The sequence below is a fragment of the Perna viridis genome, chromosome 3 (assembly GCF_037379345.1).
Source record: "Perna viridis isolate PV_CMFRI_1.1 ecotype Kerala chromosome 3, ASM3737934v1, whole genome shotgun sequence".
In the NCBI taxonomy this organism is placed as follows: Eukaryota; Metazoa; Mollusca; class Bivalvia; order Mytilida; family Mytilidae; genus Perna; species Perna viridis.
The window spans coordinates 20,662,293-20,950,650 of record NC_142447.1 but is presented as its reverse complement, the minus strand read 5'-3'; the positions used below and the strand labels follow the sequence as shown (position 1 = coordinate 20,950,650).

Genomic DNA, 288,358 nt, shown 5'->3' with positions numbered 1-288,358 from the left:
TTTCTTTGTGTTAATATTCAATATATAATACAGTCACATTTTTATTACATTTCAGAGATGCGAAATATGTCGGAAAATTTCTACATGTATCAAGGAAATTATAATAAAATGTATTAACGAATAATTCAGGCAATGCCAATTAACATGTGGTTAAATGCTGCATACACAGTTGGTTTATATGTTAGATTTGTATTTTTTCCAATAACTATGCAAGTCTTTTCTTTCTTCGTCGAATTCCTATAAAATAAAAAACCATTTAGTAAAATATTAATAATTTGATGATGATATTTATAGTGAATTGTTTTACCGAACATAATCAAAAAGACATATCAAAATGCATATTTTTGCATGTTGAAAGACCCATGTTTAAAAACAAGGAATTTATGATGATCCTACACGATCGTAATTATAAAGCTTTTTGAAGCAGTTTGCCTTTTAAATCCCCTACTTGTTTCGTATGCCAATAATATTTCAGAGTAATTGAACGCTTAACTTATTAGACATAAATATAAATTTACTAAATTCATCCATATCAGCTCTATACGTAGCATAGCTACCATATAGTATGTTCCCTTTGCAAACCCAGCAAGAGCAGCCACAACATACGCCAACTTCACACACGGTTCCCTCCCAGAGACAGCCGCCACTGCCTTTGAACAAAAAGTGATCATTTGGTGTTATATTTTTGTGCTCACAGGATATGATGCATCCACTACTATTAACCTTTATCCCATTTTGTGCGGTGCATATAATTGGAACACAAAGGAGTATGTATTTGAGTGACATGCTCCTACAAGAAAAAATGTAATGTACAATTTTTATCGGTTTGAACTCTATATTTTGAAGTCATTATGGAGAGCAACGTTATATATTCTTACTTATTCAAATAAGAACAAATACGAATACATTATGAAGTGACAGCTGTTTAAACAAACCGGTTTCAGATTTTAAGTTCGGTTGAGACAGGAGTTTGGTTTACTTAGAATCAAAATACATTTGATTGGGTACAATTGAAACTAAAAAGTGTCTAATTTAAACAGATATGTGTATTTTCATTATTCATGGATCGGTTTAGACAGGTTTCAAGGTAAGTGTAATATGTTATTTCAAGATGTTCGTTATCGCTTTGAACTGTTTAAAACAAATAACAAAAAGAAGCCTTTGTTTGAATGCATGTATACATGTATATGCATATGCACGATGTATGTAAGATAGCAAGAACAATTGAAAACATACCTGGTGTAGTTGTCGTAAAATGGGTAAAAAAGCTAAACTACTTTAAACAGTTCGAACAGTCTGTCCTTTTCAATATTCTGGTAGCATACAGATGTATGTTTCGTATGAAAAAAAAACGCCCAGGCATGTTATTTCATACAGATAATAAGCTAATAAGAAACAGCAAACGGAATTTCCTGTAATAGGAGTCTTTTCCGCAAAAATACTATATTTTGTTTCGTGGTTCAAATGATGTTAACATCTTATGATTTTACAACGCAATAAAATTAAATAGAACTAGTACTTGCTTTTAAAGATCATTCAACCATGGCAAAACTTATCAAATTTCAATTAAAAGTAACAAACCTGGTGTGTCATCTTCTTTAAGCTCCTCTGATAGTAATCAAACGAACCAAGGTTCTAGTGGTAATCAAAAGAATGTAATCCAGGGACAAAGACCAGACATGAAAAACAGACATATACAACAAAGAATATAAAATAACTAAAATAATACATACAAAGTAAAAAAAGTGAATGAGCAACTCGGACTCCACTAAAAGCTGGGAGCATGTACCAGGTAGAGTAAGTGTCCTCTGCTTTCTAGAAACACCTGCCGAGTTGCTCATAAAATGACAAGTCCGGGGTGGTCGAAAGAAAAAACGAAAACCATAACACGTTGAATAAGTCAGTTTTAATGGCGCAGATGGATAAATCGTAACTATCCACGATGACGACCACAAATTGTCTCCAGTGATGATTTCAATCTTGTAGCAAAATAACCCTGTTCCATAGGCCTACCTGTTAGAAGTCTAGCGCGATATAAAAAATCTGCATAGTTTCGGCAAGCGCTGACATAACGTATGAGTTACTGAAGGGATGTTGCCACAGATATAAAGGAAAGTTGACAATTCTGAATGAAAAGTCATCACGTTTGTCGTAAATATGGACAACAGTTTTTCCTTACCATTGATTTCTGAGTGTAGGTCAAGATATGTGGTTGACTTCACAGTGTCTGTAGTATCCTTTATCTCACGTTTTTTTGGAGTAGATGCGATGTATCAAATCCCCGAAATTAGGATTGTTTAAAGATAATACGTCATCTGTATAGCGAAAACTGAAATTAACGGATCTAGCTAAACGATATTATTTCTTTCGGATCAGATCAGCTATAAAGTCAGCCTCATAAGAGTGAAGGAGAATAGGTCAGCAAGTAGAGGAGCACAATTTGCTCCCATTGGAATGCCGATCGTTTTGATCGTCTACCACACTGAACAAATATGTTGTCGATTAAAAATTCCAGCATTTTGTAAACATCTTTTTATGCATATTTTGAAGAGGATTTGTAATTATTTCTTACAAAGTATGAGGAATCTCTACCAATAAATATATATTTGTATCTAGGTATACCTTCTGTTTTGAAAAAAAAACAAAATGTATAATGCTTTTTAGCCGGAATTTTAACTGAGTATGAGGAATAGAAGTATACAGGACTTAATGCTATTATATTCCGATAATAGCCTTGAACTGATGGTCTCCAGAATATCTTTCGAGTTTTTCAGGATCCTCATTATTGAATTAATACCACTACGGGAGTAACAAGTGTTGTGGTCGGACTGCAGACCCTCTTTGACTGATGCTACGTAATATTGTTTGTATTGATACTTGTGGAGTGAAGGAATCAATTACAAAGATTCTAAATCACAATCATCATCTTTATATTAGAGAGACCAAAAATGGATAGCACAGATTTATGGTTGTCAAAAATCTCTTCTTTGGATAGTATGGTAGAAGTAAAGGTTTTATCACTTTTATTACTTTCTACATCTACCTCTGATAATAAACATTAGTTGTTAAACGTTTTGCAGACAAAAACAATGTTGTTTTGGGCTTTGTCTGCTGGTACGACAACATATTTGTTATGTGCAGTGGACACTGTTTTTCCTACTTTGGGGTCTTTGAAAACTGATCAGAGACTAAATAGGGCACATTCACCAATATACTTACCTTTTAAAAATGGCTCCATTTTATTTGCTATACATGTGAAAGCTATTTTGTATTCAACTCTTGATAAAGTAATAGGTGGTCAGTTTTTCATGAGATCTTTGGCTCTTTCTTCATTTTGGTACGTAGAAAACTTTTGTTTCCTTTGACATATTGAATGCCTAACTTTTAACAGATTTATAGTCATGCGGACAATGTATATAGCGTAATTACTTGATTTCTGTCTTGATACAATTTTACTGTAAAGCAATCAATAGCAGGTAACTTAAAAGTTTTTTTCTTTTCAATTTTTCATGTTTTGTAATGAAATCAAACATTCTTGCAGACAGAGCTCCTATTCACAAGATTCAATTCTTTCAGGGGTTGGTTCGTGACATCGGGGTTGTCATCATTGAAAAACGTTTTCTGTGTTTATTATTCAATTCAGTGTTAGTACTACTGTTCAATTGTTTGTAGAATATTTTTGTTTATTCAAAATTTGTTCAGGGCTTTTAATAACATGGTTATGTCTGACTAGTTGGAAATAATCTGTAATGTTCTTTACAAAATTACAAAAGTATCTACCTTTTTAAAAATACATTCCTACTTATTATTGTGACATTTTGCGTTTCTACATTTGCTGTCACGCCTTTGTGAGCAAACGCACTTTGCTAATATATTTTATATAGCTAAAACTAGAGTATTCCATCGGCAAAAATCTGAATTGAAAGTTTCAGTTATCAGTCATCCTATAAATTACTTTCTTTCAGCGAAGTGATGACATATTTTTAAATGTGTCATGATCGCATTTTCTTTTACAGAATAATAAAAGAAAATCGTTAGAATGTACACGGTACCCGTTCATCATTTTGAACTTTTTTAACGCTTAAAGACAAGATTGAAGCGAAAACATGAATAATAAAAAACAAAACAAAAACAAATCAAAACAAAAACAAAGAAAGAACGATTTGTACATTGTAGTTTCGTTCCTGCGTGAGGCAATTTGAATCTATTAGAGGACGCAGCTTTAAGCAAGGGTGCCTTTATCGATGACGTCTTTAGTTCTTGTATACTTGGAACGAATTGTCTGTGAGCTCAGTTGTTCATATTTTGGTTCCTTTGATAAATCTATCATATACGAAACTGGCTAACTCTACTCTACTTCCATACTGAGGTCTTCACCCTCTATCAAGATAAACAAATTCGATGAAAATTCCATCGAAGCCTTTTTTTACTATAACAAAAAATTAAGACGGAAGGTTAATCGACTAGATAGTCACATAGGTTTATATCTATATTAATATATATAATAACATATTTAAGGACATTTTGAGTGATTGATTGATTGATTGATTGATTGATTGTTGGGATTTAATGACCGAGCAGCAATATTTCAGCTATATTCAGGCGATGAACATGAAATTGATGATAAAATGAACATGAATGCTGATTAAATGAAACAAAAGATGGGCCACAAGGATAATAGGGTCGACAAATTTTGATTGCCACTAGAATAAGGAAGGATGGGTAGGGTCGGGCAATTTAGCCTCCTGTGGCGGAGCGCAAAGGTTCCTACTACTATCGAATACTACAGCAGGGTTCTTTAACGTGCGAGGAACGTGGCATCTTTCCCAACACGGTGCACCACTATGGCTTGCGGTCAGGTTTTCCGTATTATAGCCTGACAACCCCAGCATGTAACACGGAAGGGGTACCCCATTCCACCACCTGGGGCACACATCCCAGTTGCTCTGTAGGCAGAGCGCCTAGCCCCCGGCTAGGTTCCTGAGCACTATTTAATCGCCTTTTACGACAAGCTTAGCGCTGCTGCAGGCTTATTCTTTTGACACCGGGATCTGCACTGGGCACATTTTGAGTGGGATCATGACCTATAACAGTTTTTACCAATACCAATTGTGAAATATTAATGACATGGAAAGTTGATGTGGCTTCGAGTTCCAATTGCATGAATTGACACCAGATCTATTCGAATTACTGTTGAAAATATCTGCTCCTCCAGGGTCGTGATTTTGCTAGAACCTTGGTTCCCTTGAGAACTCCGTCCTTCTTTACAATCTAAGGAATTTCTTTGTATCGTTCCCGTAAAGAAAACTGTTGATCATCGATTTTTTGTGAATCCGATTAACAAATTATATTCCCACGTTTCCTCAATCTTATTTGTGGTAATTTCGAAAAATTTATTAGTTCAATAAAAAGTTAGCACCTCCAAAGTGCATTTTTTTCAAAATGTTTCTTTTCTGTGTATAAACGAATACTGAATCACGTCAGTGAAATAAGCATCTCCTTATTGATTAACACAAAATGAATAAGGATTTGTACTGCCTCATGCCGCGAAAATATCAACAGTGCTTCCCATTTTATGTCTAAACAAATAAATGACGAAATATCACCAACAAAGTGCCAAATTTATAGCATGCATGCCAAAAAGTCGTTTCCTGATCCTTCTTTGGCTGTAGAACTGTGTAGGGAGAAAAGTATAAACTTTTTTAACGGGTTTCAATTTGTGGTACAGATGTAAATGCATTTGTTGACTTCCTTTCAACCGCAATTTGAATATAAGACAGCGTCCTTTGTATGTTTATTTTTGACAAACATTTACAGTGTTGCAATTTTAGAGTGAAGATCGACTATAACTGGTGTTTTTTTTACTTTGATTTGTCCAATCATTTTAATCATATGTTAACGTTTGTTGAGAAAAAAAACGTATGATCAAAATAGCAAGGAAATTCGTGACCGTCATCTCATGTTCAGTGCGCGTAAAGTTATAATCAATAAACTATAATTTGAAATAAATGGACAACATTGAATTATGCGTTCAAAAGTTTTGGTCACAGACCAATGGTCGTAGAACGGGTAAATGGAAGGAGATATTGATTTCGATGTTTTATTATCTGTACGCAAATATTCCTCAAGCTCAACCAACAGTTCATTGAGTTCATCAAGATATTTAAGGTATTGTTTTTTGCGTCTTTACCATTTTCATAACTAGTATCCGTTTGACTACTTGCGGTTTCAGATTCCATCCTAGAAGTTTTCTCATGTTTTTTTTTCATTCTATTCTTAAGGTCAATTATTATAATTTCATCTCTTGACTCCTTTTGTAAATGACAGAAGAGAGTCGCATGCTTTATGAGTTGTTGTAACTCAAGTAGCATCATAAACCGCCATTGTTTCTTTTATTTCTCTGATATGCGCATGCAAAAAAGTTGCTGTCCGCCATCTTGTCATTACTATCTATTATCAAACCTTCTACATAGAATAGACATTCGTTGTGACAGCCGACTACGAAATAGTTTACAACTATTTAGCAGGTCAAACCGTTTATTCAACTATTTATACCAGAGGGATACGGAATGAAACCTTTTTTCTTATAAGCTGTCTTGCCACGTTCAAAATGGCGACTTTGGCGAATCAGATTTTATATGTATCTATACACAATATTGTGCATTCTTGATTAAAGAAAGAAATATTTGATGGCGACGTTTTGCCAGGAAAAAGATATTTCACATCTAGCAGAATATTTTAAGAGACGTTCGTCATTTTAGCATCGGACACATGGACTATATTTTAAAAGAGATCTGTATTTAAATAATTTCACGAAATTCCTGATTGGTTAAGAAATCTTTGTTTAATCATGTAAATTTTAATTATGACAGAGAAGGATTTGTACACATTTGACACATTTCTTTAGTTCTTATATTTTCTAATATTTTTTTTTCTTCTTCCCAAAAAAAAAACACCCTAAATACATTCTAAGAAGAAAGTTTAGCGCTTAACCGGCTTTTTTTTTGTTTGTCAAAGGAGATAGAGAAGTAAGCATATAACGATTCTTTTTTAATTCTGTGCCATGGTTTTAATCTTGCTTCATTATTTTAAACATACTCCATTTTTTAAATAATGCATCATTATTTTACCCTGCTCTTTTGTATTAATCCTGCTTCATTGTTTTGATCATACTCGATTGTTTTAATCCTTTTTCATTGTTTTAATCGTTTTTCGTTGTTTTAATCCTTCTTCATTGTTTTAACCTTGCTCCTTTGTTTTTTTGTCTTTTGTTTTGTATGGTTTTTTTTTTTGTTTCTTTGTTTGTTTGTTTGGTTGGTTTTGTTTTTGTATGACATGTTATATTACACATGCTTTAAAGAGGCTTTCGATATAAAAGCAGGCATATATAGGTTGCACAGTGCAAATTTTATCCCACTGAACTGTTTATTTTAATGTAATATGTATATGAGATACTATAATGTTTTTTTTTTAAATTGACAATGGATGTCTCCAAAATTGACTTTAACCTTCTTTAACAATGCAAAAAATTGCTCTAAATAAAAAGCATTTTCCTTTTTCCTTTTATCCCAATGCTTTCTATGTAATAAATTTCTCTTTAATCCTTGAAGTTAATCACAAACCAACTTTTAACAATTCTATATACTACAGTGTGTGAAGTCATATTCAGAACAAAACCAATCTATAATGTAGTTTTGGACATAAATACAGTACCAGGATAAACGTCCTCCGAACGTGAAATTTTGAGTTTACATGTTACAAACATAATAAAGAAAAGAAGCGATGGTTACGTTTGGAAAAAAGTTTATGTTTTATTTCTTTTTTATGTGTTTGACCAATTTAAGATTTATGAATGATTACTATCGGCATTGGTTACCACCAGCTCATTCGTCTCCTTACTAAAACCTAGTCCAGTCCTGTTGGTTTTTTGATTTAATTCTCCTTCGTCAGTATCACAGAATGATCCTTGCCGTCTCGAGATATTTTGTGTATTTGTCACTATCGTGACCTGCAACGTAGATATAACCTCTTCTGTCCACAAAATACCATTAGCCCCTCTCAGGTAAGGATCACAATTGACCTCCCTCTCCTTTCCTAGACCTCCCTCTTATTTCCTTCAGCTGTTAAAGCGTATACTGAATTTCTACTCATATCAGTATAGTAGACATCTTCCTACCGATGAACACAAATATCACACGGTTGAAATGTCGTATTGATCTTATTCTGTATTATACCGCCGACGTCCATCATTGTAAGTGTCTTGCTAGTATTCCTGATCCATCTTAACATCTCGACAGTCCATTCTATAACATCTACCTTAATCTATCTAGCAAGTGTTTTGTGCGTTAATGGTTATGAAGTTTCTATCTGATGATATATACACCATACTATTGTTATACAGGGCAACATGGTTTGGTTTAAAGGCCACTAGGGTTGATTTCGGATGAGCCCTGTCGGAGTTACAGACATAAAGAAGAGTTTAATGTATGGCGCTAGTAGATACAACATGTACAAAACAGCCTCCAATTATTTATACACCCTCCCATAATTTTGATGTCTTAAATTTAGCATTTTTAATGTCATAGTAACAAATGTAGTCTGAACTCTTTGTTGAAGTTCAAGCATTAATGTTGATGGACCATGCTACCTTATTTTCCCAAATCGTTTGAATAATATTACTGAAGATTTCTGCTAATTTTGATGGGGGAAAATCTAACTACAGGTGAACGGGTTGTTTTGTAGTGCTGAACACTTGTTCAGATTGATGGACCATTTGAAACAGATGTATGTCAGATTTTTTAACTCGTAAAGATTTCATGCTAACTTCCTACTGGCGAAGAGTATAAATGTAAAGTGAAGGCTATGACTTTTCACTGATTTTACTGAAGATCTCAGCCTCCTGCAATAAGTCTTCTTCAGGTATATCTAGAGATTGCATAATCATCATTTTAATGTTTCATTCATTTCATCTGTTTTAATAGTCGTAATTTTTGCAAAATGTTTAAATTTTCCTTTGCCTCAAAGCTTACTTCAAGAACTTTGATGATGTTTCTAAGTGAGTTATTGTGGTTCCTCATCTCACCCCTGGCAGCTTCAATTAAGAGCAGAACAGGGCTGCATGTTGTAGACAGAACAAAAACAGAGCATATGGCTGTGTCGTGTTGACATCAAAAGAGATCAAGCTTTTCTTATGGAAGTTTTTGCAGTACATTGAAATCAGATTTAATGCCATAACCTCCAATGCATTTACTACTTTACAGTATTTTGTGGAATTTAGCGTATATGTGACACACTGGTTCACTGCAATCAATACACTATGACTTAGGAACAAATATCTACTCAACTTGTTCTTTCCAGCAATAAAACAAAATTATGGCTATTGCGTTGCTGCTGTTTGGTCTATGGAAAAAAATATCATTTTCGAACTGAATAACGGGCTTAATTTGAAATTAAGACAAAGTAAGTTACCATAGGCAAAACACAAACTTGTCAATGGTCATTACTTGTTATTAATAGAGACTCAAGTATTGGAGCATTTTTATTTTAAATTCTATTTAAATTTGGGAATATACTTGATATATTATATTAGCGTTTGTTGTCACATGATACAGCTTTATGAACGGTATTTGATTGTGAAAAACACAACGAAAATGCACTCGTGCAATTTGATGATAAGGGGAATATAACACTTGTGTAAATGAAAATATCGAGTATTCCTTTCACTCACCGGAGATATTCACGATATAGCTCAATTTCGAGGATACCCAATATTAGCAATTTTACATGTCAAAGAGTAATCAAGGGAACCAAACTTCTAGCGGAAATCAAATAAATTTAATCCGGGGACATAGACCAGACATGGAAAACAGACGCACACACAACAAAGAGCAAAAATAATATATACAAAGTAACAAAAGTGCACCAGTAGGGTACTGAGTCAAAGTGTATTTTGGTTTATCAATCTCTGAATCTTCATGTTATTAATGCACAATAATAAAATATCACGTAATTTGAAATAAGTATGATATTGCAGAAGAACTTAATTGATTTTGTCCATTGGAATCTTTTATATCGTTCACCTTTCTTGGCCAACAAATAAGTCGAAGCACTGGCAATATAGCAGCATCGTTCTATTTCCACAAGATTATGGCTTTTGATATTTATATACGTAATTGTATTTATATTGTCAACTTATTATTTAGAAAAATGATTTAATGTTTGCCGAAAGAAATCCGATATATGACAAGGTCTTCTTACTTTTAAAGATAATAGACATTTGTTACCCTCCAACCATGGGAGATAACAAGCTTGTTAAATAGTCTTTAAAAATGCCGTTTATGACTGACCAGTTTATGACGTCAAGCATAAGTGCAAACTAAGAAATAACGAAGTTCGTTACATCAATAACGGTCTAATATTTTTGAATAAGAATGTAAACTTTAATCCTTGAATTAGTTTAGACTAAACCAAAATTAGATATAGCAACACTACAGAAGTAAAATATAAAGATATTACTGGGTATAAAATCTTGCAAATTTAGCAAATTTTCTAATAGATAATCATTTTCATGCGTTTATTAAGACATAAGGGTAACAAAAAAATACCAAATACTAATCCGATCGATAGTCAAGTCCAAAATAAATCTGGCAATATAGATATTACACTACTGGAGCAGATGGTATCACAATGGTCTCGACTTGGTACAGGCATTTCAAATGAACTGGTGGGTTAAATCTAGGTTTTACAGCGCGGTAAACATCCCTCTTCTATCGCGGCGTGAATATCCCAGAAGTGACTAAATAACATTTGCATGTTTTTACGTCATAATCTGTAAATCAGCGGTCGCATCAGCACAAAAAAACAATTTACAAAAAGCAATCATTACTCATTATTTTTGAAGAAACTGAGTATTTTTCAACCAATGATTGATATCTAAAAAGAATTTTGTAAGAGACCTTTTCAGACACATTTTCTCATACACCTGATTCAAGAGTCTGTTACGGAGATATTTATGGCGGTGAAGGAAATTAGAGTAGTTAGTACTAGCACTCTAGTGTAGCAAATCAATTGTGAAATATGAACATCGCTAGCCTGCTTTTCTGTGTAGCACACTTCTTTCCTTCTGCGATGTTTTCGAAAAATATGTGGATTTGTAATCAAGAACAACATAATTGCAAAAGATTTACAAATAAGTTCTTTCAAACGATATTTCAATTTATCATGTTGTAACGTAGTGTAAAGAGTTGAGAAGTCAAAAGTTTGTAGAAAACTAATTTTCGAAAGCTGCGGAAATATAAGTTTTGAAATAAATCTTTAGAATTTTTTCAGTATCCACATTAATTAATGCCAATACAAAAGGATGTGGTACTGCAACTAGCTGTGTTAGATTAATTAACTCGTGGAGCAAGATTAATATTTTGCTTTGACCTTTCTTTCTGCGCCATGAAAACTGGTTTGTTGAACGTGTCATAGTTTTCCTTTCCTTTTTTGTCTACCCCAGACTTGACATTTTATGAGCTACTCGGCGGGTGTTTCTGAAAAAGCAGAGGACACTTAACCTACCGGTGCACCTGGTCCATGCTCCCAGTTTTTAGTGGAGTCCCATTTGCTCATTTGCTTTTGTTACTTTTTATGTATGATTTTAGTTACTCTATGTTCTTTGTTGTGAATGTCTGTTTTCCATGTCTGGTCTTTGTCTCTGGATTACATTATCAATGCCAAATAATGTCATGGAAGAAATGCACTTTACAAACAAAGACAAAGTTTTTTTAATTTGTCCGCCGGGACGATAACATTCTTGAGACAGATTGTATGAAAATACCTAAAGTTTTCAACTAGGCATTTATGAAAGAGTCATGCTAAAGACATTTGAACTTGTAATAACCATTATTTCAGAGTCTAGAAATTTTACTGGCTAGTCACTGGGATTTTGACATGCTTATTACAGAATTTCCCGCTTTGGCAGATCCTTACAATGCCCTGTGCTTTAAACAGTACGTGCTCAAATAAAATAATACAGAGGTACTCGGTACATCTTGAAGCTTATTCATAAATGACCAATGCAATTATAATATACTTAACGATTACTTAGGAGTAATAATGGAAGAAAAAATCGTGCGAAAATCGACAGAATTTATTCCAAGGATAAATACTATCTAGATATAACAGACACACACAAAAAATAAGAACATGACATAACAAAAATAACACGTACACATATGTGCAAAGAAACAGAATTAAATGAGCAATCAAGACCCCACAAAAACAGTTACACGGACCGGTTGGGAAAGCATCCTCTGCTTCATGATGATGACCGTAAAATTTTTGTAGTGATGATTTCAGTCTTGTACTAACATATCACTGTTCTAGAAGCCTAATTGTAAGACGTCTAGCACGATACAAAAAGTCTGCGTAGCTTCAGCAAGCATAACGTATGAGTAATATTTTGAAAATTCCATTCACAGGTGCTGAAGCGATAATGTTGCCACAGATGGAAGGAAAGTCAACAAAATGTAGAACAAAAAATCATCGTGGTTGTCTTATAGTTAGATCATGAGTTTTCCTTTTCGTGGATTTCTAAGCGTATGTCAAGAAATGAGGCTGAACTGATAGTTTCTGTAGTGTGCTATATATCAAGTTCTTTGAGGTAGATGCGATGTAAGCCCAGACACTTGGATTGTTAAAAGACAATACTTCACCCATATAGCGAAAACTGAATTATAGGATATGGCAAAACAATGTTCCCTTTTTGGATATTCATCTCCTCAGAGGGCAGTAATTGTATTTTGTTACATGTACATTATAGGAATACCATGCAATCTGCCCAATAACATATCCAAAATCATTTAATAGATCAGATTGAAAGTAGTCATTCAAAAACAAATCTTTGATATTAAGGCCAAATCATATCCACATATATAGTCAAACAATAAAACTTCTAGCCGGAATGATAGTCATCCAATGAAAACGTCTAGTAGATATCAGAATCACAAATCACATCCGGATTCGCTGAATGCTATGTAAAGTGACCCGTTAATTTCAGAGAGAGAGTTTTGCGCTATTTGGATATCTCCTTTGTTTCAAAGCGAACGTGTCTCGACATGTGAACATATGAATTCAACAGATTCCTAAACATCTTTAGTACGAAAGATGTCAACAAAGTGTTGAGATATTCATTTTATTTTGTTTCATTCAAATGCTTTAATATGTGTTATCATGAATAAATATATTGAAATATGGCAAATATTATTGTTGGGACTGCAGAAAAGAACCCCTGTGATTTAACATCATCAGAAAAAAAGTTTGGCAAGTAGGGAATGAGATAACATTCAACCATGAATACAGAGGTTGCATACTCCAAGTTAAAAAGGGCGTCTTTTTGGCGATGTTTTTTAGTTATTTTTTTATGTTTTTATGACCGAATATCAACCAAAAAACTACGTCTTTTTGACGGTTTTTACATGCTTGGAAAGTCTGCCACTAAAGGTATGCACATGGCACATATATTTAGTTGTAAACATTTGTGCAATGTTGAGTATTATGTTCAGAAACCTTTTTTGTATTATGTAATATGAAGACATAAATGAAGTAGCAGTCTTTGTAAGAATCATGCAAATTCTGTAACATCTGATTCACCCCCCCCAAAAAAAAAAAAAAGCTTCACATTTTTAATTCTGTCATTAAGTTGCATTTTGGGTCTATATAATGGAATGGATAATTATTCATTCAAATCTATCTGTTCTTAGAAAATAGTCCACATAAAAACTCACATTGTTTCTTCTAAATTTTAGTGTCATTTACATAGTTGTCTCTCATATTTTTAGATTTTGTAACACATTCTATATATTTTTATCTCCTGAGAACAAGGGTTATATGAAAAACTACATGTACCTTTCTGTTATTTATAATATTTTAAAACAAAACATGAAAAAAAAGGAATGTAAGATTTCAAACAATGAATCACATTTTGCATGATTCTTACCCGGAGTGCTACTTAAATATTCATTTAAAAAAAGATAAAAATAGTGAATAAATAAAAAAAAACAAACAAAATAAACGATTGTACAATTGAAGTACAGTTGACTCTCGTTATCTCGAAATTGGAGGGACCAGGAGAAAAGTTCGACTCAACCGAAGTTCGTCTTAACGAAATCAATGAAGTTCGAGCAGCAGAAAGGGGAGATAACCATAGACGAGAATGACAAAATAAGTACAACTGGATCCGGTTACATATTCTGTGTATACTGAGTTGTCGTAAATTATTTTTGTTATTGTTTGTACTTTGATGAATTCTTGTTTTTCTATGTTTCTATGTTGTTTGAATAATGTTGAATAAAATAGTTTTTTTATTGTCATAGTTATTTTTTTCTAATGACGACTGAAAATTACGCTTTTTAAGTTCAAATTCAAAGCGTAATTTTAAGTTGTCAGAAGAATATAAACTTGTTTCAAATGTGTTAAAGACTAATTAATGGTGACACAGGGCCTCGACAGGTAAAATGATTTGACACTTTGACATGTAATTTACCCTAATTAGTTCGAGATAACCATTGACTTTTACAAGGAAATTCATTGAAGGGACTTAATTTTTACTTCGAGAAAACCGAAATTTCGACTCATCCAGTTTCGACTAAAAAGAAGTAAAATAACATAGACAAATAGGCATTTTTTTCCGGACTTCGACAAAATTTCGACTTAACCGAAATTTCGAGTCATCCGAGTTCGAGACAACGAGAATGTACTGTATAATGTTTCAAATCATTGTCAGAGACCGATACGGTTATGTTGTAAAAATAAATGAATATTTGATTTATTAATCACCATCAGTTTCCCAATGGAAGGCCAGTCCAGATATGTCTTTAATTTTATCCCCCTACGTCAGTAAAACGGTATGATCCCTATAGTCTAGAGATATTTTGTGTATGTTGCTACCTGCCACGTAGGAATAATGTAATTTAAAATAGTTTAGAAACATTTTCTAAATTCGTTTTAAAACGTTTTTAAAGCAAAAATATATTTAAATGTCTTTCTTACTTTTCTTTGACTATATTTATTGAACATTTAAACTTTATTAAAATCATATCTGGAAATATTTTAACCTGTTTCAAAGGAATGTAATGAAAACATTATCAGAAAATATTTTTTCGTAACATATAAGAAACATTTTTATAACTTATCCAAATAATATTTTAAAAAATAGATCCAAAAACATTACACTGACATGTCATTTAAATATTTCAAAAACATTTGAATAAACAGTTCTGAAAACCTTTTTCAAACTTAAAATATTTCAAACAAGTCATCAAAACATTTTGAAAAAAATAAAAACTGTTTTAAAAACGATCTTAAACTGTCCTGCTGCAAATGTATAAGCAAACTTGCAATAAACTCTAAATAAAATATTTCGGAAAAGATTCGTGCTACCTGGGTACTAGTTATTTTGCTACAAGATTGCAGTCATCACTACAGACGTTTTATGGTCGTAATCATGGACTCGTGGATCGTTATGGTGTATCAATTTGCAGCATGAAAACAGATTTATTCAATGTCAAAGTTTTCCTTTCTTTTTGGTCTACCATGTACTTGAATTTTTTTATGAAAAACTCGGTGGGTGTAGAAAAGCAGAGGACGCTTACCCTACCGGTGCACCTAGTCCGTGATCCCAGTATTTAGTGGAGTTCAAATTGCTCATTTACTTTTGTTACTCTGTATGTATTACTTTGGTTATTTTATGTCCTTTGTCTGTGTCTGTTTTCTGAGTCTGGTCTTTATCCCTAGATTACATTTTTTTTATACTTTCGCTAGTATCTTGGTTCCCATGATTATCTTCTATTAGTTTAATAATTATGTATTTCATTATATTTAACTTCTTTAAATTTGATTCGTTGTCTGAAACCGGTAAAACCAGCAGATAGTATTTTTATGATGTACATTTTTCTATTTATTTACTGACACTTTGTAAGTGAAAGCTTTTTGCATTTCAAAGTTTTAATAAACCTTTTTCTTCATATTTATTTTGAATATCATTGAGTCAGTTTAATTGATTTGATCCTAAGATACTTTGTTTAAGGGAATACTTACAACGAACTTTATTGGTCAGTTTGTTATGCTATTATGGTTAACAATGGGTATTACATTTAATTGTTTAATTGTTGAGTTGTGTACCATATATGAATAAAAAGGTTATTCGACATTCGTCTTTTCTTTTTGCCAATATATACACAGCCAAATGTGCCACATATGATAATCATATGATGCTCGATTCATATGATAAACATATGGTAATTATATGACAATCATATGATATTGAACATTTGAGTCATATGATTATCATATGATTCTCATATGGTAATGTAAGCTTAAAACATATCACAATCATATGTTTGTGGAAAACATATGATTATCATATGATAATCATGCGATAATCATATGTATACCAAAACATATGATTATCATATGGTGCTCGATTTATATGATGCAAACCATATGATTCTCATGTGTAGCACATTTGCCTGTGTTTCATCATGCCCCAATCAGTCACATATGTTTAAGGAAGTTTAACTTGTTCCTGTTTTCTTTTTCTTCGTTTGTTTACCTATTAAAATAATGTTAAATATAATGCACTAATCTTAACGGCATTGAGGGAAATTTAACCAGTCAGCAATTCAACTGTTATTTCCAAGATTTACGTGTGTTACGTGACTGATTGCCCACGTTATCCTTTATATCATTTATCCCGAAAAAAAACCATTAAAACTTAATTTCTGTATTTCTACTGAAATAGTCGTAATGTTTCCCATGCTAAAATGGAATATTATTTTGTCACAAAACTTTTTATAAGTTTGAGAAAATCATCTGTTATCTGATTAAAGCACTTCGCCAGTGTCCAAATGGCGTCTTGAAAAAAATATTTTCAACAAGTATAAGCTTTGCAAAATGCTTGCTCAAAGTTATCATTTTAATTTTTAAGTGCAGGATTAGTTTTGTTTACCTAAAAAGATTCATGAGAAATAGTAATCAAGGGAACCAAGGTTATAGCGGTAATCAAAAGAATGTAATCCAGGGACAACGACTAGACATGGAAAACAGAGATACACAACAAAGAACATAAAGTAACTAAAATAATACATACAAAGTAACAAAAACAAATGAGCAGCTCGGACTCCACTATAAACTGGGAGCATGGGGCAGGTGCACCGGTAGGGTAACGTGAACGTTCGGTAATTTCATTCAAGAATTCATATATTTAACGTATTTGAGGATATTCACAACTTGGTATAGTTCATGAAATCCAGTTTGCATTATTTGGTAATATATAAGACTCTTCCAATTTAAACTCATATCTTAATATTGGTATTCTATTGATTAGGAAGTTTTGTCGACAATCTCTAGTCTGCAGCTCGTCTAGAGACATGTAGTGATAGAGTATCTATCATTTTTTATCCACCCGAATGACTTTTTTCCCGATACGAAAATGAAAAATGTAATTTTGTCAAGTAAGGGGAACAATTTTCTAATCAGTGGCTCCTCTAAAACGGATGAAAATGATTAATGACATTTTCACATTTTTTTCATCAGATGATCCGATTGTGCGCCTCCTATTTTTGGTTTCCATTCTTAATCAAAATATTACCGAGTAAATTAATCAAACAAACACCGATAGTAATTATTTCATAATATATGTATAGCAATCTCACTGATTAGCTTCAATTGAAAACTAAATGAAATATAATTTTAATTCAACTGATTAATTAGAAAGTTGGATACAAGGTAATTTAAGTGATGAAAATTAAAGTAATTTTTCATGAAAACAGTCAACAAAATAATGTGATATTTATATTCATCTTTTTAATTAAAATATACACTACAAGTTACAACATGTTAAAATAAATGCATACATGTTTAAAATTCTATTTCACAATGAAGTTTAACTTGATAAAGCACAGTATATTTTGGTGATTGAAACAAAAATACTCCTGAAAGAATACACAAAAATCAAGGTGCTTATTTAACCAGGCGTCGGTTTCACAAAAAGTCGTAAGTGTGAAATTGATCGTAAATCATGACGTCACAATGCTATTTTAGTTTATGACGTCATTACTTACGATCAATTTTACACTTACGACTTTTTGTGAAACTGACACCTGGTCCTTAGTTAACTTGTTCATGGTACCGAATAAACCATAAGTGCAGGTGCCAATTTTCAAGGTGTCGATTTGACGTGCTCCTGATTTAACTTGATCTGAATTAACCATTAGCAATTTCGATTAAACCAAAACTTATTAACAACAGGTTCTTGTATAGTTAAGTGTCGTACAAACAAATTAAAGACATCCGACAGGAAACAATACATGATTTTGTAGTACCGTCAAGTACCGACCACCATTCTGGGTCGATGACCGATGATATGACACGTTATAGTGCTTTCCACAGAAACATGCGTGGTGATCAGAGGTGTGAATAAGCGTCAAAAACATGAGAAAATGAGTAAATATTAAAATAACAAAATCATATCAGTTTAAAACATCAACACAACCTTTTTTATTTATTTTTTTCACAAACATATCCGAGTAATTTGGTACACCAGGTACCGTTCCAATCAAAATCAGTCACGTCAGTGATTCCTAAGCTTACATGTAAGCAGTGCTGGTTGGTATTTCGCCCAATCGTTTACAGTAATATCTTGTTGATTTGTTATCCACTTCCAGTCCCATTCGTTTCCTTGATCAGAGCCTCCTAGCCAATAATATGTAAAAAGAAAGTTTAATGTATAAGTACAGTCCTTGGATGGTAAAACTTTCCATATAAATCATTTCTCATGTAAATTCAACATGATATCCACATTGTCGTCGGTATATTTGAAATAAGAACTTTTAGAATTGCAAATTGTAAAATTTAGTAAAATTTCGACTCTTGTCTAATTGTCTTCTAACATTCTCTTAAGGAGGTAGACTTAGGGTAAGGGACACAACTATTACAAATCATTGAAACGTTTGTATTAAACATTTTACAACAATCTAATGTAAGTATCAATGTAACTTGGACTGATGTTATTCTCTTTCAAAGGAAAGCTTGAAAGGCTTTGGTGAAATTGAATAGGATACAAACATATCACTAATTTCAAGAGTTATGTCCCTTGCCCTAGATCTACCGCCTTATTTCAAAGTATACTCCAATGAGTAAGACGTATAATTCGACAGGAATATATTTTCCTTTTGACATTTTGATTTTGTTTTGTTTTGAGCATTTCCTTCGCATTTGCACCAAATGCTGCTTATGAGAGATTACGCTTTGAAACACATGTACAGTTTACCTAAATATGCAATATTAATATGAGTTTCATATCAACCAGTAATAATTTTAGATTTATTTTTGACAAGATTTATCTTACATTATATCATTCAAAACTATTGCCAGCGCCAATTTGAGTTTTAGTTAGCAGATTTCAAAAGATCGTAGAAAAAAATCATTTTCCTGAGTTAGTAAAACCTTGTTTAAATTCTGATGTGTACCATTTTTGTACGTGTTAAAATTCATACCAAAACGCATATTTGACAACAATTTAATGGAACCATTTCACTATATATATATGGTTTTATTATTCCCAGACCAATATACTCATTTGAGCTATATGTAATTTGGTCAAATTGAAATCCATTCTTGTTTGTTATTGGCTTTTGTCAAAATAAAACCTAATTTTTGCACATACATTTGTAAAATTATCAAAACGTTTATGAGTATAGGTACCAAAAAGAATCGGCAAAATATTTGCCAAATATTTACATTTTCGTTATATTATAACACATTAACAAAGGCCTAAATTGTCCGTTATTGATTGATATTAAAATGGTAGTTATAAAATATATGTATAAATATAGTATTGCGACATTCAAATTTCCTTTGTAAATTTTCTTACGACTTTATGATACAAAAACATGGCGTTTATTACGACTGTGATTTTGAGTTTTATTTTACACGATTAAGCCGTTAGAATTTGTCAGTATGTATAATTTTAACCCATTATTTATGTACCCGCAGATCTAGAGGGCTCATTTTGTAAGACAAAGTGTGTTGTTGAAAATGTGCCCAAATAATAATCAGGAATCTCCCGTCTTAGTGGAAAAGCTTTGGAATCCCTGGATACACCCCTATATATTTTTGTATAAGTAATCAAATACCGTCGCGGGAAAGTAACGTCCACATATTTGTATATTTTCCTTTGCAACGTCGGATTGTCCGGGACGTTGCCGTGGGCGAAAGCGAAAGATTAATCAAGGGAACCAAGGTTATAGCGGTAATCAAAAGAATGTAATCCAGGGACAAAGACCAGACATGGAAAACAGACATTCACAACAGAGAACATAAAGTAACTAAAATCATACATACAAAGTAACAAAAGTAAATGAGCAGCTCGGACTCCACTAAAAAGAATTAAGATAAACGATAAACCTACACGATTGTATTATATCCCGCCTAAAACGCCCCAACTACGATAAAGACATAATATTTAAAACAGACTCCTAACAAATCTTTGATATAATTTCTTTTTTAAAACGCTAATTACATGAAAACAAATAAATGTCAAGACAATTTTCAAGAAGAGCAGCAGTTAGAATTGATATATATATGTAAAGATCAGAGTATAGTTTCAATTTCTTAAACAATGAAACATCTGTTAGTTTTAGACAGGTGTTCGGTTTACAAGGTTCAAAATACATTGAAATTGACATAAAATGGCTTTAAAAATTGTGTAATTCAGACAGATCTTTAGATTATTCATGGTTAGATTTAGACAGATTTCGCTGTACATAATTATAAAAACTGTCTGATCCTTATGTAACATATTTGTCCTTTCGTTTCTTTTCCTTCTTTTCCGTCGTTCTTTTTTTAAATAAATATTTAAATATAAGTCTTTATCTTTTTAAATCTCGAATTCAATCTTTTAGGGATATAATTTAAAAAGTAGTATCAGGCCGGGAAAACACAATCTTGAGATCTCGAAAAAATTATATGTATATCATGCATGCCAAAGATTTTATCATTGTAGCTTATTACCTGAGCTTCAACGAATGTTTTTCCGTCATCAACAAACATATAGTGCTTCGAATTAGACATTGTCCAATGTTCATCCTCTGTCCTTGGGTAGTCTACAATTAATATTATATCTTATTATTAAGGATTAGAATTGATATTGCATGCGACGAGAACACAACTTTTGGTAGTTTCAAACTGCTCTGGAGCTAGCATGCTACTTAACTGCTAATATTCCTTTGTTTGCAATCAGTGTCTTTATTTCTATTTTTACAAGGGATTCAGAAGTTTGTGAACTTATTTTAGGTGTGTTTTACTGTGCTATATTTTTCCACAGTGTCCAGATGTTAAAAAAGGAGAGTTGTGATCGTATGCACGCCAAACTATTTTAATCCTGCTGCATTTTTTATTGGGCCTGTCCCAAGTGAGGACTTTCAGGCCGACATGTTTCGTTTGCATTGTACGTTTTCTTTTATGTTTCTGGATTCTTTAGGAGCAACTACGTTATATGCTTGGACTTTAAATAAAACGTTAAATATTCAAACATGAATCGGGGATTCTCAAACAAAAAATGTGACTCAGGGGTTCATGATAAGGCTGGATTTCGTAATAAATTTGACAATTCATAAACTGTGAACTTTGAAATTTGCATGAAAGAATGTGCAAACATGTACATGCATGTTGTCACAATATCTATATCTTATGATGTTTGTGCGCCAGACTAATGCTTGTAATGCATTATCCTCTAGAGTGGTAGATCCACACTGTGAAAAGGAGGGTGCTAGCCGGCCGGGTTTCCTCAGAAAAGGGGATGTGTACTAGGATATTATTTACCGTTTTTGTCAATTTCACACATGAAAATGACAAAAATAAAAAGGGGAGTGCCAATCCCATCACCCCCTCTGGATCGGCCGTTGCTCTGAACGGATTATACTAAACGAGTTGACAAATACAAACCAGATTCCTTGTAAAAATTCTAACCCAAAAAGAAGAAAGAAGTTCAGACGCAATAAAAACTTCTATGATTTTTTTACCTCTCACAAAGATTGTAGTTTTAGTAGCCGTATGAATAGGACACAATGGTTTACAACAAAGTTGTTATAGAACATTAGTTCTATGACATCATGGTCCAGGCCAGGGGCGGATCAAGAATAGTGAAAAAAGAGAGGGTCTGATCAAGACGTTTTAAAACTAGAGATGCAATCAATCGTTTGCTATCCTTACTGTCTATAAGTTGTTATAAATTTTTGCGGTGTAAACATGCATGTACAGAGCAGTTGTAGGAAGTGGTTTGTGCATTGAATTGTGCGTTACTTCTGTTGTCATATTTTGACATGGACGAAAAGTTGTTTTGAACATTTACAATGTCATAGTTTCAATTTTCGGACAGTTAATCATGTCTGCTTCACGCAAAGAATGAATAAGTGAGCCACTTTATTTTTCACTCTAATTCTGATTTGTTGTGATCTAAATACCAATAAAATCAAACTGAATATGAGATCACAACTGTAAAAGCCTAATTCGCTGCCATAGGGTTACGGTCCTGCCCCCTCCCTTCACGCAATGGGAGGGGGAGGGACAGTTCCGTAACCCTTGCCTACTGAAGATGCTGTAAAATCTAGGAATCGGAAATAAGCCATTTACATTCATAACTTGGAAACTTTTCATCGGTCTATATGATCGTTTTTTATTTGAAATAATCCATTTACAAAAAAAATCTTTGTAACGTTATCTTTTTCACCGTCATATAATAGATTGCTTTTAATCAATGCGAGAGTTTCCCTCCTTCGTTTAAACCGGAATGATATCATTTTATAAGAACAGATCGACGGACGCTTAAGGAAAAACAAAGAAAAGGCGTTAAAACAAATATCATTCAAATGAACCTGGTCCAAACCCCCATTTTTTTTTTTTTTTTTTTTTTTTTTTTTTTTTTGTCAAGCCTGGTTTGCTAATTAATTCTTTAAATTTATGTATGTTTTTCTTATGACTATTTTTTTGTATTTTTGGTGCTTTGTCTTGACTTTTTTTTGAAATTCTATACAAATGGCATTTACATGTTACTTGTTTCCTAATACCTACAATAAATAATTTTACTTAAATTACTCATCAAAGTGTACTGGGGTCGATTGATCTTTGACCCCTCCTCTAATAAATGCAAAATAGCAGAAAACCTAACCGCTTTTCACTTTGATAAGTACGATATTCAAAAACTACAATGATTTATCTTTCCATTGACATCTGATATAGCCGTATACCCTCTAGGCCCATTAAACTCGAAAACGAAAGCACTTTTTGATACCTCTCCGCAGCACTTTGTTGTCTTGGTGACATACTGACGAAATCGATGGTAAAGGAAAACTATTGACCAAACTTTACGACAAACGTGATGACTTTTCATTCAGAATTGTCAACTTTCCTTTCATCTGTGGCAACATCCCTTCGGCTCCTGCGTATGGAGTGTTCATATCACAACTCATACGTTGTGCCAGAGCTTGCCTAAACTACGCAGACTTTTTGTATCGCGCTAGAGCTCTAACAAATAGGCTTCGGGAACAGAGTTATGTTGCTACAAGATTGAAGTCATCACTACAGCAGTTTTATGGTTGTCATCATGAACTCGTGGATCGTTATGGTGTGTCCATCAGCATCATGAAAACTGATTTATTCAACGGGTCATAGTTTTCCTTTCCTCGTTTGTCTACCCCGGACTTGACTCTTTATGAGCAACTCGGTTTCTAGAAAAGCAGATGACGCTTACCCTACCGGTGCACCTGGTCCATGCTCCTAGTTTTTATAGGAGTCCGAGTTGCTGATTTACTTTTGTTACTTTGTAGGTATGATTTTAGTTACTTTATGTTCTTTGTTGTGTATGTCTGTTTTCCATGTCTGGTCTTTGTCCCTAGAATACATTCTTTTGATTACCGCTATAACCTTGACCACTCCTTCGAATGGTCGAATTGTGCTTAGTGCCATTCATGTTTTGCTTTTACATGTACCGATTTGACAATGAACCATTTCGTTCCTGATCATCCATGTTATCGAATTAGATTTATAATTATCAATATCGAACACTATTCCTTCTAATATATATTAGGCATTGCCTACTAAGCACTGTGAGCTTCATTATAATTGAACTTTACACTTAAAAGCAGTTCGAGCTTCATCCGTTTTTGCGTCCTTTGGGTCTGAATCATGATATGTACACATTCAGTAAATTAACAGTTCTCAACGGATTTACGGGATAATTAACTTAGAACATGCGACATAAACGAAGGCACATGATATCAAACTGCATTTGACAGCCTTGCTGCTAAAAAATGACTACCTTTTCTCTTACAAGGGGTATGTCTTGATTTAATTAATACACACGGAGCTATTGTGTTTCCACTGTTTGTAAGGTTCTGGAACATTGCAGGAATATACATGAGTACTTAGAGCATGCAGCTTTTCAAAAAATTTTAAAACACGACTTTGCCGTGCATTGTATGATGAATTAAAAAAAACAAACAAGAAAGAAATGCATTGAAAACAAATATATATATTTTTTTATGAAAATTTCGATTAATGATCCCATTAACTGCAATTTTGTATTATCTCTACGCCGACCTGCACACGTTATAGCCGATAACTATCACTGGGTGTCATCTCAAAAAAAATTATTTTCACGCACGCACACACACTCTTAAGCTCATTTGCCACCAATGTTCGAAATAGTTGAATCATAAATAGCAAACTTTGTTTAAAATGCTACTTAACAGAGCTTGTTAACAACGGCAACGGATTTTGAGTTTTGGTTTAACACCTCCTCTAAGAACGTTCGATGGGTTATTAGTCCAGCAAAAGAAATAAATGAATATAAACATATGACACTTTTCTTAACTCATATGATGATGGTGATGACAAGACAAAAAATATTCGAAGCTAATAGTTGATGCTGACTTATGGAGAGTGGGCCATATTTTCGAACAAAAATGTTAATATAAAGAAACAAAATGGTGCCAATCATTGTAAATGAAAATTGTACAAGGTAAAAATTAATATTACTTAATGAATGTTGGATTGTTTCAACGGTTTAGTAAAAGAAATAAGAATGTCTCCTGCAATTATAAAAGAAGATTTATTTTCTTTGATTTACTCTCAAACTACAGATTTTGAGATTCAGAACCTTCTTATAAAAAGAATAATTGTTATTTTGAAGTCTAGATAAAAACAAAATTATCACAGTTGGCCTGATAGGTCGAGATGTGATGTGTCGTCGAGATTGTCAAGTGCCACGACAGTTAAACAATTATCAGAATGGAAAAAAATGGAAAAAAATGATGAAGTTGTCGTTAAATAAACTTACATGTACATCTGAACACAGTGCCTGTTGGTGTTCTGCTCTTGTACCATTTAGTATGTATATGTATATGTTTTTATTGTTGTCAAGGGAAACTAAAATATCAAATACTTTCATTGTTTTTTGCTTTACGGAATCTCCAATACAATAAAGTGTCAATTAAACAGACTTAAATAAAAGTATATTTTCCAACGCGATACTGAATTTTAAAAGATGAAATGTATGATTGATTACATAATTCTGATTTTGTAGCTTTCGTGGTCATGTTGGAATTTTATCAAGAATTTATTTTTTTGATTAAATGTAATACATTTAAACGTTTATGAATTTAAATATGAATTAGACGCCCACAATGTTCAATTAAATGTTTTTGTTTTGTTTTATATATAAATATGTCTATTTTTCTTTTCCATTCATTTCTCTTAAATTTTGTTCTTTTTAATTTTTGTTCCCATTATTTTAGTAATTTAATACAATCAAACTGTTTTCTTGGCCTTTCAAAAATACATAAATGAACATTACATACAATTTAGCGAGCCAATTGTGCAGAATAATATCCGATAAAAATACCGAAGACAGGCGGTTATTAATCAAAAGGAAATATCCAGAAGCAATAATTGATTTGGGAATTAAAAAAGCATCAGAAATTAAACTACGGGGGACGAAAAATATATGTAAAGGCAAAGAAAGCATCCCGTATGTCTGAACGTACAACCCGCGAAATGTTGAAATTTTTAATATAATTCATGCAAACTTACCATTACTAATGCAAGATCAACGGATTAACAATGTTTTAAGCAAACTTAAGAATTTGATACCAACATATCATAAACTAAAGTTCAAAAATGCTAACATCCATGGTGTGGTATTTGTGCCTACATTTTAGAAGGTAAATCTTTTACATTTAAATCATGAAATGTATTTAGAACTGTCAAATTTGCGATGCAAATATAATAACACCTAGATGAACAGTCCCGTACAATCATACATCGTGTACTAAGTTACAGCCATAGATCAATACCACGAGGAGGGATGACCCGGTAAACGAAAGCTATATTTTTTATATAGCCTAACTGGTCGAGTTGTCTAGGGCGCTGGACTTTGTGCAGGCGTTGTTGCTATAGATATCACAGCGATACACGTTCGAGTCTCGCGGACGGAATGACCAAAATTTGCCAGTTCTGACATCGTTTGGATTTTTTCAGACCCTTCTGCAAGTTTACATGATCTTCCCTGTATCAATTTTATCCGATGGAGCAATGAAGCGAATAGAGTCGTCACAGTCTGAGAAATTGATATATATATTAATTATTCAAAACAATTACAGCAAAAATTAAATAACTTAATGCTAATATAACATGTTCACACGCCAAAGTTCGAGTGCCGAATTGTGCGTAGTGCCATAAATATATATGTTTTGTAACTGTATTCGAACGCAAGGTCGGTTCAATCTTAATAAGAACTTGACAAGTTCTTATCGAAAATAAGAGTACAGCCCTTGAACCGATCCGCGCAACGATTTGACGGATTGATGACCGTTGACTAATTGATCGCTGACGGATCGATGACCGATGACCGATCTGATCGTAGTTTTGTTATGTAAAACGAAGTTAGATCTGTTTGAAATTAAAAAAAAAGTAAAATAAAAGTATAAAAGTTTAAAGTGATGTTTAAATCTATTACATTGTGTAAATATATAACAAGTTGGAAACATGTATAGTAGACAAAGGGCATTCAATGAACATAGTGTTCCTTTGATTTCTGCCCATAAATGACAAATCCGCAGCTCATAAAAATGGAACAGAACCATGCCTTACCGCTAAATTGATTTGAAAAGGGTTTAGTATGGCAAGCTATCGGTAAAGAGAAACCGTAAAATAACCGATATTCACAACCCAACCCACCCCATTATGAACTCCTGTACACGCATTTAGAGAGAAAGACAAATATTCTAACTGCTCGTATCACAAAAGCGCATGAACTGTGTGTAAGTACTTTCTAATGTACCGAACACCAATTTTCAAGCTGGTTGACAAATAAGTTTAAACCATGTCCATTTCAGATGGCATACGCGTTTGCGTGGTCTAATTGGTTGATAAGCTCTTATGATGGAGCCAACAAACCTATGAAAGTAACAAATTAGGCAGGATGATATATTAATAGTTTACTTTGCTGATGACAAACTTTTCGTGCAATATTAGTCATTGATTTCAAGAAACTACTACAAACGTGATATGCAAACGATTACTTACTTTCTATTTATATGAATAAACAAAACAACTTCCTAAATACATACTACTGTGAACAAGTATAATAATAGTCAAACATTGACTACGTAAAAAAATAAGGAATAATCATTTGATTGTTCATATCACTGATATTTTTGTATTTTCCACATTTTTTTTCTGATTTTTCTCGCCAAAAAAAAATCTACATTTAGATTTTATATATGAAAATTGATCTCATATAGTCATTGATCACCATCAGTTCATTCGTATCTTCAGTGAAGGCCAGTCCTGTTGGACCTTTGATTCCGTCCTCCTCTGTCAATATAACGGTATGATCTTTGCCGTCTGGAGAAATTCTTTGTATGTTGTTACTATCATGACCTGTTACGTATATATAACCTCTGTTATCTATAGCAATACCTACAGCCCCTCGCAAGTCAGGACCAGCATGAACTTTTCTTTCCTTTCCCTCTTGTGTTACAGCGAAAACTGAATCATTCCAGTCAGTATAATAGACATCTCCTGACTGATGGACACTGATATCCCATATATCAAACGTTGTTGCGATTTTATTATGTACCTGGCCATAGATATCCATCATGGTAAACGTCTTGATGTCACTTCTTACCCATATCCTACCGTTTCTACAATAAATACCTTCAGTCTTTCTGCCGACCGTGATCTTTCCATTGAGTGTAAGGTCTGACAGATTAATTTTCTGTATGAAGTCATCACCTGTTGATAACAAAACTGTGTTACTGTCATACAGGGAAACACGATTTGGACTTGAGTCTAGCTTGACTGATCTTTGGTTATTTCCGTTAAAGTTACAGGTGAAAATAAGGTTTCCACTGAGCGACGTAAGGAGCAACTGTGAAGTAGGTGTAAAACAGCCACGAAATATTTGTACATCATCCCCTAAATTTGATGTCTGAAATGTTGAGAGTATTTTAATTTCTGTCGTGTCCACTGATGTCTGACTTCTTTGTTGACTAACTAATGCTAACTCAGAAGCGTTTACTTCTTTTGTCATAATTTGTCCGATTGTTTGAAAGTTATCACAAAAGTTTTCCTGAAAATTCAGATGGAATAAAACTAATGACTGGTAAAACGGGTTGATTTGTAGTATTAATATCCTGTTCAGATTGATGGACTTTCTTATCAAGGGTCTTTACAACTTGAAATAAGTGGACATCAGATGCGTTTGCTCGTAAAGATTTCAGGTCTACTGCCCACTGAAGTAGAGTGCGTATGTCAAGAGTAGACCTCGAATTATTTATCTTTTCACTGGCATTATTGTAGATTTTGGCTAACTCTCTTAACAATTTGTCTTCAAGTTTATTCAGATGTGTAATGATCTTCATTTTTATGTTTCGTATTTGCTTTTCAATGACTGATCTTGATTGTAAAATGTTTTCCTTTGTCTCAAGGTTGACTTCAAGAAGTTTGATCATGATTTCAATCCTTTTTTCTAAATCAGCTATTGCTGATCCTTGCTTTACACCTTCAGCGGCTTTATTTAAGGACAGAACAGGGTTGCAGGATTTATGTGTTTTCAAACCGCAAACAGCACATATAACTGCGTCGTGGTGACAACAAAATAGAGCAAGTTTTTCTGCTGGGTGTTCATCGCAGTACATTGACATCTTTAATAGATCATATGTTACACCATGCACTTCACTAATCAGGACAATTTTATGAGGGGGAGATAACTTTTTAGGGAATTTGCGACACACTGGCTCACTACAATCGATACACCATGATTCAGAATTGTTTTGTTATCTTCTCTCATGCAGCCTGCACATAGTTGACTTTCGTCCATTCTGACAAAAATACAAATAAAATTGACAAACAATTCATATTTTAAGTGTTTAATTAGGAACAATAGCAATAAATTTCCGATTATGAAATGAAACTAAAATCACAATAAGATCAAATAAAATTTTATGATTTTGAATTCAAGAAACAATAATTTAGTGTTGGTGTTAATCACAGTATGTTAGTATCTTTAAAAATTCATTTGTAGTGTTTTGATAGAGTAATCAAGGGGACCAAGATTCTAGCGGAAATCAAAAGAATGTTATCAAGAGACAAAGACCAGACATGGAAAAACAGACAAAAACAACAAAGAACATAAAGTAACTAAAATAATGCATACAAAGTAACAAAAATAATTCAGCAACTCGGACTCCACTAAAAACTTGGAGCATGGACCAAGTGTACCGGTAGAGTAAGAGTACTCTGCTTTTCAAGATACACCGGCCGAGTTGCTCATAAAAAGTCAAGTCCGGGGTAGACGAAAGAGGAAAAGAAAACCATGACACTTTGAACAAATCAGTTTTCATGGTGCAGATGGGTACACCGTAACGATGAAAGAATCCTGATGACGACCATAACACTTCTGTAGTAATGACTTCAATCTTGTGGCAACATAACACTCTTCCGGAAGCCTAATTGTAAGAAGTCTAGCGCAATTCAAAAAGTCTGCATATTTACGTCAAGCTCTGGCATAACGTATGCTTTGTGATATAAAAATTTCATACGCAGGTGCTGAAGGGATTTTGCCACAGATGAAATTAAAGTGGACAATTCTGAAGGCAAATTCATCACGTTTGTCCTAAATTTTGGTCAATAGTTTTCCCTTACCATCGATCTCTAAGTGTAGGTCAAAATATGAGGGACTTCACAGTGGCTGTAGTATCCTTCATCTCAGGTTCTTTGGGGTAGATGCGATGTATCAAATCCCCGAAACTAGGATTGTTTAAAAATAATACGTCATCTATATAGCTGAAACTGAGATTAAATGATCTAGTAAAATGATATTCTTATTTTCGGATCAGATCAGTTATAAAGTCAGCCTCATAAGAGTGAAGGTCAGCAACATCACTTCGTCCTATAATGTTGTGATGAGAGAACAATTTTTTAAGAACTTTTTCATATAGAAATAAAAAGTTTTTACAATCAAGTCACCAGTGTCATCCATTTGAATTTCTGAGTTTCTCTCATCTGTTATGATAATCCGTAATTAATGTCATGACTATAATTTTGAAACACACTTCATCTGCATCTAATTGACACCAATTTTTACCGTTAATTAAAAAATAGTTTCACTTGACAACCATTTAGTGGATTAAACCTTTCATTAAATTGTTAAAAAGAAAGAGATATGGAAAATGGAAAAGAATCTTGAATCATTTATTTAATTAACATTGCAAAAATATACAATAATGGTCAAGTATTTCTTCAAATATGTAGGGTTTGAAATGAATTTACTTACTTACTTACTTTCGACTTATGAAATGTAAAACCGTATGTTCATAATTAGCTTAACCAACCAAGCAGATTTTTTTTTAACTTTTTAATAATACAGTTCACAAGCTAAACCTAAAACAATGGAAAACTATCACATTTCAATCTTAATTAAAGCATAGCTCACAATACTCACGAAAAATAATGGTATACATTACTTTTGAAATGGTGCTTTCATTATTTGAAAACCCAATCCGAAACAGCCTTGTTCATCTTATAACTAGTTAGATTATCGTGGTTTTTAAGGACTGTTTTAATTGTTGATTAGGAAGTCGGATATAAACGACTTTACCATGAATAATTTAGTGTCAGTCTTTGTAATAATCTGGCAGTGGGTGAAACATGGTATGAGAAAAAAATCATCATTTTGATAATGTAATTTAACTATCAGAAATAAGAAAAAAGACAATATTTTCCATATCGTGTGGATGCACTGAATTATAATTTCATTGAAATGCACTGAAACTGAACATTTCAAGGGAAAATTACTCTGTCAAAAACCTCATTTTTTAACATTCTATTGAGAAATTTGTAAGCAAAGCCAGTGATGCAGAGATTAAATAGTGGTATTTTCGAATAGAGCAAGTATCTTTGAATGCTATTACACTGTCAGATCGATGGGTTGACATGCATTTTTCTGTTTTTCCCGTTTTGCCAGATTCTTACAAACACCTACACTGAAAGAAAAAAATACAAAGGAGAACAAATGATAGCGAATCTTTTTTTTTTATTTTTCGTAACACTTATGATATGAAAACAACATTTTTAATGCAGATCAAAATTGTAATCCTGTCAACGTCATTGCAATGCCATTTCTAAAATACCAAATAGACTTTACGAAATGCTTAATTACGCTATACAAAGTTTCATAAAAATCTAAATATATGATTTGGACCTATATTTATTCACACAATAACTAACCTTATGGTTAAGTGAATATCAATCACACCGATGTTATAGAACCAGTAATACGAGCAAACAAACTTAGTCCATTGTGGCATTTGTTTGGAATTTATAAATGATATATGATTTTAGGCTATGGGTTATGCCTATGATGGACGAAGTTCAATATCGTATTAAAAGAAAAAACAGCATCTGCACACTTGGGCACTCGACTACTCCCGTGTCAACAAGTTTCGTCACTTCCGTCAGAATATTTGTTAGCTATTCATTGGTCTGGTTTCACATTTTACACATACTGGACGCTTTGTCCATATTAATTGATATGTTCAAGTCGTAAAATGCCTCAATTTTAAAGCGAATTTAAAAAATCGTAATTTTAATTGTACTACAAAACAGTCTGTTTAAACCGATCTAATTGGATTTGAATACAGATTCTGTTTCGTTTACTAGGGGTTAGCATACATTGTAATTGATATAAAGAGACTTTAAAAGTGTCTGGTTTAGATAGGTCATTGTATAATTGCTATCATACATTTGTATATTTGTAGGTTTGTCATGCATATAAGTATCGATTTCATAACAATGGCTGTTATTTTGATATGGAAACTAGTGATTGAATAGTATTGTTTACCTTTTTTATCGTTAATTTTTAATTACTTTTACAGTGTCTACCTGATCAATATTGTTGTCCATACAAAAACGTTCAGAAGCGCAAAAGATTTTAACTCTAATACAATGTATACAAGTATTACCATTTATTTAAATTGATATTAACAACAACAAAATAAAATAGAGCATGTACTGTGTTACCGTACATTTTAAAGTAATATTACTCCTATTTACGTACTATTTGTCTTTAAGAACAAACTCATGTCTATCCAAATCTCTTGACTCTCGTCAACATAGTCCAATCTGTCAGTTTAATATTTTTTATACAAATATAGCAATGGATTAAATCGAAACAATGCATGGATTAGATTTAATTATGTGTACATAGTTTTTGTTACGAAAGCCAATATAGAAGTGTAGTCGATATGTGATTTAACTATTAATGGATATACGATCACTAAATAACACTATGAACGGAAAGGCTTATGTCAAAAATACGTGTATGATACTGTTTTCGAACAAGATAATTAAAGCTAACATAAAAAAAGAGTAATCAAGGGAACCAAGGTTATAGCAGTAATGACAAAGACCCGACATGGAAAACAGACATACACAACAAAAAACATAAACTAAAATCATACACACAAAGTAACAAAAGCAAATGAGCAGTTTTTAATGGAGTCCGAGTTGCTCATTTGCTTTTATTACTTTGTATGTAGGATTTTAGTTACTTTATGTTCTTTGTTGTGTATGTCTGTTTTCCATGTCTGGTCTTTGTCCGTGGATTCCATTCTTTTGATTACCGCTATAACCTTGGTTCCCTGCTTACTCTTTGAAACTCTAGCGTGAGATTTTTTTCTCATATAATAGCGCTATCACTTTTGCCATATGTAAATGGTAGTTTAATAAACCACTTTGACAGTATGATGACGCAAACAGTGCAATTATAAACAAAATTAACCATACCATTTGGTAAAATGAGTTATAACTACATTGAAATACATATGAAAATTTCAAGGGTAGATGACTTCATTTATGTCAAAACCTCCAATTTATATTAGCTTAAAACGTACACAGTCACAAAAAGTGGTTATTTCAAATATAAATCAAATATCGACAAAAACCAACGTAAATATCTAGCAGAAATCAGAAATTACAATATAAGATATCTGGTCGGATAAACACAAAGTTCATTATAAGACCAGATTTTAAAAAAAAGAGATTAATATGAAATGCCGCGCTGAAACAATATCCACAAAGTTTGACTTAAACAGACTAGACGGAATCATAGTCACAAGGTAAATAACTGAAATTAACTTAAAGACTAAAAACAATCGATTATTTGAAGAAAAAAACTCACTGTCAACCCGAAATATGTTGATGTCAGCACAAAGTGATATCTTATGTCAAACCAACTTCATTATAAAAATTTTAATTTCCAGGTACAGAAGTCTTCTTCGTCTTGTCTTATATATAGCAGTTCGATTGTACCATACTCCAATATTAAGGGATACTGTAAGTAAGGCAAGACACTTTATACGCCTCTGTCAATGAAAGACGACACTTGACGAGAGTGGTATGTTTGGATAAAGTCAAAACATCACGAAAACTTCGTCAGAAGAACTGAATTAAGGATTATACTATATATTGCGTTAAACGAATACAGATAATACGTGATAATAAAGTTTTAAATTTTAAAAACTGTAATGGATTTAAAGGCATCATTTATCACTAGAAGTTCATTCGTTATTTTGTTATAGGCCAACCCTGTTGGTTGTTTGATTCCAACCTCTTCCGTCAAAACAACTGAATGGACCTTGGCATCTGGTGATATGATGTGTATGTTGTCAGTTTCACGACTTGCCAAGAAGATATAACCACTTCTATCAATGACTATACCTACAGCTCCTTTCAGATTTGGATCGCTGAATATTATCCTTTCTTCTCCTTCTGGTGTCACAGCGTAAACTGAATCGCTATTACTGCTAGTACAATAGACATCTCCAGAATGGTGAACACAAATATCAAGCGGATCAAATGTGGTGGTGATTTTCTTTGATACTTTGCCATTGAAGTGCACCATGGTAAGCGTGTTCCAGTCACTTCTAATCCATATCTTACCATTCCTACATGCCATTCCTTCACACTCTTTCCCAACTTTGATCTTTTTCCCTTGAAAATCCGTCAGGTTAATGATCATTATGAAATCATCGCCTGATGATGTCAAAGCCATGTTACTGTCATACATGACAATTCGCTGTGGAAAGAAATCCAATTTGATGGATTTTCCATTAGATCCGTCGGTGTTACAGATATAAATGAGCTTTCCACTGACCGGGGATAGAAGCAGCCGGGATGAAGATATAAAGCAGCCTCGCCATATCCGTACATCCTTCCCTAATATTGATGTCTCAAAAGTTGATACTGTTGTTATTTCTGTAGTATTGATAGACGCCTGACTTTGCAATTCAAGTCTTGGTGTTGGAGCTGGAACCTCTTGGTCTCTGCTTGAAATTTTTCCGATTGATTGAACCACGTTTATAAAGTTTGCAGCAAACTCAGATGGTGTAAACTGTATAACCGGTAGGACAGACCGTTTCATTGTGCTGATTTCCTGTTCGGTAAGATGGACTTTCTTATCAAGGGTCTTTACAACTTGAAAAAAATGCACGTCAGACAGGTTCTCTCTCAGGGATAACAGATCAATTTTCAACTGTCGTAAAGCAGGTAACTCCAATGAGAAAGATGTTTCGTCGACGCCTATTTTGTATTTACTAAAGGTTTCGTCGATCTCTCGCATCAATTGTTCCTCAAGTTTGTCAAGGTGATTTATCATCTTCTGTTTTTCGTATTTCACCTTCTGTATTATGGTTGCTTTTGATTCTAATAACTTTGGATCTCCTCTTGTCTTCAGATTTTCTTCCATTATTCTGATGACGTCTTTAATTCTTCGTTCTAAGTCGGTTATTGCGGTTCCCTGTTTGACACCCTCTGCAGCTTTTTTCAAGGACAATATAGGGTTACATGTTTTATGAGATTTAGTGACACATACGGCGCATATGATTGAGTCGTGTTGACAACAAAACAAGAAGAGTTTTTCTTCTGGATGGTTTTCGCAGTACGTAGACATCTTTAGAAGATAAGATGTTATACCATTAACCTCCATCATATCTACAACTTTATGAGGGGGAGATAGCCTCTTGTGAACTCTGGCACAATTTTGACAGACCGGTTCACCACATTCTGTACACCAAGAGTCTGCGCGAATTGTTTCATCTTCTCTTAAGCAGCCAGCACACTGTTTAATTTCCGCCATTCTATTAAAAAGTGAAGTACGATTTAGACCACCAGATTAAATAAAATTTATTTGTTTTAAACTTGATACTGTTTGTACATTTTACATCTGATACTTTCTCTTCCGTCTTGTTTGAAAGTTAATAGAACCAGTCGTTGAAGATAAATATAATTTTTTTTTGGATATAGATATCCGTCATTTTGACAGTGGAAAATTAAACATACTGTAAAATTAATGTCAAAGAATAGTCGCCAAATTTGATTTGATTTTGGGAATAATGTAGGTGAGATTTCACAACTTGTCATATAGGTTATGTGGTGGTTGTCACTATTTACCAAGCTATTTAACCCCGTACTATGGTCAAAATATTGGTGCGTTTAAATGTTCCAGTACTCCGTAAGCCACTAACATAGTTTAGTATCTTTATCCCTTGATACTGTGCTAAAACTGAAAGTTTAATTTCACATCGTTATCACGTCAATTTATTTGTATTTATATATCTTTTTTATTTTTTTTTTTTTTTTTTTTAGGGGGGTGGGGGAAGGGGGGTCAGATTCAGAATGTTGGATTTGGTTGACATTATTACTATCAATCGCCGAAAGAAAATAAAACATACTTTGGGGATATATTTACACATATACATTTGATTTTCAATGTGATCGTGTCAAAAACATTATAATTGTAATAATAATCATGGAGCTTGTACACTCTGCACTTTCATTCTATTTATTTTATTTTTATTAAATGTAGAAATGAAAGAAACCTACCTCTACTTATTGTTGCATTCACTTTTATTCAATAAATTTTCACTGAAAATGGAGTCTCATTAGAAATGAGAAGATAGGAAATATATATATATAAACTTTGATTTCTCTGAAAGATAAACACAAACAGGAAGAAAACAGACTCTAATCAATCTTTATGTTGGCCAGAAATGTGTATACTTTTGTTTGTTTGTTTCATATTCTCAAAGGAGATATATTCATATTTGATTATGTTTACAATAATTTAAAAATAATCTACAAATGTCTATAGTAATACCTTTAAAAAACTAACATGAAAATAAGAATGGTGACCCTACTAAAAAATGTTCTTTTTTACACTTTCACAATCTCCATCAATGAAGTCTGGGCAGTGAGTGATGATTTAAAAACTTAGTAAGAGAAATATCAAGTTATAATCTGTACTTTAGTAATTGTTACCCATATTTTATCATTATTTATAGATTCATGTGAATTTCAAGAAAGTCCTTCATTTTTTATTCCTTGAAACACATTAAATGCACCTTAAAAGTCTTTATATTGTACTATTTTTTAAGTTGAAATATGGTGCTGAAATGTTAAATTTTAATTGTATAATTACACAGTAAATTTTTCTGCCATTTTTGATTTTCTTTAGTCTTTTTTTCCTCAAATATATTCAATACACTAAGAAAACAACTGAAGGCTAGCTGAAATATTGCTGCTCGGGCGTTAAACCCCAACAATCAATCAATCAATCAGTCATTTAGATTTGTCCTGAACATCTGTGACATAGATATTGTTTTACTGCTTATGTAAGGAAAAAGTGTGGGAAAATTTTCCCGCCATTTTTACATAGTGTATTTCAACTAAATTTGACATATAAATATTTTAAAAGGCAGACTTTACAAACACTCTGCTGGATATATCTGGTGGTTATGAGGTATAAATACTTGGATGATGCAAAAACAAATCTCATGTGCCACACCTGATTAAAATTTTGCCTGATTCTTAGACAGAAAAGTTCTTAAATCACATCATGCTCACAAGTGATGATCATTTATTGCACTTCATATTAGTAATTTGTATGTGTAAATCTAAGTATGAATCAGGCAGTGGGTGAAACGTGGTATGAAAAAAAAAACATTTTGAAAGTTCAACTATTTGCATGAAAAAAAACAAGATTTTCAATATCATTTTGGTAAACTGAGCTATAATTTCATTGAAATGCAATTAAAATGGTCATTTCAAGGGCAACTTTGTCAAAAACTTTATTTATCTAACATTCTATAGAAAATTTCTGCGCAATCCAGTGATGCAGCGAGCAAACAATTTTTTTCTCAAACAGACAGAGCACCCTTGAGTGCAATACTGGGTTTTTGACATACAATGTTTCTGATTTTCCCCATACAGAAACTTGCATTTAATGTTGTAACCACCAATCTATGCATAAATGTTCTGGTATGATCAATACACATCCACTTGGCTATATATTTTAGTTTCAGAAAATGCTGTTTTTCCCCGGACTTGACTTTTTTATGAGCAACTCGGCGGGTGTTTCTAAAAATGCAAAGGACGCTTACCCTACTGGTGCAACTGGTCCATGCTCCCAGTTTTTAGTGGAGTCCGAGTTGCTCATTTGCTTTTGTTACTTTGTATGTATGATTTTAGTTACTGTATGTTCTTTGTTGTGTATGTCTGTTTTCCATGTCTGGTCTTTGTCCCTGGATTACATTCTTTTGATTACCACTATAACCTTGGTTCCCTTGATTACTCTTTGCCCCTTTTCGGCCCTTAATTCTTAAACCAATACAACAATAGTCCCAATATAATTACATCAAGCTTAGTCACAATATCCATCAACGATTACTCAAATTATCCCACAAAACTAAAGTGTCTACAAATGATAGCACTGACATTATAGACAGACACGAATGACAACAGTCCCATACCATTCTATGACTGCAAATCTTTTATAATTTGTATTCAAATGTGACATAATTTAAAAAAAAAAACATATTATTTTCTTAGAGGTTGATATCAACACCAGCACTTACTGAACTAAGCCCAACAAATCCAGTTTGTTTCCATGACGACACGGATGACAAGTCCCATACCATTCCAAGACTGCAATTCTTTTCTGATTCTTATATAAATGTGACATTTTTTTTAAAAACACATTAATTTTTAAGATGTCGACATCAACACCAGCACTTACTGACCTCAGCCCAACTATTCCAGTTTGTTTCCACCATACAAATTAATGACAAAACCTTAGAATTGTTTCGGATGGTAAGATTAATTTCATAAGAGTAAAATTCAAAATAAAAGCAGGTAGTTATTACGCATTTATTCAAGGTTGAATGACTGAACACTTAGAAGCATACAATATAATGTCACATGACAATCACATGGTCAAATTGAAACAGACAAAGATCTATAAATAGCTAATGAGAATACTGGCTTTGTGATATGAGGTATAAATATACAAAAACAAGTTAATAAAAGATATGATTGCATGAATATCAGGCTACACATGGAATGATGAAACGACAAAGTTTTATGGAACACTTCAAAAAATTGACAATATGACAATTTTGGTAGAGCTATATAATATCATGTAAAGACAATGCAAACTTTTATAAAAAAAAAAAAAAAAAAAAAATGTGTATCAGTTGTTAGGAACATAAGTATAGAACTTTAACAGTATAGAATCATCATTAAAACAAAAATATGACATTAAAATTCCAAACAAAACAAACACAATAATTTTTAATATAGATTCCCTTCAAGGAAGGAGTGTTTAGATTTTTTTTCCAATCAGGATTGTATCACAGTAGAGGGTTGAGAATAAATTTCAGAGAATTGATCTAAACCATGAAATTGGTTGAGAATGTAAAATAAGAGGAACAAATCATTGATATTTGATCACCACCCACTTGATAAAAAACATCCCTTGAAAGTTCTCATTAAACATTTGTAATTAGCTGGATTACACATTGTATTGAATGAAAGTTCTCATTAAACATTTGTAATTAGCTGGATTACACAATGTATTGAACGAAAGTTCTCATTAAATGTGTTTTTTTTTCATTAAAACAGCTAATGTAGCAAAAGCAACAATTTAAAAAATCTTAGGTAAAAGTGTACTTTACATATTGTACAACATGTAAGAATGGCAATGGCAAAATCCAGATAAGAGGTGAGTCTTCATGTAGGGAACCAAACAAAAAAAATAGTTGTTGGTTCAAAGCATTTGATTCTATCATACATCATATGAACCATAATACAGATTATTGCATACTTTGAATACATTCCAATTATCATAGTCATCTTTCAAAACATAATTGCTTCAAGATAATATGTAGAAGCATCATCACAGTCATAAATCTCCACTCCCGAATGTTCCTTCTAAATACATCGTTAAAAGGATTAGTCCTTTAAAACCAGTCAAGTTCTTTCACAAGATATAAGTTCATGTGACCTTTACCTTCACCTTTCAAGGTCACCTTTTGGACGATTTTGCCTAAGGCTTCTTTCTTCACATGTTTTACAGCATTTGACCTTGACAAACATTTTGTTACAGTATCCCATTCTTCTTAGAGCACGGCAAACTTTGTAACTCATTATATTCCCGTCACATGAATGCTTGTTTAGCTCTGTAAAACAGTATAAGTAAATCAACATTCATTATGGTACATCTAGACAATATCCCATGATTCTGTTTATCATCTGGTCAATATTTTTTTAGTAATTATGTTACCTGTGGAATCTGGTTCATCGTTTTCTTGAAATACTTTGGTTTCATATGACTACATTTTAAGTAGCTGTCTTTGTAAGAATCATGCAAAATCTGAAAAATGTGATACATCCCAAAAAAGGCTACATATTTTTATTTTTGTAATTAAGTTGTTTTATGGGTCTATACTATGAAATGTGTAATAATTCATTCCAATCTGCCTGCTCTTAGGAGATAATCGACATTGAAAATACAGTAGATTCTATTGTATTTGAGTGCCATTTACAGAGTTATCACCCTTAATTTTGAAATCTACAGTGTATTCTATATAATTTTTATCTCCTAAGAGCACAGGTTATATGAAAAATCACATGTTTATTTCTGTTTACTATGACATTTCAAACAAAATATCAAAAATAAAAATATTTAGGCTTTTTACCCATGAATTGCATTTTGCATGATCCTTATCTGGAGAGCTACTTAAGTTTAAAATATTTCCCTTGATATTTTATCTACAAATCTTTATCTCATTTCAAATTAATGCAATTGTGTAAACATTACAAAAAATCTGACTTTACCATATATATTAGGATACTTCATACATGTCTCCGACCTTTGACACCATACAAGTGTTTTGTTTGTTTGTTGTTTTTGTTTTTTGTTTTTTGGTCTTTTTATTTTTCAGTAGTAAGAAAATTTCGCACTTTAGTTGAAAATAATGAGGAAGTCTATTTTTGCATAATGTACTTTTGTGATTCCCAAATAAACCATACACATGCCTTCAGAAGAATAACACAATAATGGGTAACAATTGTAATGTTTTATTTTCAGGTATCAACATCCATCACAAATATAGCAAAAACAAATAATAATTAAAAAACCCACTTTTGATCTATGAAGGAAAATACATGAATTTCTTAATGTTTAAAGAAAAAATACCTTCTTCTATTCATAAATTAAGTAATCTATGGGCAGAGTTACAGATCACGTTCTTAAGTGTCAGTCCCTGTAAGAATCAGGCAGCCATAGAAACATGGTATGGAAAGTTTGAAAGTGTAATTTGACTATTTGCACCATCAGAATCAAGGAAAACAGACAAGATTTTCAATATTGGGCTGGACCATTGAGTTACAATTTCATTGAATGTGCTGAAAATGAACATTTCAAGGGCAGATAACTCTGTCAAAAACCTCATTTTTCTAAGATTGTATTCAACAATTTCTTAGTGAATCCAGTGATGCAGAGATCAAATAATGGTCTTTTCAAATAAAGAAAGAATCCTTGAGTGAAATTATATTATCATATTGGTGGGGTTTTGACAGCCATGTTTCTGATTCTTACAAACACTTACACTTAACTACATCAGAACTATTTAATTTGGGGTGACAGGGGTCAATGCCCAGTACTTAGCAACAACAATTCTGAATATCACATATCCTGTCTAATATTTTATCATTCTTACCAAGTTCTTGATCAGGACACTGATCCATATTGCAGCCTTTGCTCTCGTCTGGTTTCAGTGAATCAGGGCAACCAATGGCAATCCTTTGTGATGTCATATTGACACATTCTACTAATCGTATCTGTTGTCCACCTCCACAGGTTTGGGAACACTATAACAGCAAAAACTGGCTTCATAAATAATCATGTTATATACATGGAAATTAAAAGAGGGTATGGATGAATCTTGGAAGAGAGATTGAGATATTACAGCAAGGGAAAGGGTCAGTATACTAATGTTCTATGTGCATACCTGGAAAGAACATGTAAAGTATGCAGTATGTTTGATATCATATATCAATTAACTCTTTTTTACTTATTTACTGTGAATAGAATGCATATTCATAAAACTTTCCACTGAATATTAGGATAAAATATACCATGTTGATAATGCATGATAGTAGGAAATAAAAATTCTAATCAATTTGGTAAATGACCTTGACTGTCATTCCAAGGTCAATAAATCAAGGATGATTTTACAAGGTCATCAAACAAAGCGAAAATTTGTAAAATCGAAAATAAATCAACAGTAAGAAAAAGAAATTGTAATAGTAAAATCCGAATTTCAATTCGCAGAATTCCCCTAAAAAGCAGAAAAAAAATCAACCCTGATAAATACATCATATATTCCATACCTGGCTCCACTGGCCATGAATCCATGACAGGCATGCAGGAACTTTACATTTTTGTACATCAGCTGGTCTTTGATCTGGGTCACACTGATGTTTTTCAGGACAATTCACAGTCCTTTTCTGAACAGAAAAGCCACATGTAGATGAACACTGCAAATAATTATTAAAATATATAAGTTCATAGCTACTACATACTTGTACATATACATATATATATATTTTGTTTTTAAAAATGCCAAGACCAATGATGCAACATGACTAAAAGAACTCCAGGGCTATCCAGCTTCCAAGAAGCAAATGTGGAGGTTTAGCAAATATTTGAAAGATCAAAGGCAAAAAACGATAGATCAAAAGAAAATGTCGCCAAATCAGATTTAAAATGCATGAGACTTGACAGGCCTGCAACACTGTCTGCATAGCCATGTAGGTAAAACAATACTACATAAAATAATGATTATAGATGCCAACATAAGTTTCGTTTTTGTTTTTTTTTTTTGCTACTGGTATCAACCTCTTCTATAATTTTAGCTCTGCTGAAATAAAAAGCAAGGATTGAGAAAGTACCAAGATTCCTTCACCCTATGAATCTTGGGATGGAAATAATAAAAATTACTACAAGAATTATCATATGACTACCAGATGCAGATTGATGAGTGACAATGCAAAAATTAATGTACATGGAATCAGATTGAAAAAAGTTTAATGAAATCTCACTTGACTCCATGGTGATGTTTTCCAGTCCGTACATTTCTCAATGATACAGGATTTGATAGCAGAAGGTTTGGTAAGAATGTCACATTTCTCTTCGTTGACCTCTTTTTGGGTTGTTGTATTAACACAAACAACTGAACGTGTTTGTACGCCATATCCACAGAGCCGAGAACACTACAAAACAAGTATTTACATATAATTCCCTGGTACTATTCTAAATTAGAATAACATAAGCAACAGGATTATTAACACAAATCATATACTATAAAAGAACTACTTTTGAGGATACCATTTTTTTAGTAGTTTTCATTGTTAATGCAACCCATAAATAAAAGTTATCCTTAATCAAGCTAATTCTTTAGTAAAAATTGGAAAATTTATCAATTTAATGGCACCTGGCCCCAGCGCCACAAAACTTAAAAAATTACTCAAGTCTGAGAAAATTCATAACTGTTTGTAATGTCATCAATTTTCAAAGAATTTGATTGATGTTACCATGGAGTTTAAGAATATTCTTTGACTTAAGTATTTTTTAAAATCTGTGGCGCAAGGGTCCAACCTCCACAAAATTAAAATAATCAGAACTTCCCAGTAACTTACACAACTACATATGCTTTTCTCACTACCTACCGAGTTACATGAAACTGTTCAGTAATTTAATATAATGCATTAAATTTGATTTCCTTTACAATTTCTTGGTTTAACAAAATATAAAAATTAACAAAAAAATAACAAATATTTAAACAAGAGGCTCCCAGGAGCATGAATCATTCACCTGGTTGAATTTTGCCTTTCAAGGGCAATAAATTTAACAAGAAGTTGTCCAACTATTTTGACTCAAGAAGACTTTGGAAGGACTTATCATAAGGATCATTTCAACGATTGAAAGTTTATTTCTATCCATCATAGTCATTTTTCCCCTTTCAAGGTCAATAGCTCTAACAAGGAGTTGTCTGACAAATTTTATCCCTGAGGACTTTTGCAGTACTAATAATAAGGATCATTTCAGCAATAGAAAGAATTTGACTAAACCTAACAGTTTTGGAGATATATGCGAAAAACTACTGTCTGACCCCTATGTTCTATTTTTAGTAACGGTGGCCATGTTTTTCGACGGATCAAAAATCATCACATCAGTTCTATGCACAATACCCAAAGGAACATTCAAAGTAAGTTTGATTCCAATTGGTCAAGTGGTGTCAGAGGAGAAGAGTTTTGAAAGAAATAACATTAAAAATAGCAAAAAATGTTGAAAAAGGGCAATAACTCCAACATGGCTTAATAGATTAAAATGAAAATTTGAATGCAGATAGATCTCATCATGCTGAACACTTTTACCCAGTCAGAATTAGGCTAAACCTAACGGTTTTGGGGTTAAATGAGAAAAACTACTGTCTGACCTCTACATTCTATTTTTAGTAACAGTGGTCATGTTTTTCAACGGATCAAAAATCCCCACATCAATTCTATGCAGGATACTCCAAGGAACATTCATACCAAGTTTGGTTCAAATTGGTCAAGTAGTTTCAGAGAAGAAGAGTTTTGAAAAATTGTTAACAACGACGACGGACGATGACAATGATGGACGACAACGGACGCCAAGTGATGGCAATAGCTAACCTGGCCTTTGGCCAGGTCAGCTAAAAAAATTCTTTCTGACACCTAGGTTCTATTTTTAGTAACAGTGGCCATGTTTTTCAACGGATCAAAAATCCCCACATCAGTTCTATGCAGGACACCTCAAGGAACGGTCATACTAAGTTTGGTTCCAATTTGTCAAGTAGTGTCAGAGAAGAAGAGTTTAAAGAAATAACATTGAAAATAGCAAAAAATGTTGAAAAGGGCAATAACTCCAACATGGTTTAACATGGATTAGAACGAAAATTTGACCACCGATAGATCTCATAATGCTGAACACTTTTACCCTTACGTCAGAATTTAGCTAAACCTAACAGTTTTGGAGGTAAATGCGAAAAACTACTGTCTGACCCCTAGGTTCTATTTTTCCTGACAGTAGGCATGTTTTTCGGCGGATCAAAAATCCCCACATCAGTTCTACACAGGATAACCCAAGAAACATTAATACCAAGTTTGGTTCTAATTGGTCCAGTAGTGTCAGAGGACAAGAGTTTTGAAAAATTGTTAACGACAACGACGAAAGACAACGACGGACGCCAATAGATGGCAATAGCTCACCTGGCCTTCGGTGAGTTGAGCTAAAAAGGGGAGATTGAATTAACTTACCTCTGTCCATTCCCCAACTGACCAATCAGCAATGTTTTGTACAACGTCTTTCTCATCTCCAGGTAAATGTACATTTCCGAGGAGGTCATTAACATCCAGAAGATTAGGTAATGGTCTCCCTTGCCCACCAGGAAGTCTCCCAGGTCCAATCTCTTTTATATCTACATTTTCCTTAATCTTTTTTACTTCTCCAATTTTGTTAAATCCGTCAGGTCGATGATGTTGTTTGTCATTTCCAGTCTGACTCTGATCATCGATATCTACAACTGCTTCTTCTTCCTCTACTTGAGGAATAATTATTGTTTTATTATCATGAATTTGACCTCCCTCTTCAATAGAAACTTTGTGTACAATATTTGTTTGATTGTCTGAATTTTTAACATCTTCAGGTAGGTTTTCAGATTGTTTCCTTTCATCATCCTGTAAACCATTACTGCCAAGTTCTTTTACATCAATATCTATAGAACTACTACCAATAGATTGATCAATACCAACTGTAGAAGAGCTATTTTCATTGGTGCTGTTTTCAGCATTTGCTTTAACCAAAAGTTCAAGGTCAGAAGTTTTCATCTCTGTTAGGATGTTATTCATATTTCTCTCTTTCTCACTGCTAACTCCACCTTCATGAATCTTGACTATTTTCCCTTCACCTAGGTTAATTTCCTCCACAAGTGATGCATCTGTTTCTAAATCCGATACCAAATTATAATTACTCTCTTCAAATATATTTTTTAAAGATACAGATTTATCTAACTTTTTATTTCCAATATTGTTAGCATCTATTAATTCTGGAACATCAAATAAATCAACAGGATCAGCAACCATCTTGGTTGTCATGGCAACAGTGGTTGTAGTAGTTGGTGCTGTTGTAGATTTAATGGTAGTCGTTGTAGCAGTTGTTGTGGTTGGACACTTATGAGTGTTACAAGGCTCCTGATTGGGTGGTTCTAGGTCAAGATCACAGAACTTGCTGCCAATACAATTAACTATTCTGGTTCTCATACCTCCATCACATTTTCTTGTACACTGAAAATAAAAATTTTGAAAAAAGTAAATAGCTGAATCAATCTGGCAAACAAAGTGAATATAATGACTTCAAAAGGTTGTTGATTCAGGGACATAATTTCTGTAATTTGGTGTAGATCAAAATAATATGTTATTACAGGTTTTTTTTCTGTAAATATGCAAATAAGAATTCAAGTAAAAACCAATGACATTATCCAATTTTAGAAAAGAAAAAACTACAAGTCAAGCACAGATTTTTTTTACATGTCATATAATGAAGTATAAGATATCACAATGATTTATTAGTTAGCTGTGTCTACTCTAGAGTAATCACATGCAAGTGTTTACTATTATAAAGCAGGAAATCTCCCTCTCATACTTATTTCAAAACGGGAGATTTGCCAATTTTTCATGCTGTATTTTGACCAGAATTGAAGTAATTCATTACAATTTAAAGCTGAAAATTCAAATAAGACAGGAGAAAGTTCAACAAATGTGATCAAATCTCCCACTTCGGCATGGGCATGTAAGCAGGAGCTTGTAGAATTTTTCATGAAAAATGGGAGGCTCCTGCCTAAAGCAAGAGAATAAACATTTACTCAATAGTTAGCAGTGTCTCCTCTAGAGTTAAAACATAAGAATATTACTATTATGAACATACCTCTCCCCATTCCTCTGCTTCCCAGTAGCCACAGGTCATGTTACTACACTTGGCATAAGTGTCAGGAAAAGAGGCTGGATCACAACCTATTTTGGGGTCTTTACATGTTACTTCTCTTGACTTCATGCCACATACATTCTCATTACACTAAAAGTATTTTATTTTGGATAGAAAGTTGAATCTACATGTATTCAGTATTTCTAGCTAATCCTGTTGTTTTACAGAACATTGAAAGTTCTTGATGACAAATATCAATAACTTTTGGACCTATCACTATTTACATTCAATCAAAATATGAGAAAAACTACAATTTATTGGCAACCTAAATTGTCCTGTTTTGATCATGTGACCAAAGAGAATTCCCAACATTCCCATTGGTACATTAAGTCAAGTTACAGGTAAAAGGGCTTAAGGAGGTAGACCTAGGGTATGGAACATGACTCTTAAAAATCACTGGAACGTTTGTATGCAGCATTTTACATCAATCTTATGTAAGCATCTATTTGACTTGGATTGATTTTATTCTGCTTCAAATGAAAGCTTGAGAGGCATTAGTGCAATTGAAAATGATACAAACATATCACTGATTTCAAAAGTTATGTCCCTTACCTAAGGTCTACCTCCTTAAAAGACTCATTCTTGATTTATTTTTTATCCAGAAATTCAGAAGATAAGGATGTTTGCTGGTCTACTTAACAATAACAAAGATTTCTTAGGGATGTGAAATCTCCTAAGATCTTTCATGCTAGAACAAAATAAGATGAAAAAATAGATGGGTCAATGTGCTTGGTTTTGAGATATAAGCATTTGAAATGTTGGCGGGAAAATGATTTCTCTAGATTTTCCATAGGTTTTGTCTTAGTAGGTTTTATCTATTACAACCACTAAAGAAATAAAAAAACTTCCCATATAACATTTTAAGGTGTCTTTAATGAAATTATGAAAAGAAAAGTGGGGCGGGGTCACTGGGCAAGAATATTAATGCAATGAAATAGATAAAACCAGAAAAGTTGGACAATCAGACAAAAGTGGCTGAACATGACCAGCAAACATCCTTAAAAGCATTAAAAATTGAAGACTGATTTGCAAGTTTTGCTCCTTCCGGGTACATCAATATGGTGCATATATGTCCGAGTTTTCTGTTTTGGATTATCACTAAACTTTTCATTGTGTTAAAATCGCTATGCATCAGGTTTTCATTGGTCAGATTGTAGTCCTTTCTCTACTCTACAAACAACTGCCTCCTATTTGTTCAGTTTTACAGTTTACCCAGGTTCAAAATACATCTAAACTGGTGTCAAGTTTATTCATGGCTCAGTTAAGCCAGATTTCACCATAACATTGAATTATAAAAGTAAGAATACACCTACTAAAGACCATTCTGATGCTATCCATTCACTGCTTCCAGGACATGGAACTTTATCCCTACACCTCTCGGCCTCTGATGGTTTCTCCAAATAATCACAGTTAGAATCTTCTAACGCTATCTGCTCATCCTGTCCCAGGCTACGTACACAAATCACGGTTCTCCTGTGAATGCCATCATTGCCACATGTCACTGAGCAATGTTGCCATGGTCCGGCCCACCATCTGTAAATAATGCATGTTTTGGTTATATAAAAACATGTAGTTTGAAAAAAAAATTCTAAATGCTATTCTCTGTAAAAATCAGGCAGTGGGTGAATTATGGTGGAAAATAACAGTTTAAAGTTTTTGATGAAATCTTACTCAAAATGTTACTGTAAACCATAAGATTTTTGTGGCAGTTTTATTTTGGCTTTTTTTTCCCTCCAAGAATGGTTATATGAAAATAAAACTGTCATGAATTTTTATTTCACAGATCATTATACTTAACTTAGGGAAATTTTTTTTTTTTTTTCAGTCAAATATTCAAGATCTTAATCATATGAAATGCATTGTAATTTTATTATCAAAGGGAAACAACTCACTTTTCCTTTATCATTCTACTGTTACTTTGAACTCACTGTATCCTACGACAGTTCTTAGACGAATTAACAATCTTATCATTCTACTTTTACTTTGAACTCACTGTATCCTATGACAATTCTCAGACGAATTGTCAGTCTTATCATCCTACTGTTACTTTGAACTCACTGTATCCTATGACAGTTTTTTTCTGAGCATGTTATATCATTTCTTTTAGTTTTGCCTGATTCTTACAGATTCCAGCATTTAAGAAGAACTCCAGCTAAGAATCATGCAAAATGTGATTCATGGGTGAAAAGACTACATATTTTTATTTTTCATATTTTGTTTGAAATGCAATGGTAACCAGAAATATACATTTGGTTTTTCATATAACCCATGCTCATAGAAGATAAAAATTATATAGAATACACAGTAGATTTCAAAATTAAGGGAGATAACTCTGTAAATGACACTCAAATACAACAAATTCTATTGAATTTTCAATGTTGATTATCTCCTAAGAGCAGGCAGATTTGAATGAATAATTACACATTTCATAGTATAGACCCATAAAACAACTTAATTACAAAAATAAAAATATGTAGCCTTTTTTAGAGTGTATCACATTTTTCAGATTTTGCAAGATTCTTACAAAGACAGCTACTTAATGACCAAAAAAAGTCAACAGAGATAAAAATAGACTACCTTTATTGTCTATATATAGGCCAGTCAGTCAGTTCAGTATGTACACACAAAATAGAACTAACAATAAAAATAAAACATGAATAATTGAGTCTTATAAAAAATCAGGAAAATTTTCTAAGAAGTAAAACACATTAAATAAAAATCCAGAAGAGCCATGAGGCAAAGATACTCCTGCCTCCACCTGGTAGCAATCTGAACAATCTGCAACAACCCATTTATCATTTTTATTGAATTTTGCACAGTATCTTCCATGAAATATATTTTTTTCTCAGTAGCAAAATAAGATGACTTATTCTCTCATCAAGTGCAAGATTTGGTTAGAACTACAGGTGCACTACCCAACAAATTACATTGGATTTAATAGAACAAGTTATCAGTGAAACAAATCATTGGACTGAGTAGAGTTACTCCCCTTTGACCATTACATGTATCATGACCTCAAAGCAGCTCTTTACTTACCTTGCTGGACAAAGATGGGCATTACATACTCTCTGTTTATCATCAGGATTAGAGGTAGAGTTACAGTAAATATCATCAACTACACCAGCCTCTTTTTCAACACAAACAACCTCTGACCTTTGGGTTCCTAAGATCATGAAAGTACGCCTTTTAATTGATCAATATGAGAAGTTTTTGAGCTTATATTTGACAAATTTTACCAACAATTTCCTTCTGTTTTTTGTTTTTGTTTTTTTTTTTGCAATTTGTTAAAATTAAAAATATCCTTATATATAAGTCAAATGAAAGATGTTGTACATGTAAACGAGTGTTCAGTTTATGAACCCACCATAGGACAGGTTCAATAAGTCAATTTTCATGCCCAGAATAATATGAATATGACCATTAATGGAAAAATAACTTACCCCCTCCACAGGAAGATGTGCAATGAGTCCAGTCTTTGTATTGCCATTTAAACTCTGGTCTCTTGTGGTCTGAAGAATTCTGTTTAGGAACTGTATACTCAAACCGTACTCCAGGATTTCTCCCTTGAAGCAACAACTGTAAAAAACGTTGTATATCAAACCAGTACATCTTTTATAAGACAGAAACATAATCATTCCTAATGCTTTCGATACTTCATCAAAATGCTGATATAAAACAATGTAATACTAATTAAAAACTAAGTTTAAATTCAAATTAAATTGGCAGATAATTAAAGTAAAGGATCACAACTTCATCTGCATTTTAATTGTGATTAAATATAAAATAAACAAAAAATGAAATTTCGTCTTTTGGCTTTAAACCACAAAAAGTGTATACCATAATCCGTAGAGGTTCTTTCAGAGGTCCAGCAGCCTTAAACATCTCCTTATTCCTGTGTCTCTCATAAGTAACAGTGGTTCCTGCTATTTCATAATCGCCACTCCATTGTATGAACCAGTTCCCATTCAGGTAATATTCTCCCTTCTCATTCTGTAGAGCAAGGTAATTATTAGCCTCGGCTACCTCCTCAACCAATATATTTCTTGCATTCTTAGGTATCACTGTAGCTTCAACATATCCTGATTTTGATGAAAAGAAATACACAAAAAATATTAAAAGCCATAAAAAGGGATTCTTTTCATGATCTTACTCTACCTCTAGGTCACACTTTCAGGCTTCAAAATTTACCACTAGCCAAACTGTCATGGCTGGTAAAAATACTGGTGGGCTTGCATAGTTTGGCTAATATACCAATGATTACTATATAAGTTCATTAAATTTTCTTGAGCTCTGGCTTGTTGTCAGAAATGTATATGGCAAAGACTGCACTTTAAACATACAGCTGTAAAGGAGTATAAATTACAATTAAAACCAGATGCAGAAATACCACCTTACAGCTGACCCATGACCCCAGCTTCTATCCCATCTCTAAAAGTCTCTTTCCTTAAGTTTGATTTTTTCCATAGAGAGTGCCAACCAATATTTATATTCTTTCATGCACATCTTGATATGATATCAAACATTTATAAAGAGTTACAGTTATCGTACAGCAGGTATTTTTTGCAGGTGCTCTATTTTCAGTTTTCACCAAACAAATGGTGATTTTTCAGTCTACATATGCTATACTTTCATATAACAATAACAATTCCAGCATTCAGATCTGCACTTTTTAGAAAATTGTACATTCAACACCCACTAAATTCAACCAAACGAAACCAAATCAAGAACGATAACTCTTGCAAAATGCCATATTCATACAAAATCAATCATTTTTATCTCGAAAGTGCAACAACCAAATGACAAACTAAGACAGGTTTTGTTCCCAGTAAGTGTTTCTGAAGTAAAAATAAACGTCATCAATTTGGTGGGTTTTTGACATGCATGAATCACCACATATCTTTTTTCTTAATTAATTATTTTACATTCAGTCAATTAGTGCAAATTTGTTTTAATACTAATTAAAAACAGTGTTTGAATGACCCTAATTCTGCTAATGAACTTAATTAAAGACAAACATTTCAACCAAAAATTACAATATAAGACTCAAATTTGAGCTTGTTTGTTATAAAAGAACAATCATAATACTATTTCTATATGAACTTCATTAAATCCAGTAATATCTTTTGTAGTGGGAATGCAAATACAGCAGTCTAGTTTTCAATTTGATTTAAACTTCAAGCTTTCAATAAATACATCCCAAAAGATGTTTTGTTTTGTAAATGTTGTTGTAAAGATCCCTAGCATTACTAGGTCAATGCATCCTGTTCCTACTGAGGTGGGGTGGGGCTCAGGAATAGGAACATGCCATTGGAATAGGTACAATTTAACAGCTTGCAAATATGTGAATAGGTAGGGGAAAAACAAATATAATTATATGGATAGTCAAAAACATCTTTGTCCTATCATCTATTGTAAGTAAAATAATTTTTATTATATGTCCCAGTGTATCATAATCAAGGGAACAGTTCAAATTTATATGAGATTAGTTCTCATAATTTCTGAAGGCTTGCAGTGCATCCCCCCCCCCCAAAAAAAAAACAAAAACCAATGGGTGAGGGTGCTACAAAATGAAATTCCTACCATCACTGCTATAGATTCTGAATAGAGGATATTGAAATGGTACAATAAACCCCATCAATGAAATAAGTACATAAAATGAGTCTATACCTAGTCCCTGTGTTTCATTATACTGGTCTTTAATGGTTTCACAAGTAGATCCATCACCTCTGCATACACCACAATGGTCTTCTCGAGCATTAGAGTTGATAACATAGTCACAACCAACATGCTACAAATAATTGGTATCTTATTAATTTTGAAATAAAAAATTTCATAACACTATTTACAGGTGATTGTTTACTCAAACACGTGTACAATGTATTTCGTAATAGTATGTAATATATTTAAATTTTGCAGTTCTGGCAATAACACTTAACTCAAAAGAAAAATTTAAAGATTATTGTGAGTATCTCGTAAACCAGAAAAAAGGGCACCTAATGGGAGATTAAATAATAATGCCATGTGGCAAAAAAAATTGTAGGTGTAAAAAGAACTTAAAATGGCCCTAACTTTTGTGTAAAGAATCTGATCAAACTGAAATTCAAACTTGATCAGTATTTCATCACACTCATTAATTGTACAGTTTGAAAAAGATCCTTAAATATTTTCCAAAATTATAATCTGGAAACAAGGGGGACAACCACACAACTTTCTGTAGCAACAACCAAGACAGTGCTAGTCAGTAATGTGTTAAAGCAGGAGAAAAAAATAGACATTTTCCAATTCAAGTGAAAAATCAGGCCTATGGGTATATATACCTACCGTACATTTTCCACTAATGCACATGTTCTTTGTTCCTGTTGTACAAGGAGTTCCGTCCACCACAGTATCACGTAACATGACGGAGAAAAACTTCTCCTTCGGCCTGCAGTGCAACTGGCATGGAGTATCTTGAAAGAAAAGTAAATTAAATACATATCAGTGGAATATAATGTTTTACTGTAAAGGTATTATTGTTTGTGGATAACCTTTTTTATTGTTTGTCAAAATTTTACCATTTCATCGACCAATGAATTCATGAATTTTCTAAGCTCTCGATAGTTTTCAAATGAAATTTACCATATCCTTGAGATTTGTGTTTGTGTTTTATTCCCACAACTAAAAAACCACATAAAAGAAAAGCTGCTCCACACTTATATTGGTTCCTCTGCAGAATTGTTGTAAAAAGGAAAAACTTAATATAATGAGGTTCTGGTTTTCATAGTATTTGCTATGCCTATATGAAACATGAACATAAAAGCTATACTCTAACATAAAGTTGCATGCCGTGTCATTCTAGGCATACCCCCATTCATACAGGAAATTGACATGGACAGCATCCAAAATCACTTACAACATATGTATGCCTTAAATATATAAAGCCAAACACCAAATCTGAAATCAATCCATACACTGGAAGCCGAGATAATTGCAATGAAATTCGGATGGGTGGAAGACAAGAGTATTCCAGGATACCACCCACTTTTTGAGTGGGATTATAATCAGTTCAAGTATGTCAGAACCAATCTTTATTTCCAAATTTCTGAAATGCGAAAATAAGAGACTGCTTAAAATTGGACAACATAAAATCATTATGAAATTGACAGTTAGATATTTAACTATTATACTTACTAGGTGTTGGCACTGATTCCCATTCATACAAAGCACTTTTATATGGAATGTAGTTAAATTCTTCACATTGTACATGTCTAAAACTTGGTACATTTTCTGGGCACTCCTATAAAATAATATAATGTCATATATAAACATCTTAAACAGGATCAAAATGCAATAACTCAAGTGCAAAACAACTGACATACTGGTTTTAACATACGTACAAATGCTGAAATTAACGTTTTCAATACTGTTCTTTAAAAGATTACTACTTTTTCAAAGTAGTACAAGAGAAAAAAATTAATTGGAGGATCCTTGTATGGTGTTCCAAGGGTTTGAAACTCTCCTTTTGTATAAAATTTGTTTATTTCAATTAATCTCTTTAGGAATGACCAATAATAGCTTGGAGCATTCCCAAATAGATTGTGTTTGACATATAAGAAGTACCTACATGTTTTGCCATTATTGAGAGTAGAGGTCAAGAGGTTAAAGTTCAGTAATAAAACAGTAAATTCATTCCAATGACCACACAAAAAACACTTGTCAACATAACAATATCTAAACTTGAGTTCATCTGAACTGAATAAAAACTTGCCTCAGTATTGCAAATTCTGTATCTTCTTCTTTCACCTATACAAAACTTACCACCATTTGATGGCCTGGAAAAAAAATGATAAAAGCATGTATGTGCAAAGATATATGTATCTCCATTAACATGAGACAGCCTCGCTTGAAAACAATAACAGCCTAAATAACATCATCAAACAATCTTGAATCATGCACTTCAGTAACATCATCAAACAATCTTGAATCACGCACTTCAATAACATCATCAAACAATCTTGAATCACGCACTCCCTATCATTCTTTTACCAGCTAGCTTACCTATGTAGACATATTGAATTGTTCAAGCACATTTAAACCTGACAAATGAAGGAGATACATCTTTCACTCCAGTAACCATGGTAATCCATTGACCTACTTAAATAAGATTTTCACATGGATATGTCCATGTCCACCTCCAAACCTTCCATTCTAATATGATGTGCTTCAAAGCTCTTTAGACTAAAGCCATGGTAAAAAGGTGATAAACACATGACCAACCTTTCGTGCAACACATAGACTGAATCTAGTAAAAAGTATGAAGAAACTAGTCCTTTTAGAATCGAAAAAAATCATGGAAACTCCAATTTATCATTGTTTTACCATGGGCTGGCCATTTATGTCAGTATTTAACCCCTAGCTATTACTCAGGGTAAAACAATGCGACGTAAATGGCCAGTCCATAGTAAAACAATGATAAAATGTAGTTTCCATGGTTTATTTCCGAAGTATATTCTGACTAGCTCCTTCTATTGCCCAAATTACCATGGTAATTCAGGACCCACTAACCTACCTAAACAGGAGTAATATAGAGTCTTTTTGTTAAAAAGACAACACTTTCTTATCATTCCAGCACATTATGAACAGCGACTCAATTAGCCCATTTGACCCACTGACCAACTTACATGGGATTATCACAGTGCCTTTCTACAATGGAGACACCTCCTCCACAAGTTCGAGTACATTCAGACCAACTGCTCCATTCACCCCAGTTTCCATTAATAGCCTCTGGTCTTTCACCTATCTCCACACACTTACCATTGAAACACCACTGAAAAATAGTTTTGAAAAATACAATGATAATTCAAGCAAACTGTGAGCATTCCCTTACAGGATCAATTTAGGTTTGATATGTCCTAGTATGTTTTATTGAGGATTTGAACAAATTTTCTGAGACAAACAGAATAGTAAAATGCTGTCACATTAATACTGCTATTTCATAACCCTTCCCTTTGATCTTGAAATTAGAATGGAAATAACTGCTGAAAATTAGACAAATCTAACTTAAGTAGTTGAATACCTGGTGCAGATTTAGAGCCTATATAGTATACCCCTTCACAAATTTGTAGGAAAAAATACTTCTGCAAATTATTCACAATTTATACCCAAACAAGTTTTAAGCTTCATTCAAAGTTTGCTTACAACCTGGCACTCCATAAACCTGACCTGCAGAAAGAATAAGAAAACAACAAACACTAACCTTATTGTTACCACATATAGTACCCTCGGCTGCTGCTTCTAACCTCGTTGAACACCTACTGTTGACTCTACACCACAATGTATTGCATATGTCTTCCTGTATAGAAAAAATACAGCTATGACAATGTTTACAATGGATGAACTTTTCACTATGTGGCTTAAGTTTTTGTTGTTGTCATGATTTGGTCATACCAAGAATTCAATTTCTGTAATTGTTTCACTGAAAAATATTTTCCATTGAAAATGATGATAATTTCTAAATGAAATCTAAGAATTTACAAATCCAAACACCAACACAGTTTTGATAACCACAGAAACCACACGAATAGATACCCACTAACGAAAGTTTCTTGGCAGCATATATCATAATACAATGTTGACCTGTACTTTATGATCTACTGTGAAAGTATTATTGTCTGTGGGGCACCAATTTTTGTGGTTTTCATGGGTTAGGTATATCACAAAATTTGGTTCCCAATGAACAGAAATTTTCCATTCGTTTGTATTATGGAATTGTCAAATCCATAAATTCAAGAATCAATGAACTGATCATTTTTCCCTAAACCACGAAAGTTGGTACCCACAAATAAAAGTAATTACCAGTATAGCATAATCTTAAAGTTTGAAAAAACTTGGTCCAGTAGCTTCTTAAAAATTATAAATCATTAAATGTAATGAACAAGAAAATAGATGGAAATCCAAAAGGACATGAGGTCACTTTACTGAGTAAGTACAATGGAGACATATGATAGATTGTGCTCTTTTGAGAGTCAAGATATATTAATACCCTACCAATTTCATTCCATCACAGAGAGTAGCCTCTGGTCCATACATCAGTCTGCACTGATGGTCAGCATCATACATCGTCCCTGGTGGCAGTAATGGATAGTTAAACGTATCTTCTCCTAAATCTCCAGGAGCATCACTGAGACAGAAACCCCAGCCTCGACTGAAAGTTAAAATTTACTTATACAATGTGCATGCATGTATCACTTGTTCAATTAGTTTGTATCAACTTTCACAGAGAGTTACCATATTTGCTTTTGAAAGGGATTGGTAATTATTTGAAATGAAATCAAGTTGACCCCTGACATATACCAGTACTTTTTTAAAACAAAATCGCCAGAGAATACACCCGCCAAAATAACCAGCCATACAATATTCCAATAGATTATTGCCAAAAAGCAACCAGTAAGATCAATAATGAAGGGATTATTTAGAACAGAATTTCAACATGTAAGCATTGAATCTAAAAAAACTCAAACAGCATGGTTACAGCAAAAAAAATTATGATTAAAATTTTCAATTCATAACCATATAGTAATTATTTTCATTTGTGTGTGAAAACAAATCATATTATGATTACAAAAGGGATTCTATAAACACCAAACTCTAACTGAACTTAAGGAGATAGACCTAGGGTAAGGGACACAACTCATAAAAATCATTGGAACGTTTGTATTCAGCATTTTACATCAATCTCATGTAAGCATCAAAGTAACTTGGATTGATTTCTCTCTGTTTCAAATGAAAGCTTGATAGGCTTTGTTGAATTCGAATATGATACAAACATATCACTGATTTCAAGAGTTGTTTCCCTTACCCTAGGTCTACCTCCTTAAGTTACTTAGTTTAGTTTCATTTTACATGTCCAAAATCGAAGAATCTGATTCCAGTTTGCAAGTGTGTATCAGATAAGAGAGTTTCTACTGTATTGCAAAATAACTACAGAATAATTAAGTACCAGCAAGTCCATTTAAAATTCTGATACTGCCTATGGTAGAAAACAAAAGTGAATTCAGTGGGTTTTTTTACATGCATGAATCATTTCCTGTCTTATTTTTCAGTCATAATTGTGATGATAAACTTACTCAACAAACTTAGTGATTTCTTTTTTACTACATGGTGACCATTTCATACTAGGGGAGGCAACCAGAAGATGTGATGACATCACATACATGTATTCATTCTCATCTTTTAATTCACAGCTGTTATGTATCCCATCATGCTTCATTCCAAAACTGAAAGTAGATATAGAAATGTTGTCAAAACAGACAGAAGATTACCAGTACTATATTACTTGCTTAGCTGTGAATCAATATCTCTTGTGGGCCTCTTGTTTTTTTGTTTTTATTTGTTTTTCGGGCCATAGATTTTGCAAAACATAATGAAAGACAATTAGGATTTTAAGAGTTTAAGTTCTGCACTTAATTGTTTAACCATTTACATGAGTACCACTTTAGGCCATTCTAGGTATCTTCATAAAACTTCGATTTTTACAAATGTTTTGATTACTGTGATACGCAAAAGGGGCGTTTCCAGAATTTTTTGTTTAAAGATGGATCAGATGCAGAAATCTGTATAACAGGATTCCAAGTGTGTTTTTGCACTTTTTACCCAAGTTTTGCACATAATTTAAAAACAAATATACCAAACATAAAGGGGGTCCAACCCTAGGAATCCTGCCTTGCTCCATCACTAAGCAAAGTGATGAGCATTTAAACCATTCATGGCATATTGGGAACAACTGTACGGGTTTTTTTTTTTTTTTTTTTTTTTCAGACAAATGTGACTTATAAAAATGTATACATTAGTCCATGTTTTTGTGAAACAAATTTATCTTATTTTAATTCAGGAATGTGTACATATATAACCTTGGTACAAGAAAGATGAAAAAAAAATAAAATAATTTAATCAATTTAGCCAAGACATTAATGTCTCACAAAAATTATATTCATAAAAAAATCATAATCACAATGGACCAAAAAAATATTGTGAACTTTTTTACTTCTATTTGCACAAAACATATAATTTAGTATTTTTTAAATATCTTTTTAAATGTTTTTTATGCACCTTTAGGTGGTCTGTGTGACCATTAACCCAATATTTTAATGTATTTCTAAAGAAAATGTGATAATTTTATGCAACACATCTACCATGTTATATTTGTTGCAAACATGACAAAATGTAGAATTTAAAATACTCATTCAAATTAATTTACATTCTGCATTAAATATTTGACCCCATGATATTGCACATGTTAAGTGTCAGTCTCTGTAAGAATCAGGCAGACAAATCCACCATTTTGATAGTGTGATTTGACTATTTGCACCATCAGAATCCAGGAATAAAGACAATATTTTCCCTATGATGCTAGTGCATCGAGTTAAAATTTCATTGAATGCACTGGAAATGAACTTTTCAGGGGTAGATAACTCTGTCAAAACCTCATTTTTCTAACATTCTATTGAAAAATTTCTGAGCAAATCCAGTGATGAAGAAATCAAATGGTCTTTTCAAATAGAGACAGCATCTTTGAATGATATTTCACTGTCAGATTGGTGGGATTTTAACATGCATGTTACTGAATTTTCCCATTTTGCCTAATTCTTACAAACACTTACAATTAAATCATACTTGTTAATTTCATTGTGATATACACATTCAGCACATATGAATTCAAAAATGTTTAGATCTTGTAATTGAAGAACTTTAAATTCATATACAGTGAAATCTGTTTAAACGGAACCCTGAATAAAAAAAACCTGTCTAATCAGATTCCTGAATAAAAAAAACCTGTCTAAATGGATCCCTGAATAAAAAACCTTTCTAAACAGAACCCTGAATAAAGAAAACTTGTCTAATCAGACCCCTAAAAAACCTGTCTAAACAGAATCCTGAATAAAGAAAACCTGTCTAATCAGATCCCTAAAAAACCTGTCTAAAAAGAACCCAGAATAAACAAAACCTGACTAACTAGAACCTTTAATAACAAACTGTCGAAAACAGACACTGTTTAAAGTCCCTTTATATCAGTATGAATGTATTTTAATCCTTGGAAACCGAACACCAGTCTTAACTGGTAAAATCTTTAGTCCAAATGGGGTTCAGTTATGACAAGTTTAACTGCAATATATTTTGAAATTATATAATCTTAGAGTATTTATCAATTTAATGTAACAAAACTGTCTTTTTGGTGAAACAAATAAAATAAATTTGTTGTATATATGTAGAACAATATTTGAGTGACTGATTGAATGATTTGTCAGTCAATCCATGATTTAATTTATCAAATGATCAATCGATTCACTGAAAGGCATTATTACAGATAAGGCTTTGCACATTCTGAAGCCAAAATTTGCTTCCGTGTAAGCCTCAGACCAATAAAAAGCCTCGAACTTATAACAAGACCATGACAGGAACTTATGAAGTACTGTGAAAGTATTACTGTTCATAGGAAATGATAGGATACCAATTTTCATGGTTTTCATGTCTTGGTAACCCTTAAAATCTGGTTCCCAACGAAAAGGAATTTTGCATTTTTGTGTGTGGTAGAGTTGTCAAATCCATGAATTCAAGAACCAACGGACTGATTATTTTTCTCTATACCACAAAAATTGGGACCCACGAATAAAAGTACTTTCATAGTAACAATGTCCTTTATGTAAACAACATACTTGTGTCCCAATTCATGAGCAATAGTAAATGCTAAAGCCAGTCCTGTATCCTCATTTATATTACAGCTACGATGAGGCTGACACATACCAGACATCATAGAAAGACCCAAGGTACTACAAGGCTCATTCATACGTGAACAGATATCTTTCCTAGAAAAAAGAGAAAATATTATAACTAACTTCAAACATTTTGAAGGATTGAATATAACCTTATCAAGATGGCATTTCAAAGTAATGATTTGTATTTAAGATGAGACATCAAAGTGATTTTTTGTGGGAGTCCCCTCCTTAAGTGGGACAGGTATGCAAAGAGTAATCAAGGGAACCATGGTTATAGCGGTAATCAAAAGAATGTAATCCAGGGACAAAGACCAGACATGGAAAACAGACATACACAACAAAGAACATAAAGTAACTAAAATCATACATACAAAGTAACAAAAGTAAATGAGCAACTCGGACTCCACTAAAAACTGGGAGCATGGACCAGGTGCACCAGTAGGGTAAGCGTCCTCTGCTTTTCTAGAAACACCCACCGAGTTGCTCATAAAAAGTCAAGTCCTGGGTAGACAAACAAGGAGAGGAAAACTATGACTTATTGAATAAATCAGTTTTCATGGTGTTGATGGATACACCATAACGATCCACGAGTTCATGATGACGACCATAAAACTTCTGTAGTGATGACTTCAATCTTGTAGCAATAATAGAATATAATTAGAATTTTGTCCACTGGTGCATTCGTGTCATACTTCAAGCTCCCATCTTCCCCTTTACAGACTCGATAATAGACTCACTTGGTAAGCAATATGGCTACATCATGGTGATTTGGATGATCATCATCTTTGAAGTTCATGGTTGACTGCCACTTACAGAAACTTCTCAATGATTTGTCAGCATGGTGAGTGATGACTAGATTTTCCTGAAAATAATAAAATGGAGGGTGAAGACTTGATTTTCTTCCTCATTATTAAAAAAAAAAAAATCAATGGTACTTTTAAAATTTTTTCATTTGTTTTGAAGATCTTTATACAAGAATACAAGTATAATTTTAATTGTAACTGTTATAAATTGAAAATAATGAAAGAGTAATCACATCATATTTTTGTCTTGTCAAATGTTTAACTACTTAATATATTTCAGAAGGTCACATTTATGATAAAAACTATATACCCCACTTGCAATGCAAAGTAGGGGTATAAAAAGTAGGCTTGTTGGTTGTCCACAAAACAAAAAATACGGAAATCATCATCCTCTGCATGATTATTATGTGAACCTAAACTCAATTTTTATTTAACTTGAGCACTCCAACAAACTGCTCTATCTTATATTGGTGGGTTCAGATAAGACATATTTAACTATCCATAAATCATGTAAATTTTAAATTATAATTAATACATTTCGTAGTAATGGTTTCAATATATGTCATACTATACAGGTTCTACTGTAATGCTCCATTACAAGTGGTCTCTACAAAGAGGTTACACAGTTCTTACCTGGTGCTCCTCTAAGAGAACCAGTCTGACTAATACAATGTTCATGGCATTCCCTAAGGAGGCATCATGAAATAAACTGACAACCTGAAAAACAACAGGAATAGTTAAATACTATAGTATCAATCATACAATATTCAAATTTCAAAATGCTGTACACATGTTTTAAAGGGTAACCTCTCAAAAATGACACTTGTTCCAAAGAGTAAACCTTGAATACTTCAGAAAATTACCCTTACACACTATCATGTGACACTATTCCTGGACTTCCAAATCAATTGAATATGAGAATATGTGACATATTTTTGATGACTAAGAAGGGCAAATTTTGAAAGTCAAAGAAAAATATTATGTGGCATTGTACAAGTAGTTATAATCAAATTTTTCTATCACAGCATACTAAAAATTACCACCATTTAATCTTTTGAACTCTCTAGAAACCCCTAAAGTAGTATTCCAGCTAAGAATAGTGCAATGTGATTCATTGTTGAAAAGCCTACATATTTTTATTTTTGATATTTTGTTTAAAATGTGAGAGTTAGCATGACGAAACATGTGGCTTTTCATATAACCCATGTTCATTGAAGGTATAAATTGCAAAGATTGTAATATAGAATTCAAACCTTAGGGAGATAACTCTGTAATTGACACTTAAATAAAATAGTAACTATCCAATATTTGATGTGAATTATCTCCTGAGAACAGACAAATGGAAATTTCATTATTTAGACCCATAAAACAACTTAATAACAAAAGTAAAAATGTGTAGCTTTTTTAGGGGTGTATCACATATCACAGAATTTGCATGATTCTAAAATAGACTGCTACCTAAATCTTTTAAACGGATGAGACAACGACAATTCCATATACTGATATACAAAAGACAAATTCTGTGCAGCCATGTGAAAATAGCTTTAGACTTGAGTGATAATCCTTAGCACTGCTCTTCTGCAATCTTGTACATTTCAAGTTAGGTAAACAATCCAGTTATTTAAGAGTTTAATTCTCTGCAATGATAACACTATGTACAGCATAATCACTCTCTCAAAGAGTAATCAAGGGAACCAGAATTCAAATAGAAATCAAAAGTATAGATTTGCTGAAAAAAGAGATCTGTGTGTTTTTACTGACCACTTTCACTGCTAAAAAAGATAGGCATTCTAGACATTAGGAAACACATTACCATCAGCAGCATGTTAACAGTGAGTGTTAATACAGTTTAATGATAAAAGCTGCTTTTTCTGCTGTGTTTATTTCAAAATTTGGCAACAGCCCCCTTTATTTCAATGAATGAGATTTACAGTTCCTCTGTTAAAATAGTTATACTTGACAAAAATAGTTTTAAATCAAAACAAATGCCATGCAAACCAATTCTGATGTATTTCAAATAGCGTAAAAAGTCTAATAACTGGTATCTCTTACGTCATCCAGAAGAAACATATGCTTTTTTGAAAAATTCTATTAGTGAGAATAATTCAGCTCCAAATAAACACATTTTGAAGTAGATAGTTGCACCCAACACATATTTTTTAGTGCTTACAGTTCTTTAACACTAAATAAAGTAAAATAATTCAAAAGGCACAGCTTGATACAATTGCAAAAGTTGAAGGTAAGTATAAACACACCATTCAAACTTGGTACAGTTTTCAAAAGCAAGCTAACTTCTTAACATCAGCAGAGGCAGACCCAGAGGGGATTATTAGGGTGCTTCCCCTTAAGTGAAAAATTTGGCAAAAAATAGCAAATGATAACCTGTAACCTCTCTTCCCCTACAAGTTTCTGGATCCCCTTGAATATAGTTTTCATTTATCATTACCATGAACCTTGAGCACTTACAAGACAAAATATTAGTTATATGACAAATCTAAGATGTAGCAAAAAACCATAAAACTGAGAAATGTTGATTTCTTTAACACATGTTTTGATAAGATAAACAGCTATGTCAAATACATGATGCATGTACTTTAAAACTCAATGTAGCTGGGTAGAATCTAGCAGTGAATGAAATGAATTTTTTTGTTGAAAAAATGGAATATCAAGAAATGAAGGATAAAAACTAGAGACTTAAAAGAATCTGAAACACTCAGCTGGCTTGATAAGCTACATTTATTTTTTGTAAAGGCCATGATTTTGCATGGATAAAAATTCTGTCCAGAAGTTTTTGAAAATGTTTTTTAATGTAAAGGTATCAAAAGTAGAAAAAACATCCAAAAAGGGCAATAACTCCAACATTATTTGATGAAAGGGCAATAACTCCAACATGGGTTAATGGCTTATCACAATAATTTGACGACACATGTATATATATATATATATCTCATCATGTATAACACTTTTACATTGTGTCAGAATTCGGCTGATATCAATGGTTTTGAAGTCATATGCCAGAAACTGCCCTATGTTCTATTTTAGTATCAGGGGCAATGTTTTTCAATGAAGCATAAATCTAGTATCAGGGGCAATGTTTTTCAATGGAGCATAAATCGAAACAATCACTTTGTGCAGGAGGCCTTAGGAAGAATCATACCAAATTTAATTGAATTTCTGTCAGTGATTCAAGAGGAGAAAATCTGAGAAAAAAAAATTATTCAAAACAATGTGGCCAGATGAGCAAGTAAGAGACAAGCATTTGATTCTAGCAGTATAATGGAAATTAATATTCTGGCAAATAGGATCCTCACCCCCTTCAGAATCAACTGGGGGTCCCCTACGTGATGTGTTATCAACATTGTTTTTCTTTAATTTAATGTGTTTCCAGAGAGTACAAAAATAGAGGCTTTTATCTACTATGTTGCCTCAGATATGGGTCCAAAATCAGACTCATACATGTTAATAATTTAAACTTAACAATCTCATGTATTTTTTTTTTTTATAAATCAGATGAATCTATTAGATCTACATGCACTTCAAAAGATTTTTTTTTTAATTTGAGGAAAAAATGTGAATAAAAAGGATGTATTCTATGTCTGGTCTTTGTTCCTGGATTACATTCTTTTGATTTTTTCAAATGAAAGGATGGACAAACAGCCATTAGAAAATCTCATTGATAGATTGATTTTGCTGTACATCCTATGGCAGATTATATTCAGGGATATTTCATTCCATAAAAGGACCAGAGCATTTCAGTAATCAAACAGACCCTATATTCAACTGGCTGAGCCAGATTTATAATGTACTGGCTAATTACAGGCGCAAAAGCCTGCTGATAGGCATGTCATCCTACTTGGACACATTATTCTATCTCCAGTCTACTAGTTGTGTTCTCCAGGTGAAAAAAGTAGCAAATACTAGAAAGGGAAAGAACTTGTGACCTTCTGCACTCAAAAGCCAGCACTGTACCTAAAAAACACCCAGGTGGTGGTCTAGTCAAAGTATCTTTTCCCTTACAGCAAATGTAGAACAATATATAAAGTTCACAGGAAGCTACTTTTTTGTAATAAATCTGTTACACAAACAACAAATATGTCACATTACATAATGTTCTATTCCTGTCTAACAAGATCTGGCCAATTATCAAGGGTAAGGTAAAATTGGAAATTACAAATAAAATAGCAGATGTGTACACTTGTTTAATGAAAAGAGAGCATTTATACTGAAGAGTGCATTCAGATATTATCTATCTCTAGCAGAATCTACTGCTGTTTAGCCCTTAATTAACAGCTTTAAGATCAATTAGCTTAACCCATATTTATCAGGTCAATTGTTTTGAATGGAAATGCCAACAGATGAAACTGCATGTGAGTGATTAGCTAAAAAAATCAGAAAAAAATATTGAAAAGTGCACAGAGAACAGTCATACACATAACTGAGCTTATTTCAAAGTACATTCTTTTAGCTTCATGGAGATGCCCTGCTTAGTATGTAGCTTCTGTTTCAGGGATGGACCCTGTATTTAAGGTGAAGGATAGCATTTACAGAATTAAAAGCCTAGCAAAACAAGACAAAAATATTTTAGGTGTAGAATTTTTGTAAAAACAAAATTTCTTGCAAGCAGAATATATTTTTCCCAAACTTTAAGTAGAGGTGTCTGCCTGGTAGGCTTTTTCTTAATCCACAACTGTACCTAGAACTATGCAATAGTTTGTTCTATATATAAATTCATATCATGAAAAATATAAACTCCAAAAAAAAGTTCTCTTGATGCACCAATAAATGTTCAAAATAAAAGTTTACCACAAAATTGCAATACATACCTTTTTGCATCATTTGAAAATAATATACACAGCTGGTTAAGCAAGAAAAACAATGTGATGTAACAACCAGTATAAATGGCCCTCCACAGTAACATGGTAATGAATTTGCATTAGTTTTCTTTACATACATGTATCCTTTGTTGATTTTTCAATTTGATGTATAGGTATACATAATTTTATATTGACCCTATCTAAAACTATCTTAAGAAATCAATTATTTACATAAACTAATGAATATCAACATACATGTACATGTATATGACCCTAATCAAAATTTAAAGACAGACTTGAGTTAACCAGTTGAAATGTTATGAAGAAAATATTACAAGTCTAAAATGAAAGTCTTTAGTGTTTTATTATAAGTAGTCTATTGTTATTTCTTAATTTTTTTCAGACAGACAGTCAGACAGATAATAGATAGACAAGTGCGTTCTGCTGTGTGTCAATTATCAAAAACAACAACTAAGAGTCTCTGTACCATGTATCATATTGCACCAGATAATATGCTTGACATTCATACCAAACAATTTAATACCCTGGATTTAAATGACATTACTAAATGATTTACTACAATGACAATAACTCCTCTCTGGCCTGGCACCATTTAACACATATAATAGGCTGCAAATTGGGGAATCTTGTTTACCATCCTTCAAATAGAAAATTTGGTTGATACATGTATATACATGGTAGTAAAAATAACAAAACTGGTTCAGGTAGTATGAACTGCTTTCATAATTGTTCCGATTAATGGACAGTAGCGAGTGGAGTAGGAACTAAGGTGTGGCAATATTCAGAAAGGGAAGTTGAAACTGCTATTTAAAACCTCAGACTACCAATAAACTTTGCTTACAAAAATGTATGTCTCCCCATTTCCAAAGTTCAAAGGGGTATAACTCACACAAATTCAATGGATCAAAAATCCCTGGTAATATGCTCAACTACATATTATGTCTTGACAAGCTGCAATGTTTCATGAAATTTGGTGCAATAGTTTCTGAGGAGTTGTGTTAACCAGAGTGTGATGGATAGACAGACATACAGACAGGGCAAAATTCAAGAATTAACAAAGAGTAACCAAGGGAACCAAGGTTATAGCGGTAATCAAAAGAATGTAATCCAGGGACAAAGACCAGACATGGGAAACAGACATACACAACAAAGAACATAAAGTAACTAAAATCATACATGAAAAGTAACAAAAGCAAATGAGCAACTCGGACTCCACTAAAAACTGGGAGCATGGACCAGGTGCACTGGTAGGGTAAGCGTCCTCTGCTTTTCTAGAAACACCTGCCGAGTTGCGTAGTTTCGGCAAGCTCTGGCATAACGTGTGAGTTGTGATATGAACACTCCATATGCAGGTGCTGAAGGGATGTTACCACAGATGAAAGGAAAGTCGACAATTCTTAATGAAAAGTCATCATGTTTGTCGTAAAGTTTGGCAATAGTTTTCCGTTACCATCGATTTCTAAGTGTAGGTCAAGATATGAGGCTGACCTTACAGTATCTGTAGTATCCTTTATCTCAAGTTCTTTGGGGTAGATGCAATGTATCAAATCCCCGAAATTAGGATTGTTTCAAGATAATACGTCATCTATATAGCGGAAACTGAGATTAAAGGATCTAGCCAAATGATATTCTTTCTTTCGGATCAAATCAGCAATAAAGTCAGCCTAGAAAGAGTGAAGGAATAGGTCAGCAAGTAAAGGAGCACAATTTGTTCCCATTGGAGTCTTTCACAAATTTGAGTACACTCCATTTTCACAGTATGTAACATGCTTTCTTGAATCAAATTTTGTTTGTTTTTAGCCTATATGGATTTGAAAAGGTGCTGACCTTATATGTACCCCACAGTAGGACTTTTTTTCTTGCAAAAATTTATGTTTTTCTTTGATTTTACACCCAAAAAATGTGCTTTGCAACTATTCATTATTTACACATCCCCAGGCCAAAATTTCTTGATCTGCCCCTGCAACTCTCTGCCAAAACTAACTAACAATTGGTCATAGTATATAGAAGTCATAGTTTCTGATATTCCAGAAATGCTCAAAGCTGTCATGGTGCCATGAAGTGTTCCAACCTCTTACATAGTAGAAGTAGCATTCTGACTCTTAGAATCCATGAACCAGTATTGTGTATTTAGATTTCTCTATTTTGCAGGTGTGTACAAATTTCATTTTAGCTATAGCCTACTCTTTCTGTATTTGCTAAAACTGATTTTATACAATTTAATAATCTTTTAAAACTAAGTATTTGAATTTTCTTTGAACCTTCCAATGTGATTTCTAAAGATCTGAAATAATCTGCACTCAGTGGTACGAGTAAACCACCACACCAAATTTTTCAAGTCTGACAAATGGTTTTGTCATTTACATGCATTATATATTTGTGAGTCAGAAAAATAACCTGACACCAAGTTCCCTCCTAATTTGAAATTTAAAATTGAAAGTCATAAAATAAAATCTTGTCTTTATCATCATTCAACATTTTTTGGGCCTAGATGTTGAATAAAAGCCAGATTCTGACATCTAGGGCAGACTGTATTAAACAGTATGAATCACATAATCTTCCCTTTAATCCTACCAATAAAAGACTATTATAGTATAAAAATACAATTTGAAGAGTATTAAATGTCAATTTTTATCTCTTTTCAAATTTAATTTATTAAGTCAGCTATTAACCAAGTGAAAGTCTTGTTATTGAATCTGCACAAATTTTGACTGTATCAACAGAGTTAACTCCCTCTTGAAACTAACCGCAGTCATAACAGGTGTTGTAGACAGGAAGAAACATCACCAATAATAATGTCTCATCCATCTTTGAATTGATTCAGATGTAAAGACCGCCAAAATTAGAGGTGTTATATCCAGTCTATGCTAGCATGAATATTTCAGAGTCTGTAATTTTTCAATTGATTCTAATGTTGAGTGCCAAAATAAGAAATGCAACCACTATACTATGGTAAAATGTAAATATATGTAATCTACAATTTATGTGATTTAAGATATGACATCAAAGAACAACAAAACTATAAAAAAACATTTGGCAACTTCAAAAGGCATATATTAGTACAAAAATATTAGAGTGGATCAAGTCATTGTCTGTCTTTCTGTTATTTTAAGTACCAGTCCATATAAAATTCAGACACTGCCAATGCTGAAGTGAGTCATGGTGCAGAACTCACCAAACAAACAATGCTTTTATCGGTCTAAAATCAACCAAATCAAACAAAATAAAGAACGATCATTCTTGCAAAATGGCAATTTCATGCAAAGTCTGGATAATGTTTATCTCAAAAGCGCAACAACCAAATGAAAATCTAGGATTGGTTATGTGATCTGTAACTGTTTCTGAACAAGAAATAAAAATGAAATTGGTGGGTTTCTGACATGCAAAAATCACCTTATGTCTGATTTTTATAAATCTCCATAGGCTCTTTTGTCTTAACTGCAGGGCAGTCCATGAGCAGAACAAAGAATTTTCCTCTCAGAAATAAAATTGGGCATCCACAAAGATAATCCTGAGATATTATGGTCTAGTGGTTTAAATAGTTTGAATAATACACTTTTTCGTTATGTTTAATCAAAAGTAGTTTCCTGTATGTGCATGTAATATTGATAAATGCACTATTGATACAAAAAAGCCTGTTCACAAGTAAATAAGACAAAAACAAACCATTATGGAAAAGTCAATATGAAAGCAAGAAAAGGATTTTTGTACCAGTCAGATATATACACCTAAAATAATTTTAAATTCTCCACTCTCCACAGTAGAGTCACTATCTAACTCTACTATCACAGTGGGACTCAATCCAATCAAATCATCTCCATTGTATAAGCACTACTAAAGTCAAGGCCATTCTTAATACATTGCTAGTTCACTGTTTTCTTTCCCATAAATTTGGAAGTGGCTTTTCTTATCCCAAATTTGCAAATGGATGTTTGTTGGTATTATTCTTTACTGAAAAAAGAACCGCAATGGACCTCATTTTCAAGAAAACGAACAAGAAATAATAGCAAGTAGATTTTTATATTCGAGTCTGTGGATAAACAGCAAAGTTTTTAAGGATGGTCTATCTCTATAGGGACTGCCCAAATATTTTGAAAACATATAATCTTACCATGTTCATAATAGTTAATACATAGTTGGTGACATCTTCATTTTTGTAGTAGTCCATCATCAAGGGATCAACCACAACCATAGTTTCCACATTGTGCTCCACTGATATAGATCGTCTTTTCCTCCTAGGCCCCTTTGACTGCTGATGTTGTTCCCATTTTTCTCTTTGGATTTCATCCTGATTATCTTCATAACAGAGAACATCAAAGAATTAGAACAAATACATGAAATGTTGCCTGTGGTACAATGACATATTTAAAAGCAAAATCCCAGTTTAAAGGTCATAATTGATCAGGCCTATTACAGGGTGTTCAAAATTGTCCTTGTGAAAACACAGTTTATTTTCTTACAAAAATCTGATCTAGTTAAAAAAAAAATCTTAGGCAGTTTCATCCCAGGCGTCAGTTTCACAAAAAGTCGTAAGTGAGAAATTGATCGTAAATCATGACGTCACAATGCTATTTTAGTTTATGACATCATTACTTATGATCAACTTTACACTTACGACTTTTTGTGAAATCGAGACCAGGGAAACAGAGGACAATATGAAAGTACAGCAGCAGAGGTGTCAATGATAAACATAGGTATGCCATGACATACTTAAAATTCATGCCAAAAATTTATATAAAAAAACAAGTTGTTAACACAACATCCATACCCCATTTTACATCAAGCTGTCTGAGTGGCATATTTATTTCTATCCAAATTTGTGTGTTAGCCCTCTGCCTTCCTATCACCACTTCTCCGTCTGTATATAATATGCCCTATAAATAGTCTTTTTAATATCAGCTACCTTTTTAAACTGTTACTAACCTTTTGCACTGCATGACGATTTTTCCTGAGTAGAATGAGTATTATGGAATTTCAATGGTAGGGATGAGTTATATATAATGTGAGGGTGTCCTCCACTGGTATCAGCAAGTCCTAATACTGGTTCAATAAAATATGCTACACTACTACTATGTACAAGTCCACGCTGTGAATGGAAAAGAGAAAGTTTTTTTTTAAATTGTGGGAGACCTCTACAGACAGGGGAATGAAACATGCGAGTCAGGCGGACTTGTATAATATACTAACAAGCCTCAGCAGACGAAATTATTTTTTCATTCATACTTCACTTGAATAAAGAGAACATCTGGAATACACAACTTAAAATTTGGTATTTGTTGCCATTTCCTTTCTTTTTGTTTTGTTTTTGTTTTGTTGTTTTTTATCGTTTGTTCGTTTCATTTTCCTTTGCTTTTTTGTTTTGTTTGGTTCTTATGTTGTATAGTGTGCATTTATTTAATTGATTTTAGAAGTCCCGTTGGTTGCAATCGTTATTCAACAGTTTTAGTTGGATCACAATTGATGTCGTTGTATGGAATATAACACTTACAGACATTAGTAAGGTGCATACAGTTAGTGTGCCCCACCGCGTAAAAAAAGTTTGGTAACTTCTTGTCCGACTAATAGTACCACTAAGATTTGCCAAAATTCCAAATTCTATATATTGTCAAAGGCATGCTTTACTAATAATTCTTGTCTTCTTTTTAACACGGTTATTTTTAATCTTATTAAAACAAGTTCTAATATATGTGTTTGTAACCCCTGCTGTACCAATCGGAATTCGGGTGCTAAACCTCTGGGATCAACAGATTGGCCATTACATAGCATCCTTTCATTTACTAGCTGAGGCTGAGCCCTTATGAAAATTATTCATCTTAAAATATGTCTAAACTCCCAAGATAAGCGCATTGGCACTACCATGATTACAAAATCTTTCTACGGTATCAAAAGTGTTTGGCAAATAACATCAAACCGTCAAATTGCCGTCTTAAAATGAAATGTCTTGCACTTTATAACGAGATTTGCGGTGATACATTTACAATTGAACTGATGTACATTGCATCTCATCTCGCTTCAAAGTTCTCTTTTTCGTCGACTCGGTTCTGAAAGAGTAACCTACCGACAAAACGGTCTTTCATAAATCACTATATTAACGACTGTCCCGCCCTACAGTATGTAAACTAAAGCAAAAAAAAAGAAAGATTTGTAACCTTATAATGTTTATGTATGCACCCATAGAGACAGGCGAGATCTGGACCACCAAGAATTAAAAATCAACTTGTCAAATACATTGCATTTTAATACACTACATAAGCAATAAAATTGCGGGGCATATGCTTTGGGTCAAACCACAGTATGTTTTATATAGAGGCACTGGATTTTTATCATTCATTAAAGAAACAATCGACTTTGATTTCAGAACTTAAATTCAAAAACATATCATTGTCTTTTTAAAACAAATTCAACCTAATATGATGACTGTAAGTGCTTTTTACTTTTTTTAAGTAGTCATTAATATTCATGTAAAATCTAGGATTTGGAGTATTGAAGGTGTTAACAAGAGTAATGGTAATGCAGAATGAGGCGAAACATGGAAATAAAAAAAACGGAAAATCAATATTTCCTGATTTTTTTTCCATCAACAACAAGCAAGTCAGTGTTGCATGGTGAAAGAAGGATTAGTTGGTGCAGATCTTTGGTGTAGTTGACCAAAAAATAACCAGTTACAGTACATTTTAAAACTCTTTACAAAATATTGACTGCAAGTTGTTTTCCAATTGCTGAAATATAGGAGTTACAAACTGCAAAAATAGTTTACAAAACGTCTCCGGGATCGATGTGCTTTAAATATATAATCGATTTTATTTTTAATGTATCAATATATCTAAAGAAAATTGTTATTTTAAGTCCTAATGACGTTGAAACTGAGTGCTTTTTAAAGACCTATGTGAAATTTATGTTACTGATATATTGATAGTACCTGAATGTATGAATGGGGCAACATGTATGTATGTGCTTCTAATTCAAAATTCATTCAATTGAGAGTTATACATTTAAAGTAAGAGACAAAAAATGATATGTCACACAGATACATGCATTAAACCAATACACTTAAATAGTACCAGTAAGGTTGTCAAATAATTATAATGTCATATAAAAATCCGAGCTATTACTGAAGGTACATGAAATACATCTATTATCGTTCAATCTTCGACGCTTTCAGAAGTGTTTCAATGTGAATATAAACCGAAATACATGAATGGGATTTACAAGTAGTACAAAACACACTCGAGAGACCTCATCGAAAATGACAGTAACCTTTTCAAAGTGTCGTAGAGTATAAAATGTACGATTTTAGTACCTGTCCTTTTAAGAATCGGGCAAATGGTGATCAATACATGTACAGAGAGTATGCATGAATTGTGTATTTTTTTCAAAAATGGATTCTGGGGTATGTTTGCTCTTTTCTTAAATGCACTTTAAACTACTTTACCCCAATCAAAACCTAACGCAATGTTTTCATATGTTTTACTGAGTTTTAGGTCATGTCTGATATTCACACTGATCTGTATTTAACTATCTCTGATTTTTCAACTTACATTGATTTGATTTTACACCCTGCTTGAACAAAAGGTACAATACGGAAAGCATCAACAAAGAAAACCATTCTTAATTCATGTATATATTCTCATTTGCACAATACGAGACAACCACTATTTCACAAGACTATTTTAATAGTAACTTCCCTTATTCTGAACCGTGAGATATTACATACTCAATTTAAGGGATTGAATCTTGAATTAAGATTTAAAACCATCTTTTGATGATGATTTCCATGGGTCTAATTTATTGAGAAAGTCATATAAAAATAAAAGTTGACCCATATCTCTGTATATAAAAGGAACCAGCGTGTAACAGTCTCTTTATAGAAACCACAAAGGCGAAGCTATATCTGGAGCGACGAAATTTCCCTGGGATAAGGTCTATAAAACATGCACTAAAAGTGTAAAGAACAATAAAACGTCAATACAGCTGCCCAGCCGTTAGTAGGACATACTCTGACCGAGTTCTTCGGCCAGGCATCCCGAAGGCTTGGCTCCGCTACCAACACCAGCTGGTTCTAGTAACCATTAACATCGACCGTGAGAGTCTTGTATTGGTATTCAAGGTCGTTTAAAACCCCTAATCATCATGATTTAAAAAGAAGAGCAGAGAATAGCCTGAAACTACCCCTGTTTCATTTTCTGGATCGATACTCCCCCTTTTATACATTTCTGGGTCCGCTCCTGGAGGAGCTATTGCCGTTATATTACAGTAGATTTATAACTTCACACTGTATGCCTCCTCATGATATGTAACCTCAATATAACGGGGAAAAATCTAATTTCTTCATGATAAGAGTTGCATATCTTCAACATGTATTTTAAAAACAATGTGCAAAGTTTGAAAAATATTTGGTTTGGTGCGTTTAATTTGATTTACAGATTACACTAAGTAGGTACCCACTAGGCATGACGGACGGACGGGCTGTCCTGCAGCGGTAGGTGAATTATGGGATTTGCTATAGACTGATAATGGATTTTTTCGTAAAACTAAGATGAGTGCTGCTAATATACGGTCTATATTGCTGTTGAAAGCAAACATACTAATCCAAAATCTAAGAATATCTTATACCTTTTAAAAGTTTTGGAATATTTGAACTATGATTCAAAAATAATATTGTGAAATTAGTTCTTTAACAGCTGTGGATTAACTGTCGGACACAACATAAATATTTGACCTAGTCTATTCAATGTCTTCACATACTTCAAATATTGGGTTGATTTAAGAACGAAAATATCATCAATTCATTAACATCTGGCGGATATAAGGGAAATGTCACGTATATTAGATGTACTATATGTAATGTCTCTATAAAAACAGAACAACCTTTGGTTTTATGCAGTAAATGTCGAGTTGTGCTACATCAGGTAACAAAATTTTGACGAATCAGCGTAAGCCAGTTTTACAGACTATGAAAGATCCGATTGTTAGGTTGACTTTTAGGTATATATCATATCGAAGATATTTTAAAAGATAACCACAATTTTGAGAAAGCAACTAACGAACATATTCGAGGTTGACAGAATATAACATAGTACATGCATGTAATTGCCGATCTCATGTAGACTATAGAGTGTCACATGCAGTTAAAGTTGGAACTACAAATTCCGGAACAAACTAGGGACAAGCACGTAGAAGACATGCGCACCTTTGGTCGGTCTGTTAACTTAGAATTGAGTAAAATGCACAAGCACTGAACGACAAATCTGTGCCAAGTTGACCTAGCTCTGTGTAGAGTTTAACAACAGTATTGTTCGTATGATAACCATTGGCATCTTTTGGTCAAAATAAAATGCTGAATACATGTACATGTAACTATTTCATGTGACGTCAAATTGAAATTTAAGATAGGACAGGGATAATTAGGCAAATTAAAAAGATGAATGTTGTTTCCTGTTAAATTTACCTTACCTATTTCATCTATTCGAATCCAAAAATAGTGTATCTTTAATATAAGGTATTTTTTTTAGGGGGGGAGGGGACATTTTGCATTAGCGCTGTTCAAGTCAGAATGCTCCTCCCTAAGACTAAATGTAGAAAAAACCTACCTCTCTACTCTATTTTTTTTTCAAAGATGTTTTAAGAAACACATATAACTTTTATTTTTATTTTATTTTACTTCATTTTGATCATTTTATTAATTTGTTGTTGTTGTTTTGACCTTAGAAGACATATTTTTTTCTCTCGTGAAGAGCACCATACATCATCCTGCCTCTATATCAATAAGGGTCAAATTTATTCGTGTTTGTCGTATTTATCAAAACATTGTATTAAACTGTATTAAGTTTATCGAACTTTATCGTTCGAATAATTAAAGGAGTAAAATTATGCGATCTCCCATGGCATCTCATATATGTAAAATTGTAACGAAATTGACCTCCCCTGAGCAAAGAAATTTTACTTCATTGCAAAATACCTCTAGCTTGTTTTGATCTTATCTTGACTATATATTTTACCTACTGTGTCCTGATGGAATGCAAGCATTGTTTAAAAAATCGTTGAGAGAAATTTAAGACCATTAACATTAAGCAGATGCAGTATTGTTTCAGGCACCTGTCATTGTGAAGTCGCACTGCTAAATGTGTTATGTCAATTCTCATTTCAGCGCTTTTGTTACGTGTTTGAGCTAAACAAAGTGGTTATCATCATGCAAGGAAAGAGTTTTTACCAATATCAACAACTGTTGTTCGGAAAATAAATTATTCGGCAAATTTTCACATAAAAGCTACATGAATGAAGATAATCAGATATGATTATTTCAGAACAATTAGTAAAATTGAATTTATTTCAGGTCAACAGAAAAATCTGCTCAGTTCGATTATTTTCTAAGATTCAGAACTTTTGAAATTCGTCTCCTCTGGTAATAGCCCAGTGTGGAACTTACCCGACCTGACAAGTCGATCACATTGATAAAATTTACTTATCTAATCTAACACAAGTCTAATCGATACTACTGATTTGTGTTTAATCTATAAGTGATCGATGATTATGATGATTTTTTTCGATTGGTGAACGATAACCCAATGATTCATTCAAAATTGATCGTTTACCTGTCGATGGGTGATCATGCAATGACAATTTATACTGAATTACTAGGTCAGCTCTTTTACTTCTACATCCAAAATCTTCATCGGGTAAAATATTAAAAAATACTCACCAGTCCATTACAAATTTCTAATGCTACTTTACTTGATTCGTCACCAACAATTTGTCCTGTATAGTGACAATTCAAGCTGTCCTCATAACGTCTGAACACAGAATCTGTCACATTTTTATACGAATTTGTCCTCCGTTCTATCAACAAGGAGGGACTTATGAATCTCTTATTTGGTTCCAATTGGAGCAGGACTTCTGAACTGTCAACGTTTATCTTATAATGAACTTTATCCCCATGACGACCATCAACACTCCTCTTATTCCGATGAGGACTTAAAATGTTTGATATGTGAGATCCACTTCGAGTGACACGAGTTGGAATAGAGATCTGGTACTGGTCCAAGTTCTTGATGAATGATGCTGGAAAATGAAAAGTTAAGTATTTTTAAAATTACACTAAGTGTTGGAGGCAGAAGATCGCAATATTTCATTTGGCAAGAGAAGAAAATTCGATTGACACATTTATATTTGTTCTTTGCCTCGTTTCGCTCTGTCTTTAATTCTATATACGCACTCCTAAACTGAATTCATAGACCTGCTCTTGATTGCGATTGCAATGCTGAATAAAAAAAAATTTTCATATCGGCCTTACATGGGCAAGTAATGGTAATTCGAAATTCATATGAATCGAGTTTCACGTGTAATTCATATTAACTTCACATACAATTCATCTGAACTTCACGTGAAATCAATATAATTTTCACGTGAACTTTACGAGAAAAATTCGCGTGAAATTCACGTCAAGACTCTATTCACACGAAATAAACGTGTACTCTATCACAAATTCATGTGAAAACAAGGTGAAAAATTTTGCCTGTGCAGTTTGAACTATGGTGTCCCTGTATGAACTTGTCATGCTATGCATACTTATGACATGTACTTCTGATATTCTTAATTTGGTAAATTTAATCTGATAAAAATAAATTAAGTAGATCTTGTTGAGTGCGCCTTATCAACGGGATACTGAAAATGAAAGACCTGCTTAGAACTAGAAAATGTGTCGACAGGACATGGGTGCATCCGCTTTGCAATGTCTGAGTAGAACCACAAGTTGTCGTATATATATTGCAACGCTTAAGAGGTATATATATATATAGACAGATCTAAAAAGAGGGTGGGTTCCGAACCCCGTTTAGCGCGAAAAGTTTGATTGACTATTAAAAAATCGATATAATTGGAGTTGGGACCCTTTACGCTAATCAACCCCTTTTAGAATTCTGGATCCGGCGGGACCAATAATGTTGTTGGTTTTCAGAACAGACGATAGTGTTATTATACCTCCACAAATTATCACGTTAACGAAATGGATTATGTCCATGAGAAGGTGACGGTCTATTAGAGTTCACGTGTAAAAATTGTACATGCTTTATTATCTCCATTTGTGCTTTGAGAACATTAGACGAACAAGCAAAGAATTAAAACATCATACAAATATTTCTATCAAACCGACTCAAATTGAGTTTCATTTGAAAAGTATGTTATAATTGCAAAATTAGAATGAAATATAAGATGTCTAAATGGGTTTGACATCGATACTTAATCAGTTATACTTAATGTGCTTCTTTGTCGCGAGTTATAACGTAAAACGAAACTATATATCCTTATTTCAAAAGCAAACTCCTTGACCGGGAGTATATATGATACAAATATTTTAATACATTGCTCTTTTGATGATCAAACAGGGCATTCAAATAATAGACCTTATTGTGAGAAATAAACTGAATGGGGTAATTAAAAATCCTAACTATATGCGAAGTGATCTTAAGAATATAAGTAACTGCAAGTTAGTACAAAGCAATTAAGATAACTTCGGGGTATATATCAAAAGCGCATGCACAGTTCGCATATAAACATTCTATTTTCCGAAGCGAAATTCATATTTAATGCGCGCGTGCAACCACATTAGAATTAGATAATAAATGTGCGTCTCACAAACGTTTCGTTGAGAATTTTATATGTAATTCATTTGAAATTGTAGAACAGTCAATCCGTACCCTTTCAAGAATAAAACTGCTGAAAGTTGTGGCTTGTTTAAAAATATTATTCCGTAAACCGCTTTTGAAGATTCAGCAGTGAAAATACACGCGCATCCGTCTTCTGGTTCAGGGAATGTGCTTTGAGAAAATTTACATCCAGGAATGAGATACATTATAATAAATAAGGGAAACAGTTATAATGTTTTTGCAGGATATTTTCAATGACTGACAAACAATGTTGTAAAATGGCTTTATATGCATACGCATAATCGACGCACAGAGACAACACCGTGTTCGCATGGGAAGTATCGCACTGACTAAGTCATCTGGGCAGGAACAATTATAAACTGATTGTAAACTTTTCTAATCTTTAAGAAGTAGCACAATTATGACAATCTATTACAGATTACTTGTCAGTAACTAACATAGGAAGTAAGACAATCCAATTTCAAAGTCAATTTGATTGAAATTGAACTTTTCAACTCGCTTCTTGTGACTGATCCTACATATAATCTAAGCTTATGTAAGCAGTATTCTTACACAAACACAATCAGGTTATGGCCTAGCACCAAACCAAATAATATCGAAGCATTAAGAAATAGCATTGCAATCTTTTCTTTAAAGCAAATATCATTTTATGATAAGAAGTACTCTTAAAGTTACTTTTACCAAGTGCAGTTGGGGTTGCGTCAAAGTGGGGACTAAATAATTGAGGAAAGTCATAGGTTTTAAGCCCCCGATATCAAACACCAATATATTTCTGGTAAGGCAGATGCACGTACAGTACTTTTATGGGGTAAATTTTCCATAATGTGGTATATGGTGATGGGGAATGGGGATTTTTAATGGGGAGAACCGGGGGAGAATGGGGAGAGAGTTTCAATACTTATTTGATATTTAATTAAGTTAAAACAATTGTTAAAAACCGATGAAGAATTTAAAAATACAAAATTCAAGTAGATAATGTAATTATATCATAAAGGTAAATGTAATGAGGATTTGGAATGTATCTATGGGAAATGGGAATGACGACAACAGCGAAGGAAGGGGTGTTATATGGTGTCGTGGGACTTTTTACCATTCAAGAGCTGTAGTGGCAGATCCAGGGGGGGTACTGGGGGTATCACCCCGTTTTTATTGGAAATTTGTCATTTTCATGCGTAAAATTGACAAAAAAATGGGAAATTATGTCCTAGCACCTCCTTTCTGAGAAACCCCGGATGACACCCTCCTTTCCAAAGTGTCTGGATCCGCCCCGAAACTATACATGTCTATTCGATTTTAAAATGCTACTCGCTACATACAACGCTTAAATATCAGGAGATGGTCAACTTCCTCAGACTTCTAGAAACAAAGTGGGCACTATTTGCAAAACAATTATTGATTACAAAGATAAACTCTAAACTCTAAAGGTCTGATAATATGAACCGAAAAACCCGGAAAAAAGACCAAGTTCGTGACCTAACAATATTTTATTAAAAGATGATAACTTAATCATTGACGGTAATGTATTATTCTAATATCTGCATTGCAATGTCATCTTAATTACATGATCAGTTTTATTACCACTAGAACAAATAATGATTGTGTTTAGCCTCAAGGACGAGGTTAATATCTGTTTTGATTCGAAAAAGCCATTTATTCATCTTTGGACGATGATTGATAGATCGGAAAACAATATTTAATCGATAAGTAATGTCTGCGACTGCCGCTGATATCAGGTAATGATAGAAGAGGTAGCCAAATATTTTTATTTCTGATCCATTAATTCTACGTATTTCTGGAAGATAAGCTCTGTCAGGAAGAACAATTTTTGACTATTATATTATATCTTTGGAGTGTTGCAGACTCGTAGCACGTATAATTGCTATGATTTGCATTTTCAGACAACATTGGCTTTATTTTTTTAACATTAGCTTTATGCACGCAGATTAAGTTAGAAACCATTGGTCTCTAAAGCAGATAACATAAAAATGGGTGTATTCAAGGCTATTCAATTAAAGGCCTGACATAATCTTATGGAAACGACCGTGTGAGAGATATTGCCGGGTAAGACATCGAAACTGAAGTAAGCAAAAAATATATGCATTTAAATGATCAATAGCAAGAAGCAAATAAAAACAAAATCTAGTATACAAGAGATTTAAAAAAAAAATAAGAAAGATACACGAGCACTCTTAGGTACTATAAATTTAAATAATGGGCCACGTGCATCCGACTTCTTACCAGACAGAGAGCATGGACCGGGTCCATCTGTAGAGTAGGCGTTCTCTGCTTTGCTAGAAACACCAGTCAAGTAGGATAGTTCGTTGTACGCCGTGTGTATCTATTTTGTAGCTACATGTATCTCTAGTACAAATTTTCATTTTTCTTCATATTTTTTTTTAATATGACAATCTTTTTTCCCAATATGAATAAGAAGTTTTTGCAGTAAAGCAACTGTACAGCCCGCATTTTCATGACATGTAAATCGACCGACATTCACCCATCTATAAAGGTCACCCATTTATCAACCCTTTTCCAGTTGGAAGTGTCTAGGAAAGTGAATAGCGATAATTTCTGATTTTCGATATATAATAAGTTCTACTTACACATTTGCTTACCTTTTTGCTTTACAACAACTTCACAAAAATAATAATTAACTGACGCATCATTAAACATGTTTCACACAATCTTTCAACAGTTTCGATTACCGATCAATCAAGATGTCAGGAAAGGTTGAATGTCGATCAAGAAGCTTATACTAAAGACAATTGATCGCTGTTGGAAATTTGATCAATGATCGATTACTGATTATCAAGATCTGAATTATTGTTGGTTAAAAGACATCGACGTGGATGACCGACGACAGTCGTTTATATTAAAGCTTGGTAGTACATGTGTTCATCAATGACGAATGGTTGGTTTGAAGTTTGAATACCATGTCTGAAAAAATATTGCTCTGAGGATGCTCAATCAATCGAACAATTAAGTTAAAAGTATATAGACATGTTTCAGACACACAAAAAAGAAGGACGTAAAGGAATGTATCAGAAACAATTATGATACAATTTATATTTATGGACAAATTATGCTTTGGGGGTCTTTATATTTAGTTATGTATGCAATTAATCTTCGGAGATTAGATTACAACGACCTCAATAAATCTCGTTAATGGGAACCTTAAACGAATTCTCTTCGATTGCAGAGCCGGAAAGATGTACAAAAATTATGCAACTTTTGTTACTATTTTATATTTCATATCAATGCGCAACTGGAATTTTTATACGCAACTACAATGTTCTTTAATCAAATGTTTCACGTATTTGGCAAGGTACTTGATTGAGATTATTTCGACATGCATTGTAACTCAACTGGTTTATAGACTAACTTAATCTTATTGTACTTCATACATGTATAACACATGTATTAATACCTTTGGCTATGTGATTTGAATCATAAGTGAGTTCAGTCGCGAAAGTGAAAGACGGAACGAAGGAATCCATTTTAATATCCCACTTTTTAGATGTGAGTTATTGCATATACTATTGTCCGCCCGTCCGTCTTACGTTATAAGTTTGGTACAGCGTCTGTGTTAAGGATGAATGCTACGTTTTGTATTTCGTTGTTTTGTGAACGGCTGTGGAATTCTTTCACTGAAAACAGGGGATATGGGTATCACGTGTTCCATCATCTTTGTTGATATGCAAATAGGGTTCACTAGGACAGCTCTAATGTATTAAATCTGATTTTTCGATATAATAAGAAAACTTGACGTCCATTCATATGCAGATCTGACATTCTTTATTTTGTTTTGCTTTGTTTTAGTTTTTTTTCTTCATCGGCGTCAAATCCCAAAGTTTTAACAGGGGCAAAGTTCATGCTGTAAACCAAAACAGATTAACGCTAACTTTGCATAACAAAGTATCCAAGTCTTCCCATATGTTAAATTCTTGTGTGTTTTTTCAAAGCAAAACTACGAATATTTGTCCTTCAGATATGACAAGAACGCCAATGATAAATGAAGCTTATAAAATAAAAAGATGAAAGTACATTGTTACGTCAAATCTGTCTTTTAAATTATATCTTACGTTACTTTAAACAAAATATTGTCAAATAGCACGCTACATCAATTACTTCAGTCTGACCGCAATAAAAGTCAGGCATGAGACAATCTTTTATCATTGAACTAGTAATGATGATGCAGTTTTTTTGTTTTTTGTTTTTTGTTTTTTGTTTTGTTTTTTTTGTATGTTTGTTTGTTTGTCTGTTTGTTTGTTTTGTTTTTTTTTCCTTTCATAATTAAACCATACTGCATTCTACATAGTTCTACGAACCAACATTGGCAAAACAACTAGTTTTTAATTAGAAAAGGAGGAGAAAACGCATCACAAAAGGGCGTTTCACAGGAAAAGGAGGCGTCTAATTCATAATAGCACCGCAAACCACAGTCTGAGTCCACACACTCCCTCGATCAAGAAATAAGTGCGATAAGAAATCAATTGAGTTATTATGTACGCATTATAAAGGCTTTTGAATATTCTTAAATTTTATAAACTCTTTTAAGGGTGTTAGAGCTGGAACAAGTACCGGTCTATAACAGTGTAAATTGCAAAGCCATGCTAATGTAAATACAGTCAGTAGGATTTTGCCTTTCATTAATATACAGGCCATCTAAATAACAAACAATCGTGTTTTATTTCAGGTCAAAATTGATACCAAAATATCCTTCATGATATTACTTTCAAAAACAGTTTATTGTGCATTTTTGTCTAAAATGAAAAAATGGAATTTTGCCAGATGTTTATAAAGACTAGCATCGAAATAATAAGAGTTTCTTGTTTATAATTGTCACAATCTATTGTGCTTCAATTGCACAGGTGTGAAGAAGCGCACAGTGGTGCACATTTTTGGCATGGCTAGGTGCCGTTCAAATACAAATATGTTGTGTGTATGCACATCTGTCAAGGCGTAATGCACATCCGACCGAGATCTTAAGCAATAAATGACGGGATTTATGGAAGGCCAGACAGGATTATACATTGTGCATTTTCCATGAATTTGAACTTCGGTGATAAGTCTGAAGCTTTAAAGCCGCCCAATCGCAATTTATTACTCATTCTGATGTCAAAAAGTGACAATAGGGATTATAAATTAAATGATTTTTAAACAAATAATATTTTTACAGAAAAAATAAAATATGGTGCCTGGAGGCTACAAAGCATCATAAGCCAGTCTCCGCGTAGTGGATGTTATTAATTATTTTATATACTTAACATTTAATGACTATTTAGAAATCAGGACTTGTTATTCATTGAGGATACCGATCACATTTGAAAAGGGAAAATAAAAGAGGGGCTATTTTAAGGTGTAGACCTAAATTTGGTAAACGAAATTAGCCCGAAGTATGAGATAACTATTATTTAATTACTACAAATGACAATTTTACTGATTTCCTTTATCAATCATTCATGTATGTAATATATATTACGTGATTATGTGAGTATGTCGCTCCATACCTGATGATAAATTAATGCATCTAATTCCACAGTTTTCTTGCATCACTCTCAGTCTGGTTCTGTGCACTCGACATGCATGTGGTAATTCGTTTATAAATTGTTTTATATACGTCAATTGATCTAAATATCATTTCAATATGTGCAAATATATCGTACGAGACTGATTATTATTAATACAATAAAAGACAAAACAAAATTATGGGACGCCACAATATCATTATTAATTTTATTATAAAAATCGGTAGACATCTGTACCGAGTGATGCTGGAAGCAAATCATATGATGAATTTTTTTCGTGTTTGTGTCCATTAGACTTCAAAACCATGTTGACGATAATGAGTTGATGGAATTGCCATGATATATGATGTCACAAAACCAGCACGAAGTTGCGATTTTTTTCGATCGGAGGGTTAAACAACCGATCTGGATATAGGGTCCAAGTTTGGAACAGGGTTCCTGATACCATTGTCGGTTTCCCCTAGTTCGGGTTTCATAGTAGTTATTACGTTTTACGTCGTCATCGCCCCGTGCGGGTCCGGGTGTCAAAAGAATAGTCCCGCAGCAGCACTAAGCTTGTCGTAAGAGGCGACTAAATAGTAGTCAGAACCCTGACCGGGAGCTAGGGCCCTCTGCCCACAGAGCAACTGGGTTATGTGCCCCAGGTGGTGGAATGGGATACCCCTGGCATGTTTCATGCTGGGGTCGTCAGGCCATAATACGGAAAACCTGACCACAAACAAAAAAAAGTGGTGCAACATGTTGGGAAAGATTCACGTTCCTCTGACGTAAAAGAACGCTTCTGTGGTATTCTCTCGGAGTAGGAACCATTGGGCTCCGCCACAGGAGGCTAAATTGCCCGATCCTCTCCCTATTTCCAGTAGCAATCAAAATTTGTCGACCCCCATTATCCTGGTGTCCCATCCGATTTTCCATTTCATCATCATTTCATGTCCATCGCCTAAATATAGCTGAAATATTGCTGCTCGGGTGTTAAACCCAAACAATCAATCAATCAATACGTCGTCATCATTACAACAATGTCAGGCTTGTAGCAATGTTGAATTTCCTTAAATTGGTCCAACGTTTCCATTTAACAGATCTGCGAAGTAAGTTAAACTATAACCCGTTGTCATAAACTGCTGTAAGATCGAAGTTGTTCGTTTTCTAATTTGTTATTAAAGGTAGCTATAAATGTCTTTTCCCAGTGAAATGTCGGTCAAAAGTCCTGTGCCCAATCTAACATAAGATGTCTATTTTGTCACTACTATATCTCATTGCTTTGATCTATTTCTAAATTGTAGGGTTCTTTCGAGTGACTTTGATAAATTATAGTGTCATTTATGTGTTTAAATAGAAAATTATAAGACCTGCGTAAATTTCAAAAAGTTGACTACTATTTACTTAGATAATGGTACGTTTTAGTTATAAAAATATCAGACATTTTTTTACCGACCTTACAGACAATAAAAGATTTTGGTCTAATTTCTTAAGTTCCAGTCAATGAATTAAAAAAAGGGGTCCTAGGCTATCATTTACTCATTTTTGTCTAATTCTGCGCAAAATTAACAAACTTTCCACCTGAAATTGCCATTGGCTACACGTATTCTCAATGTTTTGATAATTAAGGCAAATTTTTACTGGTCATATTATTGTTTGCAATGCTCCAAAGGGCATGCATATTAACCATATCAAGGAGTTCCAAGACATAACCACTGAATTCTGAATACGCCAATATACGTACACTAAGTACATTCCTTCATTATTACACACAGAACTGAGACTTCCATCTTATCAAACAACAGCTAACATTTGCTATAATAAAAAAAGAAGCCTTGTGAAGTATCTCTCCACATCTTAAAACGATAAATGCAACAATACCCTAAGTATCACGAAATCTTCAGTATCTCGCATGCACTCAAAAGAAACACCCAAAAAGCCAAGACGACGATGACTCAACCGTTTAATTGCAAATTATGCTTGGGCATGTTTGGTTGTTTTAATAACGGTAATTATCGCAAATGTTTGTAGTTATTGTATGGGAGAAAAAAACAACCAGCACCAACAAGAATTCACATTCTTGTTCTATTCTATAATAAATGACATCTTTACAGCATAATAGAGCACACCTTTCATGTGTCAGGTGGCATGCGACTTACACAACATGATAAATGGTGTCATTAAGCTAATTATCAATTATGCAGCAGGGAAAACTCGACTCTGAAGCTTGTGCAAGCACTGTCATACTGCATGTACTAGTAACATGCATCACACGCGCAATTCTTTAGTATTATGACATGAGGAAATTAATGCTGTGCTTTTTATTGCAAAACAAACAAATGTTTTCTTAATCAAACAAGCCGGTTACTGGGATGCGTAATTGATGAAAACGGAAAACACGATCTGCATCTGTGATCTCCATTTTCTATGACGCCCATTGTATCGTTGTGCATAATCTTGTAAATTCATGACGGAATAATTTGTTTTCAAAATTATTCAGAAAGTTATTTTGTTCTAAACATGTTGAGTGCAAATTCCCAAAACACAAGGTTTCTCTCACACTTCTTAACTGTCGCATCTTTGTACAATACATAGTAAAACATACTTTTTTCTATTTAATGATATATTGTGATAAACTGCCTTTAACTTTTCAAAGTCTATATCAATGGGCATATATCGTTCTTTTGAAATGAATTCATTCATAGTTCTTGCATGATATACATGTATCAACAATTAACATCGATTATATTAAAATTACGTAATATTTCAGTGTCAAAATAAGTAGCGAACTGAAAACAAAAACAAAATCTTTAACACTTCTTGAAATTCGTGGTTTCTGTAGACTTACTGTCGGAAGTTCCACGATTGTTACGTACGCGCAGATACTGCTGGCAACATTTCACTAATGACTACGCTGACGCTTCACCAATAAACTAAATTTGCGTCCAACAAATCCATGAGTGATAACTGCCAATTTTCAATATAAATCAAAAAGAGCTTGTGTCTTTCCCATGAAATGAACACCTTAATTAAATCAGTTTCAAAATGTCACGAGAACATACATGGGCATGTTAGTATTTTGTTTGACTTTGCTTGTACACGAAGTAAAAAAGAACTACCTCCTCTTGCGCACAGCCTCTAGATAAATCTTAGGTCATATTCCCACTCTTACGCTTGAAACCATGGGTCTTATTCCCACGCTTACGCTTGACGCTGGCCAAATCAGATGTGTTAAATTATTTTTTTTCATGTTTATGCAATCCATGCACATTAATTCTCTTCGTTAAAAGGCCTTGAACCTTTTTGGGGCTTGAGCTACAATCTATTTATATCACCTGAAACTTTTATCTATTTTGTGAATTGTCACTCCGTCGCTTTCGGCCAACAAAGGCATCTTAATGAGCCACATTTATTTAAAACAATCCCACAAATCCAGCCTTGTTAGTATTATTCGACTATAATTAATCTTTCACTACAACAAATCAGACAGGTGCGACGTTAAAAAGTACAAAACAAAAGATATTTTGTTACAATCAATTAATTTCCTTACATTCCTTGTAACACGTCAATTTAAATAGTAAGACAAATTCCCTCCACATTGCTTGTGACTTGTCATTTAGAAATGGAATAACAGATTGATATACATGGCTTTAGAAATGAACTTGGCTTATGTTAGCCTAAGGGGTCGCCATCTGAAGCGCTGTAAAGTGCGATAGTTTGTTTTGAAAATTTTTCCTTGTACCAAAACGTAAACACTGGAAATAGCATACCACTTGCCATGGTTCCAACAACAAGAGGAAGATTGGGTAAAAAATATATAAAAAGTTGACTTTGCTTTACGGTATATTTACTTATCATAGCTTCTCCGTCTCCAAACTTATTTCCCTACAAATAACACCCGTTTACAATCGAACAGGGAATTTTAGGTTACAGACCTACGCAGAAATTACCCCTGTTCCTCATAGTGCTGTGAAAAAAGTTCTCATCTCATTTGAAAAATTTAAACAGTTTCTGAAAGGAAAACATTTCTGTACATTTTATAGGTGCATTTTGCTTCTTGTGATGTGAAGCCTAATCTCCGTAATGATTTCTAAATATACCCCTATCTTGTGAAAATACTGGGATTTCCCATGCTACTTATAGACACTTCACTTCCGGTGACCAGTACTGCACTGCAAGTCTGCTAACCCCACATGCCATTCTGAGGATTGTGAGCTGACATATGTAGAATCATGCTGATATATAGTCCTCTGCAGGTTAAAGTTAAGGTAAAGTCCAGAGAAGCCATTGAATATTGTGAAATTAGCATAGAAGCCTATGGGAAGTGGAATTAGTGGTTTTTAGCTTTAAATAAATGCGCGCATCGTGTATAAGTAGTATGGCGAGGGATCATTCCAACAAAATATTAAATACCACACACACACACACACACACACAACACATACACATACACACAAAATACCCCAAAACCAAAAAAAGTAACAGAGAAATACTAAGTTTTAAAAGGGTCATCCACATGACTTCTTTTTTTTTTTTGCAGATTTCCGTAAATCTCGAAAAAACAAGCTTCACGCTGAACTCAATCGCACTAAAATTAAGTAGGAAACCGACTCAAGTATTAAGAAAAACTTGTTTTGAATCTCACCATGTGATCGACAGACGTCTTATTAATCCAAGAAATTGGAAAGCTCATACGTCATCTTTTATATCATCTATCCAAGCATCAACGATCTAAATCGATGAGACTTGAAATCAATGTGTTACGATTGAAATGAATTACCTTATACTTTATATCAAACGAGTGCAAACAAAACCTCGACAAAACAAGAGATTCTGTCAATTCGATTCAGACAAATTGGATGAAAAGCGTGCAAAATCATTTCTCTTTTTATATCTTTTTTCAGATTAGGATGTGTTTATAATATGAGAAAGGTGTAACCTGTAGAGGAACGACGTTAAATATATTGATGTTTTATGCCCTTTACAGTTTTAGATTAACTTAATTTTTTTTTCTTCATAAGTTTACAATTTTTTTTTTGCGAATTATGAACATTTTGTTATTGTGAAAGGTACGAAACTAGTAAAGATCCTTACTCGGTATTACTGGTTAACTTCCTGTCAGACTGTAATCGGGCTCTCAGTGCTTCTAAGGTCATATGTCAAATTTGTATTATTGAACCCGTCCTCTATTAAAGATGTCCACATCGACATTCAAAGATTTTATTAATTTTAAAAAAAAATGCATTATCTTTGTTCGGTTAAAAGTTTTAGATACATGTATGCTCTGTTTTCAAATTTAAAAAAAAATCTTAAAATAAAATGTGTGTTTTGTGAAAATACTTTGACTACCATATGAAACATCTGTCTCTGGTTAAACGAAGAACGTGAAAACGTTATAACAATATTTCTATAGCCGCGCACTTGACAATTTTCAAGATTTGGTTCGACCGCATAAAGCCATTAGTTTTTATATATGCTTTGATATTATTTACGTACGTAATTTACAAATAAAGTTTACATTTTACGAAGATATAAATGATCTTTAAACAGAACTTATCGTGGAAGATGAGATGAAATCTTACTGTATTGTCATTTGTATTAAAAGTATTGAAACAGTTAGGAAAACGAATCAAAATGTTACATTTATGTAGAAGTGTAACGAGTTTCGGAACAGTAATACTTGGAGTGTAAACCTTATCTATGCACTTTATAATTATCATTATTATTGATATTATTTATTTATTTATTTTTGAAAAAAGGAATAAGGAAATAACAATTTTCGCCATTAAATTTTTAAAATCAAGTTAAAATAAAAATAAAGCTACAGAAAAGGAAGACCATGTTTAGCATTGCAATACACATTTCCAGGTTAGGCCCACGAAATGGATTGAGAGCATTTATATATGGCTGTCTGTTGGTTGGATTTCCTTTCGTTTCTCTTTATTTCTATTGAACTTTTATCTTGGGTTGTTTCATTGTGTTATAGACGTAAATATTCTGTCATCTCTGTCCACAGTATGATGGCGATAGACGTTTTGTTGTAAATACTGATAATTTAATCTTGTAAACGCCATGGGAAATAATAGCTGTCCCCTTGTCAGACTTTAAATGGACCTGTCAAATTAGCTAGGCAAGCTTTCCCTGCCGGCGTTTTAAGAGCGTAATAGCTACGATACAATTAGCCCATAGTGTCCCAATTTCCGTTATTTTTCTCATTAAAACTGCATAAGAAGAATCTGGACACACCCCTTGGTCTGTGGAACCTCGGCTGGTCTGACAAAGACAATGACATCTTTTCTGACCTCGAGATGACCGTCTTCATGTGAGAAAGAAGTTTGATGATATCTTTCAGCGTGTTTATATACACGAGTAAACAAAGGGAGTTTTTCTATGGGTTTTGAAAAAAAGATTAAAGGACTTTAAAGTTAGAACTTTATTTAATATGGATTAGGAGGTATGATCTATTGGACTAAAAAATCCGTACATATTTGTTAATATAGTCCCGTGGTATGAATATAATATCTATGAAACGATTAAAATATTTACTTTGACAAAATTTATTGGTAATATAGATCATATGCATGTTCTACTGCGTCAAAAACAAGACCCCTGTGAATAACTGCACAACTTGCAACCCGGCTTCTTCTTTAATTCAGCCACGGAGTGGATAAAGACTACAAATCCGAACAGGGGCGGATCCAGAATTATAGATTGGGGACGGGACACAGTTAAAATTTATTTTTTGAGGTTAAATTTCCTAAATATTCTTCTAAAGTTGATGCAATGTAGATATATTTTGTGGTAAAATTAGCGAGAGATTAAAGTTTCAACCTAAAACTGGCTAAATCTACCCTTGACAACCCATGCTTTGCAAATTTTAGGGGGGGTGAAATAGAACGCCTTGTCAGGCTGAGTATGCAACACTTTTCCTAAAAAAAAAACAACCAATTTACACGAAAGTGTCGCGTTCTTCTCGCGGAAGAACTATTTGAGTCTGCTCATAAAATTATCATGAATGGACTTTTCCGAGCTTTAGAAAAAAATGTTGATAAAAGTTATTACTAGTATTTATATTATTTCCTACAATGCATCTATAAAACGGTACCCAGTGCAACTGTACTATGAACGGCAACCAGTGCAATATGAAATATCTCACTTGATTCCCCTGATATTAAAACTATATTGATTCTTAGCAAAGGGCAACAACGTTCGTATTCATGTTTCAATTGTCCTTATTTTTAACATAAGTATTTGAGCAATGTTGCACGAAGTGCAAATGCACAAACATTGTTGGCGCCTTTAATCATGCATTCATACATTAGTATACAATGTTTCTTGTATGTTTATAATAAAAGTAATCTTAATCCGAACGACTTTCTTTTTATGAGATTATAATTAACCAAATATACATAATAGCTCAATTCTATAAACCTAGGTCATAAACTAATCTTGAACTTTATACGTTAAAATTAAGATCAATTAGCAAATAGAAAGAGAAAAGATAAAGCTAATCTTACCTTGCTTTTCGTCTGCAAAATGTATTCCTGACACCACATCGAAAATTGAGTTAATCACCAAAAGAATGCTAAATAAATTAATACACTTAGGTTGATGAAAAGAAAATGAGGTTGGAGACAGTTGTCGCATCATTGGAATTCTGGGATACATCTTAACAGCAGACGATACAGTTGCAGGAGATGGAGTTTTCACGTTTACACAAATGAAAATTAACAAGTTTATTCATTGCGCGAAACATGCTAATATCGTAAGAATCCAAATTTAATCACTTAGTCTAAGAACACAATATTTCATCTATTTCTTAAACATATTCTTCTAAAGACATCTTCATCGCTCAAGCATCAATGAGTCTTCTGATGGTCGTCTGTTCCTTGACTTGATAAAGTGCATCAAACAATAAAATATGAGGTAAAGTTCGGTTTGAGTCAACTTTATGACAACTCTTCGTTAAGGGTCATCGCTTATGATAAAAATACCACATTACTCGTCATAAAACCTCTACCCCTTTAACAAGAAACGTTGTTTAAAGTCCCATTGAAAATTTTTACAATCCGTCTCTTTAAATTCAGACGGCGTTAGAGACCGTTCTCGCTATAGTTGCTCAGTTCACCGTATAACGCGAAGAGCTAGAGTGATAGCCGTTCTTCACAAAGATATGATTCACTTAGTCATAAAAATTATGTAAGAACTGCACGCTGTATTCCTCTATTGAGTTTTGTTCGAATCCTCGAATTTAATTTAGCTTTCAAAGTTATCAATCCGACCGTTTATTTCAGAGATTATTCAAATTTTTACTTGTACAGTATCTCTTTTCCAATACATATATAAAATCCACTCTGATATAACTTTATCTGTTATGAAAAATATACTGATAATCACCTCTTGTAAAATGTCTAAAGCGACTAATTCAATTCAACTTAACACAGGGCCGATTTCACAAGTAAGAACGTATCTCTTTCAGTACTGGCGACAAATTTATTCGAGTAGTCCAAAATGAATGTAGTTATAATGTCCCACTCCGCAATCTTTCACACCAATTCAAATCCTATAGCTATGTAAATGATTTGTACGTTTCGCCGTGTTACAACCACAATTTTTAATTCATAAGAAACCTGTCGGTAATTGAGGTAAAAGTATTTATTGTAGATTCAAACGTTTTCATGAATGGGTAAGCCCTTTAACAACCATGTTAGTGTTAATATTTTGGATTGCTTTTACACACGAGTTATTAATATCAGCATTACTATCAATACCTATGTCTTAATTATTGAGGAGATGCATGAAGATACATTTTGATCGCGTTTCACCTGCCTGGCAGAACACAATTCAGATTACTTTAGATGCGGAAATCGTACAAGTGCTTTATGCATTATTGTTTCATAACCGGAACTGCATGATATTTTAATTTGTGTGCCACTTTCTTGACAGATGAAACTGTTGCTGTTAAGATGTAATTGTAGGTAATTGGTCACGTGAATTTTCTGCTGATTAGATTTGTTTTGTTGTTAATTACAGCAAAACCCGTGTTAGCAACCACCTCTGTTTTGCAATAACCTGTCTTGAAAGATTATAATTAAAATAACCCTAAGTAATGCATTCTATGTTAAATTAACCTGTAAATATAGACCACCTCTCTGATGTGATCCTGATTTTATCCCTCTTTAGGGTCTCTTAAAACAGTTTTGAATGGGTTTTTTTTGAAAGTCTAGGGTAATATTTGAGAAAACCTTTGACGGCATTGTGAAATTATGGTATGCCCTCTTTTCCAAAAACGTGTTTAAAACAGGGGCGGATTCAGGCTGGGGCGTGGCGGGCGTGCGCGCCAACCCCCCCCTAAAATTTGCAAAACATGGGTTGTCAGGAGTAGATTTAGGCGGTTTTAGGTTGAAACTTTAATTTCTCGCTATTTTTACCACAAAGATATCTACATTGCACCCATTCTAGTAGAATATTTAAAAAATTTAACGTAAAAAAAATTAACTAAAATTCTGGACCCGCCCCTGTAAAATGTACGATTTTTTTTCGTGTGGGAGATTCTGGCTTATATTTTTATGTTCCTAGTTTACTACAGATGGAGTAACCCAAAGTTGGAGAGATGGATTTCCTCTAGCCATTTGTGTTTTACTAGTATATTACTTCATCACTTCAGTCTTATGCATACTTGCTAAAGCTCGCATCTTGAAAATTGTCTATCACTACTTCGATTTGAGAAATAAATCACGTTGACCACTCGTATATTTTCCGCTTTATTTCACGTAAGTTTCCCATTATTGCGCGAAAGCATCGCGTTAATTCATGTACGTTTCTGCATAATAAATTGTTATCCTATATGTACCAATGTTAACGTTGATACGGGACTGAGACTCTGATGAATTACAATTAGAGAATATATAGAAGTTGCAATATAGAAGGTACAAACGAGAGGGGAATCCTTGGACTAAACAATCATGTTGAAGCACTGTCAAATAACAAAGCACCAAAAAGGTACACACAGAAAAACGAACAGCAAGAAGCACGTTAGAAACCCTGTGGCGAATCTAGTGTGGTTCCGGGGACGAAATCTTCCTTTCTTGAAAATTTTGTTTATTTCAAGCAAAATTTGGGCAAAAACAAGTAAATAACCGCCTGAAACCTGATTTATCTGGAACAAATCTGACCCCACCCCGTCTTGTCAAAACTTCTGCTTGGATCCGCCCTTGAAACCGGTGATTTATTCAAGGTTGAACAGTTCCTGCTTCCTGCAAGACATCCGCCATACTGCTCGTTGAAGGTCAAGTTAGGTGGAAGAGGAAGAACTCCTTTGACAGATGGAGGTTGTTTGTCCTACTGGAAACGGACATTCCGTATCGGTCATTCAGGTTATGTTGACGACCGTGATCTTTTGGAGTGTCGACTTTTTCTTTAGGCCAACACATTGTGTTGTGACTATATTTATTTATTATGTTTAGTTGGGATCTATAACTTAATATATGACTTATCAGTGGTTTTAGACTTTAAATGATTCATTCGTGACAGAATGCTTCACTTGTGTCATACTCGACTTTATATATGCACGTATACAGGTTTTCCCAGAAAATCCGACCGGATGTTAACTTTATCGGCGGCACATAATCTACAGTTCGGCAGATTGTTGATGTCCTGACAAATATTGTAGATGATGATTGGGGTTTTAACGGTTTTGACTTTACTTAAGGATCTCGCACGACCGCCCCTTACGGGGATTCTGTTAGTAAACGTCTGTTAGTAGTTGGAGGTAGCGGAGCGCAGCCTTCGGGATACCTGACCGAAGAACTCAGTCAGAGTATGTCCTGCTAGTGGCTGGGCTGCTCTGTTGACGCTCTGGCCTACTCCCAGATCCCATGTGGGTCCGAGGGCGTTTCCCCACTGTTTGGGAGTACGTCGACGTGAACAGTGTATTTTGTTGATTGGTTTATCGTCTATTTATAGTTGAATCTAGGCAAGAGGGAAAGATGATGAAAATTGACCTTTTGGGGTTTTCCCTTTTAAAAATCCGTGTCCGTGCACCAAAATATAGGATAATACCAACCTAATTTAGATAAATAATACCCAAAATGCCCTATGCAAAACCTATTACAACTAAATTACGGGTTTCAACTGATAAAATGACAAGATTACCCGTATTTATTGGAAAAAAATATAGGACATTTTACACCACGAGACTTTTAATTTTCATCTATTAAGGCCAGAAAGTGCATCCGAATCATTCTTGATCACAGATACTCTCGATACTGACGTTAAGCTCATATCTTTTTATTAAATTTTGAATAAATTGACATACTTAAATTAAGTGATGATCAGGTATCGTTAGCACATTTTTTTCTGTTTCCGTTCGGAAATCTGGTAAGTTACCTCATTTGGTTCCCGTAGTGCTTGTTAATTGCAGTAATTTTAAAATGACATTTTTTTTTTTTTTTTTTTTTAGGAAAATACTGCATAACGCTTTAATGTTGAAGTGATATGATAAATTTGTGTGACACTATAATTGTGAAAAGAAAAAATAATGCTTTTTACATTATTTTAAAACCATTACTTTCTGTGGATGTTACGGAATCCATTAAGGGACTCCTTTGATACCCTTGGCTGTATAACAAGATGAAAGCGGACGTGTTTTTTTTTGATAACACGATGCGTTTTCATTTTGAATTATAATTTCTATCATAACTCAGCTCGCGTCCTTGTGATAAATAAAAAATCATGGCTACTCAAATTGAAATCATGTATTGTACATGTAATTGAATGTCATCTGATACTTTAATAATAAAGCAGTGACAACAGTTAGTAGAAAAATTATAAATTATCATTATTTCATTACTTTTCCACATCATCATGTTGACTGAAAACCATCCTTCATTGCGACCCCATACTAACTCGGTATACCGTCTCACTCCACAATCCACAATGACTAGGACTTATCTATTCTAGCCTTCTGCATAATAACTAGACAAGCTATGAACAAGGGACACAAGGCGCCTTTTCCCTATTGATGTACCCTTTCAATGCACCAACTGGGCTGATAGATATAGTGCATATTTTTCCTTTTTTGATGTCGGATAGTTATTTTGTATATACAAGTACATCGGTAGTATTTCATTGGTCATCAAAAAGTTTTCATATTTGTTTTTGTGGAGATGGTGGTAATTAAAAATTCTGTTCGATTACGCCATTTCACATATTCGGTCAACTCGATATCGTTAAACCTTCTTTCAAAGGATCTGTAGTACAATTGAAATTTTCTTTGGTGTTTCAAAGGATCTGTAGTGCAATTGAAATTTTCTTTGGTGTGCGAAAACAAAACAAAAAACAAAAACAAATATGCAAGCAAACGAACAAACAAACACAACGTGGAAACTGTGACTGAAACATGACTGACCCAAATCAAATGTCTTCAAGTAAAGCATAGTTTACTTTATGGAGTAGGATGGAGCGGAATCTTTAAGTGGCGTTTGGAGTGAAAATTTGAGATTTGATATGACTCTACTCCACAACTCCATGCACTCCTCTCCATGGCTCCAATCCATATAAAAACACGCCCCCAAGTAATGGCCCATACATTATATGAATATGTCACACCACAGTTTTGATATATAATCACAGAATTAGCTATGATCTCTCTAATTTATCTATCTTATCTTGCCCTTTGTCTGTGATGTTTACCTTAAACAAAACAGAGAATCCCGCCAGACACTTTATTAAACAGTTTAACAATGATGTATTGTATATTTCAGAAGATCAAGGCTTTCTTGCCCTTTCATCTTGGTTGTCTGCACCCTGCCTTGCATAATATAAAGCAAAAGGCGTATACGTTTAACGTAAATACTCATTTAAGATAAAAATGTATTGACCCCGCGCGGAAAGATTAGACACGTACAAAATTTTTTACATATGTAGTCGATCCTTGTTTTTAATGGTTGTATTTATAATATCACAGTATTACCCAAATGTTTGATCATAAAGTTCCATAATTATGTATATTAATAGGGGATAAATAAGGATTTAAAAATCGTCAAAATTCAAAATAGTTCCAAACATTTTAAACGGAAAATTGTCCGTTTGTGGTGATCCATATAGGGATAGACATACAAATCGCCCTAGTTTGCTCCTTCCTATGAAGAGGACTGTTTTAATAGGTACAACCTTGCCTTCAAATTCAAGTCTTAATAAAACCGCAGAACTTCACGGCTCGAGACCAGAGGATTACTTCTGACACGGTTATAAAACGTCTAGTGATCTTAACACTCGATCGTTTCGACCTCAAACGCTTTTACGACCTCAAACACTTTTCCTTCTTTAACCCTTAAATGTTTCTTACTGAACGACCTTAAACGCTTCTTTTTTTTCGTCACCTCAAATATTTCTTCTTCCTTCTTGATCTGCTCCGTGCGGGTCCCGCAGCAGCACTACGCTTGTCGTAAAAGGCGACTAAATAGTGCTCAGAACCCTGACCGGGGGCTAGGGCGGTCTGCCCACAGAGCAACTAGGTTGTGTGCTCCAGGTGGTGGAATGGGTTACCCCTGGCATGTTACATGCTGGGGTCGTCAGGCCATAATTCGGAAAACCTGATCGCAAAGCATAGTGGTGTAACGTGTTGGAAAAGATGCCACGTTCCTCGCACGTGAAAGAATCCTACTGTGGTATACTATCAGAGTAGGAACCATTGGGCTTCGCTACAGAAAGCTAAATTGCCCAACCCTACCCACTTCCCCCTATTTCTAGTGGTAATCAACATTTGACGACCCCATTATCTGTGTGTCCCATCCCATTTTTCATTTCATCATCATTTTATGTTTATTTTGTCATCCATTTTATGTTCAGCGCCGGATATAGCTGAAATATTGCTGCTCGGGTGTTAAACCCCAACAATCAATCAATCAATCGTTCACGATCTCGACGCTACTCTTTGTTGGGTACCATAAAGGCTTCTTTTTCGTTCTTGACCACAAATGCTACACCATTGCTCATTACCTCTCTTAAAACTTCATTTTGGTTCGTGACCACAAGCGCTTCTCCTTCGTTCACGACCTCAATTGTGTCCATTTGATACAGTCCATATTCCTAATCGCTAATAACAGCTTTAACGGTCCTTTTTGTCCTAATTATATGGGAACGAATTGTGCTAAATACATGAAAATGGAAAAAGTACTTAGAGCAAATTCTGAAATTGACTTCACCAATCAGTATTATCACACGCACTTATTGAGCACATTACGTATAAAATATGAGGATAGGTTCGCACTTTATAGACAAGTACATGCAAGTAAAACATCAGCTGATCTAATGTTTTAATTATACCAAAATCAAAGCGTCGGAAAATATTCATGAACATAAAAACCATATGTTCAAACCACAAAAGAGAACCGTCTTTGACATGGACTAATTAGTAGTCTTTGGCTTGAAATAATGATACATGTACCTTTCATATTTTGTGAGAATATGAAACCACTGGTTCGAATAGATTAGAAACAATTATGACACATGCCCTTTGTAAACTGTGTCGTAGTTTCTCATTATCAAATTCAGATTTCATATGCAACTATTTGTCACAAATACAGGCCATAATACGTACAGGAATTTAGTGTGTTGCGCTTATATACAAGGTCGGATCCTGAAAATTTGAGAAGTGGAGTTCCAGACGGGTTCCAAAAAAGAGGGTTACATTATTATTTGCAAACTTTTACTGAAATTAACACACAATTACCAAACTTTTGTTTAGATACATACTGAATATTACACGTCAAAATCTGTATCACATGCTCTATCAATCCAAGACTCCTATATCACCCCAAGGGCCACAGGCCCGCCGGGCGATATAGATCGAGGGTTGATACAGCATGTATCATATATTTAAACCATATTTCAAGTATGGTCTGTGAAGGGGTGCGATATAAGGCAAGCGATATAGGTCTAGAGGTGTGATATAGGGTAGACGTTATAGAGTTAAAACAAACACATATACAAAAAAGTTATATTTCAATCTAAATAAATGAATTTATCAAAAGAATGTTCGTTTGGTCGTTTTGTTTTAAGAACGATTGGATGTATAGCTTCTGTTTGGTTCTGATATGTTTCGCCTAGTAATAGTCCATGTTTCCTTAACTTCGTTTGATTTTTCTATATATACATGTATATCAAGATCAGCATTCGCGCATCATCACCAGGAATGTACAGATTAAATTATACATGTAGCTCTGATTGTTCATGAATTAATTATATATATATATATATTAACAGGTTTGGTCTTTGAAGTGCAGAAACTCACGTAAATTTTAATGATCTTGTGATGACAATATCTTGAATGAGGGGAGGTAACCCATTGTTTTGTCACGACTCCGTTGTTAGAAATCAATAACGTATTCCATATCACTCAAGCGCTATAAAAGTCGTCCAATACAGACGAAAACCGATAAGTTATCGATGCTTGAACATCCAGCTGTTTACTTATATATATAAAATCTACCAACAAAACCATAGAAAGAAGATAACAAACTTGTATTGCGTCAAAAAGACGTCAAAATATTTAACCCATTTTAATACAGATACCCAAAAATCATGTAGTCCGGGTTTCCTGCCATGAACTTTGTAACAAAATCCTTCCTTTTTGTTTTTGTTTCTTGCTCAACAAGTTTTAAGGGGACTATTTCATATCGAGGGGAGTACTTCGTGGACTCCATCGGATCAAAATATTTATTTCCATATACATTGAATTTTTTTTATTTGTAAAGGCAAAATGTTAGGATCAGGGTGGTTTGAAAGGATTAAAGCATTTTTCCCTCATCTTCACGATCACATCTTTCCAAGCAGGTCCAAATCAAAATATCAATATCAAATTTCTTCCAAGCCCCCTCCCTCAAAATCCATACATTACAAAAAAAAATGCATTTGAATTATATTGTGAAGTATAATAGCTGTTGTGGAAATATTTGTTAATTAATTCATGTAATATGACATGTATAAATAAATACCCAATACTCCAAAAAAACACATATTTTATGTCATGCAGCGCACCAACTCAAAGGTGTATCATTGAAGCATTTTAGTTTTCTGATCAAGTATTGTAAAATTCCCCAATATTTTCAAGGTCTAAAACTTTGACACAATTTGTTTCTTATCTTGCAATGCTCATCAAAGACAACTGGCAAGTTGTATCAATTAATATTAATTTAATTAACACCGATGATCCTCGTGTTAGTTAATGTCATCGTGTCATAGACAAGACAAAGAACGATGACACGAAGTACTGACTTTTGAGATAGTGGATGTGTATCTAGTTTCACAAATTTTTGGGGCATATACAAGATCTTGGTGAAGCACGGGAAAATTTTCTCTCAATCCTACAACCGCTGATGTACTCCTATCACGAGTACACGAGCAGAACTCATTACACATCCACGAAGCTGTTTCCGTTGTACTTATTTGCTTTATAATGAATATTGCCGAGGTCTAAAAGCGAACGCACTCCAAAATGCGAGGGAGATGATCAAGGACAGACAACGAACCGTCGTTGGTACTCCACATACCGTTGAAGTGTCGGATCCAGCGGGAGTGTACAGAGGGTTGGTACTCCTCCTTCCTATAGGAATTTTTTTTCATTTTCTTGTCTACAATCGACAAAAAGTTGCAACAATACCCTAGCACCCCGTTTTTTCTGGGAAACTCCAGCTGGCACCCCCTACTTTTCAAAGTCTCAGCGTTGGGCGGAATAAGTAGCAAATAAGCCCATGGGTAGACGTACATGTACATTGTATTTATATCCACAGTGAATTGGTGAAGTTTCATAAAATTTCAGCATACGAACTAGAAACTTCCGATGAACTTACATGTAGATAACTAAAAAGGGCCGGGTATTTCTGATCAACTCGTACGCAATAATGCGTTGAATTTTCCGTCAAACCCTTTCACCATATCCCGAAACCTGCACGACTTCCTGACATCTTTAATGTCTATATTCAAAAGCACGAGGGTGTAACGGAACAGTGAAAATCAAACTGAACATTATTATAGTTAACTGTTACATCTTTACCTACAAACAACAGTAGTAAATACTTTGATCTTGTTATGGTATCAAGCTTCATACACTCTGATAAAATCACCTGGATTTTATAAAAAAAAATTCTCAAATTAAGATTTTCTTCAAATCCTTGAGTTCGTACCAAAACTTCCTTTTCAAGTGAATGTGAGTTGATGAAGAACTTGATACAAATGGACCCAGGAAAGGAACAGACAGAAGCAGCCCTTTAATTTCAGAGTAGAGTATATGGGACGGAGTAGGGAATGTGTTCATTTGTTCATAAAATATAAATTACGATTAAACTAACCCGTTTTAATGGCATAGTAACTCGTTAAAATAAACCGTTGTCATAGTAAAGACAATTTCCTATGACGCTTACTAGCCTCCGTACTTCATGAAAATCACAATTTTGTATTTAGTTTTGTTAACTTGCTCACGCCCGCCCGCGCGTGTGTAATATGGATATAGGTCGGTGTCTTATTTATTCGAGTTTTATGTGATTTCAATATTTCAATTCCAATGTAACTTAAAGGGTTGAAAAAATGTCGGCGTCTCTGCGGAACACCTGAACATCTAGATCTTTGATTGATCGATTTTGGTGTGGTTTGATTACTTAACAGCACAGCTCATTCAATAAAAAAACAAACAAACATGCTATTCATGTATGTGCAACATATTATTTCTGAAAGAGCACTTTATACAAAAAAAAATCCAAAAAAGCAAGCGCATATATTATCGTAATTGAACAGTTCTCATGGTGCGAATTCCATTCATAAGTATGCGGACCGGTCGTCAATTGACACGAAACTTCGATTAAATGGCAGAGTACGCCGACACTAGATCAAATAGTAACTAAATCCCTCAATGATCAGATTGTTTGATCTACAAAAAGCTTCTCAAATATGTGTTGACACAACATATAAGTACAATATGTGCAATAAATGCAGTTTTTATATACCTGTAAAAACATTGTATGATTTTAGACATTTTATTGTCATTGTTAGGTGTGGGGGTATAATATAGGCCTAATCGGATGTCAAGACGATCTTAACCATGTATGTGAACGAAATCTAGATATTGAAACCGCTATGGATCTGAGTCATAGGGTTGTAAAGGGACCAGCTACCGACAAAAAGTTTCATCGAGATCAATAAGTTTTATCTCTTGTAGGTTAGAACATTGGTTAAAAAAAAGGTTTTTGTGTGACAAATTTAAGGTACAGAAAATTTAAAAACGCACATGCCCTACCTTAATTTGAACCTAGTTAAAAAACTCTGCTTTCAGTGAATGTTTATCAAATGTTCCATACAGTCCCAGTATGTAGGCGCTAATAACAGTCCATTCTACTCGAGCTCTCTGTTCAGATGACCTTTCAAATTTCAACTTAAATGATTCTGAAAGCATTGTTTAAGGAAAAAACATAAAGATAATACTGAAAAAGTCGTCTTAAGCAAGAGTAGAATGGAACGTTGTTAGAGCGTACACGCATTAATGGAATGGACAGAGAGTGTGCCTAAATGTAGTGGGGCAACATTTTGTCTTTTGTTTTGATACTTCCAATTCTCCTTCCTTGGCAACGCTAAATGTCCGCGCAGCATCTCCGAAACGGCTTAAACTTGGCACCAAAATAGGTCACCATTTGGAAGTGTGCTTGCTCAAATTGAAATTTCAGTCGTGGCCGCAATTTAAAATGGCCGCCGTTTAAAGAAGCAAAAAAAAATCATCAAAAATAGGAGAAAAAATCGTACAGACTTAATATTTGGTTTAAACAAAGATCACTACAAGCACCTCCGGTCGGCCATATTGAAATAAAAATTAGCTGCCATTCCAAGTTGGCCGCCAGTCTAAAATTAAAAAAAAACATATAGCCATAGAAAATGATTTTGGGAACTTCTGTGATAATGGGAACGTTTGGGGAACATCTCTGTTGGTTTCCAATACAATCAATACTAAATTTAATTTGATTGGCGAAGGGGTGAAATCTACGGGAAAATGTTGTATGTCCTCTGCTTTTTTACAATCGTGGAGGAATAGCAACTGTTCAAATAGACTGAGAAATGTATACCATCATTAGATTACATTAAGTGATGTACGAGGAGTAATGGGTAAGAGAATGGTACCTCTCTGTGTAACAGAAGTACGGCCAGAAGAACAGACGCAACTGTCGTTTTGTATGCCCACTTTGCTAACGGGGGTAAATAATAAGGGAAATTATTACTGAGGAGTAACGGCAAAGCATCCAAAAAAGTAAAACTCGTCCTTTCTAAACAGCATAAATCACTCTTAAATATGACTTCGCTGTCAGAGGTCGATAGATTAGGAACTGCGAATAAAATATGTACAAATGTATTCATATGACTATATTGTTAAACTGATACATTCTGGATATTTTTACATTATCAAAGGAGAATAAATCGCATCATTATCCTCTTATAACCAATTTTTCATACTTTTGTGAAAGTTTTATAAATATTAATGGGTCTACCACACAATTTCAGAAATACATAACATGTCTGACGTTTTAATGTGAAAGCTTTTGACCTTTTTATGACATAATAATCTAAGTGTCTAGGGAGAAAATACCATTTCTAGAATTACACGATCCTATCTTTTTGCGAATTAGCATTTTAAGCTCATTTATATATGTTTATATATGTTTGATAAGATTTGGTCGGTACAGTCAAAATTTTTCCTTATTGTTTATGTCTTGTCAAACTCGGGTTTTGTTATTAATAGGGTTTTGACAGCACGGTCAATGTTTCCCGTGTCTGTCCGCGAAAGTTATTCAAATAAATAAAAGAAAACATTTAAGAAGTAACTTTTCTTAAGTTGTTTGTATCTTTCATCGGGCTTTGCTGTTTAGTTATTGTCTCTCGACTAGATTTGATATAAACAAAATATCAAATTTAGAATGTCCTCAAATCCAGAGTTTTTTTTTCTAATCTTCAATCTCGAATGATCTGATTGGTCGAAATTTGAGTTTAGGAAGGATTGGAGGAATATTTTTATATGAAATTGCCATGACATTTGAATTTATGTGCATTTGAATTAATTAAATGGGATATGGGTAAAAACAGACAAAAAGACATTAAAGACTAGCCTAAATGTGTTGGTAAGCCCACCCCTCTTTCTTTCAACAGAGTGAATGTAAAGTTCTAAGGAAAAAGAAGCCGATCTATCATATGTTCAAAAGTATACATGTACCATAGAGGTGTGAAGATTGAATGTCTACGTTTCCCAATAAAACAAGTAAGCAACATATGCATGCAAAAATCAGACGAACATAAAACTGATATTGTTAATAGATTTCTTGAATTTTCCTCATTTGTTTTTAAGCAATCTTTTGGACGAAATTTGAGTTGAGGATGGGTTTGAGGTCAAACTTGATCAGCAATGTCCGTTGTATCGGTGAGTAATTTAACCTCTACGCCAGTTATGTCAATAGAGTCTGGATTCACTTTGTTTCGCTTTGTTACACCAACAACCATTAATATATGATGCATCAAAATAGCTTTTCCTGCAGAATTTAGAACCGAAATATTGAAAGCTCTACGCAGCTTTGTTCTTTCCTAATTCAAGACTATTTCGCGAAATAAATTTGTCGACTCATTCTTCAAAGTTACCCAAACCCGTAATGTCTTATTTCAATAATCTAAAAGACAGTTTTGATAATGGTACTAAAACTATATGTGTCTACCCGTGTTCTTGTGTTGTTCGTAACATGACCCGGATCTTTCAAAGTTACATACATCTATATTTAATCCAGGGAGATAAGTAGATTTTAATCTTTCTACAAGTATCGCTTACAAATACCCCATTCACGAAAACCGTATTTCAAAAGAAGATACCTCGTAACTCATAATTAGTTAATCATTTAAAACATTTTAACATTATTTCAATTGTGTACTTGGATCAGAATCTGTGACCAGGTTTTAGTCATATCTAAAGAATAATCTTATTTATGTGGGATATATCCTATGGATAAATTAGCCGTGGTGACCCCACTCTTAGCACAACAAAGCACAGGTGTTAATCTGGAAGATTTGGGACCAGTTACAAAGAGTACTTCAAAAACGGGCATTTCATTTTTATCATGTGGGTGATCTCTTATTTATAGGCTAACGATGCAGATGGTCTACATGTTTAGCTATCATAAGCTTCTGTTAACCTATATTTATTGTCCTTATTTGTATGACACTTGTCAAAAGTACACAGAACATTGTGAACATGACTTCATAATTTTGAAATAAAACATAAGGTAACATTGATTTCGGCAACGCAAAGAATTAGATGATGATTCGTCACTTTTTTGACATTCAACCAATTCAAGGACGATTTCCAATGCTAACACTGGACATTTCATTTCCTGTATATTTTCATTCAATTAATAAAGAATTCATCAACTCTATAATGTAACCTTAATCTAATTTCATGCCGCATAAGAGTAGCACACTCGAGACCTTCAATTTCAACTTAAAAGCAAACCTGAATTATATAACTGGTCTTCGAGCATCAAAATGTTAAACGATTATTTCACGATAGACACTTTAGCGCATGTAGTTGTGTGTGTGTGTGTGTGTGTGTGTGTTTATATATAAATATATAATATTTTTTTACCTTTGATTGGCGGTATTGAATTTGGTTGTTTGGGTTTCTGATATAAGATAACATTTGTTTAGACTATACCATTAAAATATATATTCGACCTTTTGTTTTGGACAATGACCGTTCAAACACCAAGGGATCTCTCTACGCAAATCGTGGTTGGTTTCCATCTGTACAATAGGTCCGGAACTATAGAGGTACAGACTAGAATGACCGATCGGCCATTTCGTGGGTATAGAAATCGTTTCACCTTAAGAAACTTGAGTAGGGTTAATCGTCGAAGCTTATATTATTGTGTAATCATTAAACAAAATATTTCCACAACAATATGTTTACTTTTAACGATTTTGTGACAAAATATTTACCCCGGGGCAGCGTAACCAATATGACTGTTAAGTGTCTTTTAAATGATTGAAAAACACCTGTGTATAAAGGATAGAGAGATGTGTAAGCAAACTAAGTTAGATTCTAAAGGACATTGGACAAATGGACAATGTACACTAGCCGAGAAGTTGGAGGTCCGAACTGAAATACAATAGCCACAAAATTAGAAGTCTTTTCTATAGGTTTCATTTAAAGGGCATTGAAAAATGGTCACAAAGTATGAAACAAGGACGGATATAGGTGAACGCAAGATTTTGTCCTTTTATACTCTTCATTTACGAACGTCAACGCGCTCATGGTGACAACGCACGCATGATGAGCTTCTTCCCACCATCAAGACGAATCACTGAGCTATAGCAAAGTTTCGTCAAACATGGTTACATGTAATTTCCATATTAAGATTACTTGCATTTGTACTTGTCAAATAACCTCGTTAAAAACACCAAAAAAAAAAATAGTGTCTGTGCACTTGCATGTATTGACAGTAAATGGATGATCACCCCGAGGCGCTAAATGATCTCCATGGGCAAGTCAATAAATAATCGTTTGTCTAAGTTTAGACTATTCGATTAATGGCAAATGTTGTTTCGTTCTACAACACAAAGAATTGGTCTAAAAACTTCAAATAAAAAGGAGAGAAAATTATCCGTTATAAAACTATGCAACAAAAATTAGAAGACAGATGCATTGCCCAGCTTTTATAGCTCTATCTGGTATTAATATATTAGGTTCATCTACTGCATCCTTTGCGTCTACAACAAAAAATGGGAGACATGTGCATTGCTTAACTTTTGTCTCTATCCAGTGTAAAAATATGGGGTTAATCCTATGTGGCTTGGGAATGATTTTATGCTGTTGAAAGAAGAGATAATTACGACATTCGACAGATGAAAACGTTAGACGTTTTTGTTGTCTCTATCGATACTGTATCGTTTCGGCGTGATAAAATTATAAATCTGGAAGATTCAACCGACTCATGTGTTATTTTTTGTATGTATCTACAGTTTGTAAAACAGTGATAAATGGGATGATTGATGAAAATTTGAAGAAACCCTTACTTCTATGTTTCAACGTATTTCATGCATTAATAATCGGTTATCTTTCAACTTATGCGTCTACAAAATGTTTCTATTTCTGGTACATGTTGGACGTTTTTTTTTCAGAAATAAATACACAAACTTCATTTTGAGTCAGCAAGATATAGCATAAAGGGATTTGTGGGGTTGTCCGACACTGCTTGACTAGTACCTGCTGTCGTACATATAACATATTTACCTGAGCATTTTAAATTGTAGAATTTTTTTTCAATCTAAAATCCATTCCAAAAAATTCTTGTTGACAAATTTTAATCCGATACAGTGTAGAATGCACATTTAAAATTCATGACTTCTCATACTGGAATAAAATTTAAGAGCCATTCAAGATTGCTATCAAAATGACGTCATAAGATTCTGATTGACTATCTGTAAAACTTTTTTGTGAAAAATGTATGAAAAAGGAAACAACAAACCAGCAGATGATGTGATCAAATGAAGCATATCTGTCCGGAAATTCGGTTTGGATGTGGGTGGCGTTGAATTATCCATGTAACAGTATCATTTACATACGAAATGGACTCGTCGTGCAATGTATACTAGTTCAGTATCAGTAAAATGCATATCGCTGCAGAAGGGTACAAGAAATAAGAACATGCATATTAAATGAATCCAAATTATTTTGCCCACTCCAGGTTGTAATATCGTAGCAGTATCAGAAATCTCTGCATACGTATATGCATTGAAACTGTAAGGAGTTTTTTTTAGGAATTTCGAAATTCAATACGTGACCACTTGCGAATACATTGAAAGGTCGATCATTAAAAACGCCCAAGAGCACCAGTACAATGTGAAGTACGGTATTAAGTCACTACGTTTGTTGACATAAGCCTTATTACAATGGGGAGGTTACCAAAAATATTTCAGCTTGTGTCAGATAAGCGGAAAGGTTATATTTGACACAGGTTTTCCAAGACACCCATATCTGGTCGTGTTGAAACATACTCGTGGTTCTGGTATTTTTCAATGGAAATATGTAGGTCGTGAGAAAATTAAGAACTCCATTGGTACGCGCTTGTAATTGTAATTTTGGTCAAGAATAAAATGTATAACCAGACTATGAAGTAACGACGAAGAGTTTCAATGAATAGTTTATATTACTTCTAAAACATAAAGAGGTTTGAATTTCTTTCCGACTTCCATGCTCCAACAATAGGGCTAAGTCAGAAAATAGCTTGCCATTCATCAGCACCACTGGGATACAGCATAGATTAGTCTTTAAATACAAGTCTATGAGTACAGTTTATAATCCACCCTCGCCTACTAATTTGACATCCGAATAAAACCTGATAACCATTTTTTACCACTATTTCATATAGTTCCTCGTTTCATAAATATGAGCATATATACTATAAGGGGCAGATAAAGAAGTAGAAGTAAAGAGACCATGAATGATTGGAATGGAGAACAGGATATTCGTGACCAAGGTACAAAGACTATTCCAGGAGTATTGACCAGGTGAGTCATGCCCATGGACTACACACCCTCTCCAGTGACTATACAAAACACATTTATTGGGAGTATGGACCAGGTGAGTCATGACCACAGTTACTGGGAGTACGAACCAGGTGAGTCATAACCATGGTCTATACTCTCTACAGTGACTATACAAAACACAATTACTGGGAGTAAGGACCAGGTGAGCCATGACCATGGACTATACTCTCTGGGGTGACTATATAAAGACAAAGGTATGGAGACTGGACATTATGGTGTTGATATTGACTTTTTTAATACATGTGCACCAAAGCATCAATGCACACCTTAACTTTTTATGAAAAACAATCAGGATACTCTATCAAAGTAAGTCTGTTTTTCATTTGTCCTGGAATAAAACAACCAACTCGAGCAAAAACACACAAATTAACTTCAATATGACATTTGTCATCCTTTTTTGCAGTGCAATTCATTAAAAAAATATTTCTTTGTGTCTGTTTCAACCAGGATATATTGCTGGTAGCTCTAAGTGTGTGCATGAATATAAAAGTACATGATATTTCATCATTCTATTGTTTTTGTTTGTATTTTTAATTTTTTGTTCTTTTATTAAATTTTCTTTCCTGAAATAATGGATGGTTTATATGTTCTAGCTCCAGGCTGCAGGCTTTAAATATACTTTCTAAAGTGGATATTCCTGGATTTTTTCATGCTTTAAGTCAATGGCCAATCCAGGAAAAATAAGTGCTAAATACAGTGTCAGCAAAAAAGATTATAGGTCAAAGATGTAGATAGATAAAATTTCGAAGGTCCAAGGTCAGAATTTGAGGACCACAACCAGTTTGAACCTATTGATGGTTTTGTCCTATACTTATTTTTTTTTTTTTGATTTTTGGTAAGTAATTATAAAGCAAAGATTTTGCAATACAATAGATTAAGAAAAAGAAGATAATACATTAGTTTTCCACCTTTACTAAAAACCAGTATTTTTATCATTCATTAATAAAATGTATAAAGTTATCATGGGAAAAATAACAATGTTAATTCATAATGACCCAAAATTGTCTGGGTCTCGAAAATGTTTAATATCATGTATTTACACCAATAACAATCAAGCATAGCTATGTCCATGATGTTTCTGTTAAAACAACCAGACAAAAATATTTCTAATCTGGTCTTGCACAAACCCGAAAAAAATAATGTCTGCACTACCATAAACAAAAACGGCTGGCTACCAACTCCTAAGCCCTTATAGACTGTTCCTCTAAGAGCAAGACAAGAGGACATTGAAAAGTAAACCAGTCAAATAAAGACTAAGAGCAAGTAGACCTCTTGTTTTCTATTTGTACATAAGTCACTTATTCAAAATAAGTATAGAATTAAACAATCACATCTGTTTAAGGTTATCCTAACCTAATATGTCACTCGTATAGAGTTTAATATCACCATAATTTGCCCTTACAGCAAAGATTACTCATTATTACATATGAAATTGACTCTTTGTACAAAAGTATATATCCCCGATCTACACTACAGACAAATCATAATTTGGGATTTCCACCCATTCACAATAGAAAACTTTAAGAAAGTTCTCCTAAAAATGTGCAATTGCATAAAGCTATACTGTCATTCATTTGTTCATAAAACTTTAAGTTTTTGGGGGCATTGGAAAGCTCATCATTTTCCGCAGTACCCTAGGACAGGTGGAAAAGACAAAATACACCTATGCCGTAGTGTATAAAATTGGTTCTCACATCATTAAATATCAGTTTATTACATGTTTGGGTGACACATTAAATTAATTTTAATCTATACATAACACCCCCAGATCAAAGACAACAGCTGGTTATTCTGGGTGTAATTGCACTTAGCCTATGTTTTGAGTTCATCCCACTTAATGACACTGTTTATTTCAGCTCAAGGGAAAGTAATATGAAAAGTAATCATTTTATAACATGTATGAAAATAGAAAATTAATTCAGCCTCTTAAGATAACAAATTGTTACTAAGTCAAAATCACCTGGAAGCTATGTATTTAGAAGATGAAAAGACTACAAATCACAAAATGATGTAATTTTCGACACTTTATATATTTTATCAACTTGATCCAATGTCAAGAAATGGAAATATTATGTAATTCGTAATAAAGATATATCCTTGAAAAAGTTGCCTGGTAATGTTGACAAGGGATCAGCTCTTACAAGTCTACTATCTATTTGATAAATGACCTTGACCTTTGACCTAGGTCTACTCTATTCCTAACCTATCCCAGTTATTTAAAGTAAAGATATGTACATGTATTTCTATAAATAGATCTTAAAACAGCCATGCAAAGTATCAGTTGGTTAACAAACAGAAACTTTTAGGAATAAAATATAATTGTTAGTATACAAAATACTAAGTATACAAATTCAACACAATTTACATAATTAATTATGCATACAAATATTAAAATCACATGTTAATCTGATACTTCGCATGACCAAAAAATTACAACATACATTTTATTTCTAACACCTGTCTCTGCCATTATTACTACAGATCGTAAATAGGTTAGTTTTTAAAGCTTGTAGCTTTACTGTAAACCAATCTTTTTTCACTGATACTTATACTCACAATTCAAGATGTCAATCCGATTCCCTATTATTGAAATTAATTTTGCATCTAACACTTTCTCAAAGATGTACTATTTTAGAAAGAGACATATTTGTGGTGATGCATTTTCATTGTTTTCTCTTTCTACTGAAGCAGGCGAAAATAAATCACTTGGAAAAAAGTTGGTTTACTTTCCTAAAGCTAATCAGTGACTATGACAAATTCCAAACTTTTACAAAGAAAAAATTATCAAGTTTAAATTTCTCCGATTTAAACCTTTAAAGCCCTTTTCAACAACTTTCTAATTTTCATCAGACTTCTTTTATATAATGACAAGATTCTGACTGGGAACTTTGGACATGCTTTCTGACTACTTCAGGTACCAAAAACAAAGTTCATGTGTTTTGAAAAATATTTGTTCCAACAACTAACAAAAAAAAAGAACAGTTTAATTTAAAGAATATGACTAAATTATAGCAGAAATATGACAAGTCTGTTGCCAAAATCAGAAAATAAGATTCAGTATTTAATTCATTTCAAAGACAAATATACAGCATTCGGATAGTTTATCACTAAATTTCAAACTTCAAACCTAAAATAAAAAAAAAAATTAAATTAAAAAAAAAAAAAATATTAAACATTAAAAAGCTTTAAAATTAAATCTGTATTGATGTGGAATGTGATTTTGGGTGATTCGGTACCTGAATAATGGCATTGAGTGATATTTCAAAAACTTAAAACTTGCAGCTAACGTAAAAAAATATATTTCACAACATTGAATTCTGAAGATAGCACTTTGATCAACAATCAACATTCAAATCATAATATCAAAATTGAAATACATGTACTTAAAAACAAAAATAGAATGGATGACCACAAAGTTTCTATAAAAACAAAATTTGTAAAAATAAAAAAAAAAAAAAAAAAATTCAAATTTTGAGGCTGGGAATGTTTGTAATGGTTATTACTTCCATATTCTTTTCGATTATAAGGTAAATTTGGGTTCAATTCTTTCCTTTGTAAACATTAACAATAAAGAATTTACATGAATGATTTTTTTCATTATAGACTTAATGTTATTCTCTGGGACTGGTGACATTTTTCTAGCATAGTTTATTGTTAGGCAGTCCTCATAAAAAAAAGGAAAGGAAAAGAGGGGCATTCCTTGATTAATTAACAAGGTCATTAATGAATGAACATTCCTGAATCACTTTAAAAAATTCAAAATATGAAATTCTATTAAAAAACATTTCTTTCCAAAAAAAAATTTGGGTTAAAAATGAAATTAGAAAACTATAGATTTATATATATATATATATTAACAAAGAATAATACAGTTATATATATATCTCAAACAATCTATACTTTTGTTACTTTTTTCTTGTAAGAATCTTTCAACAAATATCTAAAGGCGCATACTAAGACGAATACGAAACTTGAGAACATTTACACATAAAAAAACTACTTTTGAAATTAAGAAACTGTAGTCTCCCTATCAATGAATATTTCACCTACAGCTAATACAAAAAGAAAATATCTTACAAAATTGGCTCTAAAGGCAATAGGATTTTTTAAACAAAGATTCATCTACATTTATTTCTTTTTTTTTTTTTTGTCAAAAAAAAAACAATTTTGGAAGTATATATGGCACAAAATGATAGTTCCTTTCATATCACCTAAAATGATTGTAATAAATTCATGATAAATATCTTGATGATTTCTCATAAAATAAATGGTGCTCAATGTCAATCATGAACACCAACAATTACCATGACCTGCATGGCTGTATGAGGATAACAAATGTCGTCTGCTTTTCCCTGCCAAAACTGGTAGAAGGCAGACGACGAAGTCACAATCTAGATTTGGTGCCTTTATGAAGGTCACCTTTATGTCAAGTCCGGGGTTTTTTGAGGTTATTCCTCATTTTAGTTCCAGAACATCAGGTACTTAATGCTGTTGCATAATTCTTCTGATCTTTTCTTTTGGTCTTCATTACTTCACAATTCATCATATACTAAAAAGGAAAAGTAAAAACTATTCAATAAAATTTAAAGAGAAACGCAAATTGATGACACAGATCACAAAATAAAATAGAAGGTTTTTATGCCATATTTTTCATATGAGTTGTCAAAACCTAAATTCCTGATAAAATGCACACTTCCCTAATCTATCACTGCATGAGATATAATGAAAAAAAAAAAAAAAAAAAAAAAACATAAAAACAAACAAACAAACCATACATTTCATGATTTTCCCTGAAAATTTACTTGCAAAAATATTTTGAGTCTTTTTCAGCTCAGCATGGTTTCTTTATGTCCTCCCTGACATTAAATCTAAGGTCTGCCCTGGAGTCAACTAAAAACTTACCATTAAATTAAAAATATATTACTGCCTTTTTGGTCTTGCTTGGGAGATCCTTGTTTACCATCTGTGGGTGAACCGTGATGGGGTTGTTTCCCCTTATTTCCAGGTTGGGCAAGTTTCATAACACCAGTCAACATAGATGACGAAGATTGTTTTGAATTAGGCACTGCCCTATTGGAGGTATAAGATTTTTGGTTAAGACTAGAGCTGCTGGTATAAGGCTGTACCCCACTACTGGTACCTGAAGCTGTGGTTAGAGAACCAGCACTATTACTAGTTGCCAGTTTGAATGGTAGTTTCTGTGATATGCCTGACAACGATGATGAAGAGCCCTGTCCTGATAGTTTTGCAGGTATTTGCTGAGGATTTTTCACATGTGCTTTTGTTTCATTTTTAGCACTAATTAAATGAATGGGTAGTCCCTGTCTATTTGCACTTGAAGTAAAACTGGCATTTGGAATTGAGGCTCTAGAATCGGATCTTGTCACATCAGTTCCACGCCTTGTTGTTTTTAAATGTCCCTGTCGTAAATTTTCCATATCACTTTCAATGAGTTGACAAAAGTCTTCAGAAGCAGACCGACGATGTTTAGCAAAAGCAGGTGAACTTCGACCTGTATCTGCGTGAGTCTCTGGTTCAGCACCTGCTGTTTTTAAAGCCTCTCGGTGGGCTTCTTCCCATAAGTCCTGCTGTTTTTGTAACATTTCTTTCTTCTTCTTAAAATCATCTCGCTGACTTTGAAGTTCAGCCTAAAATAGGACAAAACAATTATAATCAACGTTTAGTTTTAACATCAGTTAAAATAATTGTTCCTGTTTTACCTAACATTGCTCTGAACAATACATATAGCAGTCAACAGAATACAATATGTGCTGATATCTGCAGATTCTTTTTGCAAATTTAAGCAAGATCTACTAGATGTATTATCTTTTAAAAAATAGTTATAACACTAAAATATTCTGTATACAACACAAATAGAATAGTATCTCTTTCTATTTGGCTTTTTATTGTGTCTTCCGATTTATCTTCTTTCATCAATTATATTTCCTTAGTTCTATGTTAGGCCACTAGCTTTAAAAAAAAATAGTGCATACCAGTAGTTATTAACCACATACAGCTCTCAAATTATCATACTTAACAGATCAACTTAACAGCCCCTGAATATTTACCTCTTTTTTCTCCAATTCCTTCCTCTCTTCTTCCAGACTGGTTCTCTCATGATCCATAACCATCCTTTCTCTTTCTTTTTCCTTTTCTAAACTTTGTCGCTCTCTTCGGATTTGTTCCTGCAATCAAAATGTATTTGTGTGATCAACATTCTATTATACAGATGCTTGCAAAAAAATACATCACCTGTAAAGCCCTAAAAATTTATTATCTCCCCTGCTGAGCATTCAACAAAGAGCATGTTGCTTCATCCACATTAGCTCTCAACCTTTTGAAGTTTTCACAAGTCTTTTGATCAGTATATGAAGAGAAATAGACTTTAGCATGGAGAAAACTGCCTCAATGCGAACAAACAAACAGGCAGACAGACAATACAATGTTGGGAAAATCTTATTGCTTTCAAACTTAAGAAAACAAGTTACCGAGCGGCAATTAACATTTTGGTTTAAGAAAAAAAAATGACTACCAGTGAAGCTGTGACATATTGATCAAATAAAGAACAAGTAAACTGGAATAATTAATTAAGTTTACCAGAAGGTTCAGTACACCAAGTCGATTTCCCATGATATTTACCCATCAAAAGATGAAAAAAAAAAACAAAAGCAATTTCAATATATAAATGAAGGTGTAAACAGCTATTACATAATTTAAGACAAAATAAACCTTTAGCAATTATCACACCAATAAAACACTAGTTAACTTTTAAAATAGCATGTAATTTCAAAGAGCCTGTAGGGTGAAACAATCTGTTATAGCCTTACTATCTATTTTGCAAATTATGAGACTAGGAGTTAAAAGGCATTTACAACATATCTCAATTGTTACTCAGTTAGTGTGTGACAAGTTTAGTGCTGACTAAAGCATTCACAGCATATTAAAGAACCTGATCAAAAAATCTCAATATATACTGTAGTGGAATAATGGTTCACTAATCCTGCTAGCCATAAACATGAAAGAAAGACTTAAGTCTCAAATGAGAAAAAATACCCTTTCATTGTATGTTGCTTTCATGTCTAATAATTTTTATATGCTTATTTCTGGTTATTTATTGAGCAATGACGTTACTTTTTCCTCTCATACATGTGAAATATGACTGTTTTTGCATCATGTTGAGACCATATATCACACATAAATTTGACCTTAATTTAGACCTTGACCTTTCATATCAATACCCAAATTTACTATTGGGATATTCTTGGTTTCTGTAGTTTCTTTCTCAGTCAATCAACTCTTCACTTATCGAAGAATTATGAGGATTGCCATACCATGCTATTGGTTGCAATGTTGTAACCACCATGGGAATTCCATATGATATTTAATCACTGAATTTCAAATTTTTTCTCAAGTATTTACCTGTAAGTTTCTTAACTCCTCTAGCTGGTTGTGTCTCAGCCCACCTTTTCTATCATGGACCTCGGCAGACAGGTTGTTTATCTTTTCATTGGCCTCGGCCAGTTGTGCTCTCAAGCTTTCTACTGCTGTTACCTGCTTCTGGGTCAAGTGCTGCAATTGAAAATGATTGAATTAAGAAATCATATTATAAAATGTATTTTTAATCCTTGTTTTAGTCTTAAAATACTACTGAATTGAAACTGACTGGAACCCTTCCTTGACCCTGGAAGAAGGATTCAAATCGTTTTCTTTCAAAATTCATATTTACATGCCGAGATTAACAATATACTGTTGAATATTTGGACACCATTTTTTTCAGAATCACTTTCCACATTCCCTTTCTTAAATTTTATCTCATTTGAATATTTCTCTGACATATATCAGTCAATCACTATTGAGAGTAAGGGCTCCATACTAGTTTTATTGTGCAGGAAACTTTTTTTTGCTTTTTGTTTGTTAGTGCAAAGCTATAATACTGAGAAAACAAGGTGATTTACCGGTACCATGAAACATTTCTAAATGTCCTTTTAAAAATACTTAATAGGAAAACTAGTATGTTTACAGAGATATAAGTCTGTCAAGTGCAAAATTATAGATTAACCAATTATAGACTTTTAACAATTGGTTTGCAAGCCAAAACTTGAAAGGAGTTTTAGTTTACAAGCAATATCAGTCTATGTACTAACTTTGACAGAAACAGTTTTCTAGGTTAATTGATGTGAACTTGTCTATAAGTGTTTTATAAGACATACAAGAATACATTAAACCATTCCTTATCTGATTGAGATTAAATCTGATTAGGTTATTACCCTTCAAATTTGTCTGAATTTTTGTTTTTCTTTTATGCATATCATAAAACATGGGAAAAAAAGGCAAATGGATACAAGGACCTAAATGATTTGGAAATGTTCACATGAATGAAAAAAGTAAATATTTCAAAAAAAAAAGATTCAGGAGAGAATTTTAAAAAAAAATCTTTTTTACAGTATGATTTGAATTCATTCATCTAAAGCTCAAACTAAACCAGCAAAAGAAAAAAATAATTATTCACTTCTAGTTTTCTGTATATGTACTTTACAGAAACCATGAAAACACTTTTCCCACAATTTATCATATGCCCTTTGTGGTTGGTAAGCATTATTTTCTATCACATAAAAATTCATTTCATTACATAATCAAAATGCACATCAGTTTCAGAAACATCTTCATTTGCCCATAAAACTGTAGTCTATCTAAAATAATTTTTAGAAAATTGATATTACATTATCAGACATGCTTCCCATTAAGACTAAGTCACGGGGAAAATATTTGTAAAGTAAGGAGGAAATTGATACAATAATGGGTTTCTTTTTTAGAAAGGGTATAAACAGTACAAGAGGACATGCACTATACTGTATAGCATGTAACCAAACTGAAAGGACATAATTCATTTGTTGATTTCCATGGCAACAATCAAAGTTTCATCAGTTGCCTTCAAGTGGCTGTACCAGGAACAAGTTTTCAGAGGTTGAAACATCCCTTAGGCTTTTGCAATCTAATTAAAATTAGACCTATCGCTTATTACATTTAGTCAGATGTTAGATCGTACATGCAGTGACTGAATGGAACAATTCTCAATTAGACTCTGCACCTGGTCCATGCTCCCAGTTTTTAGTGGAGTCCGAGTTGCTCATTTGCTTTTGTTACTTTGTATGTATGATTTTTGTTACTTTATGTTCTTTGTTGTGTATGTCTGTTTTCCATGCCTGGTCTTCGTCCCTGGATTACATTCTTTTGATTACCACTAAAACCTTGGTTCCCTTGAAAAATTTGTTTATTTTGTGCAAAATGTGAGTGAACTTAACATAATGGAGATGAAACTACAGTGATGCTTTCATTACTGCTGAAACCAGGTTTACATGTCATAATTTTACATCAACTATGGTATTATTTCACATTGCTGAAGTGCATTTTTTCTGAATACTTGAATACAAATCTAAAATCCCATTTTGATCTTAAACAATAGAAACACAACAAACAATTCTAAATTTAAAGTACATTTTTTCAACTAAGAATAAAAATTCTCAATATATATAAAAAAAAATTCACTCAACAAAGAAATAAGTAAATTAAAAATGTCACTTTGATTAAAACAGGTGTGATGTCTTCTGATGTACTTTCCTTTGCAATTTGCTTTTTTGGGGTTCCTTTGAAACCCAAATCATTAAAGAAGCAGGTGCAGACAATTACCAACTTTAAGGCCGGTTATGCACTTTTCAAATTTTGCACTAAGTACACACGTTAAGTTATAACTTTACATCTTAATGAGATATATATCTTTTCAATGCCTTTAAAACTTGAACCACCAACTTTTTAAAATTACAACTGACCTAGTTATCAGATTTCATTCATTTCTCACCTTGCTTCAAATTTGATATGATTGATGTGAAATTTACGTGTAGTTGTTTCATTCATAAAACATGTATTTGCCAACAGCAATTACGTAATGCAACTGGGTATATTTTACCTACCCAAGGTAATGCAAATATAAATTGGTAGAGTAGTAATGGTTGGTACTATTCTAAAGGCCATATCAATTTAACTGTATAGTTTTCATCAATTTATCCATATATGAAAGGAAGGATTTAATCATTTATTTTTTCTAAATTTAAACACCTTAGGAGATACAGTTTAAACTTTCTTGAAATTCTAGGTTATAAACTAGAGCTTGAATCAGAGTAACAAATGGATATCCTCCCCCCCCAAAAAAAAAAAAAACAAAAAACAAAAAACCAACCAAACAAACAAACAAAAAAAACTTTACAACATCAACACAGTTCTTGGAAGATATACATGTAAAACCTTCCATATACTTTACTATATCAAATTGGTAATACCTACAGGTATAAAACTCAACTTTTTTTAATAACAAAAAAGACTCTGCTTATGCAAAATAAAAGAAAAAAAATGATGTATCATCAAAAATTCAGCATTAAAAAATCAAGTTTTACTTCATCTGGCCTTATACTACATGTAAAACAGTATTTGTATATTAATGTATATACCAAAACCTTGTGACACGATTTGACATTTATTTGATCAACTCAATGTTTATAATTTCAATTTCAATTGAATAAAACATCAATGTAGTTTTCTAGTTAAAGTTAAAAAGCGTTAAATTGTTTCTTTTTATCTTTACAGTTTTAAAGTTTACATTTTAGTACAACTGCTATTCATATTTTTTGCCCATATATCATTAACATTTTAAAAATTCAATGTTCTTTTATATGCTACCAAGGTACACAGTCAACAGAAGGTTGTCAAACTTCCAAATACTTTGATAAGAAAATTACCATTCATCTGTTATACAAAAAAAAAAGCTTTTTTTCTTCATTTTGTTGAAAATGAACTATCAAACTTGTTACAGAACACCTGGAGCTTGCAGACTGTCTGTCAATCATTAAATTTTTTATCAATAATTTATTTAGGTAAAAATTTCAACACTCTGCAAATCAGAGGGTCATGGAACCATTGATCTTTATTTTTTCATTTTTTTCTGCTAATCTTTTCCGATCACTACATCCAGACATGTAATCCAAAAATAAATTTTTATCAATATTCATTTTTTTCCATCAATAGGGTACAGTTCAACTTTGATAATATCTACGAAGTAAAGTTTGAAGAGGAATGTCAAGTTATTGAAAAATGTTTGGCAACTCCCATGATAATGAATTGGATCTATACAACAGTCTTTACAAAAAAGTACATTCATTTTCATTACATTTTTTTTCTCTACATCAAGGAAACAGAGCATTTCATGTCAATATTTTGGGTTGAACTCTGTCCTACAAACATTACAAAAGTTCTCTCAGTATTTTAGACACAGATCTGTGATAAGGCAAATACAAAATTATATCATCACATAAATAAACTTCGATGACAAGTAACGTTCCTATATACTTAGATTAAGTTATACTATTTGAACAGAAAAGATATCACCACCAAATGTGATGGTGCTTTCAGCAAAAAAATAAAGATCTCATTAGTGTAGAACATACACAAGTTAAAAAATGGGCTCATTTATGAATTCTCCTACATTCCATGTAACTAATGTTGCTCTGTCTACCCATAAATATGACCCTTACATGTATGGTCCCAGAGGAATTCCCATAGCTTTTTCTTATTTTGCCAGATTCTACGTAGAGTAATACCTTATCAACTGTTAATAGGGACAGAGCATCAGAGATGCCCTATATATGTACATGCCCTGAAACATGAATAAGTCAAAATTGTTCTAAAATGACATATGCAGTTAGGTGGTTTGTATGCTCCTGTTGGTCAAAACATCAGCAATATTACAATATAGCCCAGTAATATCACAAAACGTAAGTACAAATAGCTCTGCCCTCTGCAAAGCCTAAAAACATAGTATCTAACTTACCACTATGCTTTGAAGAGACCGTGACAGTTGGCTTATAGAGTGGTAATGGTCAGTAGACACACACGTGGAGTAGGTTGAGGAACCAGATACATCGCCAAAGGAACCAGTGTCACTACTGTATCTATCATAATGTTTACTACTATCCATAGAGTCATCTTGTTCAACTTGCTGCTGAAAGAAAGCAGAATTATATTTTTATAGCTACAAATTTTAAAACTTTTTAGAAGACACCATAAATAATAAGTGATAAACAATTTGAAAAAAATCAAGATCCTCAAATCCAACTCATTTTAAACGATAAGCATTGCTCCTGTAAAAGTATAGTCAACTAAGATTTCTTGCCCATAGCATATTTGGGGAAACTGGTTTTAATGCATATTATTGAGTTCAGTTGTCCAAAAGGTTCATAAATTAGAGAAAGTAATTCATTGGATAAGTCTAGTTCAATCTGTGGATTATTTTTTTTATCAAACTTATATAAAGCTTTGAACAACAGAGCTCTAGTGAATCTGTTTATTTTTTGCATTGGAACAAAACATTTCTTGCATCCTTAGTAATGTTTAATATTTTAAACATCTACTCAAGTAATCAGTATTTTTTTTTTCTTTTTTGCTTCATCAAACAAAGAAAACTATGTGCCATATTCCTGGTAAATCTAATTACAGTTCATATCTAAAGAGCATTGGAAAGCACATGGATTATTCAAATGCTTGCCTTGGGCAGATCACAGAAAAATAGATTAAAACAAAATGGTTTAAATATCTGACCATGAAAAATCAAAGACAACTATTGGAACGGCATAAAACGGCACTGTCATAAAACGACATTAACGAGATTTGAATAAAACCATTATTTGAAAAATTCAGAAAAATCTGAAGGCCAATGATTAAATGTATTTAACTTGATGCAAAACTAACGTCATTACACTGATAAAATCGGAAATATTTAGAAGGAAATGTTCATCGTTAATATTATTTAATCTTTTATTAATATTTTTGTCCATTAGTCAATCCAAACTCTGTTTACTAAAACAGAAAACAATTATGTAATTCACAAAATTTATCGTGGTTTTGCACCTTGCTACAACTGATTTAATTAATAGAATTATAAAACGCTTAGTTTTTCTTTTCTTTTTTTTGTAAAATCTGACAGTTTTAAGACTTAATGTGCTTGTATAAAACCCAAGATAGCAAATTAGTAAATGCTTCAAAGCTTTTCCCCATGTTACCAAGTTGTTGAAATCAGTTATGAATCATATATTTATCAACTTATTATCTTAAATCTTTTACATAAAAAATTGAGAAAAAGACTCCCAGCTGGCGTTTTTATGGCCAACTGTTTTCCTAATCAAAATTTTCAATCTATCAATCCTTAACAGATAGAATTTATCATGTGAAAGCATCAAAGACCTTGAAAAAAAATAATTTCCTGAATGATATTAGTCAAGGACATTTGCAACTATCTGTCTAAAAGAATACATTTAAAAGTTTAGGAACTCAATTTCTCTTCAACTTACAACAAAGTAAAAATTAACAATATTTTTGTTTCTTTTCAGTAGCAGATTTTTTTTCTAATTTCAAGTAGCTTAAAATGATAAGTTGGTTAAGACATGAATCTTCACCAAAAACAAACAATAACTTCCCCAAGGAAAACACATGTTTATATACAAAATACAACAGAAGTTCTTGTTAGAAATACACAGACTGTCAAATTATCAATGAATTTCTAATAGGAAATCATGAATCATAATTGTTTACATATTATCTTAAGATAATTATCTGTTTTTAAAGCAGTTCATCAAAAGTTCTATTCTTATTCAAGCACAGTGCCTTGATTTTATTTGAAGTGACGTAAACACTGATTGCTTTAAACCATCAAGTAATGATATCTAGAAAACATTGTACATGCATTTCAATGATACTATAACAATCAATTGGGCACTAAGTGGACATAAGGGATATTGAAGGCATTTTAGTCCATTTTGAACAGAGAAACCTGTCAAAACCAATGCCTGAAAAAGTAGAAAACCATAAAGACCTCACACCTTTTTTTAAAGATCTTTCATATCAGATCGAATGTATTTTAATCTTGAATAATTCTGATCATGAGATTCTTCATGCTTATAGCCGTTTCTGATTGGTCCAGAACGTCATTGCCAGAAAGCTCATACATGCATGAACTTTGTCAGCTTGTTAATACATGCATGAACGCCAGTCAACTTGAATCCAATATGGCAGCCGTGTGGTTTGAAAGAGGGTGGCAACGAACTGATCGGCATAATATAGCCGTCAGAATAGTTTATTACATGCACAATGATTTTACCAGTCAAGTTTGTTTACAGAGAGTAATTTTCAGCTCGGTGAAAGAAACCTATAACTGAGTCTGACTGAACCCTTGAAAACACCTTGTTGTAATTTTCCTTCTTTCTTGTTGTATTTCCTTAATAATTATATTCCTGTTGAATTGTTTACATCTCATATTTTTCAATGCCAACTATCACTTCGTCCATGCCACCTTCAATGTCGTTGTGCTGACGATTATGTGTAAATATTCGTTTGCGCTCCCATACATGTGCAAAGGAATGCTTGTGTATTGAAGCGTAAACATAAACACAGTGTATCAATATAACCAACTGAGGCTCTTAGAGTTTAACTTTGACTGTCATATAGAATTATAAGGATTGAACAGCTATTTTCGGTCGTTCATGCATGTATGAACGACTGAAAATAGCTGTTCAATCCTATAATAAATGAAAAAATCTGTTTAAGGAGGTAGACCTAAGGTAAGGGACACAACTCTTAAAAATCATTGGAATGTTTGTATTCACCATTTTACAACAATCTTATGTAAGCATCTAATTAACTTGGATTCATTTTATTCTGCTTCAAACTAAAGCTTGAGAGGCTTTGGTGAAATTGAGTATGATGCAAACACATCACTGAGTTATGTCCCTTATCCGAGGTCTACCTCCTTAAACCAACTACATTCAAGAGTCCTGTAAAGACAGGTTACTACAAATCTGAGTTCGTGACCTTATAAGTTCAATTTGTAAAATAATGTGGTACATGTGTATAGCTCCAGACTACAAACATGTATTTCAAAAAAAATTTTTGAACTCAACACACTTTGAGACTAGAAACTATTGATATTATTTATACACTTTGTTAAAAAAAATGATAGGTTATAAATGTCAGAACCAACAAATAGTATCAGATCTTTGTATCAAGTTGAGAATTTCTAATATCCTTAAGATCTTGGAATAAAAAAAATTAAAAGAAAATCTCTAGTAAAGAATTTGTTTATGTAACATTGCCGACGTTCCACAAGATTAATATTCCTATACCTGTATAGACAGACTAAGTGGAATATATAAAGGCCTTAATTTTCTACTTTTTTAAACAGTTTCTATAATCTTATACACTTAGGATTGTAATAAAGAGCTGGCATTGTTTACATAAACTATGTTCATTTTGGGTTTTAAATGTTTACATAATGAATTCTTTCTGAAAGAGGGAATGTATTTGTGGCTTTCTGGAGAGCAGCGAGGGCAAGTAAACCACAAAAATAAAAACAAGGATAAAGAAGAATAGTGCACTCAAAATATGAAGATGACTCAAAGTGTCAATAAATGAATTATCTGAAAAACATTTCTCAACAACAAAAATAGCCTACCACCTGTAGAAAAGTAAGTAATTTAAGAATAAATTAATGGGCTGCTCAAAAAAATAAATCAAAAAATAAAATAAAAAGAAATACAAATTGCCAGTATTCCACTGAGTAATATTGCAAGTCATGCACAAAGCAGAAAACCAAATGACTTTTAATCATGCGAATGGCTGTACACCTGTTCAAGTCCTTTGTTTCATCTGGTTTCCTTAAATATTATTTGGGTTTGTGAGGTTTCAATTTAATGGATTTCATAATAATCTATCAATGAAAAATTCAAATCTGGTAAAAATTGAACAGTATGAAAAACAATACTGACATCAATAAAATTACTAGAAATATCTTTAAAAAATATTAATTTCCAAGGTATATTATAGTCACCATTCTCAAATAACCAATTTCCAATCGACCTCTTAACCCCAGTTACTATGGAAACTAACCTTATCTGATGCCATGGAAGCATCAGCCAGTTGAGATAACTCAGAGTCACTATCTACTGCCCTATCTAAGTTTTGTAAGCTGGTTGAACTTTGACCTTCAAGTTCCTGAGACTCTGTCATATGTTTCTTCTTTGGTACTGTAGCTATAACACATAGAAAATGTGATTAAACACTATCAAAATAGCATCAACTGTGTTATGAAAAACCAAGAAAAACTGTGAGTAAAACTGAATAAGATGATACCCCCAACTCCCTTCTTATAAACCAAATAGGAAAATTCAGATGGAAAAACTAACCGAGAAGTGCACAATGATAAAGAACTTGTGTAAGTTTGATCAAATTCCATTCAGTCATTCCAGATAAGTTGGTAATTGGAACTTGGGTCAAATAGACATATGAACTGAGAGATAAACAAAAAAACATGATCACTATATACACCCCCCCCCACACTTTTCGAGTGTTTTAAAACCATTAAAACTTAGATTTGTCATTTAAAACCATCAAACAGTGTTTTAAATTAAAAAAAAAATTAAACAAATTTTTAAATCTCAATCAAACAGTAATATACAAATTCTCTATACATACCTTTTGGCACTTCATACTGACTATCAAATCCTGCAAATGTCTCAGCTCTTTTGGGCACAGGTGGGGCACTGTACCCATTACTAAAATGTTCACCCACACTGCTTACATGACGACTTAACTGAGATCCATTACCATTGTTCCCTTGTAAAATGGTGGTCAAATGGGATGCAGTCACTGAAACTAATGAAAGGGTCTTTATTAGAAATCATATAATTGACAATTAAAAACCACAGGAATGTTGAACATTTTATAATTAAAATATCTTATGATCGTATCAATGACTGACAGGTGTTCATTTCAGGGGTTCAAATTTACTTTCAGGGGGGAAAGATCCTGGACTTTTTTGCATCCTAAACAAAGAAGTCCACCAGAATGTGAAAAGTCCATAATAAAAATAAATGTGAATATGGTTGATGCAGGACTAAGGTGAATGAAATTTCAATGGTCCTGCATCAGAAACTTTGTCCACCACTAATTGGAAGACCTGCAATTGCACCATTATCACCTTTACTCTTAACAGATAGTTTTTTTTTTTTCCAATCCAGTTCAAGAAAGCTAACTCAAATTAATTTCCGTCATTCTAATCAAAGAAAGCTAACTCAAATTAATTTCAGTCATTCTAATCAAAGAAAGATAACTCAAATTAATTTCATTCATTCTAATCAAAGAAAGATAACTCAAATCAAACTATTTCCTCAATAATGCAGGGAGTGACACTGATTAAGTTTTTTTGTTTTTAAACTCATAAAAATATTTTCCTCTGTCCTTTAAAAAAAAACCATGTCACTCTAGCATTTCATGTTAATGATTGTATTACCAATTATTTCCATAACTTCTAGATGAAATTTTAAAACAAAGCGGGGAAATAATTCTGGACTTACCATCTTGAAGTGCTGCCTGCAGTGCCTCAATATTTTCAGTGCTGTCATCCTCTACTGAACCTGGTCTCTGGAAATACAAAACAGGAATGAAAATTTCTTCTGATTTATTTGTCAGTGAATGTTATCCATTTTCTCAATGAAAACATTTGAACTGAAGCTGAAAACATTTCAAAAATAGGGCATTAATGAAACATTAAGTGACTAACCCCCTCCCCTCAATGTTATGTAATAGTGTCATAAATATTCCCTGTTCAGATCTGAAATTTTTAAATTGTCATTTTTTATAGATATTCAGGATTCCAATAGGCCATTCTTTGTGAAAAATATCTGATTTTAAGGGGTGTTTCAGCTGGAATGGGATAAATAATGCTTTGCCCCCTCTTATCCCTCTCTGTTTTCCTAATTTTCTACATGGTATTCTGAAACTGCAAGAATACACCACTGGACTTAATTAAGTGCCATTAATCACCTAGTCGATATTTAATTTCAAGCCTCCTAGATATACTTTATGGACCATTTATAAAAAACTCCTGCAATGTTTTCTTCCCTATAAATGCTGTAGAATTCTACTTAACCTTAATTCAATTGATACTAAGTTATTGAAAACACTGTCTCTATATATTCTGAAGCCCAAATATTTGGAAATGATCTCTCGTCGTCTTCTTTTGCATGATTTTTAGTCGAAGCAATACTTTAGTCACTTACCCTAAGTTTGTTCTCCTCCCTACCACTGTAAATATCTAACAGTTGAACCATCAATATGTTCTTTTCATCACAAAGATGCTTTATTTCATTATCTTTAATGTGCAACTTTTCTGTAAAATAAAATAAATGGACATATTAACAAAAGAACAAACTCATCTGGCGTTATAATCTATCAAAAATCTGAAAAGCAGATGCAATCATCTTTGATTTCCTCGGAACTGACATAAAATTTGATTCCAAAATTAAATCAAAATTAATTAGGTCAAAAAGTAGTAATTAGTATGAAACTGAAACAATTATCCAGGAGAAAACAGCAGTCTGAGAAAAACTGATCTTAAACCTGTAAAAATGATCTAACAAATGAAGAAAATCACTGAAGCCATACTTGAGTGCACCATCTACACAAATGACAGGCCATTTATAAATTCCTAAATTTACTAACCTATAATATCATTGACCTTAGCTGACCTCTCCTCTGTTACTCGTCTTATTTCTTCTCTTATTATGTCCCCTTCATCAACTGATAATATAAATATGGGCAAAATACAGTTATATGATTTGACAAATTATTTTTTTTTATATATCTCATCAAATATTTGTCCTTGAGAAAATGTTTGCTCTACCTTAGATGTCTTTTAAATCAAAATATCTGTCTATTTTGGCAATTTTTGGCAGTTTGATAAGTCTTTAGACATAAATTATTTATTCACTAATATTTAAATACAGGAGGAATCTTTAAAAAAATTTCATTGCACTAATAAAGAAATTTTAGCTAAAAAGAACTGTATACTTCACAGATTAATGATGACATTTACTGTGCATATTACTAAAATGTGCTAATATCTTTAGATAATCGGCTTTACATGTGAGGTTTCATGAGTCGAAACATTCAATCCTTATTAAAATGGCAATTACACCAAACCAACCAAAAGCATTATTGCAATAACAAACATTACAATTTTTCATGTTTCTTAACCATGTCATTTTTCAACTAAATTACAAATTGTACCCAACATACAAGGGCTGTGTTAAAGTACTACATTCTTCCCGGATCAAAAAACCTACCATTAGCTGAATCTGGAGGACAGTTTGATGCAGCTTTCTGTAGAATTGGTATCCATTTCTGACGATCATTTGCTGTGTTACATACAATCTCGTACATTTCAGGATTTTTTTTGTTATGACTGATGAGGTATATCCCACGACTGTCTCGTGTGTCTGACTTTTCCCTGACCAGCAGTTCAAAAAGTGGAATCACACAAGACTGAAAATATATGAAGAATATAATTAACATGACATTCAAAAACAAGAAGGAAGCCTAAATTTGTACTGTGTAGTACATGTACACGTTTTGATAAGAAACAACACAAGACATATTAATAATGCCAGTCTTTAAGATTTGAAAGAAAATGCAGCCAATTACTGTAGACATGGTTGCATGTGGTATTCTAAAGACTATGAGTGAAAGAAACGCTTTAATAATTCTTATACTTCATTAAAACATATTTTTTTTGTGAAAACACTGTACATAATGCTGAGTTGAACATTTTTCTTTTTTCCTCTCTGACATATTGTTTTAATTGATATGGGTAATGTTCAAATATATTAACCATTTTCATGGCTTTTTCAGGAGATGCTTTAACTGTGCTAAAAATCAAAAGCTTTATGCTCATCAAAAACCGAAATTTTGGACACGGTAAGAGAGGCTTCCTTTAAAGGACTTTAATCAGATATTTAAGTCTTATAATTCCATACCTTGTCGTCTTGGGAATAAAAGTTATATCTTCCATTGACATCTTGCATGAAAAATATCACATCTGTGAGGACAACACATATCACCTCTACAAATACAAAAAATATTATACAGGTATATTATTTTTTCACAATTTTTCAATGACTAAGATTAACACTTTTTCTGCTAATACTAATGATAAAATAAGTTAAACCTATAAAAATGCACAACTTGGTAGAAGCCAATTGATACAAAGTACTTTAAATCTGTATTTTATTGTGATATCTTTAAAGGTTTACTTTCATTTCCTCTTCTTGATATACCACAGAATTTGATATGCCATACTTCTATTAACTCCCCTTGATTATGAGTTATCTGCCCTTACCTGTGTGTTTTCCTCTGGCACTTCTCATGTGGACCTGACCATCATACACCAGGCTTCTACCATTAGCATATATATCTGATCTCTGAAAAAGATGTAATTGAAAGTTAATTTTTTGTCTCTTATCTTATTTTTTTTTAGAAAATCAGCAAGGAATTTGGTCTTTTGTCCCAATAGTGACAAGAGGTAATTTTATTTCATGAAGAAAAGTTTTTTGTTTATCTAATAGATAAGCTACTTTCATATTACTTATACAATTGGACGCTGGTTTGCAAAATAAAATTGCTTAAAATTTTTTACTTGCCTCCAAAATTTTTAAAAGTTCTAAATGGAGAAAGTTTAATCAAATTTTACCTTGAATTTCCTATTTTTGTACATTGCAAATGATTTAGGATCCAGTTTGGTGTAGATCTCTGTTAATCTTCTCTTCAATTCATAAGCATCTACATGTTCATCAATTCCCTCTAATAAATCTTTACTCAGCTGCAAGGCTCGACTTAAATTTTCTCTATCTTTCTTATCTAAAAAATAAGAATATAATAATGATATAATTACACTTTGAATGACATATTTCCGGAGCTATACCACAAAGTATCATGACATACTTATTATAACTATAGATGATTGCAAATGATTTCACATTCTTTCAAAACTAATGAAACAAGAAATGTGTTATGTGCGATGAAGAAATGCTTACTTCTATCTTGTCACAGCCATAAGTCGGTAAAGAAAATTCTTTTAATGATACTGAGGTGAATCATCTTAAATAGAATTGATTAAAAACAATCTCACATAACTTCACTAGTTTATTAGTATACTATACAGAATGTGAATTGTCATAAAGTATGATCACAATTGGTTATGTATCTCCAAAGTACTTACTACTGTACTGTACTAATTTGCATGCAGAAGCAAGGTTAGATACTAGTTATGGCAGAGAAATAAAAAGCTTCGCCGAGCATGATACGATAGCTTAACCCTGAACAGTAGGGGCAACTGAGGACACGATATTAGTTTTTGACACACTTAAGCTTAAGGACTTACAATTTATTGTGGACACATCAAATAGTTAGGACACTTTATTACACAAAATTAAAAATTAGTTAAAAATTTTCAAAATAAGACCAAAAATAAAAAAGATGATTCTTTCTGGTTTGGTTCCTTTGACACCTTATGACTAGAAAAACGTAAAAGATATCAGAAATCTGATTGAAAAACACAGGCAGGGATTTTTAAGAGGAATCCAAAAATAAAATAAAAAAATAAAAAATTGATTTTTTTGGGCATTGCCCAACTTTGACCTTCTATACCTAGAAAGCAGTCCAAAAACACATAAAATCGCTGATAAATTTGTTCACCATAATTAAATACTAAAGGAACAGAATACAAAAAAGAATAATTAAAATAAAAAAAAAAATCAAACATTCTATTTTTACCCTTTTTCTAAAACATTAGGGGCCACAAAGTCCCTGCCTTTAGTTGTAAGTAACTATTGGTCATCCACAACTAAAGTTAATGGATGGAAACAAAGTGTCCCCAGATGATGAAATTTTTTGGCGGTAGTATAAAAAGGCTTGAAATAGTGAATATACCTCAATGAAGACTGAAGCCATGGAATCACATATGATGCTTACCATTAGTTTGAGTACATGTTCTATGATTCCTTAACATTAGATTGTTTAAATAAGTATTCTATGAGTACTTACCATTAGTTCGTTTGAGTATATGTTCTATGAGTATAGGATATTTGGTTGGTCGCTGAGTAACTAACAACAGAAACGCTGGAATATCACGCTTTTTGCATAAACTATGTTTACCACATTTCTGAAACAGAAAATGAGCAACCAATATGAATAAATAGTACCACCTGTGAGCCAATAGGGGTATTTTACAGGTTTTAACAGGAATAATTTTATTATTGGCTTACAAAATAATGCACCGTAAATCAGTTAAAGAAAGGAAATAACTGTTGGAACTTTAGAATATCAGAATGAGGTAGCACAAACCATACTAAATACAAATTACAAAAAATTCTGTGAATATATCAATTTTCCAAGAGAAAAAATGTTTGCAGTTCATAAATACATGTACATATAAGAGCAAAAAATATATCAACCACAAAAATAGCTAATTGTAAAAAATCTGAAATTAAAATGTAAAATGTTTTTTTTTTCATAAAAAAATTAGGTTTAGGACTTTTTCCCAAACAAGTTTTTTTTAAATTATTACAACTGTTAACATTGTAACGACATTCAGGTTTGAATTCATACCTGTATAAAATGAAAAAATTTTCTATCTTTAATGAGAAGATCTTTATAAAACTGGACTGCCTCCTTCTGATTAGCACAAAATATACCATAGCATTTCTTCCAGTGGTCCACTGATTCATTGGAAAACTGAAAAAAAAAAACAGTTGTATAGTGGATGCTGTTTCTTTAGCCTAAGCAAAATTCTAGAGTAATTAAATTCTGCTTTTCTAATGAGGGAGATTTATGGCTATACATGTACATGTTCTGACTTTAATTAATAGTGCTATTAAAAATCAAAAGGGTTAAGGTATTCATAACTAATGGTGTTCGTGGTTTAGTAAAAATTTGTTTAAGGCTGATTTTGATTAATTGATTGATTTGAGTTTTATGTCCTACGGTAGATAAATGTACAAATGTACTTCAAGCATTTCAGGATAAGAAAACTCAGATTTTTAATCTGTTAGCTCAGAAAAGCAACAGCCGACAGTAAGGCATGTCACTCCATTCACACACATTAATCTCACCATGTGCCAAACAATCAACATCTATCTTTTATATCCCATATGCTTGGCAGTAAAACTGTGTTATACCGATGGTAAAGCTGATGATACATGTACGAGTGAGTTAAAAAAAGGCGAAATTAAAAGATGGACAAATTGGAAGAGTGGTAATGTCTCTTTGCAACTTTGTAGTGTCAGATTGGACAATGGTATTTATCATATAAGGGACAAAAATTTACAACCTCAGCAATGACAGTTTTTACAATAGCCTAAATTCAATGTACATATCGTAAACAAATTGTCTACCATCAGTTCAAAAAAACATAGAGCTGTTTAGCGGCTTAAAACAGTATTATCAGTCCAATTTTACACTTTCATAAATTCTAGAAAAACAGTGCTTAATCCTGTATTACAGAAATAATACAAGTACAAGTTATACATGTATATGTACATGTATGAGAAGTAGAATACCTGATGTACAAGAGTATCACCAATGAACTCCACACTATGGTCAGGTCTACGACTCTGTAATTCTTGTAAGTTATTCAGGAATGTCATATGTATTTCAATTAATTCATCTAACTGAGGGAAAAGTTTTTCCACAGTTTCTGGTGGCATAAGTAATTCTTCTAGAATCCCTTCACTATAAACCTGTTGGAAAAGAATCATTATATCAATAGGGAGTCATTTTCTCTTGCTGTGTTAGCAAACCATAAATTCATTTTTTTTCATTTAATTCAAAGAAAAATTACAGCTTTTTAGTTGAACCCATAAAGAATAAAAAAAAATTGTGGTTGTGTGGTAAGTCTATAGTTTGTGAAATTCTCTACAAATGTTTCCATTACACATTAAACCTTGTTACCTTTTTAAGCAACCTCATATCTGTATACACTGGATTTTCAAAGTAACAAATAGGGCATAGATACAAACCTTTTGCAAAATCTTTAATGTTCGACAGTGATGTCTCTCTGTCTGTATCAATTCTGAAAACATAAAACATATTTAAATTTTCATTTTAAAATCATATAAATCCTTTATTCGCCAAATATAAGAAAAATTTTTTTGTCGTATCTTTTTAAATTAAAAATAGTCACTTACCACACTTTTTGAGCCTGACAATATTAGTTTTAATTTTTTTTATAGAACTCACTCCTATGCATCACATCATATCACCTTTGTGAGACAAATTATTACACAATAGCCAAATACTTCTTTATCTCGAAGATTTTGAAATGCATTTTTTTCAGCATTTCAAAAACATGATGCAACAACCCAAATATTTGAATGCAACAGTTCCTTCATTTAAAAAAAAAATATATATATTCAAACTTACCCCATATAGTATCTTGTCTTTTAATATCCTTGGTATTCATTTTCTTTAAAACCTGTGGATCAAATAACACTGAATCCATCAGAATAAAATATATACACAATAAATGTACAATTACCACTATTGTGGTTAATAGCACTATTAAAATCCTAGGTTAAAAGGTTAAATTGAAAATTCAGTCCATTCTATTGCCATTCTGTCTATCAGTAGACCAAACATTATGGCCAAGTCTACTTCTTGTCCAAAAGTAATTCAGCTAATTGTTCAGAACATTGGAATTGCATTCTTCCAACAAATTTGTCAGCACTATTGTCCAAACAAATCTAACAACTGAAGTGTCAATAACCGACTTTCAATAAAAAGTATTGACCACAGTTCAGATGTCAACTTCACTTGAATATGATCACAGGTGATCAGCTGATTTAGACAGGTAAACAAAAAGGTGTGAATCTTCAGGTGAAGAGGCACTTCAAAGACACCTGAGGCTACAATTTTACTGACAAAAACATTACACTGTTATCTATGATTTGTCAACCAATTATCAAATTAATTAGATAATTACAAGATAATCCATAGGAATTAACAAAGTGAATACAGGCATGACAAGTGATATTGACACTGCAATCAACAAGTGGTATATTACACACATGGTAATCTCTTTAACATTTCTTTTGATAGGTTCCTATGTAAACATTGCCACTTTTTTGATGAGTGTTTAAGTAAAGCATTATCTTCTTATTTTTCATCCTCCACAAAGTGATATTTTTGTTGATATTTTGACACCTAATAATTAGACTTACAAAACAACAAATGAATTAATTTGAAAAAAATAGACAACAATGAGATGACAACATACATGTAAGAGTTACAATTTGTTTTTATTAATTTGTTTTAAGTATAGAAATGGCATTGTGGACTGGAGAAGGGAACCTGATCTGAATTCGACCCTCATAAACCACACACCTGTAATAATCAGGAACTGGTGTTAATAAGACCTTTAATAAACCAGACCTTGTCTAAACCAAATCCTCAAACACTTCTAAACTACACCAAACCATGAAATAGACCAGACCTTGTCTAAACCAAACCCTCAAACACTTTTAAACTACACCAAACCATGAAATAAACCAGACTTTTGAAACATTCTTGTTCTGAAGCAATATGCACATTCAGGTTTCTCTACATATTTTTTTCCAAAACCAAAAACATTCAACCCAGTGGTTCAGATTCCATATGTCACAAATTTTTGCGCCTCATGGGGGTCCAGGTGTCAAAAGAACAGGCCTGCAGCAGCGCTAAGCTTGTCGTAATAGGCGACTTAATAGTGTTCAGAACCATAGAGCAACTGGGTTGTGTGCCCAAGGTGGTGGAATGGGGTACCCTTGGCTGCTACAAGCTGGGATCCTCAGGCAATAATACAGAAAAACTGACCATAAACCATAATGGTGCAACATGTTGGGAAAGATGCCATGTTTCTCTATTGTTAAAGAACCCTGCTGTTGTATTCTGCTGAAGTAGGAATCTCTGCGCTCTGCTACAGGAGGCTAAATTGCCAAACCCTACACACCTCTCCACATTTCCGGTGGCAATCAAAATTTTTTGACAGTATTATCCTTGTGTCCCATCCCATTTTTCATTTCATCATCATTTCATGTTCACTGCCTAACTGAAATATTCTTGCTTGGGGCGTTAAACACCAAAAATCAATCAATCAATCACACATTTTTGCTATTTTCATGTTAAGACCCCTAATATGAAAATTATACTGTCGCAAGTTATTTCCTCAAAGAACAATGAAATACAATTTGAGGAACGATCCCGAAACTGAAACCGTAAAAAGCAGACTACTTGCAAAAACCGTGAAATTTTCCCATTACATGTATACAGTATTCAGTATTTAAAGGTAAATTCTATAGTTTGTTTTACCTTTTTATCTACTGTAACACTCCAGTGTTCTGGTTCTTCTTTATAAACATTCAAAAAATCATCTGTTATCTGTACACTAGTATCACTTGGTCCTGTGAAACAGCAATAGTGTTATTTCTTCAATTAAAATATAGCTTTAGAAAATATCTGGTTAGAGCCAACACTTATAGTATTTAAATTTTTTTTTTCAGTATTTTTTATCAGATTTTCAGACTTTACATATTGGAAGAAATAGGTACAGATACATTTGACTAGTTGCAAAATCATTACACTAGTATCATGTGGTCCTGCATAACAGCAAATACATGTACAATGAAATTATCATCAAGCCCAAGACTCTTGTCGAAGACTTTCAAACTAGGCAGCATTCTTGTTGTAACACAAACCATAAATACTTAAAAAAAATTCTTTAAATACATTTTCATCATTGCAAGATCATTTCATTTATATCTGAAGTAGCCATATAAAACCTTACCATCAATTTCATCTGAAGACTCTGTGAACTCAGGAGGTCCATCTGTGCTGCTTCTATAAAATGATCAAATTGAAATTAACAAAAATAACAAATAGGACTATTTAACAAGAAGTCCTAGTTTCAACATTATAGTACTTGATCTATAGGGGGGCACATTTTTTTCATACTATAGATACCATAAAGTGGTGTCATCCTTACCTCCTAAATTCATCACAAAATATTTTAGAAGGATCCCTCCATCTTTCACTCCCCTTTCTCTTACAAGCCCCCTTTCTACGTAGAGAATTCTCATCTGACATAGTTCTATCGTATTGTGGCATCCACATCAAAATATACAGTTAATAACTTAAGCAAACATTATAATCTCAACCAAACTGGACGACGGGAAAACAGGGAAACAAACAGAATAGTTTCAATTCCTATGCAGGATTTTTGGTATTGTATTTTTTTTTTCTACATCCTGAGTTCTGATGCAAAAGTTACTTTTTTCATATTTATAACTTAACAGATGCCATAATACCAGTTAGATAATATTTATATCCTGTTGATATAATAAACAGGAAATTCATTCTTTTTTTATAAAGATGATCTACATTTGAGGATTTTTTTGTACTTTAAGGCCCTAAGATAGAGTGATACAGTCATTTGTCAAGAGATTAATAAGTTACATTAAATTTGCCTTTTTTTCCTTACTCTCCTCAATTACGTTTTTGTAAAACAACCCCTTGAACTTTAAGAACATCTAGTTGTGCATGTTGTCGTGCTAGGTGTACCCACATGTATGGTTATCCGACAAAACAGGATGTTGATATTGGATAGCCATCAAATTGTTTACAACATATGCCCCATCCTATAAAGTCACATAACAAATTTGAAATAAACTGGTCCAGGGGAAGTTGAGATGTTTATAATGAAAATTATCTTTACTTTCATATAGTGAAAAACATTAAGTTTCAGGAAGTTCATATCTGACATTCACCAAAATCAATTACATATGCTCCATCTATATATAGCCACAAACCAGATTTGAAATAAATCCATATATTTGGAGCCGAGATAATTGCCACAAAATTTGAATGGCCATATACCAACCACTCATTTAGTGGGGGTATAAATGTTCCTATGCAATAACTGCATAGATATTCTTAATTATAGATATTGATTATTGTGATATGTCAGAATGTTGGATTTTGGTGTAGTTTTTAATTGATCAGACCACAAATTTCACAAAATTGGTGCCCCACCAACTGAAGTTCTCCATCCATACATAATACCTACCCCTGAAGTAACACTCCTCTGAAATGTTCTTGTTCCAAATCTTCATCTATAGGTTTACTGTACAGAAATATAAAAGAAACGAATCATTAAACATGCTCTCTATCAAAGTGATGAGATGTAGTCGAACTAAGTTTTTACCTTAGAAAAAGTCTTATTAGAAAAATACATGCATTTAGATAAAATTTATACACTTAGCAAGGAATATATATTGTCAGCCATGATTCTCATACATAAAGAAATAGAAGATACATTGCTTATGTAAACCATCATAATTTAGTAAGTACTTTTCCCCTGGGTGAGAAAGTGATCTCCATAGTACACTGTTTTAATCTTTTTTCATGATGCGTTTGTAAGATCTTTTGAAACCTCATAAAATCTCTCTGAACAGATCCTCAAAAATGATCAACCGATACTGATACCAAAAAACATGCTAGTTTATAGTTATATTAATGAAGAGAGTTTGAAAGTTAATAAAGATGAGAAAAATATGCACTTATTTGTTATCATGCTTAATCAGAAACTATTTAGCGGGTAATTTCGCAGAGTGCTAATTTTGGCGGATTTCATTGCTAAAAACACCAAAATAGACTCCATGAAATATATACTCTGGGCTTACACTTTATGCACCACTAAGCATCAGCCAAAATAAGAAACGCCAAAATTTTTGGTATACCTTTATGTCTAAAAATCCCAAAATTTTACACCTGCCAAAATAACCGGCAATACGACATTGTGATGATTCATCACTTATCATGTTTTATTTTTATAGAATACAATATTACATAGATATAAATGAATGTATCATGGCTGATTTAAACATAAGTAGTAATAGTTTACAACAAAATGATTAGAAATGGCTTGACTTTGAGGGATAACTGGGCAAACATTCTACAATAATTCAACCATTGTAAATTTCAATCATGATAAAAGCTATAAAATGCAGTGAATCTTGTATAAATTTTCTTAACAAATAACCCCCCCCCCCCTCCTTGGGATAAGAATGACTACAACAAGAAAGAAATGGTTCTAGAGACCTCACGTGTCAATTATATATGCCTTAGCCATCACAAAAAAAAATAAAATGTTTTAATAAAATTAAAGACAACAAGATTCAAAGAAAACTATGCAAACTACATGCATTCAGAGACTAACTTCAGTGCTGTAGACTTAAATGTGCCTGTGCAGTATATAATATTTAGAGTGCTATTTATTCTAAATACATAATTCATAAATCAGACACTATATTCATCAGACTTTCCCCATTCTAAGATAGCTTTATTCCATAGTTTACCCAGAACCACCTAGAGGAACTTACTCAATGTCGTGAAACTTATGCGCCTTACGCCAGGGAATATAGCCTGCTTGTGCCAACTGTGAGGTCAAACTGTTAACAAAGCTACATGCTGTTAATAACCAAAAAAAACCAAACATATGCGACAATGGACAAAAAGTGTTTATCACATAGAATTTTCAAATAATATAAAGCCTTGTTAGATGTCTTAGTAATTAGAATAATTATACTGGTAGAAGTTTCAGAATTTTATATATTTTGATTTGAAAAAAAAAAAAAAAACAACTACATTATTAAAAAAATATTAGCTAAAAAGCTTCCACGATGGAATCTTTAAATTTTAGTTGGATACTGATAGGAAAAGTCCACTAAAAGGAATTTTGCCCATTGTCCTATAGATATGTTTCAATAAAAAATGATGAAAATGATGATAAAGATTCGAGTTAATTCAAGCAATGAAAGTTTACTGAAGAGCATATCATGCAAAATGAAAAAAGCATAATGTAAATATTGATGTAGATTGCAACCAAATGAAAATACAAACAAGTGGTAAAAGAACTGTTTAATGTGTGATATTGTGCTCTTTAAATAAACCGTTTCACAAAAAAACTTCTATTAAAATCATATACAAAGAGAGATAACTCTAATAGATATACCTTGTTGGTGGTAAACTCAATCTATGTATCACCTGTGGTGCCTGAAACATAAGAGAATGTTGCTTAATAATAAATTTGTTTTATTTTTCAAACACTTCATAAGTTTATATTGACATGAATTTATAATGTACCCTAACTTTTAGTGGTATAAGTACATGTATTATAAAATTACAGTTTAAACAAATATTGACAAAAGCATTCAGTGGAAATCAAAACCCTTTGATCTCCATGATCAAAAAGGAAATACGAGATACAAGTCAAAAAGTTATTTCTCAAGAATGTGAGCTTGTCAGGCAGAAGTCCTGAAAAAGATTTTTTTTCAAGCTTTTCAAATACCGGTAAATACAAATATGGATGTGAACTGAAATTTCATGTTTACATTTTTTGAAGATAAGGAAAATGTTTAATTCAAGCTAGCACTATTTAACCAATATTGCAGCATTTACACTGAGCTATTCCAATAATCTAATTTTAGCAGTGAACTTTAAATTAACATATAGAATATATAACAGGTGCTTAAAATAAAGAGACTAATATATGACTATAATGATATGATGTTTTAATTTTGACATACTATTAAAGTGTACAAGTTAGCCATCAGTGGTCAATTTCAGAAAAAAAATCATATTTGTGAACTAAAAGAACAATATGAGAATATATTGTGCCTTCAAAACTTTTGATATATCATAATGTTACATTTACAGGAATTTAACCCGATTCCCTTGGACTACAGCCTCTGACTTCAACCTGATTCCATTTCTTTCATACATTACTAGATTGGAACCCTCTTTTAAAAATTTCTTAACGCTACCCTGTGGTCTAACTTACGTCTGGCAAAGAAATTGATAGTGAAGGCAATTTAAACTGACCTTCATATATGATACATGTACAAAGTAGCACAAGGGTAAAGAAGGCTTCTTCCTGACTTCTGAACACAATTCTTTGGGTACTTTTTATTTTAGTCAATAATGAAAGATTCACTACACCATAAGTACACAGTGAAAGGAATATGATTTTTTTTTTAATTTGATGGTGAAGATACTAAATTTACTATGCTATCAAGTTCCCAAGACATGTTTTCCTATATAGATAAAAGAAGATAAGAGAAATGAAATAACATAGCCCAAAACAAATACCTAGCATTTCGGTGTGCAACTTAATGTATATTACTCAACACACACACAATGAAGCATATATGTGTACATTAATTAGTTATGACAAAACTGGCATTCCAGACAGACTACTATAAAATAACCTAATCTACAAACACATACATTACAGTTTAAAACTCTCAACTGAAATAATGAAATGATAGTTGTTTGTAAGGTTGAATAAATAGGTCACTACTTTCACTTTCAGATTTTTCATTTCAAAAAGAAAGACAGCTATGAAGTAAAAAAGTTATTTCCTTAGACTCCTCAAAATAATATAATTTTATGCATGGACTTGGCACTAAATCTTAAAGAGTTTCTTAAAACTGTTTATTAAATTATTTTAGGATAAAAGGAGGCACTACCACTATGATTCAAGGGGAAAGCAATATTTTTTTATACAAGCTAAGGGTTATGAGGTCATGCTTCTTCATAGAACATTTGTAATAATTAGGGTATATAAAAAGCAAATTTATGACAAGCATTGGAGTTCAATAATAAAAATAACAAAAGAAAGTTGTCAGTTATTATGGATTTTAATTAGCAAAATGTAATAGACAAAATTAGGCATTATAAGCAGCATATGATATTTCTTAAACTTTGCTGCACTAAAATAAAGGAAAAATCATAAATAAAATGAGTCAAAAATGCAAAGAAAAAAGGCCCAGACTATAAAACAAAAGAGAAAGAAATAGAAATGACAATATATTACTACATATCTTGTGCTCAACTGCAAAGAAATATGAATTGTAATTACTCAAAATGTACAAAGTATGCCTCCCATCTTTTAAACCAAGACTTACGGTTGTCATAACTATAATTTGTATATTAAATGTTTATAAAGGATATGAAGGAGCTACCATGAATATGAATACACAAATATATTTCTGCATTTATGGTTCTTGTAAATGATTTTCTATTAGTAAAAGACATACATGAACTACAATATATAATGTGTCTACAACATTCTAAATGATAAAATCAACACAATGACAAAAAATTAGCCTTTTCTTAGACCCCTGAGTTTTTCCTCAAGTTATTTTTCATCTAAAATTTCAACTAACCAAATGACGTCATATTGAAGATTTGAGGAAAACTCAAGCGACTTATGAAAAGTCCCAATTTAAGAATTTTGCTCAGACCATACCCTAGAGATTTAACAATTAAACAGACAAAATAACAAATGATGTAACAAACACAAAAAAAAAGAAAATTAAAAATAGATTTACTCTTACCTCTAGCTCAGACTCGGGATCGGAGTCGGGTATTGACGATAAAAATGGTGAGGCTGTGCTAGAGCTGAGTGGTGTTGAGGTTACCTGTGAACGAGATGGTGCTGAAGACGATCTGTTATCTTTAAAAGACTGTGTATGACGTAAGCCTGTCACTGAAGCTGAAATAGAAGAAAGAACACATTTACAGAGTAGTACACAAGATCATACATAGCATTGCAAAAACTGAAACATCACTGGAATACATTTTAGCCTATCTCAGATCTATTTGTACAACTTGATGACAATCCGTACTTTTCAAGGTATTCTATGGAAATGATCTGTAAAATCCTGAACTTTCTGAAATTTTAACAAAGGTACTTTGGAGATATTCACCATCCATAGAGTGTAATTTGCAGTCAAAATCTGTAGAAAATACAGAAAATCTGTATAAGTAAACACCTCTGCTATCGACATAAACCTAGGAAGGATGAACTTGGCCAAAAGATACAAAACTAAAGTTGAACTGGTAGACTGCAATGGTACTTCACAAATTATCAGACCTAAGTTAACAAGTTCAACAAACAAAGAGGAAAATGGCAAAATTGAAAGAAAATACACAGTTGTTAAAATCTGGATTTGAAAAAAGCAGACTTCTGTTTTAAAGCAGAAGTAACAGGTTTACGTAACAGGTCTGCATCTGAACATCACCATCTTGTCTCCAGTATACCACAAAATATGAAATGAGTCACCAAGTCTGCTAAAAATGACTTGATGACAATATGACCTAAGCTATGATACTATAACCACCTGTATTTGTGGTCAATATAATAAACAAATCATAAACCACATGACCTCTCAAAAATTGTTCATAAAAGCTAATTCATAAAAACATACTTTGTTTCTATATACGACCAACATAATAATCAGCCTGAAGAAAACTAAAATTCTATATGTAGGAGAAAAATTTTTAATCACACTCTTTATTTTTGTAGTATTTCAAAGGTGAAAAAACACATGCCGATGCTGCCCATTTTCTTAAATAAAAAAAAAAAAAAACAACTTGATCTTGGTTTATAAATACAGTTTTATCCATTTCAACATCTATGAGAATATCAAGGATCCAGGCCTTGGCCAACAACTCCTGGCCTTATTGCACAAAAAAATATGATCCTTTCAATAGAGAAATCAAGTCTAATTAATAGATGGATTCTAACTCCAGATGTTTGACCATGAGGGATGAATTGTTCTGTACTAATGCACCCGAATAATTACCAATATAGTAGTAAGACTACATAATGAACCATAAGTTTAATTACTTATTAAACTAATTTGACCATAAAATATTTGTATACAGAGTGACAAAGCAGAATTAAACAACCATAACAAGGAAATCCCTATACAGAATTCACATACAGAAACTTACCAGGTACAAGGAGTAATATTATTTATGATACATCCGATCATAAATGGTCCAATGAACAGTCTGATAATTAGCCGAGGGTCCTCAATCTGTCAGACCGAATGATTTTTTTATATTTAGATTAGAACAGTGATAATTTATTGTGTTCATAGTCATGTCCTGTTTATAGAAGGCCTCAAAGGTATAAAAACCATCCAATGTTTTGTTTGTAGGCCATCAGCTGATCTTTATAGAGGTAACCACCGAATCTTTGGTCTTAAGGCAACTAAAGACTTTCAAATGACCATTAAAGGAGCCAGTGACTTTGTAAAGGTGTAACATTGTCTTTTTAATGTGTTTGAAGTCAAAGGCCACCAAAGGAGGTTACTTAATAAGAAGCACAACGTCAAGCATCTCACATACAGTGGATTCCACTTACTCCCATACCTGTTAATTGCAGAAAAAAACATTTCCCATCTTATCCATTTAAATATTTTTTCTTACTTGCATAGCATAAGACCAAAAGGTAAGAAAATTTCTCTTCATTGCATTATTTTTTTTCCAAATTTAAACAAAAATGTACAAAAATGGGTAAACATACATACATCGTTAATGAAATACCTGAGTTTTCTTTCAGAACCTTTTTTTTACAACAATATTTTCTCTTTCTTTTGACTAGACGCTATGGCAGGAATCTAATTAGACATGATATGCCCCAATTAAACATTGAAAATATTAAATGTTTTCCCTTGAAATCATAATTTCTGTTAATTGCATATTTTTTCTGACAAATAGGCTAAGTGAATAACAGGAATTAATTACACTGGTAGCAATATAACTATCATGCCTATCACATGCCAGTTGGCCCCTGACAGTAAACACAATAAATATGTGAGCACAAGAGAGCCCACTGAAATGCTTGATAGTGAAATTAACAAAATTATGGTTTGGGCTAGGAGTGTCTTCAAATACCAAAAAGTGAAGACAAAGACAAGAAAAATGGGACAGCAACAACAAACAACACTAATACCTAACAATGGAAAGTAAACAAATAGAAAACTGAAAACAACAACAAAAAATGTATATGGTTCAGATTCTAAGGTAAAAGGAAGGGTTAGCTTGAATGACTGTACATCTACAGTGTACATGCAGTGTACTATCTACACATAACTAGTTAATGTCCATTAATCATTTGAGGCTTGAATACTGTAAGCATCTTTTCATGTTCAATTCAGTAAAAGAATAAGATTACCAATCAATATATTCAAAAGAGCAGTCAATATATTGAGAATGAATGAAGTACAAAATTGTTAAAATTGCATAACATTGTACTGAATTACACCATGAAACAGGAAAATTTACTTAAAATACAAGGCTGGAATTTTTTGTTAACTAACAATAGGGCCTAGCAGTTACCATGTTTTACAACTATTATCTAGCTAATCAGATTTCAGCAAGATACCAGAGGTGACAATACAGTATTCACTTGTAGACTAAACTCAATAAAAGACAATTTTAGGGTGAGTGTGCCTGGCATGCATCCTGCTTGAGGGGAACTAACCACTAAGTTAGATGTCAATTTTAATCTACCCTCTCTGCAACTGAACTCCCTACTTATTGGCATGACCCTATCTGAAAAATTTCTCTCCACATTAAAACTAATTTTATCCAGAAATTTGATGAAAATTTGCTCATGCAATAAATAGGAGACCTACTTACATTTTACAATATCCAGAAGTGGGTAAGAATTTTGTCTCTGAATGGAAAAGCTCCTAAATCTACATGTTGTGTGATCATTAGAACTTTCATGAATGAGCACATTTGTATGCATAATATGCTAATTAAATTCCAGTTTGTTATTAGGTAAACACTGCAGTTTTTTTCTTCAAAGCATTTATACATGTATATCCAATTGTTAAATTAAAGTGACAAAAAATTTCATCAATATTCTGTACGTAACTTCAAAACTGGTAGTAGATATCAAAAACACAAGACGGTTCTCCAGCCAAAATGCCTCAGATATGTATCAAAGGATAAAGAACTTGATTCACTTATTAATCCACCAAAAATCACTTAAATTAAAAATTGTAAACTTGGTCTACAATCACTAACACCACAAATATTTCACCAATCCATAAAATGCAAACAATGCATAAAACACTTTATCCACTATAAAGAAGTTATGTCAGCCTTAAATCTGACAAAAAATGTAAACAAAAAGCCAATACACAAAGTACACAACAAATTACTTAAAGAGGACCCATTAATAAATGCTTCCATGTACATTTCCGAGGATAAAATCCTGTCCATTCTGTTAAATTGACCATGTTTACAATGAAGTTGTCACAAAAATCCTATTTCCTATACATCGCACATTGTAAACATCACCTCTGTGCAGAGAACGAGGATCATATGGTTGTTGTACTTTCGGCAATGGAAAAAGAAACTACATGACAACTGGAAGCCAGCTAATGGGTGAAACTTGTACCTGTAGGTCGTCAAATAATCTATCATCATATCAAAAAAAAAATATTGACCATTCATTAGGTGAAGGTTATATACCAATGATTACCCAAGATTTTATCCAAAAAAATTAAACCTGCAGGGTAGATAGGAGATTGATATAATTCAAAATGTCAACCTGAAAATTTGTGATTATAATTTTTTCTTTGAATGGTACTGGTATATATATAAGAGACAATTAGCCATGAAAAACCAAAAGACACCGAGTTAATTACCAATACACATACAGCTTTTCTTAAATAAAGATCTAACAGCCATACTGAGAAAACATCAAGACTTCTTACATCATTATATGTCTACAGTAAATAAATGCGTACTACGCAGTGGGTAAGAGATTTTATGCCCAACAACAAAGCTTAGCACCAAACCCATTGTTAGTCTCTCAGTCTGTGCATTATTGCTCTTGTTAAAGTTTTTTGTTTAAAAAGCTGGCATTACATCACTTTATTTATTTGGTATACATTTTCATCATAGTAATAACTTACAAGTGAGTTAATTTGTGGATCAAACAATCAGCTACCTTTGTTCATTTTCTTTCACATTTCTAGGTTACATTTACTTTAATTATGAATCTTATACATCTCTCTCAATTCCACAGGCAAAAACATACCAGACTGCTCTAATAACAATCTTTTACCTAACTGCAAGAGGCAAATTGAGAGTGCTCTTGTTCCTCTAAATAACTTCCACACCTCCTCCAAATACCCTTTAACCTCTGACCCAGATCATACATCATACAGACCACAATCTGACAATCAGACCATTAAGGCCCACAGGTATCTATTTTATGACCTAACATGAAATCAATAGTAGTCATAAAACAGTATACTGATCATTACTATAATCATTATAGATACATATGGTCTGGGGTAACAGTTTAAATACTTTGGTCAATGTAAGAGAGATTTTATATCTGGATATCACCCAAAAAATTAAAACAAAGAGAAAGGTACCAATAATGTCTATGTATGGAACAGAAACTTCTGTGCAGGTACCTTATATGGACCAAGTTCAATAGAAAACCCTAAGACTTATGGCCAATGGGTATCATACATCAAAATACATTGTACTAGTATGACATAAATTGAAATTAAAACACACAAGACCTATAACCAAATGATATGCTGAACAGAAGAGTAGTAGGAACTGATTATATTAGTTTCCTTTATAATAAGAGCTGAAATGATTGTAATTCATACCAGAGGAGAGCCAGATAATGTAGGAAATAGGTATACAATTCATCTATAATATTTGCTAAAGAAAACTACCAGTCATAAGAACTAAACAGCCAAGAAAGACAGATATCTGTCAAAACAAACACACAAATGATTACCAACAGTTACTTTCTACACTTGCTATAAGTCATTCTCTATATTAATATTTAATCAGCAAATGTAGCAGAAATTCTGAAAAATGGAGCAAGGGGGAGATTTCAATTTTTTTTCTCCATATATGCTCAACCTAACTTTCAAACATAAGGGAGGACCCCTCTTTGGATCCGCCTATGGTATAAATATTGGTCTGGTGTCGTAAAGAATCTCAAATTGAGATTTTTTTTTATCAAACCAAGGCCTGTGCAGCTCAACTGTTAATTTTACATCTGTACAAATAAATATTGGATATTGATGACACAAAAATTTAATGAAAATATGTTTTACTGAGTGACTTGCTGGAAGTTGAAGTCTACTTTCATTCTAAGACATAAAGTGCAAAAAGAAAAAAATCAACATGAAAAACTGTCATTTCCTACAAAAACAAGCATTTTACACTTACAACAAAAACATGACATTTCAAATGCCCTCGTGACCCTTAAAATTAAATTCACCACTTAAACATTAACATTATACCTCCTTAAGTAACTGTTGCAACACTTAAAATCATGTAACATATGATAAATTTGATGTAAAACATAGCAATACACATCTATCATGTTATGTGTGTCACATGAGATGGGTTGTAATCTTTAGTTTTTTCCTCTTTGTTGTTGTTTGGGGAACATTTAAAAGCAAAGAAGTTCAAAAATTCAAGGGCAGATGCAGCATTCTGACTTACACGATCTCACTATAAATGTCTCCAACAAAACAATAAACATTTAGAAGAAAAAACAATATTTTCACCATTTTTTTTTAGGTCATTTGAACATCAGAAGAGAACTGACTCAATCATAAATTCTGAGAAAACATCTGCACACTACATGAAATATATCAAAATAGTCAACAGACAGTAAGTCCCTAATCTTGTTTGGGTGGCTGATTTATTGGAGCTCGTCTATGGTACAAAGAGCTGTCAGATCAAACTCTTTTTGTTGAAAAGAAAATCCATAAAAATTAACTCCCCCAAAAAAATATAATTTCAACATGAAAAAGATTCGTAGTAGCCTAAATTGTGGTTTTCCCAGAATCCTGGAATTTTTTTTTGAAATCTTTAATTTCAAGCAATTTGATTACCGCACTTGAAATTTGAGTAGAGGAAGGACTTTATCTTATGAATTTGGTCAATGGTCCCATAGATGAATGTTTTTGCCGGAAAGCATAAATTGGCATGTTAGAATAGTATGAATCAACATCTTGAATGGTAAATGAGCTTTGTTTCAACAATAATGTCCAAGTTCAGGGCAGTAAGTGCTGTAATCAAGTACAATAATGTTAACTAATGATGCATATTGTAACATGTATTCTCTGGCACAGGTTCCACCATGAAACAGGTAGACCCTGACTTAACCAGTGACCCTACAATGTTTAAAGTCTGCAAAATAACCAAGCCATACAGAAACAACTACTAATACACAGGGCACCTGCTAATTTTTAGTGATTGATTTAAATATCTAGTTACATCTTGCACAAATTTAATTACAGACTGCACAATAATTACATACTTCATGGGAGGGTGGGTATATTGATGAGAACTGGAGTTTTAATTGTAGCCTTTAGAGCTGGATAGATGTGATAAAATCAACACTTTAAAGTAGCAATTGAAGCATTATCTACACTTCATAGAGCCATCTCTAAAGTCAAGAATGATTCAGTTTTTTTTATCAACACTCCTTGTACAATGAACAAGGCAGACATCCTTTCCAAGGTCTAAAAATTTTACAAAAACAACCAAATTCAAAAGACAAAAACAAAAAAAAATAGCTAGCAAATAAACAAGAATGACATTATAACTTTAATACAGTTTCTCAGCAACTTAATCATCTTTCTCTTGTTCCTTTTTGCCTGATATTTTTTTATTGTCAATTTTATTGTTTTTTCACTGTTCTAACTGCCTGATAATTTCTATCTCAAGCTACTGCTGTGATATTGAAAAATACTGGCAATATCCAACGAAAATGTTATGACAAATCGAATGTGATGTTGCTGAAAAACAGAATAATGTCAGTTTTGAGGTGGAGTCAGGCAATATCACAGAGAGGCAGTTATCTCAGGCCACTACCATGTTTCTAAAGAAATATAAGCAATCTCCAATGATAATGTATTGATTTTGGCATCATTTATGAACAGAATGATATCAGTTTTGTACATCTCAACTTGCCCTATCAGGCTCACCATGATATTTTCTGTCTCAAATTTAAAACTACCACTACTCCATACAACTTTGAAGCAATGCTAGTAATATTATGTTTATCTCATTTCACACATAGTCTGGATTTAAACTGAATTCTACATGAAAGAAAATTATGGTATTATATAACCAAATGTTGCCATAGGAACAATTGTATAGGTTATTGATTGCTTGTTAATAATGAATACAAAAAGTTTAGAAGCAAATAGCAGAAAGTCGTTTATTGATTTGCTTCTGAAACGGGTTTTGAAATTTTTTTAAAGGAGTTATGCTCAGTGTGCACAAATGGGCTAAAGCTTAAAATTCTGATGCTGGTAATTAAACCAGCTTAGGAAAATGGTAATTGGCATCAGATTCTAGGCTTTAATAGAAAACCATAGCACTATTCCAGCTACAGGGAAGGAAAAAACAGTGTTCTGTGTCCCCTGTGTGCAAAAAAAATATTGTAAACAAAAATTGCTGTCGGAGTTTTAACTGGTTACCATTTGATCAGAAATGTAGTGTCCCTAGTTAAATTTTATCAGTAACCAGTTCTAATAATGCGGAAATCGTTCATAACCGATGTTGGTTTCTTATTTACAATTGCTTATTAGTTTCCGCATCCAATATTTTTCAAAAATGTGTCAGAATGTGATAGTGATTTAGAGGAGGATTCTGTTTTTGTAAGACTGAATATTCTCGAGATTAATTAGTCCAGAATCTAAACAAAATTAATCTCTAGAATTTTCAAAGTCTACTGTTTCATGTATTCAAGTTTTGAAATTATATGAATTGGTTGTATAATTTTAATTAATTATCCAAAGTACAATTTTAACTTTAACTGCATATTTTAGGGTTTTCCATGATGCATATAAATAGGGAGGCTATGGAGTGAATGAGTGAATGTGTGTGTGACAACAAATCACACAATACAGTGAAAAAAATTTAAATTATCAAGGAACAGGGCTTTCATTCCTGTTCTGCATCTTGATGTTGCATGAAAGTCTTCAATAATGATTGATTGATTGATTGTTGGGGTTTAACGTCCGAGCAGCAAAACCCCAACAATCAATCAATCAATCATTGTTGAAGACACTCATGCAACATCAAGAACAAACCCTCAAACAAGAATTTTTACATACCAAAATTTTGTCCAAAAAAGTCTTGGCTACCAACTTTTTTTCTGGGATAATCGATTTTACAGTTTAGTAGCCGAGGTGGCTACTGGCCACAAAAAGTTAATCTTGACACTTGTGTGTGGTCCAGTTTTTGATAGTGAAAAGGGCATAAATGCCTTTGAATAATAATAGCTGATTTTTAAATACTGCAGAGATGGGAAGCAACAGACACTTAGTACTTCTAAAATGTAAGTCCCTGTATTATGTTGTAGCTGGAATGGAAAACTTTTTTTTCTTAAACAAGTTAAAAGCCCTTTAAAAAAGTCAAAGCCCTGTTTAACAGTCATAACATGCTTATTTTAAGAACATCAAACCACAAAATAACACTACTGACCCTGTTTTGTTCTGGTGATGAGTTTCATTTGGGGGAAGTAAGTAATATAACTAAGTTTAAAACAACTTCTCAAATCACTATTACCCATAAAATGTTAAATGAACAGACTATTAAATTTATAGGTGGAAACAAACTTTGCCTAAAGCTGTCTATATGGTGTATATAACCAAATTCCATTGACATATGTATAACTACAACATCAAATGAGATGTCGAGGTATTCCATTTGTTATCAAACAAAAAGGGAACGTGTAAGATCAATGTTTGTACAGTATTTAGTCTCCAACTATTTTGGTAGTTTCAACAATGCAATGATGTCTTATCATTGAAAATAAACGGAGATAAAAGCAACAAATTGAAAAGCCACCGCATTCATCACCCCTTAAATGGATGTTTAGAAAATGTTATCTATTTAACTTTTTCTAAACATGCTGAGTTTATAGCCTTTACCCCCTTGTTTCTTCGTTAATATTTATCCTTTAATGTCTATTCAGAAAGTTTTATAAGTTTTAACTTTTTTCTAAACAAGCATAGCTTGTAGCTTTAACCCCCTCTGTTACTTGTTTATTGGTAAAGATAAATTCTTGAGGGTGGAACATTAATTAGGGATTAAATGATTTTCTTGTGCCTAACAACACACAATAGGGTTTTAATAAGCAACTGACAAAGGGAGCATTATATCAAATTTATGTCTAAATATCAAATATTTATTAATAAATTTGGTTATGAAATACATTGTGTAAGTCCTTAAAAGAAACCATGAAATGAATTTCATCAAAATGCCAACTGATCTATGGAAAGGAACTATTAGATCATTACACAACTAAGATTAGCAAGGGAAATAGCCTGCCTAGAAACATTAAAAGAAGCTGAATTTTACTTGAAAGTGAATATAAAATATTTTTGTAACAACAAAATTGACAGATCCATGTAATCAGTACAGGGATTAGGTACATTAGGTATGGAAATTGCCCTCTTTTTACCTCAAACTTAGCATTGCACACAAAAATTGAGATACCCGAAATTAAAAAGCATTCACAATACAAAAACTTGTTTGTATCACAAACACCACCTGAAACAGTCAGTAAGCCAACATTCACTATAATGTGGTAAGCTCAATCCTAAACCCTTTGTACACTACCACAAACTTTCAAAGCTAAGGCCATATAAATTTATTTAACAGCATGCCATTTCACTAAACCATGTTCATCTTTAAGACAATACATAATTTTGAACTTTTGATGACCTGACATGCCTTTCTGTTTAAGTCATTAGGTATATCTGAGTAGGTAAACATTTCAGAGAGAAGGTTGAGAGACAGATTAAAATGCAAGGTAGTGGATTAGAGGGTATTTGTACTCATAGACTTCAAAAGTAAGTTTTGACACTCAGTAAAGCCATTGAGAACAATGGAAGTTTAGTGAAGATTGAGACTGCATATGAGGACTTTAGGTTAACAGTTATATTAATAGCAGGTATTCAATGCCTGAGCCTGGAATTCTGATAAGTGGTGGCATTGCCTGGCCTAAGAGGGGGCACACACCAATGATTTTCTTTATACTGTGAATATAAGGAATGTTCATTGAGTACTAATTTTCCCAAATATGGTGGGAGAGGGGGCAGTCCTATGCAGGAGGAATCTGCTTGTGGTATTGCAGAGGCACGCAGAACAATAAGTGTTGGCAAAGCTTTGAATAGAAAAGGAACTATGTACTGAGGTAGAGAAATGTGAAATCTATAGAATGCTATATAAGGGTGCAGGAATGGGATATAGCTGACCATAAAGAGTGGAAGCAAATAAAATTTTTGATAAGTTTAGACTTTTTTTTAGATAGTTTGTTTTCAGTTTAGAAAGGAGTGAGTAAATATGAGGTCCATGAGGTTGTAAATCCATGAAACTACCCTAGTCATACAAAATAACCATGATTAGTTAAGACAGTTGTCTGGATCATTGAGGGTTTGTTTTAGCAAGGTCTTACTGTATCTGGATCATTGAGGGTTTGTCTTAGCAAGGTTTTACTGTATCTGGATCACTGAGGGTTTGTTTTAGCGAGGGTTTACTGTATCTGGATCATTGAGGGTTTGTTTTAGCAAGGTCTTGCTGTATCTGGATCATTGAGGGTTTGTTTTAGCAAGGTCTTACTGTATAATATGATAATGATTGTACAGTCAAAATATTTGATACAGCAAACTTGGAAAGGACAATGGGTGTGTATTCCATAGAAAATTAAGTATGAGGAAAAATAGAAAGCATTATCTTCTATCAATGAAGGAATGTACTTCACAAATCACTTCTAACCAGGAAATAAACAGTACTGTTGGTTAGTACTTAAATTCATGAACTAATATGGTTTAATTATGTCTAGGCATTCAAAATCACCATTAAAACTTAATGAAAGCATTCAGTATATACCCTAACGGACTCTATGATTCCAAAGCAGCTGTTGAAACTTCTATTTTAGACCTACAACCACATGATATTGATTTTGACAACATAAAACCTTTCAATCAATAGGACAGCCAAAACACATTTGAATTTTTGATCCTCTAAATTTCAAAATACAAGCAATATGTTAAGGTCTGTAGATTCCATTAATGAATCACAACAGCACTACATATAAGCACTAACAAAGAAATACAGATAATCAAACTGACTATAGTAATAAAATTAAAGTTTCCCACAGGTCTTGATCAATTACAGATCCCTTATCAGCAAAATTAGCCGAATACACGGCTTATGAATAATTAAATACTAATAATTACCTTCAAATGTACCCATTTTATCCATGAGTGAATTTTTTACCATTGTATATATCCCAAAAATTAAAGAATGGAGTATGAATTAACGCTCATGTTCCTGATGAGTTGTACATTTTTCAAACTGATGGATTTCTCACTTGTAAGACGTAAACTGACCTTAACCTGAATGTGAAGAGTCAAATTTTAAACAGATAAAATGTTCCAGATAATATAAAGCTTGTTCAGATGTATATAAAATATTCCTTTGTTTGCCTTAGAAGATAATTCTTACAATGAAAATAAGATTTCTCTTGCAAATAGAAATGTAAACAATAATGTATACTATTTCTGATATTATAAACAGCTTTAGTCATAAATGTGCATTCACCCCACCCCCATTACACACAAGACATAAATTTCTCAAACAGTGCAAATCTCAACACAATTTATATGGGATTAAAATAGTACTTTCTCTTTTGCTACCGGTATAATACTTCTTAAGCTGCACATAAACTTAAAATATTGAAATACGTCTGGTGGCAGAAAATTTTGAATTGGGGCATATCTTGTTACTTATTTAGTAGATTCATGAACATAACAAAATAAAAAATCTTAACAAATATTACACGAGATCAATCGCAAGGATATATTTGCAACTGTGGCACCCTCCTGTGCAACGACTTTCATATAACCATGCTGTATATTGGTATTTACTGGTAAAGGTATGCAGCTTCTTTATACAACAGTTACATTAAAAGGTGAAGGTAACAAAGGACAAACAGAAGAGCCTGAAGTCAACGAAGCCTAGCACTTATTTAACTACATACAATACTGCAAAGAACATAACATTCTATAGCTAGAGGTAACCAGTATTTAAATATTCCCCCTTTTTCCTCTCTGAACGAAATCTTTGGTACTGACAATGAAGAAATTGTTGTTCACCTATGATCTTAAAGTTTAGAAGCATTGGTTATACAAGAACTTTTTTTTTTCAAAACATTGTATGGCATTTTTTAAAGACATCAATAATAAGTGGGACAAGAGATCTGTGAGCCACCTGTGAGTGATGGCTCACTAGTGATGCCCTGGCTTTCAATCACAATATAGGGAATATAAAAAAAAAGTCCTTAGTAAACAGGATGTTGTTTGCCATTTTTTTCGGAAAATGGATCCCACCATAAGGAACATCTGCAGGAAGAATGTGTTTTAAGTAGCTGTGTTGAGTACTTGATGATGGAAAAAACTGTTACAGTTGGACATACGGACAAGTGTAAAACAGCAGTACCTCCACTCCTTTGTTAAATATAGTTTTCATTTTTTAGTTCTATCTACTAAACCTAAAGGTTATCCAAAATGCCAGTACAGGTATGGCCAACAGTCACCTACTGGTAAATACAGACATTATTCTTAATGTAAGAAAACCATTCAATTACCACAAAACCAACACTGTCACAACTTCTGTATACAGCCATGATAACTTGAAGTATTTCTTAAAAGAAGGACCAAAACAATGATCTAAAATAAGAAAATAGTGTATAAAAACAATAAACAAAGAAAAACCTACCTCAAAAACAACCACTGAAAAACAACAAAGTGCCTCATTAAAATAATTTTGTAACACACTAAACATTCTTTAATTAAAAACTTATTATTTGCTTTGAAAGGAAAATTCAACTTAATCAAAATTAACTATTGAAACTGCACTTCCTCTGAACTTTCCTGTTCAGTCCTTTGATGCTGCTGTCAATTACAGGAAAAGAACTTTTACATTTTTCCATTTTTTTTCAAAGTCAATGGAGACTGAGAAAACTATACCTATCCTGGGACGTTTACTAAACTCTGTATCTGTGAGTGTAATGACAGCTTAAAGCATCAATGTTGAGCTACTGTTTTACATCTGTGAATAACTAATACATAAAAGACAAAAGCAACCATTTTACAGCCATAATTAAAGCTGACAAGAAACATACAATATAACTACCACAGAAGGATAACAACATAAACACCTCAATTACAGAACTCAGGTAACACACTTGGACAAAATTATCCTGGACCAATTTCCCTAGACACCTACTTCAAGTAAAACAGATGACTCACAGAATAGACCTATTTACATGGCTTTAAATGATTACGATAATATAATAAAAACAAAATTACCAACATATGAATCAAATTCTATTTTCATATTCAATATTGACCTTTAATTGTCCAATTCAATAAATCAATCAGGATTAAAAATAGGAAGTATATGTAGTGCTAGGTGTGAGAAGTCATAAATACAGTGTCATCAGGAAATTAAAGATAAATTCACTGATACTTGATACTAGTTCCTTTGATATCATATATAAGTATATGTACACCAGTACACATTTTTATCCTATGTGTAATCTGAGATAGTACAAAAGGCGTGTGATTAAAAGAACACCTATGGTTTAATTTACTTCTCAATTAACTGTTCTCAGTTCACATAATATCTGCATGTATAACTTATTTTTATTTTTTCGTCAACATTTTATGTACAAGATCACCTCATTCAATAAGTGATTCAGAACAAATCAGACCAATGCCAACTTTCTATATCGACTATCATAATAAAAACCCAACTAAATATGACCATTTATGTGTCGTCATATGCCATTAAGTTATAAATAAATCTAGAACTGTTACATCATGAGTAGTTCCCATAAAGTTATTTATACACTAACCTAGTATTAGACGGGTGGTCCCTATTGACTCATGGATCTACTTAACCCTTTGGTAAACAGATGAGACTTAAGCACTCTTGATGGATGATATAAGAGATAAGTCACTGTAAAATGTACTTCAAAATGTAGAAAGTCACAGGACAGTAACCTTATGGGATCACTAAATGAATCCATCAAAGTGAAATTAAAAAAAAAATCAACAGTTAACAAGGGTTCAAATCAGTGGGGATACAAGGTTCAGGACCCTCTACTACTGACCTATGACCTTTGATATTTCATTTACCTGGATACTGGACCTTCAAATCAATGCTTTTATTGTGGACCTTTGTTTTCCCTAAGGTAAACCATTGATTTGAAACTTGGAAAAGTTGAGTGGACCTTACAATTTTGAAAGAAAATATGAAACAGAATAAGGCAACATTTTCATAGTAGTTTAGTACCATAATTTGATGTTAAATGACTAAATTTGAGAATAAAAGAAAAATGTATCAGTCAAGTTTATAAAAGACCTTCTGTTTTTATATACATAAACTACCACTTAGCCTTTTCTTTTTTTTCATTAGATGTCAAACTACTATGCAGGGAGTAAGCAGCATAAATATCTAGAAGGCCTGATCTAGTAATTTGCAGTCATAACATCGTTGTTGTTCTCACTCTGATTCCAAAATTCCCTTCATATCTCAGTTATATTTCCTGAATATAATCCCCCCTAGATACCCTCTTTAACGACCTCTCACATGCTGTTCAGGTAGACATAAGTAAAACTGAAGGTCTTATTGTCATGTTGGAATTAATTTGTCTACTTGCCAAACAATAAATCTTATAATTCCTTGTTTACATGCTGTTGGACTAAACCTCTTATACTTGGACCTGATCAGCTGAGGATAAAATGGGAGAAATGATAATTTTGGTTTTGAAGGCTGAAAAAGAACAAGTCTGATTAAAATGTGCAACTTTTACAAAGACTATTTGTATGGTCTTGAAAATGGGAGAAATGATAATTTTGGTTTTGAAGGCTTTTAAAGAGTGTCTGATTTACATGTGTAACTTTCTTTTACAGACTATTTATATGGTCTTGAAAATGGGAGAAATGATACTTTTGGTTTTGAAGGCTTAATATGAAATAATTCTGATCTAAATATTTAACTTTTACAAAAACTTTTCACATTGTCTTGAAGATGGGAGAAATGATAATTTTGGTTTTGAAGGCTTAAAAAGAGCAAGTTTGATTTGCACGTGTAACTTCTACAAGGACTATCTATAATATGGTCTTGGACTATCTATAATATGGTCTTGGACGTTTAGAGTAATGTAGACCCAAGTGATAAAATAAGACAAAGGGTGCTTCAGACTAAAGAAAACATAATCCCAAAGAAATTTGGTATAACCCAATAATAAAATATACAATTGGAATTTAGCATGAATACTGGTCGAAGATAATACTTTTTTAAGAATAAATACTCAGCAGACTGATTTATTTGTTCATATGTAGGTTGAATGTTATAATGAAAGTAAAATCAATGACAAACATAACTAGCTTAATCAAAAAGGAGAAACCAAAACAATGTCAAGAAAACAAAGACCAAATCAGAAAAAAACTGATCATACAAACAGACAAAACTAATTAAACAAGTACATCTAGACAAAACAAATCATACAAACACAGTCAGACAAAAACTGATCATATAAAGTCAGATCAAACTGATCATACAAAGTCAGACAAAACTAATCATACAAACACAGAAGAAGAAGGAATAGGGGGTCACTGTAAACATAGTGGTGGACAGAAAACCCCGAAAAATAGTACCCACGAAACAAATTATTAACATTTCATAAACACCAAACTTTTTTTTTGAAACTTTGATAACTGATACCTGTAAATATGTTAGCTTGACAGAATCTGCGAAAATTGTCAATCCACAAAAATTAATATGCTTACAGTAGTTTCTTGAATCAAATAATAATATTGTAACTGAAACTCAATCCAATGAGTATTTGACAAAAAATTTTCAAATATACAGTCCAACATGCAGACTCCAGTAGACAAGTTTATGTAGTCTAAGCATGTACAAATAAGACTCATTACATTACAAACAATAGTGTCCCCCAAAGGATATCCTTAATAAGAACTTACAGGCTGAGAGTTGTTTTTCTTTCAACAGTCTGTGTTCATTGGTTTCTCTTGGTGGTAACTGAAACAAATAAATAACATAATTCAATACAGATACAAAATCTTGGTTAAACACAGGCACGACTTCTCAAACACCAAATATACATGTAGTTGAAAAGTGCTGTAAAAAATCAAGGCATGATATGATGTTGAGGAAATATTAGTTATCATGCAAATTTTGAACTGTAATTTATTATGAAACTAAATGAAAACCCGACCTTGTTTTTTACCTCCATAGTAGAATTGTCATTGTTATCTGTATTAGCCTCTTCTGAACAAGTGACTAAAATTTCAATTTCTTTTTCACTATTTTTCTCAAGCACAACACTGTCATTTTCCACCTCCTGCTTGCCCTTACTCTGACTGTAATTACTTTCATTTTGTAAATTTTCCATTCCTACAGATTCAATGTTTGTTTGTGGCATTGCCATAGATACAAGTGGAGTTGGTTCATAATCAGATGAACTTTCATGATACTCTTGAGGAAGACTAAGCATTGTTCCGCCATACTCTTGTGGCATATTTTGCATTGTTTCACAGGCTTCTTCAAACTGAACTTCATATATACTAACTGCATCAGGACTGTTTTCTACAATATCATTACAGTCTTTATTGATAGCCTGAGCCATAAAAATTTCAGAGTTTTCATTATTTTCTGGAGTTTTCTCACTTTCTACTATTTCTTCACCACTATTTTCACAATGAACATCAGCATCATCAGAGACAATGTCGGATTTGTTTATTATCTTATCAAAAGCTACGGTCTCCTTGATTACATTTTTCTCAACCATATTAGAATTCAGATCTGATGACCCTTCCATCAGTTACGATTGATACAACCAAATGCGTAAAAAAATTCTGTGATTCACTTTCCTTTGATCTCATTAACTAACTTTTTCCAATAAAGGAATTTTCAGTAAAAATTTAATCACTGAATAATTTACAATGAGCAAATGAGAACAAAAGACATTTGGCATGACATGGTGTTGGTTCCTAAAAACATCTTAATATCACAAATTAACAAGCCCTGATGCATAAATGTCAAGACGAAATTTAGGAATCCTTTGAAGTTCAGAATCCAAATTACACAATGCCTTTGATGTTAGGGGAATTATTAAGTGAAGCTGTCCAAATAATCACTTTTTGGTGCTTGTCTCCTGGAATTAGGAAAAAAAGATCAAAGAATTCAGAATCAGATTCCTGTTATTTTGTCAAATTAATATGCTTTCAAACATTCAAATCCAGTCACTAGGGGAATGCTGTGTCACTTCCAAAATTAGAATTCTTCACAAAAACACATTTGTTACATTTTCCTTCCAATTATTGTCCAATTTCACTAATTTTTGCATCAATTGAATAATTTGGACACATAATGAGCATAGAATTTTTTCAAGTAATAATCCCGGCAATTTTATTTCCTATTCCTTTGACAATAGTAAGGATTACAAAGTTATAACATACATGTACATGTACTGTTCAGATTTTACATTAAGAAAGTTACATGACCACAATATCCTTTAACAACTTATTATTCTTGGATGTGCATCCTAAATTGCAATAACCGATAAATCAAACCATGTACAAATGTACTGGTTAAGAAAATAATGACTCGGAAAGAACTTATCCTCTTTATCCGGAGACAATCTGACACTTTAAAATCCTGGATAAGAATTCTTTCTCTAAAATCTACTTTTTGTTTATTACACTTTCAAATAGCTATCAGATTCCTAGTTATCTATGAAACATGTACTTAAAGGTCATAATCCTCCAAAATATTTAATCTAAAGAAAATGTATACCAATGTAAATAGCATTCCATATACAACTTGATAACGCAATGGTACAAGCACACAAAAAATATTGATTATTAGCTTCGTGTTTGCAAAATGTTGAAAAGTCAAAATTGACTATAAAAAGTTAAATCTAAAGTTCTAGACACACAACTGATATTTGAAAGATAAGAGATGTCCTTGTGGATAAAACAGAAAGTATAAGTTTCTCTTCTGAAGGTTGATTATCTTGTGCTTGTTACACCAGAGCATAAATCAGAACTACTCCATTAAGAAGTCACTATAAGCAAAAAATCCTGTGTACATTCAAAATAGCACTGGAAAAAATATGTATTGTTACTGAAAGTCCACTGGAGATCCAACTACTATTAAATGTCCAGAAATATCACAATATTTGTCAAACATTTCATTCAATACAAATATAAATCTATCAATATTTTTTGTCCTCAGGGACTATACCAAGTCTTTCCATTCAAAATAGATGGTCTCATGTCAAAGTAATGTGAAAAGGCCCAAGGTGTCAATTATTATCTAGGATTATGCAATCCCACATAACTAAGTGCTTAAATTACACCATACCAATGATACCAATGATAGATTGTTCCGAGCAGTGATCCAATCATCAGATTTAGATAAGTAAAAATTATTAATCAGTTGACAGCATTTAATAAGAAGGGAGGGACAGAAATAATTAAAGCAGTATTGGCTGGGTGTAATGGGAGGGGGGGTTGAAAATAATTTTATTTGAGTGATAAAATAATTAAGTCTCAAGAATATCTGAATTTAATCAAGGACTAAGAATATATGTTGACAATGTTATCATTAAATTACCTGTTAAAAAATTTCTAATCTCTAATTTTCAAAAGTTTATCAGCTATTTCTAAATATTTGCTTTCCCAACGCAGTAGATATTTTAAGAAGGTCAAAATGATAAGTTGTAGTTTAATTAAGGGGAGGTAATTATTTTCTGTCTAAGCAAACTAAGTATTTTCTATAAAAAGAATAATAATGATTACAGCAACATTTTATATATTTCTTCATATTCCAGATAAAACATGAGATGCCCATAAAGATGTAATACAATGATCAAAATCTTTGGTCAATTGATGAATGGACTGTTTTTACAAAGTCACTGTCTAATCTAGAGCTGGAGGCTTTGTTAAAGATATGTACAGACTGAGGGGGAATATGGTAAATCTTAATAATTTTGCTAAAAAAACATTTTGAGAAATAAAAAAAATTCTTTTAAAATTTCAAAACGGAGAGACATAATTTGTAAATGAAAAATTTTCTTTGATGAAAACAAGTAAATGTTAATTTTCTACTAACTATGCTTCAGATAAGTGTCTATAATAATTAAAATCATTCTTAATCAAAACCTCAGATTTGTTCCAGAAAGCGTCCACAGTAATCTCCCCTTATCCATATGTTATCAGTTAGTCAAACAAGCTTAAAAGATTGATCAGTTGGTCAGTCAAAACAATGGTATAATTAGCCCTTTCACCTGTCAATACCTGTAAGTAATTATATTTGTGTCAAAGCTAATATGATTTTAGTGTCAGAATGCCCTTTCAGACATTGAAACGATCTGATATGTAGACAATATTGGACAATCCTTAGTCCCTCTAATATCTATGACATCAGTTTGTTTTTCAGAAACTAAGGTTAAAAGTATGTTTTCTTTAAAAGAAACTTTAAGGAAAAAATCTAGAATGAATACAACTGCACTTAATCCATTTGCTTTTTAAAAAAGTTTTTTTTTCCAGTTTTTAAAGCCACCACCTTTAAACAGAACAATTAAAAAAGAGTGAAAAACAAAATGGAGTTTCATCTGGTGAAGACAATTATAATAGGAAAATTAATATACCATAACTGAATTTTCATATCATTGAACAACATGCAGACAGACCTTATTATCTCTGCCAAAAATTGGGCATATTTACAATATACAGGTGTACACCTACTATGCAATGATTATATGGAATCTAGAGGTAATGATCAGACAATGAAGACAGAAATACGTCTGTAAAAGTCAGGCAAATTGAGTAAAATAGGTTCATTTTCATAGAGAGACATAAAAAAAATCCTATTCTTTAATCAAAAGTTATAACAAGAACTAGCATTGATTTCTGTATATGCTGTGTTGTTAGAAGCATATATATATATATCATTGTATATAAAATAAATTGCCTTTTTAATTCTCTTGTAAAATGATGATCTCCAATGTTGCTTTGGACTATAGGTAGCCCTTTTCTAAAAATATAAGAAATTCAAGTCAAGATCAATTCCAATTAACAATATTTTGCATGCATCATTTCTCCGTACCATTGTTTTTCTGGTATAAGAGAATCAAGAATTGAATTGTGACCCAACCATTCACAGTTTCAGCCATCAATTTGGACACTTTTAACACCATATAATCTGAAGAATGATTTTATATAATGAGGAAATAGAAAACATTGTATAGTTATAGATTTTTAAAATGCTATTGAAAAAATGTATCTCTTTAAAAAATTTTGAGATTCTGGTAAAGATAAGATAATTAATTGACAGATATAAGCCATCGTATATTTCATTAATATTCTTATTTTGAGTCCATTTTCATCAGAACTTAAGGTAAAGCCTATATGAGTTTTACTATACATAAGTTACTCCTGAACAAGCATTTCTGTGATATAAGTCACAACTGTAAAAGTAGACTTGAGTAATGATGCCACAATGTTATTTTTCATAACGACTTCACATCTTATCACACATTTCACTTAAATAAACCCCCAGTCCCAAATCTAATGGACAGATGATCACATGATTATTTAATTTGAAAGTCAATTTACCATCATGCTTTGTGTAAATAGGGGTCCATCAAGTTGTCCACAAGGAGTCACTTGAACCTACCTTCACACTCTGTGTATTTAGGGGTCAACAGAGTTGTCCACTGGGAGTCACTTGAACCTACCTTCATGCTTTGCGTAGATAAGGGTCCACCGAGGCGTCCACAGGGAGTCACTTGTTCTTTGCATGAACTTTCATGGACATTTATAAGACAATCTAAAATACAATACATAATTATTACTACCAAAATAACATTAGGAAACAGCATTGCAGTCGTAATAAATTTCCATCTCAGGTTAACAGGTTAAGTGTTAGTCTCTGTAAGAATCAGGCACAGGGTAAAACATAGTATGAAAAACACACCATTCTGAAAATATAATTAGACTATTTGTACCATCAGAATCAAGGAAATAAGTAATAGTGTCCATATCATTTCGGTAAATTAATTTACTGTTACATTGAAATAAAAATGAGCACTTCAAGGGCAGATAACTGTCAAAAATCTAATTTTTCTAACATCTTCTTGAAAAATTTCTGAGCAAATCCAGTGATGCAGAGATCAAATATTGGTTCATTCAAAAAGAAAAATCATAAATGAGTGAAATTATTTTGACAGATTCTACATGTATGTTTCTGATTTTTCCCATTTTGCTTGATTCTAACAAAAAAATACACTTAAGTGTTCCCCCCATCAATCTTATGGAAACCAGTTCAGAAATTATTGTGAAAAATGTGATGGTCCTGTCACTTAATTTCTCAATGATAAAAACTTTAACATTACTGATACAGATCATTTCTCACTCACAGAAATTATAATTAAATACTTGACTAAAATGGAAAAATAACAACAATTAGAGATGGTTGGGGTTGCTGATTTCTGGTCTATCCATTTGTCATTCTATTTAAATCAAGGCCACCTTCAGTTTCCTTTTTAGCTAATTCTCTATATGTAAATCTCCAAGTTTATGTTTCTTCAGTTGTTTCAGTTAAAAAAACTCCAACTGAAAGAAGTAGAGGATAAGCTACAGAGGAAACTTACAAAGGCCTATGTTGTACAAAGGTAAAAAAAAGAAGGAAAAATAATTTAAAACAACAAATGAGTATGTTCACCTAAAAGATTTTGGTTGAAAGTATTAAGTACTTCTCTGTTTAAGAATCAGGCAAAATGTGTATATGGTGTCGCACATGAAGAAACATGCAGGGATTTTATGGCATTATCCAAGTATATATACCTCATGACCACCAGAAATAACTATCAAAGTGTTTGTATAGTTTGCCTTTTTAAGATATTGATAGTTCTAATTTAGTGGAAATGCACTATGGGAAAAATAGCGGGAAAATTTCCCCACAATTTTTCCCTATATATGCAATCAAAAAATATCTATGTCATAGATGCTTCAGGATAAATTTAAAAGCTCTTGGTTGTTTTCTAGATGTATTGAATATATTTGAGGCATGAAAGACCAAATTGAGAAAAATGATGAGCCACCCTTTGCCTTCATGATTCTTAATCAGAATGGTACTTAAAAGCAAAACTTATACCAGTGTCAAACATTTCTAAATATGCTACAAAAAAAAATGTTCAAGTCAATGAGGAAGAAGAAAATCTAGTTGTACTTACTTTCACATCTTAGTGCCAGCTTATTTGCCATAGACTTATTACAGACAACACATGGTGTAGAATTGCTTACAGACACTGATACAAACTGATGGGTATTCTTTCCCTTGGCATCTTTATCCTTGTGCTGAAAAAGAAAAATAGTTTGTTGACACAAAGACATATAGACATATTTTCCCTAATCCTCTGGTGAAAAATAACTGTATTGAAAATCTTAATGCGAATTGGACAACTATGTTTTGACCTAAATAAAACTGTAAATTTCATTCTGGTAAACAATCAGACTTAGAAAGCAAAGAATGTCGGACAGACAAACAGACCAGGGAATACAATTTTTGCCCATTCTTGAAAAGGACTTTAAAAGCGAAAAAAATCTATACATGTACCTTGTATGATGACTTTTGCAAGCCTGCATGGTTTAATCAACTATATATGAAAATAAATATTCAGAATGGACTAATATTGGGGGTTTGCCACAGAAGCTTAACTTCATGCAAAAAATCAAGGATTTATAATCAAATTAAGTTTTTTTCTTTCAAGCTTTTACTACCATTCAATATAACAGTAGTACAGTCATTTTTAAATACTTTTGTTTATAAAAGACTTTGCAAGCTTGATACTCCCTAAACCACTTATGCATTTTTTTTAAGAAATAATATGGAAAGGCAGAGACTTCACAACAGGTTAGAAAGGGAAGAGAGAAAAAATATATCTCAAAGATGCTTACAAGTTGAATCAGAAAATGACTGATTTCTAAATTTAATAATTAGATTAAAGCAGGCATGTCTACATAGTTAGACAGGAGCACAGATCATTCAGTATTCTCAGACATTCCAGACAATTACTTATATCAATAAAATAAAAATATCGAGGGAAGATATTCAAACTTTCCGATCTACATCAGAGGTAGGTATTTGTGAACAAGACAGGTATACAGATCTTTGCAACATTGCTTAAATGACCTGACCTGACCTGACCTAAACTGTTTTTATAAACAGTTAATATAGGACCAATTTCTTTGGTATCTTTAATTAAGAACTAGCAATAATAAAAATTTTGTCTACTGATTTATGTTATTTTTCAATAGATAAAAGTTTTTTCATAGCCAATTCTTATAAATTAATTTTAAAAATTATTTCTATCTTTAAACATGACAAAAGTAGCTCTGAATACAACTGAATACGGGCGTGTCAACCAATCAGATTACAGTATTTCTCTCAAATTAATTTATTGCCAACAAAATTGAACCCCCTATACATACACATATCAATTTCAGTACTAATCCCTGTAAGAATCAGGCAACGTTAAAAGTACCAACCACTTTGATTGTGTATTCTTCCTTTACTTTTTGTATCATCAATATCCAGGAATTAGGACAAGATTTTCCATACCATTTTGGTAAAATAGTTACAATTTCATTGGAAAGTACTGCAAATGAACATTTCATGAGTGGATAAATCTGTCAACAATCTCAATTTTCTAACATTTCAATGAAAAAAAAAATCAAAATATATGAAGTGATAAAGAGATCAAATAGCAGTCATTGCAAACAGAGAAAACTTTCATAAGTGAAAACATATTTTCTGTGTGCTTGATATGCATGTTTCAGATTTTTCCCATTTTGCCTTACTCTTACAAAAACTTGTACTAATTACAGTTAGACTTACTGTTTCTTTCCTATTTAGACGATTTTGTAATGACACAAGAACCATCATAGTTATCATGAATCTACACTTAATCCATTTTAATTAAATAAATCTAGTCATGTGCTGAGTGTAGGGGTTCAAGATAATGAAACATCAAGCTGGTTCCATTTTTAGGATTTCTTCGAGATCCCAAACTGATTAGTTAGATCCAATAACACCTTGTTATTCCATGCCTCTTTAAAGACTAAATTGGAATGTGGCACAAAGTAAAATCAATATGAAATGCAGCAACAACAATTTGAACCTTTCTTGGCAACAAATTCTTTCGATAATAAGATCAGCTGAGACAACCGACCCTCCAAAACACAGACAAGTAATGATATGGTCTGCTATAAGAACTCAAGTATTGAATTGATCCCAATACACAAGCGATAAACAATGTCTAGAAATTAGATGTGGACAGTAAGAGAGTATACTAAGTTCTGTGATAGTTAATTCAACCCAAATCTAATATTTAATCCAGCTTTTCTTGACACTAATGTGACAGAATAAAACAAATTTTGTTCACATTCACAAATGATTTCAGGGTTGAAGGTTTTCCATCATCAGAGGTAACTAAGAGACTCAGTGTAACTCCAGAAAATGAAACCGGACTATATCTACATGAACAGCTATAGTGCCGAAATAAAAAAAAAAGATAACATCCTACTTTCACTTTGTTGCCAAGAAATGACTGGATAACAGACAATTGTCAATTAAACATCCTGATCAACTACACAGAGGGAGTTCTCATTTACCCCAGTTTATCCAATATACTTGCCAAGAAATATTTACAACCTCACAATAATAATGTGTGGGTTGTAGCAAAGAAGATTTGTATATAGCAGTATATTTTGTTGTATATATAAAGTTTTTTCCCCTAAGAACAGGTTGTTCAGTATAGAACTAGTTGAACTTGTGACAACTGCTGGGTGCAGAAACTTATAATTACTGATAATTACTGCCATTGATAATATAGATCTTGTGACTAATTAAAACGTAATAAAATATCATAATTTTCAGTGCATCCGTCTGAGAAGACTAGCGTTCAAATGTAAATGAATGGGCTTTTCCAAACAACTTCCTCATAATGAAGAGAAATCAAAAGTCTCACATAGATTAGTACAGTTGTAAGGGCTACAAGGAATCTATCAGCAAGTTATCAGTTGTGATATCGATGCACCTTATATTCAGTATAGGGTCAAAATATAAATGGAGTGGTCAAGCATTAAGTTGTTGTCATCCAAGCTTCAAAATAATATCCCATATGGCACACCTTAATACAGATTTTCAAAATATCAAGAGGATGTGAGAATAAGTTGCAGAGAACAGTATGATGGGCAAATGAAGGGACTAGGGAAAAACTGTATACCCATACTTATAGGGGCATGGGTGTAATTAACAAATAACCTTTGACTAGGACAGAGGGTAATATATCATTGCTAATATGTCATGTGATATAATGCATACATAACACAGAGCACTTGAAAAAAGGGCCTCTTTTGCTATGAATAGAATACAGAGGGACATATTAACAAATCTCCTAACAATTAAAGAAAGTGTTAAACGAATACAGCAAATCTGAAGAACTCTACAAAACTCTGCGCTGGGTCAATGCATATGACATCTTTCAGGAGTTGTTGCCCTTGATAGAACAGAATTGTCTATTTTAATTTTTTCATTGGTTTCATCTTCAAAAATCAGATTATAAAAATAATTTTTAGTATCCATTGTCAGTTTCTTTTGATTAACAACTACCTGAATTTTAAATGCAGTAAAAAATTATAACTTTAAAAAGTTAAACACTTATCAAAGAGGGGTTCTCTGCACTATACAGACACCAAAGACCAAATACATAACATCACAAATCTATCAAAAATTGTCAGAACAAATTACAACATGAAGTACAAGGCTACAGAAAAGTACTCCTTTATAATTAATTACATGTACTCTTAATTTTGGCTAAGTTAAGCTTTCTGTGATTACTGGTAACTTAAGAATTCAGTATCAGGATAATCTAAGTGAACATAATGAATATTGATATGTAATTTACTTCTGAGATGCAAGGCAAAATGCAAATCAAAGCGAAAAAACATGTGAATTAATAAGAAAATTGATGTATTTTTAAATTATAGGAATTCAATCAACTCTAAACCTAGCTCATCAAATATGAAACCTTGAAACAGAAATTAGATCACATGCTTGTCTAATTCATATTTTTTCATAAGTAGAATGATAAAAATATGATGAAATAGTACAGTCTGTAAAATAGGACACACAAAAAGAATCATGCCTAAGATACATAGCTGCATAATATGATGGGAGCAACAAAGCTGACAAAACTTTCATCGAAGGCCAAAATAAAAGGGCAGATATGTTGAGGGAACAAAGCTTTATGATTTTCATCTATGGTGAAATGAAGGGGCGAATATGAAAGGGGTGCCAAAAATAAAAAGATTATCATCTAAGACCAAAACAAAGAAGAGAGCAAAGCTACTAAGATTCTCATCTTAGACAAAAATTGACTCAAAAAATATAGTCTTACAAAACGTTTAACTTTAAGCATATTAATTTGAAGAAATTTTTTGGGAATTCTGTCAAAAGAAAACATATGGATATTAAAATTTTGCTGTTTCGGGATATAAACAGATGTATCAGTATATTAGAAATGGATTTTGCAGGAATAATCCTTCACATTTTTTTACCCCTCAAAAAAAAAAAAAAAAGAGAAGAAAAGAAAGACACTTTGATTATTGAACACTTCTATCCATGTCAAATTTATGCTACAACATCTGTAATCATGAAAAAAAAACTGCATTTGGCCATTGTATATAGAAGACATGGTAACCAATCATTTTGTAAGAACATCTTTGTCAAATGTGCAAAATACATGTACCCCATGTTCTTATCTCATGTATATCAATTACTGGTAGATGTAAGAGCAATAGAGACCAGAAAGGTGCAGTACAACACAGATTTCTTCAAATTGTCATGCAGATTTTTTTGAAGTTTCACTTGAGAAAGTGAAAGAGAATGTAAATATGCAAGATTGCATTGTCTACCTTTCTGGGAATAAGGCTTGGCTTGACCAATGGTGAAATCTGTAAATTACATGTAAAAGTCTTCATGATCATAATATACCTTTCTACAAAAAATTTTCTATATAAAACCATGTTACATATACCAAACACAGGTAATTAAAGGACAAAGTCATCACATTAAATACATGTACCAAACACCTGGCAGCATAGTACAAACACGAAACAAAATGTCACGATAATCGATATGAACCAATATATGAAACAAAAGCGCTCTATAATGAACAAGTATCAAGTACAAAGGAGTTATTTTGCAATTAGCTCAGAGAAAAATTACACCCTAAACACACACGCCTGAGTAAGTGACAAGGTACCATCTCTATGATCAAAGAAAAGAGTAAGTTTCTTGTTAAATGTAAGCAGGTACTTATTGTACAAATGACATAATAAAGAAACTCAAGGTAATACTTGACACTGTAGAGTGAAACAGTGCTATTCTCTATCCCACTCAAGCCAGTAATGTGAAGTATAGCCCAGGAAGTACTAATTACTGGGGTATTGTACATATACCTTCAATCAATAGATTTTATTCTTTACAGCCAGTAAAATAGCTATCTAAAGAATAGTTTGTTTGTTTGTTTGTTTGTTGGGGTTTAACGTCCAAGCAGCAATATCTCAAGAATAGAGTTGTAATGAAATTCTTCGGTAGTTAACTGGACAATGACAGGGAGATTTTAACTGTGTACCATTACATAGATGTTTGAATCTTAGTTCTATAAACAGTTTAAATCTTCTTATTATTGTACATTTAAGTAGCTGTCTTTGTAAGAATCATGCAAAATCTGAAAAATGTGATACACCCCAAAAAAGGCTACATATTTATGTTTTTGTAATTAAGTTGTTTTATGGGTCTATACTATGAAATGTGTAATTATTTATTCAAATCTGCCTGCTCTTTGGAGATAATGAACATTGAAAATTCAGTAGATTCTATTGTATTTCAGCGTCATTTACAGAGTTATCTCCCTTAATTTTGAAATCTGCAGAGCATTCTATATTATTTTTATCTCCTAAGAGCACAGGCTATATGAAAAACCACATGTTAATTCTGTTTACTATGACAATTCAAACAAATTATCAAAAATTAAAAAAAGTAGGCTTTTTACCCATGAATCACATTTTGTATGATCCTTAGCTGGAGTGCTACTTAAGTCCCCAAGGATGTTCAGGTAATGGTCATTCTATCAAGAGAAGAGTAAGTCTATTCCCTGAAGTTAACTATCAAACTTGCTGTAATATTTAATCATTGAAGAAGAGGCCAGTACAATGACTATAGGAATACACTGCATAGGCAGATACAAAGGGGAGTCCTCATGCTTGAAAAAAAAACAGGAAAACAAGATGACCCCTATGCCAGTCAGCTGCCCACTTACTTTTCAAAATATCTAGATCTGCTACTGCATAGCGGTGAAATTAAGAGAGAAACAGAATAAAAAAATGATGTTATGAAACTAAATACTGCTAAATAAGCAACCTTCAAACAATTTGACAGTGCTAACATGTGTTTTATTTATCTGCTTTATATGCATGTGCACTGCACATAAAAATTTGAATGAGGTCATCATTATTTAAAACAATTATTGAGAAACACCTGTTGAATGTACCGTGCATGCAACCTCTTGCAGTAGGAATGTTAGATATGTTCAGAATGATATATACAAACAAATAACTTTTAACACCATACACCTAATAACTTAACAAGTTACCAATGAGAATAGGTTAATTACAGTACATCGCAAGGTGATGTGGGTACCTATGTGGATCGATTCAATTGAGAAATAATTGCTGGTGCTAATGATTTTCTTTGTATAGTTGTTTATTATTCAAAGAGTTGTAGACTTACTGAAGACCTACAGGACAGAATAGGGAGTTTCAGATTATAAAACAACTTTGACATATGCCATGACACCAATTGCTAAACAAATTTACACCTTTTTTACCTGCAACACCTGGTGATTGGAATTCTAATACACAGATCAACTTAGCAGGAATGCCAGAAATGTTCAGCAGTGATAAACACTGTTTAGCACCTTACACCTGATAACCTAAGAGGTTACTTAATGAAGGCCAAGTAACTTAACTTAAATTGAGACATGAGGAGGTGTACTTTGAGTAAGAGTTCTGATAAGGATCAACTCCAAGAATTCGAGGGTCTTATAGTACAAATATTTAGTTTTAGTAGAGGGGGTTAACAGTTAGAATGATAGATTCATAGGTTTGTTACCCATTCATCATGGGAATGTTTACAATTTTTTTTCCATAGAATAAGCACAAACAGTGACAATACAACTAGCCTGTTTCCAGTACATAAACAAAAAACAAATCAAGTTCACCTAAGGTGAGGACCATTCTTATTTATTTGGTCATTTCCACTATACTAAAAAAAAATTCTTTTGTGTAACAAGGATGATTTGTTGTGGAGTGGAATAAATGACCCCCAACCCACTGGTCACTACAATGACCATCACAGGATTCTGACAAAATGCTGTGCTGATAGAGGAATCGCCCAAATGCCATTTACTAAATCTAACTTAGATTAAAACTAAAATACAGTTTTGCAAACACAGTAATTTTGTCTATCATTTGGTTTTCAAAAACATGTTCATTAAACTTATTAAAAACATTTCTTAGTATAATAAGTTAACTAAGGTGAACAAAATATTTTTCTTGGATTATAATTTTAGCCATTTTCATGGAGCATGGATAGCATGAAGTGAGAGTATAATAAGTTAACTAAGGTGAACAAAATATTTTTCTTGGATTATAATTTTAGCCATTTTCATGGAGCATGGATAGCATGAAGTGAGTACCACAGAAAAAGATAATGTGATGCGCCAATTCAACATATAATTCCAGACACAGAAAAAACCAAAATCAGGGAATTCAAGTCCTACTTAGTAACAGGACTTATTAACATGCAAGTATTCGTGAATTCAAATTCTTCGTCATTGTTTTCAAAATCTGAAAACAAAGAATACCCACTACTCAATAGTACAGATTTAATCAAATTAATTCAAGGACAGAGCACACCCAAGCAAATTGTTTTAGACCAACATAACCAGCATGGCTCATTTAAACTCAAAAGCTCTCATCTCAGAACAAACAGTCAAGGGGCTACTTATTTATAGCTTTGGGAGATAAGTAAACACACGACATGGTATTTTTAGAAATATTGTTCTGAACAATTAAACATGAAGATCCAGTCACTGTACTATGATTCAACCATAATTTTAGAACCGTAATGAGATTTTGGCACTAGCATATTCCTCGATGATGGGGAAATAATGCAGTGACATTTAATTATTGTAGCATCAATGAAGGATGACAAGACAGTGTAGTAGTTTACATGTAAAGGAAGTAATTGGGAGTGCTGCTTACAATGTGTAGAACAGTCATGTAATGGTAGAAAACAAGAGATACGGCAGTTGTCTGTTCCCTGCCAGCACATTGACCTCTAATGAAAAACAAATCTACAAGGGTTATAACAAGATGTCAAAAGGAAAGTCTGTATAACAAATGGCAATATCAGGGCAAAAAACCATATAGTTGGAAACCTTTCATAATGATGAAAAGAAAATGTGCATAAGACAATGACTAAAACAATATATGTTACTCCTGATCAAAATGTCAAAAAAAAAAAAAAGCTGCCATCACATTCAATTTCACCATAATGTGAATTACAAAATATTGTTATAACTATGATAAAAAATTAAACCATTCAAAATTGTGATACTTAAAATATCTTAAAAGAAAAAGTTTAGAAACTACATATCGGTACTTACTAAAGAATAGAAAAAAAAACAAAACAAAGAAAAAAGGATTAAGTAATAAACATAGACACCATTTACATTCTTAAAGATAACACCTGGTATATGTACACCAAAAACCCATGGAAAAAGACTCCAGAGAACAATAGATGTTAAAACATCATCCTTAGAAAAAAGATAAGAAAATTCCAATTCTGGCACTTCTCTGGGTCAGAAAAGAAACCATTGAAATAAAAACTATGAACAAGGACCTTCTTATAACATACCTAATACCATCCTTAACACATAATGAAGTCTCTCTCAACCTAAATGGATCTTTAATGCATTTACAAGCATCAACTAAACAACCCCATCCTTATTTCTCCAATAACTTGTTGTTAAAAATGCACCTGACATGCAACATGCAAAGGTGCTCCACTTCAACATAAAAACACTGTGTTTAACAAATAAACAACAGGTTCATTTCGATAGAAAATCAATAAAAACAAATTGGCAATCAAACCTTCTTCCAGACACTTCCCTTTCATTTAAACCTTAATTTCTGATGTGTTTATTTAACCTTTTTTCTCTGATTAGTTTCAAACAGAAACAATCCTTAACTAATACAGATTACAGAATGTTCTACTAAATGGCAAGTTTGATGGAGAGCATGATCAAAAAGAAATGTGGCACAACATGACTGGACAACTAAAGATCCATGAAGATATCCAATCCAACTGCCTGTAGATATTGTCAGAAAATCAACCTTATCCGTACAGTCATATAGAAAAGCCCTGCCATAACACCAAAAAACATGGAAATTATTGAAGAACATGTAAACATATTCACATATTAAGCGAATATGAAATATCAGACAAATCAATCGGTTGAGAATGTGATTTTTTTAGTTTAAAATGTTCATACAAGAGATATTCAGCAACTGCCTCAGTGGTCCAGATCTATTTGTACAACTTGATGTCAATCCGTGTTTTTCACAGTATTCTATGGAAATAATCTGTAAAATCCTGAACTTTATGAAATTTTAACAAAGGTACTATGGCAATATTCACAATAGTCACAATAGTCACAGTGAACTTTAAAATTGGTAGTCACTACTCCACCAAGCAAGCAGTATTTAAGTTAATAGGATGACAACTGGAGTAGTTGGTTCAGAGTCCTAATAATGAGTGGGGAGCCTACCTGTGAGCTGTTGCTTCTATGAACTAGCACAAAAAAGATCTGATTCAAAATGAATACTAGTACAAAGCAAGGTCGGTTGGATTGGTCAAGGGGCATGAAATATTTGCCACAGGACATAATCAATCAATCTCAATGTCTAAGCCCAGTCCAATTAATTTTACTTGCTTGAAACTGTTAAGATTGTCTATGTTCCCTCTTCATTACAGACAGACGGACAGAGAGTTCTGAATCAACCAACCTACACACTGACTATTCTATCTGCTCAGTCATTTTAGCATTAAAATCAACAAAGTATTTTTATGTCTGTCTGTTTGTAAGTCTGGTAGATTATGACTATGTGTGTCTTAACTTACCACTTGATCATAAAGTAGTCTGGATCATCAAAAACGTGAAATAAAATGGAGCTTGTATGCAAAATAGGCAAGCATGGCAAATTTTCAATTTTTTATAAAAAACACAGATAAGAAACATCTAATTGCGCATACAAGATAAAAGCACCCAAATTGCAAAGAACTGTTTAGTATTCTGACCACAAATTAACCAACTTTCTGCACTCTTGAAACATATGTTTTATAACCATACAAGAAGCACACTTTCATCCCTGCCAGTGCCGAAAAAACTATCTAACCACTTCACTCAAAGCAGTTTGGCAACAAATATTTTAATTTCCTAAACAGTTTAACCTTAAAGAACTTGTCAAAAGTACACCATATGATGATAGGAGTGGGGTAAAGCACTAGCGATTTTTATAAATGCATTTTCAAATTAAAGCCAACTGAAATCCTATATAACCAAAAGCATTACAAAATCGTGACGAGTTAAGAACAAAATCTGACTGTTTAGCTCATTGACTGAATTCATAAACTATGAAATCTGCATGCAGAAAATAACAGCAGAAAATTAACTTAGAATACAGATGTAATTGACTGACTTTCAAAAGAACGATTTTTTAATTACTTTTTTTTTAATCTACTAACATCTTAACCTCCTTCTTCCTTATCCTACACTACAAAGTACAACTGGCATTCCTATAATGAAAGGAAAGATTTCTTCAGAACACTTCTATCTCTTTGTTGTTCAATATTTCATGATACAAGACCATTCAAATTCTGGCTGGGGTGGAAAGTCTTGCTATTGTATGCAATGATGTTGTTAAGGATTAGTTGGTTAAGATACAATCACCTGCTTATGAACAACTGGACATTGGAAACTAAGGGAATTCAAAAAACCACAGAAAACTTTAAGATGAAAAAGAAAACTTTTAACCATATTTCATCAAAATCTGCTCAGCAGTTATAAAGGAATTGCACTTACAAGATATAAGGACAAACATACATGTTGATTCCTATATACAACTGAACCCAGACCACTAAAATTACCTTCAAAGTATATCAGCAATCAAATTTTACTTCATATTCCATGTTGGCTTCTATACAGCAGACTATGACAGAGCTTCTAAGCTGAACCTTACATGACTCTTTCAATGACCAATACTTCCAATCAGGAAATAAATATTTATTCAGCTGTAACTATTTCTTATGCAATTATCAGTTTCATTTGGAATAAAATCAGTTTACTTTGTTTGATTTTAGATAGGGCTTTAACATCTGTCAGTAAAAGTAACAGGTTAGCGAAAATAGATTGATTGATTCTCGACAGATGTTTGATGGCCTTCCAATATCATCTTAACCTAGCAAGAAAGACAACTCTAAGGCACTTTGTTTTAATCTTAAGATTACTTTCAGTTACAAATGTGTTTTGGGGTAAGGTTAAAACCCTAGCGAACAGTAACTTTGAAAGTACACGTGTAAAAGTACATTTTGCGTTATGTCAACAATGGCATAGTAGCTTCCAAATATTGAGGCAGTAACACTCCATCCATGAAGTACTTAGAGAAATATTGGTAGTCCTATTAGGAAAGTTTGAAGGTAGTCCCCAAGCCCCAAGAAGGATAACTTACTTGTAATAGACAAATCAAGGCACATATGAGTGTAAAATAAACTTATCAAAGCAAAATTTGAACAATAATTTGAAAAAATTAAGACCAATACCATGTTGCCCAAGTTTTAAAGAAATACTTTAATAAAATACAAAACTTATGGTCACAACAGAGGATTTTCAAACTAAAAACCTTAGAAGACAACAAAGATATAACAAGTTTCATATAGTTTTGTTTTAGGAAGATCAAAGTACACAGAGAAGAAAGTTCTGAAGAAAATTCATACTAATCTATATAAACTTCAAATGCTGCATATGGTATAGGTGATTCATGTTGTAGAAAAAAACACTGAACAAACAATGTCTTTGGTTTACATAGGCTATATTTTAAAAATACAATATATTTGTATCATACCTACCTTCTTAGTTCTATAGCTATTAGAAAATCTAGAAAACACACTGGTCTTTCTTTTCTTCTCTTCTTTTTTCCCTGATTTTTGATCTTCATTCATATAACTGGAGCTAAGATATTGTAAAATATTTCAATTAGCAATTGCAATGTTCATGTGTTTTTGACAATTTTTTTTTGTATTGTTCAGCTAAATGGATTCTGTTAAAAATGGCCTATTTAGAAAACTATGCTTTATAGTTATGTGGATGCCTGTTTTTTGGTAACATTGCCCATTTAATCTCTAGCAATCTCTCTAACTATCACCTAGGTTCTTCAATGAATATATACATGACAGCGTGATTTATACAGTATTTAGGATCTGGGAAAAAATGTCAGTTAGGTGATTAAGAGAAGCTTAACAAGATATTATAAGGCTGCAACACATTTAAAATTCATATAACATTTAATACAAAAGTAAAAGCTTATTTCCTTTCCAATTGTTTAAAATGTAGCAGCACTTTTTTTAACTACTTGTATGGTCATTTTGAATCTTCAGGTTTATTGCTTTAAAAAGGAATGTCCACTTTTTTTTCAACAGACCAATAAGGCTTTCCATTCATCCATTTTTTGTGTTAAATATTGGTTTACTGTTTGGATTCATTGTCTCTATGACATTTCCCAAACAATTCATTTTTTAAACAATATATTTCAGTAATCACCAATTCTATTATTTCTACAATCAAAACAAATCAAAAACTCTTAAAATTGAGGTTAAATACTGAAATTACAAGGAACTTAAAATAAAAAAATGCTAATATATCTGCATGCTAAATATAAATTAAGCAGCAGAGAGCTAGCTATTATATTAGATATAGTTAGAAAACTAAAAGTGAAGCAGAACTATCATAGACTACATAGGTGCTATAGGCAGAAAGGCAAAAATTATGATTAAAATAAAATGCAAATATGAAATCAAATGGTCAAGTGATACTTGTAAATACATGTAGATGTAAATAGCAATCAGTACATGTAGATGTAGAAAGCACTCAGTACATGTAGAATTAATGTAAAGCTTACACTTGACATGATTAGTTGAGCTTATGCCATTCAAGTTACAAAATCATAGTTTTATATTTATCAAAAATATTGGAACAGCAGACATATATCAATTAAGAGCAAACGGTTGCAGAGCAGATAATAACAGATATTGACAGAGGAACACCTGGAAACAGAAATAAGTAATTATAGAACTGATTGATGAAACAATACTTTGAAAGTAAGGTAATGACATCCGCTGGAGTTCAAGATAAACAGACAGCCTTCAAAAGAAGGTACATCGTTGTTTGTAAGAATCAGATTGCATCACTACGGCAACAAAAAAGAAAACGTTACTCTAAGATATAGGTTTTTTTCACTCTGTGCCATTCGATGAACTGAGGTATTGTGTTCTTTATTGTATATGACTCTTATAAAGGTTGTGTATATAAAAATCGTTTGAACTTGTATTAGTCAATCCTCATCTCACCTTGCAAAAATTAAACAAAATTTATCAAAACTAAGACAAGAAATAAATTTATATCCTTTTGTATGCATACAAAGAATCGGCAATCATGACCATGACAAAATGACTTTCAAGAAATCAGTTAAAAAAACATGGATATGAGACATTTTGTATTTTCACTTCTTCATAATGCAAAAACATACGACAAAAGAAAATCTTGAATAAAGTTCCACCATTATTAATACATCAATTGCCTATATGTATGAAAGCCAATGTAAGAAAAGCAAGATTGGATAATCATTCAATTATACATTAAATTGCTGTTTTTTGTGAGACAGGCAAGATATAGCCCACAATACCTCAGTGTTAAATGACCTCACACTGAATTTTGACAACACATTTTAGACTTACTCATTGAGAAAATCTAACAAAGAGAGTTTTGATTTCTTATTTCTCTCTTCTTGTCCCAGCATTCTATTGGTATTTTCATCGTCATCTTCTTCTATTTCCGCTTGACGGCGGAACTGAGCGCTATAAAGTATGAGAAATTATACAAGTACAATGTTATATCAGCAATTCTATATTATTGAGATCTATTAAGCTACTACTACTAATGCGTTTTAATATGAGAACCATTGGTTTACTTGTGATCTGCCCTAAACTATTTAGACAATGCAGATTGCTAAAATATTCAACTATACACATTCAGTTAAAATTTGTGGTGGTCTGAGGTCCAGTACCCTAAATTTCTGATCTAAGACCATTTGACATTCAATTTACCTAGGTTCTAGTCCTTCAAACCTTCAATTGTAGAGTTTTAATTTTCCTTAAGTGGACCACTTGAAATTTGGTAACTTACGAATTCTTTCACTTTTGAAGGCAAATTCTAACTCCTGTCATTTCACTGAACTTTACAAATTAAACATAAATGTACTAATTTTTGAAATGGTATCACATGAACTAAATTGTAATCATGATAAATAATTGCCAACTACAATTGTCTTTTGTATTTAAACCTTCTCATAAAAACTGATTGTCAAGAGCACTAACTCCATCATTCTGTAGTCAGCCATTTCATGGTTAGATTGAATTTTCAGTTTAGAAAGACTGAGAGAATGTTGTTCAATATTTCAGCCTTTTGATAAATAAAGTTTAGCTAAAGAAAGACAGTTTCAGTAAGACACATAACAAAATCAGACAGATGTCAAGTTAACCAATTTCTCATCAGTTCTCATGCATGAGAAAGCATAGAGTGATAAAAAGTACTTCCATGTAGAAAAACTTTGACAGATACAAGAAAATCACAGATACCATAATAGCAATATTAGAGTCCGATTGTACTGTATAAAGTCTATTGCACACACGATAAAAAAAAAGAGATTTCAAAATGGAAATAGAAGTATGTAAAAGCTAATTATGTTGCTTAATTCACTCCAGTTCAAAATTTTAAATTTTAGAAAAATAACAGCCAAATTATGGATAGTGATTAGAAAATTCAAAGGTCAATAACATTTGTAAATCCAAACTTATAAAGAACTGACCTTTTTCAAGAATAGTCATAATAAAATAAAAGATATAAAAGAGTGCAGAAAACTTTTTTTTAAGTGACCCCAGTGACAACCTCTTCCAATGGTCAACCACTATCAAATATTCTCAACCAACACCCAAACTTTTCATGCATCAGAAACCACACATTATGTATTTAACAGTATAAAAAAACCAAGACAGTAAACAGAGGCATTTCAAAATAATGCTTCACACATTTCTTGATATTAAAATTTTGGTTTTTGATACAATTTATGTATTATATAGAGTTAGATGCATTATTTTGATAAATCCCAATAAATCAACCAGTGACTAAAGAATGGGTCAATAAAAATATGAACTTTGAACCATTTGTTCTCAATTAGGTATGGTTCTGCCTGGAATACTATATTTACAAGGTTGAAAATGCAATATAGAAATGACAGTACAAAAAAAACAACAAAAAAACAAAAAACAAACAAAATGTAGTGTATTTGATTCTTGTATATCAAAGAAATGCTTACTACCCAAATAAATAAATAAAAATTCTTTTCATATGTACTTCTACTCTAAAAATTAAAAAAAGTCCAAAATACATGTATTTTCTTTTTTATGATGAAAACATCAACTCAGGTTGAAAAAAAAAACCCTTTTAAAAAATATTCGTTTTTAAAATCTGATCTTTTAACAATGAGTCACTGGTCCTATAGTTTCAATATTTAGATTACTAGGTTTAGCATCAAACAAAATTATTCACATGCAGTTACATCAACACACAACACCCACAGTGTCAACAGCATTCCTATAACTCCAAAACTCACAGCATATACATGCACAGCAGTATAGCATTCACAAAATATAAAAATAACGAAGCAAAAAACCTGTTAAGAAATATATACACAGTGTTGAAAGAAAAATTCAAATATAAATAAATCAACTCCTTGCACAAGAATGTGAGAAAAAGCACAAAAGGCATACACTATAGTGCGGTTCCAGGAAGTAAATTAAAATTTGCAAAAACAAAAGTAAAAACTCACTCATGTTCTGCTATAATTTTTTGTATGTAAAGGTAGGAGCGATGGTGTGGCCTGAAAACATCCATGCCATTAGTCATACATACCATTAAGTTTGTGTTTTTAAGGGTGTAGAAACTTTCAACTGATTCTTTTTTTTTATTTTGAATTCTCAAAAAATCAAAGTAACTACTAAAAAATATCAACAGATATATAAGTCTTAAAATTTACCTTATAGCATAAGAGAAACAGATCCTAACACTATTTACTCCTGAGAATTTAGATTTTTACAATTTTGATAGTTATTTTTAAGATTATTACATGCTCACCAAAAATTGCTCTTAAAATTCCTATAATCTGAATGTGCACATTTGAGATTTTTTTTTCTTTTTCCATCATCTCTTAGAGGAATTCAACAACTTAGTCTATAATTTGAAAATCTCAGATAAATATTTCTGAATAATGTCAGAAATGTATAAAATAAGGACATTACTTGTATAGACAGAAATTTAAATTCTTTGAATCTAAGCAAAAACAGATTTCAAACAGAAATTAGATAAAAAATGTTATCACATTCTTAGTAAATTACAATTACAAGAAAAATAAAAATTTAAATTGAGGTTAGGAACAAGAAGCTATGGGAAGGAATGAACTGTAAAAACACAAAGTTAAATACACATAACTATAAAAAAAATTGTGAAATGCATCTACTTTCACTTTCACAATACTGAACTATGGGCCAACACCAACATGCATGTTGAAACTATAAATAGAACATAAATGAATAAAAACATCATAATACCAACTAACAGTTAGAATAAAAAAAACTTCCATGTTATAAAACGATTATTGGTTATATATTATTATCTAGAGCTATTTCCGTTCCAATACGACAATTTCATAACAAAACATCCCAGCCGTTATACGTTATGAGTATTTTTAGAAACATACCGAAAAAATGACGCTCTTCTGTGAGAATGTGTAGGATAAAAATAATAGTATTAGTTAATTTCAACTCCTCCAAACAGTTTGTATCTTTATTACACTGTTCTATCAAATGCAATTATTGGTACCAGAATTTAATTATTGTCTACAGCTTCTTACAAAATTTAATGACTGTCTACAACTCCTTACAAATTCAAGGTTTGTCTACAGCTCCTTAAAAGAGGATGACAATACATCTGATACAAGTAGGAGTCCTAATTTCTGTATTTAGCAATGTTAAGCTTTGAAGACAACACTATTTTAAAATTTTAAATACAAAATAACCAACACTAGGTAATGGGGCATATTATTCAAGTTAAAAAAGAAAATGAAAAATGTTTTCACTTCTTATGCCAGACCTGGGTAGGTCATTTGATACATGGATTGCAATGTTAGTATAAATAATGTTACATATATAAGATCTACCTAAAATGTCATATTTAAAAAAGCTTTTTTCTTCATTGTAACCTATTCACATTTTTTCTCCACAAATTTAATTTCAACCTAAGGTTCCATAGTGGTTATGGCAAAGGGGGATAATCATAACATGAAATCAATCTTCCTACTTCGAAACATTAAATTACATTGAAAACATATAATTTAATGAAGGATGACAAACTGCACGCGGGTTAACAAAAATCAATTGAAGCAGTGGTTTTGTTAGAGAGGTTAATGCAGAATATCGATATTGCAGGTTTTATGGATAGTCAGGAAGACATTATATACATACTGTTTTGGATCTCGACCATGCCCAAGTTTATCACCTGCAAAAGACAAAAACTCTTGAATAATTACTATTTTACCTTCTACAAAAACTGCACACTGGACTGTAAGCTTTCTGTATTGATTGCAGCTAAAGGGACTACTGACAGAAACTGAACCAAATATATTAAGCAGGGTACAAATTTTTCGCTATTTTACTCAATAGACATAATGACATGACAAACCAAACCCTTGAAAAAATTTTATTCCATAAAATATCATGTTTTTTCGAAAATTTAAAATCCATGAATATCTCCATGAAACATCGAAAAAGATAAGTTTAAAGAGAATTTCATGGATTTTAGGTCAAGAATACCCCAAGGTCAACATGTCATTCCAATCAGAATATACAGCAATCAATCATCAAAAACCTTTACTCCTATATGATATACATATCCTAGGAACCGGACCAGGAAAATTCAAATTGAACTCATTTAATATAAGTATGCAAAGGACAAAACAAAAATATAATGAAAAAGGAAATGGTAAATGTAAAAGAGACAAAATCCCCACAGGGATGAAAAATGTCAGCTCAATGCCATCCATGGGTCTTCAATGAATGACGAGAAATCCCTAATATCACACGGCAAGCTGCAAGTGGCCCCAAAATATTATACACAGTTACAGAAAAATAGTTTCCTCTATGTACTCCATCAACATGAAAGTAAACTCAAAGTGAAAACAAAACAACACATACAGAGGCCAGAAATTCCTCGTTTTGGTCAAGGACCAAACAAAAGACTTCCATACAGATATTTTGTTGCTGCCACTAATCAGTTTCTTATCTTGATGAGACAAATAGTAGCAAAGGCTGTAAACACCGAGTTTTATTATCTTTTTTCCTTCTATGAGAAACAGATTGCATTATAGAGATTTTTGCCTGAGTTCATTTTTTGTCCAGTACCTGACGAAACAGCTTGTGGTATTGAAGGTGTAGACTGAGCTTTTGTCATACTGGAATGTTGAGGAACAGTCAGTTTTGAAATTTCTTCCTCTGAGTCACCACTCTGAACGATCTCCTCCGATAAATTCCTGACCTGAGCCTAAAAGAGAAAAGACAAATATCGTAACCATGATTTATAAGTTGACATCAACGGGAAGTAATACTATAAAAACAGAAATTCTGAAGCACTAATATAAAGGTTGGGTAAAAATAAAAATAAATATAAGCAATGAAAAATGACAGTAAAATGAAATACAATGTATAGAAATTCATAGTGTAAAAGAATATAAAAATTTGCATTTTTCTAAAAGAATTTTTATGCACATTCTTGAATCTTTTTTTTATTTTATTATTATTTGTTAGTGTGGAATATAAAAAATTGTATTTTTCTAAAGGAATTTTTAATGCAGACTGTTACACATTACAATTTTGCTTTTGTTTATATTTTGTTCATTATATTTAAGTTTTTGGTATGTAGAATTTACACTTTTCTTTTAGAAAACACTATTGTTTAAATTCTCATTAACATTATAGATGTTTCAAAATACTACTGTAATCTAGAGCAGTTTGCAGATTTCTATGACTAATCTCACTTTTTTCTTGTCCCGAGGAGAAACCAGTTCCTGCTGTAGATGGTATAGTGTTCCAATGAGGGATTCCCCAGCTTGTTCAAAACTTCTATCATCTGCAACTTCTTTGTCTATAAATAGAAACAATATCCAAAATATTAAACAAACGAACAAAAACAAACAAAAAAAACCCAAAAAAACAAAAAACAACATTTTTGATATTTTGTTTGAATAGCCATAGTAAACAGAAATTTACATTCAGTTCTTCATATAACCTGTGTTCTTAGTAGATAAAAATTATATAGAATGCACTGTAAATTTCAAAATTAAGGGAGGTAACTCTGTAAATGACTATAAAATAGAACAGAATCTATTGAAATTTCAATGCTGATTATCTCCTAAGAGCAGGTAGATTTGAAGGAAAAATTACACATTTCATAATATAGACCAATAAAACAACTTAATTACAAAAATAAAAATATGTAGCCTTTTTTGAGGTGTATCACATTTTTCAGATTTTGCATGATTCTTACAAAGACTGTTACTTAATTACATGAATCCTACATTTGAAATTCCCACACCTACCATATTGTTTATTGTAGAAATTTAAACATTCTTTGTAGGAGAAACAGTCATTTATTTATTTCATTAAATTGTACAAGGTATTTTCATGATTTTGATTGAATTTATTGATTTTTTTTGTTTAAATCATCAATAAAAAGATTAAATATAAAGTACTGACATTTACAGAGCGGTAAACTGGGAACCATTCTTCATCAGTTTCTTCCGATAAAAATATTGTGATCATCATATCAACTTGCCAATTCTATTTCATCCAAATAAAGGATTATTAAGCTACTGTTTCATCAGAGTGTACCATCCTTTATATTCATACATTTTCACGTTTTTTACTGTTTTTTTTTCTTTTTTATAATCCAAAGTCCCTACTACATTCAAAAAGAATATTAATTTTTTTTTCTATGATTTTCCAAAATTATTTTGCCATTCGGATACAAGATCCAAATCTGCTTCAAGCATATACCCCTGCAGTGACAGTTTATTGACTCAGAAATGTCTTTTCAGGATTTTAATATTAAGTTCTTTGATTATGTCAGTTTTAGATGAACCACAAGGTCAATCATTTTTTCTGGAGTTGCATTAGCAACACAATACTGTATCTGTTTCATTCATTGCGTCATAGTCATGGTCTATTGATTTTTTAACACTTTCACATTTAGAACTTACAAAAAGGACTTGAGCATCCAGATTCTGATGGGGAGATACTAAGGGCATCCATGTCTACTGGATTTTGTCGATTAGGAGATAAATTATCTTCCTTGGCATCTTGAAAGGAATCGTCATCATCTGTATCATCTCCATCTAACTGGTTTAAACTTGCACTGAAAAAGAAAATGGAGTATGTCTTCCATATCAGTATGACAAAATCACAAACAGAGATATGGTATCTTCTATCACAATCTTCAATGTCACTGTGATTTTTATGGTAAGAATGTGTTAATGTTAAGCAACCATTTAAGTAGGGGTATGGAGAACATACTGTTACCACTATTTCTGCTGAAGGAAAACCTAAAATTAAACAAAGAATTAAATAGCATTCCAGCTAAGAATCATGCAAAATGTGATATATAGTTGGAAAGCCTACATATTTTTATTTTTGATATTTTGTTTAAAATGCTTTAGTAAACAGAAATTAGCACTTGGTTTTTCATACAACCTGTGCTCATAGGAGATAAAAATTGTATAGAATGCACTGTAGAATTCAAGATTAAGGGAGGTAACTCTGTAAATGACACTGAAATACAACAGAATCTATTGGATTTTCAATGTTGATTATCTCCTAAGAGCAGGCAGATTTGAATGAATTATTACACAATTCATACTATAGACCCATAAAACAACTTAATTACAAAATTAAAATATGTAGCCTTTTTTAGGGTGTATCACATTTTTCAGATTTTGCATGATTCTTACAGACAGCTACTTAAATGTACAATAATAAGAAGATTTAAACTGTTTATAGAACTAAGATTCAAACATCTATGTAATGGTAGAGAGTTAAAATCTCCCTGTCATTGTCCAGTTAACTACCGAAGAATTTCATTACAACTCTATTCTTGAGATATTGCTGCTTGGACGTTAAACCCCAACAAACAAACAAACTATTCTTTAGATAGCTATTTAACTGGCTGTAAAGAATAAAATCTATTGACTGAAGGTCCTGTGCATCAAAACATTGAACTGAACAATGTTACATTTCAACCTAATGAATAGCATTTAGAATATACATATACTATAGACATTAATGACTGATAAAAAACATAAACTTGTGATCAACAAACAATGTCTACCAGAACATAAAGAAGAACAAGAGAAAGGTGCTGTACCAGCAATAAAGGAATTATTGATTCTCCAAAAAAATGATCTGTCCAAAACAGATAGGAGAATTGTATTATCAATAGCTTACTCAAAACAGTTGTACCACAATGGTTCAATTAGAACTGAGAGGAAAACAGTACAAGTAATGGGTTACTCACAAACGAAAGAAGAGCTGTACCAGCAATGGACCACTCAGGACAAAGTGGACAGATGCACCAGCAGTTGTTCACAAGAAAAAGAGCTATACCAGCAATGGATCACTGAGAACAAAGTGGACAGATGTACCAGCAATTGTTCACAGGAAGGAGAGCTGTACCAGCAATAGGCCACTGAGAACAAAGTGGACAGGTGTACCAGCCATTGTTCCCAGGAAGGATAGTTGTATCAGCAATGGATCACTGAGAACAAAGTGGACAGGTGTACCAGCAATTGTTCACAGAAAGGAGAGTTGTACCAGCAATAGATCACTGAAAACAAAGTGGAAAGATGTACCAGCAATTGTTCACAGGAAGGAGAGCTGTACCAGCAATAGGCCACTGAGAACAAAGTGGACAGGTGTACCAGCCATTGTTCCCAGGAAGGATAGTTGTATCAGCAATGGATCACTGAGAACAAAGTGGACAGATGTACCAGCAATTGTTCACAGAAAGGAGAGTTGTACCAGCAATGGATCACTGAGAACAAAGTGGAAAGATGTACCAGCAATTGTTCACAGGAAGGAGAGTTGTACTAGCAATAGTTTGCTAAGAACAAAGAGCACAGCTTTACCAACAGTTAATCACTCACAACATTATGTACCAGTATTGTTATTTTGGTCAGATACTGTTATATACATCTATATTGCTTTTAAAACAAGCTATTCAGTACTGGTATAAAGTTCAGTCTTAAAGCCACTTTGTCCTCCAGTATAGTGAGGAAATGTGCCGCAATATCAGTAAATTTCTAAATTTATATTTATTTCAGTATAACATCAAAATGTCAACCATAACACTCTTTGTATATGACAAAAACATTTCCTTATAACATTTCTAGTAGAAGTATTAGACTTCTCTCTCTCAGATTACTCTCTATTTGTCTATTGTACAACTTAATCATGCAGTCTAATTGTCTATGAAGAACAATTATGGCATCAGAGTGAAATTTTATGTTCAGTTATACAACATGTTCCTTCAAACAGTATACTTCATACAAGCTCACTGTCAGCATTGGTTTTTGAAGCTTGGAACTATTGGCTCTGGAATGGCAGTAATTTTCCATTTATGCACATTAAATATTATCTCAACTGAATCTAGTATCAAATTGTTTGCAACTAACAGACATTATGGAAACTATAAATATCTGACCTTATCCTTAATGGAGGTTTGAAAACTAGTTCTGATGTTTTATTTATTTTTATCAGATACAGAATCTGAAAACTCTCTCTAACATGAAAACTATATTTCCTGAACATAAATTCTTTTTTAACAGTAATATCTAAAATTTGGCAGAATAAGATAATGGAAGAATCTGGGATAGGATGTTATCTGTCAAAACTTATTCAGGTAGAGGGGATTTATACAAGACATTTGGAGTTTACTGAAACAGTAGTCCAGCTGTAAAACTCAACTTCATGTGTATGACCTGGATTTCTGGCAAAAAACTTGATTCTAGAAAGTGAAACATATTATTTACCATAAAAATCAAAATCTACAATGTTACATATAGGTTTTCTAAATCTCTTACATTAAGGTATATTTGTATATTTTCCTAGATTTTGCAACTTTTCTTTATGAATCCTAGAAGCTACATTTATAGGTAAATTAATTAGTGCAAAACACTGGAAAGAACTATAGATTTTTAATTCAGAGACAAATATCACATCAAGAAAGTGATATAAGCAGTGTGATTCCAAGTTAACTAGGCAACTGTTATGTTTAGGTTATGGAGGAGATTGAAGCTGCCTAGATGTAGATATTAGGCCTGTGGTTGCTGAGTAGATTAAGATTGCCTAGCCATAGATATTAGGTCTATAGAGGAGATAAAGGTTGCCTAGCTGTAAATCTCAGGCCAACAGATGATATTGACGTTGCCTAGCTGTAGATCTTAGGTCTGTTGAGGAGATTAAAAATGCTTAGCTGTAGAATTGGTCAGCAGAAGAGACTGAGGTTGCCCAGCCATATATTTTTAATCGGTTTGTAAAGAAACAATGAGAATGTCTAGCAATGCATGTTTGGTCAGTGGAGAAGACTGAAGTTGCCCATAGATCTCAGGTCTCTATAGGAGATTGACTTTGCCCAGCTGTAGTTCTTATGTCCATGGACAAGATTGAGGTTGCCTTGTAGTAGATCTAAAAATGGCCCTGTAGAAATTATGGCTGCCTAGCCACAGATCTAAACTCTTATGATGTGGCATAGTGGTTGAATAACAATAAATCCTTATCCCTTTTTTAAAGTGAGGAGACACTTTTTCCTCAGAAGACCTAAAGCTCGGAGTTGCAGTTAAGACACCATAAATACAAGAAATCTCAAGGTAATAGATACTTTAAGCATAAGGCTCTGAAGACAAAGGGGTCTTAATGCAATTTCAAAGGTGAAAGAAATTAATAGCAACCATAAAGACCCTCAATATGCACCATTAAGCAGACACAGCAATGATGCACCAATTATCAGATAACAGATAAATCTGCAATTGTTATCAATATAAGTGAGTTCTCAGTACAGGTGATCTGCTGAGAGGTTCATCACATGCAAAGTGGGGAAAATGTGTGGGATGAAAAACATATGGAAAAGCACAAGCAAACAGTTCTGGCCTTTTATTTACAGCAATTGTTTATTTCAGTAGACCATTGAACAGGCATTCTTGTTAGGTCTCTAAGGAATGCCTTATGTCTATTTGTAGTTAAACACAGGTAATTCAAGAATAATTTTTGTGTTGGGTGTGTTTGTTTACAATTTTTTAAAAACATTTTTCACGTTTGATTTAAAGTTTATGGTATACACAAGTGAATTTGGCATTATCAAAATGGTAAACATTAATACTAGCTGTTATACAGCTTAAGAATGCTTGCTACTCATGTTCAGACTCCTTTGGTTTTATTCATTTCATAGCATTGATATTTTTTGATAAGTGACTCCCACTTTTCTTTTCATAATTTCATTAAACACACCTTAAAATGATACTTGGGAATGGAATTTTTTTTTATGAAACCTTTGTTATTTCTTTGGGTTTGTAATAGATAAAAACCTACTAAGACAAAACAAGTAAAATCAAGAGAAATCCTTTTCCCATCAAAATTTTCAATGCTTATATTTCAAAAACGAGCATACTGACCCATCAATTTTTTGTACTAATTACATTGTTCTAGCAAGAAATATCTCTAAAGATTTCACAACCCTTTGAAATGCCTGTTATTCTTAAACACAGCAGCGGACATCCTTCAATGGAGGTGTTGGAGTGGAATAATATTTCAAGCTGGATAGATTTTGTTTCAAAACCATAATAAATTGGTTTTGACACAGTGTGAAAATTGGTCTAACTTCAGACTACACAAAGAAAAGTCCATAGAATGATAACAAAGAAAAAAATTTTCAAAGACTTTTGTTACCCTGCAAAAAAATCTAAAAATGTTGGAATTACACAGAAAAAACCAAGCACTTGTAAACCACAAATACAGTGTTCTAGGATTTTTCAGAAATTGAGGTTTCCTCGGGAAAAATCCATATAAAACTTTCCCACAGTCAATGACTGCTTCCCTAACAAAACAAATCTTTACAGCATATGAAGTTTTCAACTTGCCATGGGAAAGTGTAATTAAGTACGTAACTTCCCCTGACCCAAATTTCACATGCCCCGGGTAGCGGGAAATAGGAATCCTAGAATACTGAAATAAGTAATATATTTGCAATTTTTCGAAAGGAATAGGTCAAGCAAGATTTTTTAAGGGCTTCTTGAGGTCACAATGTGATCAGCATTGTCCAAACAAGACTTTAAAAAAAAATGTCTGAGGAGCAATAACCCTTGCAAATCTGAGAAAAAAACATGCAATTAATGGCTTCAATATTTCCCAAAACTTCCACTATACAGGATTTGATGTAGCAAGACAAGAGTATGGCTTATTTGTTGACATTGGGGATAAAAGGTTGCAATTTTCAAATCTACATCCAATATATCTGTCATTGTGATAATCATGTCACTTCTTATTTCCCATCTCAGTGATGCTAACAAGTATCCAAACAACAATTTGTTTAGAAAAATATTGGAATAATCAGCAGAGGATAACAGAATAGGCATAGTATGTTCCCTAAATCAAATTTCTATTGCAAAGCAGCATATTACCCACAATCTTTCATCTATAATGAAACGATAAATCTGAATTAATTGGAAAGCCAAAGTCTACCGACCTATCTTTTTGAGTGAGACTCAACATCCTTTCATTACAATGGAGTTCTTTCGAGTTTCCTATTGGGTCATTCCTATCTAAGGTCAAATACCAACAAGGAATACTTATACAGAGGTCATGGTCAGTAGGACAGATTCTCCTTCATACCGCATGTAACTAACAAGCAGCCTAATATGGTGAGAGCCATCAATTAAAGATAAAATAGCAGGTTCTTAGTACACAAAGAATAAAAGCTAGAAAACAAATGAGTATACTGTCATAAAAATAACTGTTAATTAAGTTTGGAATGAAAAAATTCCCAATGATATTGTCTGCCATTAAGTCTATTCTGTAATGACCAGTGTATCATTACACGGGGCAATTAATCATCATGTTGGTTGATGTTAAAATATAGGCTGGAACAACAGGGTTGAGCAGAGCTTGCATATATTCATTGGGATGAGATGATCAGTGGCTTTCATCTACTTCAAATAATAGTCACCACTCACTCACATCAATCAGATGTTTTGGACCACAATTACTATCAAAAACAGGTTTTCCCCACTGCTTTCATTCTTCAGTCAAACTAAAACTATGGGCAGAGCTGGTGGGAGGATATTGAGTTTAAACTGTTTCAGACATCTGTAAAACTGCAATAAAGAATAGAGTAGAATGGCAAAGTCTTTGAAAAGTAAGTTTCTGATAATATCAAATGTCAATGAAAAAAGGGAGGAATGTATCTCAAAATTTTAATCTGAGTATATATATTTTTCAATATGTACCGATCCATTGTCCAATGCCACATTTTACAACACACCACAGAGACATGACCATGAAACTTCGCCAAGGAACATCAACATCAAATGATATGTAAGGTGACTGGGCTAATGGTAATTCATGGTCAAGTCTTCATTACTGTAAACATTGAACTGTTTTATCAATTCAACCTAAGGCAATCACCTAAAACTTCAGTCAAACTGTGATAATTTGTTTGCTGTCTGTGGAACTTCACAGGTTTTATGGCAAAAATATTACCTCCACTGATTGTTTTTTTATAGCGACAAAACATTAATCTTGCTGCAAACTATCTCTGGTTAGTTGATATAGAAGAAATTAAGGGATAAAGAGAGAAATGAACCTTTCTTCAAGGTGATGCTGCAAGGTTACTAGAAATTTTGTTCTAAAGATGCTTCATACCTGGATGCAAAGGGAGTTTCTACACTCCCCCTAAAACAAAGCACATTGTCATATTTTATATCTTAATTGACACTTGTCATTTTTACATATCTATAATGGGAAAAGATGAACTAATAGTCCTCAAAACACATATTAGTCTAGAAGACAAATATACTATTTCTTTAATTAAACTTTCTAGTGAGTCCTGTGATTCAACCATGTTTCAGAGCTTTCTCAGAACAGTGAGCAGTAATTCTAGAAAAAAAAGTAAAATCAAGCACTTAGAGACAAACTGTGGAGGACTACCCCACCCTCCCCACTACACCTGCAATGAAGACTAAACTACTCTCCAAAACTCACTTACTGAACAAAAATTGACTTGGAATACCTTCCCCAAAGCTCATGCACTTACTGAACAAAAATGGACTTGGAATACCTTCTCCAAAACTCATGCACTTACTGAACAAATATGGACTTGGACTACCTTCCCCAAAGTTCATGCATTAACTGAACAAAAGTAAAATGGAGCAATGAAATTACTCAGCCGTAACATGATCTTATACTTCATTGTTTTCTCAGTTTCATGCCTTCCAAGTCAGTACAGTGTATTGTTAGTGTGTTTTTTAACTTTTTAAAAGACTTACGGAACAAAAAATAACATTGAAGGCCAAATAGATACTGTGTGACTGTTACAAAGACAATTTATATGACTATTCCATCTAACCTTGAAAAAAAAAGTTTGTACAAAAAAGTCAGAGATGTTGTAAGCTTTAAGTGACAATATCAACTAATGCCTTGTAATTTTACTTCGTTAGTAAAGAGGAAACAATTAATTGCCCACACTGAGTAAATTAGTACAAGGAAATGCCAAAGCTTGAAATGAAATTGAATTTCTATTAAAGATAGAAAAAGAATGGAAATAACAATACACAGACATGGAAATTACACAATTCTCTTAAATAACTCAAGAAAAAGAATTCCCTTACACGTAAATGTTTTTAAAGACAAAATTAGTGAAACTATTAGTTTAAAATTATGTCTTTACACTATAATTACAAACTATCACTAAAGAAGTTTTGAAAGAAATGAGCAAATAAGGAAGTTAAGACAAAACACATAACAAAATGTATCTTACTAAAATCCATTTCTTCGGACACTGCCATGTCTAGAAAATTAGAGAAGTCATTACAATAGGTAATGAAAATGACAAAATGTATTTAGTTCATACAAATTTGTTACACTCCCAGGGGCTGTTACAGCACAGACAATGATGATGTTCATAAGATGGATTAAGTCTTCCCATGGTTACAAAACAATAATTTGATGAACTGCTTCAAGTAGTGATAAACAGGACAATTGAGAAAGAAATTAAAATTTTCTATCAGACATAAATTCAAATATCTATGGAATTAATTAACAAATACCTGACTAAAAATTCTAAAGCACAGGAAGACCAACTTGATCCTTGAACTTAATCACTGTATGCACTATAAATATTACTCTGGAAGTTTAGACAAACAATGTCAGTCAAGGTAACTATTCATTTTCATTTTTTGATATCATCTTGAATATGGGTATTCAAAAGTTTGATCTCTAGAGGGGTTTAAAAAAGACAGATAATTAATGTCAATTGATTTCTATATGATTATCTTCATGCTTCCTAATTCCACAGCAAAAACAATTCCAAAAAAATCTTTAAATCTTTCATGAAATACAGTGAAAACACATGAGACTCGCCATTTCTTTTTATTCTTAATTTTATATTGGAAGGTTTCAGAATATCACATAAACAGATCACAATTAGCCTAAACAGCCCTCTTAATATTTTATCATTATGACAAATATTTAAAAAAATATTTCAAAAACACAGGTTTTTACAAACTTTTTACAAACAGACTTTTCCAAGATTTCAAAATCAAGCAGATGAAATAGATAACGGACTAGTACACAATGGGTTGTAAGTCTTGTTGCATGACTCTGTGAACATATAAGAATAGGTCCCTAACTCCCATTTACAAAAACACAGGATGACGTAAGTTGCTTATAGGAATAAATTCAGTAAAAAATCCCACTGCTTTCAATGCAAAGAGTAATCAAGGGAACCAAGATTATAGCGGTAATCAAAAGAATGTAATCCAGGGACAAAGACCCGACATGGAAAACAGACATACACAACAAAGAACATAAAGTAACTAAAATCATACATACAAAGTAACAAAAGCAAATGAGCAACTCGGACTCCACTAAAAGCTGGGAGCATGGACCAGGTGCACTGGTAGGGCAAGTGTCCTATGCTTTTCTAGAAACACCCGCCGAGTGAAAATCCATATTTCAAGTGATGCCCCTTGTGAATAAACCTTTAGAAATCAAGCAGTTTTATGTATCACTCTTTCAGGTCCATGAGCCAAGTTATCCTTTGCAACTTTCAAAACATAGGGTCATGCAGCATTTTTTGGCCATTTCCATGGCTTCTTTACATACAATGTGAAAATGTGCTAAATTTTAACCCTAGCCCCCACCACTGTTTAAAGTACTGTGAAAAAAAGATTAAACAGCAAAATAAAGAACTGGCATATTCTGAAGTGCAAAACTGAAATTTCTTTCAAAATACATTTTTATATTAAATTGAAAAAATATTATTCAATCCCATGGCCACTGGCCTTCTCTTCATGACAGATTGTTCTCCCCAAAAGGGGCGGTCCTTGTGATGTCATGAATATTTACTACATTTTTATCTATAGAGTAAAGACTATGTTGATCAATCCCATTCTATAATAAGTTAGGTCTTAATACAAAATAGAACTGATAACTATGCATCATACTGTAATATTATAACTTGTAAACTAAATACAAATTGGTCCTTTACACAGAAGAAATTTTGGATCAAAACTAAATCTAGAATAAGACTTACAGGTCCTATTAGACTTATATGAGCCAACGAAACTTGACTTGGCAAAGAATTTCAACTTAGAATGATGCAGTAGTATTTTACCATCTAAAATTATGCAATAATAGATTAGCAGGTCTAATTTTTTTTACAAAGCTATTTGGCAAATTGACGAGGATGTTACAATTTTGAAATTAGTTCTCTTTAAATGATGAAAAAGCTATCAAAATTGACAAGAATGTTAAAATTTAAAATTAGTTTTGTTTAAATGATGAAAATGCTTTCAAAATGTTTTGAATTGTTGATTGCAGTGACAACCATATCAGGAAATAGTAAAAGATTTGTTTTAACCAATATCATAGGATGACAGTTTATTTTCTCCTTCCCAATTAATGTAATGCATCATTTCAGAGTAATGTAATGCAGCACTGGAGTACAATCAACCTAATTAAAGAGACAGAGGAAAAAAAAACACTCAAAACAAGAAAATATTTTGACAATTAATGCAACAATGCAAAGATCCAGCATTATCAGATCAGTCAAGCAATTTAACTACATAAATTCATATATGTTTAAGTTAATACCACAAGTTATACATTTGTTTCATGCTATTATATTGAATCCTGTAAAGGTAAATTTTCATTTAATGTCAGTGAATACACATGCATGTACAAGTCAACAATTAACATAAGCTCTTTAAAGCTTTTTGACCAAGGGGAGATTTACATCCGTTTGGCTATTGTGAGCTTCTTGCATGGGTTGCATGGGTTGTTGGTGAGGAAAGTCCAAAGTTCAACGCTGGAAAATCGATAAAACCTCTGGGCTAGGGTAGGCGCCTAGAAATCTTGACAAAACTGGGGCTCAAACCCAAGGAGATGTCTACCTCATTGATACAAGTCAGCACCTTAACCACATGGCCACCCTGACCCTGTCCCATCTAAAATCTAAAACCTGTGTATACAAGACACTTTTTTATATAAAATTTAATTGTATCTTGAACCTGTGTAATCCAAACCAATCTTAAAATTTAAAAGAAGTTCAGTTTAGACAGGTTTCTCTGTGCTATAAACAATGGAAAGATGAACAAAGTTTAAACTGGTTTGGCATTTCTTTTGTTGGAGGGACATAAAGAACCAAATATGTTTCGATTGATCTTTTAAGGGCTGTTCCATTTACAAACATGAAGTTACAGGTGTTGTCATGCTAGGTATACCCCCATACAGGAACTGACATCTACAGGAACCTTTTATGTTTTAGTGGACAAACTTAAATAGGATATATTTCGCCCCACTTTAAACATAAAATTTGCTAGTAAAAATGTAAAGTATTGGTATAGGCAAAATCATTTCACATTTCACATGAAATTCGGGTAAATGGAGCCTTCAAATGAAAGCATTAAGTGAATTTCACATTAATTACATTTTTGCCTGTGTAGTCATTATAAAATTACACTTTTTCCTGTGTAGTCATTATAACATAACACTAAGTAACAAACTATTCAATTCACGTTAGTACTTCTACCACCTTATTCTTAGACAATGTTTTTTTTCTATAAACTAACCCCAGTGACTTTGAAATGATTAAATCACAGATGTTACAAACTTAAAACTTTTATACCAATTTCAAGAAATGAGGGTTATCAAATGATTCAAATAAATGAATAAAAGAAGCAAATTAGCTTTCTGAACTTCTGTGATTCAAAATAAAGATAAAAACATGAATATAACACAAAATATGTATGAATACCTTTTTCTTTGAGAAGAGGAAGTTTGGTTCACATATTTGTTGCTAAGATCTTCAGCAATAGTTGAGGTCTGAGGACACCAGCTATTCCTGCGTCTTACGCCTGGTAAATTATCTCCATAGTATTCTTTGATGAATCTATTCAAACTAGAATCCAATTTAATATCATCAGAACTATCAAGAGTGATGCCATTTACACGAATCTGTACACTAGAATCATCCTCCGAGATGATCTGGATGTCAGGATTAGGGACTTCAGAAAATGGGGTGGACTCCTCGACCTGGACTGACTGTTCCTCATCTTTGGCCAGATTGTGCATAGAATTGTGGTGCCCTACAATGAAACTTTATCAAGTTAAACAAGGGCAACACTTCCCCATGCTATGAAAAACAAGTACTATCTTTGAAAAAAAGATAGCTGACACAGTAAAATTTTGGTTTTTTTTTTTCTTATAAGTTTCTACATTTCATTCAGGAAATAACACATGGCACACAATTTCAATTTTCAATACAGTTTTTTTGCACACCACTTAGTATATGGCCAATCGGAAACAGAATAGGGATCAGGTGACTTACGTGTCCATAGAAGAGTGTCCTTCAGGTCAAAGAGTAAAAAGCGAAACTATACCGTAGGTGTCTGAAAGAATCTTAGATCAGGACTACACTAAGTATCCTTAGAACAGTGGATCAAGCCTTTGAACAAGTGAACCTATTCAAAGCATTAAGTTCACAAAGCATCCCAAAAACACAAATACAATTTCTACTGTAGAAGCAAAAGGTCATCCAAAATTATCAACCATTCTAATATGACGTCCTTAAAAGGCTTTGAGACCACATCTGTGGTTGATTTTCGATTGCTACATGAGCAGCACATGATTTATTGGGCATGGCTTCTATTTGTTTAAATTACTGCCGAGTGCACCATCATGTATGAAAACAAACAACAACAACTGTCAATGAATGAAATGTTTCAACCCTGATGTTGTACATGTCCATGTGTGACCTTAATGCAAACAACTAGTGTCATATCTAACATTGTTCTACTTAATTCGCCCTTTCATTCATTATAAAAAAAAATAATACAAAGCACTAAGTGTCACTACCGACCATTTCAACTGACAAAAAGTTAAGTGTACAGTCAAATATGGACAAAAATGACCTGTCTAAGGTTACTATATTAGGTCATGAAATGTAAAAAAAAAAGTACAGAAATTGTCCTATTAGAATAAAAATGCATTACAGAAACTCCAGTTTATCATTATATTACCAGAGGCTCACCATTTATGCTGATATTTTACCCCTTAGTGACGCTCAGGGTAAAATAATGTGGCATAAATGGTCAGCCCATGGTAAAACTGATAAACTGGAGTTTCAATGATTTATTTCTTAATTTCCTGTCAATAGTATTGGTTTTAGCCAAGAAGTTACATTGCCATGCGAAACAACAAAAAAAAACCTGGATGAGAACAATTTTGTGCTGGTTCATTCCTAGAATGTATATTAACATGAAGCTGGACACATTATAGAGCTAGTTACACAACCAATCATCCTTTTTAATGATAAATGGCAAAGTCCCATAAAATAGTTGATATTGGGCAGCAACCAAAATGAAAACATATGCCCCGTCTATATATATAGCCATAACCTATTTGAACTCCATTCTGCAATAGGGACGTTAGATAATAGTGACAAAATTTAGACAAAATGATGGAATGATGGATGGACAAGGCAATTCCAATTTATCAGCAACTTTATAATTTTTCAATTGTCCATTCATTCTGCCTGATATTTTTTTCTATCTTAGGCTACTGTTAATATACTAAAATATATTGGCAATATCCAATGACAATGTTAATTCAAGTGGACTGTGGTATCGCTGATAAACACAATAACGTCAGTTTTGAATGTCTCAACAGAATATCACATATCACCGTATTGAGCTCACTGTGATATTTTCAGTCTGGATCTCAAAACAGCAGTGTTTCTGTATATACCACCCACTCTTTGAATAGAGTTTAATACCAGTGTTTGAAGATATAAAATTGGAATATAATATCAAAGTAATTTTTTTTATATAGAATGAAGGATATCCTGAAACTGACCTTCATTAACTTTAATGGTTGGTAGAGATTCAGATTCAGGACTTGGTAGTGATGGACATGAACTGCTGTATCTAGAAAGGTTATCTTTCCTTACATCCTGGAAAAAATAAATACATGTACAGTATACTGATAATCAAAACAAAAAGCCCTTTTTTTTCTTTTGTTAAAATTATATTTCCTCGTGTACATTAGCATCCTGTACCTTAAAATGGACAGAAAATTGGTGATACACAACCCTGATGTCCAGTCCAAGCTATACAATAAACGAAGTGTCAATGTGGTTTCATTCCCATTAAACTCATTGAGACAAGCAGAGTACAAAGACAGACATACATGCAACAAACTGAGCATAGCAATGTGTGTGTCCAATAAATATTGTTTTAGTAAATAAAATAATTTGTGTTTAGAAAATGCACAAAACAATTCACCCTCCAAGCAGGTTAAATCCAGCTCCTGAAGGCTGATAGTCATACTGAACATTTTTGAGTAATTGCCTTACTAAAAGGGAAACATTTGTCCAAGTAACTTTTGTGAGTTTAACTTACTAAAAAATCAGTATAATGGTCACAATCAAAGTGCACAAGTTGTAAGATAAAACCTAAATGTCTACAATAGATGAAATGTTAATATGGATGAAATGCTAAATTAAAAGTTCTTCCCAAATGAACATACAACTTTACATTGATATTTATCAAGAGCATATGTGCCACCTTTAAAATCATACTTAAGTTCAACTCAATACATATTAAATAGTCTAAAATAGAAAACCAGGAAATGTCTACAGCAGCAGAAGGGAAAAAAATTATCATCAGCATTGTAATTTTGCCGCAGGATGATTTCTTGACATTTCCACAAAACGAGTTCCTTACTGAGGTAATGCAATATAAATTTCCATTAAAGCTGAGATTGTGGTCAAAAGCTTTTGAAAGACTATCTTTCTAGTATCAATAATTTCAGATTAATGCTCCATTTAGAAGGCTGCTGTTCTTCAAATGGTAATCATAGGTCTAGCTAAGTACATTAACATTGTTTTGTTTTTTTTATCTCAAACTTCAAATCTTACAACACAAACATCAAAGGAAGAAGGGAATATAGTAGTGATTGCCTCATATAATCCTCAGATATAAGGAGTCTAGGGTCACTTATTTTCTACTGAATTAATGCTGAATAACGTGATCTATGAATTACCTAGAATGTTAAATAAGGACAAACAATGGTCCAGCTTGTATTGACTTTAAATTATGTGTAAATAGGTCTAACACTATTTCTTTACAATCAGTGAAAGAGAAAGGTCACAACACTTATTTGCTTTAAAATTTTGACCTTTGACCCTTCACATTCACAATGACTTTTCAAATCATTTGTAACTAATGTAATATACATATCCCACATTTTAATCTTTTAACCTAAAAATCACCAATATCACAAAATGGAACACATCTGTCCACTCATGTCAAATATACTTTTAATATTTTAACCTAAATACTCTTAGTATCAAATACATGTATACAAACATGAAAATCTGTTTCTGGTTACTGTTCAGCAAATAATTTTATTACTTATTCTACTTTTACTTCAATATAAAAATGCTGTACCATTTTCTCAAAATATAGAGTTTTTAATAAGAGCCTCCAAGGAGCCTGAATCGCTCACCTGGTTAAATTTTGCCTTTCAAAGGCAATGAATTTAACAAGAAGTTTAATTAATTTTGACTCAAGAAGACTTTTGTAGTCCTAATAATAAGGATCATTTCAGTTATTGAAAGAATTTAACTAAACCTAACTCTTTTGGCGATAAATGCAAAAAACTACTGTCTGACCCCTATCTTCTTTTTTCAGTAATAGCAGCCCTGTTTTTCAATGGATCTAAAATCCCCACATCAGTTCTATGCATGATACACCAAGAAACATTCATACCAAGTTTGGTTCCAATTGGTCAAATAGTGTCAGAGGAGAAGATATTTGAAAGAAATAACATTAAAAAAAGCAACCAGAAAAAAAAAACACCAAAAAGTGCAATAACTCCAACATGGCTTAATGTATTAAAATGAGAATTTGACCACAGGTAGATCTCATTATACTGAGTACTTTCACCCATGTCAAAATTTGGCTAAACATAATGGTTTTGGAGATAAATGATAACAACTTATGTCTGATCCCTATGTTCTATTTTTAGTAATGGCGGCCATGTTTTTAGACGGATCAAAATCTCCACATCAGTTCTATGCAGGATAACCCAAAGAACATTCATACCAAGTTCAGTTCCGATTGGTCGAGTAGTGTCAGAGGAGAAGAGTTTTGAAAAAATTGTTAACAACGATAGACGCCAAGTGATGGCAATAACTCACAGGGCCTTTGGCATAGTGAGCTAAAAATGTGATGTGTGCATAAACACAAAAATTTAGAAAAAGGAATGAGAATTCCAAAGCAGTCCTTTGCCCATTTAGCTATAATTTTTCACAAGATTAACATATTTTTCCAACAAAAGTGGGGATCTAACCCTTCCCTAGATCCAAGACTGAAGATGGTTATTGTGGCATACATAGATATTGTCAGATAAAAAGAAAAAAAAAACAAGATTGTGTCATTTGCTTTTGCCATCAAATTATAAAGTTTAACAGCTATAAAATTAACATTAGCTATACAGTATATATGATGTAATAATCTCTTTTACTTGTAAATCATAGATCCCACAAAAAATTAAAAAAAAAATAAAAAAAAAAAAAAAAAAAAAAAAAAAAAAAAAAAAGAAAAAAATATTCCAGACATGAATGAGAGTCCATTAATTTCAAATACACCAAGTCAAAATATTAAAAACATAAAAACACTACAGAAACTTACATTCAGCAAACTTCACCTGACAAAGCAAAGCAAAAATCCCAGAGCACAAAATTCCTTTCAAAGATGTTAATCAAGATTCCATAGAGCAGAAATTCAATCCATTTCAGTCTGAGAAAATTAAATAACACTTTGACATTTTGTTTCCAAAACAATAAGAAACTATTGTACAATTAATTCCAATTCCTACAGAGACTTAGACAAGAATCAAACCACGCAGTAGTAGCATTGTATTGATCAACCTCAATTTTCCGATGTAACTACGGTATTTCTAGATTACATTTATCTCCATATTATTAGGTCATAGTTCTAATATCAATATTTCAAACACTGCATCCTTGGACAAGACGCCCACGGACACTATTAGGTTATAGAATTTTAAGTACTCTAAAACATATTACCAAAAAAAAAAAAACCTCGATGAGATTTAACTTAAAGATTTTTTGTAATAAATTTAATCATCATGAAATAAATGTTACCTTTAGTATAATTTCTGGTTATCAAATAAAGTTTTGAACTGAACCATAAGATGAAACCAAATCAACTGTAAAAAATATATCTATTTTTGTAGACACAATAGTGTTGAGGTTCCATTTACTTTGTTGCCATTGTTATCTGACATTTTCAAAAGATCTAGGTTCATTCTCAGTCATGATTTCATCAACATCAAATTGCACTGTGAATTTTGCAGGGATAATATTACGAGGTCTATAAACAAAGCAAAAATTGGAAAAATCAGAAGTAAATATATGTATACAGTAAAAAAAGAATCGTAACGGTAAAATCCAGATCTGAAATAGCGGAATTCCACTAAAAAGCGGAAAAAAATCATCCCTGATTATTGTAATCCATGAAATTAGTAAACAATTATTAGGGTTAAAATCAAAATTAAGTTTGTCTCCCCTGAACTATTGGGGAAAAATATTTTCCGTACCTACCTACCCAAAGCAAGGAGCTAGGTTTAATTTGGGGAAAACGAACATTGTATTAAGTGTGGCCTAATATTACTGTGTAACACGTCTAAACAAAATTATTTTTTCAGTTTGAAAATTGGTTTTGTTCATGTTTTCGTTTTATAAATAAAAAAAGGAATAAATATGGTGAAACGCAACAAATGCACCATTGTATAACCTTGATAAAAAAATAGTATATACTTACAGAGATCACCAAAAGGTCAGGTTCGTCTTAAAGTGTTTGGTTCAGGCATGTTTTCAGATTATTCTGTGTTTGGTTCATACAGGTTTTCAGATTATTCTGTTTGGTTCAGACAGGTTTTCAGATTATTCTGTGTTTGGTTCAGACAGGTTTTCAGATTATTCTGTTTGGTTTAAACAGGTTTTCAGATTATTCTGTTTGGTTTAAACAGGTTTTAAGATTATTGGTTTAGACTTTAAGCCAAGATTATAAAACAAGCAATATGTCTCCTTACACTGATAAAATTTGTAGATATATTATAAGTTGTTGAGTCAAAAATTGTAGAATACTTATTATGACCAATGTGTCTTACCAAATTTTAACATAATCTATTTTAAAACAGTTCACAAAAGGTGTTCTAGTAGTGTCAAATGAACAATAATTTTTGAAGTCTAGTCAGTTTTATTGAAATCTTAATGGAGATGTGATATGATCAGGTACACTTATGGTATCTAACTACTCAAGAAATTAATGGGGGAAAAAATCTAATAGCCTGTCACAAAGTTGTGTGGACAAAGTACAAGTGTACCTGTGATGGATGGAGGCACACATGCCATAACTTAGAATCAAGTGGTCATTGTTAAGACAACATCCCCTCATAACCAAACAAAATAGACAGCTGATGCAGTAAAATTTACTTCTAAGTTTCTACATTTCTTTTAAGGAAATAACACATGGCACAATTTCAAATTTTCGATACAATTTTTTTAAACGTAATTTCAAAATTTCAATACCGTTTTGTTAAACGCCACTAAGGTATCAGTATTTGGCCAATCGGGAAACAGAATTGCGATCAGATGAAATGCATTTCCATAGAAGAGCGTCCTTAAGGTAAAAGGGTAAAAGGCGAAACTATACCGACTGTGTTGAAAAAAGTATAGATATGGTGATATGCAACCAATGCATTGGTGTATAAACTAAATACAAAATGAAAAATACTTTAAAAGACCACCAAAAAAGCCTTTAACCAGCCCTCATGTTATATTCAATAGGAGTCAACAAAAGTTTGATTTGAAAGTTGCAACCTCATTTTAATGATGTTTTTTTTTTCATTACAGTAATTAAAACTGTCTGGTAAGAGCCATCATTTTGCTGAACCAGAACCCAAGAAATTCATAATCAGTTAAAATATTGGGAATAAAAACTTTAGGGACGGCAAGTTTTTCACTGAGCTGGTCGGGCGAGGGGAAACAATCTTTTTATTTTGGCCTAGTAAGTTAATAATCATAAGGCTCTGTATAAATCATATAAGCCATCATTCTTATTCCATTCAGTCTTAGAAATTGGTTAAACTGAATATAGATGCTTTGTTTAAACATAGAAATAAATAAAAAAATAATAAGAGAACTTGTAGTGCCAAAAAAAAAAAAGGTTTATAACAACTCATAATCTTAGTTGAGGTTCTTTAATGATTAAATTTATCTCAAGATATGTAACATATACATAGTCAAAACCAAAGACACTCTGAGATAGATCAAACACAATAATTTCCTTTAATAGACACAAACAAACATAAGAAACAGACACTGGTAAATTACTATTGGCAAGGAATTTCACTGCATCATTTATGGCATTTCTTATGCTGTTTTATACCACCTTTGCATGCAACAAACACATTCTTCAGGGGTTTTTTTTTAAAGTAAATAGATGAATATAATCTGATTTATGGGTTTCCTGATCAGCAATCAAATCAATGGATGATTATGAAAGTTTGGGTGGTATAGTTTATTTTATGGAAAGGATTCAGAAAACTTGAAATTTCAAAGTAGGGTTTGAATTTGAGTTTGGCAATATATAACTAATATATGAAGGTTACATAAATATTAGATGGAACTTAACATTTTAAATTAATGTCTAGTTTAGTTAGCATTAAGGAGACTACCAGAATCATTTCTTTGGAAGTACTACTTCAAAACTCTAGTCATAAGATGCCACCCAATGATGTGTTCCACAATTCCATCCAATGAAATAAAAATGTTCCTTTCTGGGGCTGAACAAGGGCAAGTATACTTAATACCATAAAGAGGTTAACTTATATAGTCGCTTAGTTGCTTATTACAGAAATTTAAGCAGCTCTTGGTTATCAACTTTGAGCTATTTAAAGATAAATATCTGTGCCATAGAACATAATTAGCCCATCTACTCTATTTTGGTGTTGAAACACTAGTAACTCTGAAATGAAAAGTTGAAGAGCAAAGAAACAGAAAACAAAACATCCAGCCAAAAAGGCAAACATTGAACCAAAAGGTATTAAAATTACATAAAGGGTAAACTTCTTGTACAATATATGTACTGACAGTAAGTCACACTGAGGGAGAATACTATATTTACCATAATGCATCAATTATAAGACATATATAATAAGTTCAGGCAGAAGTTTGATCTTCATAAGGTGACCTTCAATATCCATTTGTTGTCTAAATATATCTGAAATATTGCTTCTCCGACATTAAACACCAACAATCAATCAATCAATCAATCAAAATCCATTTGATCTAAAATAAAAAATAAGGACCTCACAATAATATTTGCTTTACAATGAACTGTAACAACTCGAAGCCAAATTGATTGCTCTTTATAATTTTGAAACTGAGGTTTTGTGGCCTTTGTTTTGTAAGTTTTATGGGAACTTTGTATACATACTACCACTATAAATAGCTAAAATGTAGCTCCTTTGCAAGATAATTCAAAATTAAAAAGTATAACAAGTTACTTGATGATTTTGCACACACAAAAACTACAATTTTTCCCATTCTAGATTGGTAATAAAAAATGAATGTGATACTATAACCACCTGGCTTTGAATAAAGACTTTTCCTGCCATTTTACACTTCCAAGTTTTCTACAGATTTCATGGAGAAACCAATTCTCCTTCAGCCTATTCTTGACTTTCTCTTCTCCACTCTCTGTGGTTAAATTAGGATTTATCCATAGAGAGTGGAGAAATAATTTAAACCACTCATTTCTAAAGGAGAATTTATACACAATCACTTTTCGCTATTTACAAACTTCAGATGTAATAAAAAAAAAAAAATCTAAATTCCATGGTTATCTTTGGTTACGACTTCAGAGATGTAAAGACTCAGTTAACATAACTACTTTATAACCAGTTTTCAAACAGTCTGATAAATATATAAAATTTTTGCCTTTTTCAGTCATATTAAAAACTCCATTACAGCCAAACTTCATTTAGTACAAATTTCTAGTTACAGTAGGTTTTCCTACTTATGACCTTAATACCATAAGTCACTTTCCTCCGTATTTATCTAATTTCCCAAAATCATTATTTCCTGAACAAGGGGAATAGAAAATTACATCAGTTTATTTGTTACAATGATGGGTTTCGACTGGAGATTTTCTGACAACAAGCAGATCTAATACAAAAGACCAATATCAGTTCAACTGTCCCCTATTCTTTAATTCCATTGAGACCTTTTTGGTCATTAGCCAAAACCTTGACTTTGTATTGACAAGTAATCAATCACAGTTTTTTATTTAACAGTATTGAACTGACATCTCCCTTAACATAAAATACAGAGCTTTCAGAGGCTACAGCAGAGGCTCTGCTTCATTAAGAAGACATAAATTCAAGTGGAGTATTCCAAGGTTAACAGTCAATAACCATAAAAGTTACTGCCAATTGAAACATCCCATACAACAGAACCAGTCAAGGTAACCTGCTCAATAAAGCAGCAACATTTTTACTCTATTTTTAGCAACAGTAACCTTGAACTTTGGCAAACAGACAAAACAATCAGTAATGTTTAAAGACTTTTAAGACATGTGATACTGTAACAAGGTGTATACAGTGTAATAATGACTGAAAAATGTTTTCAAAGCATATGATTAGTCCTCCCATTTCTTGTGGCCAAGGGTCCCTTTTCCTAATTGCCTTCAAACAAAAATGTGGAAAACAATAGTAAATACATGCTGTACTCTTTCATCTAAACAACAAAATTGCTTAAATTAATCATTAAAATTAAAAAGGTGCTAAAAATTTTGTTCGACCCTTAGAGAGACAAATAGTAGTATCCAATAATTCTTCTATTTGAAAAAAAGATGAACAATCTTATGTAGTATTACAGAAAGGAAACATGTTTCAGAGGAGAGTGTACATTAATTGACCACTTTTGTCATATGTGCTTACAACTGAAGAAAAGACAAGGTAACTTTATCCCCTTTTTACAAAGGTTAAACAAGCAAGTCAATCAAAGAATGAAATATAAAAAACATTTTTATGACAGAGAATAGCACAGACAAAAAAGTTGCCTCAAACCACCATTAAAAAATCTAATGCATCATGGGTATTTACTTCCAAAGAGTACACCAAAATTATCGGACTGGCTTAAAAGGAAAATATTATGACATCATTGGTTAAAAATCAGTTGTTCCTATAACAACTATTGTCAATCATTTTACCCATAATTCCAGTTTCTAAAAACAGCAAATTCTTATTTCGTGTCAAAATCTCATAATTTACACATTTCTAAGGTCAAAGGGTCATTATTATACAACAAAAGGATGTGATAGACTTAGTCCCATCATTGCTAACATCACACCTGTAGTAGACATAATAAATTAGAATTACACCAGGGTCAATCTGTAGCTACTGAGAGTGAGAAATGATTTCTACCATGGTAATTAGCTATACCAGTCAATCTATGAAGGAAATCTTCCAGTAGTTCATTTATACCAAGCTCTATGATTAATAATTATAGATGATGGCTAATGTGTTTAGATATAATGATTGCTTTTGTAACAGATGAACTTTACAGGTGCTGAAGTTCAAGATGTAGTGGTAAGAAAAATGTTCTGTTGTTGAATAATTATCTGGAAATCTGTCCCATATGACTTGTGGTCAGGCTTGATTATATTGATAAATGCATGATTTCAAAGGGTGATTGTTGTAGGGCATAAGTTGATATTGAAGCAATTCAGTTCACAAAAAACTAAATATTAATTCGGCGCTTTTGAAATTAAGAACCATTAAAAAGCATACACTTCTTCCCCCCCCAAAAAAAAGTACATAAAAAATGCACGAAAAAAAAATGGCACTATCAAGGCTACCTAAGTTTAACTAAGTTTGTTTTCTTGATTTTTCACTCATACATTTCTATCTTGTTCAAAACACACTTTTCTGACAAGGTTACTAAGAACCTTTCATATTTATTAGTCGACCATCATAACAAATGGTCCATTTTCAACGATTTTTCAACAAATAAAGTTTCCCTCGCCATTTCCGCCTTTTTCTAAAGAGTCAAACTTCATAACATGGAAACGTTAAATTTGACATTTATAAAAATCGAATGGGAACTTATGTTAATAGATATGAACAATTCACCAAATTTTCATAAAAGTTGGTGAAAGAGTTTTTGAGTAATTGTCCGAAAATTTGAAAATCTCCCTTTCTTTAGGTAAAAAATTCATAACACGGAAACTAAACATCTGAAATTTATAAAAATCGAAAGGGAGCTTACGACAATAGATATGAACAATTCAACAAAGTTTTATAAAAGTTGTTCAAAGTGTGATTGAATTATTGTCAGAAAACTAAAAAAAATATTGTCTGAAGTTTGGATGACGGACAGACGGTATACCATAACATGTCCCGTCTTAGACGAACGTATAAAAAGGCTGTAAACTGTAAAACTTTTTTGGGTGTTTTTTATTCACAATTTCTGTGATTTATCTACTTTCTTGCATTTTTTAAATTTGCGATCATTTCAAATTCATATTATAATGTTCTTCAAAGAAAATATTTGTGACAGTTTTATTTTCATGTTACAATACCTATTGTGAAAATAGCTAAAAGCTAAAATAAAATTACCATCTCAAAAATCTCCTGGTTTATAGTATATTAAACTGAAACATCACCTTACATGTTTAACAAATCAAAGTATCTATTACTGAACTGTAATACCTCATTTTCACTTATTCAAATAAAGCCTGAATCTAGAAAAAAAAATATAGTCTTAAAGAATGTCATTGAAATAGGGTGAACAAGTCAGAAAGGAAGCTATCATTTATACAGCACACTTGATTCGAGTAAGAACAATCACTCCCTGTTTGTTGTTTAGAAGTTTTTAAGCATCGATTCTCATGAACTGAAGAAAAATCTAAGAAAAATAGCATGAGTACAAAATTATAAGGAATACATTTTTGTATAACCTCATAATTCAATTAGATTACGTTATACGAGTTTTAGAAGAATTAAGTTTGGCAATCAGAGATATTTTTCTATTCAAACAGATCCCATGGGTTTTTTTTTTACATTAAACAGTAGACTACTGGCTACATTTAATAGAATTCAGTATTTGCCATGATTATTTTGTACTTGTTGCAATAAGCGAGTCCATATAAACTCCAATCCAATTAGCAGTAATTTTAAGAATCAAGATCCTAAAAGTCATTAAGCCTACAAGCTACAGTAAGTGAAGTGTAGAATGACCAATAACTCATCAAACCTGACCAAACAGTAAACTGCAGGAAAAACTTTTATAAATTATCATAGAAAACTATTGAATTCATATTGCAGACATTATTTATTGGTCTACTGGTAATATTCCTTATGAGGTAGGGGAAAAAATAATTATAAGCTTCATAATATCACAAATATCAATTTCCAGTTACTGAACTTCAACATGATGGAGCTTCAACAAGTTAGTTATGTATTAAAATTAAACAAAGTAAGTTAAAATTTTGCAATATTCAACTTTCATGAGTTTTTCCTTCTGGGGTTATTGACTGCTTGACATAGGGCACTTTTCATGGCAGAAATTCTACAAATTGTCCATCTGATGTCACCAGGTCAGGAGAACAATTTAAAAATTAACATAATAATGTTGTTTTTGACCAAATAGTTTTGTGGACAATGCCACACAATCACATGACACCCAACCAGAAAGCTATTTATTCATATCACACAGTCCATGATATCACATTTATCAAGTCATCTGAGAAGTAGTTAAACCAACCAAATCATAGAAAACACTTTGAAGAAACTGGCTCAAATTCTAGAATCAGAATAGTGAGAATCAATAACATTATAATTAAAAGAAACCACAAATTCAGATCCACAAAACATAAAATAAAAAAGCTTTGAAATCAAGACTATCATTATCTGTAAATAAAAAAATGCATCTATAATTATAAAAACATTCTCAGTGGTTCATCAAATACTCCTGCCATATGCCATTTCTATGTCGTAGAAATATCAGAATTGCAACAGTACATGAAATTTACAGCAGAACCGGGTATGATCATATAGTCATTACATGAAGTTAGACCACTGAAGTCGTTAAGATTGATGAAATTGACGTCTTCATATTCAAAAATAGATTTGATGACGTGGGTTTCCGAATTTCAATAGGAAGAAAAACAAAATAATTGAGGCATTCTCTTATTTAGAATGCAGTGGTATGATAGATGGATCCCAGGATAATTTTAGTTACTGTCAAATAACATGCATGAGGCCTCATACAATTGTTTTAGGACAAGAAACTGGGCAAAAAATACTGCTTTACCTGTCAATGGAACATAAAGTGAAAATCGAAACGAGAAGCTATCAATATAAAAACCATACTACACAAGAACTAGTAATACATTTAAAGAACTGAAACCTTCATGACTTCACCCTCAGATACACTTATACCTATCAGTATAACAGTTCATATATCAATTCTTTAATATTACCAGTACAGTATGCTACCAGTTGAAAAAGTCAAAAACTTTTATTATCTACATCTAAGTAAAAACAAAGAAGCTTAAATTTATGAACACAATTTTTTGCTCTTCAATACCAGTAGTGATAGTTATAAAAAATGTACTGCAGCACCACAGGAGGTGACAGATACTGCATTCAAATGGCTGTCTCATAGGTGTCTCTCCCAACAAGACAACTTTAGAAAAAAGAAAGAGAAAGAAAACCCTCTGCAAATACCATGGTTCTCTTCACAGTCAATATATCTTTTTTTCTATATTTGCAGTAGACATGAGTATGCACACAAATCATTGTCCCCAAAAATTATGAGTTATTCCTCATTATGCATAATAAAGTCCAGGAGAGCGAAAATTGCATTATGTGAAAATAAAATCACCCATTTTCTAAACAAAAAAAAAAAAAAACAAAACAAAAAAAAAGCGAAACTTTTACCCCAAAATGAAAAACAGCTGAGCTGAAGCAAGTAATGTGCCTAACTCTCCTTTTTTGGTATATAAATCTTATAACTCTACACAAATAATTGGAATTTAAATATAAATAAACAAGAGACAGCTTTCCTCTATCCTGACAAGAATTCTACAATAAAAAAATCATCTTCTGATTTATGTAAGACAAACAAGATGGGAAACATTGAGATTGACTACTAATTATACTCTCAAAACTGTTTTTCAACCTAATCATCTACAATGCATCAACAAATAAAGAAAAGTGTCATCATTCTCTTTAAAACAATTTCTCCTTCATTATGAACCTTTGTAGCAGAGTATATTACACTGGGTTTATTGACCTCTCCGAACTTAAATCTAATATCACAGAATTGAGAAAAGCACTATCTAACAATTCAGAAATAATAGAAAACACGTCAGAGATAGAAATTGGAAAAACTCAACTTGAAATCCAATGAAACAAAAAATCACAGTAATTTAAAACTCCCAAATGAGCTCTAAAACTCATTACTTTGTTTTCATTCTGCTCAAGTGGAGGGATCTTGAAAGAAGGGGTATTCAGAAGTGTGACATGCTTTCCCCAAAAAATAATATTTGATATGACCTTAAAAATCAACTAACAAATGAAATTATGTATAATTCAGTTAAAGTTTTTAACTAAAATACGGTCAAATCAAATAATTTTGATGACTTTGCAAGCCTCCACAAGTTGTTGGCAAACGGGCCAATGTTGTACTCAGTTGTCACATCAAATAAAAAATTTTTTCACTTTATTTTTCCAAATGTTACCCAGTTAGAATAATATAATGCAAAGCTGATTTTGAATCAAAAATATTTCAAAAAGGCCACAAAGAAACCAAAATAATGTTAACTATATAAAAAGTAATCATTGGCTATGAGAAATTCTGATAATTGATTGACTAATTTCCTCGCTTCAGTAGGGTTCAACGTCCTATGACAGATATTTTATTCATTTCAGGACCAGAATGATTGACCAATTGAACAGACCCTGCTTTGTACTAGACTCTAAGCCAGATCTTATTGTGCTAGCTCACAGAAGCAACAACCCATGGGCAGGTATGTAACTTTACTCGGACGCATAAATCTGACTCTGAGCCAGATCTTATTGTGCTAGCTCACAGAAGCAACAACCGATGGGCAGGTATGTAACCTCACTCTGACACATTATTCTGACTCTGAGCCAACCCCTTTAATACTGTGGGCTTGGCAGAGAAACAGTGAATAACAATTTTTTTAAAGTCTTTGGTGTGACACAGCCAAGAACTGAATCCATGACCTCCAGCATCGATACGAGCACACTAACCAGAGACCACTAAGGCAGTTACAACTCTACTGAAACCCTATTCTAATTCTTCAGGACACTTTCCATTGGCTACTTGCACACCATTCCTATTCAGCATCATTGTAAACAGAGACTGCAACCATCTATGATGAGATTCATAAGAGAAGTCAAAGACTTCTAAAACAAATTCCGTTCCTTGCACGTTAAAGAACCCTTATGTGGTATTCTCCCGGAGTAGGAACCATAGGGCTCTGCCACATAAGGCTAAATTGCCCGACCCTATCCACTTCTCCCTATTTCCAGTGGCAATCAAAATTTGTTGACCCCATTGTCCTTGTGTCCCACCCCATTTTTAATTTCATCATCATTTCATCATCCATTTCATGTTCATCACCTGAATATAGCTGAAATATTGCTGCTCAGGCGTTAAACCCCAACAATCAATCAATCAATCTAAAACAAATTCTAAGTGATTACAAATAAATTGTCACTAGATGCTTTTCTATTTAGTTCTTACAGACATTAAATGAGCTGAGGACTCTATGGGCTAATGAGATTAGTATTAACTCTATCATTACACTTAATGTTATATTGTTCATTAATTACTGGTTTGGAATGATTCAAGCATCAAGATATCCTACACTTCACAAACATGTGGTCAGATTACATTTATCAGGGGCGGATCTAGGAATTTAGATTAGGTGGGGTGCACAGTTAAAATTTTGCTGAGCGGAGCGAGGCGAAAATTTTTTTTTAGATTAAATTTTTGAAATATTCTTCTAGAATGGGTGCAATGTAGATATCTTTTGTGGTAAAATTAGCGAGAAATTAAAGTTTCAAGCTAAAACTGCATAAATTTAAACCTGACAACCCATTCTTTACAAATTTTAGGGGGGGAGGGCCGCACACCTGCCACACCCCCGCCTGAATCTGCCCCTGTTTATGAACATCAATAAATTCAAAAAATTCAACAGCAGCAGAAGACCAAATACCTACAAAAATATTTGACAAGAAGGGTACAGAAACAAGATGCAAAATGACAAATAATACATTGTACTGTAAATTGATAATACAAACTTCTTAGTTAAGAATACAGAAGTGAACTGCACAAAACTGTTTAATAAAAAAAAAAAAAACACATCATAAGATATTGACGCTATTATTCAACAAAATTAAATAAATTGTCAATACTTACTATTTTGTTCATATTCTTAAAGAGTTGTAATGAAAAGTCACCACAAAAAACATAAAAAGAAGTATCAGCTTCAAGAAGTTGGCTAATAGAACCGTAAAATGTTGTTTTGAGGAAGAAATACAGAAACATATTGAACATCAATAATATTGTAGGGAAAGAAACAAAAACCCAATGAACTTCAATTCTGATACAAACAATTAACCTGTCAACACTTGAAGAACCTGTACCAAAAATAGCACATCTATTTTGGCCTTATCTCAGCCTCTTAAAATAGTAGACAAAACTTTCAAATATTTTCAAGCTAAAACTTATTTATCTCCGACAGAGAAAATTTGATGAAGGATGCAAAACATTAATGTCAAAACAGTCTGATGGATTGCACTATCAGTCAGCTGATCAGCTACATGTAGAATCAGAAGACAGTTATCACTTACCTAAGGTAAATGTTATAGCCTTTAAAACTGGCTCACGATTCTCACCTGTGCCTGATGCAATAAAAGAAGTTGCTCCTCCAAATGCAGACTGATAAGACCACAAACATTGAACACTGATCAGAAAGAGGAAGCATGAACACAATCCCAAGTTATATGTATCTTTTAATATGAACCAGATTATAATATAAAGACATTTCATTTTGCAGTCTAAAATTTCAACTATTCTAAATTATGTTCTTTTTTTATTACCTTTCCCTGGTTACCTTGATTTCCCTTACCGTAAAATGAAGTTAATTAAGCAATGAAAAAATTAAGTTTCCCATTTTTCAACAAGCAAAAAATATTTACTAAAAGAGCAATAAAATTTAGATTAATAAGTGGATCAAAATCAGAACCATTGTGGTTGTTCCCAACTTTCTGGTTTTTGCCTTGATATTGCAATTTGTTATACAGCCTTCCCTTTTTAACAAATCCATTTGACAACTGCCTAGATTTTACTACTTCAGTAATAATGTTACATCCATTTACTACTATTTACTAATACATCATAAATGTTAGCATCATATCTTTATTGGAATCATATATTTAGACAAAAAATGGAAAACAAACAAGGTAATAATGAGAAAAATTTTTGTTTCCAATGTTGCTTCTAAAAAGAATGATTATTAGCTACAGAAAGACCATAGTTCCACATTTACAAAACTATACTGGTATCAAAGGCTTTTTACAGTATCAATGGAATTTTCAAATATTTACAATAGAAGGGTGAATGATGTCATAAATTCTTGCTTACTTCTACTTTTTCAGACAACATCTATTATCTTGAATTACCAAGGTCCTTTCCTTACTGAAGATATCCTGATTTTTCTAGGACATAACTAAATCAATCAGGATTTCATTAATGCGATTACGCAGTCTTGAGAACCTTCTTTGTCAACTTGAAGATACTTGGCTGTTTATAAATTGCCAGTAGACTGATAACCTATGGGTCATTGGAGTATTAAGCCACTTACTTTAATGTAACTTAAAGACAACCTGAGTGTAAAGCTTGCTTTTTTCTTCAGGGTAAAGAAACTTTGGTACAACGCATTATTACATACAAGCACTAACATATTTAATAACAGAGTATCAGTGACGTTCAATATACATAGGAGGACTGATACCTGAATCGCCAAATGACACATAATTTAGAAATGATTGAAACTTTTAACACAGGAAGAGAGTGGGTGTTTTTGGAAGTCTTAAATTCCCATTGGTAAAGACATCACCTTATATCAAATCAGTGATGCATCATCAGCAACCATGATACGAGAACAAGTAGCTCAATCCTTCATAGGCAAAGCCTATCAGTCCGTGTGATACCCAAAAAGGTAAGCAAGGATGCTAAAAAAAACCTTTGTAGACAAAGCCTAAAATCGTATTACTTTGTCCACAAATTTGAGGGTAAAACAAATCTTCAAACAAACTTATTATATGTATAAAGAACATGCTTAACATAAATCTGTACCAAGACAATAAATTTCAAACTATACATGGTTGTCAACAAAACCCCAAATATGTTAAAACAAAAAATAAATTCAAACCTTAAGTATAATGTGTGTTCAAATTTTAAAAGACATGTTTCATGTAAATTTGAACCATCCCATCATAAATTTCCTACACAATCTAACCCCTTTGCCTTATACACGTATTTTCCAAAAAGAGTGCAATTCATACCAAGCAACAGACAATTAGTTACTCTGATCTTTCTACGGTTTTCTAATGTTTAACAAATTTTCCAATTTTCTGTATTCCATGACATAAGATTTTCAACATGGTCATACCGTAAATATCAATTTCATTTCTCACCATAGAATATTGACTGAACACCCCTCACACTTGATTAGAAAGAGATAAATTCATTATGTCTCTCCCTTATTGAAGAATGGGTCAAGACAAAATGACCACACAGTGATGATGTGACATAAGTTAGAGTTTATGACATTATCAACAGGATGAAGATGACTTATGGGAATAAATTATTTTATTGTGAAGGTCAATGGAAGTACTTCTGACACACTTACTGTTAAAAGTGATAGCGGTAAACTGTAGATCATTAGTAGTGGAGACACTGACAGTTACTATAGGTGTATTCAGGGGTTCAAATTTACTGTCCTGGATTTTTTGCACTCTAAATGAAGGGTCCTCTATAAGAAAGTGTATGGTCCATAATAAGACTTAGGTAAATTATATTTCAAAAGTCCTGCATCAGGAATTGAGGGCCCTAGACCTTAGACTAGTGCTAATTTGAACCCCTAGTCCTAGAATGGGAAAATATTAAAATCACAGACAGATAACAAAGCCTATGGTCAAGAAGAGGTGATATCTTGTTTTATTCACGTAGAAAACATTTTGATTATAAAAAAAAATACTTCTTTTCCCACTATTTTGTTGTGAGAAAGAAAACAAGAAGCTCCCAGAAGCCTGAATCGCTCACCTGGTTTAAGTTTGTCTCTCAAGGGCAATAAATTTATCAAGCTGTCCAACAATTTTGACTCAAGAAGACTTTGGTAGGACTTATCATAAGGATCATTTCAGCAATTGGAAGTATCTTTCTATTAAAGTTTTCAAGATATTGGCTGAAAACTGTAAAAAAAACAAAACATCACTTTTCATCTTTCAAGGGCAATGACTTTCAAGGAATCGCCTGACAACTTTGATCCCTGGCGAAATTTTGTATGCCTTATAATAAAGATCATTTCAGCAATTGAAAGAATTTGGCTAAACCAAAAGGTTTTGGAGAAACATGTGAAAAACTACTGTCTGACCCCTATTTAATTATTTGTAGTAACGGCGGCCAAGTTTTTCAATGGATCAAAAGTCCCCACATCAGTTCTATGCAGGATACCCTATGGAACATTCACAATAAGTTTGGTTCCAATTTGTCAAGAAGTGTCAGAGGAGAAGAGTTTTGAAAAATTGTCAACGACGACAACAGACGCCAAGTGATGGCAATAGCTCACATGGCCTTCCACAAGGTGAGCTAAAATCCCAAAATGAAATTTGAGATAGATATCTTTGCAGGTTGAACTGAATAACTTTGCAAGCTGTTATGGTATACATGTATCTTCAGTTTATATAAAATCTATAAGTGAAATGGGTGGTTTCCTTGCTGACAAAAAGCTTTCAATGGATTGATGGTAGTCATATTTTGGTAATGAAGCTTAGACATGTAAATTAGACTAAATTTGTACAAACACTTGATTTTGTGATATATCTTAATAACATGAGAATACTGGGTACATGTATTTTGACAAAACATTCCGCTCGTCAATGCATTTGGCTTTTATTTCTAAATTGAAAATCAGTGAAAACCTCTCACTTTGATAAAAATCATTGAAGTGATCCAGATACATGGCAAATTCATTTAAAAGACACACATCAAATTTCATATTTCTTGTTTTAAGTAAAAACCTGAGAAAATTAAGTATAATTGCTCACAAGATTAAGCACATTCTTTACTAAGAGTTTAAAGAGAATATCATGAGGAACTTTAGAAGTTATAGCAAATTAGCTTGATTTACAGGTGCAAAATAGTTCATTGCATTGATATTTTGGCTGAAATTCATCGTTTTATTCAAATGTCGAACTAACGACAGACACTAGTTAGTACAGTGATTTTGTAACCTTGAATTTACCCCCCCCCCGAATACGTGCTGTTTCACAGTTTGTCTTTGCTTTTTTTGGTGCCAAATGGGTTTTTTCTTCCCAAATCCAACAGAAGGGGGCACTTTTGAAAAACAGAAACAAAATCTCTGAAGTATAAGTCCATAAAAAGTTAAAGTAAAATCAAATGTTTCACAATTACAAAAAACATTTTTTTAAAAGGGGCTAAGATATAACAAAAGAAACAGAAGTTGAAACAGCAAATCTGAAAGAACCCTAACTAACACCTCATTTTAAAAAGTAGTAAACATAAAAAAATTACCTGTATACCTTGTATATAATGACACATTATTGAAAGCACATGCCCAGATTTGAACTTGAAAATTACACTAGATAAAAGTTTTATAAAACATAATATTCAAATTCAACTAATATACTATTACAAGGTAGAGTGTATTGCACTTAAGAAAACTGTAAATCCTGAAATGCTTGTATGCATTGGTTATTGCATATCGCAATAGTAAAAAAAACAGTATAAGGTAAATTGTAGCTACATTGAGCAAAATCAGTTATATTGAAAGTTTCATAATGTTTATTACTCCATTTTAAGACATTCATATCATTCACAATAATTTCTGAACTTACAAAAAATACTTATTTTGATTAAAGTGATTGAATTTACTCTGTAAAAAGTACAAGTTAAAATCATATTATTTGATGTCATTCTGTGCTCATGAAGTGTTAAATAAATAAAAGTTCAGCCAGTAACTTTTAAATACAAACCTCACTTTCTTCCTACAGAAATTACATCATAACGTCAAACAAAAAAAGCATTATGTAACAACTAAACATTAATCTTCACCACATCATAAGACCACCATACCATAACTTACAGACAGACAGACATATAATTACTACACCATCCTTACCTGTTGAACAAGCTTGTTCCTATGGTATTCCCTCAAGCGAAATATCTGTTGGTTGAACCCATGCAGATCAGCAAGACTTCCCTCTGGAATAAACCAAGAAAATAATTTCCTTAGAATTATATACCAGAATTTCTCACAACTATACCAGCCAAGAGCTGAGCTGGCCAGTGTTCTTTGTAACACTATACCATCAAAATCATAAAACTATAGGTCATGTTTTGAGGAGTCCATTTTTATTTCAAATCCAGAATGTTTTTCTTCAACAATCTGCGCCTCAATATGAATGAATCACTTTTACTATCAGTTGTTAATGGTAGGGCTGTCTGTGCCAAAACAAATATCTATGTATAGCGAGCCAATCAAAATTTACCTGGATAATGATGTACCTGAGCAGTGAAAACATCTTATTTATATACTGAATACAACAACTGCAGCAACACTACATTGCATGCCCCAATGGAGAAAACAAATCAATCTTCAGATAATTCCTATCTGTAAACTTACCCCTGAACAACTTTTGTTTGCTTTAATTTCAGAAATCTACGAGTTAATTATGCTATCTCAGGAACAAAGTCAGCAAAATATATTTTATGTATTTCATTTATATTGTTAAATTCTATGAAATACTTGTTTTTGGCCACTTTTGGCCCCTAATATTTAAATTGTTGGGCTATAACCCTTATAATCAATACCAATCTTCCTTACTGCACGAAAACAGGTGTCTATGGACAATGACACAGAGGATGACAGCAATTTTTGATTTTGTTGCATAAAAAGTAAATAACTGCATGAAATGTGTTGCTGAACTTTTACACCTCAGTATATACCTGTCTAAAGATTCTCCTCCCTAATGATCAGCTGACCTTTTCAATTGATTTCCGCTGATAAATGTACAATTCTTCTAGGAAAGCCAGATTTGGCTGTTATAGATGGCTGCATTACTGTGATCAATGTGAAGGAAATAAATCACAGCATTGGCTTTCTATTGCATATTGAGAACTCTTTTATTGAGGCAAAACTAATTAGGTCTTCATTTCATCTTATTTCAATCAAAACAGTGGGCAGGTTCAAGGACTTTGTTTTTTTTTTATCATTAAGGAAAACCAGAACAAAACATTAGATAAAATGATATTTAACCCAAAATGATAATTTCACTTTTCCTGTGTTCAGGGAATAGACTGATTGATTGATTGATTGTTGGGATTTAACGTCTGAGCAACAATATTTCAGCTTGGTCAGACGATGAACATGAAATGGATGATAAAATGAACATGAAATGATGAAATAAAAAAAAGGGATGGGACATAAGGATAATAAGGTCGACAAACTTTGATTGCCACTAGAAAGAGGGAGGAATGGGTAAGATTGGGCAATTTAGCCTCCTGTGGCACTATGGTTTGCAGTCAGGTTTTCCATATTATAGCCTGACAACCCCCGCATGTAACACGCCAGGGGTACCTGATTCCACCACCTGGGGCACACATCCCAGTTGCTCTGTGGGCAGAGCACCTAGCCCCCGGCTACGTTTCTGAGCACTATTTAGTCGCCTTTTACGACAAGCTTAGCTCTGCTGCAGGCCTATTCTTTTAACACCCGGACCTGCACGGGGTGGGAATAGACTGAAGTTTTCTAGATATTCATCTCCATATTCAGTAGATATTTCATGAAGATTGGTGAAATTTAGGTATTATTTCAAAGTAAACAAGATATGGAATTCCACTACATACTTTGAGAACTAATCTTTATAGAGGAATCCAATGTTTACATTTAGCCAAAGTCAGACTCCTACACAATTTCCAAATTTAAGGATGAGTTAAAACTTGCTATCTTAACTTTAAATATAATAGTGCAGCAAAGATATGGAATAATTGGTTGTGGGGGTGGGGGAATAAAATTATTAAAACCTACAATGGAAACAAGATCCCAAGAACAACAAGATACAAATACACAACATATATAATATGCCAAGCTGAAGTCACCCCCTTTTTCCCTTGATTATGGCCCTGTGCAGGTGTGGGTGTCAAAAGAATAGGCCTGCAGCAGTGCTAAGCTTGTCGTAAATGGCGACTAAATAATACTCAGAAACCTAGCTGGGGGCTAGGCGCTCTGCCCACAGAGCAACTGAAATGTGTGCCCCAGGAAGTGGAATGGGGTACCCCTGGCATGTTACATGCGGGGGTTGTCAGGCTTTAATACAGAAAACCTGACCACAAACCACAGTGGTGCACCATGTTGGGAAAGATGCCACGTTCCTCACACATTAAAGAATCCTGCTGTGGTATTCGATAGGAGTAGGAACCTTTGCGCTACGCCACAGGAGGCTAAACTGCCCGGACCCTACTCATCCCTCCCTCCCTTTTTGAAATCGTGGCAATCAAAATTTGTCGACCCTAATATCCTTGTGTCACATCCCTTTTTTCATTTCATCATCATTTCATGTTCATTTTAGCCCTGTGCAGGTCTGGGTGTCAAAAGAATAGGCCTGCAGCAGCGCTAAGCTTGTCGTAAAAGGCAACTAAATAGTGGTCAGAAACCTAGCTGGGGGCTAGGCGCTCTGCCCACAGAGCAACTGGGATGTGTGCCCCAGGTGGTGGAATGGGGTACCCCTGGCATGTTACATGCTGGGGTTGTCAGGCTATAATACGGAAAACCTGACCGCAAACCATAGTGGTGCACCGTGTTGGGAAAGATGTCACGTTCCTCGCACGTTAAAGAACCCTGCTGTGGTATTCGATAGGAGTAGGAACCTTTGCGCTCCGCCACAGGAGGCTAAATTGCCCGACCTTACCCATCCCCCTTTTTCCAGTGGCAATCAAAATTTGTCGACCCTATTATCCTTGTGACCCATTCTTTCTTTTTTCATTTCATGTTCATTTTATCATCCAATTCATGTTCATTGTCTGAATATAGCTGAAATATTGCTGCTCGGACGTTAAACCCCAACAAACAAACATGTTCATTTTATCATCCCTTTCATGTTCATTGCCTGAATATAGCTGAAATATTGCTGCTCTGGCATGAAATCCCAACAATCAATCAATCACCATTGATTATGCGTCAAACAATTTGACTTTTGAAAAACATTGCTTTAGATATACCTGACTAATCTGACAAAACTATTACCAACAAACCTGACGATTCAAAGATAACCAACAATTGACAAAAGGTCAGTTTTTATGAGATATTAGGGTACTGGACATCAACTTGTTTAAGTTCTATAGATTGCAAAATATTTACAATTTATTTTAACATTATGCAAGTAAATAACCACAAACACTTGAGTAGTAGTCTTTGTAAGAATTATGCAAATTTTGTATTATGTGATACACCCCAAAAAAGTCTACATATTTTTATTTTGTTATTAAGTTGCTTTATAGGTCTATATGATGCAATATATAATTATTCATTCTAATCTGTCTGCTCTTAGGAGATAATCCACATTGAAAATCCAATGGTTTCTACTGTATTTTAGTGTCATTATCTCCCTTAATTTGGAATTCTACAGTAAATTCTATATACTTTTTATCTCCTAAGAACATGGGTTATATGAAAAGCCATATGTTAATTTATGTTTACTATAACATTTTAAACAAAATATCAAAAATAAAAATATTTAGACTTTTAAACCATCAATCACATTTTGCATGATTCTTATCTGGAGTGCTACTTAAGCTTTGCAGTGAATCCAGTGTAGCATCCTCTTTTAGGACTTCTTGTGTCTGGATTTTGTATGTATATTACTTCAGTATGACAATATGTCATGGGCATTTTTCCTCTTTAAATAAATTTTAAGAAATTAATTGTAATTTGGGTACCAACCAATATACTGAAATAGTAACAATCCATTAAAATAAATTCTGTTCAAAAAAGAATACAAGTTTTTTAAGTAAGCCTCAGCAAATCCTGGCAAATCAATTCTAACAAACAGAACAAATCCATCTTATCACAATCTAAGTCCTATTATGAAGTATCTAACATGAAACCAACACATTTGCAATACTTTTCTTCAGCTCGCTGCATCTTAAAACACTGGAAATCTTGCACGCCTACGAAGCAAAAAAGATTGATGACACCAATTTTATCCATTTAATGGTAACAAATGGCCGTAACGCTTGCATATTTTTCCTTGGCAGACAATTTAACGAGGAGAATCGTAGAACTTCCTAGTTAATCAAATGATGCTGGAAAGTTTTACTTAGTTACTCAGATTGTATACTTGTTCTAGATTCAATAAAATGACATAGTGTAAATCAGAGTTTTACATCAGAGCTTTAAATTCAATTACGTCACTTTACATACATCAGAATTTGAACATTTAAAATTTGAACATGTTACTGTGTTTGCCATAACAGTTAAGAAAGAGAGAAAAAAACTTCGGTTTGATAGCCCAGCTCAAAATCTAGAAGCCATAGGCTACTGGGAAACTGGTAATTTTTAACCATGCATAGTTGAAATCTGAAAATTGCATTTTATTTGGCTGAAATAAAGCTGTTTTAAGACCTCTTCATGAAATATACATTTGATGTATTGTTTTGAATCATTGAATCCAACAAATTTTTAAGTGCAAGGATGAATTACCCAAGATAAACATATTAATATAAAATGATTAACATGTCCCAGTTTGATACAACTGCAGAGGTCATACTCAACACAGTTTTGGGCAATTATTGACACAAAATTCATGCTTTATCTCTAAATTTGAATTCTGATTAAATGGTTTACATAGCAGACTTTTATAAGTAGAATGAAAGTGGTCAAAGAACTATTTTTGCAATTAGAAAAAAACAAGATGATGCAATTTACACATGACACACAAATTTGAAGAAATTACTTATTTTTGACCTCTAATTTCTAAAAAAGGTTTTTTGTATGGACTCTTTCAATTTCAGGTAAGTTTGCTAAAACTTTGACCATTGGTTTTCAAGTATCCAAACAAAATAAGTTAAGTGAAGACAGACACAAATAGATGATACAAATAATTCAGAAGAATATGCTAATCACATTGCTTAACTCAACTGCAGTGGGATATCTCCTTTTACATATTTCAAAAATTATCTGTCTCATCTGTATCTTTATTGAAATCTTCAAAATATTTCCACCGAAATCCATCAAAATGGTTTAGATGGGGTAGCATTTACATATAACATAAATATACCGACAGTCAAAGAGATGATGAAATTCTTATAAAACCACAAATATGAGTAAATGGGGAGAAAAATTTGTAATAACAAATGATAGCGAAATATTTTCTTCTGTTTTTAAACTATGTCAAGAACTATAACTCTTCACCTACTAAAGTTTGAAGCATCTGGTAATTTTAGAGTACATGAACAAACAATACTACTAATTCTGTAGAAACAAAATCTTGGCGAGACACTAATGGTGGAAAGTATGGTAGAGATTCCGAATTTAGTATAGCTGGGCTACAAAAAAAGTTCTGTTTACAGTTTGACCTAATATATAACTAAAACTATTGTGAATTGTATTGTTAACATGATCAAGATATGACAACTCGCCAAAATTCAAACTCAGTACAACAATACGTATTTCATTAAGACTAAACAAAGTTCTTCAATAGCAATTAAATTTGAAAGGTAACACTTTCCTGACATTATAATATGCAAGGCTAATTCAAAAAATAAAAAAAATGATAAACTATAGCTAAACCATTGAAATTTTGACCCGTTACCTTTAACTTTTACCTGCAAGCTGTGTGTGGGCAAACCTAAGGAACAATTGCCAGATTTAACAAAAATAACCATTGTTAGAAACAAACACATAGACATTTTCTGACTGCTGTTTTTCTAATCAATGATTTAATATCAATATTGACATATAATGACCAATTAACAGAGGTCATATTCTAAGCCAACCTTCTAAACAACCTCAATATTATTGAGTATCATTTTGGCTCCTGGATACTGTTTAAGTACTTTTGTATGTGGGTACCAATTTTCGTGGTTAAGGGAAAAATGTTAGATCAAAGATTCTTGAATTCGTAAATTTGACAACTCCACTTTACGAATGTATTGGAAATTTTCCTTTTGTTGGGAACCAAATTTCGTGGTTTACCATATGTACAAATGTAAATCTATAAATATAACAAATCCACCAAATCTCAACAAATTTATAGTCCATAATGAATCTAATATTTTGCATCTTTTCTTTTATGAAATGCAGAAAGGCAAATGAAAATGAAGGGATTTCTATGGACATAACAAAGCCAGGAACATATAAAGATAACATAAAACAAAGGATTTCTATGGACAAAACAATGCCAGGAACACATAAAGATAACATAGAACAGGGGATTTCTATGGACAAAACAAAGCCAGGAACACATAAAGATGACATAGAACAAGGGATTTCTATGGACAAAACAAAGCCAGGAACATATAAAGATAACATAAAACAAGGGATTTCTATGGACAAAACAAAGCCAGGAACACATAAAGATGACAGAACAGGGGATTTCTATGGACAAAACAATGCCAGGAACACATAAAGATGACACAGAACAGGGGATTTCTATGGACAAAACAATGCCAGGAACACATAAAGATGACACAGAACAGGAGATTTCTATGGACAAAACAATGCCAGGAACACATAAAGATGACACAGAACAGGGGATTTCTATGGACAAAACAAAGCCAGGAACACATAAAGATGACATAGAACAAGGGATTTCTATGGACAAAACAACATCAGGGACACATAAAGATAACATAAAACAAAGGATTTCCATGGACAAAACAAAGCCAGGAACATATAAAGATGATATAGAACAAGGGAATTCTATGAACAAAACAAAGCCAGGGACATATAAAGATAACATAAAACAAGGGATGTCTATGGACAAAACAAAGCCTGGAACACATAAAGATGACATAGAACAAGGGATTTCTATGGACAAAACAAAGGCAGGAACACATAAAGATGACATAGAATAAGTCATACAACACAAAGAAATAAAACGTACACATGGCAAAGGGCAGCAAAAACCTCCATAAGCAACCAGGGGTATACTCTGGTGTTCTTATAATGTGAGCAGTACCTGCTTCATGACAAACACCTGTTATGGTGCCTTTTAAAGGTTATGTCATGTGAAAGAGAAAGACCACATGTACATAATAATATATGTTGGAGGTTGTTTGTGATATTTAAAAGTGGATCTCCATTTTTGGTCACTCAGAGCATGATGACAACCAATAAAACAATCAATGCATCACAACCAATAAACAGTGTAGGATTAACTTTGATATATGATGGTGGGTCAGATGATGTATAACTGTTATTTAAATGACTGCTTTAAATAGCTACAGTAAAACCTGTCTAAACCAAATACTGGATAAACATAAATCATGTGTAAACCAGACACCTTATAAAGTCCCTATTAATTTCAGTGGGTTCTGAACCATTGTAAACCAATTAAAAGTTATAACCAAGCAAATCCTGCAGTCCATAAACAGGGTTAACTGTACCTGTATGACCCTACTATTTCATTAACTAGATTATATCTAAGTAATTATTTTCAAGAGTCCTATTTGTCACTACAACTTGAAACTGATAATCAGAAACAATGTTTTAATTATACTGAAGCTACATGGTTAATGTTATACACTATTTCTGCCAATAATCTGTCAATTAACTCTGAAGTGGCCTATCATTGTTGAAGGCATTTACAAAAAGGCACCTTAACTGATTGATACATATACCCACATGCATGTCCATTTTTGTATATGCATACTCTTTCAGAATATCAAAATCCCAAACAATGTCAAGTTATTGTTTCTTTGTGACAGAGCACATAGGAAAACTAGCTATCATTGAACTGTGGTCAAAATTCTGTACATCAGCCATCCAATTTATCGCCCCAAAACTCATTAAAGCCAAGATACGAAACAGTCGAGGTCCATGTCACTTCTGGTATGCAGCATATCATCATAAGCTGACCTACCCTCATGCGAAATATCAAATGTCTACACCAAAAGACAAAAAAGTTACAGCCTAGACACAATTTGTTACAGATGGATGGACAGACAGATTACAAAGTTCTCCTACTTCTGACATTTCCTAAAAAATGAAAGAACCTTAGCAACACCGTCACATACACCAAACCCCTTCGTATAATACAGCCTAGTCATTTATGGTTACCAGCACTTCAGCCAAGTTTTAAGGAAATTACACAAGAAATGAAGACCCTGTCCGGCAACATGCATAAGTCTATTTTATCTAAGCTTCCCTCCCCAAAAAGTAGTTTCCCCTCACAATTTCTGAGATTAACGATCCAAACCAAGCTTTTAAAGTAACCAACAATTCAATAAAATTTCCATAAAGTCTAACTAAAAATCAGATACAACATCCTTGCAACAGGCATATCTCTACAAATTTTACCCAAATATGACAAACTGATTTATAACTGTTTACAGTTGGAATAAATTTTAAAAAAATATCTAAACACATTTTGTGAGACCATAGCCCACGTGACCTATTTACATATCAATTTTAGTCTAAATATAGCCCTACCATATCCAGCTGTATCCTCTAGGTTATTATTAGTTCCATATTCCAAGGATCCATAGGAATCATCTCTTTGAAGCCCGGGATGACCTTCTTGGTTTTCCGCATTTTCAGGATTAGAAAAATCGCCTAATGTTTCCATGGCAACATGAATATCCCTTGACTTTTGAAGAATCTCATTAAATTTTGCACTATCTCCTTCTTCAGCAGCATCTTTTCCATCTAAATATAAAAATATATGTTATATTGACTTTCTTACCAAATATTACTCCTAAGCAGATTACATTAATGCGTATCATTGTCAACAGAATCATTGTGTTATTATTACATTACTTTATACCTAAATGAGTGAACAAAAAAAAACAACCTCTTAAATTCACACCTTGAATTGATTAATAATCAAAAACTGTTTTAGTTTTACCTTTATCAGACATGCATTATATAAAATGCACTTCATAACAAGCACTTAAGCATAAAATGACACACTGACTGCCATAACTGAGTATAACCCATACCTCATATATAAACATACAAAAAGAATGTTTGAATGTTTTTAGATTATGACAACAATTAAAGTAAATTCAATGTAAGAGATCTCCAAACTGTTATTAAATACTAAAATTCCATAGATTATAAGTATGAATTCTTTTTTTGATACTAGACAAGTTCCTTTTTCCTAATTGTGAACTAACTCTAATTCTGGGCCAATGGTTCAAATTTTCTTACAACAGTGAAGGATTGAGGACTTTTCAGAAATTTTAAGTACCAGTCCATATAAAATCCAGACACTTCCAATAGTAGAGGTTATTCATTGTATAGAAAAAACCCACCAAACAAACAATGATTTTTCTACCTACATGCGCTATATCTTTACATGATAATGGCCCTTTTTACATTAAGATCAGCAATTTGGAGAAAATCATACACTCATCTACACTAAAAATCATCTAAATCAAACCATTTCAACAAAAAATACTCTTGGAAAGTGACAATTTTACACACAATCTATATCATTTTTATCTGGAAAGTGCAACAACCAAACTAAAACTGGCTATGTTGTCTATTACTATTTCTGAATAAGAAATGAAAGTGAATATGGTGGGTTTTTGTCAGGCATAAAAACACCACCTGTCTGATTTTTTAAAAGACTACTATTTAAGAACAATAAAGTGTCAATTACAAGGGTTAAGGTCCAGGACAAAAGTTAATGAAATTTCAAAGGTAATTGGTCAAAAATTGAGGGTCATGAACCTCAGACTACCACTAATTTAAAGCTATAACCCACAAAATTACATTAATCTTTCTACAAGCCAATCGTCTGAATATAGCTGAAATATTGCTGCTCGGACGTTAAACACCAACAAACAAACAAACATCTACAAGCCAATAAAATGTATTAGAGTTATCTTTCTTTGGTTATTCTTTAGAGTTCTTGCAGTGTTGAGATACAAATGTTGTTAATAACAAGGCTTTTTCTTTAAAAAAATTTTTGGTTTTGATGTCATACAAGATGATGGTTAACTCACCTTGTTTTGGTTCAGGCCAATCAGTCTGACTATGATATAGACTATTGCTGTCCTGACTCATACTGTCAACATAGTCTTGTAGTAAGTGGATATCCTCAGCTGAAACAAAAAAAAACAAAAAAACATTGTAAATATCATACATAAATTTCTGATAAAGTTTTTCTATTAATTTACATTGTTAAAGTATTCTGGATTTAAACTATTTCTCCACTCTCTATGGTAATATTAAGATTTTATCATGCTTGCTAAAGCTCACATGCTGAATATCTTAATTTCACCATCTCGATTGGAGAAATAATAAAAATCACTCATTACTGAATCTATATTTCTTCCTGCCAATTATCAAATCAACTGCTGATTTCTAAAAGTATGTACAGAGAAATAAAGGGAATAAAAGACTTCATTCTGGAAAATTTTTAGTGAAAAACTTGCCTGTACAAGGCACAATCAAAAACATTTGTACTTAACCCTCTCTCTGTTTGGCCATAAAATACACAATGTTAGCATAAAATGACAATATTGTTACTCTGGATTAAAATTATCTAAACATGATTGTTCACAGTAACACTAGTCATTTTCATTTCAGTTTATATCTGCATACTGATACATATATTGGTTTATTAAGCCCACAACTACTTAACTTCCAACCTAATGGACTACAGCAAGTTAAGGGGATTGACAGTAGAAGTGTACAAAGACAGAATTTTTCTTTCTTAATATCTTCCTGGAATATACAATGCAAAGTTCACTAATTTTTTTAATTATGGTATTCATCTAATAAAATTGACCCTAAGCTGAAAACAATTGCAGTCTAATTAGTGGCAAGACATAGGTATTGTTTTTTTTTTCTATTTTGGTTAATGATATCATTATACAAAACCCTAAATTAGGAAGTGTTGTTGTTGATATACCACGGTGAAACAATATTTATAGACCAGTTCAGTTGAGGTCTATCAGTAACTGTTAGTGGTTTAATGTTTTTTCAGCTGTTTTATGCACTGTTTGTTTTGTTTAAAGTCTTACAATGGACATGTACCTGTTTTAAACTGGGTTGTAGCATGTGTTATTGCGTATTTTGTTGGCTTCATATATTTGAACACTATAAAACTAGAGGACCTGAATGGTTCGCCTTGAACTCATTTCTTCGCCTTATGAATATTTGATGTTAGGAATAAAAAAAAATATACAAGCAACTGAAACAACCCAGTTTAAATTTTTTTTCATAAAATTCATTTCAATATTTTGAACTTTTTGAAAGAAAGGAACCAAAAAACAACGTAATTCACCATTTTACACCTTTCAAGGGCAAAGAGTCTTAACAAGGTGTTACTCAACAACTTAAATAAATGCAAGCTTTAGTTAGCCTTATCATAAGGAAAATTTCATTTGTTGAATGTTTCTTTCTGATTTTATGGATATCTGCTAAAAGAAACAGCACAAAAATGTCCTATTTAACATTTCAAGGACAATAACTCTAACAAGAAATCATCATATAACATCAACCCTATGAAGACTCTTCAAGCCAAAGAAGGTAGGTCATCTTTATTTTTACCTCTCTTAAGAGTTTTTGAAATATAAATTTTGGTCTAAAAATAGATGTGGCCTCCATGTCTGTCAACTGATGAGCATAACAGACTAATTACCAGTAAAAGAAGACACCTAATAATGCTGATGACTGATTTTGGTTACAACCTATGGAGTGGTTTTAAAAGGGATACAATTGTTTTTAGAAATGTTAATGGAGAGAACTTCATAAGTGGGATTTTACTTGTGTCCAATCCTGCTGCTTTATTTGCAATACAATATGTTTAAACTAAATGTTAATGATTATAACAACAGATGCAAAGTGATGACATAAGCCAATCTTCGGTTTATGGAAGTTCAATAATATTTATATATACTTATAAATTTGAAAAAAAACAATCAAATAATATAAAAAATATCATTGGTATGAGAACTATTAGTCCTGATAATAAATGTAGGCAGATGGTCCATGATTATAAAATGAAAATAACTTATAAATTCTACAAGTAATGCACAAGTAATTCTGGGCAACACAGGATTCTCTGTTCTAACTTTTCAAAAGATAGGACTTGATTATTGAAAAACAGATAAATGACAAAGCAATTTATACAATATTCTAATATTTGACAATATAACACATCAACTTCCTTGGATACAATAACGTATTTATATATATTATACAACTTAACGAATCATATACACAGTTAATCCTAAAGACTTATAACTACTGTGCTGGCTACTGGTTATGGACATTTATTTTTGGAAAAATCCATGAATAATTGTAGATCATGGGAGCATCAGGATCCGTCTGAAGAACAAAAAAAGTAGTAAAAGAAACATTTCCTGAGGAAGATGTACAATTGGCAAGTGATGGTATTCAACCTCCTATAAATTGTGGACTTTGTAAAATAGACTCCCAGTTGAAATGGAGATGCTTGACCTGTGACAATTCACTCTGTGACCAGTGTAAAGATAGAGAACATAGCAAAATGGATAGAGCATATGGTCATAGGATTATAAACATAAAAGACATAGGAACTGAAGTCACACTGAAAATCACAAAAATATTTAAAATGGAAATGGATTTATTTTTAATTATGGCCCGCTGTCAACATAACACACTGTGGATCGATAGTGTAAGTTTTGAAGGCATCAGTGAAGTACGCAAAATTAAACAAGAAGGTGATGAACTCATCATTTTACATAAGAAATTTATGGTATCTATCTGCAGCAGTTCTACCATCGAATGACCTACTTGTGAGTATTGAAGGTGATTGCAGAATATTACAAATTACTCCAGTGATCAGTATTGTTTACTTAGAGATTACTTAGTAATTACAAGTACTCTTGTTTTCCATATTTTGATCAACAGCTACCAAAAAGCACATGATATGTCTACCCCTTTTCCAGTGATAAAAAATGTCCCATAACAAACATGGAAACAACCCATGTAAGTGATTAATTATTGATTACTGCTGAAAGTAATCAAGCCCATTCCTGCTAGATGTGGTTATATTACATCCAACAAAGTTTCATAGCAATGCTGCAAGCTGCTTAGAAAATAGTTTGGACAGATGGACAAAAAGGGTGAAACCCATATACCCCCTAAATTTCGTTTTGTGGGGGGTATAAAAATAATACACTAAGACTTTCTGATCTATAATCAGTGCTACAACTGACAAAGCTAAAGAATCAACTCCCTTTCGCATGACATATACCTTTACAATATAACAAACAGTATCAACTATTTTCTATCAAAGGCAGAGTTTCCACTGTTAATACTAGCAAGTTACAGATTCTCTGTTGTAAATTGCTAGCATCAGCAACCCTTGGGGAGTCCACTACTTCACTCAGAACTGTTCTGAAAAAAATCCTTATTTCTTGCAACCTTCCACAAGGTCACTGTCCCTCACATTACAACTTCGGGTCATGTGTAACTTAGTTACAAAGACCTTTATTTAAATATCTAGCTTAATAAACAGTGGAGTTGCTCACAGTGGTGAAAAGTTTATTAGTATTTGCTAGTAAAACCTAAGACTTCTCATTCTATACTCAGCACTGTAACTGATTGAGAAAAGTAATAAAAGCCTGCCTATATACCACTCAATCTTAAAACAATGAATCCTGTCCTTAGTAACCATAAAGGGGACAGCAAAAGCAACAAAATCTAGGAAGTTTCTACTTTTAAAGGTAAAAAGATAAACAATTAAAACTTCAGTATGAGGATTACAAGAGCTAAACTAATACTTATGAGTACCAGTAATATTTTGGAACCAGTAAAAATTCTGTACTTCCTACTCAGAATAAATTGTACATGAAATTACATATGATGTGTAGCAAGATTTGATAGAATTGAGTTTTAGTTTCCCCTACTGTTTAACATGAATAGTTATAAAGATATGAAGGCATGAGAGTGCTTACAATGTTTAGACAGATGCACATCATTTCTATACCCATACTCGCATAGCTGCGGGAGACAAAAATTGTTCCAATGAAGGTTTCGAAAAATTTCTGTGAAAAAAAACTGTACAGCCAATAAAATGTTTAGTGTGAACCTTCCAAAAACTTCACACACACCACAACCCATTATTCTGAACTGCAAAATACCAAAGTTCAAATTGGCCCAATAATGAGTTGTTGAGATTTCTATGACCAAAAATCTTGAAACCTTAAAAAAGGCAAGATTGTTTACTGAGAAGATTGCTCAGATTTCCACAATAGAAACTTATGGAAGACAAGTCCACACGTACGGGAGAATAGTGGTAAAATCTAATAATGTCCAAATTAAAACATGTAGATACAAACAACAACGTTTAATGTCTCTTATACTTAAAGATGGGTTCAGTAAATGTAGAGAGGCTGATGACAGACACAAAGAAAAAGCAACATCTTTTTTTTTTACTTTACCAGCTGCCCTTCTTACCTATAGGCTTCTGTAAATATGTAGTTAAAATGTAGCCACAGTTTTCATGGATGTGAATAATACCATGGCGATGAAATGTAGGTCTACGATCAACACGAACAAAATTCTGGTTAAACCTACAACAACAAAAAAATAGGATGTAAAAGGGCAACATAAATAATGCAGATATAAGACTTTCATTGTTCAATATCACCGTCCTTAACCATTTAAATGATATTTTGTTCACTATATATTACAGGGTAATTCATAAATAGATTAGTTTTTGTGGTACAATGATATTTTGTTCTTATAAGTAATTTCAATTCATTTGATTATATTTGACTACCACAGTGTTAAAATAGAAACATTTTTGAATGATCAATCTTCAATGACCATTCCATATATTTCTACCCAATTAAACAATGGTTAATCAACAGATTGCACAAAAATATATTTACAAAGCTTTGATGAAATTAAAATTATGTTCAATTCACGGCCCCAAAAAAACAAACCAAGTCTTCCATACATAGTATAATTTCAAAGAGATCCATTTACTTACAGTCAATGTTTTTTTTCTCCTGAAATGCTTGTTTCTGGCTCTTTATACCGAAAACATTTCAAGTCACAACCACCAAAATCAATCCCAGCCTTTGTTTTATGGTAAGGCCATTTGTATGAATTTCATAAAGATCTATATACTTAAACTCAAGTCTGGACATAAAATGTCTACTGACATGAACGACAGCTTAATATCATTATACAATCCCAAAATTCTTGCAGATGTATAAAAACTATAAAACAGTGATTCTGTAACAAAAGCCAAATGGATGAATGGACTCTATACAAAATGTCTTTAAATATAATTTGGAAAAGATATGAAAAGGGAACTAAACTTTCTTAAACTCATACAATACAACAACCTACTCATTCAATAACTCTGTTAGCTCATTATATCCATGTTCTGCTGCTATTTCATATGGCAAGTAACCATGACGATTTGGTGTTTTCAAAGCAATGTCTCCGCCACGTTTATCTAAGAAGAATGTTGCCACTTTATATAATCCTAACTGTGCTGTGAAATGAAGCAGTGTTGACTTATTCTGAGGATGGGTAATATCTGAAACAGAAAGTTAAAAATCACAGTTCAGCACACACACTAGTCCAAGTAAATTTAAAGGATGAGCTAGGGGAAGCCTCATCCTCATTAGCCTGGTAGGTTAATAAACTGTCTGAAAACTCTTGCTTCTTCATTAAATTCCAGGAAAGTGATTTTAAGGCAGGGCTAGTAGATTATATTCAGTATTATCCTTTTAGACAATATAAGAGCATTGAGCTTGGTTACATGTCAACCCTAACTTAGGATGAGAGTGACATTTTCATTAAATATACAGAGAATCCAGTTCATTAAAATCTAAAATACACTTACTTTAGTCCAGCTCTGATGAAGCAGGAGAAAACTACAATATTAATAAGTTTTTGTTTTCATCAAATCCCTATATAAAGTATCATATGGTGGGTCGTTTTGATGATTTTGAGGCAAAAAGGTATGCAAAACATTTTGGCAGACACTATGTGGTGCACAAAATACTTACGCTCTGAGTAAATATTTTGCAAAATTCTTTAGAAGATTGCTAAAATACGCCAAACTAGCAGCCGATGAAAATTACCCACTATATGGTATACAAGTAACTTGCTAAAAGCAGAGTCTCAGTTTCGAAAATTATTCATAGAATAAAGCTCTATGTTCACCTGAGTTTCTGTCATTACATATTTACATATACAGTATATAATATTTTCCTGAGTTTTCTATAAAAGAGAATGAATTATTCCAGGGACTAAGACTTAACAACTTAAATATGCTGAAATAAATTTTCCTCAGTCCTTGGTTCTGGGGGGTTAGGCCTCCTGTTGTTGGAAAAATGTTGTAGTCAATTTCACGCATTAATTGGACAATCAGAATCTCTGTGTGTGGAAGGACTAATAAACAACAATCAATATCATAATACATTTGTCAAAAGGATGATGTTTAAAAATGTGTACAATATATGGAAGCTCATGCTTTCACAATAAGACAATTTTTAATCAATATGTCAACTGTAAAATCACTTGATGTGATAAACATGTAAATCTATGAAGGGTACATGTTCGTTTTTGGAAAAAAGCCAATACTTGGTATACTTTTTTCCAAAAAGGTTTTGTCTCTCAAATTATTAAATAAAATCTTTGTCAATATCTTAATAAAACCAGTTACAAATCAGTTGATACACAGCTGATATAAGTACCAGTACATGATTTAAAAAAAAAACCAATGATATAATTGAACATATAAACTAACAACATTTTATTTTTTTTTGCATTAAAAAGTGTTACATGACTTATAAGCAGCTTGAATGTTAATTCTTAGTATTTAGCATTATCATCATTAAGTTTACAACGAACTTATTTTTGGAAGTACTTTAACTTTTATTTTAATGGTAAATGTAAGAGCATTCATGGGTTGTTCAATCTGTAAAAAAAATATCAACTGATTATGTGTTACTAGAAAAGCAGAGGATGTTTACCCTACCGGTGCACCTAGTCCATGTCCCAGTTTTTAGTGGAGTCAGAGTTGCTCATTTACTTTTGTTACTTTATATGTATGATTTTAGTTACTTTATGTTCTTTGTTGTGTATGTCTTTTTCCATGTCTGGTCTTTGTCCCTGGATTATATTCTTTTGATTACCACTATAACCTTAGTTCCCTTGATTACTTTTTACTACTGGTTAATGGTTAAAGACTGATTTTCAAATTATAATCATTTGAACTGACTAAAAACTGACTAAAATTCAGCATAATTGTAATCAATGGACAATGGGGTCGACAAACCCCAATTGCCACCGGAAACAGGGAGAGGTGGTAGAGTCGGGCAATATAGCCTCCTGGAGCCCTATGGTTCCTACTCCGGGAGAATACCACAGTAGGGTTTTTTAACGTAGGAGGAATGTGGCATCTTTCCCAACACGGTGCACCACTACAGTTTGCGGTCAGGTTTTCCATATAGCCTGACAACCCCAGCATGTAACATACCAGGGGTACCCCATTCCACCACCTGGGGCACACAACCCAGTTGCTCTGTGGGTAGAGTGCCCTAGCCCCTGGCTAAGGTTCGGAGCACTATTTAGTCGCCTTTTACAACAAGCTTAGCGCTGCTGCAGGCCTATTCTTTTGACACCCGAACCTGCACAGGTCTCTAAAATAGTCACCAAAGCTTCATTTTTAAGACTTTCTTAAAAAGTTTTTATATACAGACCATGCCCCACCTACATGTAAATTAGGACAATATTTTAGTGCAATTTTATTCAATTATTTTCATGGGTTTGGTAAACCACAAAATTTGGTTCCCAACGAAAAGGAAGTTTTCCATTCATTTGTATGACAGTCATCTATTCCACAAATTCCAGAATCTTCAAAATAATAATTTTTCCCTAGGCCACAAAAATGGCTACCCACAAATTTCACAGTACATCAATCATTGAGGTATGCATGGTCGTTTTGTTGGTCAATTTTAATAGCTTTAACAAGTTGGTAAACACCCTTCAGAAGTATCTTTCTTGCAAGAACAAGTCAATGGTGTCCAAGGTTGATACCCTTAAACTGTTGGCTTGTTTGCCGCTAATAATCGTTCGATTCTTAAATTTGTGGATTAGCTCACCCATGAAAACCACAAAAATCGGTAAACATAAACAATAACACTTTCATGATATAAAGTCTCCACATACTTGTGTACATCAACAGATACTAATTAATAACACTTTTTTACATTTCTTGAAAATGCAAGTGGAAATGTAGATCAATAGGGATGAAACTATGAAAACTGTCCAAGTTTATGATCTTTAGCTAAAGTTTTGCTGTTTAAGAAGCAAAAAACTCCCCAAATGCTGATGTAAAGAGTAGCTAATGATTTTGACAGATAATCAGTCACTGAAAAACTCAATCAACTGATGATAGATAGTAAACCAACCAAATTTAGACTTTTATCGATCATCAGAACACTACTCTATGCAACAATAACTATCCATACTTTTTACCATATTTCATCAAGTGCATAAAATCTTGAACTTACTGAATACTTAAATTGGAGCTTTGGAGAAATTCACAATCTGTAGAGCACAACTTACAGTCATATTTCATAAAAAAACTATAAACAATCCAATGAGAGTAAACACCTATGTAAGTGTGTAGAAATCTTTCAAGCAATGAACAAGTTGGTGTGTTAAAAACAATGACAAGTCATAGGTTTGTGAGGACTGATTTTGGAAACATTGGCATACAATGTAAAAATCACAAAAAATCAGTTGTTTGAAAGTATATCAAGGCTAATTATAGATCAATGTCATATGAAATCCCATCCTTCTTCAACACACATATATAAAACAAAACAACACACACCTAATGCAAACAACCAATTGTCTTAAAATTTCTCAAGCTGATATATGTATCATTTACCTTAAAAAGGAAATTCAGAAGTTATCCTTAAGACATTAAATCCCATTTAAATCACAGTAATAATGTTACAAGTACTTAGAAAAATTGTAACTTTCACACAAATACTTGTCATTTTTTTTTCCATCATCTAAAGAGTAAGTCATCTATATCCTTTTATTCAACAGCTTAGGCCATGACAATGTAAAATATACAGTGAAATCTGTCTACCCAAAACCCAATTTTGAACTGTGAGATTGGTTCAGTATAGACAGGCGTTCAGTTTAGACAGGTTCAAAATATATATTTAAGAATAATCAAGGGAACCAAGATTCTAGCGGAAATAAAAAAAATGTAATCCAGGGACAAAGACCAGACATGGAAAAAAGACACACACAACAAAAAACATTAAATAACCATAATAACACACACAAAGTAACAAAAAGTAAATGAGCAACTCCACTAAAAACTGGGAGCATGGACTACGTGCACCAGTGCAGTAGCTGATATAAAAGGATGTTAAAACAAGTCAAGTATGGAAAGGTTTTTGGATAATAAAGTGTTCTGTTCATACATGTTTCACTGTATATTAAGTTATAGATACAGGAATTTCCAAGTAGACATGATATTCATCACTACTGATTCACAGGAAAAATGATTGTGTCCTTTCATTAAAACAAAATATAAGTTACATTTCAAAGTACTGTGAAACCTATTTGAAATGGAAACCGGAAAAAATATGAAAACTGTTTCAGTGAAACTAGCAAAAAAATCAGAAACATACAGCAAAAAAAAAATAAATCAGAAACATACAGCAATAAAAAAAGACCTAATAGATTAGATGCTCCTGCTTCCAAAAAAAAACGTGAAGAAGTCAGATACCTGTTTCTAACCAAATCCTAATAATTTAAATATCTACTTCAAACCAAAACCACAAAAACAAGGTAACCTGACTAACCAGGCATCTTTCAAAGCCCTTTTATATCAGTTCTAATGCATCAAACTGAACATTGGTAAAACCAATCAAGTCATGAAGTCTTAAGGGAATTGACTGTAATAAATTTAACTTGGTTTTTTCATGCTGTCAATGTCAAAATTTGGAATTTATTTCCGTCTATTTTTCCAGACTATTTTTTCTTAGCATAGATTTGGTATATTTTTTTATGTTTCCTTTAAGTGAATGTACAACTTTGCAAATAGTGAACGAAGTTCTAAAACTGAGGTTAGATAGCTGATCTATAAAAGCTTTTAATAGAGTTTAATTTTCACAACTTAATTTTATCAACTACAGTAATAAACAAACATTTTAATAACAGATCCTTAAGCACGATCAGGAACAAAAAAATTACAAGTTTCCTGTGACAATTATAGATTTACATGTAAAACAACTTCAGCACAGATAGTACATATGAATAACCTTACTGTCTTAAAGCAACATATTGTATGAATATCAAATAAAAAAAAATGCATTGCATACAATCAGAATTATTCTCAAATTTTGTAGATGTAGACCAAATTCTATATCACAGAATTTGAAAGGAGAAGACAAGGACTGGACCAAAAGAAACATACAAAAATGCTTTTTGAACCTGAAGTTCACAGGAACATAATTATCACATAGCATGAATATGAGCATGAACCTAGCCTTTAGAGATCTATACAATTAAGAGTAGTAATCACTTATGTGAATAACACAAACATTTCATGTGAGTCTCACTTCATATGAAAATTTAGTAATTGATGTATAAGATTTGCAACCATTTTACCTGAATTTCATGTGAAACAATTTTGTTAGTGTACTGCTAAAACCTCCCTTTTGTCCACCATTTATGCTTGAATACTATACCTGTGGTTTTGGAATCACCCAGGACTGTCCAATATTCTGGAATCTGTACTTCTAAATGAGTTAAGGCACTGTAAAGTCTATCGTCAAGGGTATCCAAAACTTCATTTGAAAGGTCAAAGTTCTCTGACCTTATAAGTTCAAGGTCATCTAAGGCAGTACTGTTATACACACTGTTGAGGAGATACCAAGCCAAATGGTAAGTGCTGTCATTGTAGAACTGGAATGGACCTGTTGCTAGGATACAGAGAGTGCCTTCATGGTAACCACAGAGATTCAATTGTACTTGTTCTTCAAAGTCATGCTCTAAAATGAAGAAGTTAACAAGACAATGATGCACACATTTTAAGTAGCACTCCAGCTAAGAATCATGCAAAAAAAATGTGATTCATGGGTACATACTTTTATTTTTGATATTTTGTTCGAATTGGCATAGTAAACAGAAATTAACATCCAGTTTTTCATAAAAATTATATAGAATGCACTGTAAATTTCAAAATTAAGGGAGATAACTCTGTAAATGACACTCAAATACAATAGAATCAATTAGATTTTCAATTTTGATTATCTAAGAGCAAGTAGATTTGAATGAATAATTACAGATTTCATAATAAAGACCCATAAAACAACTTAATTACAAAAGTAAAAATATGCAGCCTTTATTGGGATTTATCACATTTTTCAGATTTTGCATGATTCTTACAAAGACAACAGACATTATAAGAACAAATTACCATTTTCACTTTTAGTATTCAAACAACTGAATATGTATTTTTAAACTTTTAACAATTAGATGTACACTGAAATAAGTAAATTTAGCGGATACCATGGCATTCTGAATTTTCTTCGTGGGAAAAGGGGTATGATTTCTAAAAGGTAAAGCAAAAATACACCATAGTCAACCTTAAACTGAAGTCTATGGTCTAAAGCAGGGTATTAAGGTTAAAAAAGTAAATAAACATATCTTAGCACTGACCAATTTATTAGTGAGCAGTGAGGGGCAGGGGGACTGGGATATTTTAGAAAATATTCCAAATTATTGAAATAATGAATCCATATTTTCCCCCATTACTTAACAAATATTGATTTCAGTCACTGCTGAAATATAAATAAAAATTTTGCACTTGTGCTAAAAATATTTCTTATCTGTCATCAAATCCCAGCCCCATCTGCTCATTATAAAAATGGCCAGTGCATTACGTCAACCAATACTACTTCATTTTGCTATGCAGATCATAGACATAGCAGTTCTGAAATTAATGGCATTGTTGAAACCCTATTAGTTACTGAAAGAATTATCAGGTATACTGTTTTCAACCCAAAACGAATATTTTGGTTCAGCATTTCACACAAGCCAAAAAAAAAGATGGTAGAGTTTGAACCATGTCAGGTACTAATGCAGTGCAGGTGCTTGAAAATTTGATCTAAAGAGTGAAATTTAATTTTGCAACAGAAAAACACAGGTAAAAACTGATATAACAAACTTTCAAGTTCTCTGAGAGTTAAACATGATTAATTTCCAAAATTTTAGGTTGAGTGGGGGGCGTAAATAGAATTATTGCCCAGGCATAGCAAGGAAAGAAAATTTAGGGAGTAGAATTTTTTTTTTAAATCAAGATATAACACATAAAAAAAATTCCCTAATTTTTAATTTAATACCTGTAGCCAGGTCCTCTATCTGCACCTATTTTGGGTCATTAAGTAAACATTTGTTAGTTTCAACTAATGACAGAGGGAGTATAAACAATCATAGGAAACAAGATTTAACAAGTAGATAATGGTTACAAAATTTGGAGGAAAAATAGAACATAATTTGGATTAAAGGATTTACAAAGGTTTGGTTTTCACAGGTTGGAAATGAATTGAATAATAATCCATAAAGAGAATAACAAGGTTTTGATAGGTAAACATATTATTTTAAGTTTGGTTTTAGACAGGTTTCCAGAACTCTCAAGGTTCATTTAGACAGAAACTGCTGTAATTTAAAAACATGCATACAAATAAAAAATAGTTAAGAATTTCAATTAGATACAGTTGAACCTAGATGTGTCGAACTCGGATTAGTCGAAATCTCGGATAACTGGTACTGATTACAAAGTCCCAGCAAAACTCCCCTTACTCCAATACAATTTTACCTAAGATGACTCAAACACGGATGAATCAAAACCTCGGATATCTTGAGGTAATCAATCAGTGCCCTGAATAGGACTTCGAGGTTAATTAACCCTGATGTCTCGAAGTCAACTATAATTAGTCGGAAATCTGATTGCTTTATTACAAACCATGATTGAAGTGTGTTTTAACAACGATTAGCATGGCTTTTAAAATTAATTTGTTGACCCTCTTCCCAGTTTGATTTGTTTATTTAATTAATTTACAATTGTGTGTGTTGCTAAAAGAAACAAATTCTATTAATAACACGTCGGAATTTACACCAACAGTGATATCGGATATTTTGATATTTTGATAAAAAAATTTAAAAAATACAGATGAATTGTAGTGGTATCTGACTATTTAATGAAACAGCAAACAGACGACAGTAAGAGTATTTCAACAACTACATTCGTTTCACTAGTGAATTAGAGATTTTATCGTAATAATGTAGAGCACATGGTTTGACGATACTCCTGATTGTGAATCAAACAAAGCAGCATGTTATGAAGTATGACGTTTTTTGATGTAGAAAAAATAAAAATGAAATTTCACTAAAACACTTGGTGCCTTTCAGTATTTCAAATATGATATACAACATACAAAAAAATATCTTCCAATATGAAACGCATGACATTACGAAGTACCGTGTAAATTGAAGTACATATGTACATGTGCAACAAACAATGTAAATTCAGAAACAATCATTGACCTAACTACTAGTATTTCCGTTTTATCCTCAACCTCGGGTAACTCGAGCATTTTTGCACGATCCCTTCGACTTCGACTTAACGAAGTTCGACTGTAATTCTCTTGGTAAAGTTGTGAATTGATAACTAAAAAGAAGAAAAAAAAACAAAAAACAACAGGAAAATTTAATTTTCAAAATATTTCCATAAAAATGTAGGTTTATCCACTTGATTATATCTCCTATCAATCAAGGAAGTTTGTTTTTACTTTATAAAGTAGAGAAGTTCCTGTGTGTACACTGTACTTATACACAATGGAAAAGAAACAATGAACAGGCAAATTATTTCACATGATTTTCTCATGAGTTCATGCAAATTTTCTGTGAATTTAGCTTAATGTGACTTTCATGTGAACTTTCACATGAAGTTAATGTTGAGTGAATTTAGCTTCATCTGACTTTCATGAAGATAATATTAAGTGAATTCACGAGAAAATCATGTTAATTTCATTTTGAATTCACATGAATTTTATGTAAAGATTGATTCCTTTAATTTCACATTATCAATATTTGCCTGTGTAGTTTTACCCTAACATTATACCTACATTTATATTTACCACCTTTCTTCATTATTATCCCAAGTGACACATTTTCCCACGTAGACATGAAGACAAACACCTTTAATTGGTACCTGACCCTGATTACTTGTATATCTGTAGTCTTTGTTAATGGGCCATAACAAATCATCTTATTAATAGTAAACATGAACAATAAATAGATTTGACACCTTGCAGGTTGAATAAGCATACATGTATGAATTGTCGAAAAAAAGTTCAGTTAAAATGTGGTCCTCTCTAATCATTATATGCTACACAGATCCAAAGGGATGGGGGAGCCTAATGAAATTTTGATTTTTTTTTAAACAGATATTTTTTTTTAATTTTCAGACATTGTAAACCACTCAACAAGCAATATATTTCTATATATAATCAAGCAAATTTCTTTTTTACCTTTCTATTATAAATCAGAGATTTTTCACATGCTTCTATGGGGAAAATTAGGGACCTAGATTAAGCATCCATGCCCCCCACCCCCACCCCCCCCCCAAAAAAAAAACCTTGTATAAATCTATGTATCTGTCACTGATATGTTAATATCAAAATAAGGTAAACCTAACACCATGAAGCTAAAACATTGATAGTATAAAAATTTACATGGTGTGGGTGTTGCGATGGAGTAAACCGTGACATTGCAAGATGCATCCTTCCCATAAAAGTGGTATAAAATATAAAATGAAGATATGAAAAAAATGATGCATTGGCGCAAAAATTAAAGAAAAAAAAGTTTGTTTTCTAAAATAGTAAAGAAAAAGGGGGTAAGACACTTACAATGTAGATCTAACACTTTAATTTTATAAGAAGACAAGAACAGCCAGCTAAGAGCATGTACAAAACTCTGCACAATTAGACACACCATGCACAGTATAAAATAAGGGACATAAAACAATTGGCAAACTTTTTAAGTCAACTATACCTGCTGAGAGAAGAAAAAATTATCCATTCCTTTATGACACAAACATGGTGTTTATTCATGGTATCTCACAGCAAGTGAAGGATATTATAGGAGCAAAATAAACAGAAATACTACCACAAAATGTTGTTACCCTCGTAAAAAATACCACCACAAAATATGTTAGCCATAATTACTGTGTCGTAAATACACCTAATGAATTCTATTTATTGTACAATACTAATGCATTATGCCCTATCTAACAATAGGATTTGTTAATTCCCTTCTCATATTGAATTCCACAGAATAAATATTATCTGTAATAGCAATAACTGAAGTACAGAGAGAGAAAAGATGGTCCAGAGTCCAAAGTTCAATAGATATCTATGCACTGATAATGACACCAAAGCTTTCAAATTTCCAAGAATAAGTTGTAACTAGCATGTTCTATAGTACCAATTAAACTTGCTACATGCACGTCATAAAAATAGGTCAAAATGAAAACAACAGAATTGGTGCCCATTAATTGTAACTTCTATTTCAAAATTGTGAGGAAACATGCAGTATTCAGTTTCTGCAAAATTTGCATAAAATGTTTTAACAGTTTAAATAAAAAGTATAATGTCTCTCAATAAAATACCTATAGCCAAGAAAGAAACTTGAAGCAGATAAATAATGAATGATTCCTGATTTAGAAATAAGATTCCTGTTTTAATTTTCAGATGGAAAAGGGGAAATAACTCTTGTTCATTATTTATTTTTGCATGGTAAGACAACCACTAGACTTGTTTAAATACACCAGTTTTAACAATGTACAATGAAAGAAAACTCAGACTGCCCCCAAAATTTAAAGGCTATGTTAATAAAACTAAAGTCACAGAATTTAACTCACAGATACCTCAACTGGCAACAATTTACAGTAAGGCAAACTTCAATGTGATAAACTGAAGTTGAAATATAATGTCTCCTTCAGTTTTTTTTTTAATTTACTCTCTTTCAAAATTTCAGAAGTAAAACCTGATGATATATGTGTGTTTATTATTCTTGTAATAGTCTTATACAGTTTTTTTTGTTGGAACTAACTACAGAAATTTAAAGAATATTCCAATTTGACGCTACAATTACTATTTTTATTTAAGAATTGGCTATTATAAAAAATTTGTCTATTGAAAAATAACATAAATTTTCCATATGCACATTTTGTTTATTGTGCAATAAACAAAATGTGCATATGGAAAATTAATGTTATTTTTCAATAGACAAAATTTTTATCATAGCCAATTCTTATAAATTAATTTTAAAACATATTTTTATCTGTAAACATGAAAAAAGTAGATCTGAATTTAACTGAACAGGGGTGTGTCAACATTTTTTTTATCCATTGAGATATAACAATATTATTTTAATCAATCAGATTACAGTATTTATCTCAAATTAATTTATTTCTCAATAAAAATTAGAATATGAATCTCAAAACAATTTAATCTATATCAAGATCCAAAATTCCTCAAGTATTACCTTATTACCATTTCTCTCTATCAGTATAAAAATATTGATTAATATGACAGAAAACAGCAATATACCCTAAAACAAGCTGTCAAAGGATTTGGAACTGTTGTATAAATTGAAGCCTTTAATGATTCTTCACAATTTTACTGTTAGAAGTGTTTGTTATTTTTCTATATAATAATGGGAAGAGTAAAAACTTTGGTCATGTTGCATAAAGTGTAGACAAAAAATTCTGCACATTTCACCACATTACAATTCTCTCTATATGGAATAATATCTGTGGAATAGGCAAACAGTGAAAAAAATGTAAATTTGCATGGAAATAGCAACAATTCCTACATGAATTCATAATATAACTTTGATACATAACTACATAATGTCAGATTCTCTCATGGCCTTCAGGTTCTGAGATATGTAAAAAAAGTAACAATTTCACTGCCCACCCCCTTTTTTCAATCATCCAAAAATATACATTTTAGCTAAACAGTCTGTTTAATAACAAACAAGAACATATAAAGTTTTGAAATTAACTTTGTCATCTAAGATGATTATATCGAAATTTGAGCCTTACCAGTTCCATGAAAAGAAGATTTGCTATTAAAGGCAGTGGACAACAACCAATTAATCATAACAAAAATTACATGGGCTTCAGATCTAGGATAATGGACCCAAAAGACAACATTAGCTTATATGGACCTCAGATCCAGGACAACAGACCCAAAAGATAACATTAGCTTACATGGGCCTCAGATCTAGGTGAACTTTTAAATTCTGTGTGTATGCACTAACCATATATTAATAAAATCTATAATTTACAATGTGCATGTGCATGACATTTAGATTTTGTCTGAATGAAAAAGAAAAAAATGCAATTAAGGTTTTGTCAGTATGTTAGGGTGTGGGAAATTTTATGTTGAAATAGCATACACCCACTATTATTGCACATGGTAGAACACACAGAATATTATAGATAAAAAGCTAGAGTTACTCAACTTAACACAATAGCCTTGACTTTATGAATATTTGTTACACAACACAGATTACAGAACATTATATTCTGCATATTGGCATACTGATTTTAGTGGAAGTTTTACGAGAACAAATTAGTCAATTGTTATTTATGTACTTCTCTGTCTAAGAATCAGGCAAAATGTGTATAAGATTTGGCACATGAAGAATAAAAACATACATTTTCCAAGTATTTTTTTTTTCTCATAACCTCCAGAAATAACCATCAAAGGGTTTGTAAAGTTTGCCTTTTTAAGATATTGATAGGACAAATTTAGTTGATTTGCACTATGGAAAAATGGCAGTCTACATGTGATTCATGGGTAAAAAGCCTACATATTTTTATTTTTGATATTTTGTTTGAAATGTCATAGTAAACAGAAAATAACATGTGGTTTTTCATATAACCTGTGCTCTTAGGAGATAAAAATTATACAGAATGCAGTGTAGATTTCAAAATTAAGGGTGATAACTCTGTAAATGGCGCTCAAATACAATAGAATCGACTGTATTTTCAATGTCGATTATCTCCTAAGAGCAGGCAGATTTGAATGAATAATTACACATTTCATAGTACAGACCCATTAACTTAATTACAAAAATGAAAATATGTAGCCTTTTTTGGGGTGTATCGTTTTTCAGATTTTGCATGATTCTTACAAAGACAGCTACTTATCATTCTAATGATCAATTTCTGAAACATATTCAATGATACAATAGATAGTGATCATTCTAATGAAGACTTCTTTGAGTTTAACTGTTCAGTCAGATAAGTAGGCCTTTGACATACTTGTTTTAAATTATTTTCCAGTTTGCCTGATCTTAGCAAAGACTTGTACCTAAACAGTCAAACATTCAGGTACATTATAGCCTGTCAAATAGTAACCTAGAATAAACCAGGAATCTGTCTAAATTAGACATGTCCCTTCATGTACATTTTGAACCTGCTTAAACCAAACACCTGCCTAAACTGAATATAACTTTCAGTCCAAAGGGGGTTTGCTTTATACAGGTTTCACTTGTTGTAATGTACTTCAATCTGAATGTTGTATGCTTGTTTACATTTGCCAAATATGTAAATCATACTTAGGCTACACAATTAACTCATCTAAAAATGGATTTCTTTTGTGAAAATGTTCATGTTCCTAACTTTTTCTGAGATTAACAATTCTTTTTGAAAAATTACCTTAACAGGTAACTAATATTCAGGACTTATAGTGTACATGTAGTATTAGGATTTCCTCAAATTACTCTAAAATGTGATTTTAGTTTCTGTGAAATCAAGAAAATTTATGTCCTAAGTATCAAAGAAAACTGAATTTCAAAATACTATATCATATAGGTATCATATCATATCATCATACATATAGTCTATATGCTTATCTTTTAACATTTCACATACAATCTATTTGCATTTTTTCAAAATAATTAAAGTAATGCATTATTTCTGAAATGACAGGAATTGACTTACCACACATAAGCCGTGTTGTATGAGGGTTTCCTCATCATTCATTGAAGACCAATGGGTGCTCCTTGGGCTGAAATTTTCATCCCCGCCTGGTTGTTGCCTCTTTGACATATACTCCATACCCATTCTCATTATATAAGGAACAGAGTGCTTAATATCTATAACTCAACGTTCCTAACTGGTATAGGATGTATCTATTAACTACAGTGATTTTCCTATATTAAGGATTGTGCTTCTTGAAGCAATACCAATACATGTACATGTATCTTACCTGGAATAGTAGACTCACATCTCCCTTGAGCCAAATGCCCTAATGTAATATGGCGCTGGTTTGAACCTTCATAAACGAAATACAAAGGAGGGCTGACATTTGCATCTTCCGGTATTTCTAAAGAAATGGTACTGCCACCCTGTAAATAAAAACTTCCTTGAGAAAAGATATGCTGGTCAGTACAACTTTCTATGTAGAATTCTGAGCTATTACTCTTCATGGCGAACATGAGTGAAGTACAAGAAATTCAATCAGTTTTTGCTTTTTATGTAAAAATTAATTGTGACATTCTCTTCTTCTATGTGTCAAAGTTTGAAACTAAAATTTACAATGTGCCTACTTCTTCATATATTGTGCTGAACACATCTAGATGGATAGACAGACTGACAAGACAAAAACAATGTCTATCCTAGAGAAAGGTGGAGTAAGGGGTAAACAGTGGTTCCTAGTCCAAACAGTTATGCTGTAATGGGAAGTTAATTTTTATTTTGCTTGGTCACCAGTGAGGCATTAATGTCAGATTTAAAAACTGAATACATAGTTCATTTATCACTAATGCTGCAGAGTATCTAGATAATACTTGTACATGTAATTTACCAGCAAAATGCTGTGTTTACATAAAGATAGATGTACATGTACATGTATAAAGATTTCAGTTTTTGAAATATTATTTTTAAAATATAAAAAATATTTAGAATAGTGTTCTCATTAGCAGAGGGCAACACATACATGTATATAAACTGATCATTGTGACATTTATTAATTCAACATGTACATGTACATTGATTATTTCTGTATTTTTAGGGGGTGCCAATTGGCATGACATCAATACAAGAGCTGTTAGAGTACTGGTAGTATTGTTTACAGGAAACCAGTCTCCATAATGTGGTGTTGGTTTGTCTTGAAAAACACAAAATTTTACACCCTCTAATGAAAAGTTTTTTGAGAACAACTGAGATCCAAAGCTTTAGAACTTAGTGAAGTAATTAAATGTAAGGCTGAAAAACAAAATATTGTTGTGTTTTCGATCACTCCTCTAAAAATTTATAGGTTCCATAAGTAGGGATTTTTAAAATTTTAATTAAATTTTTTTTTAAATTTTGAAATGAAATAAGTGTGACCTCAAACTCAGGATTCAATAAAAACCAAATCTGCCTAAACATGCAATAGACTTAGTCCAGGGCCTAGAGCACACTGACATGTGTGTTTACAATTAAATCTAAATATAAACAAGCAGTATTTCTAATTCTTTGAATTTCCATCTAGGATAGAGAAAAAAATATCTTTGGGTTTATTTTCTTTTTTTCTGCAAAACAAGTTGGCTGGCTTTTTCATTATTTTTTTTTCATAACCACAAATAAAAAAAATGGTTAAGAGGTCTGAAGGACGGTCTGTAGAGTACAGTAGGGTGATCAGAAATATTTTTTTAGGCTTAGGCATCCCAAGAGAACTACAGGAATTTCCCAATAACTTTCACATTAAAGCTATATGTATTTAACAATCAACAGTCTACAAGTGCATGTTCAGTGCTGTATTCTATAAAAAAAAAAAACTTTATAACATGTATCATTGTCAAGACTGAGCTATCTAAAATGGTTAAGTAAAAAATGCACAATATGAACTCCACTAAAAGCTGGTTGATGTTTTTAAAAGTTGTTTAAATCTGAAATAAAATCTGGAAAAGAGTTTGAGGAAAAGAAACTTGACGTACAATATAACCTCCAGATACCTTGAAGCTTTGTTCAATTATCGAACAGTGACAACAGACAGACAGACGAACAGCAGTCTATCTTCATGTTAGACTATGTGCATTATAAATTCATGAGCAGAGAACTTACTAAGTTTACCTAGCCTTAGGTACTTACATAAACTGGTGATTCTGTGGTTGAAAATGCCATGTAATATTCTTCTGGAAATGGAAAGGAAACTACAATTATTCTTTCCAAGCAACAAAAGTACAAATAAATAAAATATACCCATAAAAAAAAACATTTTTCGTGCTGTAATATTAATAAATTATTTGAAATATCAGAACAAAATGAAACGGCAAAATCAAATACCCATAAAACCATTTACATGTATGTACTAATATACCCCTAAAATATAAAATTACAATCAATATCCTCCAAACTCAAAATACCATACAAGTACATGTATGAAATTACTTGTCTAAAGTTACAAACATTTGGACCAGATAACTGTCATTTAAACATATACACATACATGTAGGAAGGCAAGAACTCTAAGAAAAAATACACAGACACTGGTATACCATAATACAAAGATGGGCAAACTCCTAGTACAAGATATAGTTCTGCTTATATCATTGATAGATTCCTTTCATCCTCAAAACTAATAAATGAAATATCCATACAAATACTTTTGTAAATGCACAAAAATGTTATGTATTTTAGGTATTTCATTACATAGATATTTAATAGTAGCTAATGTTGTCTTAAGAGTAAGGCAGGTAAAACTTCTTACAGAACAACATGACTCAGTTTCTGGCAAAGAAAACTTTATGTGGAAGAATTTACATGTACATGTATGTTTTTTTTTGGATACTACTTATTTTCCTAATTTTAAGGTTTAATCAAAACAAAATTTCAATACTCAAGGGAATATACAATTTTCACTGAAAACTGTGACGTTCTTGCTCTTATGCAAAACAAAAACATACAAACAAGCTAACAAGACCTCTAACAAATTATGAAAAAGTAAGAGTAAAAGTACTTTCACAGTAAGTCAATAAATAAACAGTTAAGCTTAAGCAAGTGATACTTCTGCCCCATTTTTTATTCAAAGCCATTTCTTTTAAATGAAACACAACAAAAAATGAAAGGAAGCTACTTCCCATGCAGGACAACATAGTACCCAAAAATTTTTAAAATCCTTTAAAGGGTTTTTGAGTAATCATACCATTTATGAACAGACTGACGGACGGACAGACACAGACATACATAAAGGGGAATCATGTAACATACATTTGTAGAGACTTGCTTGTTAAGAAAATGAGGTCAACTAGTTCACTGATTACTTATCTCCTGCCTGCAGACCTAATAATCCAGTCTACCCATGGTTAACCCAAAGGTGAATAGAAAACACACCCAAGTTCAGTTAAATCATATCTCAAACTATGAGAAACGGGTAAAAAGACAAATTCTTCACATAAATGACAAGAGACAAAGACTAAAGGAACAGACAGAAACCAAAAGAAAAGAAAAACACAATAAAGTTAAGTCAACTTCCTCACATAAATGACAAGAGAAAAAGATGAAGAGAAGCAAACAAAGATAGAAATAACAAATGAATGACGATGAAAACACAAATGAAAAAAGATATTAAGTATTTAATGAACAATCCACATTCTTAACCAAAACTGGGAACATGAATGTTTATGTACATTGTAAATGAACAAAAACTGTCCACCAAAATACATGTACAAGTAGCACACAACACGCATGTAAGAATTATGGTCAAATATCCACAATGATAATATTTTCACATAACCATACAACAGCATGCTTGAAAATAAAATGACAAAAATTTCAGATAAAGAACTCTAATCCCTTCATTTCAAATACTAATACAATCAGCATACCTACCTAAAGTTACATACAACATCAAAATATTTAAATAATAATCAGGTTTGAAATTTATCAAGTTTGCAATACATTACTTGTCAGGAGTATAAAATCCAAAATATTGTCCAAAAGACATAATGTAAACAAACAACACAAAAGTATCACGAAAATTTAAACAACACAAACACTCTATGTATTGTAACTAATCCCAGCATCTTATCCACCATTACAATGAGTGTTACACTCCTAAATTGATCACTATCGAAGCTAAACACAGGTAAAATTATACCTAGGGTTGAAATACAACTGGTTTTAAGAGTTCGGATGCTGTTTGATAAAACATCTGAAAAAAAATTCTTGTTCAAGTAGTCTTTGTCAAATAAAGAAATATCTGAACTTGAATTTTTGTCAAAAATCAAAATATTTTAAGCCGACTGAATGAGGGATATTTGAGTTAAGAACACTTTAGTATAATTCCCCTCCCCCACCCCAAGAAACCAGAATTAATTTAACAAGGTGTCAAGGAAAAAATATACAAATTTTGTGGTGCTTTTGTACTTCAAATTATAAATTAAGGGAAGTAACTCAAAAAGCATTGACATTGTACATCCTGTAATTTACGAAAATCTAAATTCAACATGTTTGATAAAATGTACTTGGTGATTCTAATTCATACAACAAATGAAAAGTTAGTAACAAAATTACTGAACTAATTAACTCTTAGCAAGTCAAAAGTAACAGTTAAAAAAGAAAACTCAACATAGTAAATGGCAATATCAACTTATCAAAGTAAAAACCAGAAAGTTGGAAATACATGTAATTACAAAGGTCCTGATTTGGTACAGGTATTTATTTATGGCAATGGTATGTTAAACTACAAATGGTAATTTTATACTGCACTAAACCTCATGTTTCTATCACACTTAATTGTTACCAGCATTACTACAATACAAACTGTCAATTTGTATGAATAAATACCAACCAGAACATTAAATATTGCTGTACTTTTTAAAAGTTCACAGGATGATAGAAATATTGAAGAAAATATTTACATTTTATTTTTCAAAATGCAGGTGTAACTTCATCCTGGACAGATCTTGTAAAGAAACTTCACTCTTTGAAGACTTTTTTAATGCCCTAGGCAGGCCTAAACCAGACTAAGCCTAAATCTGAGTACTGTAGCATATGGCTATGTACTCTAGTTAGTTTACTGAACTGATGATACTTAAGTATGCCATTATGGTGTTAACTTTATCTAAATTTTCTTTACAAATTAATCTGAGAATTTTTTGACAAAGTATATGAACCATGAACAAATAATTAAGGTAAGAAAGTCATATGTGGACAGTACTGTACTGTAATCCATTATGTACATGTACAATACTTGTACATACATGTAGATGGAAAATGTCGAATTTATTTGTAAGAGCTTAAGAAACAGTCAGATTGTTAGGTTTTCCATCATAAAATCTTAAATACTTGTCCTTTTCTAAAGTGTGGCTCTACTTGTGTAAATTTGTATAATACATGTACAACATTTGAATCTTCCCTACTAAGAATCAATTTTGAAAAGGTTAATCCTATCTTGATATTTTTAATTACACTAGATAAGAATGTTCAAGTGTTTGACTACTTTGTTTTTACTGGGTTCAAGTTTAAAGTAAGTCATGATTTGCTAATGCTTCTTAATCAGTGTCAGAAAAAAGGGGTGTTAAGGGTTTGCAACCCCCTTCTTTCATTGAAAATTATGTTAATTTTGTGCAAAATTTGAAGAAAAGGCCTGAAACCATCCCCTTTTTTCATAACTTTCTAGATCCACAAATCAAATAAATTGCATACATGAATACTAGTACATGATATGAATAAAGTATGAAAAAAGAAAAATGTTTTGGTCGCCTTACTAAATAATAGAAGTACCCAGTATGTTTAAAAGATTAGTCTATGTGAATCTTTGACCTTATTTACAGGTAACTGACATTTAAACACCTATTGAAATTACTCCACTGCAGTGATAGAAAATAATCTTTTTGAACTGGAAATACTTACAATTCTTTAGATATCATATCCTAAGTAAATATTTCGACTTTGTTCACTAAGTTTTTATCAGGTAATGATCATGGTTTCACAGTAATAGTGCACATTTTACTTCTGGTCCAATAACAGCACAAAATTCAGAAAAGGTTTTGCCTTCCACTGAATGTTGAATAGAGCATGCCTTCAATGTCATTGGTTTTTTTCTTTGTCTTACATTATTACAATTGCAACAATTTAAAAAGTAATAAATTAATATCATATATGAACATATTTAATGTATACATCTAAATCTTAGCATACATCTATATTTCAGTTTAAACCTATAAGACATTTCCTGAATGTGTTCATCAATAGACTTAACCAACTATTTTAAGAACTATAAATTCAGAAACTAATGCATGCATTTACATTTGCTTCTTAAGTTTAAAATGAGTTTAAGGTATTTTTTTTTATTTTGAGAAAAATTCAGCATCTGTTTCGTTACAAACTCAATAATTCAAATTTTAATTGTTGCTTTATTTTTTCTGCAATAATATAACCACGATAATACCTTCCAAATTTACAATCATATCCAGCAACGGCTGGTATTGCTGCCTATATTATTTGGTATATTCACTGATTGTCTTCACCCATGAGATAAAATATATGAAAAGCACTGTAACCTGAAGCATACATTTAGGTGGCTAAATTTCTTTGGTTCCATCACAGTGAATATTTTAGATCGCCAGTCATACCCTCTGGCGATCTAAAATACTCACTGTACACAAACCCCTGTGGTTCTACGTACAATTTTCCCTGAACAGATGTAAAAGCTTGTATGATTTGCATTAAAATCTGCCTGTTAACATACTGAAAGGCAAAATCCTGCCCTTTTCAAAAGCTGCAGGGAACAGTTACTACATCTTATTTAAATAAAAAACCTTTTTAAGGAGCAATCTCTTATGAAGCAAAATTCACAATGAAACCAAATACATAGACAAAGTTCTAGATCAAGGATCATACAATCCTACCACCTATAAATAAAAGTCCTTGATGAACAGAAATCTACAGGATTTCAAATTTACTTGCAAGATTGGAAGGTCCTGGACTTTTCAAGTCTGAAATACTTGAGGAAAACAGGAACACCGAAAATCCTACAAAAAGTGTCCATGAAAAGGACTCAGGTAAATGAAATTTCAAAGGTTCTATGTCAGAAATTGAGGCTTCCGGACATTAGACCACCACTAATTTTATCCCCTGGATTGGAATCATACACAACAAAATAAGTGTTGGTTCAATCTACTCAGTCACATTGTACATGTAGAAGACTATAAATGTTGATAGATTTTAAGGACAGTTATGTAATGAACTTCAATCCCAGACTATCACTATTTCTACAGTTACAATAAAAATGCAACTTCATCAATCATATTTTCATCTAATTGTAAGTTACTACACTTGAAAACTTGAGACTTACATTGTATCAATTATGTGCAGTAAGTACCACTCCCAAAACCCTTACTCATTTATATTTATAAGTCCTTAAATATTTTAATTGAGCTGACTGACAAAGTAATAGAACTTTTTTTAACTACTTTTTGTAATGACATGCTTGTACAAGAATACCTAAAAAAAGTATATTGAAATATACAAGAATACCCTTGTCTGCAATCTATATCTACTGATACATGTGCATGTATGAAGTTTAGATAACAAAATTCTTCAAAATGTTGCTAAATATAATGTATAAGATCATTTTGTCTGCAAATTTATATCACAGATTTCAGCTTAAGACATCAAATATTAATTTATTCAACCTATTGTATTGGTAACACTTTCCCAATTTTAGCAAATAAATAATAGACTTTAATTTGCAATAATTAAACCCATTTTTATGCTAAAATTACAAAAATGCAATGATTGATGCAAATAAAAAGTTCTGAATTTACAGTACAAAAACAGAAAATGTAGAAATGGGAAATGACTTTAAGAGTCAACAACTCTATCAAACAGTGAAAAAATAGTCTAAGATAGTCCTGGCCTCCAACAAACCGAAATTTTTTTCACATACATTTAGTCTGATAGTCAGAGATTGCTCTGACATCAAACGACTGATTTACCAGACAAGCTGGAGCCATGAAACATCAGAGCTTGGCCCATATCAAGAGCACCTGATTCTTTAAATTGAAAGAAACATAGTTATTAGTTGTTGCATGTACAACAGACAACACTACTGACATGTTTTATACTCTATATGAAATTTCCATACTGCTTAGTTTTACAATTTTCAATATACTTGACTGTGATCTTGAACTTCTCAAATTCAAGTTCACAATATTTTGTAAATTTTCTTTAATTTCTATTCTCAACACACAAATTACTGCAGAAAAGTATATAGATAATACATGTATTGTTAATTGTTTAAAATTTCATTACATGCCTTATTTAAACTTTTTGATAGGCAATAAAGTTATACATTTTAGCCTCTTACCATGCACCACAGTTGGTGCGCAAAATCCTGTGGTTTTATATGGGACAAGCTCTGACATTTCACGGCCCCAGCTTGTCTGGCAAATCAGCCAATGGATGTCATGGCAATCTCTGACTATCAGTCTGAATGCTTTCAAAAATATACTGGGTAGGTAGCAAGGAAAGGGTATACTGAGAAATGGAAAGGGTATTATACCAGTAACAGACCCAAAACAATTAATAGTGGTACTTTCAAGTAACCATTAACAAGTACATTTTTGTATAAGTAAAATATTGTTGGGCACAAAGTATACTTCTTATTTACCATTTTCAACCATACTTCTTAATATCTGTCTGTTTGAATCATCCACTGATACAATTAGCTATCTGTTCATTTTTCCTGCAAAGTGGAAAAAAAAAAATTAACGTGTATAATCAATTTGATTGTATTCAATACATGTATGTTTCGATACTGATATTTTGAAGATGTGCCAAATACTTCAAATAACACTTCAACACTGAAATTTTCTGCATAGTAATGTTGCTTTGAATTCACCCAAAAACTACTTTCCCTGTGATTAGATACAATAAATATTTTAGATATCTTTATTTTCAGTATTTCAAGTGTCCTGCACTCAAAAGTCAGACTGCTACTACATTTGTATTTACTACACAAAGAGCTAGAATGTATAGTATAACCAAAAAAATTAAGTTGCCTTTGTTAAGACTAGGGTGCCAACTTACATGTACATTTATCTTTCTTGCTACTTTTTTAAACATTAATTACAATGTACGACAAAGCACAACTCTAAACACAGTCTTTGCCATATAAATTTATGACGACTAACTCCAGCTAAAAATACAGTATCATTGGCATGTTAGCCAATTTCTGCAAGCCCACCACTATTTTTACAAGCCATGGCTGACGGGCTGGTGGTCAATTTTGAAGACTGTGAACAATACTAACCTAAACACCTATTCAGCAACAAATTAAAAGAACATAGAAATCCTATCTCCAAATACTATCATAGACTTTATTCATACAAGTTGTTGCATCTGTATACCTGGTCATTTCACTACCTAGTAATATTATTCCATATATCGTGTACATGTATATACAGTACATCATAATACCTATATGTTGTACACAGAGGATCAAATTTATTTTCACGAGTGAAAGATCCTGGATCTTTTTGCATCCTAATAGAAAGGTCCACCAGCAGAAAGTAAAAGGTCCTCAATAAAAGTTAATGTGATGTAGATCCAGGACCTCAGCAAATGAAATTTCAATTGTCCGAAGTCAGAAATCATGAGTTCTTGACCTTGGACCAGTGCTCATTTAAACCCCTTCAAACAGTTTCATATACAATGCATTTTGTATGTACAATATTCAACAACTACATGTATGACAATAGTTACAATAGTATATGTAGGTTTGAAGAAGTGTATCAATGAATTTTATCTCTAGTCAACAGAGCATGATAACTAATTACATGATTTTGTAATATCAGCACACTGATTCCAAAACTTCATTTTTTACCTACATGTATGTAAGGTTTTAATCATAATAAAAATCTGTGTACATGTAATTCCATACTGGTCACAATTTCATGAAGTATACATGTACTGGTGCAAAACAGTTTAAACACAGCACCTAGAAAATGGAGGTTTATTCTATAATTGGACTATGACATACAGTAATACATTGTATACCAGCCATTCACTGGAAAATCTAAGTTGGCAGACATCAGCTGCACATGCAGTCTTCATATAGATTTTTAGTAGAATCTCAAATTATAATCAGTACAATGAACACAACTGTATGATTACCTATCTATTATACAGCTTAAATACTAAAAAATTATGAAAAAAAAATTTTGACCCTACATGTATACAGATGTACAAGTACATTGTATTTGTATGTAGCAGTAAATTAGTAAAAACATACATTTAGTACTTCAATATGACCTACTTTTCCAGTGTCTGATATAAAATCAATATGGTTATGTTGGACAAAAATTAACGGACATTATGTCCAACATGAAACTTCAGGTTGCAAATTACAGAAATGTTTAGTTATGTTTTGTAAATTAAAGTTAATAAAAACAGAACTGTATCAAAGGCATAGCACTCTAATTTGTACTGGTACAGCAAGTCAGACTACTACAAAGAGGTTCAATATGCATGATGCCAGGGACTTAATATTACAATATATACTCCTTGATGGCGTGCAGAAGACATTTTCTTTGAGTATACGAAGTGCGCCTATTAGTTGCTTTTGGCTTTTGAATTAGCTTACGGAAAAAGCAAGTACTTTTTCAAGTTTACAGCTTGTTGTCCTTTGTCTTTTTTTTTAGTAAAGTGTATGTATTCTGTGTCTATCTCAAACAGTTAAATCTGAATTCAACAGATTTATTGTTGTATTTTCCCACCGCGGTCCAAGGTTATCATCGGTTAGGGGAGGGTTGAGCGCTTACAAACATGTTTTACTCCACAACATACTTTAAGTGCTTGTCCCAAGCCAGGAACCTATAGTCCTGTGGTTGTTGTCATTTAGAGATTACATGTAGGTCGATTTTCATCTCATATGATTAGTTTCTTGTCACTGATTTTGGGGCCTTGCTTTATGGTATGATTTTGCCCATCATTGAAGACTGTAGTGACCTGTTAATGTTTAATTGTTGGTTACTTTACTTCTGGTGGATGAATGTCTCATTGGCAATCTTACTACATCTCCAATTTTAAACCGATTTTTTTAAAATGCTTGAAAGTTATTTTTTGGTAAAGCATGTCTTGTTATACAATGATACATTCTTAGTTCTATGCAATAGGTTGTGGATTTAGTAACCAACATAGCCTAACAAGAAAAAGGGATAATTTTGTATCCATAAACCATCCATAATTCTGAAGAAAAAAAATGCTACTAACAATTCTCTAATAGTGTATGGCCCAGGATATGCAGGGCACACACTGACAATTTATATTTGTCATTTAAGCATTTCTACATTATTATTCTCAATACCACAATGTTGATGATTAATTGTACAATAAATGAGATGCTTTGACTTTATAAAATTACATATATTTACTTCATTTCATGACGGGACAACTGAAAAGTGCTTTCAAGAAAAATGTGTACGTTAACTTCCGGTTTCCAGGTGCGATAAAAACACTTGCAGAAAGTTATTCAGATAAATACTAACATTCGAAAGTGATTTGATTTAGTCTTAATACATTGTATTGATTTATTTAGCATCATTTGGACCGCAGAAGATTTCAAACTGATACGTAACATTCCAACGTAAAATTACCTGTCAAAGTTTTCAGACCGCCATGTCCATGGACATTCCAAAAACGTCAATGTTTATATCACGTGACAGTCATCCCAAGATTGCAGTGCGACCTTTTATATACAGCAATGCAGACGAAACGCATATTATTCCGTATACTGATAAATGTTTTTGATTACAACGTCTAAAAACAACATTATTGTAATACTATCGTTTTAATGTAAATATATACTGTAATTTCCTCAGTAACTCTAAAATAGATAAATTTTGAAAAAAAATATTGCCCCATCTAATTAAAATTAAATCTATAATGACTTGGCATAAGTCAGATTGTGCATTATAATCAGATTGAATATTGCCAATTTTGCAGACTTTCGAAGAGCCAAGGTTTTTACAAGTAGAAAACAATCCTTGGAAGAGCCACAGGGGCTTGTTCCAGGTATATGCAGTATACATTTGTGTATAACACGTGTTAAACTTTTGTCCAATCAGTTGGCACTTCTGCAGCAAAAACAACACAAACAAAATTGAAAATATACAAGAACTAGCACTCAAAATTATGATATATGAATACTACCCAACTAGTTTACAGTGCTATCTGATCAGCTAACACCAAAACTAAATTGACTAGTATGCTTATTGCTAGCTGCTTTATATTTTTTAGCCTTAGTTTATATGATTTATGTGTACAGTCTTAATTCATGTAGTGTTGGTTTGTATGTATTGAAGGACAGAACATCGTGAGCGTTGATATTGTGACACTGCCGCATACATGTATGATCCGTCTTTTACAAATTCAATGTTGTTTTTTTTATCTGCATACCTTAATTGCTGCTTTTTATGTATTTGTGTTTTGTGTGTCCTGTGTGTATTATTGTTCTGTTATTTATGTTGGTTTTAAAAGCTGATATGTTGCTCAAGCCGGTATTGTAATGTTTATATGTACTGATTTTTCACAAGTACTATCTTTAAAAATATAGTCGACGCAGTAAAATTTGTTCGTTCTACTAATAATTTTCTAGATTTCATTCAGGAAATAATACATGTCACGCAATTTCAATATTTCCGATATAGTTTTTTTTCGAACGCAACTAAGTTATCAGTATTTGGCCACTTCAGGTGACTTGCGTTTCCATGGAAGAGCGTCTTTAAAGTCAAAGGGTAAAAAGTGGAACTATACCGACTGCGTCGAAAAAAAGCTTTTGAACTTTGAACTTTGAAAGTGAGAACAAACCTCTGTGGACGAGCTAAAATATATGTCTAATTGCGAAAAATGTTAAATAATATATTTGAAAAGAAATTTAAGTACCAGTCCTTATAAAATTCAGACACTGTCAATGGTTAAGTGATTCATGTTGTAGAAAAACCCACCAAACAAATGATGCTTTTCAGTCTATATATGCCATACTTTCACATAACAATAATTATATCTGCATTCAGATCTGCACTTTTTAGAAAATCATAAAATTATCTACCACTAAAATCAACCAAATGAGAGAATTCATTTGCATATCCAAAGGATTCTGTAATCTAATTTGCATACAAAATCGACTTTTGTGACACGAAATTGACTTTTGTGACACAAAATTGACGTTGAGACGCAAAAATAACTTTTGAGGCACAAAAGTGAATTTTCTGTTAAAGTGCAAGCAAAAGTGGTTTTGTTATGACAGAATTCAATTTTGTGAAAAAAATTTATTTTGTCGATTTTGTATGCAAATTAGTTCACAGATTCCTAATTAAACTAACTTAATGCGCCTTCGTTGCGGATAGACAGGCTTTGGGACCATGCAATTAAGAATCGTCTTAAGCGCTGCCGGAAATATATTAATTTCCTGTCCGGACCTTATTGAGAAATATTCTGCTTCTGATTTAAAAAAAATATAAACGATGGGCTCTCGTAACATCGCCAATATACCTTCTTTACTGTAGTACTATTGACTACTGATTATACAAAAGTTGTGTACTGCCTGTTTGAGTTGCTATAAACCGGAAACAATTAACCATAAAGAAAGCGAGATCCTGGTTTAACCCCAAATAACGCCCGCCACGCCTCCGCCTGAATCCGCCCCTGGCTATTGTTCCCAACATTCCGGTTTTGCCTTACTGCCATTTGTTTAACAGTTAAGTACCAGTCCATATAGAATTCAGACACTAACCATATTAAAGCGATTCACGGTGAAGAAAAATCCACTGTACAAACAAAGGTCTTTTCAATCTCTATATCATTCAAATTCAGTTAAATAGCCCCAATAGCGACAGAAAAACGGCCAGACATTTTGAACATAGAAAAAAAATCAAATGATTTAATTTTAAAAAAAAACCAAAAAAAAAAAAACCACAAAGTTTGAATTGCAAGAAAACGCAATAGATACCTCTTGATGAGTTGATTTATGTCCTGTACGAAATTTTGAACATGTCCAGTGTATTTTGGTAGTGAATTACGTCACTTCTGGAGACCCATGTTGAATAATAATAGTTTCATCATACAATTATTCAGTGTTTCAGAAACAAGACTTAAAGTTGTATCAATTCGTCTCCTGAAATCATGAATAATAATTATATCATTGATATATAGCATAGCTCAAGGAAGTAGTGCTCTAATGTTCATAACGTGTATTTGGCGAGTTAAATACAAAGTGAAGAGGTTGTTATAATTAATGCTCTGAGTATTTACTCAGATCATAAGCAATTTTCAAAATTATTCAAAAGTAATATAGCTCTATAATTTAGGTTTTTAATTTGAAGGTTTGGTTCTGTATCAAAAAAGGTTTGAACCTTGGTAAACATTTCGACGTTTTACTCATCCGACATCTCATCTGATCCAAATTACATGTAGTCCATGGGCTGAGAGGGTCCACCGTGCACCCCAACCCCCGCCACTTACCAACTTCATGGGGAATTTTATGTACCTTTATACCTCCCATTAACCGAATCAATTTGTCGCCAAAGAGTATTCTCGGATTCTTTTCCAATATAAGCCTATATTTGTACCCCCACTGGGTCAAAAACTGTAGATTTTTGTGACTTAATAGCTGAGCGTCTAAGCCTTCGTGGGATAGCATGTGTAAACAAACTAACTATATTTAGATATCATCATGTAGCACAATGGTACCAAGAAAGTTGCGTAACACTTGGTGTTTTGGGGTTAAATGAAAAAATTGTACCCGTACCCGCCGAAAAATCGCTTAAATTGACATATTTTTCCATGTCAAAACCCCAGAGTATTAATACGTGAAAAAATGTACCCCTACCCCGCCGAAAAATCGCTTAAATTGACATATTTTTCAATGTCAAAACCCCTAGAGTATTTATGCTTCAGTAAAAAATTGCTTATTTGGTATTTTTCTCTTTATTATTATCAAAATCTATACTTCTGGGGATCTTTTGATGAATTTTGGCGATTTTCGTTGTCAGAGTTTATCCAAAAAATTCAAAAAATGGGATTTTCGAATTTTCTGTAAAATGTCCGATATATTCGATTCTTCCAGTTATTGCTCATCTGAAACGTCTGAAATTTGGTATCATTCGATAGATGAGTGGGGGTGCACAGTGGACCCTCCCAGCCCATGGACTAATTTGGATCAGATAAGATGTCTGATGAGTAAAACGTCGAAATGTTTACCAAGGTTCAAACCTTTTTGATACAGAGGGAAAGTTTCAAATTAAAAACCTAAATTATAGAGCTAGATTTCTTTTGAATAATTTTGAAAATTGGTTATGACCTGAGTAAATACTTAGAGCATTAATTATATCAACCTTTTCACTTTGCATCTAACTCGCCAAATACACGATAAGAACATTAGAGCACTACTTCCTTGAGCTATGCTATATATCAATGATATAATTATTATTCATGATTTCAGGAAACGGATTGAAATAAGACTTTAAGTCTTGTTTCTGAATCCCGTAATTAATTTGCTATAGTTCATTTCATTCTATTGTTTTGAAGTGGTGATAAAATATGCAAATAAGGTAATAAATATGTTTAAAATAACGTCATCAAAGTCATGCTTGCTTAAATCGTGCATCCTCATTTTTCTTTACAGAACACTTTCAGAAAAAAAAGAATCTTACTGATGTCCATATACATGTATATATAATTGTAAAGGTGCTTTGTAATATGTTTTCAAGTAATTCTTTTGGAATCTCGAAATTTTCACTTTTTTCGCTAGGTTTCGACTTCCATAAGGCAAATATTTCATACGTAATTTCAACATTTCCGACCTATCCTTTATACCTAACTGTTCTATTTGAGAAATAGATAGATGACCAATAATGTCGGGTGTTATTTTTTCATTTAAAAATGATTCTACAAGTTTCTCGAAGCCTAATTCTTGCAAAATTTCCCTGATTTTTTTTGTACAAAATTGATCAAGTTTAAAGTTCCGAACATTTAAACCTTGCATTTAGATAATAAAAGCTTTTTACAGCATATAATGAAGTTTGAACAGCATATAACGTTGTACAAACAGCATAAAAAGAAGAGTGCTGATGTATAAAAATACACCGCATAAATATAAATAAAGCACTGCATATAAAGATGAAACCACCGCATATAAAGATGAAACCACCGCATATAAAGGTAAATACACTGCATATAAAGATAAATCCACTGCATATAAAGATAAAACCACCGCATATAATGGTAAACCCACCGAATATACAGGTAAAACTACCGCATATCAAGATAAAACCACTACATATAAAGATAACACAACCGCATATAAATAAGAAAGTATCGAATATAAAGAAAACAATACCGCGTATAAATATAATTGACCAGTTAAGACACTTATGGCTTTCCATAATACGTTTTCATGGTGCAGATAGATACACCGTAACGATCCATGAGTGCATGATGACGGCCATAAAACTTCTGTAGTGATGACTTCAATTTTGTAGCAACATAACCTTGTTGCCGAATTTAAGCCTATTAATAACAATTAAATAATTGCACTTAACAGAAATCAAGAACACCTACGACTAGAGGGAATGTTTACATCAGGCACGCCTTTACAATTGTTCCCGCGTCACAACTTCCTTTCTAAAGATGCCCGTATGATAGGCGATGTCACTGATATGAGTTACAGTTAATTTGTTCAGAGAGCTGAGGTTTTTTATCCGTTTAAAAGAAATTATATACCGTTACGTAATTCATGGACTTGTACTTTACCAAGGATTAGAAAAAAATATGTATGGCACCTGAAAAATCTGTTTAAGAGTCATTTGTGACTGACATTGGTGTGTGTATAATTAGAATATGGAAAGTTTGCTACTACCATTAACAGATGCAAGAGACACCGTAACGTAATTCATAATTAAATGCACATTTGGGAAAAAAGATAAAAATCATGTATTTTTTTTAAAAATAAAAACATTATGCTTTACGTGTGAATCATTCATTTTCTTATTGTTTATTATTTTATGGTATTTTTTCCTCACATAGACTTATCATATGTGTCAGTTACATTTTCATTACAGCTTCAGGAAAATTGTAACGTAATTCAGTGTGGTTCATGGGACATCCGTATTTTGTGAGAAGAAAATTAAATCGTTTTCGATGTAAAAATAAATGTTAAAATTGTGTTTTCTAGCCATTTTGTCCCTAGAAAACTTATTGGGCGTTCTTCATTTGGAGTATTTTATATTTTTCTATGTATTTTTTAGGGTAATCCTTATTTGTGACATAGGGTTTTTGTCGATTGAGTCTTAGATATTTATCGTTTTTTGTCCAGTGAACCCGATCAATGTACCGTAAACTATATTTTTATCAATTTAGATCGAAGATCGGAATTGATATAGCAGTCGCCAGAGCCTTTAGATTTGTAAAGCCTGATAGCATCCGCAATTATCGTACTCTACCGCAGAAAATAGTCCCGTTGGCATATCCCACTAAGGTTCAAATGCAGATAGTTAGGTCCACTTTATAGGTATTTCTAATATATAAAATTTGATTATATATTTTATGCCAATAATCAAACCCAATAAAGTAACTATACTCTTATCGGTACCTGTTTATTTCTATGCATTTACCCGAATAAACCAGTCGTTCAATGTCGATATATTCAAGTTGTCTATTCATTTTTAGAAGCTTCAAAAAAACATCTGGTGCTTAGCTAGAAATGAATACTCTGCGAGATTATAAATAGTCATCAATCATATAATTGAAATATAAAGAGGAATGCTGAGCTGAGTACCAACTGGAAGAGCTGTCTACAGGTATTTCATGCAGGCCCTGACGGATAATAGGCGCAGTGGTTACGATCAAGAAATTTGTATAAAGAAAGGGGTTTCAGGATATTATTCGCCACTTATCTTTTGTCCATTTTTTTAAAGGGAGCATGAATTATAGTCATAATGGCACTTGTTTATAATGGCACTTGGTCAAAATGGCACCTGGTTAAAATGGCACTTGGTCAAAACGGCACCTGTATGTAGTTAAATTGGCACACACCATAAACGTATGGTTAATCATTTAATGATATAAAACAAATCCTCTAATATAATTAGCAGTCTTCCTGGTATTTTTTGAAGGTTTTTATTTTGGATAGATATGAAATTAAAGTCTTTTTGCAAGACATATCATGCATTAATTGTGATAAAAAATGTTTTATAATTTCACCTGAATAATTTTTTTTTCATTTACAATATAAATATGTTCACACACTTTATATATTATTTTCACTGAATTATTTATAAAAATGGGAAAATATATAACGCAATAAAAATACTTTGCCAAATTAAATGAAATACCCCCCCCAAAAAAAAAAAAAAAAAAATTAAATAAATAAATAAATAAATAAATAAAAATAAGGCGTGAATTATATCACAAATAAAAACTAGATTAAAATACAGATGTAAATATCACATTTATTACTTTGTAAATAATCTTATAAAACTTATAAATTTTACAAAAGTAATGTGGATATTAGGACATATCAAGATGGTAATTGAAGTAGTGAAATAATCTAATTAAATAATGATAATACCCGTATCACCTATTAAATATACATAGCCATAAATTATAGGTAATTAGCAAAGCCATAAACCATAATCCAATTCCCAAACTAAATTACTTAATGAATTTGCAATCAAAACTTGAATAATATTTCATATTCTTAATGAAATTAGCTCTTCAAAATAAGTAACAAATAAAATAAAAAATAGAAAAATATTTTATTGGTAATATTTATGATTAAATGTGTGTGTGTGTGTGTGTGTGTGTGTGTGTGAATCCATATTGGTATGTTTAATGAAAATAAACATTTATTCTGTCATTGGTCTTTTTTTTTTCAGCTACACTTTAGTTGATTGTGTTCATTGCTTGTTCTGTTTATTCTATACAGCATTTAATAAGATAAACAATGTCATGATCAGTCATTTTTTTCATTAAAAAGTAAACCAAATAAGTGCTAATTTGACTATATTAGGTGCCATTTTAACCAAGTGCCATTTTAACCAGGTACCATTTTAACTATTTACATAGGTGCCATTTTGACCAAATGCCATTTAACTAGCACTCGGTAGCATGGCCCCCAAAACCATCCTGACGTATTTTTATTACGATTACCGCCTCGTGACATCAGAAGCCCTGATCTGACAAATGAAAATGAAACTTTGAATAGACGATGCCATAGAAATTTTGACTGTGCATTTCTCTTGAATTGTGTCATTTTTTTGGTCTGGTGTTATTGGTTTTTGCAAATTTATAATCATTCTATCTGGCTAATTTGGTCATGTGTATTTTATTATAATAGAGATGTAGGTGCTCCATGGCCCTAAAAGTGCATGGCAAATGTTTCCTGCACCAGCCACGATTGGTTAAAACATATTCAAAGACTTTATCGGTAATGTTAATGTATGAGTCTCTGAAACTAGGCGCCCAGAAACTAAGTGCATTTACACATAGGCGTCTATGGACTAACTTTTAGAACTTGAGTATAAAGCTTATCAACCGAGAAATGGAGCTAGTATAAAAGAACATATATCTAAGGATATGATTTATTTTAATGTTTGTGGCTTAATTTTGAATAACTTAACAGACAGTTTCGACCTGGAGATCATAAATTGAATAAAGTTCGACCTGAAAATTTAAAAACTGGGAATGGCCAACTAGTAGATTGTAGTTCAAAAATGTACTATGTCGGAGAGTTTTGAGTTCATTCATCTAGGTGCTCCATGGAAACCGATATAGAACTTGAATGTTACGCAAACTGGCGCACTGCTACGATGCATCATGAATTTTGGTGTGTGTGTGTGTGTGTGTGGTTTTTAAATGTCATCTGTAAAGAATGGTGAAATTAAAAATAAAAGCAAAGAGTTCAATATTAACCATTTATAACAATAAGCTTGTGTTAAGATACGTTTGAATTCGATCCCCGTACTTTCCAGTTATCCCATATTTTGCAATTTGAAGATTATTTGAGGCGTAAAAATTCAAACGATCGATATAAATTGATTCAGTAAATGAGTACTTTGATTACAATCTGGCATAACCCTGATTGTAAATTGAACCCAAAACTATATCAGGAAATAGCTTTTTGTCTTTGAAAATAGCTTGTGACTTCGAAATTGGCTTTGGCGCACTTTAACTGAATTTGATCGATATACTATATTTTTACCTGACAACGGCCCTTTCCATATTCAGATCTGCACTTTTGAAAAAAAATTCTACATTACAAGCACGAGGATATTTCTGTCGCTCAACGGTGACCAGAGATCACCCGCAAATAGTGCCAGATGATTGCGTACTAATTTACATATATTGGAGGTTATTTATTTCTACTTTTACTTTACAAAAAACGTGGTCTTGTTGCATAGAAAATAAAAGGAGTTTTTTGCCGAAAAGTTATCACTAAATAATTACACACGCGCACGCACACTAACACACATATAAAAATAAAGGATTTACAATACTTTACAGCTTAATTAATGTAATATATTAGATTGAAACCCCGATTCGTAGGTATAATTATTATGTGAATCCTTTTTTTTTTTTTTTATAAAAGTGAGAAACTTCAATTCTTAAGAGGTTCTCAGTAGATGATATAGCTATAAACAGCTTATAAAGGACAGTTTTTGTTCTATCTTTAGGAACATATACATATAGATATAACATAGGGGTATCCATAGTAGGAGCAAACATATAGATATAATATTGGGTTACCCATGGCCATATATATAGGAACATACATATTGATATAATATTGGGTTGCAAATGGTCCTCTATAAGAAAAAAAAACATATTATATAACACTGGGTTACCCGTGGTCGCCTGTAGGAACATACATATAATATAGATATAATATAGATATAACATAGGGTTACCCAGGATCCTCTATTTGAACTAACGCATAGATATGACATGGTCATGGTCCCATATTGGAACATACTTGTGGATATAATATACTTATATAATATAGTGTTACCTCAGAGCCCCTCTCATATATTTTACAGCTTTTGTTGAATCTGTCAGAAGAAACTGGACAATACGAACCATATTCCAGTGTCTATGTTTCAGACATCTTGACTTGAAAGTCCGGGGGAGAATGAAATGATCAGGTATTGCTTTTTTTTATAAGCACAAGGAATGAAACGTAATTGTGCTCCATTTTGATTTGTAACTTTTTTTTCTAATTTACTGTTTATTTACTCTTAGTGAAGCTATGATATGCACTATAATTTTAAAATGATAGAGTAAATTTCTATCACAATTACCAAAATTTATTTCAGATGTATTTACGTGTATTAATCCTGATACATTTAATTATAGAAAAGAAGGTATTTGATTCATGCTAATGATATGCAAAGAAGTCATGAGAATATACTCTATGTAAACGGAAAGTTATTCTAATTTAGATCCTTAAATAAAAACACATTCTTATGACTTTACAATTTGGATTGTTATTGGCTGTATTAGTCTGAATAACAATTTTTTGGAGGAATGGGTTTGTCTTGTAGCGTGTGAGGTCAAATTTTGTTTTTATATTTTGTGTGTTTCTGCCATCTTTCTATTTTTCGTTATCCATTGTTTTTATCTTATCCAGATAATTAATACCTATGCCTGGTTGTTGATAAGAAGGTATGACTACGTTAAGCAGGTAGGTTTTAACATGCTTATTTACTTATATGAATGATGGGGATGTACCCCGACTCTTGATTTAAGCGTACGCTAAAAAAATGACTGCGTCTCCAGCCTAAAATTTTGAAACTTTACACAGTGAATCCTGCGTATATGCTAAATTTAGGATCCTTGCGCCTGCAAAAGTATTGCCAAAAAAAAAACCGAGCTGCGTACAAAAGAGGGAGGGGTTGCACACACAATGACATTTTTCATCACTGGAATCATGTTATTGATTCACGTTATAATTTTTTAAGTTAAGTGTAAAAAGTTACAGTTCTCATTTGTAGGGTATTCAGTATTTGTCAACATGTCAAGGTTTTGCCATTGCGAATGTCTACCTCAAATGAAGGTTGCAATGCTCTGTTTTATAATCAAATTATCTGCTATTGATTTTTACATTAGTTTAGGAGTTGTACCCTGAGTTGTCCATATTCCGTTTAGAAATGCTTTATGCAATATTTCAGGTGGTCTTTTGCCTAAACAGAATTCACAACTCTCTTCAAGACCGTCATTATCTATAGAAGATCGTAGTGGAATCGTGGTAAAACAATGTCATTAGAGAGCTAAATGTACGCTGAGGCGAACAAAATACGACCGCAAACCTGTAATTTGGAAACTAAGTCGGATATTCTATAATATTTTACGCATATTGAAAATGACGGACTTCTTAGGCACCGACCATTTTTTATCCTGGGAGTGGGGGTTGGGTTGGGATTTGATGTCGGATAAGATTTTTTTTTCACGTAAACGCAAAATTGATAAGCAGTGGCTATTTGACAGGAACCGGTTTAATAGCCTGTCGTATATGGACAGGCAATTCAACCGAGGACTAAAACACAAACAAGTAGTATAATTGACATATGTATACAGCAACAAAAATACATCGCTGATACAATTTAGTTGTATCGTATTCATGTGAAGTACACGTACATTTACCAATATAATTGTGAGAATTATCTATATATGTGTGCGAAATATTTAGATAGTTGTGAGAAACATTTAGATGATTTTGCAAAGTATCTAGATACTTGTGAGAAGTATATAGATACTTTTGATAAGTATGTAGACAGTTGTGAGAAGCATCTATATCTTTTTTGCGAGGTATCTAGATACTTCGCAAAAAATGTAAATGCTTCTCACAACTATCTAAATATTTTTCACACTATATAGATGATCCTCATGTACTTACATGAATACGATGCAACCAAATAATATCAAAGATGTATCTTTGATAAGTGTCTTCATATTTGTGACAAGCATTTAGATGCTTTTGCAACTACTTAAATACTTTTGAAAAGTATCTAGATGATTGCTTCTCAAAAGCATCTAGATGCTTTTAGGAAGTATCTAGATAATTGTGAGATGCATCTAGATGCTTTTGCGAAGTATCTAGATGGTTTTGATAAACATATATATGGTTATAAGAAGTATCTAGATGTTTTTGAGAAGCATCTAGATGCTTGTGAGAAGTATCTAGTAAGTTGAGAGAAGTATATAGATGCTTTTGCGAAGTATCTAGATGCTGGTGAGAAGTATCTAGATGCTAGTGAGAAGTATCTAGATGCTTGTGAAAAGTATCTAGATACATGTGGTTGTGCGAAGTATCTAGATGCTTTTACGAAGCACCGAGATACTCGTGAGGAGTTTTGTGTATCTAGATACTTGTATGAAGCATCTAGATACTTGTTAGTAGCATCTAGATAGTTGTAAGAAGTATCTAGATATCATAATCATTCAGCAATATATTAAACGTTGTGCTACAAGCACAGCTTCTGTTTGTCTGTAAAAAACTATATTGTTTTGCATTTTTATTATCTGCATATTTTGTTGTCATTGCTATTAACGTGTAAAGTATACGCTGTTATGGTTATCTTTTTCTCTACTTTCATTTTCATTTGCACCGAACTATATTTGGCGTATTAAAAGAGGTTGTGATGAGGCGGAGGATCTCTGGTCACCTTTTAGCGACAGAAATATCCTCCTGCGTACAATCTATATATATTTTATCTCAAAAGCGTAACACCCAAAATGAAAAACTACGACTGGTTAGATGGTCTATAATTGATTCTGAATAAGAAATAAAACTGAGTTCGGTGGGTTTTTGAACATTGAGTTATAGACACATGTTGTGTGTTGATCTTGATTGAACACTGAACTATAAAGCTAAAAATATTTACTAACACTGTAGTAAGAAACTACAAAATCTGAAAAACTTAGTGTTTGTTTTGTTAATTCCGTGTGGGTGTAAAACGGAGTTCTTTTATCCAAAATCCCTCCCGCTTCACTCTCTGTAGGTCGCTCCAGACCGTGTTTTGTTCCACGATGAAAATTTTCATTTTGTTGAAATCATCGAGGCAGTGGTTTGGTAATCTGAAGTGTTGACTCACTTGGAGTAAATGCTTTTTTGTTAGGTCGCCTCTGTGTCCGTTCAAGCGCTTGTGAAAAGGCTGTTTAGATTCACCAACATATTGAAGGCCACAGATGGGACAGTGGAGCAAATATATTACATTAGCACTCTTGCAGTGCACGTTACAAAATATTTTGTAGCGTTTCCCCGTGACTGTGCTGGTGAATGATGACGAGTGGTGCATTTGGTTGCAACATTTGCACTTTTTGTCACCACAGGAGCGACTCTCGCCTGGAGTCAAGTTGGGCTTAGATATTTCAGCGCTCACAAGCAGACTACGCAACCTGTCTGGCTGTCTGAAGGCAATCATGGGTGGTTCGGGAAAAACTTTAAAAAAATAAATATGATGTGGATGCATGGATCCCCCTTTTTTGATAACAGAGAACGCAACCAAGCAGTTTAGTTAAATCTGTATATATTGCTGTTGGCTCATTATTTACTTTTGTTACTTTGTATGTATTAGTTTGGTTCTTTTATGTTCTTTTTTGTGTATGTCTGTTTTCCATGTCTGGTCTTTGTCCCTGGATAACATTCTTTTGATTTCCGTTATAGAATCTTGGTTCCCTTGATTACTCTTACTATTAAGTTTGGTAGGTGCGGACCCATAGATTAAAAATTAAGGGGGATTATATGCTAATTTTCTTCCAAACTGATTTTGACCTCCAATTTAACATATGAAACACGCAGCTTCAACAAAGAACAGAACACTTAAAATGTACAGGGAGTATTTTGAAAGTTCCAATAGGGCTACACTGAATGTATAGATTAAATTCTGTTAGTCTTCAATGAAATGCATATCCTCATGCTTTCCTTTCTGTGACTTTTGGATCTACCCTTGACAACCCATGCTTTACACGCCCGCCACACCCCCGCCTGAATCCGCCCCTGACATGGATTGATATATTTAGGCATTCATGATTTTTTTTTCAGGGCGTTGTCACTGTTCTATTGCTGAATACGCACCCGAATAATAATAATAAATGTGTTTCTATCCATATTTGATAGTCTATGTGCACATGTGCTGCTATTTTCATTCATATCACTGAGGGGCGGATCCGGAAACTTTGATTACATCATGTCTCCATAAATGGTCTCCTTCCTTTCATACAAAAACCTCTTGGACTTCATCACATTAGAACCAAACTTCATGCTATACCTCTCACTCTGCTACACTCCCTTTACAAAATAAGTCTTGACACTCCTGTTTCTGACCACACCTAATCATTATACAGACTTGTTGCCATCATTTTGGATATTGGTTTCCACAGACTCTTTAAACCAGTTTGTGTGAAAAGTCAAGATGAAGAAAAACGATCATTTCTTCTACTACCATTTGTCAACAAAGGTATAGATGCAATTAATTTGGCTAACATCCTCCATCACAAAAACGTTACCAACAAAATTCCCCCATATTTCAAAGACAAATCCATACCAATTATTTCATATTCCCATACTTCACCCATGGCATCCAAAATTTTCAATTATAAAAGGCTATTGCAGAACCTCGAGATTGAGGACTTCAAGGCTAAACCACCTGACTGTTCTTGCAAAACCTCTCCATTCAAATATGGTCCTTCTGGTCACGTCGTTACGGGAGATTTAACCATTATCGAAAACGAATCTCTGCGTAATATCCTTTTTAAAGGTCCAAAGTACCGTGAACCACGCTCCATAAATTGGAAATATAACTTTAAAGTTCTTATGGATGCCGTCGAGGACTATGCAAGAAAAGGATAAAACGAGAACAAGAAAACATTGATTCTCTGTCAGAGTGGTTAAAGGCCGTGAGGTCTTTAATTTTGAAACGAATGAAAGTTTTAAGTAGGTCAATGAGTGCCAAGGCTACATCAGTTTTCAAAGACCCCGATGTAGCAAAAACATTGTCTACTATACATGACAAATATGTTGTCGTACCAGCAGACAAAGCCCAAAACAACATTGTTTTTGTCTGCAAAGCGTTTCACATCCAATGTTTATTATCAGAGGTAGACGTAGAAAATAATAGCAGTGATAAGACCTATACTGCTACCACTCTCTCCAAAGAAGAGATTGTGGAAAACCATAAATCTGTGCTATCCTCTTTTGGTCTCTCTACTAAGGACGATGATTGTGATTTACCGTCTATGTACTGGATTCCTAAACTCCACAAGAATCCATACAAACAACGTTTCATAGCTGGATCTGCAAAATGTACCAAACCTCTTTCAAAACTTTTAACTTCTATACTCACAACTGTCAAAGAGGGTCTACAGTCCTACCACAACACTTGTTACTCCCGTAGTGGTATTAATTCAATGTGGATCCTAAAAAATTCAAAAGATCTTTTGGAGACAATCAGTTCAAGACTATTATCTGAATATAATAGCATTAAAACCTATGATTTTTCAACACTGTATACTTCTATTCCCCATACTCAGTTAAAATCCCGACTTAAAAACATTATACATCGTTGTTTTTCCCAAAAAGATGGTACACCTAGATACAAATATATAGTTCTTGGTAGAGATTCCTCATACTTTGTAAGAAATAATTCCAAATCATCTTCCAAATATACAGAGGAAGATGTTTACAAAATGCTGGAATTTTTAATCGACAACATATTTGTCCAGTGTGGGGGACGTGTTTTTCAACAAACGGTCGGCATTCCAATGGGAACAAATTGTGCTCCTTTACTAGCTGACCTATTCCTTCACTCGTATGAGGCTGACTTAATAGCTGATCTGATCAGAAAGAAAGAATATTGTTTGGCTAGATCCTTCAATCTCAGTTTCCGCTATATAGATGACGTGTTATCTTTAAACAATCCTAATTTCGGGGATTTGATGCATCGCATCTACCCAAAAGAACTTGAGATAAAAGATACTACAGACACTGTGAAGTCAGCCTCATATCTTGACCTACACTTAGAAATCGATGGTAAAGGAAAACTATTGACCAAACTTTACGACAAACGTGATGACTTTTCATTCAGAATTGTCTACTTTCCTTTCATTTGTGGCAACATCCCTTCGGCTCCTGCGTATGGAGTGTTCATATCACAACTCATACGTTATGCCAGAGCTTGCCGAAACTACGCAGACTTTTGTATCGCGCTAGAACTCTAACAAATAGGCTTCTGGAACAGGGTTATGTTGCTACAAGATTGAAGTTATCACTACAGAAGTTTTATGGTCGTCATCATGAACTCGTGGATCGTTATGGTGTATCCATCTGCACCATGAAAACTGATTTATTCAACGGGTCATGGTTTTCCTTTCCTCGTTTATCTACCCCGGACTTGACTTTTTATGAGCAATTCGGCAGGTGTTTCTAGAAAAGCAAGGGACACTTACCCTACCGGTGCACCTGGTCCATGCTCCCAGGTTTTAGTGGAGTCAGAGTTGCTCATTTGCTTTTGTTACTTTGTATGTATGATCTTAGTTACTTCATGTTCTTTGTCGTGTATTTTTGTTTTCCATGTCTGGTCTTTGTCCCTGGATTACATTCTTTTGATTACCGCTATAACCTTGGTTCCCTTGATTACTCCTTGAAAAGGAGGGGTGCCAGCGAGGGTTCTTCAGAAAAAGAGGATGCTTGGACATTTAATAATTGCCATTTTTTGTCAATTTTACATATGAAAATGATAAATTTTCCAATAAAAAGAGGGTGCCACCCCCAGCACTCCTTCTCGATCCGCCACTGCACAAGTGTTCATAGGATGATGTGTTAATAAAAAATAATGAAAAACGTTCGGCCGTGAGAAATTGTATATGAATAGTATTTTTTCTGTGCACGTCTGAACTAAAAAATGTAACAATAAAGATGTGAATAAAAATAATTATTAATATTATTTAATGCAAAATTGAATTTTAAATTACCCGCTGAAAAAACTTTTCATAAGCTCTTTCCATCCACTAAATAGAGGGTATATGCTTTTTTTCAAAAGATCGCACACGATTTATTTCTATAATAGTAGAAGTAAAAAAGTATAAAAATGAAATAAACACCACTCATTATTATTTTTTTAATTTTATTTAAAAATGACAGAAAAAATTACTTTTTGTCACCATGTTTCCGAAGGCAGACATGTTGCACACTCCTTTTTAGTAGATCCGTCCACTCCAGTCTAATGGCGACCTCCTCTGTATTCTGCAGAGCCAGTACTATCTTATCTAGAAGTCGACTTCTGAACATCAATCTCTCGAGAGCTATGTCTGGTCTACTCATAGAGGACCCTAAATACTCATGGTTGAAAGACTTAGGACTGTCAGCCAAAAATAATGGAGTTTATTACGGCGAATGGACGGGTTCTGGACAGGTAATTTTCCATAAAATCCAGCATGTTTTTATCCACGTAAGGTTCAGTTGGCGACCATTAATACAGTCGTACAGCTCCATTTTGTCGTACCCACACTTTGTGAAATGTTGCAGCGTGGCACTGTTCCCATACAATATTGGTAAACAAAGTAACTAGAGGTGTGTTATTATTCTGCTCGATAATTGGTCAACTCAAGGTCACAAGCACCTGCAACAGCTGATTGATTTTGATTGATTGAATGATAAATGCTGAAAATACTGTGGTTTCATTGCAGTAAAAAATTTCTTGGTTTTTGTGGCTGGTCCATGTGAAAACATACAATTAGAAATATGGGGTAGGCATTGCGTATGTGGCGGATAGCAACTTTAATTTGCATTAATTTTTAATAAATAATTCAACTGAGGTTTCCAAGATCATTATATCTTATATGTGAGTGATATTTGGGTTTAATTTGGTCTTTTGTCTCTTTTACTTCGTTAGTTCCATTATGGTAGTTCGCAAACTAATTGAGTTCCGAATGAAGATTTACTCTCGGGTTTTTAGTATTGGATGCGTTCAAGGTAAATGCATGAGTACTATTCTCATTTTAGGGTAGAGCAATTTTATTTGAACACTTTTCATAGATGTATTAAACGAGTTATTTGGAGATTCCTTTTATGGAAGTGAACTTTGTTTAACCTTTTTTTTCCAGTAGTCTATAACTCGTGAGATTCTCACTTTAGCACTTTTTCCCCACAAGAGCCAATAGTGTCTGTGCAAGACTAAGGTAGGTTCCTTTAGCAGGACGTTATGCTACCTTGCAGTTGTAGCCAGTACCAATCATCGATTGTGTAATTTTGGCTCTTGTGTTTCTTTCCAATATTTGGCATTTTTCTGAATTAGTAGGATCTTCTACGTCTGGTCTTGTTTCAGTAATTTTACTTAACTTTAATTAGGAATGTAGGTTTTTTTTTTTAAAATATAGGTTTCATGAGCAGGGTTTTATTATTGAGTTATTCGCATAGGTTGATCCATTAAACTATCTTAAACTTCGTAACTTATTAAATAATTGTTACTTAATATATAACAAATACACTGTTGATAATATATAGACATTTTTTTAACTACAAAATATCTAAAACTTACTTGACATTTACTTTGTAAAGCCAGGTGGAGACAGAAACTGGGGTCCCTGTGTTCGAACCGGAATAAAAATGCTATTGATTGAAAATAAGACTGAACAACTACAATGGTTGACAACTTTAAAGCACTCTAAAATTCACTAGCTCCGGTTACACCTAAATCACCGAGCACCGTGAGCTTTACCATACATGTACCATTGGTATGAGACTCGTGAAAAGTTTCATTTATATTTCTGTAGCAAGTGGAATCAATATTTTTATTTGAAAATCTGCCTTCTTAATAAATGGGGAAGTTTTTTTTTTTCAATAAATGGATAACATGAGACAAAAATTAGTTTTTTTTCTCCAGAATTCCATCCCCATACCCCTCTTTCCCCTCGCCTTAAAAATGGTTGATAACTTGAAAGCACTTCACAATACTTTACATTTTTTATCCCTTAAGGGCATCTCTAGCAACATCCTTTTCAGTTTTGGCCCGTCAGATCAATCTGTACAGGTACCGTAAATATTACAGTTCTCCACGGATGATGGGAATATTTTACACATATCATATGATGAAAACAAATCCAGACAACAGCTGCAAATTCCAAAGAAGAAAATACTTGCCTTTCCTGTGTTAGAAAAGCTATGCTTCAATTTGGATAGTATAATCGGAGTTGTATTTTTTCCAAGGCGGGTTAGGTTTTTGACAACAGCGACAGCGGAGCAGCGAAGATACACATACGTACATCCACATGTTTCCTGAACTTTCTAAAAACATCATATTCACTTCTTTTAATTAATAAAAAAAATAGAGAAAGACTCGAAAACTATCAGAACAGATGAATTTATTTTTATTGAAACGTAATCTAAACCAATGTATTTTTATTTGTTTGGTTTAAGGAAGCGATGAATTTTCTCCGTAAGGACAGACACTTTTTGTTACTTCCGGGACATGACTTTTTTTCGTTAGTATATATGGGGAACCTTAAGGGAAATTTAGATAGTACATGTAATAACTGTAGAGCTCACATGGCTTTGCGGTGTTCGCTATTATATCTCAGTGGATTAATGTCAACTCAGATTTTTAATCTTAAGAGTTGCAGTGTTTTGTGTGTTGCTTTTCCTCTACCCACGAACATTGCTACCCAGTAATCAACCAAATCACAGTAGCTCTAAAAAGAGGTACACTAATATGGAGTAGGCATTGCCTAAATCAGTGAGCACCATGAGAATTTTTGTTGCGGAAATGCAGTATTTTTATTTATATTTCAGCAGCAAGTGAAATCAATATTTTTACTTGAAAGTCTGTCTTGTTAAATAATGGGGGATTTTTTTTCAATGAATGAGTAACTTGGAAAATTTTTTTTTTCCAAAATCCCATCCTCATTCCCCTTTTCCCCTTGCTTTCAAAATGGTTGACAACTTTAAAGCACCTCGCCATACTTTACAATTTTTAACAGTATAAAGGGGATCTCTAGCAACATCCTTTTCAGTTTAAGCCAGTCAGATCAATTTATACAGATACCAGAAATATTACAGTTCTCCGCAGATGGTGGGAATATTTTACACATATCATGTGACGTCAACAAATTTCAGACACAACACTGACACCTGCAAATTCCAAACAAAAAAATATTATTGTCTTTCCTGTCTTCGAAAAGCTATTCTTCGATTTGGATAATACAATCAGTTATATTTTTTTCCAAGACGAGTTAGGTTCTTGACAACAGCAACAGTGGAACAGCAGAGATACACTTACATGCATCCATGTATTTCCTAATTTTTTTAAAAACATCATATTCATTTAGTAAGTGACAAAATTGGATAAAGACTCCAGAACTATCAGAAAATATATTAATTTTTACTGAAACGTAATCTTAACCTATATATTTTTAGGAAGCGATGAATTTTCTCCATATGAACAGTCACTTTTTGTTACTTCCTGGACATGACTTTTTTTTCCTTAGTATATTGGGGAACCTTAAGGGAAATTAAGATAGTACATATAATAACCATAGAGCACACACCACTTCGCAGAGCTCGCTATGATTATGAGGAGTACTACCATAACATAAATCTCGTGAATTTTCTTCCGCCACACTCCAGTTTTAGATGGCACCATAGACTTATAATTAAAAAGATAAGAAACTTGTTGATTAGCTAGTTTATTGATAAAATTATCACCCACCGGAGAACCAGATTCCATGGCCTTTCCACTTATATATTCAGGGATGATTTTTTTCTGATTTTTAGTGGAATTCTGCTAATTGAAATGCGGATTTTACAGTTACAATTCTTTTTTTCCTGTTTGTTTATTTCAGATTTTACCAATTTCTGATTTGCGACCTCGTTAAATCATCCCTGTTTATTAAACTAGTTTTTCCCCTTTTGAAGAAACAATCTGAAATATTGTAACAGTTGCAATGGGAAACTGAAGATTTTATTCAGTTATCTTTAAAAACAAAAAAGTCGTGATAGGTTAATGTGAAAATAATGAATTTAATTTTGAATTATTTTCATTTTCTTAAGATACTTGTTTTCAATACTTCTTTTTTGTTTGTTTTGGTAGATAGAAAAATGTGGTATGAAATGATGAAGCTAAGATATTATAGAATGGGAAACGGAAGATTTTATTTCGATGTTCACAATACTTTTTTTTAGTTATGATCATTTAAAGTCAAGTTGTCATTGTCAAGTAACTAAATACAAGATCTCTTTCTCCGATGCGTAATGATGTGAGATTTCAGTTAGTGGCAAATCTTCTTAATTTCAGGTTTATGATGGCACCAATTAAAAAAAACACCAACCCCAACAACAACATCTAGGCATTGCAGGAGTTACATGTAAGCTTGAAAAGCTCTAAAATTAGTTTTCAATGTCAGGAAGAGAAAAGGTTCAAGCATACATTGTATTATTTGATAAGACTTTAAGCTCTGATGACTGTGGGTAGACTAATTTAAATGTAAGACCAAGACTTAAAAGTTCTTATAATACATAAGATATAGTGGGTTTTGATTTTTTTTGTCTTTGTATAAATATGTTTACATGTACATGTGCGTTGAACATAATGACTTTTTCATTTTTTTTAAAGGAGACAACATCATATTGTCCAACAAACAAAAAGCCAATAGCCACAGTTGTACAGGTATGTCATTTACAAGGCCAGTAACATTGGTGATTAAGAGTTTCCATGTACGATAGTAAGTCACTCCACTGTTGTTTTTTTATGCATCTTCAGGAGGTAGACCTTGGGCAAGGGACATAATTTCATGAAATCAATGATATGTTTGTATCATATTCAATTTCTCCAATGCCTTTGAAGCTTTCCTTTGAAACAGAATGGAATCAGTCGAAGTTATTTGACGCATACATAAACACGAGATAGATGTAAAATGGTGAATACAAACCAATGATTTGTAAGAGTAATCCAGGAAACCAATATTCAAGGAGAAATCAAAAGAATGATAGCCAGGGACAAAGACCAGGCATGGAAAATAGACAAACACGACAAAGAACATAAAACAACTAAAATAATACATACAAAGTGACAAAAGTAAATGAGCAAGTCGGGAGTCCACTGAAAACTTGGAGCATGGACCAGGTAGGGTAAGCATTCTCAGCTTTTCTAGAAACACCGGCTGAGATGTGGAATTGTGTCCCTTCTCTAGGTCTACCTCCTTAAGAGACCTTTTATAAGCTTAGTAGTGTGAAATATACATGTATGTACATGAATGTACATGTACTTGCATCGTGCATTTTTTAGAAATCCAAATACACATGTACATATTGTATATAAAAAAATACATAAAGGGTAATATTTTTAATTAAATATAGTATCCTATGTGTAAGTAGTTACTCATATCTTATGTACAAGTTACATTTATATAGACTATAATAATGTACATGTATATATGTAATCTTTACATAAATATTTTGCTTGAAGGGTAGTCCTGCAGATTATGAGAAAGCCATTGAAGCTACTAAGAAAGCCTGGGATGTATGGGCAGAGGTTTGTATGTAGATAAAGCTTTGATTGATTTTCTTTAGGTTGTTTCTAGAGATTATATGAAAATATGTGTTTGCATTACTGAACATTTTTTCCACAACAATAGCAGTTTGAACAAAATCCAAGATACATGTAACATTAATGAATTGATATTTTCCTTTCTACATAAAATATATTAACATGTTAAAATGCATCTGCAAGATATAACGCATGCCAAAAAAAAACCTTACTTTGAACTTGTAATTGTCTTCTCCCATGTGAGAGCATCATGTGGGAAGAATTAGATGGTTTATGTACATTCTTTGTGGTGTGCCGATAATGGATATAAGTCTCAAATCGGTTGGTTGACCATCCAGATGTGATTAATCATTTGAGATTTCATAATTGATTTTAATTGGATGTAAATATCTGTCATTGGTCATCCTTAAATCAACATTTTCATACACAAAAATGTATTTTCATCACAATAACATTCTAGATAATGATTAAGCATAACATCAGAGCCCATACAGTAGATTCAGTACATTTGTATACTTTTACAGGGTTTGAAATTACCAGGGGCTCACTTGCCAATGGATTCTAAAATTTGGTGTGGGATACTATACATATTGGCTATCAAATTTATGGTTAAAACCCTGCAAATTTATAAGAATTAGTTTTAGTGTTACATTCTTAAATCAACTTAAATGTATAATGTTTCAATTTTCATCTCTTTAATGCATAATTCTGTAGGTCCCTGCTCCTCAAAGAGGTGAAATTGTTCGACAGATGGGTGAGGCCCTGAGAGAGAAGAAAACCATTCTAGGAAAATTGGTAATGTAGATTTAAGGACCAGTTGGATGGTTAGATTATGATTGTCCTGTTGCCAAAAATAATCACAATTCCACTCAGCTGACTTGATTTTGTCTAGAATTCTGCATTTTCTATTGAGAACCAATATAACTTTCAAAAACTTCTTATTTGTTTTAGTTTCTGACACTGCAGTTATCGATTGACACACTTGTCACTGAAAATAACTTGTTTTAAACTGTAAATATATTTATTAGTATTAGAATTTAGATTTCATTAACCTTATAAGAAATTTTTAATTAGTTTGTAGAGCAAAGAACAACAATATATTTTTACCTTGCAAGATGAAAACTCATTTATGATCACAGTAATTGATTACTTTCTTTTATTTGAAGGAAATTTGTTTGTCATAATTTCACACTTGATATACTTTAGGAATCTTTGGAAATGGGGAAAATATTGGCTGAGGGTGAAGGCGAGGTTCAGGAATACATTGACATTGCTGACTATGCTGTTGGGCTGTCAAGAATGTTTGCTGGTCATGTTTTCCCATCAGAGAGTAAGTTGGTCTTAATTGTAGGTATTATTTTACAAGAATCACAGAAGCCTGCAGTGTTCGTGGATTCCTCTTTCCCACCACTGCGGTCAAGTGACATTTTGGTGTGGGAAAGTTATTTATTATGTTATAATATCCCTTTGACAAGTAGAAAGCTTGAGTTATTTAAAGAATTTGTTAAGATTGGAAAGAAACTTCAAATGTGTGAAAGTTAATCCTTGTTTAGAATTTTTCTGTCAAAACCTATAATTAAAAAAAATCCTAGAACACTGAACCTATGAACATAACAAGAATACGGCACTTAATAATTATAAACATGCAACATGTTGAAACTTTCCCATTTTTTTTCCTATGCCAATTTCTATAAATAAGCTAATGTAAATAACTAGTGAATTTCAGTTGACTATACAGTTGGGTTGTGGGTTGCATTGGAATCACATTGTTCATTCATTTGTTTGTTCAGTTATTTTGCACAGATTTCACAGATTTTTCAGCTTCCACTGGAAAAAAATTGCTATTTACATCTTATTTATGTGTGGTGAACTGCACCTTGCAGTCTAGAACACCTGCCTCACGTTAACCTTACCATATGACATTGAAATTTTCATTACAAGGTAACCTGAAATATACAATTGTTATAGCATGGCTTTCAGCTTACATTTGTATGTTTCAGGGAAAGGACACATGTTACTGGAACAATGGAACCCATTGGGGGTGGTCGGTATCATCACAGCCTTTAATTTCCCTGTAGCGGTCTATGGTTGGAATTCATCAATAGCTTTAGTTTGTGGAAACTGTTGTCTGTGGTAAGGTATTATGCTAGCATTTTTTTGCAGATGTTAAAAATTTTGGTGTTTTACATTTATCTATCTTAGTGAAAATCACAAATAGTAAAAATACACCTTAGGTAGTTTCATCTAACTGCTATCAGGTACAGGTATGTAAGTTCTAATCGTGACGTAATTACTACAGTGAAACTTGTCAAAACTGAATTCTGAACAAATTGGAATCCTTTCTTAACATGACTTCTTATATAGATCCTTTATGTTAATTTTGGTATATTTTGAAACTGTGTAAACCAAACCATGTCTTATCTGTTACAAAATGATTTGTCTGTAAAGCTTTGGTATAGATGGGTTTTACTGTAAGTTTAATTTTGTTTTCTAGGAAGGGAGCTCCAACTACTCCTCTTGTCAGTGTAGCCATTACAAAGTGAGTATGATTTTTACTGTTGAGTAGATAAAATACAAGATCATAATAGTACTGTCATCTAATGCTATAAATGTATTAAGTAACAGTCAGAACAGACAGAAGGTGATTCATGCATGTCAAAAACCCACCGAATTCAGTTTTATTTCTTGTTCAAAAACAGTTACTGATCACATAACGAGTCATAGTTTATCATTTGGTTGTGTGCTTTTGAGATAAAAGTTATATAGATGGTATATGAAATTGTCACTTTGCAAGAGTTATCATTCTTGATTTGGTTTCATTTGGTTGAAATTAGTGGGAGATGAATGTATGATTTTCTAAAAAGTGCAGGTCTCAATGCAGAAATGATTATCACTATGTGAAAGTATAGCATTTTTAGATTGAAAAAGCATTGTTTGTTTGGTGGGTTTTATCTACACCATGAATCACTTTATCGTTAGCATTGCCTAAATTTTATGTGGAGTGGTACTTAAGTGCATTGTTGTACATAAACAAATGCCACGATTTACAATTAAATCAGTAATTTTTATTAACAAACAGTAGTAGGAGATGTTAGTATGTGAAAATTTACAGATCATGAACATTTTTATCATTCTATTAAATGGGTCACTTTTTTTTGGCTTATGATAGTCTGCACCAAAATTCAAATGTAAATTGGAATTGTTAGAATGTTTAAGTAATAAAAGTAAATTGCAGAGTTGCTTAACTTGCTTATATCTTTCTGTTAGAATAGAATCATTGTAATGATTGGACTTAACATATAATATTATTTCTTATATACTTAAATATTCCAAAATCATTACAATTTACTTCAGTTTCCTAAAGTTTGCAATGCAAAATACAGTAGTTAAATGTTTTCTATTTTATAGAATTCTTGAGTCAGTTTTAAAGGCCAATAATTTGCCAGGTGCTATTTGTTCATTGGTACAAGGAGGTGCAGACATAGGGTAAATAGATTCTATGCTTAGTACCTATTACTCTGATGATAAAATGACATTGTGTAAAAAGTTGTACAACTGTATATTATAAAAATTAAAAACATAATGAAAACTGTTCTTCTTGTTTAAGTTTTTGTAAGAATCAGGCAAAATGGGGAAAAGCAGAAACATGCATGTCAAAAACTCACTGATCTGGCAATATAATTTCATTTGAGGATGCGTTTTCAAGATTTTTTTGGGGGGTTATTGGATGTTTTTTTTTTTTTTTTTTTTTTCGGACTGTCAGACAGGAATCGTTCCATATATTATTGTGAACATTGAAGTTGTCAAATGATCAGAGGTACTCGGATATTTTTGATAATGTCAATCGATAAAGTCCGACATTAATGATTGGAATCATTATTTGAAGATGGTGTCCGCTGTCTTCGTGTTAACAATATTCAGAGACGACCATGAGATATCTTTAAAACTGTCAGGAAAATATTACTCAAACAAACATGGCTGGAGTACCTAGACTTAAAAAGAATGCCCCAATGCGATGGCATTGATTGTTATGTTTTAAATGTATCATCAACTTCAAATTCAGCGGAAGTTTTCCATCCAGAATTTGACGATGCTATTGATACTTTGTATCAGTTCAACCACAAGCTGAACACTGTAACCATGAAATTAAATGAAAATCAACAGAGACAAAAGGCCGAACCTACCTCCCATTCTGAAAAAAAAAAATTCAACCAACCAACCGACCCATGTTGGAAATAGAGGGTTGGGTGCGGGAAACGAAGATATTTTTAAGGATGGCCTAGTTGAGTTAAACTTTCAAAATGATTTTTCTTTTCATATCACGTTTCACCCACTACCTGATTCTTACAGAGACTGACACTATAAAGGTTTTGTTATTGCAATAGTTTAAAGAATTTAAGGGTATTTTTATATCAAATTATTTTTTCTCCCCTTGAAAAATGATCTTAAGATTATTTTATATTTAGAAATATCATTGAATATTTTCATTACATGATACAAATATAATATCATAAGAATTATGAGATATGAAAAATACAATTTGAATGAGCAAAGTCATGTGTAAATGTTTTTCTAGTCTTGAAGCTGACTACTTTCAATCATTTTGAAATGTATATCATCATCAATTTTCATTTTTCAGTACTCTTATGGCCAAAGATGAGAGAGTCAATCTGTTATCATTTACTGGAAGTACACCTGTAAGTATTCCACTGTAAGGCGAGAATTTGTAAACTTTTAATTTCATTGGATAAAAAAATTGACAAAATAATGAGCTAAGTGTCTTTTACCCTGTTTTTTTTTTTGTCTTAATTGTTTGTTATAGTAGTAATGATTATTTTAGTAAGATAAATTTTCTCATAAGTGCAATTTATGCACGAACAAAAGGTTGTTTTCTTCCCTTGTGAAATGTTGCTTTCATTGTTTTCTGTGCTGTGTTCTTTTTTTATGAAAAATATAAAATTTGAAGTAAGGGGGGATGGTATCTGTTAGACTGAAATAAAATGCTTTAAATTATATATATTTTCAGGTTGGACACAAAGTTTCTATGATGGTTCAGGAAAGATTTGGTATGTAAAATATCTTCATGGAAATAAAATTTAGTGTATTGTTATATTCATCATGTGATGCTTTATAGAAGTGTCTACAAAATAACAAAAAGATGTTTACACATGTATACAGGTCAAAGTGTAGTTCTTGTCAACAAGTAATTCTTGCCAACAGATTTTTCATCCCCTCCTGTGAAACAAAATTTTAAACAATAATGTCTTAGCAGATTGGTGATATTTTGTTTTAAAAAACAAGCTATCATAAAATGATTTTCATTGAGAAATAAACTTTTGATAAGCAGTTTGTCGAGAATTGCTCCAGTTTTGAAAATGGAGAGGTCTACTCTCTGACCAGTAGACAAATACAGTACAGTGACTGAACAGAAGTTTGATGTACGAATGAGGCTTTGAGATGCAAGTCTGTGTCAAGCTTTTCTCTTGTTCAAGCCAAATTTGTATATCAGAGTCTCTGGTCAAGTCTGTTCTGTGTTGTATTGTCGTTATGTTGCATAGAAAATCATAAAAAATAAGGAAATACAATGTTAAAGATTTAAAGCTGTGTCATCCCCATAACTTCAAAATAATGAAATGTTTATGACGTCACAGTGACAGATATTCCTTGTAATGATAGAGTTTTGACTACTGAAAAAGAATAGTTTATTTAGTGAAGGGTTTGACTTGGACACATTACTATTTATTTAAACATTTGATGGAGTGGAAAACAAAATTATAGATTCTTTTGCAAGTCCAAAGCATGTGTTTTGATTTTACCTCTAAAAAACTTGTAATTTACCAAAAAAAAAAAAACAACAAAAACCCAATAAAACAAGTTTTGCCAATTGATCTATCATGTACTAAAGTAATTTTCCATATTGCAGGAAAGTTTTTGTTGGAGCTGGGAGGAAACAATGCTATTGTTGGTAAGTGCCAAAATCTTCAGATAATCATGTTGCTAAATAACCAGACATTTGGTTTCAAGTAAATATCAGTACCATCTTTATTGTGCTTTGCAATAAAGTTTGGATTGAGTAAAATATTTTCCTCCATCCATTACCACACCCCAGGCTATATTGTTTGTTAATACATTATTTCTATGAAATTAAGTTCCATCATCAGAAATTTTATATCCATGTACATTGTGATGCATTTTCTTTGAATATTTGATAATTTGCATCTTACAATAGATAACACTTGGTTGATCATGGATTAGATTTTTCACAATTGTTTTCATTTTCTTTTCTGCTAAAGAAGACACTACAGTATCATCAGTTTTCTTTTCTAATTTTGTTAAAAAAAATAAGAATGTAAAAATCAATTTTATCTGAATGTATTTTTTTCCAACCAAAGATACAAACAAAACTGAAATTATATGCCTTTGTTTTCTAGTAAATGATGATGCAGATATAGATATGTTAGTCAGGGCTGCAGTATTTGCTTGTGCTGGCACAGCAGGACAGAGATGTACTACTACCAGGAGATTGGTATGATTATCTCCCCTTTTATGCAATTTTTTTCATTGATATTAAGTAATAGTTGTTCAGATGTAGTTCAAAACAAATGACGGGAAATTTTAGTTCACATTGAAAAAGGTAAGTACAGAGTTTCATCAAAGAAAAGACAAGTGTTTTTTTCATACTAAGTTTATATTTTTGTTATACCTACATTATTTGCAACTAATACTGGTCATTTAATCACATTTCTTCATGATCATGAATGTCTGGGCTGTTCTGTAAAAAAAGTTTGTCTTGGGGACAGAACACCCATGGTATATAGGGGTACTTTGTGTACCACCAACACATTTAAATAAAGATGCATTTTATGTCTTGTGAGAAAAATTCAAATTTTACTCCTCACCAACACATGAATAAATCAACTGCCTTCTGCTCCCCCCAGAGACTTTTTTTCTGGAATAGTCCTCACTAACCTTGATAGTTAATTATGAAAAATAGGGTTTTGTATGTCTGAGTATTACTTGTTTTATAATATTTTCTCTCACCTCCTACCTATCAATTATAACTGTACATGTTATATTTCAGGTACTACATGAGAAAGTTCATGATGAAATTGTAGAGAGACTTAAGAAAGCTTATGCACAGATCAAAGTAGGAGATCCATTGGAACGTAGGTGACACTTAATAACAACCCATACAACACATGCACATACGGTATAGCGGGTAATTTTGGCATGGTGATAATTTTGGCATATTTTAGGGGTCTGCACATTAAAAGTCAAAATAGATTCCACAAAAACTTTACTCAGGGTTTAGTGTACAACTGATCACCTGCCAAAACTAGAAACACAAAATTTTTCATATACCTTTTTGCTGAAAAATCACCAAATTTTACACTTGCCAAAATAACCTGCCATAGTGTAAATTATAATGCTGAACAAAGTGTAGAATTTTCACTTAATTAGAGTTGTACTTACTCTTTAGGCTTAATTATTGACAGACATTTATAAGTATTCAGTGATGTAGCTTAACTGCAATATGGCCACTATAATGGTAAAGATCTATGAGCCAACATTCTAAGATGAAAGATAAAA

The 288,358-nt window shown here is 32.6% G+C and overlaps 5 protein-coding genes and 2 long non-coding RNA genes across 40 annotated transcripts in view; 1 reads left to right on the top strand and 6 right to left on the bottom strand.

The window, feature by feature from the left end:
- LOC148621398 (uncharacterized) overlaps positions 1-1,365 on the bottom strand; it is a 1,392-nt gene extending 27 nt beyond the window's left edge. Inside the window, exons 1-3 of the long non-coding RNA XR_015920850.1 lie at positions 1,237-1,365; positions 519-790; positions 1-237 (exon numbers count right to left, since the gene is read on the bottom strand). The exon at positions 1-237 is cut by the window's left edge and continues 27 nt beyond it. This is a non-coding gene — a long non-coding RNA (uncharacterized LOC148621398). The remainder of the gene's footprint in view (positions 238-518; positions 791-1,236) is intronic.
- Positions 1-25,748, bottom strand: part of LOC148621397 (uncharacterized) — a 52,245-nt gene extending 26,497 nt beyond the window's left edge. For both annotated transcript variants that reach the window (XR_015921178.1, XR_015921179.1), the window contains exons 1-2: positions 25,379-25,748; positions 21,055-21,146 (exon numbers count right to left, since the gene is read on the bottom strand). This is a non-coding gene — a long non-coding RNA (uncharacterized LOC148621397). The remainder of the gene's footprint in view (positions 1-21,054; positions 21,147-25,378) is intronic.
- Positions 25,749-26,228: 480 nt separating this feature from the next.
- LOC148621396 (uncharacterized) lies at positions 26,229-28,769 on the bottom strand. Its single transcript, XM_088575725.1, has one exon. The coding sequence runs from the start codon at positions 28,631-28,633 to the stop codon at positions 27,809-27,811; it is 825 nt and encodes a 274-aa protein (XP_088431851.1). The 5' UTR covers positions 28,634-28,769; the 3' UTR covers positions 26,229-27,808.
- Positions 28,770-29,266: 497 nt separating this feature from the next.
- On the bottom strand, positions 29,267-36,553 carry LOC148621395 (uncharacterized). 2 transcript variants are annotated; one of them, XM_088575723.1, is made up of 4 exons: positions 36,484-36,553; positions 31,831-35,738; positions 30,247-30,393; positions 29,267-29,423 (listed from the first exon to the last, which is right to left on the bottom strand). In XM_088575723.1, the coding sequence occupies exon 2, from the start codon at positions 35,735-35,737 to the stop codon at positions 34,109-34,111; it is 1,629 nt and encodes a 542-aa protein (XP_088431849.1). In that variant the 5' UTR covers position 35,738; positions 36,484-36,553; the 3' UTR covers positions 29,267-29,423; positions 30,247-30,393; positions 31,831-34,108. The 2 variants fall into 2 exon arrangements, with proteins under 2 accessions (XP_088431849.1, XP_088431850.1); XM_088575724.1 differs by lacking the exon at positions 30,247-30,393.
- A 2,236-nt stretch (positions 36,554-38,789) lies between these two features.
- On the bottom strand, positions 38,790-92,696 carry LOC148621394 (A disintegrin and metalloproteinase with thrombospondin motifs 6-like). Its single transcript, XM_088575722.1, has 25 exons — positions 92,081-92,696; positions 77,094-77,452; positions 71,318-71,480; positions 70,506-70,690; positions 62,193-62,276; positions 61,494-61,618; positions 60,697-60,846; positions 58,111-58,260; positions 57,032-57,188; positions 56,241-56,336; positions 55,666-55,811; positions 54,753-54,816; positions 54,176-54,281; positions 53,327-53,454; positions 52,673-52,793; positions 50,843-51,084; positions 50,446-50,581; positions 50,042-50,168; positions 48,319-48,538; positions 46,949-47,095; positions 45,283-46,308; positions 43,042-43,212; positions 42,331-42,477; positions 41,658-41,808; positions 38,790-40,115 (listed from the first exon to the last, which is right to left on the bottom strand). The coding sequence occupies exons 1-25, from the start codon at positions 92,229-92,231 to the stop codon at positions 39,949-39,951; spliced, it is 4,719 nt and encodes a 1,572-aa protein (XP_088431848.1). The 5' UTR covers positions 92,232-92,696; the 3' UTR covers positions 38,790-39,948.
- Positions 92,697-113,314: 20,618 nt separating this feature from the next.
- On the bottom strand, positions 113,315-258,894 carry LOC148621393 (rho guanine nucleotide exchange factor 28-like). Of its 32 annotated transcripts, none has more exons than XM_088575688.1 (50): positions 258,833-258,894; positions 255,847-255,921; positions 249,321-249,364; positions 247,456-247,594; positions 238,855-239,157; positions 233,471-233,663; positions 232,568-232,683; positions 228,121-228,219; positions 226,601-226,816; positions 218,072-218,154; positions 198,369-198,465; positions 196,270-196,600; positions 192,772-192,801; positions 184,952-185,106; positions 183,731-183,837; positions 183,099-183,237; positions 182,163-182,196; positions 180,473-180,523; positions 178,323-178,442; positions 176,439-176,541; positions 169,100-169,138; positions 164,356-164,479; positions 162,859-162,950; positions 162,093-162,155; positions 158,078-158,135; positions 141,548-141,705; positions 139,162-139,202; positions 138,530-138,598; positions 137,215-137,271; positions 135,937-135,989; positions 135,462-135,553; positions 133,539-133,590; positions 133,136-133,188; positions 132,677-132,856; positions 131,727-131,852; positions 131,163-131,280; positions 129,811-129,977; positions 129,460-129,541; positions 129,098-129,183; positions 128,408-128,606; positions 127,785-127,862; positions 127,343-127,452; positions 126,638-126,704; positions 125,757-125,936; positions 125,172-125,314; positions 121,066-121,236; positions 116,607-116,756; positions 115,256-115,372; positions 114,090-114,835; positions 113,315-113,736 (listed from the first exon to the last, which is right to left on the bottom strand). In XM_088575688.1, exons 2-49 carry the CDS (start codon positions 255,857-255,859, stop codon positions 114,092-114,094), a joined length of 6,042 nt encoding a protein of 2,013 aa, XP_088431814.1. In that variant the 5' UTR covers positions 255,860-255,921; positions 258,833-258,894; the 3' UTR covers positions 113,315-113,736; positions 114,090-114,091. The 32 variants fall into 32 exon arrangements, with proteins under 32 accessions (XP_088431814.1, XP_088431815.1, XP_088431827.1 ...); XM_088575689.1 differs by having other exon boundaries at positions 121,066-121,233; XM_088575701.1 differs by having other exon boundaries at positions 141,632-141,705; positions 258,833-258,893.
- A 16,537-nt stretch (positions 258,895-275,431) lies between these two features.
- The window catches only part of LOC148621392 (alpha-aminoadipic semialdehyde dehydrogenase-like), an 18,381-nt gene continuing 5,454 nt past the window's right edge, over positions 275,432-288,358 (top strand). Inside the window, exons 1-13 of the mRNA XM_088575687.1 lie at positions 275,432-275,641; positions 279,836-279,889; positions 280,688-280,753; positions 281,483-281,563; positions 281,975-282,098; positions 282,769-282,901; positions 283,263-283,307; positions 284,177-284,254; positions 285,408-285,465; positions 285,795-285,834; positions 286,692-286,733; positions 287,200-287,294; positions 287,850-287,934. Of these exons, the coding sequence (XP_088431813.1) occupies positions 275,453-275,641; positions 279,836-279,889; positions 280,688-280,753; positions 281,483-281,563; positions 281,975-282,098; positions 282,769-282,901; positions 283,263-283,307; positions 284,177-284,254; positions 285,408-285,465; positions 285,795-285,834; positions 286,692-286,733; positions 287,200-287,294; positions 287,850-287,934 (1,090 nt within the window). The 5' untranslated portion in view covers positions 275,432-275,452. The remainder of the gene's footprint in view (positions 275,642-279,835; positions 279,890-280,687; positions 280,754-281,482; positions 281,564-281,974; positions 282,099-282,768; positions 282,902-283,262; positions 283,308-284,176; positions 284,255-285,407; positions 285,466-285,794; positions 285,835-286,691; positions 286,734-287,199; positions 287,295-287,849; positions 287,935-288,358) is intronic.

Coding starts and splice junctions, on each gene's coding strand:
- LOC148621394 (XM_088575722.1), bottom strand. CDS start 92,231: ATGTATCCCAGAATTCCAATGATGCGACAACTGTCTCCAACCTCATTT. Junction 61,619..62,192: donor TTCTCTTAGAGGAGCACCAG/GTAAGAACTGTG, acceptor TATTATTTTCAG/GAAAATCTAGTCATCACTCA. Junction 60,847..61,493: donor GTAGCCATATTGCTTACCAA/GTGAGTCTATTA, acceptor TCTTTTTTCTAG/GAAAGATATCTGTTCACGTA.
- LOC148621393 (XM_088575688.1), bottom strand. Junction 192,802..196,269: donor TCCTCTTCTCAAAGAAAAAG/GTATTCATACAT, acceptor CTAATTTTCTAG/ACATGGCAGTGTCCGAAGAA. Junction 162,951..164,355: donor GCTGGCACTAAGATGTGAAA/GTAAGTACAACT, acceptor ATTGTATTTTAG/ATTGTCTTATAAATGTCCAT.
- LOC148621396 (XM_088575725.1), bottom strand. CDS start 28,633: ATGACAAAAGAAGTAAACGCTTCTGAGTTAGCATTAGTTAGTCAACAA.
- LOC148621395 (XM_088575723.1), bottom strand. CDS start 35,737: ATGGCGGAAATTAAACAGTGTGCTGGCTGCTTAAGAGAAGATGAAACA.